This window comes from Pleurodeles waltl, chromosome 12 (assembly GCF_031143425.1).
Source record: "Pleurodeles waltl isolate 20211129_DDA chromosome 12, aPleWal1.hap1.20221129, whole genome shotgun sequence".
In the NCBI taxonomy this organism is placed as follows: Eukaryota; Metazoa; Chordata; class Amphibia; order Caudata; family Salamandridae; genus Pleurodeles; species Pleurodeles waltl.
Window position 1 is genome coordinate 425,623,757 of NC_090451.1, and position 288,358 is coordinate 425,912,114.

Sequence of the window (288,358 nt, forward strand, 5' to 3'; positions counted from 1 at the left end):
AAATATGTGAACACATGCAGCTTGGTCTGCTGGTCCTCCACTGCCACACAAGAAACATAGGTCATATATATGACTCAAACTGTGGAGTGACATTACATTTTTGGATTCTTTTTGCGACTCTGTGTCACATACACTGTACCTACATAGCATTTTCAAATGACTGACTCATGGGTAGTATACAAACAAGTGACCAGGATGTGGTATCCAACATTCCTGTACATGTCAAGGCTTACTCATTGCCATTATCAACCATCCTCTATCTATCCTGTGCAAAGTTTGTCATGGGAGATGTATTGTCCCAAAAGTACGTTCAGTTTATGCAGCATTAGATGTTGCATGTATGAAAAACACAAATCCTGACTCATTTCTACACTGAATAGCATCTGATGGTTATCCACATTTACAACACATGCATGCAAGCACATGAATGAAAGCACATCTTGTGGCGTTCACACAGAGGCCCAACAACAATTGAAATAGCCAATTCACAGACAATAACACACAGGCAATGACTCAATGTATTAAGCTGCATAGCCTTGCTATCCTCTTTTGATGCACAACCTGCTCAAACTGGGTAATACAAATTTTTATTCAAAACGTTTGGGTATGTATTGCGTCAGTGAAGAGTGCTCATCCAGTACAACAACATGAGTATTATGGTCCACAGTACAGTGGTCTGTCTCATGTGCCCAAACACTGGAACACACAATGCAGGTGCAAACAGCCTATCCCTGTACAGTTACAGCTTTCATGTACATTAAAAATGAGAGAAATGACACAAACACAGTGAAAGACATAGAATTTGACGCAAACGCATCAAAAAAGACACATATGCGTCAAAATTTGCAGCATATGCTTTGAAAAATGACGCTCACAGCCATTATACATCCATTGGCCCGAGCGGTAATTCCTACACTGTATCCTATGAAATTGGTTACCAATGAAAATTATTTGGAACTATGAATTGCAGGGCAGTTTTTAAGCGTTTGCATCAAAACAATTTGACGCGTAGACCGTAAGCGTCATAACATTTTGACACATCATAATAAAAACACACCGCATTTGAGGCAGGAAGTGATGTAATAGGATTTCCTGTTTACAGAAATGGTACACTGGGTGTACTTTCACTTTGCAGTCTGTGATTTTTCTAGACTGTGTGGCTGTGCTGAGAGTTTTGTCTGCCCAAATTGTGCTTTTGTCTCCTGTGTGCCATCCTATTATCATCTGTTTTATTTGTAATTTCCTGAGTTGTTCATTGTAAGTGTGTTTTGGTCATATTTGGTGTCTAATTTTGTCTTTGTAGTGTTGGGAGTGTGTAGTGGGTATTGTTAGTTTGGGGATAGTTGGGCTGTTTGTGGTTTACTTAGCTTTAATTTTCCTCCCTCCTTTCCCTGTATTTTCCTCTGTACCCTTTCTTATTACTATTATTTTGGTCATGTTGGGTAGGCCACGTCTGGGGAGAATGGGTGAGGAGTAGTCGGGGGGGGGCATTCATTTGGCTGGTGTGCCACTTCTACTCCCTGGTAATTGAGGCAGGTAGCAGGGTAATACAGGGGTATCAGACAGAGACGAAGAGGCTCAGGTGGTCCAAGGTGCTGTATTATCTGCGGAGAATTTTCAACACACCGCACAACGACCACCATCTAAAGCATCGCTGGGCTGACCTTGTTGCCAGAGGGCAAGACCTGCTGGACCACCAGGGTGTTGTGATTGGTGGCCCTGTTTGTGAGTACAATTCAGAGTAATGTGCACATTTAAATGCTCTATAGTGACAGTAGCAGATTTGTTGATATGCTGCAGGCAATGTTTTGGACATGTGGAAAGCAAGTTAAACATACAGTGGCCGTGAGTTATTCAATACTTGCTACACATTACTGTCATTTGTTGATGCAACAGCTACACAAACTTACAAAACACAACTTGCTCTTGTAAATGAGTGCTGCTTTCACATCAATAGATGATTGAAATGCGGCTCAAACATATGTTTTATCCATGGTCTGTGAGTGTACCAGGAAAGAGATGTATTTCACAAGCTAAAGCAAGGAATTAATGTGGTCCCCAATTATTTGGCATACATGTCTGAACTGTATTCCGGGCCATGCATACAAAGTTCTTCCTAACCCCAGGTAATATATTAGGCTGATAGTTTGACTTGGTTTGTGCCGCAATTAACTTAGAAATGGATGCCAAAGTAATGCACACGGGTTCATATCTAAATGTATGGTGCTACTTTCCTTAGCTGTAGCGTAAAACATGAAGCAAATGCTACAAATTGAGGAATAAAAAATATCTCTGGCCCTCTGTTCATTGTTCCTGTGTGTTTTAAATTGCCTTGGGCACAATAGCTGGAACAGAGCTGATGCATTTGCCAACTGTGTTACTTTATAGGCATGCACTTCTCATAAGTTATTGGGTCGTCATGGGGTACCTGAAGTTGGTGAATGCATGGTCACAATGTATTACTTGCATTATGCTGTGCAAGGGACCCCTGACTAATTCCATCATATATATAAAGTCCCCAAATACTTTGCTACTTTACGGTTGGTACACCCCTGCTGATCTAGTGCAGCATATGTACAATAGCTAACTTCCCAGTATGAAGGCTACCACAGACATGGGTGTATGCTAAGATCAGAAGACCAGCATTCCTGTGACTGCTGCCATTCCCAAGGTGCATACAAATTGAAACCTACATCATCATGATTGCCAGAGTAGGACATTTGCTAAACCATGTTTCAATAATGGGACTGAGTCAGTTTTCTGTATACCCGCTGATCTCCCAACTTGGGTAATGTAAGATGATGAACGTGTCTGCTGTGAATTCCAATACCCGATATGGGTGCACAGGGCAATGAATGACACATTTCAGGTGCAATGACTACACCTGTGCCCGTGCATTCAGTCATGGATGACCAAAATATACACTGTCAGCATATATTTCTTTGTTGTATTAATTAGATAAATGGCCAATCCATGTTTAGCGTCAGATTGTCATCAAGTAACACACAGGATCCCTGCCAATATGGTGTCATAGGGGGCATATGTGGCTCAGGGTACCCTGTAAATGTAGCATATGTAACCTACACACAACACAGGCCCACATGTAAGGGACCATAGAAAGCATAAAAAGTAATGAGCTAAACTCAACCCACATGAGCATCACACAGTAACGGATTGCCCCTTGATGCACAAGCCACAATACCTGAGTGACTGGTATTGCAGTGCACCAGGAATGTGGCTATGCATGTCTCTCATAACAACAAATGAAGAAATGGAGTACACCCTATAAATGAATTTGCAACCAATTGATGAATCATGTTTGTCACCACATGACAGTAAGGGCCACTGCATGTGTGCATGTGTGCATATGTGCGTGTATCACTCTCTGGAGTGACAGGGTCTATACATGTTTGCAGTGGTATGTATGTTGGAGTGTCATCATGCCTGAGGGGCTGGACTTTCAGATATAATGTCACACACAGTAATTCTTTCTTCAAAATTTTGTACAGTGCACAGACACTGAATACATTTCACCCTTCTATGCTTTACAAGTGTACCTGCTCCCTACACAATCGGAGAAGTGGCTTGATTTGCGGACCCAGACATACCCAGTAAGTGTTGAAATTTCAGTTCTGTTTTGTGTTTGCAGCTGTTGTGTGATTGACTCTTTGTGTGTTGGACACATAGCAAGGTATGATGTGCTGGCAAATGATCTGATATGTGACTTGACTGTAGTTTGGCTTGTTTTTCCATATTTGAGTTGGACAATCAGTGGTGTAGAGTCATATTTTGGGATTGTAGTGCAGCCCTGTAGGCTTGGCCCTGTGAACAGGGTGACATGTGTTGTTACGTTTCTTGTAATTAAATATTTCGAGAGAGCCATTTTCATGAATTAGTCAGCAAGTCATACCCGTATTCACACAGAGTAGGGATGCCAAAGTATTACCCACAGACTTTAGCCTCCCTGTTCGCTAATGAACATGTTAGACTGTATGTTTGAATTCCTAGCAGCATCTAGCTCCACATGTTGTGCTACTTTTATGTGGCACCTGAGTACAATGTCTGAGGTGTGCATGGCATGTAGCTCATGCCCAGATGGGTGCTTGCATCTATGTGCTTGTTGTAGGACAGGTATTGGTGGTATCAAATGATGTTGACAATTGTCCGCAGTTAGGAACATAAATGTGGATGGGATTGTGTTTGTGTCTATCCTAGTTGGACACCCTCCTTACCTGTGGTGGACTGACTAAACCTATGGACAGCTGTCCAAAGCTTCCTGGCTGTCCCTGATGTTTGAAAGTATGTGTTGCTTGTCCATCCCCCCTGAAGCACAGGCTTAGGTTTATGAAAAATGTGTATCTAGGTGTGAGGATCCAGGTGTAGTACATTGACATGTAAATCTGAAATTAATTTGTTCCAACCTAGGATATCCACTCATGATTAGCAACTTCATAGCATCCTGGCAATGCCATTTACAATTGACAGATCTTGTGGCCCTTGATTGTCATCTAGAAGATAGTCATTAGTTGGCCTGTCACATGTGGAGGACTTGCAGCATTTGTTGTGTCACTAATGGAAGAGCAATGATGCTTAGATCATTTAAGAAGGTAACAACTTTTTGAGCCTTGCTGTGCTGTTAGATAGGACATGTGTAGGCCACGTTGGCATGTACTTCCTCAGGGAGAACCTATGATCTGTACTGTGATTTGGCCTGTTTAAGATAATATTGATGGATTTTTTTAATATCATCAGTAGCTGTATCTCACAATGATGTAACTAATGGTTGGCTTTCTCTTTTTTAACAGAAGCAAATATTGATGCCAATCAGATCCGCGAGTCCCAGAGGAGGGTGATGCATTACCGCCACATTCTGGATGTTGAGTCTGGGTTCCGCCACATGGCACAGCGTTATCGCTATGAGAGAGCCACAGGGGTCTGGAGGGCATTTTCCCAAGGGGGCCCATCCCTGTCCACAACAGCCGCCACCACCAGCACCCCCACTCTGACCCAGGTGGCACCAAGGATGATAGCCACCACTGTAGGTCCGTCAACATCCTCCGCTACTGGACCACTAAGAGCAGCCCCTGCACCGCCCCCTCCAAGCATGGCACCAGCAACTGCACAACCCTCCACAACTGGCACACAGACCACCCCTGCTGTAGTCATTGACAATGTAGAATTTCATAACATGCAACGTGACATGCAACGGATGTTGCGCAGTCTGGACAGGCTGCAGCAGGAGGTGTCACAGATCAACAGGAGAGTGCGTGAGATAAAGAAGATCCTACGGAGGGCAAACCTGTGACATTGTGACCTTCAGCCGTGATTCCCTCCCCACCCTCCTCTTTCATGTATTCTTATATTTAGTGGGTTTAGGGGGCTTTGTGATAGGTTAGAATAGGCTGTTAGTTTAGTTAGTATAAGTGGGTTGGGGTGGAGGGTATGGTATTTTTACAAGTGTATTTTTTGTGGGTGGGTGGGTGGACGATGATGTTGGGTTTTTGTGTATTAAAAAAAAAAATATATATATATATAAAAAACAAACACAAATATATATATATGATTGTTTAGGATAAGATAGTATGTGTTTAGGTTAGTATATGTTGTCCTCCATGTGTCCCGTCATCTAAAGGGAGTGGGGGGTTGATGTTTAGAGTGTTTAGTTAAATGTGATAAGTAAGTTTAGCTTAGGGTAGTTAGGGCCAGTTGTGGGTAATGTGTCTCCCTCATGGTTGATGTGTCACATTACACACAGATAAAGTGGTTGTGTAAATCCTATTTATTTTAAAGTGCTGTAGTGCAATATTTACATAGTCCATGATTGTGAATCCATTTGTGTGATGCCTTCTATTTTGATACTACACAAGTGCAAAAAGACATGTTATTGGACATGCTGGGGTGAAGTGTCATACAGTGCAGAGGAACATGGATTGCCAATGAGGGAGTGAGAGACAATCACAGAGCATAGTGTCAAGGCAAACAGTGGGCTGGAGAACAGTGCTTGTGAGCAGCTGTTGCAAGACTGGCATGTTACAAAGCACAGGACCTCGGTTATAAGTGCCCATTTGGCATGGACTAGTGCAACCGGGTACTCTTACAGGTGAAGGTGATCTGTTCCACGTCTTCATCTTCTGATGTGTGTGTCGTCTTCTCTGCCCTTAGTGGTGGTGGGTTTGAGGGGGCAACACACACTTCAGTGTTTGAAGACGTGGAGTCAGAAATCCTGGTAGCTGCCACCTGTGGGGCTATTAGGGGCAGGACTGCAGCAATGATGAGCTGCTGGTTCTTAAGGATATCAGCTACATCACTGTGGTAAGCAGCCAGGTCGGGCATGAGGGGGTCAAGATTGCATCTGTGCACGCGTTGAAAGGTTTTGGATGCCAGGGGTTGTGTCAACTCCCTTACTGCTGTGCTGATTTCCTTCACACTTTATTAGAGTTCTTGCAAGATAGATGTGCGTCCTTGTATGGCTTCTGCCTGTTTAGCAGATGACATCATACAAGAACGCACCCCCTCTAGGCTGGCTGCCATATTTTGCATCCCCACCCACACCTCATTGGCCAGCTTCAGCTGTACTCCAACTACAGTCCTCTCAAAGCTGGTGCCAGTGTTGTCAGAGTCCTCAGCTGGGTTGGAGCTGGCAGGTCGTACAATTGGGGTGGTGGGTGGGTCCTCTGTGATGGCTGCTACTTCTGTGCTCCTCCTTGTGACTGAAGATGGGGTCTGGAGGGTTACAAGGACATCTTGAAGGGTCTGCTGGCTGATGTTTGTCAGCTCGTCATCCATGTCAACAGGGAAGTCCAGGACAGGCATATCCCCAGGAGAGCCATCATCCTCTGCAATGAGATATTGTACAATTAGTGTGTCTGTGTTGTGACATTTGTAATGTGACATGCCTGGCTTCCTATTAGTTGCACATTGTGATCTTGGTTCCTGTTCATTGTCCATGTCATTAATATTAGCATTCTCCCAGGCCTATGCCCCACCTGCATGTCACATGTAGTGTGGACGGTTTGGGGAACTGTCAACGTCATGTTGCTGAGACCTAGTCTATACTAAGTGTAGCATTGGCATGGCACAATACAGGTGTAGGTATTGGTAGTGCGTAATGTTTATGTTGGGGAATGTGTGCTACATTGGATTGCACCGATGGTCCTAGCAGTGTTCCATTTCCTCTTCTGACTGTGCGTGTGTGTTTCACTAGCCGGAAACATATGTCCTTCCCCTCAATGCTGTTGTCTTAGCACTGTGACAGTTGGGATGTTGCATGGTGGCATTGCAGCTATTGTGACTCAGGCAGAGGGATAGACCCTGACATGTGCAGCATGTGTATCACATTACTGCTGTGTACCTCATAATGTTTATGACAATGACTGATGTTTGTAGCGACTATGGGCATGAGCATTTGACAGGATTTGCAAATTTTTTTTGATTACAGGGGATTTATAACGTTGTCATCCTGAACCCTCTAATTTGGGTGTGTTTGATCCATGCGCACGTAACTGCCATTAGCTAGTTGTCCTGCACACACAGCAGAAGTGGTAGTGGCAACTGTTGTCAATGTTAAATTCCACTTGCCGATATGGCCTGAGACTGTTCATTGCGCCCTACTGCATGTAGCGAGAATACCAGCTCTTGTGTGACAGACTGCCAGTTTTACGTTGTACCCTAGCCTCCTGGACTGGCTTTGCTTTTCCAGCATCCTTGCACGGCAGCATACCCCCATGCAAAGTTGTTGGTGTAGTGTTGTGCTGTGCCCCAGGTTTGCCCAGCACAGCCTATGCCCCCGTGCCATGCTTCTTTGACCTTTCCACTACCTGATTATCATGGCTGACATGCATTGTGTAGTGGGTATGTCACCCCCGCTTACAGTTAACAATTAGGCATTTTTGTCCCCCATGCGACTTACCCTGCATCTGTGTTGTTTCCTGGAAGCCTGCGCTGTCCTTTTCCTTGAATCCCTGTGACGATCTCCTCAGGGATGATGGCTGCCACCATCTCCTCCATCTGGTCCAGGGCCTCCTGCGGTGCTGGACTCCCACCTCCAGTCTGCAGTGCTTCCTTCCTGTTCCTTGCCATCTTTTCCTTGGTCCTGCGCTTGCGGTCATGCCAGCGTTTCTTGCACTCGATGGCTGTTCCCCGTACTTCTGCCACACTGTTGATCTTATCGACAATTTGTTGCCAAATTGCCTCTCTCCTACCAATTGGCAATTTAAAGATGACAAAACTTTGGTGCTGGTGTTCCGTCACCTCTTTCACCAGTATTTCATGCTCCTCTGCACTGAACTGACACTTCCTTTTCTTCTTTTCCCTCTCCTGGGTCTTGTGTGGGTCCTCCTTGCTGGTTCCTGGTCAGTTGTCATCTTCCTGGGGTCTATCATAGCTTCTGGAATCCATTTTGGGGCTCCTTTGCACATTTCGGAGTGTTTGCGCCGCTTTTTGATGCAATTGCGGCAAAAAATTGTGCGAATCCGGTTTGAGATGTCGTTAACCGGATCAAAGTCATTTTTGCCTCTTTAACGTTGTTTTTCTTTATGACGTGGTGCATTGGTTTGAGTAAAAAAAAAAATACTCTCACCAGTGGTTGTGCCCTGCCATGTGTCAAAATAAAAATTTGATGCCCGGGTGGTGCAATGAAATGGCATTAGCTGGCGTTAAAATTTTTGGCGCAAACCAGCACCGGCGCTGGTTTGCATCAATAAGTATAAATATGGGCCATAATTTTGAAGTATTTGAAGTACTTCTTAAAATGCATTCATTTACATTAGCAATGGTGGTATACACCTGGTCAATGTGCATTGTATAATTGGTATTTAACAAAGTCACAAATGGTTGTTATGTGGAAGAGGCATTTTCCACCGTCTATCTTGAGGTGCACTTTGAACTGGGTGCGGTTTGAGAAATATCAGTGCACATTCGCTAAGAAATGTGCTGCCACTTAGCACATTTACTTTATGTGCTGCACTGAAGTATAAAAGGACACTGTTTCATATTAAATCTGAATATGTTTCTGTGCACAGAATTACATAAACTTGAGTCAACTCAGGGAATAAAATAGCAAAATAAGAATGTTATCCGAAATTTGAAGAAACTCAGTTTATACCAGTCAATTGTATGCAAAAGGCAAAGCATATGTACAAAACATCAAAGTATCTAGAGGGAGAAATATAAAGTCAATCAGAGTAATGACTGCAGTCTTTGAAGTGTTATACTAAAGGGTGCTGATATTTAAAGTCAAAGGACTGCAGCACATACATTTACGACTTAAAAACAGTAAAACTGCCAGTTGTGATATGAAGTTTGATATACCAGCATACGAATCACAAATAGCATCATGTGGGTAAGAAGTGTTCATGTTTTAATCTCTTCCAGCGGGGTCTTCCTCAGGACAGAGTGTTCAATGCGGCCACAGTGGCTGGTGGATACACTGAGAGAGTATGTTGAGGAAGAAAACTATTTTCAAACGTGCAGCCACCAGCAATCAGACATATTTGGAAGGTACAAGAAGAAGGGTCAGAAGAAGGGTCAGACGAACCGTGATGAAAGATCAGCGAAGAACGTTTCTGTACACTAACATTTACAGAACAGTAAATCATCCTAAGAAAATACAAGAGCATGTGAGACTTCGGCTTAAAAATGTATATGAAGGAGTGACATTTATACTTTGCACATCAGTGATCAAATTATACAGTTGCGATCCTTATCAAGATTTTTTTGTATTTTTGCTAGTGTAATTATGCGTCATCGTCTGCAGCAATGAACAGATTGAAAATGTTCATTTGCACTTTCTCGTCATGCAGGTTTTTTGCATCAGTTGGATGCTGGAAAATTGCACCAGCAATACCACACGTTGTCTGACTTCAATAGACACTAAGCAAATGAGCCCTGCATCCCCTCAAAATATTCAAACATCTTGTCTGAGTTGGCATCTATGTTGCCACTAGCTATCTTTATTGATGAGAAAGTCAGCAAAGGCACACATTATCAGCAACCAAATTCACTTAAGTATTTTTAAAAAGTGGTAGGACAGTAGGCATGCCTGACCAGTCCTCCCAAATGCAGCATGATAAATTAAGCTCAAAGCAGACTGTTTCATCGCAATCCTTTCAGTCTTTGCTGGCAAATTCAAGCATAAACAGCGCTGGACTTCTCCCTTTTGAAATGCATGTTTCATTTTTTAGGACTTGTGCAAGGATGCAAACTCTTTGCACAAACTCACCTCAGTATTCAGGGACTTCAGAGATACACACCCAACAATGCATTGCTATTCTAAAGGCAGACTTTAGATACATGCACCAATCTTCTGCAGCCAAACTATTTCCAATGGTGGGACTCCATTGCGATCTATGCACTGTTAGGCAACTTTCCTCAATAGTTATATAAATAAACAATCTGCATTCTTAGAAGCTGTTTTGCCCAGAGCCTACACAGACCAATATATACAAAATTGTCAATACAGTCAATTGGTTTCACTCACAAACACTGGGAACTGACTTTCTCCTGACTTCTATGAGATTCCACAAATACAATATACATTAACAAAATGTGTAAAAGTTAGACATTCACCATATATGTAATAATGACATCTGCTTCAATTCCACTATGAACCTATGCTTACTCTACAAGTCAACACAGCATTCAAGGTATCCTATCTACAGCTCTCCTTAAGTGACCATAATATCCATTGGCCTCCCACAAAAATAAGGGCCAGATTTCAGAAAAGTGTCGCTGTACCCACTGGGTGCAGCAACACTTTTCATATGCCACTCAGTGCCCCCCTAACACCACCATATGTGCGCAGTATCTAAGATACATGATACAATGCATCATGGAGGTAGTTAGGGAACTAGCGTCAAAAGTTTTGACGCTAGTTCGGAGCTTTGCAGGAGTAGCGTAAAAAATGTTGACGCTAAGGGGCATATTTATACTCTGTTTGCGCCGAATGTGCATCAAGAATTTTGACGCACAATCGGCGCAAACCCTGCCCCATATTTATACATTGACGTCCGACCCCGCGGGCATCAAAATTCCACCATGTGCGTCATTTTTTGGAAGGGGGAACCAGCCTTGCGATAATTATATGCAAGGTAGGCGTTCCCTTCCAAAAAATGACTTTAAAGCCTGTGCCCCATATTTATACTCTTACGTCATTTTGACGCACAGGAGGGGGTGGGCCTTAAAAAACGACGCACAGCCTGATGGGCGCCGTTTTTTAACGCCTGGGTCAGGGCAGGCGTTAAGGGACCTGTGGGCTCGGAAGGAGCCCAGAGGTGCCCTCCCCTGCCTCCAGGGACACCCCCTGCCACCCTTGCCCACCCCAGGAGGACACCCAAGGATGGAGGGACCCATCCCAGGGTAGTAAAGGTAAGTTTGGGTAAGTATTTTTTTCAGATTTTTTTTGCGGCATAGGGGGGCCTGATTTGGGCCCCCCTACATGCCACTATGCCCAATGACCATGCCCAGGGGACATAAGTCCCCTGGGCATGGCCATTGGGCAAGGGGGCATGACTCCTGTCTTTGCTAAGACAGGAGTCATGTCAATGGAGGTTGGGCGTAAAAAAAAATGGCGCAAATCCGGTTTGAGGCCTGAATTTTGCCTCAGACCAGACTTGCCCCATTTTTTGACGCACAACCCCCATTTTCCCATACGCCGGCGCTGCCTGGTGTGAGTAATTTTTTTTGACGCACACCAGTCCGCAGCGCTGGCTAACGTCAATCCATAAATAAGGCGCCCGCGTGGCGCGTTGGAATGGCATTAGCCGGCGGTAAAACTTTTGACGCACAACTGCGTTGGCGCAGTTGTGCGTCAAAAAGTATAAATATAGGCCTAAACCTGCAAAGCTCATTGAGGCCCACTGTAAACAATGGTGTGCCTCCTTTTAACACCTGCTCTGAGCAGGTATTAAAAGTGCCGAAAAAAAACCGGAAAGAAATCTCTTAGATTTCTTTGCACTTTTTTTTTAACCCCCCCCCCGACAGGGAACACCCCCTTTGAACACATTAGGTCTGGCGCAGGCATAATTTAGTGCAAAGGGTTACAAAGTGGTGCTATGCATGCACTGCGCCACTTTGTAAATTTGACATGGCGGTTTTGGCCTCGTTGGACTCCATTACCGTAAAAAAATTACTATAATGTGGGGCATGGAGGCGCTAGTGCTTTTTAAATCTGCCCCTAAATTGCCAGGCTACAAAGATTTCAAACTCCAGGCAGCCAAAATTTGCTAAAAGCCCTGTATGTAAAACCACATAAAGACTGAACAGAACGTGCTCTATTGGCATTTTTGTTCCAGCAAGAGTTAAATTCAACTTTAGCTCCACCATCCACAGAGTGGCCCAGGCGAACATTATTAGCAGAAACTGGCATCTAAGAAGGCACCACCCCCTCATCCAACACATCGACCTGCTACCATTCTGGCCTATGTGCTGAAATACCTCATCAAAGCACACACTCACAAAACTACCAAATCTATCAGCACCAAACTGCACAGATGCCACCTGTCCCCAACATATATGCAGTGTTTACGGAACAAACACTGACAAAGTAAATAGGTCTCACCTGTTGTTTTTTCACAGATGGGCATCGTGCACACTTGGAAACACAGTGGCAGTGAAATCTTAAAATGGTTCTGTTTTTATTTCACAAAAATGATTAAAAGATGGCTTCTGGGTATGTGTGCACATGCAGAGTGGTTACCTAGAATTGTTTTTTCTTCTGATCTTAAACAAATTATTAAAAGATAACTGCCACTTATGTGTGCGGCCACTTATGTGTGAGCATGCGCAGCTACCATGTTGTGATTTATTTTGTTTTGGTGTAGAAAAAGTCATTCAAAGATAGCCTCCCTGTATGCTTGTGTAATGAACGATAATCATATTTGAAAAAAAAAACTTTAAACTAAATGAAAGTCATTCCAAGATCGCTGTCAATTATGGGTGTGCTTAGAAGGCAGCTATCCTGGAGTGATTTTACTTCTTTTTTAAGAAAAATCTTTCAAAGATGCCTATACCTGCAGTGGCCATCTTTCAATGATTCTTCTAAAAAAAATCAAGATGACCTCCACACATTCACATGTAAAGGCAGCCATCTTGAAAGGGTTCAAATGTAAAAACAGTGAAGCATACAAAAACAAATCCGGTGCTACCAACCTCTTTTCAATGCAAAGACACCTGTTAGTCACACAGATTTTACAAGAGCATACTGTACTCCACTCACTTTTTTTGCCCTCTCGTTTTCACACACTCTCTCTGTGCTTCTCACTCTCCCTTTAGTTCACTCATATTCTCTATCTCTCTCTCTCCATTTCCATGTGATTGACGCTCTTTGTATCTTTCTTGTTCTCTTAAAGGGCTTGTTCTCTCCTCCTTACTTACAATAAAATTAAAGCTGTTCAGTTTACTTTTCAAGTTTCAAAAGTAATCATTCCTAATTGGAGGTAATATCTACAGTTCTCTTTTGCAGAATTTTAGGAACCCCACACTGGCGAACACATTCCTGGAATGACATTTTGACAATTGAGCTTACCTACAAAGATCAAAGGATCAAAGTAATTAACTGAAACACTAAAATGTAGCTAGTTCATTACTCCATACCTTTATAGACTACAACTGATAGCATAGGAATTCAGATGAAGAAATCTAATTGATTTAAGAGAAGTGTCCTACAGTCTTAATTAGTGATACTTCAGCAAAAGATGCCCTTTAACAAGACTGAGCGTGGCTACCACAGGACCCTTAGTAAAAAAGAACAAAGGGCTTTAAGTAGTAAAAATAAATTCTGTAAAAGTGGCTTGCGTTTTTTTGCATTGATTTTTACCTAAATGCTTTTGAATTTTGTGCACCGCTCTATGTACTAATAGGTCAGTTCGCAAAATACCAAATCATAACGGGTAGCAATATGATTTACCTCATAAATATTAGTGTGGTACGTCAAATATTGTGACACACTACTCTTGGCTACAGTCACTGTCATGGTGGCCTGCTGGTGTCAGCAGACCAATATGTCTGTGATTGCTTGTCATTAACCAGCCTTTTGCAGCCATTTTTCTGATAGGAAAACAGGATGGATGTATTTATATAAGAAAATAAAAAAAATTACAAACATTTATAGAAGCAGGCAGTGTTTCAATGGACCACTGTCTGTTCCTAAAACATGTTTTTGTCTGCAATCATAATGTGAAAGGAGTCTCATGGGGACTGCTTCCCATTTGTGAATAGGCTACCACCTCTTTTGAGGTGCTGTTAAAATAGTATTGTTTTGCGACTAGATTTTGGTTGCAAAACATTAATTCATACCATAAGTAATAGTCATTTGGATGGGAAGCCCTAAACACGCACCCTACAAATACTGCTTCCATACGGTTTCCTAAATCGAAACCAGGAAAAGGGTGATTTGGGAGAACAGGCACTCACTTATCACGTATAGAATACATACTTATTATCAACTTCCACTCACAAGTTATGGTGCTATAAAGGAGGACACCCATCTTACATCCTCAACAAATCAGAAGGTTAAATAAACAATCAAAGCCCTAAGCACACACCAGTAATACGCCAATACATAAGATATCTGAAAGGAGCATCAAAAGTCCATTATAGTCTGAAGTTCAAAATGTATGTTATTCCTTTGCCCTCTGCCAAAGTGTGCTTTGTCAATTGGGCATCTTGCCTTTGACTTCATCAGGGCTAAGAAAACAGAATGGACATTCATTTAATACATCAAATACATATTTCCCATAGCTCTACATCTCAAGTCATTATGTGAATTATATCATGCCAAAGAAAATCCACAAGTGGAAAGCCACAAGCAATGTTAAATTCACTGTGCCTGATTTCATCAACATGCATCTGCTGATTCTTGTGTCACATGCCAATTTCCCCTCCACCTCATTTCAAAGTTTCAATGCAAATTAGGAAACAACCAAAGGGAATATAAAATATTGTAGACCTATGGTGATCAGGAGTGGTAAGTCACCAAACTTCAATCTCTAAACACAGACCACATCTAATATGAATCACCAAACCCAGACACCAAAAAGTATTATGAATCTCACATCCAGCATGATACTCACAAATATAAGTGCTTTGGAATCCAAAATCCAGCACAAATTTCACAATAAGCTCAAATAAAAAAAACATGCCTTCCCTCTATTAGTTATAAAGATCAAGATGGCTATTAACCTCTTGTCTGCCAAGCCTTTCCATTTCCTGTGCCAAGTTATTTTTTGGCTATATGGTATAGTTCCCACTTAGGCACCTGTTAGACTTTTCATCCTTGGTGTGGTCTCCCTTAAATTTTTGCCTCTGTTTCCCAGATTGTTGATGTGTGCTGGACTCTGTTTTTGCTGTTTTTGTTACTCTGGGCACTTTACCACTGCTAACCAGTGTTAAAGTGCAAGTGCTCCTTTACAAAATGTGTATGTGTTATAAATGGGGTCTCTAGTTGGCAGTCAGTTTGTACCCTGTCCAAGTAGGGACCCTCACTCTAGTCAGGATAAGGGAGATACCCGCTCAGATAACTCCTGCTCACCCCCTTGGTAGCTTGGCACAAGCAGTCAGGCTTATCTCAGAAGCAATGTGTAAAGAATTTGCACATAATGCACCGTAATAAGTGAAAACACTACAAACGGACACCACACTATATAAAACAAGACCGAATATGATAAAAATCCAACATACAGTAATAAAAATATGAATACTGCAAGATTTACTCAAAAATACAGTTCCTTGAGGTGGATAGCTCCACCTGGGGCTATCACGACATTGTGATCAACAAAACCAACAGTTCAGGCCGGCCGCAGCGTTGCAGGCAAGCTACGGTGTCCGGGAGACCCGCAAACAGTACCTTGGATTTGCAGGGCGCCGTGATCCTCGTGGTGAGCTCCAGAGAGTGGCATCACTGACGTTGCAGTGTCGGTTCTGGAGACGGTGCAGGAGTCATTGGACCCTTGAGGTCACATGCGTTGCAGATCGAACTCCAGTCTGATGAAGTCAGGTGCGCCAGCGTGGATGGTGTCGGGGCTGCGGTGCGAAGTGGGAAGATGCGACGTGCGGTGCCCACAGGTCACTGTGCAGGCAGCGGATCGGTGGCGGCATCCAGCGGCGTCGGTGAGACCAGGGCTGTGGTGTGAAGTGGGACGGTGTGAAGTGTGGTGTCCACAGGTCATGGTGCAGGCAGTGGCGTCGTCGTTGCTGAAGCGCTATCGTCGGTAGGCCCAAGCCAGCGGTGCAGGACGGGATGGTGCTTTGCGGCCTCACGAGCGGTGTCCACATGCCACGGTGCAGACAGGATGCCTGGTGACGACACACGAGTTGATGGTGCTGGCGTCGGTGAACCGGGGCTGCGGTGCGGGATGGGACAGGTGCTTCGTGTACCTCACGAGCGGTGTCCACAGGGCACGGTGCAGGCAGCAGTGCCGGTGTCAGCAAGAGCAGTGGCGTCGGGGATGCCCAGGCTGCGGTGTGAGCAGGTGATGCCGGAGTGCGCGGCCCACCGGTCGCGGTGCAAGCAGCGGCTCGGTGAACTCGTCAGATGACGGCATCGGTGAGACCAGGTTCTCTGTGCGAAGTGGGGCTATGTGAGTCCATGTGGCGTCGGCAGGTCACGGTGCAGGCCAGCAGCATCGTTGGCGGCATCGCAGTGGTTTCTCCTCTTGAACAGCACAAAACACACAGTTCCCAGTGCTGCAGGTCTAGGAAACTTATGTCTTTGGTGTTGGTGTTGGTACTCCAAGCCCTTGGAGAATTTTCTCAAGCAGGACACACAGCAAAGTTCCCCCTTTTGCATTCTTTTCAGGCAGAAGCAGCAACTGCAGGCCAGTCCAGCAAATCCTCTATGCAGGCGTCGCTGTGGGGGTGCAGGTGGGTCGACTCAGGGTACTCACATCATCGTAGTCATCTGGGAGTCCTCTCTGCAGTGTTAGTTCTCCTGAACTCAAGCCGGGGGCGTCGGGTGCCGAGTGAGAATTCTCACGCTTCTGGCGGGAAGAGAAAGTTCTTTGAAAGTTGTTTTAAAGTTGCAAAGTTGTTGCAGTTTTTGAACAGTGCCACTGTTCTCTGGAGTTTCTTGGTCCTTCGTGTTCAGGGCAGTCCTCTGAGTCTTCAGAGGGCACTGGTCCCTGTTGGATGCGTCGCTGTGCAGGTTCTTTGAGTCTGGAGACAGGCCGGTAGGGCTGGGGCCAAGTCAGTTGTCGTCTCCGTTGTCTCTACGGGGCTTTCAGGTCAGCAGTCCTTCTTCTTGTTGTAGGTTGCAGGAATCTGATTTCCTGGGTTCAGGGTCGCCCCTAAATACTGAATTTAGGGGTGTGTTTAGGTCTGGGGGGGCAGTAGCAAATGGCTAGTATCTTTGAGGGTGGCTACACCCTCCTTGTGCCTCCTCCCAGAGGGGAGGGGAGCACATCCCAATTCCTATTGGGGGAATCCTCCAAAACCAAGATGGAGAATGTTTAAAGGCAGGGGTCACCTCTCACCTCCGCTCAGGGCACCTTAGGGGCTTTCTTGACTGGTAGGTGACTCCTCCTTGTTTTTCTCATTATCTCCTCTGGACATGCCGCTAAAAGTAGGGGCTGTGTCCAGGGAGCGGGCATCTCCACTAGCTGGAGTGCCCCGAGGCATTGTAACACGAAGCCTGAGCCTTTGAGGCTCACTGCTAGGAGTTACAGTTCCTGCAAGGGGGAGTTGTTAAGTACCTCCATCCAGTGCAGACTTTGTTTCTGGCCTCAGAGAGCACAAATGCTCTCACCCCAGGGGGTCAGAAACTCGTCTCAGTGGCAGGCTGGCACGGACCAGTCAGTCCTGCACTGAAGGATTGAGTAAAATACAGGGGGTATCTTCTAAGACGTCCTCTGTGTGCATTTTTTAATAAATCCAGCACTGGCATCAGTGTGGGTTTATTATTCTGAGAAGTTTTCTACCAAACTTCCCAGTGTTCAATGTAGCCATTATGGAACTGTGGAGTTAGTTTTTGACAAACTCCCAGACCATATACTTAATATGGCCACACTGTACTTACAATGTCTAAGAACAGACTTAGACACTGTAGGGGCATAATGCTCCTGCAGCTATGACCTCACCTGTGGTATAGTGTACCCTTCCTTAGGGTTTTAAGGCCTGCTAGAGGGGTGACTCACCTATGCCACAGGCAGTATTTTGTGTGCATGGAATACGGAGGGGGATGCCATGTAGACTTTGCCCTTTTCTCCCCACCAACACACACAACCTGCAATGGCAGTGTGCATGTGTTAGGTGAGGGGTCCCTTATGGTGGCATAATACATTCATGCTGCCCTTAGGGACCTTCCATGGTCACAGGGCCCTAGGTACCACTGGTACCTTTTACAAGGGACTTATCTGTGTACCATGGGTGTGGTAATTTTGGAAACATGGTACATTTTTAAGTGAATGAACACTGGTGCTGGGGCCTGGTTAGCAGGGTACCAGCACACTTCTCAGTCAAGTCAGCATCAATATCAGGCAAAAAGTGAGGGGTAACTGCAACAGGGAGCCAATTTCCTACACTACTAATGGGCCTGCAGCACTGGTTTTGCCACCAACATGAGTAGCCCTGTAATCATGTCTCAGATCTGTCACTGCAGTGTCTGTGTGTGCAGTTTTAAGTTCGACATAGCAAGTTTTACCCACTTGCCTGGCCTAAACCTTCCCGTTTCTTACATGTAAGGCACCCCTAAGGTCGGCCCTAGGTAGCCCCAATGGCAGGGTGCAGTGTATGGTTAAGGTAGGACAGATAATAATGTGTTTTATATGTCCTGACAGTGAAATATTGCCAAATTCGTTTTTCACTGTTGCAAGGCCTGTCCCTCTCATAGGTTAACATGGGTCCTACCTTTAAATCTGATTAAAGTGTAGATTCCCTTTGGGAGCGGATGGACATGTGGAGTTTGGGGTCTCTGAGCTCACAATTTAAAAATACATCTTTTAGTAAAGTTGATTTTAAGATTGTGTGTTTGAAAATGCCACTTTTAGAAAGTGAGCATTTTCTTGCTTAAACCATTTCTGTGACTCTGCCTGTTTGTGGATTCCCTGTCTGGGTCAGTTTGACAGTTGGGCTGGTTGCACCTCTCACTAGACCGTGACACAAAGGGAGCTGGGGTGTAGTCTGCATTTACTGATAAGGCATCTGTGCTAGGAGGGAGGGGAGGAGTGGTCACTTACACCTGAAAGGACTGTGCTTGCCCTCACACAATGCAGTCCCCAATCCCCTGGTGTGTGTCTGGGGCCTGGCCTGGGCAAGGCAGGATTTCACAATCAAGAGAGACTTTGCTTTGAAGTAGGCCTACTTCAAAGGAGAAAATGGGTATAAGAAGGGCACCCAAAACCACAGACTTTAGAACACTTCTGGAAACCAAGCGGAACGTCTGCCTGGAGAAGAGCTGAAGAGCTGAGGAAGAAGAGTTGCCCTGCCTGTGACTGTTCTTTGTGGAGCTATCCTGCAGTTGCTGTTTCTGCCAGAGTATGAGGGCAAAGACTGGGCTTTGTGTGCCTTCCATCTTCTGAAGATCTCCAAGGGCTTGATTTAGAGCTTGCCTCATGTTGTTTGAAGTCTCAGGGACAGCAAAGACTTATTTCTGCCAGCACCTCGAGTCTCTGGAGAGACTCCTACTCTGCCAAGTGGTGCCAATCCAGTTCCTGGGACCCTGAAAGGAGAAGTTTTCAGCCTACGAGGAAGATATCCATGCACTGACCGCCGTACGGGGAAAAGATCGAGGCGACTCCGATCTGCACCTGAAAAATCGATGCGCCATCAACCTTGCAGCTGAAAATCGATGCTCGCCTGCTACGCGACCGGAAGATCGATGCCCCGGAGCTGGGCAAACGACGCGCAGCATCGCTGAAGGAGGCTGGTGAGGTCGCAACCCGCGCTGCATGGTTTTCAGATCATCGTGCAGCTGGATTTCTGACGCAAACACGGATGGGCATGTAAAAACGACACAGCCTGCCCGGACCCGAGAGTGCTGACCGGATCGACGCATCGCTCTCCTGCGGAGAGAAGAAATGATGTACGCCGACCCAACGAAAGGAGAAACACGCAAGGTCTCACTCGTGAGTGAAATCGACGCATCGCAAGCCCTTTTTGACACACACTCGCCTGTGTGGGGTTATTTTTATCACGCCCAAGGCACATTTTCACACTAACAGTGTTAGTGTGTGTTTAAAATTACATGAAGACTCTTTGTGAATTTCTAGTGATAACTTGACTTGTGTATTGTGGATTTTTGTCGTTTTGGTGTTGTTTTGTTTAGATAAATATTTCCTATTTTTCTAAACCTGTGTTGTGTCATTTTGTAGTGTTTTCATTGAGTTACTATGTGTGTTGGTACAAATACTTTTCTCCTAGCACTCTGAAGTTAAGCCTGCTGCTCGTGCCAAGCTACCAAGGAGGTGAATAGGGGTTAGCTGAGGGTGATCCTCTTTTACCCTGACTAGAGTGAGGGTCCTTGCTTGGACAGGGGGTAACCTGACTGCCAACCAAAGACCTAATTTTTAACAGCCCCCATACCTTTTGGTCCACATAAGCTATACACACCAACTTTTTTTTTTTTCCAACATCCTGGGGATTCTAAAAGTATCCAGGGTTTCTACCAAGATGACAGGCAAATCAGACGCCAGGATCGCAGACACATGACCATACAGAACACAAATTCTGATACAATATGGTACATATTTTGTTACAGATATAGACATACTCATCTCAACTAACAGACACATGCCAAATGTGTCCCTAGGTTGGGGTCGATTGTGATACTTGGTAAGATGGCAAGGTGCACCCCAGTTAATAGAGATGATTAATTACAGTTTTCAATGCAGGTTTATATTGATTTTGGATGTTTACTCCTTTTTCTTACAGAAGAACTGATCATATGCTTATTAAGGGGCCATCTTGACACTTATAACCAATGAGAGGAAAACACTTTTTTTTAATTGGAGCTTATTGTGAAATTTGTGCTGGATTTTGGATTCCAAAGCGTTTATATAGTGAATATCATGGTTGATTTGAGCTGCATGCCACGTTTTGATGTGTGGGTTTGATGATTCATATTAGATGTGTTCTGTGTTTGTCGATTGAAGTTTGGTGACTCACCACTCCTTATCACTGTAGGTGCACAATATTTCTAATCACTGTGGGCGTTACTAAAGTGCATTGAGACTTTGGATTGAGGTGGAGTGGCAATTGGCATGTGAAGCAAGAATCAACAGATGCATGTTGATGAAATCATGCAGATTGAATATAACCTTACTTGCCGGTTTCCACTTGTGGATGTTCTCTGGTATGATGTAATTCACATAATGATACGAGACGTAGTGTTTCTGGGGAATATATATTATATGTATTAGATTGATGTTCTTTCTGTTTTCCTAGCCCTGATGAAGTTGAAGGGCGAGACGCACAATCAACAAAACACGTGCTGACAGAGGGCTAAGGAATCAAATGAATAATGGACTTCAGGCTATAATGGAATGCTGACACTCCTTTGAGATATTTTATGTATTGGCGAATTACAGTGTGTTCTGAAGGCTTTGGTTTCCTAAATCCGTTTAAGGATGGAGAAAAGATTTTCAGAATCATTAATTGGCTTTCATACATTTAAAAATATCTTTTAGCAGTCAAAAGCTGTCCGATTTACCAATCAGCTGGGATGCAAAGCTACAAATCAATAAGCCTCAATCTGAGTGGCAGGTTGGGGACCTGGTAACCCCGGCTTCCTCACATCCCGGAGATACTAATAGCAGTGATACCCATAATTCACGTTGTATAGAGTTACAAGAGATTGTAAACATCACCTGGAGGTTCCACTCTGAAATGGGGAATTACTGATAATAGAATGGTCTACTCGCAATTCCTCCTTCCCTCAGTTACATTTCAGCTGGTTTCAGCAGCCTGGTAAAACTTGACAAGTTGGAATTTCTTTGGGTCAATAATTTCCACTACTAGCCCCTTGGAAACCTTGTAAGGGCAGTCACACTATAAATAGTTCGAGAACATCAAGAAACCTTAGCCCTTTTAAATGACGGTATTTAACACTTGACACTAAAGCATGTGGTTAACCAGAAATGGATAATCACAAACACAGCTAATATTACTCGTAAAGGTTTAAGGCCACCGTAATAAAAAAATAGTACTAAGATTAGTTAAATCACCGAGGTTTGGAAAATAGACCACCAGGGGTAGTGCTATTTATTTATTTTTAACTGGGAGAAACAATCGTTTGCCACCTCCCTTTCCTGGCACTCAGACATTTTCGATGCTTCTGGGGGCATTTTGCCAACCAGTAGCTTGTGGTTCTAGAGGTGGTTGTCTCCCCAGCCTGGCGTGAAGGGAATCAAAACAGCAATAGTATTAAAGTATTTACAACCTTTATACAAATGACATAACTATTTCTACCGATGCAGAGCCCACCCTTCTTTCAGAACGTTGAAACAGTCTTTCTGACTTGCTTATTTGCTGTCCGAAACAATCCAAGAAAAGGATTTCAGAATTTGTGCTGAGCTGACGTACTTTATGAAGGTAGGATGCCTACTTCCCTTTAAATACATCTTAAGTTAGGAGAATAGCTTCTTTTCTCAAAAATAATTTTTTCAACAATGACCAACCTTTAGGAAAAAAACAAACTGTTCTCTATGCCGCGTATATTCTCATTTACTTGAACAGTCCAGAAAAAAATACAATATACACAAATTAGAATGAATTCAACTGCAGTTTCCATATGCAAGCAAATGCCCCATGCCTGCACCTTCTTGCTTATGTACGTAGCCCCCACCCACGATGCCCATAACATCTAATCAATACCGCGCTTTTTGATTGGGCTCCTGGGAGGCGAGACCTGCAGAGATCAGAGAAACATGGAAAACAGAGAAATCTTCCCCTCGCTCAGAATGAAATATCCCTGTCTTTTGAGTCTTTCACTCCAGAGACGAGCATTCAGGTTAATCATGTTCATTACCATCTTTATGACTTTTATGCGTCTCATTTTATCCTAGTATTAAAGTTCAGGTATCATATGTAGACATAATGCTGATCTTCTGGGAAAGCTCGGAAATCATAGCAGCGCAGGACAACTTTTTCAAAGACAGCCCAGGCCAAATTAAAAGATAGAACGTACATCATAATATGCAACATTAAAAATGTGATGACAAACTACAAGATGACATAGGCATGCTACACCAAAAGGGCCACGTGCCTTAATTCATTATAATCTGGGATACTGACTTTATGAAAAGTGATAGCTGTATATATATATTTATTCGGTTAAATAAGGCATAGACTACCTGGTAACCTAACATTGCAGCTAGAGATAGTACATATTTTTCACATTGAAACAGCAATAAAGTGAAAACACAACACAGGCATAATACTAAACCAATTCAGAAAAATAGAGTACAACTTAATAAATGATTTAATGACAAATAAGGCAAAAATCCAAACAGTAGAAACAGAGTTATGAATTTTTATTAAAATTTTTTGTGAGAACTAACTCTTAAAAGGTCAACTGCAGACATCTGGTTGTGTGAGACCGACTCAAAGTCTAAAACTATGGTGAACCTGGATGGAGCGCAATTTGGATATAAGAAGGGCATAGGTTTTGGTCAGCGCTTACTGTCAGATTTAGGAAAAATATTGAGAAAACTGCTCTGAGAAGGTAAAGTTCAGTGGTGCAAGGCTGCAGGATGTGTCTGAGGAAGGAGGGTCATTGCCCAATGGGCTTGGGTTGAAGCTGTGGTAAAGATTCCTGTATTGGGACTTAGTCACTGAAATAGAAGTAAAAAATCTCCAGCTGGACAAGGCAGAGATTGTAGCTGAAGACAGCTCCACGAGATCTCATACCACGTTGGTGAATGACTACTGAAAAGGATTTGGTGCTGTGGAAAAGAACATAGCTGGAGAAGCTGCAAAGTCAATCTGACTGGCCATGCACCTCGGACAGATAGGCAAGCAGGTTGATCCAGTCTTACCTGGTTCTCAGAGCAGTTTTTATTGAAAAATGTGTTGTCCCCACTTTTGGATTTTGGCTATCTGGGCACCTGTATCACCACTTCCAAGGGCCCAGAAGTAGAGGGACACCACTTGTAGGGTCTGGACTCACTCAGAATGGGTCCAGGTATGGGTTCAAGATGGAGGAGGCCTTGTGCGTCCCTGTGGCTCAGAGGTCAAGGCCAACCAACTAGCCCTTGTGAGTCACTCTGGAGATCATGGGAGAGCTGAAGATCCAGTCCTTGTCCCCAGGTAAAAGGTTGTAGCACAGCAGGATAAGAAAGGCAGCAATCCAGCATGGCAGCAGTCTCTCAGAGCAGCTGTCCAGCAGAGCGGCAGTCCTTCTAGCAGCACAGCAGTCCTTCTTCCCAGCAAAGTCTCCACAGGTGCAGAAGAGTTGGTGTCTGAGATCCTACTTTTATACCCTGGCTCCCTAGTTCCAGAAGATGTGAGAAGCTTCTAGACGGTGGCTGTTAGACCTGACAGCCTTAGGGTGGTCACCCCTAAATTTCTGCCTGCCTCCCTCCACTTTTTGGATACTGTTTTTGCTGGTTTTTAGACTCTGTACACTTTTCCACTGTTAACCAGTGCTAAAGTGCATATGCTCTCTCCCTTTAAACATGATGACATTGAATCATACCCAATTGGATTATTTAATTTACTTACAAGTCCCTAGTAAAGTGCACTATATGTTCCCAGGGCCTGTAGATTAAATGCTACTAGTGGGCCTGCAGCACTGATTGTGCCACCCACTTAAGTAGCCCCTTATACATGTCTCTGGCCTGCCATTGCAAGGCCTGCGTGTGCAGTTTCACTGCCAATTCGACTTGACATGTAAAAGTACTTGCCAAGCCCAAAACTCCCCTTTTTCTACCTATAAGCCACCCCTAAGGTAGTCCTTAGGTAACCCATAGGGCAGGGTGCTGTGTAAGCAAAAGGCAGGACATGTACCTGTGTAGTTTACATGTCCTGGTAGTGTAAAACTCATGAATTCGTTTTTACACTGCTGTGAGGCCTCCTCCTTTCATAGGCTAACATTGGGGCTACCCTCATATACTGTTTGAGTGGTAGCTGCTGATCTGAAAGGAGTAGGAAGGCCATATTTAGTATGGCCAGAATGGTAATACAAAATCCTGCTGACTGGGGAAGCTGGATGTAATATTACTATTTTAGAAATGCCACTTTTAGAAAGTGAGCATTTCTCTGCACTTAAATCCTTCTGTGCCTTACTATCCACGTCTGGATGGGTTCAGTTGACAGCTCCCTTGTGCATTCACTCAGACACACCCCAAAGACAGGATGCTCAGCCTCACTTGCATATATCTGCATTTTGAATGGGTCTTCCTGGGCTGGGAGGGTGGAGAGCTTGACACTTACATGTCAAAGGACAGTAGCCTGCCCTCACACAAAGGACTGCCACACCCCCTGCTGGGACCCTGGCAGGCAGGATTGAACTGAAAGGGGACCTGTGCACTTCGATGCAACTCTTTAAAGTCTCCCCCACTTCAAAGGCACATTTGGGTATTTAAACAGGGCTGCTGTTCCTACCAACTCACTGACTTCCTGGAGAAGAGAACCTGAACCAGACCCTGCAACCTGCCAAGAACTGCCTGGCTGCCCAAAGTACACATCTGACTGCTTTCTGTGAAGGACTGCTTATTTGCTGTTGCCCTGCTGCCTTGCTGCTTTCTGGGAGAAACAACGCACAGCCTGCCAGAAACGATGCACAGCCTGCAACGCAGTGCAAAATTCACCGCACGCTGAGCCGAAATGAAGCAGCCCGACTTCGCAACAAGAAGATCGACACACAGCGCCAGCGGAGCGACCGGAAATTCAATGCATGACCCACTGGATCGATGCACAGCCGAGCCGGAACGACGCAGCCCAACTTCCAGAGAGGAATCGACACAGCAACTGCTGTGCGGTAGAAATTTCCATGCAACGCCCACCGGATCGACGCAGACCCTGTATCTTCGTCCTGTCAGCGCCGGATTTCAACGCATGATCCCGGGGCATCCAAAAACCCTGCAATCCGAAGAGGATCCAAGACCGAGTGCCGGAAATTTACGCAAAGCCTTCCCTGCGTGAAAAATAAACAACGCATCGCCGTGTGCGGCCCAAGAAAACGATGCACACCTTCCTGTTTTCCATGCATCTCCTCCTCTGTGGTACCTTGTGGAGATTTTGCATGCAAACCAGGTACCTTGTGCTTGTAAGAGACATTTGTTGCTTTTAAGAGACTAAAAACACTTTATATAATTTTTACAGTGATATCTCAACATGTGCTTATTGCATCCTAATCGTTTTGACCTACATTTATCCAGATAAATATTATATATTTTTCTAAACACTGTTTGGTGTATTTTTGTGGTGATCTACTATGTTACTGCATGATTTATTGCACAAATACTTTACACATTGCCTTCTAAGTTAAGCCTGACCGCTCAGTGCCAAACTACCAGAGGGTGGGCACAGGATAATTTGGATTGTGTGTGACTTACCTTAACTATAGTGAGGGTCCTTGTTTGGACAGGGGGTAACCTCACTGCCAACCAAAGACCCCATTTCTAATAGTGGCTCTGATGTGTATGGACTTTCCTGACTTCCCTGACTCAAACCTGGCTACAGCAATAATGTAAAGTTGTTAAGGCCTTTGCTTGAAGGCAGAGCATAGGCTATTCAGGCGCAAGTCAAACTGTGCTCTGCTCCGTACCCACGTCCTGCCAGCAGCTGGCTCATTAAGGCACACCTAGTCCCTCTATTGTGTGACTGTCTGGGAGGGATTCACAAAGTCTAACTGTTATTTCAAGTCATGTGATCCAGGTCAGGCTACAGGCACAAAAGGGCTTTGCGAAGAAAAATGCAAACTTTCTAAAAGTGGCATTTTTAAAATTGGAATTAAAAACCTAACTTTGCCATTAAATAAGGCTTTTCACCACAAATCCAAAGACACCAAAGATGGCATAGCTCTCAATTGGAAAGCTTATTAAACGTAATAAAAAATCCCTAAGGTTTTCCCATAGGGGTATAGACCTCATATTAGTGAAAAACCAATTTGGGAGTTTTCACTACCAGGACATGTAAGACTTAAAAGTACATGTTCAACCATTTCATTACATAGCACCCTGCTCTGTGGACTACCTAGGGTCTGCCTTAAGGCTGGCATATGTAAGAAAAGGGGCTATTAAGGCTTGGCAAGGGGGGGTTTCCATGCCAAGTCAACATGGTAGTTTGAAATTGAATTCAGGTTGCTATGGAAGACATGTGACATGTTTTAAGCTGCTACTTAAGTGGGTGGCATAATAAGTGCTGCAGGCCCACTAGTCGCATTTTATTTACAGTCCCTGGATATCTGGAATCCCACTCTACAAGGGCCGCATAAGTAAATCAAATATATAAATTGGACATAAGCCAATTGAACTATGTTTTAGAAGTGGAAGCACTTTAGCACTAGTTAGCAGCGGTAAAATGCACAGGCCTAAGGCCAATAAAAATAGGTGAAACAAAAATGGAGGGGGTGAGGTAAAAGGTTTGGGGGAAGACCACTCTAAAGTTGGCAGGTCTAACAGAGTCATTCTTATTGAAACTATAACCTTCCTGTACCTCAGTGAACATCAAGATAAGAAATTTGAAAATGGAACTAGTCACTCTATTTGAACCCCTTCCTAAATGATAGTTGCAATCGCTTTAATCCCTATTAGTATGACAGACAAAATGCCTGCTCTCATTCAGTCCATGATCTCAGATCACTATTTCTCCATGATCCGAACTGAAAAGATTTTTTTAAACGTGTGCAAGGTGATAGAGGTCAGTGCTTAATTTAAGCCAGCGGTTTCCGGTGCTCGGCACCCAAACTTAATTATCAGCATTGGCACTTTTGACAGCTGGCAGAAGGAGGTGCTTCTTTTGTTATTTAGAGAACAGCAGAACAATAGTTATTTATTAATTCAATTTACATTTAAAGAAAACACTAACACATGCTGTCTACGCAATTCTTATAATTTTGGGGCCTCAAAAAGTTGAATTGTCACCCTTACACACAGGCACCGTCATTGGCAGCACTGGCATGGGTGGTTGATGGTGAAAGCTGCAGTAGCCTCCTGATGAGGGCCCTGTCATGTACTTTTTTTAAAACAAATTAAGCACTGATAGAGGTATATTTACTTTCAAATTGGCCCAAAACCTTGGTACAGTTGATTAGCACTCCTTATCATGGTACGTCGCATGAACAAGTACATGTGAGTCATCTTCAGGCCCTTCCTTCAAGGTGTGTATTTTTTTCTAAATCCAGCATGAAAGATGAAGATTTGCCAGCTCCCCAACCATGAAGTGCATTGTTGTACCTGCACTCACTTACTGTTATGGTGCGAAAGAGTGAGGATCCCACCTAGATGTCACATGCACTGTCATCTCTAAGCAAGATGAAGCGGAGGTTGAATGGACACATGTCTGTTTGTGTTTGTTTGAGATTGTGAGTATGTGTGTGTGCATGCTTGCACTGCTGTGGTGCATCATAGGGTGACACCTAATCACTCACCTAGAACCCCTTCTTACCACCTTCCTATCAGAGAAACAGGCATGAACACTCATATGCATAAACATGGAGGAATTTGGGTCTTATCTGGGTGCCAGGTGATGATAACTGTGGAGAGTTGATTCACATTGCTAACAACATGCACAGTTATGTAGTCTATGCCACCCATTATATTTTGGAAAATGGCTAGGGCATGAAAACGTTCCTCAATATTATCCACTTAAAACTGCATGTATGGGCAGCACACATTTTTTCTCACAGACATTATCATGAAGTTAAGGAATTGGTTAAATGAGCATGGAGAGTCAATTTGTGATACACAGTTTATCATTCCAGTGAGGTGTCCTGATGCCAAGTAGTATAGCAATATGATTTGCAATGGGTCTCACTCTAGCAGAAGAACTTGTTGTTATACTAGGTCATATGAGCTCCGAATGTTCAAGAGGTAGCAACCTTACTACTGCTCCTCACAGGGCTCAGTCACTGAAGTTATTTCCATGGAAACATTCCTGCTCTTTCTTTAATTTCCTCGTCTGATGTCATTCTTTCACTCCAGTAATTGTAACTGTCAGAACATATCACACAAGGCTAAGGCCAATATATTTCAATATTTAATTTGGAAAAATTGGTTGCAAATCGTGCAGGGACTTTTTGCAAATGAAACCAGATTTTGCACACTGACCTATGTACCAATATGTGAGTAGGGAAAATTGCCATTCAGAGTGAGCTGAAATCTGACCTATCCTATGAATATTAATGAAGCAGGTTGCAAATTGCGATGTACTCTGATTAGAATCCATTACAGGAATGGTGGCCTGCTGAGGTTAGAAGTCCACTATGTCAGTGATTGCATGTAAATAAATACTTATTTAACACAGCATCTTGTCCTAAATGGAAATATGGCTGCATTTAAGGAAAATATTAATATTTTAATAAATATGTTTAAGAGGAGGCAGTATTCCTCTGTATCGCTGCCATTCCTATGCAATCTTTTTGTATTCATTTCAAAAGGAAATTGGCCCCACGGGTACCTCTTCCCCTTTGCCAATGGGTTACCAGTTCCTTTCAGGATTCAGTAACCTGTCAATGGTTTTCAACCAAAAGTGCAGTTGTGTTGTGAATTGGAATTTGGAAGAGATGCCCTAAACAGGCCCCTTCCAAAATGTGATTCCCAATCTATTTCTAAGCCCACTTTGCAAATCTCTACCAGCCACCTATTTCTAAAATGAGTTTAGTACATTTGTAAAGGCCATTTGGCAGATGGCAACTATATGATTTAGTGAATTGCAGCTTTGCAACTGCTATATGCCTTTGTACATCGGCCCAGATTGTTTTATGTACTATGTTAGGCTTTATACACTGTACAGCTTATAAGCTCCAGCTCCCAAAGACAAATTCTGTTACTTATGAGCTGCTTTAAATGGCTGAGAGCAAACTGAACCTGTTTTGAGCTATACAAACATTGAAATGTGAAATACAATGCCCACACCAAGTTATTGGATCGGGAATGTCCTTTGCATGATTCAAAGTCATGCCCCTCACTCTGACTGTGTGTATCTAGAATCCTGGTTTTGATTTTGGCTCTAGCCTCACACAAGACTAGAGCAATCGCAGATGTCTGCACCTATCCCTTAATGGTTAAAATTCTGTGCATGGCAGTGACCTGGTAGGGCGCACTAAGTGGGCTGCTATTGTACAGCAGTCGACTACTGTCTCCATCATGGTTTAAGTACATAGAGTGATGGTGACAGTGTACTATCTTTTGTAAATACATAGTTGTCACCAGAACGTTTTATCTGGGTTACTGGACTGTAGGCCTAGAGGCCCACTCATGTAAACTTCCAATTCTGTGAGATTCAATCAATCAATCAATCAATCATATGATTTATAAAGCACACTAGTACCCGTGAGGGTTTCAAGGCGCTGGGGGTGGGGGGAGCTGTTGTTACTGGTCAAAGAGCCAGGTCTTGAGGAGTCTTCTGAAGGTGAGTAGGTCTTGAGTCTGTCGCAGGGTGATGGGGAGGGTGTTCCAGGTTTTGGCAGCGAGGTATGAGAAGGATCTGCCGCCGGAGGTCTTTCTTCGGATGCGGGGGATGACGGCGAGGGCGAGGTTAGTGGAGCGGAGCTGACGGGTGGGGTGTAGAAGCTGAGTCTGTTGTTTAGGTAGGCTGGTCCTTTGTCGTGGAGCGCTTTGTGAGCGTAGGTAAGAAGCTTGAAAGTGATCCTTTTGTCCACGGGGAGCCAGTGAAGGTTTCTCAGGTGGTGGGAGATGTGGCTGTGGTGGGGTACGTTGAGGATCAGCCGGGCGGAGGCATTTTGGATGCGTTGGAGGCGTAGTAGGTCTTTTGCTGGGATGCCTGTGTAGAGTGTGTTGCCGTAGTCCAGCCTGCTGCTGACGAGGGCCTGTGTCACTGTTCTTCTTGTTTCTGTCGGGATCCACTTGTAGATTCTCCGGAGCATGCGGAGTGTGTTGTAGCAGGAGGAGGAGACTGCGTTGACCTGTTTAGACAAGGTGATGGAGGAGTCGAGGATGAAGCCCAGATTGCGAGCGTGGTCGGACAGTGTCGGTGGGGTTCCTATTGCGGTGGGCCACCAGGAGTCGTCCCAGGCAGAGGGGGTGGGTCCGAGGATGAGGACCACCGTCTTGTCCGAGTTCAGTTTCAGACGGCTGTTTCTCATCCATTCGGCGATGGATTTCAATCCCTTGTGGAGGTTGGTTTTGGTGGTGCGCAGGTCTTTGGTGAGTGAGAGGATGAGCTGGGTGTCGTCGGCGTAGGTGAGAATGTTGAGGTTGTGTTGTCGGGCCACTTGTGCGAGGGGGGCCATGTAGATTTTGAACAGCATCGGGCGGAGCCTTGGGGGACGCCGCAGATGATGTCAGCGGCTTTGGAGCGGAAGGGGGGGAGGTGGACTCTCTGGTTTCTGCCGGAGAGGAATGAGACGATCCAGTCGAGGGCTTTTCCTTGAATTCCGGTTTCGTGGAGGCGTGATTTCAGGGTGCGGTGGCAGACTGTGTCGAAGGCGGCAGATAGGTCCAGGAGGATGAGGGCTGATGTTTCGTTGATGTCCATTTGGCGTCTGATGTCGTCTGTGGCGGCGAGAAGGGTGGTTTCGGTGCTGTGATTTCGTCTGAAGCCGGACTGGGAGGGGTCTAGGATGCCGTTGTCTTCGAAGTGGCTGGTTAGTTGTGTGTTGACGATTTTTTCAATCACCTTTGCTGGGAAAGGGAGCAGGGAGATGGGTCGGAAGTTCTTGAGGTCGTAGGGGTCTGCTTTGGGCTTCTTGAGGAGGGCGCGGATTTCAGCGTGTTTCCATTTTTCAGGGAATGTCGCTGTTTTGAAGGAGATGTTGATGACCTTCCGTAGTTGGGGGGCGATGGTGGAGTCGGCTTTGTTGTATACGTGGTGGGGGCAGGGGTCTGACGGAGAACCTGAGTGGATGGAGTTCATGATCTTGCATGTCTCTGTGTCGTTCACGTTGGTCCAGGAGGTCAGGTGGATTGCACATGTGGAGTGTTCAGGGGTGGGGTCTGGCGTGGGAGTGGCATCAAAGTTGTCGTGGATATCAGTGATCTTCCGGTGGAAGAAGGTGGATAGTGCGTTGCAGAGTTCTTGGGATGGAGGGATGTCGTTGACGTTGACGCTGGGGTTGGAGAGTTCTTTCACAATGCTGAAGAGCTCTTTGCTGTCGTGTGCGTTGTTGTCCAGGCGGTCTTTGAAGTGGGATCGATTGGCTTGTCTGATGAGTTGGTGGTGCTTGTGGGTGGCGTCCTTGTGGGCTGTGAGGCTGTCAGGTGTGTGTTTGAGGAGCCATTCCTTTTTTAGCTTCCTTTTTTAGCTTCCGGCAATCGTGCTTGGAGTTTAGGAGCTCGTCGGTGAACCAGCTGGCTTTTCTTCTGGCTTGGTTGTCGGTGGGTTTTTTGAGTGGCGCGAGGGTGTTGGCGCATTCGTTGATCCACAGGCTGAGGTTGTGGGCGGCGGTGTCTGGGTCGGAGGAGTCGGGGGTGGGTTCTGGGCGAGGGCGTTGGTAAGCTGGTCTTCCATAACTTTGCTCCAGCATTGGCGGGGTGGTTGTTGGGTGCGATGGTGCTCGGTATGTTTCTTGTAGGTGAAGTGGATGCAGTGGTGGTCGGTCCAGTGGAGTACGGTGGTATGGTTGAAGGTGACGTGGGCACTTGAGGAGACGATGGGATCAAGCGTGTGGCTGGCGATGTGGGTTGGTGTGTTGACGAGTTGTCTGAGGCCGTGGTTGGTGAGGTTGTCGATCAGAGTAGTGGAGCTGGTGTTGTTGTTGTTCTCCAAGTGGAAATTTAGGTCCCCGAGGAGGATGTAATCCGTTGAGGTGAGTGCGTGGGTGCTGGTGAGGTCGGCGAGGGATTCCCTGAATGGTGCTCGTGGTCCGGGGGGTTTGTAGATGAGCGTTCCTCTGAGAGTGGTGTTGGGGTCAGTGTGGATGCAGAAGTGTAGGTGTTCGGCGGTCTTGAGGGAGTCGTCAGTCTGGGTGTCGATCTTGAGGGAGGATTTGTGGGCGATGGCTATGCCTCCTCCAATTCCGTTGTTGCGCTCCCTACGGATGATCTTGTAGCCGTCCGGGATGGCTATTGCGATGTCGGGCGCCGAGGAGTCTTTCCACCAGGTTTCGGTCAGGAAGGCTACGTCTGGGGCGGTGGAGTCGAGCAGGTCCCAGAGCTCGATGGCGTGCTTGCGTGCGGAGTGCGGAGCGGGTGTTGAGGAGTATGTAGTGGAGGTGGTTAGTTTCGGTCTTTGTTGGTTTCGTTGTTCTGTCGCAGGTGAATCTGCAGGTGCGGCATGCGAAGGGTCCGTGGGTGTTCCTTGGTGAGGGCTGGGAGCATGCTGTGATGCGGCCGGGATTGAGGGCGTTGAGTTGGTCGGCCATGTAGCGGCATCTGGTGGTGCAGGGGTTTCGCGGACCAGGGGGGGTGGCGCTGGGCGCAATCAGGTGCGAACGGGCGCAGACAGGCTTGCCTTTGCCGCGCAAGCGGCGCGCCATCGCCGCAGCTGCGCCGCAGCTGCGCCGCGGCTGCCATAAGAGGAGGGGAGGGTGGGAGTGGCAGCTGGGAGGCGGGAGGGCTTGTCCTATGGGAGGGCTGGGGGGTGGGGCCGCAAGGTACGCAGCGGCGGGAAAGGGAACGAGAAAACGGTGAGAGAAGGAGGGGGAGGCGGGAGGCGCCGCAAGGGACGCAGCGGCGGGAAAGGGAACAAGAAAATGGTGAGAGAAGGAGGTGGGAGGGGCCGCAAGGGACGCAGCGGCGGGAAAGGGAACGAGGAACCGGTGAGAGGAGGAGGGGTAGGCGGGAGGGGCCGCAAGGGACGCAGCGGCGGGAAAGGGAACGAGGAAACGATGAGAGAAGGAGGGGGGAGGCGGGAGGGGCCGCAAGGGACGCAGCGGCAGGGAAAAAGCTAAGGGGGGACGGGCAAGGAGGTGATGCGGAAGGCGGAGCGGGGAGCGACCTACCTGCAAGCAGGGTCAAACGTTGCTCCCAGCTAGCACGCCGTGGCTGCCATAAGAGGAGGGGAGGGTAGGAATGGCAGCTGGGAGGCGGGAGGACTTATCCTATGGGAGGGCTGGGGGGAGGGGCCGCAAGGGACACAGCGGCGGGAAAGGAAACGAGAAAACGGTGAGAGAAGGAGGGGGCAGGCGGGAGGGGCCGCAAGGGATGCAGCGGCGGGAAAGGGAACGAGGAAACGGTGAGAGAAGGAGGGGGAAGGCGGGAGGGGCCGCAAGGGACGCAGCGGCGGGAAAGGGAATGAGGAAACGGTGAGAGAAGGAGGGGGGAGGCGGGAGGGGCCGCAAGGGACGCAGCGGCGGGGAAAAAGCTAAGGGGGGACGGGCAAGGAGGTAGCGCAGAAGGCAGAGCGGGGAGCGACCTACCTGCAATTGTAGTGCAAGCATCCCAAGTGTATGCTGTGGGTTTCTTGTGTGTAGCCTGCTTGGTACATGCATAGTACGTGAGTGAATCAAAGCCATGGATGCCGTGGGGTTCATTTTGGATGACCCTGGCATAGGTGTTTGCAGAAAATGAAGGTGAGCTTGTTTTCAAAGACAGTGGAAGACTATCACTGACATTCCTGAAGCAGGAGAGAGAGGACCTAGAGACTGAAGTGAAAGGAGAGGAGTCAATGTTTCTTTACAAAGCTGATTATCCTTTTCCTGAGCAAGGGGCTGCTGATTCATATTCCTGAAACTCTTCTATTTGGTAGAAGGCCATAGGGAACCATGCTCTGTTGTGACAACCTTTTGTCTTTTGGTGAACACTCCTTCAGTTTGGCTTGAGAGACAGGTGCAGAGAGCTCACACCTCATTGTGCCTCTCTTGTGGGAGCTCCAGGCTGGAAACCCCCTGGTGTTAGAGAATTAATTTTACACAAATGATGTGTCTGTAGAGCAGACTGAAGAGGACACTTGAGAGGAGAACTACCTCAAACCAATTCAGAAAATGCAGACAGCTGACACACTTCTGGCTACAACTATTGTCTGTTTGTCAGGATCGCTCTGAATCAAGAACACTGTCAAGGACAACAGTCACCAGAGTTAAGCTCCACAAAGACAAGCTAAGACTTAAGACCAATAAAGCGGTCCACAGAAGGCTGCACTGCTGCGACCACACCCAGTGGCATAGTGCCTTAAAGCACAGGCTGTTGCACAATAGCAGGATTAAGGTGTGCACTGGAATCTTTCTAGAGAGGCTTGCTAGAAGTTTCAAGTCTTGGTCAAAATATCATAGCAGTTTGAAATCCTGTGAGATTTGGCAGACTTCTTGGGCACAGTCAGGCTTTAAAAGGCTGTTCCACCCTCTACCAAGCACCATTTAAAGTTGCTGCGGGAGGTGGTGATGGTGCACTTTAAGACACTCTTGTGATAAATGCAAGAATACTGGGGGAAAAAGTCAAGAGTGGAATCCAGAAAAGAAGATTTTGGATTTCTAAACTCAAGTAAGGCCTTGCTTCTTGAGTCTATGAGTTTAAGAGATTAAGAGACCTATTATAGTTTTAAAAGGAGACTTACAAGCATATCACTGCTCTGCTCACTGGTTGTGTGAGTCTCTTTGTAGGAAGTTGGCTCTGTATGTACTATTTCAAAGTAAGAAATAGCATGCACAGAGTCCAAGGGTTCCCCTTAGAGGTAAGATAGTGGTAAAAAGAGATAATTCTAATGCTCTATTTTGTGGTAGTGTGGTCGAGCAGTAGGCTTATCAGAGGGTAGTGTTAAGCATTTGTTGTACCCACACAGGCAAAAAATGAGGAACACACACTCAAAGACAATTCCAGGCCAATAGGTTTTTATAAAGAAACATATCTTTTCTTAGTTTATTTTAAGAACCACAGGTTCAAGATTTACAAACAATACTTTAAATGAAAGGTATTTCACTCAGGTATCTTAGGAACTTTGAATAATCACAATAGCATGTACAGTTGTGGCAAAAATGGCAATAAGCTATTTTAAAAGTGGACACTGTGCAAAAATCAACAGTTCCTGGGGGAGGTAAGTAAATGTTAAGTTCACAGGTAAGTAAAACACTTACAGGGTTCAAAGTTGGGTCCAAGGTAGCGCACCGTTGGGGGTTCAAGGCAACTCCAAATTTACCACACCAGCAGCTCAGGGCCGGTCAGGTGCAGAGGTCAAAGTGGTGCCCAAAACACATAGGCTTCAATGGAAATAGGGGTGCCCCGGTTCCAGTCTGCCAGCAGGTAAGTACCCGCGACTTTGGAGGGCAGACCAGGGGGTGTTTGTAGGACACCGGGGGTGACACAAGCAGGCACAGAAAGTACACCCTCAGCGGCACAGGGGCGGCTGGGTGCAGAGTGCAAACAGGTGTTGGGTTTTCAATAGGATTCAATGGAGAGACCCAGGGGTCTCTTCAACGATGCAGGCAGGCAAAGGGGGGGCTCCTCGGGGTAGCCAACACCTGGGCTTGGAAGAGGGCCGCCTGGGGGTCGCTCCTGCACTGGAGTTCGATTCCTTCAGGTCCTGGGGGCTGTGGGTGCAGTGTGTTTTCCAGGCATCGGGTTCCTTGAAGCAGGCAGTCGCGGTCAGTGGGAGCCTCTGGATTCCCGCTGCAGGCAACGCTGTGGAGGCTCTGGGGGGTCAACTCTTGCTACTCACAGGCTCGCAGTCGCCAGGGAGTCCTCCCTGTAGAGTTAGTTTTCTGCAGGTCGAGCCGGGGGCGTCGGGTGCAGAGTGGAAAGTCTCACGCTTCCGGCGGGAAATGTGTGGTTTTTAAAAGTTGCTTCTTTGTTGCAAAGTTGCAGGTTGGTTGAACAGGGCCGCTGTCCTCAGGAGTTTCTTGGTCCTTTTAGATGCAGGGTAGTCCTCTGATGCTTCAGAGGTCGCTGGACCCTGGGGGACACATCACTGTTGCAGTTTTTCTTGAAGTGGGGAGACAGGCCGGTAGGGCTGGGGTCAAAGCAGTTGGTGTCTCTGTCTTCTCTGCAGGGCTTCAGGTCAGTAGTCCTTCTTCATCTTCAGGTTGCAGGAATCTGTCTTCCTTGGTTCTGGGAACCCCTAAATACCCAATTTAGGGGTGTGTTTAGGTCTGGGAGGATAGTAGCCAATGGCTACTAGCCATGAGGGTGGCTATACCCTCTTTGTGCCTCCTCCCTGTGAGGAGGGGGGCACATCCCTAATCCTGTTGGGGGAATCCTCCATCTGCAAGATGGAGGATTTCTAAAAGTCAGCGTCACCTCAGCTCAGGACACCTTAGGGGTTGTCCTGACTGGCCAGTGACTCCTCCTTGTTTTTCTCATTATCTCCTCCAGCCTTGCCGCCAAAAGTGGGGGCAGTGGCCGGAGGGGCGGGCATCTCCACTAGCTGGGATGCCCTGTGGCGCTGTAACAAAGGGGTGGAGCCTTTGAGGCTCACCACCAGGTGTTACAGTTCCTGCAGGGGGAGGTGTGAAGCACCTCCACCCAGTACAGGCTTTGTTACTGGCCACAGAGTGACAAAGGCACTCTCCCCATGTGGTCAGCAACATGTCTGGTGTGTGGCAGGCTGGCAAAACTAGTCAGCCCACACTGGAAGTCGGGTATGTTTTCAGGGGGCATCTCTAAGATGCCCTCTGGGTGTATTTTTACAATAATATGTACACTGGCCAGTTTTCAGTGTAGCCGTTATGGTGCTGTGGAGTTCGTGTATGACAGAGTCCCAGACCATATACTCTTATGGCTACCCTGCACTTACAATATCTAAGGTTTTGCTTAGACACTGTAGGGGCATAGTGCTCATGCACCTATGCCCTCACCTGTGGTATAGTGCACCCTGCCTTAGGGCTGTAAGACCTGCTAGAGGGGTGACTTATCTATGCCATAGGCAGTGTGAGGTTGGCTTGGCACTCTGAGGGGAGTGCCATGTCGACTTAGTCATTTTCTCCTCACCGGCACACACAAGCTGGTAAGCAGTGTGTATGTGCTGAGTGAGGGGTCCCCAGGGTGGCATAAGACATGCTGCAGCCCTTAGAGACCTTCCCTGGCATCATGGCCCTTGGTACCAGAGGTACCAGTTACAAGGGACTTACCTGGTAGCTAGGGTTGTGCCAATTGAGGAGACAAAGGTACAGTTTAGGGAAAGAACACTGGTGCTGGGGCCTGGTTAGCAGGCCTCAGCACACTTTCAAATCATAACTTGGCATCAACAAAGGTAAAAAGTCAGGGGGTAACCATGCCAAGGAGGCATTTCCTTACACTCTTGTAATGACCCGAGCATTTAATCATTGAAGAAAGACACTAAGAGGATTGAGGTTCTAGGTGAGACTTCGATGAAGAAAGAACATTTTTTAAATAAAGAGTATACACATCTCCAAAGAATAGGAGAGTAAAAGAGAAGATTGAAATATTCAGGTCATGGGGGCTTGTATATTGTCATCTTTTGGGTACTGATTTAATGTTTGGTGAATGGACTAGAGTTCATCAAGGTAGCAGAGAACATTTCCTTCACCACCCTAATGGGCTACTGTCTGCCAAATTTAAAATAAGTGGCAGCTCAGCAGCCATACTTCAACATTGAAAGGATCTACCATCACAGAATGGCCATTCACCACACCCTTTCAATTTTTTGGATTCTCAGACGCAAACTCCCAAACTAGAAGTTTTTTTTTTAAAACAAAAACTAATGACCCTCATGGAAAGGAACATTTCTCCCAGGGTGTGGGGCACATTATTTTTTCCTGTCCCCCGGGCAGTAAAAGACAGGAAAAGTAAGGAGCAGCATGACCCTAGTACAATGGGTCTGGAGAAGAGGAAGACTGAGGAAAATAATTTGCATGCCCTGTAGTTGGTGGACTCCAGATTTTCTACTGTAACTGATGGCAGAAATAGTGAAACGGAGGAGGACCTGAGCCACTTGACCTGGATCTTGAAGTTGCATCATGACCTGTACTGCTGTGCCGGAATTGTGAATCTGTGACGTGACATGGTGAGCAAAAAAATAATGGATTTAACCCAGATCTGTAACTGGGGTGAATGTTTGACAATGTTCAGCATTCCATCCATGATCTTGTTTGTTGCTAAAATTGCTCTAAGTGGGTTGGGTATGCCCAGAAGTGGGTCCCGTGCTCACTGTGCCACTGGATTTAAGCTAGCCTGGCTGATCAGGGGTGATACTTTGACACCTGTTCCAGGATGTGTGTTTGTTGTCCAGAACAGAGATGAACTGGCAGTTTGGGCTGGATTACTCCCATGGGGAGCAGGGTTAAGGCTAATTTGCATATGGATGGGCCCGAACTAGGGTGGCAGGGTAAGCAAAAACATTGATTCAATACAGATCTGTGACTGGGGGGTGAATGTTTGACAATGTTCAACATACTGTTCATCATCTTTTACCATTGCTTTTGAAGAAATTCAACAACACCCTTAAAGGCATGATAATGGCCCTACCTGAGCCCATGAGGTTTAAGAGAGATGTTGTCCTGTCATACCTACTATTTGCCTACAGGGACGTGCCACAGAAGGGGGTTAGGTTTAGCCCATTTGAGCTCCTCTATGGATAGCCTGTTCGTAGACCTCTTTGCTTTTTAAGTGAGGGGTTGGAACAAGCTCCCAGGAAACCCTTTCAGGATGCAAGTGGTGCCCTTCAGGTCCTGGACCCTTGGTGTGGCCTCAGAGAGGCTGAATCAATATTTTTTGGCTTTTTGTATCCACAAACATACCTACTGGTGCCTAAAGCTTGTGACTCACACAGCCTACTAACACAAATTTCAGTCAGCCCTATCCTTTGCACTACAGCATAGATAATTCACAGGAGTGCCACATCGAAGCACCGGCCTGACCATTTGAGACAACAGGATCTTGACCATACGGCGACACCCGTCCATTATGCCATGTCTGTCCTTCACACATCATTGAGAAACTTCCACAATGCTTTCCTGATCCTCACGTCCCCCTCCACCACAAATGGGACTCTCTGCACTGGACTCAGAAGGTAATTTCACAGAGGAACTGACCTGGTCCCTTTATTCGACCCATGCTCCATCGAGTTGGCCTGAGCTTCTGACATTCACCCAATCTCACATGACCAAGTAATCACAAGAGGCTTTTTGGGCTTATTGGCACTATTTTCACTTAAATCTTAAAAACCTCATATCCCTGGTTAAAGCTCAGAGTGGGTGGCCAGACCACCATCAAATACACCCTCTCCTATAGACCTCCAGGACCCCGCCCCAGCTTCTGCGACACCATCTGTGAAATCTTTGCTGCCCAAGCCATCAACATTAAACACTACATCTTCTTCGGAGACATCAAGTTCCACCTCGATGACCCCAACAACGCCAACACTGCCAACATTCTGGATAGCATGAACAACCTTAGCCTCACTCAGATAGTCACTGACCCCACACACATTGTACACGCTAAATTGTATCTTCAATGCCAGCAAAAGAGTCATCTACACCACTAAGCTCACCAGGGCAGACCACGCTGACATCACCCCCTCCCAGGACCTCTGCAACTCCCTTGCTGACTACTGACACTGCAAGATATCCACCATCTACTGAAACCTCACACCCCAACTCATCACTACTGACACCCTCAGCCTCCTAGACCCCACAGATGCCCCCCGACAGCAAGATCTTCATCAGGAGCCAGCTCACCACACAGAACACAGCTGACATCATGCACTCCATCCACTTGGGATCGCTCATGGACCCATGTCCACACCACATGTTCAACCTCGGAAATAGCACCATCAGGAGCAAGATCACAAACATCCTCACCACATCCATCACTTCAGCCACCTACCTGGATGACTGGAAACCCCTCCTAAAGAAATTCTCCACCAACCCCAATGAGCTCAAAAACTACAAACTGATATCCCTACTCCACCCTTTCCTGCTAAATTCCTCCAAAAAGCCATCAACCAATAACTCAAGGAATACCTGGAGAACAACAATCTCCTGGATGCAACCCAATCCAGATTTCACTCCAACCACAGCACCAAAACCATCCTGATCGCTCCACGGATGACATCAGAACCATCCTGAACCAAGGAGACTCTGCCACCCTGATTCTCCTCGACCTCTTGGCAGCCTTTGAATCTGTCTCCCGCCACACCATGATCAAGAGACTTCACCTGATCTGCATCCGGGACAATGCCCTCAAATGGATTGCATCCTTCCTCTCTGGCACAACCCGGAGAGGAGTCCTCCCCCCTTTCACCTTGGAGCCGAAGAACATAATTTGCAGTGTCCCCCAAAACTCATCTTTCAGCCCCACACTTTTCAGTACCTACATGGCCCCATGGCCAACATCCTCAGAAAATATGGAATGAACATCATCTCTATGGAGACAACACGTAGCTCAGCCTCTCGCTATTAAAGACCACTTCACTGCGAAGGCCGTCTTCCACCTCTTCATGACCAGGGTTGCCAACTGGATGCAAGACAACTGCCTCCAAATCACCACAGACAAAACAGAAATCCTGATCTTCAGGAGCACCACATCACGGTGGAACAACTCCTGGTGGCCTGCCAACCTAGGAACTCTACAGCCAAGGACCAAGCACCTAACCTCGGCATCATCCTGGACAAAAAATGCACCATGGAAAGCCAGATTAATGAAGTCTCCTCTGCCTGCTTCCTCACCCTCCACCTGCTTTTGTAAGATGTTCAGATGGCTCCCCATCTCCACCAGATAAACTGTCACACAAACCCTCGTCCTCAGCTGCCTGGACTACAGCAACACCCTATATGCCAGAATCTCATCACAACTCACAAAGAGACTTCAACTCATTCAGAACTCAGTGGCCAGACTCATCCTGGACCTCCCTAGATGGACCCACATCACCTCCCACCTGAGGGAACCTCACTGGCTCCCTGTACACAAAAGATGCCAATTCAAGATTCTGACATACACGTACAAAGCCCTTCACAATCAAGGACCAGCATCCCTTAACCACAACCTGAGCTTCCACCTTCCCTTCAGACCCCTGCCCTCTTCCTCTCTCTCTCTATTGCCCATATATCCCGCATCAGTTGCAGCAACAGTGGAGGTAGTTCCTTCTCCTACCTCTCTGAAAATTTGTAGACCAACCTCACCATCCACCTCAGGACATTGTCCTCCCTCCAGGAATTCAAGGGACTCAAGACCAGGCTCTTCGACTGAGCACCACAGCAGCCTGGACCTAGAGCCTGGATAATCTCATGGGTGATTAATTTGCTCTATAAATCCTGATTGATTGATTGGATTTTTTTTGTTTTGGTCTTATTTCATTTATTAACATCTGCTCTCTATTTCTAAGCCTGGTGTGGGATACTTTTTGTGTTGTCTTCTCAATGTATTACTATTTGAAGTGCTGCATAAAGACTTTACACATTGCCTCTAAGTTCAGCCTGACTCCTCCGTGCCAACAAACCAGAGGGTTGAGCAGAGGTTAATTTGGGGCTTTCTTGTGCCTCACCCTGACAAGGATTGTGCTTGCTGATTGAGAAGGGTTTCACCCTCTCAAACAGTAACATAATTTCTTACTTTGGCCTTTTAACCTCTCTCAAGTGATCATGTGATAAAAAGTCTGATAGTAGTACACTCTGGCTCTCCTCTGGACCCTTGTGCTCAAAGCCATGTGAAAATGGCTGCTGATATTAGGGTGGCCCAATGACCTTACTTGAGTATGCTGACGTCACTGATGAACTTTAAAAAGCTACTGCGATCCCTCCTATCAATAAGATAACAGATTATCCCAAAGAGCTAATGAGTGTTAGTCAATATTGCAGCGCCTTCCAGGGAAAACATTAAAGAATCAGCATCTGGCCATGTTCATTTAGGATTTCAAAATTCTGGAGCTATACAGTCTCATTTTTGTCTTGTTCTTGGTAAGCAATTGGTTCTATTGTAATAGATGAGCAAAGTATGTATTATTTTCATTGTGAATGGGCAAGCCTTGATGCTACAATTAGATGTTTAGATACTTTTGGTGTGATGCACAATATCTTCCTGACCACTAGATTACAAGTGAGTATGACTGAATACTGACAGGAAGATTCTCAAACATTTTTCACTGGGTTAGCATCACAACAGTAATTCACTTCCAAGTGCAAAACTTGTTTTGTGCTGGAAAGTACCCACGAGTAACACAAAGCAGCGCAAATGCTGCTCTGCATTACTTGCACCAATAGGGCACTACATGGGGGGTACATGGCCTTTCCTGTGCTACCAACAATGCTTTTTGATGCTAAATCTTATTTATTAACATTAGTAGACAAAGTTGAGCTGCTAACATTAACGCCTTTTGAAAGCAGGCATTAAACGGAAACATGTTTTCATTTCTCTAGGCTTTTCAGACTTTGCATGTGTGCTGCACTGTACAGTGCACATACAAAGTAGGAAAATGTTTTTCACTTGTCTAGCCTGTACAAAATATATGGTAGACTCATGCACACACACTTGTACTATGGCTCAAAGGTGAATGTGTGTCGCACAGCAGCTGAAATCAGCACCGGCGTTACAGAGGGAAGAGGACAGAGCCATATCTCTGTGAATATGACGCTCTCCTGCTCTTCTCCTGTCATGCAACGCAGCACTGCATTTTTTGGCTACTGCACTGTGTTCCATGATACCTTTGATGATCTGGGCCTGAGTGTCTCATTTAGAGTTTGGAGGGAGCTGAAAACTCTACTTTATTGAAGAAACTCTAAGCATGAAATAGAACCCACCAGCTGTGTCTTTGCTGCAATAATATTCTTTTAGTGGAGTAAATTAATATAATTCTTATCGTCCCTTTGGAGCATGGTGGTGCACACTATTATATCTCTCAGACTATATTACAGTAACTCATTTTATGTAGGGTTGCCCAGATATCTGATGCACAGACTCCACTGTATCTAGTCTATACCACTGATTTTGATATCGTCCTAAGATTTGCTCAGTTTCAGAACTTCTTGTGAGCTGGCATTGGCCATGTAGAGTTGGTTTATATTTAAATCCCTTAGATTGCACTATTATGTCTTGAATAATCAAGGTCTCTTCTCCATGCACCACGTATTCTCATGCTGTATTGCCCAAGGGTTTTAAAATCTGACGCCAAAACTCAACTGAATATTCTGGCTTTGAAGTGAACCCAAATGGGAAACGGATTTTCTTACTGACCCGGAAATCTTTCAAGTACTTTAGTGATTGACAGCGGACTGTTTTACTCTTAGAAAGAACTTCAAAACCTGGCTTTTGTTAGATACTTTGTCGCCTCTTGTCAGTACAAGGACACCAGGTGCTATTATTGAGCCTAATAAATGAAAAAGACACAAAATCAAGTCAGGCTGCCAGATGTGGCCTCAGTTATGTTTGAAGAGGACATGAATCCCCTTTCAATCGATGGCTCCCTCTTTCCTCCCAGGAAGTTTAAGAGGGGAAAGCAAATGGGGCAGTCAACTTTTGAAATAATTATTTGTCTAAAAAGCATTCTTTCTCAGGTGAGACTTTGGCAAATATCCCCCACATTTCAATTCGGACTTGGGCATTCTAAACAGTAATGGCTGTAAGGGAGTCCAATGGTTACAACATGTTAAATTCTCTCTGAAGACTATAGGCTGTGCAGGATGTTGGACGAACCCCTTTCCAATAATCAAATAAAGCATTAAGCTATTAAGCAAAATTATTGGAAAAATTAACTCAATTAAAATCTTAGCTAGGGAAGGGTGTTTGATGTCTAACTACCTGGATTTAAACGTTCTTAAGATGACAATTTCCCACCTAGACATAATACATCTAGAAGCCAAGAAAAGACTCTGGGACATATTTATACTCTGTTTGCACCGAATTAGCGGCATTTTTTGTAACTCTAATTCGGTGCAAAACTAACTCCATATTTATACTTTGGTGCTAGACCCGTCTAGCTCCAAATTTATGGAGTTAAAGTCATTTTTTGGAAGTGGAGACCTACCTTGCCTTAATGAGATTCAAGGTAGGCGTTCCCGTGCAAAAAATGACTCCATGGTCTTAACGCCATATTTAGGGGCATATTTATACTCTGCGGCATTTTTATACTCTGTTTGCACTGAATTGGCATAATTTTTTCACTCTAATTCGGTGCAAAACTAACTCCATATTTATACTTTGGTGCTAGACCCGTCTAGCGCCAAATTTATGGAGTTAAAGTCATAAATATGCTGCCCAGCTGGTGCTAAAAAATGGTGCAATTGTATTTTGTATGTTTGCGCCGCTTTTGCGTTAAAAAATGGCGCACATGCAGTGCTAAAAAAGTATAAATATGTGCCTGAGTATGTGACACACCCACAGCGAGAATCATGGGTCAACTGGGAAATGGTAAATTTGAAACGGTAAAAGTGAATCACTATCCTGGAATCCTTCCTTTGCTAGAAGTTGATACCAGCCTGGCTTGCTTGCACTTTAGGTTGCACATAATAACCAACTAAAAGACAAAACTATATTATTAGCAACTGGCTAGGCAGATCTATGTATCAGATCTTGGCTTACTAACCTTTTTAAAGAGGGTTGCTATCATGAGTACCAGGATGACCAAGAACTCAAAAGCCCAGGATGCCCAGAAAAGTCGGAGCAGAAGCTGCAGATGAGGTAAACAGACCTCCATGGAGAGAGCAAGGAATGATAAATGAACAAAACATAATCACACTGCATAGAGTGATTTGAAAGCAAACTGCAGGGTCAACAGGGAATATAAAACAAAAGTGAGAGAGTGCCAATGCCAGGTGGGAAATATATCATGGTGGCAAACCTCATCAATTCTCATCATGTTGCAATGTGTCTGATACATACTGTGCTGCTTCTGAAATACCTTTCTGCAAAGCTTACCACTGACGTGCCCAACTCCTCCCCCCCCAGTCTGGAAGCGTTAATACAAATCTGTTATGTGATCTAGTCTTTCGTGGATCAAGAGTCCCCACTGTCGGGTCTTCCACTGCCTTCATTCTCCTTCCCCTTGCTAGGGACGTTATAATAGCTTTGTGATGCTTTGCAAGGATTGTTCCTGGGTATGTTCTCAGAATGGTACGTGAATCACAACACGAGGCATCTAGAGAACTCGAGACAGCCTTCAGTGGCATCCTGTTCGAGTGTGAACTTGAACAAAATGCCTTATGCCTCAGTGTTTCATGCTTGCATAGGAAGGTCCATGATATCAGCAGTGCAAGTAGCAAGTATAGAGCTATGCATTGTTTATGCTTATTGTTTGTGTAGCTAAGGTCTCTGAAGCTTTGGTAGTAGGGACCAATGCGAGGACAATGTTCTACAGAGGCCATCTTTAAATCCTAGTAGCTGGCAAGTAAAGATGTCAACCGGCTTAATGCTCATGCCAGGTGCTGACAAAGAACAGAAATTTCCATACCTCTTGGAAAAGAAAAGTCAGAATTCTATGGAGGACACAAAAGATCTGTGGGATTGTAAATGACATCCATAGTCTAAAGTAATATTCGAAGTTGAGGAAGGTTTTCCGATGTGCTATTCGGATTAACTCATTCACTATCCTTCAGTCTGTTTGGTGACAGGCGAGGAAACTAGACGGGCTTAAGCTGAAGAGGGCCTTACAAGGCAAATACAGTTATTGTGTTACCAAACAAGTTGAAGGTTTTGTTCTGCTACACCTACAAAGAACGAGGTAATATCAGTCAGGGAAAATACGCTCCGGGTTTTGCACTGTCATGGGAATTGTTTTTTGACTACTTTATGCCTGAATTTCTGAGTCACTATTTCTTGTTAGCTTGATTTTTGTTGGTGCCGGTTTGTAGTAAAGAGTCAATCATAACGCCCCTCTCCGCCTCATTAACAGAATGCAGGCTTTTTCATTATGATATCGAGAAAAATCGAAATGTTATTCTTTCGAAGGAATTCTCAAGTAAAACTATGAAGGGAATGTATGTGCTGAATACTGGAATGAATAGTGTTGCGCTGTTAACTGAAGTGTACAAGATGCCTTAAAATGAACCAAAAAGGTGAACTCGACTGAATTACCTTCCACTTCTACAACAATCTATTTTGAAGTTACAAGTTACTCAATTAATTCATGTTAGATATGTCAGCAGTGCATTTCTCTCTAACAATGATTCATGCCATATTGCTAAATATTATATAGTGTTTTTCTATTAGTTAATTGGAACAGATGGATTTCCTAGTTCTAGTATTTTCATTTCTTATGACGGATTTGTATTTTATGAAAATACACAGATTGCTTTGCGACACGTTTCATTAAAAAGACACGTCAAAGTGATATTTGGAGTATTGTAATGGTTGTGAAATGCAAAACAGGAATGAGCGAAACTTTTCAGAACTAATCAATTTTAGTAAGCGTCGAAGTAACTGAGCCCAAACCCTATTTCAAGCTTTATCCTGTGCCACAAACTGTACTTCTTTTTACCATAGCAGTCTATTATTTAAATTGATGAACTCTTTTCTTCAGGTTTTCAAACACAATTTAACTTTCAATAGCTTAGAGAGGTACTAGGCCTTCACCCTCACCTAAGGGATGCATTCCCAGATTCTCCACAAAGCACAATGCCCCTCATTAAGAAAAGAGCAGAAATGGGACATCCATCATAAATAAAACAATGCCACATTTCTATCCACCTTGTAGGATGCCCGCCTCATTTACTCTAGGTAAATTACCGGGCTTCCGACAGTGAAGCCTCACCTGGTTTACCACGAGAAACCTTTAGCTAGCATCCATTTGCCACATGTCTTTCAAAGTCTGAGAAACAGAGGGTTCTACACATTACATGGAGCCTTACAATGCTGTTTTTTCTTGTTCATAACCAGCCTATAATGCATGATAGTTGCAAACAGGAAGAAATGCCCTGAATAAGCAAAAAAACGGAATTTATGAATTTGTTTCTAAGAAACAAATAAATGCTGAGTTGTCTTCCATGACATGGAAGCCCTGCATGGACTATATAAACAAACTATTATGTTGTTCAGCAGGGCACTTTCACTGAAAAGTCCCCGCCAGGGTGAACTTTAAATCTAGTGGGCCAGCTGCCTCTGGTCGCATGTGGCTGTCCATGTTGGTTCTAAAAAATCCTATTCCCTCTTTCAGCAACAATCTTCTATTTTGCAGTTCAAGTTCATATTGACTAGGCCCAGGTGAAATTTCTGTTACTCCTGAATAATCTTGCATAATTTCAGCAATTTTGTGACATGCTTGTTACAGGAAATTCCCAATAATATGTTGTTATCCCACAGTGTATACCGCTAGCGCGCCTGGTCCTTAGTAAGTGAACTTACAAGGGGACGCGTATAGGCCGATGAACATTTTGAATCGCATGGAGTATCCTAGTCATGCAGTGATCATTGGACCAATAATCAACATCAATAATCAAGAAACATCATATACGGAAACAGCTTAAACTATCTACTTAAGGATAACCACAACTCGGAAAGGAGTTCATAATTTTTATTTCCCTATTATTTACATCTCTAAAGCATCGTTAATTTCTTCTTTATTTAAAACCACTTCTTTATTAATTCATTAATAGAAACATCATGACTTGAAGGAAACATATGCAAAAATGCAATTCCATAAGCTAAGAATACCAGCATTAATAGCAAAGTTCAGCAATTAAGTTTGTCAGTGTCACCCTTAACAGCCTGCCTAACCAAGATTAGTATCAGCATGTGGGTCTTCATGCGAAAAACAATTTGGAGAAAACATTAATTGGAAACATCTATCTAAGTGAGAATTTTAAAATCAGCGCAGTTGGTACCTAGAAGAAAAGGCATAAAAATGTGTCAGTCGCATTTTCATAGCTACCTATCCAGGATGGATCAGCAACAAGTCAGTCTTCGTCTTCAGGTCATCAATTAGTCAGCTACGGATCAGGCTCACAGAGTATGAGCCCAATATCAGCACCTCAGACAGCCTCTCCTGACATCATCAATTCTCCACTCACATCTCTGATTTTAGTACCTTGTCACAACATTTTATTATGGTCACCCAGTCCATCCCCCTAATTGCTAATTTGTCAGTCATTCAGCAGATACGGCTTTAACCTACAGTTTTTGTTTACTGAATCTACTAATTTTCATATGAGTTCGTTCACAAGATGTGGATTGGTTCACTTTACGATGTTGTCATCATCTGGCTATTCAGGTATTGAAATTGTTGCATGTTCCTCTTCAGTCAATGGTTCCATTGTTCAAGTCCTGGGAAAGTACATTTAGCCTGCTCTACACATAATTGTATCAAATTGTCTTCTTCATCTCCTGTCCGCTGGTTCATTGCAGAAAATTCTAGCTAAGTAACTTTAACATTGAGCGGGTCATGGTCAGTGCATATCTCCAGTTCTTTGCAAAGCGCTCAGTGATTTCAGCTCTTCAAGTGTGCGAGGCCCAAGGAAACTAGGCCTTTAGTTCAGCTAACTTAGCACTACAAATTAATAAAAAACATAGGTTATACATCTCATTATGACATATTGTTACATTTTTCTCGTATATTTTCATTATTGCATGCAGTTCGTCATATTAGTATACATGATGATCACACCCCGAGGGCACATTTTCAAACATGCACATTATTTTCTCTGTGATTTATTTCTCTGCGCATTTTCACATTAGTAAACACATATATATCATTAATAATTTTCTTAATTAGCATATCTGTTTCAACAGTCCCTCTTCTGATGACTAAATATGTCATCACACCTTTCTTTTCCATCATTTTTTACAATTCAGATTCTGATTTACTCTGTCTTCTTCTTATATTATCACTATATATTCTTCCCCCGGGTTTTTCTTCTCTCCTTTGATTATTTTTAGACCTCCTTAATTTTATCTTTTGCCATAATTTACATGTACCCCATGGGCAATAAACTGGGAACAGTGCATATTTAGGAATCGGAAAAGCAACTGAAAGCATTATGTGGGTTTGGGGTGCCTGTCTTTTGGTCAGCGGCCTCACCCCTAGGCTGCCTGGAAACATACCATAACAATATATTTTCTGCTTCTACACTTTCAAGGTTTCTATCACTGAGTGACAGGTTGCCTTTTTTGATTGGCCTGCTGGAACAACATGTTGAACACGATTTTTGTAAAAAAAATTATCAGTGCTTCTCCTTAACCATAGTGATTTCATTCAGCCTTCCTCATTTGGAAATATATTGCTTGGCATAAAACTGTGTTCCCCTGGGTGACCTGAGTGTGGGGGTAGTAGCAAAGTGTGAGTTCTGAATTGGTTTTGGCAAGGATCCACAAAGTAGATAACAGAAAATATTTTTGATAGGGCTGAGTGCTACTAATTGAGACTATCATTGACATGTTCCCTCATTGCAAAGGCCACATAAACACTCAACACAAAAGGAGGTGGAAACCACTGGCAAGAAAAATCTGCTTTGGTAGTGCAGAAAACACTGGTGGGGCCATGCTTTCTTTCACACATATCCAGTCAGCACACCTGAGGCTATTTATCAATCAGGAAAGCCCTTAAGAAAGCACAGCCACAAAGAGCAATGTCTCAGCAACGTCTTTAATACAGGTGATGCCCAGCTAAGATTGCTCCAGTTTACCAGGCCTTCTCCCACTTTTCTGTCTTGAATGTTTATGTATTTAGCCTTTGCACTGACTTCACATTAAGAACAATTCCCTTGACTTTCTTTCACTCTCTACATTGAGGCCCTCAGCTTCTAGCCATTATTTTTAGTGCATTTTTATTTTTGATAGGGTGATGCTGTCCTTGAGGTTCCTCATCACTGATTACTCTGATTTGCACTCATGCTAGTTTACAACCATTCTTCAGAGATATTTATCACCATTTCTCTAAATTTGTTGCTAGAGATATAGATGATCATCAGCAGTGCATTCTGAATCAAGCGGTTCACTTCAGAAGACTAGCAGAGTGGAAGAGAGTAAATTACCAAAATCATGCTTTCACATCACACTATAAGGATATATTACACAATTTTACACTGATTTCGCTTCAGCTCCTCTGCTGTCACTGCTATCTGTTTCCCTGTCCTTAATGGGGAATCCTTGCTGTCCAGTTTAATATACCAGTGAGCAGTGGTCCCTCAAAGGGGAAGTTCCAAACTGACATTGTAATGACATCACACAATCAGAGTTTTGGCATGTTCTTGTCCATTATGATAGGCACATCCACTCATGGGGGGTATATGAAACAAAAAACAGGTGGTGGCTCAAGCAAGGAAGTGGACTTTCTTCAAAAAGAAAATCCAAACATCCGACATTTTTACCTTCTCTCTAAGAGTCAAAAAGGAACAATAGCACCACTTGAAAGGCCAAGTATGTTTCTCATCAATTTTAGAACCATTTTCAGCTTCTCTATTTCGGTCGTATGGCTAATTGTAGAGGAAATGCTTTAATTCCACATAGACACCAAAAACATTCTGAAACGTTTGAGTGGCTTAAGAGTTGAAAAAAATAAACAATCTTAATATCACTCAATGGAGAAGCCTTATGCACAACCATTCCACAGAATGCAACACTCAGTGTCATTAAAGAACTACTAAGGGTCAGAATGTGGACTTTGGTTACAACAATCAACATCATCATGGAGTGTGCAACAATGGCTTGAAAAGAGAACTTTTTTTCAATTTTAAAACAACCTATACTTACAACATCAAGGCACTTCAAAGGGAATTCTATTTGCCCCAAGCCTTGCATGCCTGTACATGCATTACTTTGAAGAAGCAACATCTACAATGACAACAGCCCGTTTAAACTGGAGACAGCACTGTGACGCAGGTATATTGATGACATCCTCAGATGGAAAGCCAAAACATTAAAGGTGGAGGAACTTTTCAAATGAATGAATAACCTAGATCCTTATCTCAAATATATCCATATAACGTCAAAAAACAAGAATTTCCTTTTGGACCGTACCATTAAAATTGAAGGCGGTAGCTTTATAACCAACACATTCCACAAAAGAAACAGATCAAAACAGTTTTCTGGATTTTGACAGTTACCATCCATGATTGTTATGCCTAAACCTACCATGTGACCAATTTCTCAGACTCCTTGAAAGATGGCACTATCAATATAATATGACCTCCACCTTTTTGAACCCAATCAAAAATGGTGCCTGCAGAAATGGACTTTCCACATACTAGTGTCTGACTTCACTTCAGTGATAACACGCCACTATGGTCTGTTCAAGTGGAGCCCCACGGCAACAGTCCTTTCGTTCACAGGAATCCCAGAAACAGGATAGCAGTCTCTCCACACTTATTCTTGACAGAAGTAAGCAGGTGGAGCGCTTTATGTTGGATACTTAGTCCATTTCACTCTCTTCGCAAACCTAACATTTTTAACTTCTCACATTCGCTGTCTATTTACTGACAAAAGGGAAGTGGCTCAGAGATACTCTAAAGGGCCCAAGATTAGGAAACAATAGGTACGTGCATGCCGAATGAGCATGTTTCTATTATTTCACCAATGTGTGCTGTGATCATGAATGTTGTACATAGTTGCATCAGTTTTCCCCACTTTGTACATTTGACATTTTATATGTTGCTTTTTCTATTTTTAATTCACAGGTCACAGGGGCACTGTTAGAAATTGGGTTTCTGGTTGGCAGAGGTATGCACCCTGTCCAAGCAGAAACCACAGTCCTAGTCAGGGTAAGTCAGTTACATGCCATAAATTAACCTGTGCGCACCCTTTAGTAGCCTAACACAGAGCAGTGAGGCTTAACATTAAAAGCAATGTGTAAAGTGTAAAGTATTTGTGCAACAATTAAAACAGTAACACAGTGAAAACACAAAATGAAAATAATCCACACTAGTTTAGAGAAATAGTGCTTAATGTAATGAACAAAACAAGATGAAAAATGACAAAAATCCAATAAGTAGATCTCCAGATATTATTTTTTACGGAGTATCTGCAAATGCAGTGCTTAGGAACTTAGGGGTATATTTATACTCTGTTTGCGCCGAATGTGCGTCAAACATTTTGACGCACATTCGGTGCAAACTGTGCACCATATTTAAACTTTGACGCCGAGCCCGCGGATGTCAAAATTCCTCCCTGTGCGTCATTTTTTGGATGCAGGAAACTGCCTTGCTTTAATGACATGCAAGGTAGGTGTTCCCACCCAAAAAATTACTTTAAGGCCTGTGTGCCTTATTTATACTCCAGGGTCATTTTGACACACAGGAGGGGGCTGGCCTTAAAAAATGGTGCACAGCCTGATGTGTGCTGTTTTTTAACGCCTGGGTCAGGGCAGGCGTTAAGGGCCCTGTGGGCTCACTTCATGGTCTCTGACCATGGAAGGAGTCCAGAGGTGCCCTTCCCTGCCCCCAGGGACACCCCCTGCCACCCTCGCCCATCCCTGGAGGACACCCATAGATGGGGGGATCCATCCCAGGTAAGTACAGGTAAGTTGAGGTAAGTATTTTTTTTTTTAATGGCATAAGGGGGCCTAATTTGGGCCCCCCTACATGCGACTGTGCCCAATGACCATGGCCGGCGGACAGAAGTCCCCTGGGCATGCCCACTGGGCAAGGGGGCATGACTCCTGTCTTTGCTAAGACAGGAGTTATTTCAATGGGGGTTGTGCATCAAAAAATGGTGCTAGTCCGGTTTGAGGCATGACTTTTGCCTCAAACCTGACTTGCACCATTTTTTGAGGCACAACCCCCATTTTCCTCTACGCCAGCGCTGCCTGGTTTGAGTCATTTTTTGTTACTCAGACCAGTCTGCAGCGCCAGCTAACGTAATTCCTTAAATAAGGCACCCGCATGGCACGTAGGAATGATGTTAGCCGGCGGTAAAATGTTTGACGCAAACCAGCACCGGCGCTGGTTTGCGTCAAAAAGTATAAATATGGGCCTTAAAGTGCCAATGGTGTAAATTCAAAGATTCAGGCCTATCATGATCGAGTGCTGGCCAGCTACATTGTTCAACCTTGTGCTGCTGAAAAAGCACCCAATGTTCAAACTTGTGCTGCTGAAAAAGCACCTTGTGTGAATGGTTGTATCAATGTCGAAGGTCCAATGCGGGGACCAGAGTGGGCAATGCAAAGGCAATTCATTAGTTCTGACCTACGCAGTTAGGGCTGCATCGTCATCAAGCTGTGCAGTCCTCAATGTGATGTGATCAACCAGCGGTGTGGTATCAAACTCTTTGCAATGAAGGCTATGCATCATTGTTGAGCCAAGCAGCGGGTGATGCGAAGGCGATGTGTCAGGAATGAGAGTGATGCGCTGGTTCTGAGACACACAGTTGGTGCTGTGACGTCTTTGTGCTCAGTGGAAATGCGTTGGTGTCGAGAATAGTTGCAGTGGTTCTGATCAGTGCAGTGATGACGATGCACAGATTTTTGTAGAAAACAGCTGCAGAACCCACTTCCAAGGGCCCAGGACTGGATTGTCACCACTTGGCAGGGTAGGACTCACAGCTGGAAGGGTCTAGAAGCTGTTCCATAGTGGAGTGAACACTTTGATGGCCCTAAGACTTCAAAACGGCAAACAAGACAAAAAGCCTTTGGAGTCAATTTGGTTCTGGGGATGTGGAGATGCAGGTCTAGTTCTTCTCACTTTCAGGCAAGGACGGCAGCAGGACAGGCACAGCAAACCAGGAGTCCAGCAAAGTCCAGCAGTGTTCCAGCAGGGTGACAGTACAACAGTCTTTCTTCCTGGCAGAATGTCCTCAGGTTCTGAACTATACTTACTTGGTAGGGTCAGAAGTTCTCATACCCAGTGTTGCCTTTGAAGTGGAGGAGCTTCAAAGTGAGGCCATTCCTGCCCTGGCTCCAGACACACTACAGAGAGTTATGCAGCCCTTTGTGAGGGCTCAGGACCCATCCTATTTAGGTGTAGGAGTCAGCTCTTCCCTCCCATCGTGCCTAGGATGGTCCATCAACATGCAGATGGCCTTTCAGCCACACCGAAGCTCCTAGATGGTAATCTGGAATAATTTTAAATTGTGATTCCAGAGACACCAAAGTTAGGAGGGTTCTATCTCTTCCCTATTGGGAACTACACTTTTAAAGTGCAATAGGACAATCCCATTCTTCACCAAAGGGAGAGATAGGCCTTACAGTAATGAAAAACTAATTTAGAGTTTTTCACTACCTGGACATGTGAACCTTAACAGTACATGCCCAACTTTTTAAGTGCACTGCACGCTGCCCTTGGTGCTGTCCAGGAACAACGGTTTGAGTGACTTATATGTATTAAAAAGGTAGGATTGGACCTAACAAAAGGGTAAACTTGTCAGGTCGAATTGATAGTTCAACACTGCATACATAGGTTCTGCAAAGACAGGCCTTAGTCATGTTTAAAGGGCTATATAAATGAGTGGCACAATCAGTGCTGCAGGCCCACTAGTAGCATTAAATGCACAGGCTGTGGGAACATATAGCAGACTTTACTATGGACTTATAACTAAATTAAATATGCTGGTCACAGATAAGCCAATTGTAACATATTTAGTGAAAGAGCACATACACTTTAGCACTGACCAGCAGTGCCTAGTGTCGAAAAGCCAGGAAAAATAAAGTAGGCAAACAGGAGTTCAGAAGCCAAAAAGTTTAGGGGAAACCACACCAAGGCTGCCAGTCCAACAGGTGTCCATCCAAGTTGAAAGAAGGGAGAGCTACCCAACAGCTTACAAGTCCTCTACTCTAAGGCAGAAGAACCTGATGAGACCATCAGCATTGGTTTGGTCTGTTCTAGGCTGGTGTTCCACCATAAAGTCCATTCCCTGTAGGAGGATGGACCACCTCAACAATTTGGGATTCTAATCTCTCATCTGCATTAACCATCTGAGGGGCCTGTGGTCTGTTTAAACCCAGAAGTGACTGCCAAACAGGTATGGCCCTAGCTTCTTCGGCACCCAGGCACAGCAAAGGCTTACATATCTATTTTGCTTGATTCTGTGGCCGGGAAAGTAGTCTTCTACTGATGAAGGCTACAGGTTGATCCAAGCCCTCTTTATTTAGCTGTGAGAGCATGGCCTCTACAAGATGCTCTGAGGTGACTTTTTGGACAACAAATTCTTGGGAGAAGTCAGGGGGCTTGAGAATGGGTATTGTGCACCTGGCCTCCTTTAGGTTGTCAAAAGGTTTCTGGTGTGCCTCTATCCAGTCACCTGATGTGGCTGCTTCCTAGAAGTAAGCTCTGTCAAGGAGGCAACAATGGTGCCATACCCTTTGACAAATCTCCTGTAATAACCAGGGAGGACTGACAAAGTTCTCACTTCTGTCTCGGTCTTGGGGGGTTGCCAAGCCAGAATGGTCTCAATTCTGGCCCCAATGGGCTGCATTTTGCCACTTCCCAATAGGTGAGCCATGTAGACCACTGAACCCTGCCCTAACTGGCACTTACTGGCCTTGATAGCCAGGCATGTACGCTGCAGAGCCTGAAACACCTTTAGGTAGCACAGGTGGTCCTCCCAGCTAGAACTGACGATGGTAATGTCATCTAGGTAGGCAGCATTGAAGCTCTCCAGTTCAGCTACGACCTGGTTGACCAACATCTGGAAGGCTGAAGTTGATGTTCTTTAATCCAAAGGGCATGACCCAAAAGTGGATGTGCTCTGCTGGTGTAGAGAACACAGATCCGTCATTTGCTGCCTTGGCCAAGTCAATCTGCCAGTACCCACGTGTTACGTTAACTTGGTAGCTCCAAGCCAATCTATGAGCGCTTCAGTTTTGGTAATGGAGTGTGCATCAGTCTTGGTCACTGCACTGAGCCCACAGTAGTCCAAGCAGAACCTAAATTCAAGTGTGACACCTTGACAGGCAGCCTTTGAGACCAACACCACTGAGCAGGACCAAGGTCTGTTAGAGGACCCAAGCTGTCTCTCACCTCATCTGACTACCTGTAAACTTTGTTCTTTACTGGTGTGCTGTCCCCAGTGTCAATATCGTGGATACGTCATGTAATGAGACCTGGGGTAAGGGAGAAAAAAAGGCAAACTGCTACAGCAATTGGCAGCAGTCTCTCTGTTGGTCTAGGGTTAGTGTAGGGGAGAGGCTTAAACCTTCCAATGACCCATCCTGCTCTTTGGAAGACAGGAGGCCAGGAGAGGTTCACTCTCCTCCTTCACCCCATCATTTGTGACCAAGAGCATGGTAATCTTAGACCTCTGAAAGTGGGAGTTGAGGAGATTAACAAGCAGGACTCTTAAAGAGTTTCTAGGAATCTTGAGGTCCACCAGTTAGGTGATATCACTCTTGTGCTACTTTACCACATAGGGCCCAGACCAGCAGTCTTGCAGATCTCAGGGCTCCACAGGCTCCATCACCCACACTTTTTGGCTAAGCTGAAACTCAACCAGAATGGATTTCTGGTCATACCAGTTCTTCATGTCCTCCTGGCTAGCTTCTAGATTGTCCTGGGTACGTTTCCAGCCTGTTTGGTTGGAAAATGCCAGCATGTAACCGAACACACCCTGGGGGCGCTCTCCATGGAACTTGCTGCCAATCCTCCTTTACCAAACTAAGAGGCCCTCTCATAGGGTGTTCATAAGAATTTCAAATGGGTCAAAGACAACCCCTTCTGCTGGGCCTCCCTGTTTGCAATCAATAAGCATGGCAGGAGGATTTCCCACTTACATCACGTGGGTTTGGGTAGATCCATAAGCATGCCTTTGAGAGTTTGAATGAGCTTTCAACCAACCCATTGGTTTGGGGGTGGTAAAGTATGGAGAACTTGTAGGTTACCGCACATTCCTTTCACATGGCCTTCACATAAATGGACATAAAGTTGGTAGCCTGGTCGGATACCATCTCCTTGGGGAACCACACTTGAGTAAAGATCCCCATCAGTTCCCTGCAACCGCGGATGCCTTAACAGTCCTTAGGGGGATAGCTTCTGGGGACAGGAAGGCATCGTTCACCAAGACCAGAACAAATCTGTTGCCCATGGCTGTCTTGGGGACCTGAGGTCCAATTATGTTGATGCCCACCCTTTCAAAGGGGGTGACAACCTGTTACTTCCTTCATGTGCCAGTAGATTGGCCCTCCCCTTACTAGGGATATGCCTGCACAGACTTGCTCCCCAGTCCTCCTCAGGGACCTTGTGCATCTGTAAAGCAATTTCATATGCTTCAAACCATCTGTCTATTTCATCTCCCACCACAAAGTCAGACACCAGACCCTTTGGTATGTGGACCCTCCTATCAGAGGCACATAAGAACTGCTGCCACCACTGGACGCTACTTGCGTAGCCTTTATTTCCAGTTGCTTCAGGCCCTTCTCATGAGCCAATGCACTAGAGCAAGCCTCTCTTTAATTGTCACTCTTTTGTTCCTCTCTTGCTTCTCTATGGCCAGCCTTTTCTCCTCCAAGGCTCCCTCCTTCTCCAATCTAAGCATAGCTAGCACTAATGTTAATTTCCTCCCTCCCTCCTGCCCTCCAGCTCCTCTTGGGACAGGCCTCTAGATGAAACACTGCTTCCTCCCTTGAAGGGAACCTCCACTCCATTAGCCGTTTGCCCACAGGCAGTTTCAGGGATCCTGATCCAGCTCCACATCATCTTTCATTATGTCATCCTCCTCATCTTGTGTCATGTGTGCATCCTGGGCTGCTAACCAGTCCCTCAGCAAATTTTCAGCCTTTTGTAGACAGCCCAAACGCTTTGCCGAAGTCCTTGAGCTAGGCCATAACGTGACTCTCCCGCTTTGCCAGCTAACAGTCCATTTTGGCAGATGCACATGTAGGTCATCCAGTTAGAAACATTAATTTAGAGAAAAGCAAAAATGCATATCAGGGAGAATAGAAACACTAAAAATGCATTCCCTCAATCCAGACATACATAAAGGGAGCTTAGGTGTGACTTAGTATGTATTTGCATGTTGATTGGTCATCCTGTGCAGGATGGGAAGTATGTCTGAAGCTAGGGCAGGAAGGTGACCTCAAAGGCCTCTCTTTGAAGTCCCCCCCACTTCAAATGCTCCACTGGGTATAAGAACTGGGCTTCTGACCCTACCAAATCAGTACAGTTCAGGACCTGAGGACATTCTGCTAGGAAAAAGGACTGCTGTGCTATCACTTTGCTAGAACCCTGCTGGACTTTGCGGGACTTCTGCTTTGCAGTGCCTGCCCGGATGCCAGCTGCTCTTCTTACCTGGAAGTGAGAAGGACTGGGCCCGCATCTCTACATTCCCTCTGTGCCAGTCATCCCTGAGACTTAATACAGCAACTAGCCACATCATAAAAATCTTCCTAATCCCAAGCTTCTTTTTTGAGTTTTCAATGATTGCATTCTTAGGTATTTTTTGCCCTGGACTTTGGGCCCTCTCACAGCTGTCGGATACCATTTTAATTGTGAGAAGTGTAAAAAGGCAGGATAGGAGGACATATATGTCTGTTCCCCAAGGTTCCAAACTCCATTAGTTTTTTTTTCTTGAGTAAGAAAAAAATCCAAGCAGTGTATGTTTTCTTACTGAGGGATAGATGTGTGCCACATGGACGGGCCAGATGCTGTTTGAATTTTTTTCTTGGGTTGAAAAAATACCTTTCATCTCATTGCTTTGGCACAGATGTGTTTTGTTTATGCCAAGGCAAAAAGTCAGGGACTGTTTGAGTTTTTTCTAAGAATAGAAAAATTCAAAACATTCACTGCCCCCTTTATAGCACACACACACAGGTCCTCCCTCACACAATACCTCTCATAGTGAAAGAAGCAATGTGATAGCAAATACTTTTGTCTGTGCCTAAATAAGGATTGGAGATGATGTTCAATTTTATGCAAAGTAAAAATCCAAGAAGCTCCTGATTCCTTGCTAGGACACAGAAATTAGGGGGTCAATATGAACACGGCGGAAACAACATGTAGCCGCTGTCAATGCCTCTGTGCGGCAGGTGCAGTTGCACCCGTTGCGCAGATGACTGCCCGAAAATCGGGCAGTGACCTGCACGATGGGGCTCTGTACCGGGGCCCCTGCACTGCCCATGCAAAGTGCATGGGCAGTGCAGGGGCCTCCAGGAGTGCCCCGTGGCACCCTCTCCGCCAGCCTTTTCCTGGCGGGATATCCCGCCAGGAAAAGGCTGGCAGGAAATGAAACATTATCCACAGGGTGGCGCCGCTACCCTGGCGGATGGTGTTTTATCTCACCGCCAGGCTGCCTGGCGGCCGGAGCCTGACGGTGGGCGTCACCATGTTCATTATATGGTGGTTCGGCCCGCCATGTTCAAAATGAGGGCCTTTGTGTCTGTACCTCGGTAAAGATTCAGTCCCTTTCTGTTTTTTTATCAAGTTAAGAAACAAATCCAAGCCGTGTCTGGCTCTTTCCTGGGGCACAGACACACAGCTCTTTACTTTTAGAATGCTTCTTTGTCAAGCAGAAGCATTCTGATACAAAGGATCTGTGTGAAATGAACCAGGAGGGGGAGCTTGGATAGGTAGGGACTATGAAAAGCCTGTGTTCCTCCTCTCTAATTTCCACCTCTGGGGGCATTGCTTCTGGGGGCATTGGAGGGTGATGAGAAGAGGATTTGGTGTTAAGACCTTGGCAGCTCCTCCCATCATATCTCCTGCCTCCCTCCCTCCCCAACAAAAGGAAAAAGAGGATCAAGCTAGTGGGCATTGTGAAGGAGGGGATGGGGCAGTAGTGGTGTCCCTCAGTGCCTTCTGAATCCCTTCCCCCACTTCAGTCATTGGATGGACCTTGGATGGCTAGGGAATCCCTCCCAAGTCCATTCGATGATGTGTCTCTGGCAACACTAGTGATGTCACACATACAATATTGAGGCCGCCTGGAGGTTAACACTGGGCTACCTCATTGAGGAGTTTGTCGATGCTGGATTGGGATCTGGCACAGATCTGCTCCATACAAGCAACAACAGCAGTAGTGTGTTCCCCACTGGGGACAAAAAAAAATGAAAACATGGGAAAAAGGAGCAACAGGGAACACGGGGAACCACCTTTTGTAACTGATAGATAGTCATAAGGGTGATTTGTGACTGCATTTTAGAATAGGAGAATATGCACATTAATAGGGTGGAGAAGTAGTTAAAATTAAGCACCAGCTTTATAATTCCTTATGCCGTTGCTTGAAAAAGGTATCTTGTGCTCACACATAATACCTAGTGAGAATAAAAGACAAAACAGCAGATAGTATGATTATGCATGAAAATGGACTCAGAAAAGGAGATATGTTTATTCAACTTTCACAGTAATGAAGAAAGTGGCAATATAAACTTTCGCTGCATTAGGCAAGGTGATGTTTTCAATGACAGGCACAACAATTTTGCTATGGCAGTCTAAAACTTTTATTAGCTACAACCAGAGGCATTATGCAGGTGCTGAGATAAAATAAGCAACCTGTTTATTGACATTATTGCATTTCACTTTAATGTGGTGCCAGCTTGAAATCTCAAAGAGCATGTCAGTATGTTTGCCAGTTTTAAGATGATGTTGCCTTCCCTACATAAAGCCTCAGAAAGCTTGCCTCATTAACTGCATAGTAATATCTCACCAGGCAAATACCATTAATTATTTACCAGCTGAGGTATTACAATATCATTCAGAGTTCCCCAACTCTGACTAGAGGATAGCGTGGCACTATTTTGAAATATTTTGAGTTTTACTACCCTTGCCAGATGCATAATTCAAATTAGCACCTTGCATCACATGTTGGGAGCTGGCCCTCCAGTCAGAATTTTCCCTCTGTGGGCTATGTGTAATGCTACAGGACCACAAAGAGAACACAACCAGTATGCCTCTGGTGGGATTTGACATTCTTCTTCCCCTAACCTGTCTTAAATTTAGGATGCTGTGTGAACAATGGTAAATGGGTCCTTTAGTCCATTGACAATGCAATTCCAGGTCTCTTGTCAGAATATACCCTCTCCCAGCGGCGACTCCTCCGCTATGGCGGAGGAGCTTTGCCCCGCTGCCAACAGCAGCCGCTGCAAACCTTTAACAATGAAACAATAATAAACTATTTTTATTATTGTTTCATTGTTAAAGGGGCAGGGCCATGGGGTATAAAGGACGAGGGGAGTGTGCACAGCACTCCCCCTCAGTGCGCATGTATGTTTGGCCGGCCATCTCGGGCAGGCCAATCACACATGCTCACTGTGCACTCTCCAGCCAAACACTGTGTTGCCAGGCTGGAGAGAGCAGGCTTCCAGTTTGCCTATGAGCTCCCAGCCAGGGCACTCCAGCCAATCCTAATGCTGAGTTCATGCAATGTTCGGATTGGCCGCAGGGCAGGCTGGGAGCCTCCTGTGACCAGGAAGAAGGAGCAGCGGCATGGCAGCAGCGAGGCAGGTACGTTTTTATTATTGTTTTTTTTATTTAATGTTTATTTTGTTTCCCCCCCCATTTGCCGCCACACCCCTTCATCGTGCAGCGAGCCGCTACTGCTCTTTCCACCACACTATACTGGCCCAGGCCTTTCCCTCACTTAGGGTGAACATAAGCACTTTCAACCAATGAAATGTAGAATAACCAAACAGACATTTTAGTTTTTCTTTTGTTTGACATTATGCTTACATTCCCCCTAAAAGAAGAAAAGGGAGGGGGCATTGGAGCGTGACAGAAAGAAAAGCATTAGAGGCGATGGCAATAATACTTAAATATTGATGGTCTTTCCTGCTAAAATTCCACCAGGATTGTATGAAAAGTGGGTCGGGGACACCCCCCCAACCTCTCCCCTCCACCCCAGTGCAGTTCTTCCTGTATATTTGAATTCTAAAACCAGTGCCTACTCTGGTTTGCGCCGGAATCGGGATTCATGTGGGACATGGAATGAGGCTCGAAGGGCAGCAACGAGAGACCAAGGATGTTGACATAAAGCTGTTGACAAGATTGCAATTTTTTTCTCTATATCTTGCCAACAAATCCTTGTAGAGGTGGGGAGTACCAAATGTATCTGTAGTCGCGCCAACTTTTCATGCTGGACTTCTAAACATTTTTTTCTTTTTGCCATATTATGTTCTAAAGGAAGGGGATGGTTAAACGCCATACTAAACAAGTATGAATTGGCTTTTTAACACATGAACATTGCATAAAGCACAATCAAACATTCTAAGTTGTGCCTCTAAAATGACAGAGGCATTTGTAGTTATTAACTCGTATATGTTGTATTCAGGCATATATCTGTAATAACTTTGACATTCCGTCTAATTTTCATTGTTACAATGCCAGCAAAAGGGAATTAAACCAAGTATTTTATATTCTACTTGAAATCCAACTCTGCTATCCCTGCTTATGATTAATAACACACTTCCATGGGAGTGCATTTTTATATGATCCAGTTGGAGCCTAATTCGACAATGTAAAATCTTTAGTGTGACTGGGCCATCTTTAAATATGTTACATATTGTATAAATGTTTACAATTTTGCCTCAATGAATTTCTCTGATTCTGTGGACACATTATTCAAAATAAAACATTACCAAGATGCAAAGAATGTGAAGCTTGCATTTTGTGAAAAGAGACAGGGGAGAAGTGGTCTAGGAGCACAGTGGGCAGCCCCATGAAATGCTGTGGCTTTAAGGACAGCCCACCGAGGAATAGCAATGGCAATGGTAAAACCTGCCAATAGCCATTGTCTGACGAAGGCTGACCAAAGGTCCAGTCTTCTGTACTGTATGTATGAGTGTTTATATGTGTATGTGTATTGGTAAAATGAAGTCGCAGACAATACCTACAGCCATCTATAGACTAGACCTAAAAATCACATTTGCTCAAAATGACCAGAGGATCGTGCCATTTTTGCGGTGAACTGTTCTGTGTAAATATTGCATATCCACTGGTCGACCAGTACAAAGAATCCTAAGATTGCCTTGCACTGGTGGAATCTACACTCTCCTCAAAAGGTTGTTCTAAAAAATGTTTAAAATAACATTAGTCGTTGTGTGAAAGAACTGCCTTCCTTCCAAAGCATATGTTTTATGGGCTGTTATTAATACATGCAGCTCAGATCGCGCTTTTCAGGGAAATAATTCAAAATACTATCACAGCATCAGTCAGGGGCTTGGAAAAGGGCATTAAGTTTAATGTCTTTCAGAGGAGCCCGCTTAATTAAAAAGAGGCCTTCATTAAGTGAGATTGTATGATAAAAAACCTTCCCTAGGTAACCCTGATATGAGAAGATTCCCGGCTATGACAGTTCTGACAAAATCTAATTAGAGATTCATCTGGCATATATATCAATATTACAGCGTGTCAGGCAGCTACGATGTATCAGCTCTAAGTGGAATTCTAACTGTTTAAATCCGTCTGTCTAAACAATGTGATATGAGACACAAATCAAAAGGCCAGTTACATTCTTAAAGTTGACATATTTGTATTGTGAAATACTCTTCCGTACATTAATGTGTACAACGTTAGGAAAATACTACTGGGCCTGTCAGATTTGAGGCGCATTCTCTACAAAATAACTACACCAAAAAATATGAGACTTTATACAGGCGAGAATTATTTTCCCAGCACTACATTGACTTCATGCTTCTAAATCTTACCACATTTATGATGAAATTCAAATACAAAATCATTGTGAGAATACATTTATGAAACTGTGGCATCAAAACAGGGTGTCAATAAAGCTCCTTTAGAGGGTGGTGAATAGTGCCCACCGTATTGAACCAAAAAACCTCATACTACTTTCAGGCACACAAAGACCCAGGCTCTGCAACTTCACAAAGTGAAACAAAGTTGTGGATAGGTGTTTACTTCCTAATGCAAAGGCATTTTTTCACTACTTTGTATCACTTAGCATCAAAGTGGGTTACTGGGATGTTATTTGTAAGGATCAGTGCAAACACCTACAGGTTTTAGTGCAAAGCTCGATCTACTGAGATAGCCAGAATAGACATCCCATCAAAAATCACCACCTCCTGAGACACGCACTAACAGAGAGAACATTTTCAATTATCACAAAAAAACACACATTGCATGTGTGCACTTGGAATAACTCTTTCTTAATGAGACAAAAAAGGAATACAAAGTAAAATGTGGAAATATATATTTCAACTGGACTTACCTCAGGACGCACATTACAGAGAGGTGTGTATAATGGATGAGGAGTGTTCACTGAACTCTTTCAATTGTGGCGATTTCAAACAGTTTCACAGCACACATCTAGTGCGTGGGATAATTCTATATTTGTATGGACACTGGAATTTGTACTGAAAGTGTGTGCTTCCAATACAAATCATCTGCTAGACAGCACACACTCACACATGCACACTATCCAGAAAAGTGTGTGTAATGGAGGAGAAGTACTGATTGAAATCTATCAATTGTGGCAATTTCAAACAATATTCATGTACATTTTTGTGAAATGCCAGAAATTCAGAAACCTTCTGTTGGTAGGGGTTAAACTATCTTGAACAAGGCTTGGGGAATCAATGGCATAATTCCTTGGACCGCAAACCCATCTTTGCACTATTCACTATTTAATCACACAATTCAGTGTCCACATATTATTTGTATTGCCATTGCTAGGGTGTGCTTGTAGTCCCTGTTGGAAATGGCCCTTTCTGTAGGTTTATCCCCAAACCTTTTGCTTTTATCCTCCTAATTTTCCGACCCTCTTTTTGTTGGCTTTAAGACTCTTGGCACTTTACCACTGCTAATCTGTGTTAAAGTGCATGCACCCTCACCTCTAAAACTTGATACAATTGGCTTAAACCTGTTTGGCATATTTAATTTACCTGTAAGTCACGTATAAAGTTGTATACCATATATATATACCAGGGGCCAGTAAATTAAATGGTACTAGTGGGCATGGAGCACTGATTGCGCCGCCCACAGAAGTAGTCTTTCAAACCTGTCTCAGACCTACCACTGCAGTGCTTACGTGTGCAGTTTACTGCCAAATTGACTTGCCATTTTAAGCTACTTGCTAATGCCTAAACTTCCTTTTTAGAACACCTACGGCACCCCTAACATAGGTCCTAGGTAGCCCTATGGGCAAGGTGCTGTGTATGTAAAAGGTAGGAAAGTACTTCTATGTTTTACATGTCCTCGTAGTGACATCCTATTTTGTTTTTTACTACTATAATTGCTGCTCCTGTCAAAGATTAGCATTGGGAATTCCCTTATATATTTTTTAAGTAGTAATTTCTGATCTGAAAGGAGTAGTGTGAACATGTTTGGTATGTTTGGAACAGTAGTAAGATATTCTGCTTACTGGTGTAGTTCAAATTTATTACTATTTTAGAAATGCTACTTTTAGAAAGTGGGCGGTGTAAGGAAATGCCTCCTTGGCATGGCTGCCCCCTGACTTTTTGCCTTTGCTGATGCTAAGTTATGATTTGAAAGTGTACTGGGACCCTGCTAACCAGGCCCCAGCACCAGTGTTCTTTCTCTAAACTGTACCTTTGTCTCCACAATTGGCACAACCCTGGCACTCAGGTAAGTCCCTTGTAACTGGTACCTCTGGTACCAAGGGCCCTGATGCCAGGGAAGGTCTCTAAGGGCTGCAGCATGTTTTATGCCACCCTGGGGGCCCTCACTCTGCACATGCACACTGCCTCACAGCTTGTGTGTGCTGGTGGGGAGAAAATGACTAAGTCGACATGGCACTCCTCTCAGAGTGCCATGCCAACCTCACACTGCCTGTGGCATGGGTAAGTCACCCCTCTAGCAGGCCTTACAGCCCTAAGGCAGGGTGCACTATACCACAGGTGAGGGCATATGTGCATGAGCACTATGCCCCTACAGTGTCTAAGCAAAACCAACCTTAGACATTGTAAGTGCAGGGAAGCCATAAGAGTATATGGTCTGGGAACTCCACATTTCCATAATGGCTATACTGAAAACTGGGAAGTTTGGTATCAAACTTCTCAGCACAATAAATGCACACTGATGCCAGTGTGCAATTTATTGTAACCTACACCCAGAGGGCACCTTAGTGGTGCCCCCTGAATACCAACCTGACTTCCAGTGTAGGCTGACTAGTTTCTGCCAGCCTGCCACACACCAGACATGTTGCTGGCCACATGGGGAGAGTGCCTTTGTCACTCTGTGGCCAGGAACAAAGCCTGTACTGGGTGGAGGTGCTTCTCACCTCCCTCTGTAGGAACTGTAACACCTGGCAGTGAGCCTCAAAGGCTCAGCCCTTTTGTTACAGTACCACAGGGCATCCCAGCTAGTGGAGATGCCCACCCCTCCGGCCACTTCCCCCACTTTTGGCGGCAAGGATGGAGGAGATAATTAGAAAAACAAGGAGGAGCCACCCACCAGTCAGGACAGCCCCTAAGGTGTCTTGAGCTAAGGTGACTCCTGCTTTAAGAAATCCTCCATCTTGAGAGTGGAGGATTCCCCCAATAGGATTAGGGATGTGCCCCCTCCCTACAGGGAGGAGGCACGAAGAGGGTCAAGCCACCCTCAAGGACAGTAGCCATTGGCTACTGCCCTCCCAGGCCTAAACACACCCCTAAATTCAGTATTTAGGGGCTCCCCAGAACCTAAGAAACTAGATTCCTGCAGCCTTAACAAGAAGAAGGACTGCTGACCTGAAGCTCTGCAGAGAAGATGGAGACGACAACTACCTTGGCCCCAGCCCTACCGGCCTGTCTCCCAACTTCGAAGAAAACTGCAACAGCGACACATCCAACAGGGACCAGCGACCTCTGAAGCCTCAGAGGACTACCCTGCACCCAAGGCCCAAGAAACTCCCGTAAGCAACGGCCCTGTTCAAAAACCTTTGCAACAAAAAAGCAACATTAAAGACTTCATGTTTCCCGCCGGAAGCGTAAGACTTCCCACTCTGCACCTGATGCCCCCGGCTTGACCTGCAGAAAACCAACACCTCAGGGAGGACTCCCCGGTGACTGCGAGCCCATGAGTAAGCAGAGACGACCCCACTGAGCCCCCACAGCGACGCCTGCAGAGAGAATCCAGAGGCTCCCCCTGACCACGACTGCCTGTAACAAGAGATCCAACGCCTGGAACCAACACTGCACCCGCAGCCCCCAGGACCTGAAGGAACCGAACTCCTGTGCAGGAGCGACCCCCAGGCAACCCTCTGCCTAGCTCAGGTGGTGGCTACCCCGAGGATCCCCCGTGCCTGCCTGCATCATTGAAGTGACCCCCGGGTCTCTCCATTGTTTTCAATCTAAAACCTGACACCTGTTTGCACACTACATCCGGCCGCCCCTGTGCCACAGAGTGTGTACTTTCTGTGCCTTCTTGTGTCCCCCCGGTGCCCTACAAAACCCCCCTGGTCTGCCCCCGAGGACGCGGGTACTTACCTGCTGGCAGACTGGAACCGGGGCACCCCTGTTCTCCATAGAAGCCTATGTATTTTGGGCACCTCCTTGACCTCTGCACCTGACCGGCCCTGAGCTGCTGGTGTGGTAACTTTGGGATTGCCTTGAACCCCCAACGGTGGGCTACCTATGCCCCAACTTTGAGACTTATAAGTGTTTTACTTAACTTCAAAACTAACCTTTACTTACCTCCCCCAGGAACTGTTGATTTTTACAAAGACTGCACATGATATTGTGTTAATTCAAAGTTCCTAAAGTATCTAAGTGAAGTACCATACATTTAAAGTGTTTGATGTAAATCTTGAACCTGTGGTTCTTAAAATAAACTAAGAAAATATATTTTTCAATATAAAAACCTATTGGCCTGGAGTAAGTCTTTGAGTGTGTGTTCCTCATTTATTGCCTGTGTGTGTACAAAAAATGCTTAACACTACCCTCTGATAAGCCCACTGCTCGACCACACTACCACAAAATAGAGCATTAGAAGTATCTGCTTTTGCCACTATCTTAACGCTAAGGGGAACCCTTGGACTCTGTGGACACTATTTCTTACTTTGAAATAGTATATACAGCGCCAACTTCCTAGTCTGACTCCAATCCACATCTAGGGCAGAGTGACAGCTACACTTTGTGCATACTTTCCAGACAGCCACAACACAGGGAGAGCCGGGTGCATCTGCATACTGATAGTCCTTCTGGGCTGGGAAAGAGGGAGACAGGCTCACTTACATGGCAATAGGTGTGTCCCTTCCTAACACAATTGGCTGATTTACCACGTACTGATGTCTGGATCCAGGGATGGGTTGAAAAGGATCTCTTTGAAGGTACCCATTGAATGAAGACATTTTGGAGTACAAGTACATATGCTCTAACCCCATGTTTTTAGGGCACGTGTGGGACTGGTTCTGATCCTCTGTTGGAAGAACTGCTGTGCTGCAAAATGACTTATCTGGACTGCCCTTCTACTGTTACCCTGCTTCCTGCTACTGGTGGGGTGGCATAAGAAACTCACAATATTGCATTTCTACTTGTTACCCTGCTGCCAGCTGCTCCCTGACTCTGTTCTTCAAGGACACTGTGGTGCTGGCTGGAGAGATCGCCAACAGGACTGCTGTACTGGTTGTGCTGGTCTCCCTGCCTACTTCTGCATGTCTTGTGCCTCCCCAGTGTTCTCCCAGAAAGCCCAGTGCCTGGTGGGTGCTGGCTGTGCTCCTGGTCTCTACTAGTATAGAGCCCGGAGAATGTTTCAATTTCCACTATTTGACCCCCTTGCAGGAAGAGCACCCCACTTTACCTTTCTGACCCATAGTGCATGGAGAGCGCTTTTTCTGTTTACTTTCTTGATTGTGCCCTGCTTATGTTGAGCGCTTCCCTTTTCATCAACTGCATGCGGAGAGCACTTCAGTGTTTCACTCTCTATTGGTCAGATTTAGAGCATGGTGTGCCTGAGGGGAATGTTTGCTTTGATGTCAATCCCAGTGCAAGTGCTTATTCTCACACCACCGTCCTGAGGGAACCCCCAGTGCGAGGCCCTCTCCGCAAGGAAACGTGACCACCAGCACTGAGGTCTTCCCCACTGAAGGAGAATGTGGGCAGGTCAGCCTCCCCCTTTAGACACACCGCAAGAATTCCCTTCAGAGTGGCCCCCCTCCTCTGGGAGTGATGTGGCTGCTGAGATGACATGGGCAGAGCCAGCGCTGAGCCATCATCGCTGGCCCAAGGAGTTGGAGCCTGATGCGGTGCCAGATGCCAGTGCCTTTGCCCCTCTGGGATTCTTGAGCATGGTGACAGGGACCATGCAGTTGCACCTGGAGCCTGCCATCGCAACCCTGAGTCCAGAACTGAAGCTGGCACCTGACTTCTCAGGTTATGTTTGCCAACATGGGCAGGCCTTGTCCCTTCCTGTGGCTGGGACCACAATGCATTGGGGTTTTTACTGGCCCTGAAAGCCCCCAAGTTGATATTCCACCATGGACTGAAGGAGCTTGTTTATTTTATTATGGTGCAATGGTAGAGCTCGTACTCAGCTGCCATTGTGATCAGGGGAGCTGGTGCATGCATGGTACCATGATCGTATCTGCAGGGCTCTTCTGTAGATCCCCTTGGTTGTAGCCTGAGAAGCAAGCCCTCTCCAATTACCAGTGGCTTGTGGGCTACCAAATCCTACTTCATCTGGATAACTAGTAATGCCTCGGGGCTTGCATAATGTGCACAGTTACCATGCTTTACATGTGATGGTGACACTGAGTAATATATGTCTTTCTCGTAACATTTCTGGACATGGTAGTACATTGTATACCATTTGTTTGTGCTTCTTGCATAGTTAGGATAACAAGTACTATTTCAGCAATTGCATCTTAGGTACCCTACTTCTAAACTGATCCATTTCCTGACATAAGTATCTTCTGATCTAGTGATACCTATCCCTATTGATTCTTTCATAATCAGAATCCCGACTATTGTGTTTTTTGGGTATAATATGCACAGTATTTATGACTGATGTTATTGCTGGTCTAGTGATATATATAATATAGAAACATATTTTATATCATTCTGTCTGGAGTGTCTCTCGTGGTGTATTTATTGTGTCACTGGTGTGGGTGTGTTAAACAAACGCTTAACACATGACTCCTGGGGATAAGCCTGACTGCCCTGTGCAAAGCTACCAGAGGGTGAGCACAGGTTATTTTTGGAGTGTAACTTACTTGCCCTTACTAGAGTGGTGGGTTCTGCTTGGCTTAAGTGCATACCCTAGCCAACCAGAAATCCCATTTCTAACAGTCCCAACAAAACATTGACCGTGTTATATGACCCGCAGCTTCACTCATTGTTTCTTACATATTGTTTTTACATTTTTTCATTTTTGAAACTTCAATACTTTTTACGTACATTACAAAAAAATCTATATATAAAAAAGGATGATTTATAGATCCTGCCTATAATTCTCAACACCAGGATAATATAATAGACCTCAGAAGTAGAATCACTGTTCAGTCACCTACGTTGTCACAAAGGTGCAGTTTGAACACTTTATAGTGAAAAAGCACTCATTGAGCAGTTCTAATTATGAGATCTAGGGACATATGTACGAACACTTTTTCCCATAGACACAGAATGGGTATAAACCTTTGCTACATCTGGCCCTTAGAGCTAAATTAGCGAAACCTGTGAAGGAAAAAAGTGATGGAAAAACAATTCTTATATTACGATGAGAGGTAAAAACCACTCACGGTGGCCTGTTCAATGAGTTTCACATTGTTCTGGGAGGTGCAGTGAAGGAATAGAACACATCCTGCATGTTTTTAAGTCTTTCCAGGGTGTATCGATTTTGTCAAGAAATAGATCAAATGCATTGTTTACTTTTGAGTATGTTGGATTTCAATTAATAGCCAGGCTTGGCAATAAGTAGTAAGTTACAAGCCAGTCTATCAATAGGTCCACCTGAAGGGCGACAAGACAGGTGCATAAACATGATAAATCTCTTTAAAATTCTAAAGCACCTCCATATTTTTTATATCTTTGAACATATTACTTTAATCGTTTAGTTCACACTACTCCATGTAAATGTATTACCAATAATATAGGATGAATCTCAAAAACCTTTATAAGTATTGGAAGTAGTTCTACATGAGTACTCTTGTACATACTCTTGCATGTCTTTGTGAAGCGGTCCCAAAACATCCAACTCTGTGTTAGAAAAAGTCCAACAAGCACCCAATCCTTTCTATTTGTACTAACTATATATGAATACTCCCTGAATATTCCAATGTTATTCCTCTTTTGAAGTTTTGTGATCCCTTCACTAAGGCATGTAAGTGTATGCTATAGGAGCTCTAGTTTACATACTTCAAAATGCCTTTGTGAATAGGCTCTTTATCATCTACACAGTAATGTAGAAAGTTTTAAGGAAGACTTCTTTGGTGTTGTTGCCTTTAAACTGCTAAGAATCATTTATAAGAGCGCACAGTAAAACTTTATTGACTTGATTTATTTTAAGCTGCAGCCTCAGTGGAATGGGACAAACACATATGGCCATTATTTGTGAAAAAGTGGTGCTTCAGAGCTCATGGGCCACTTTTTCTGCACCCACCCCACCGGCACCTAACAACACCATGGCTGCGCCATATTAATAATATGACGCACTATGGTGGTCGTTAGCAGAATAGCATAAAAAGATTTCACTCTATTGTTTCACTTCGCTACACTAGAGTAAAAAAATCTGAGGCTAGTGTAGCAAAGTGCAAGGTGCCTATGGGTGCATAATTTTACCGCCTGCACTGAGCAGGCGTTAAAAATGACACAGTGAAATCTGTTACATTTCTTTGTGCCATTTTTGCGGGCTTTCTAGCACTGAAAATGTTCTTCTTGCATACACTATGCCTGTCACAGGCACAATGTGGCGCAAGGGGTCACAAAATGGCGCAATGAATGGATTGTGCCAATTTGTAAATATGGCATGCGGGGAAAGGGACACCTTAGCACTGCTTTATAGGGTGGCCACCCATCCGTAAATTTCACGGACTGTCCGTAATTTCGCCCTGCTGTCCGTTGTCCGTGATGAAAGCTTTAAGGGACTGCATTTGTCCGTAATTTTAGCCTTTCACCTAAAGGGCAACGGAGGCAGGGCGAAATTACGGGCAGAGGAGTTTCCCCAGCTGGGCTGGAAGGCTGGGGGTCTCCTGTGCTCTGAGGGAGGGGCAGACAGATAAGAATCAGACCTTCTTGCCAGGGGGTCTCCTTCCCTAAAGACATGCAAATGTGCACAGCTGGTAAATCTGTAAATACAAAGGGGCTTCAAAACCTGCAATGACTTTACTAAAAGGAGTCGCTTGAAGTTTTCTGGTGGCAAAGTTATTTCTTTTAGAGCGGTATTGTAATGGTGTTCCAAGGTGAGCTGTAGAGTGTATGGTTATAATGGAGTGTTATACATTTTTTTAGTACTAAGTATAAACTTTATATTATTCAAATCTGTATTTAAGAAGCACTTTTTTTCTTATCTAACCGAAATGTATTTGCGCATTTTGTAGCAGCCTTTATTATGATGTAATTCTATTTTTCACAGTTCTTTCAGGTACCTCAGTACCTCATAGCACTAACAAACATTGGCAAAGCCAATAGGTCTCATCTACGAAAGTTATTGGCTTTGTTAATGTGTTTTAGCCATTAGCCATGTTATACACCAGAGTACCTGCTGTTCAGCATGGCTTAAAGTTAGTGGCATAATTGTGTGGAGTGGAGTAGAGTGGCATAGGAGCAGTGGCTTAGAGCCCAGTGGTACAAAGTACAGTGCAGTGGGGTACAGTGCAGTTGTTTAGAGTGAGTTAGCGTAGAGTGTAGTCGTTTGGAGTGCAGTGGCATAGAGCGGCGTGGGACAGAGTAGAGTGGCATAGAGTGCAGTGGAGTAGAGTGGCATACAATGGAGTAGCAGAGAGAGCAGTAGTGTAGAGTGGTGCAGTGGCATAGATTGCAGAGTACACTCATGTTGCAGGGAGTGTAGTGGCATAATGTAGAGTGGTGCAGAGTAGAGCAAAGTGCTGTGGAGTGATGCAGAGTAGAGTGGCATAGAGTGCAGTGGCATAGAATGCAGTAGTACATAGTACATTGGTGTATAGTACAGTGGTGGAGAGTGCAATGCTGCAGAGTAGAGTGTCAGTGCAGTGATGGGGAGTAGAGTGGCACAGAGAGCAGTGGCGTAGAGTACAGTGGTACAGAGTAGAGGGCAGTGGCGTACAGTGCAGTTGTTTAGAGTGCATTGGTGCAGAGTGCAGTGGCATAGAGTGGCACAGGGTAGAGTTACATAGAGTGCAGTGGAGTAGTGTGGCATGCAATAGAGTGACAGAGAGTGCAGTAATGCAGAGTAGTGCAGTGTCGTAGAGTGCAGAGTAGACTCATGTGGCATAGAGTGCAGTGGTGTAGAGTGGTGTATTGTAGAGTGGTGTAGAGTAGATTATAGTGCCTAGAGTGCAGTGGCATAGACTAGAGTGGTGTAGAGTTGCAGAGTTGCAGAGTAGAGTGTCAGTGCAGTGGTGTAGAGTGGTACAGAGAACAGTGGCATAGAGTACAGAGGTGCAGAGTAAAGGGCAGTGGCATACAGTGCAGCTGTTTAGAGTGCACTGGTGTAGAGTGCAGTTGCATAGAGTGGCATTGGGCAGAGTAGAGTGGCATAGAATGCAGTGGAATAGAGTATATTGGTGCAGAGTGCAGTAGTACAGAGCAGAGTGGTGTAGAGCATAGTGGGGACCAGTGCAGTGTTGCAGAGTGTCAGCTTGCAGTGGTGTAGAGTGCATTGAACTAGAATGCAGTGGTCAGAGTGGTATAGAGTACAGTGGCGTAGAATAGATTGTTTCAGAGTAGAGTGCAGTTGCATAGAGTGGAGAGGTGCAGGGTAGAGTGCAGTGGCATAGAATGCAGTGGCATAAAGTAGATTATTTCACAGTCGAGTGAGGTGGCCTAGAGTGGAGAGGTACAGGGTAGAGTGGAGTTGCATAAACTGGCATAGAGTGTAATGGCATAGAGTAAAGTAGTGTAGAGTGCCGTGGCATAGAGTGCAGAGGTGCAGAGTAGATTAGAGTTATGTACAGTGTATTGATGTAGAGTGCAGGGGCATAGAGTTGAGTGTTACAGAGTAAAGTGCATCAGCATAGAGTGTATTAGCTTAGAGTGCAGTGGCGTACAGTGCAGTGTTGCAGAGTGGCATAGAGTGGAGTTGTGCAGCTGAATAATAGCATTCTAAGTCCAGAAGACCTAATCCACCCGCAGTCACAGTTAGCTTTAGAGTGGAGAGAGCTCCCGATGGCGCCGCAATGACCAAATCAGATGTGTGGCCTGTCTGAAGAAGGATGACCAGGGGAAGGTTTGCAAAATAATACTATCATTGGGGTAGCACACCATCTTCGCTAGTGCCACATGGCCTCTACAGAAAGCAGAAGAGAAGACCAAAAAGCAAACTGGGCTTGGAGGGACCGTTCGCTCTGCTGAGATTTTCATCCTGGAAATCAGTGTAAGAATGGTAGATATTAATCATTAGGTATCAAAGGGTAACTGGTTCCCAGTTCAATCTGAGATCCAATTGTATATAAAGGCAAAAACAGTGCCATATGTTAAAGAAACACTAATAACATTTTAAAATTTGTAAATTTTGTTTGTGCAACTTACATGCCAAATATTTTGAAAATACTATGTGTACCTGACACTTAGGGATAACCCAGATCTCTAGTTTGGCTTTTGCTCAATTTCAAAACCATATAAAGCCATGGACAAAGCGGGCAATTGCCTTGCACAACCTTGCAAGGGGTCTGTCCCCTGCTCACCCTTCAAAAGCACTAACAGCGGACCTTTGCACCAGAAGAGTTTGCTAAGGTAGATGGGTATTGCTTGTTCAACCACTTGACAGTGCCCCTTCTGTTTCGCTCCTGTGTGCAGAGACAACTCCCCAGGTACCCAATACCTTCCAATAGTCTTGGTGGACCCATCTTGTCTGATTTTAGGAATTGTCCCACCTTGTTCTTCTCTTCTTTATTTATCCAGTTTTTAGCAACAACCCTTTGAATTACTTGCTGTGGATCTCCAATTTGCTCTCAATTTCATCCTCCTCTTTTATTATTTTTGATTGGTAGTCCGGGCTCCCATTTCTGAGATAAATATAGAGTCCCAGGCATACACTCTAGTGCAGTGAGACTACAGACAAGTTATGGGTACATCACATCCTGGCATTAGGTGTGAGACTGTCGCCCACTCCATCTGCCCTGCCTCTTTTAAAAAAAATAAGGTTGAAAGTCCATGGGCGGTTGGGGTAAGCCAGATGTTTTTGTTCAATTTGTTTAAACTAGCATAAGGTTAATTACCTTAATGTTTCCCAAACTGTTTGCCAGGGGTTTTAAACTGTTCAGAAACATATTCAAAATGTTGCTGTTACTTTCTCTTCAGGAAAGATCGGGTAGATTTGGGTAGGGGTGATGGCCTTGTCGCAGTACTGAAGGGCATTAATTTACTACTGAACAAGGACGTAATGTGACACCTGAATGTAGCATACCAGGAGGCAATCACAAAAGGTCCACAGTAAATAAATAAGGCTATGTTAAAAAAGAGTGAATAAATACACTGACAACATAGTGAGGCATGGCCTCTCTTAGGTGTGTCTGTAAAACTGGCGATTGTTCTGGAATTTTTGTCCTGAATTTTGACCCTTTGTCCTGAATTTTTGTCCTGAATTTTGACCCTTTGTCCTGAATTTTTTACAGTCCTGTCCAGAATTTGCCTCAATGCCAGGTGGTCACCCTACTGCCTTAGTGTCAAAATAATTATACTAAGGCATTGCTAAGGTAGCACAAGGGGCTCTTAAATATGCCCCATATTTTGCATATGATATACGGCTGTACTGCTGTCCTTCCTTTTGTAAGATAATGCTTATTGCTTTTACTTCACAAAACTGGGCTTGAACGGCGGTGCAGTGGCTCGGGAATGCCCTTAGAGCGAAGCCCAGAACTTTAACTCTGGCCACGCTTGGGTCTATGCTGGCTTCACACATACACCAAGAGACTTGCATCTCGCCTCAGCAGCCAAAGTAAATGCCTTGCTGCTGAGTGGGGTATTGTAGCCAATGAATAGTCAGTGCCCCAGTGCACAAGTCAGCCATTGTCCATTTAGCTTGTTAACAAACATCAGACTCAGTTTTATTATCTTATCAGACTGTTTTGGCGATAATAGAAGGCTGCTTTGCACAACATAAAATTAAAGAAAATAGGTAGCAACAATATATGTCTTTTTTACCTCAAACTTCTACGATGTATTAGACAACTCGAGCTCTTATTTTCTTTGTCAGTGAACGCTCCCTGATGAAACCCACCCTAATAAACTAAAAGAGAAAAATAAGTCAGACGAATAATTTTTTACAAGAAGGACCTTAAGCAGGTCGCTTTTGCTTTTATGACCAGCCGTTCTTGAAGAATAAAATTGTCAAAAAGGATAGGGCGAAAATAATTTGTCACGGTGGTCAAGTTTGGTTTTCGTAGAAAGCAAAAGTAACCCTATATGACATGAACAAATTGAATACGTGCTGGAAAAGAAGATGGAAGCACAGGAGTATTCATAGAGGGAAGGAAATTGAGTATCAGTAGGGGAGACATGTCAGTCTAGGTACTGTTTTTGGGGAAGAATAATGCACATTTCACAGAAAAAAGAAATTGGAATTCAAGGAGGGATGATGATATTTCGCCTGAAAAAACATAATCGAAGCACATTCATAAACGTGAAAACTGTGACACACACACACACGCCCCCCCAACACACACACACGGATAACCCATAAATATAACATTGTAAGTTCGAAAGAAGGTTGCAGGGCCAAAGCCTCCCTTCTCTTGTGATCTCCCAATCATAACACATGTTCAGAAAACTCACACGGCCAACGCCTGGACAGAGCTTCCTATTCTCAATCTCTTTAAACCTCACTTCACGTAGCAACATGCTGCCTGCCTGCCAGCCAATCCTTTGACCTTTAGTGAGTTACAACTCTGACTCTAAGCTGAGGTCACCGACTGTAAATAGCAACAGATGCCGCAAATAGTGACAATAAAACAAGTCTTTGGCGATTGCTGCACTGCTCAAAAGACTACCACCCCCCGCCTCCCACTTACCAGCATAACACTGTTGTAATAAAGGTAAGGATGCACCATGTTCCTCCTTTTTAAAGTAACTAACTGGTAATGGCGTTCTCCAAAACCACAAGCTCAATAAGGCACATACTAAAAAACAATACACATAAATATTGCATTCTCACTGAGGGCCTGTGCAGAGAATCGTTTTAAAAATGTCACCTAAAATTAAGTCATGTTTTGCTCATTGTATATTTAAAAGCGACCCTTTTCAACTGCGAAATGTAAAAACCTCATATTTTGCAGTGTGACCCTACCAAGTTGATCTGCAAAATGTAATATTTTTAATAAAAATATTTCCTAGATTTTCTTTTGTTGTTAAAGACAGACTGTTGTTTCACCTCGTTATTTATGTGTTGTTCATTGAAACTGATCTATTATTTGGCATGGACTAACTCGAACTAATATTGAGCGTCTTACCTTAAAAAGCGGGAAGCATTTGTGAAAGCAAAAATATTTTAAAAGACTACATTTTTTACGTAATGATATGTATGAATTTTAGATGATACGCAGCACAGTGTGGGATATAATTTCAGCTGCAGCTAGAGGGATAATAATACATATGTTAGTATATAAAACATAACATGTTTTATTTAACGCATGGCAAAAACATTTTTGCCCTGAAGGTGGGTTTTAAGTAGACTGCACAAAGATATCACAGTTTAGTTTAATAGGTCCTGCAAGGCAGTCCAATCTCAGCAATATGAAAATAAGGTGAAAACAATCAGTCACCAATTAAATGTTAAACCTGATATTCTTAGCTGTATAACTGGGTTATTTCGATTTGTGTCGGAGCAGCAGTTGGTCGAGAAAAAGGCATTCTCAATGAAAACTAAATTTCTACATATATATATATATATATATATATATATATATATATATATATAGCAGTTGGTACAGTAGCTGTATCAACTGCCATACTGAGACACCTCGTCATCATTGCGTGAAGCAACACGGCTACACTAAGAAACCTCCCCAAAAAGGAATGAGCTAGGCATAGGGGCAATGCGCTGGGAATAAAGCAGATGTGAAGGACCTCAGTAAGAAAAGATGTAGGTAATTAAAGCAAAGCACGGCTCCTCATTTAAAGCTCTGTGATGAACTGGGACGCTAAAACGACCTGATGATTATAACATTTCTGCTGGGTGACGGTGAGAAACCTTTCTAATGGGGGACACCGTAGAATGTTCCAGGACTTGATGCAGGAGGATAAGGAACCTACAGGGCAATTCTTGCCCTTGGGAGACCGGTCAACACCGTGCAGTTGGGGGTGAATCCTCTCAGAGCAACACATAAACAGTGTACTGCACTTATTCCTCACTATTTAATGTAGAACAATGACAGTGATTCTGCAAACACAGACCTCTGCAACCGAAGAGCCTGTCCTAGCCTGTAATCAGTGATGTCATCTATGATGTCATTTAACATGTCATCAGTGATGTCATAATCCATGTCATTGACCATGTCATGAGTGACGTAACGTGAGGTCATAAGCTGTGAATGACTGGGTGCATGTTATAGCTAGCTCCGTAAATTATAACTGGCGAATTTCAGTGTGTTTTTTTACATAAAATGTTATTTTTAACTGACATTTTTATCTAACTAAAACCTCACATTTGTTTTTCAGTGAATTTATGAGTTCTTTTTAACATAAGTTAATATCTTATTATGCTACCTAACTATAACATAATTTTGACTTTTCGCTTCAGTGAATTTTTATGATCTTACTACAATACCTAACTAAGTATAACATCAGAGCACTGGTATGGACAGGTCCTGTACCCAGTGTAACAAGGGACAGCACATCCCTAGTGCATGCCCAGGTAATGAGTGTGCTCATGTCAATATATAGGTTACAAGGGGTACCAATTTAAATAAGGCAGGTCTGCTGGCTTTATCAAGGGGCCATCAATATATAAATGTCCGACCTATTAGCTTTGTCAAAAGGCGACCACATCATTATACAAGGCAGGTCTATTGGCTTTTTGAAGGGGTTACCATATCATTATAAAAAAGAAAGCCGATTGGCTTTGTCAAGGAGTCACCACATCAATATTTGACTGGACGCCTATTGGCCAAACACCATCAGAGTCTTCCTTTTGCACTTTCCAGGTTGCAAAATGCAGCAATAAGACTAACTGTAAGGGATCCCTTCAATTCTTAGTTGAAAGGCAAAAGCTCCAGATGTAGGAATGCCAAGAAACATCTTAAATATTTCCTGCGGTGGTGTTATATACACTAGAAGAAAGACAGTTACCTTTAATAAATGATACCTGAGGAGCTGTTGCACTCGCTGCAGCCCACACAACACTTCTCTGGCATATTGGTGGTGCCCCTGTCCAAATTAGAGCACCACAAAGCCAGAACAATGAGTAAATCATCCCACAAAGAGCATAAATGGAGCAGTAAATAATAAATGAGTTGCCCTGGCTGCTCAATTAGTATAACATTTAACAGGCTTGTGTTGCATTATTATTTTTTCTTCTTGGGTGCCCCAGTCCCACAGGGACACCACAGCTTTATCTTTGATTGGGGGCCTGCAGGGGGAGCCACAAGGCTCCCATGTCTCCCTTCACACAGCCCCTATCATGTGTCTTCACATGGAAGCTGGCAACTATTTCAGTTGTGCTCCCTTCCTCGCCTCTCCCCTGTAGAGGAGGAAACAGTTTCATTTGCTCTGACCTAGGGAGATGGTGTCTGTTGGACTTTTGCTTATGCAGGGTCATCCCCAGACTTTTTTGCCTCCTGCCTCCTATTTTTTTCTGACATGTTGCTGTTGGCTTTTCAACTCTGAGCACTTTACCACTGCTAACCAGTGCTAAAGTGCATATGCTCTCCTGTTTAAATTGTATGTAAGTGGTTTATCCATGATTGGCATAGTTGATTTACTAGTAAGTCCCTAGTAAGGTGCACTAGAGGTGCCAGGGCCTGTAAATGAAATGCTACTAGTGGGCCTGCAGCACTGGTTGTGCCACCCACATAAGTAGCTCTGTAATCATGTCTCAGACCTACCACTGCAGTGTCTGTATGTGTATTTTTACACTGTAAATTCGACTTGGCAAGTGTACCCACTTGCCAGGTCTAAACCTTCCCTTTCCTTACATGTAAGGCACCCCTAAGGTAGGCCCTAGGTAGCCCCAAGGGCAGGGTGCAGTGTATGGATGAGGTAGGACATATAGTAATGTGGTTTATATGTCCTGACAGTGAAAATACTGCCAATTTCGTTTTCACTGTTGCAAGGTCTGTCTCTCTCATAGGATAATATGGGGGCTACCTTTAAATATGATTAAAGTGTAGATTCCCCTAGAGAGTAGATGGACATGTGGAGTTTGGGATCCCTGAACTCACAATTTAAAAATACATCTTTTAGTAAGGTTGATTTTAAGATTGTGAGTTTGGAAATGCCACTTTTAGAAAGTGAGCATTTTCTTGCTTAAACCATTCTGTGACTCTGCCTTGTTTGTGGATTCCCTGTCTGGGTCAGTTTGACAGTTGGGTTGTTTTTCACCTCACACCAGACAGTGACACCAAGGGAGCTGGGGTGTAATCTGCATTTCCTGATTAGCCATCTCTGCTAGGAGGGAGGGGTGGAGTGGTCACTCTCATCTGAAAGGACTGTGCCTGCCTCTGACAATGCTGTCTCCAACCCCCTGGTGTGTGTCTGAGGCCTTGCCTGGGCAAGGCAGGATTTCACAAGAAGGTGTGAGTCCCCTTTGAAGGAAGGTGACTTCAAAGACTAAAATGGGTATAAGAAGGGCACCCAAACTTACAAACTTTAGAAACACTTCTGGAACCAAGAGGAACCTCTGCCTGGAGAAGAGCTGATAACTGAGGAACAAGTGCTGCCCTGCCTGTGACTGTGCTTTGTGGAGCTTTCCTGCAGTGCTGCTTCTGCCAGAGTAAGAGGGCAAAGACTGGACTTTGTGTGCCTTCCATCTTGAAGAAGAAATCTCCAAGGGCTTGATGTAGAGCTTGCCTCCTGTTGTTGAAGTCTCAGGGATAGCAAAGACTTCTTCCTGCCAGCACCTGGAGTCTCTGGAGAGACCCCTACTCTGCTCTGGGGTGCCCTTCCAGTTCCTGGGACCCTGAAAGGAGAGGCTGGCAGCCTAAGGACAAAAATACACGCACCGAGCGCCGTGCGGAGAAAAGATCGACGCGAATCCGATCGCGGCTGAGAAAACGACGCGACGCCGGTTCCGCAGCTGAGGAACGACGCCGCAGGAAACGCGACCGAAAAACCGACGCCCGGAGCAGGAGAAACGACGCGCAGCATCGCTGACGGAGGCTGAGAGATCGCACCCTGCGCCGCGGGACTTTCGGATCGTCGTGTGGCTGGCTTTTTCAACGCGCACCGCCGTGCCGAGTTGTTTTCGACGCACACAGCCGTGCAGGGTTACTTTCGACGCACACCGCCCGTGCGGGGTTATTTTTGACGCAAACCAGGTACATTTTCACGCTAGCAGCGCTAGTGTGGTGTTACAACTACCTAAAGATTCTTTTTATTTTAAACCTTTAAAAAATCATAACTTGACTTGTGTATGTTGGATTTTTGTCGTTTTGGTCTTGTTTTGTCTAGATAAATATTTCCTATTTTTCTAAACTGGTGTTGTGTCATTTTGTAGTGTTTTCATTAAGTTACTGTGTGTGTTGGTACAAATACTTTACACCTAGCACTCCGGGTTAAGCCTGACTGCTCGTGCCAAGCTACCAAGGGGGTGAGCAGGGGTTATCTTGGACGTGTAACTCCCTTGCCCTGACTAGAGTGGGTAAGTTCTGCCTGGCTGAGGTGCATACCCTAGCCAACCAGAAACCCCATTTCTAACATTGGTGACCAGCGGTCGGGATTGGACTTGTGTTTGTACTTGACATACAGTAATTAAGTGTACACTACTGTTTTGATCTCAGACCACTACGTGACCACATACTACTTGTTTGGTGATCTTTTGATTTTTCTCTTAAGGACTCTTTTTATTCTACTTCCATGATTTTGCTGATCCCTTGACTGATTCTTTTTACTTCATTGGGAAATTATTTTTTTCTGCCTTTTGGAACTGTGCACTTGTGACCATCATGTCTCAATCTGGAGATGCAACAGCTGGAGCTGTGTTTGAAATGGAGAAACTGAAGGAGTACTCAGTTGCTCAATTGAAACAGTTCCTTAAAGATCTTGACTGTCCCACTGAGAGCTCCACCAGGGAGGGGGAGCTGCAACAGGCACAGAGGGCTTGGGTGACAATCAAGAAGGCTGGAGGGCACACAGAGGAGGAGAATATGGGTGGGGAAGTGCAGAGGATACACAGTGGTGTAGTGGAGGAACCTGTTACGCCTGGGGGGAGGGTCCCCAGGAGGGGTGGCAGGGTGTCACCCAAGGGTCTGACTCCTGAAGAGTTACAGGACAGACAGGCAGAGAGGGAGTACCAATGGGAGCTGAAAAAGCTCGATTGGGAGTTGGAAGAAAGGAGGAGGAACTTAGAGATTAAAAAAATGATTTATGCTTACGAGCTTAAATTGAAAGAGCTGGAAGTCATGAGGGCTAAGTCCAGCTGGAATGGTGGCAGCAACAATTGTATATCCAGTGATGCTGCAGAAGTGCACATGCCCAGAGAGGTGGTGCCCTACTTGAAGGAGGGAGTTAACACACGCCAGGAGGTTCAGGGGTATGAGGTAGCTCCAGTGATGCACAGGGTCCCTGAGGTGGATTGGGGAACTGGCATGGGGAGTCATATTCCTACTGGTGGGAGGGACACTCTACTGACTCTAGGTGAGAGTGACAGGGAGAGGGGTTCCCCCCAGGTAGAAGTCCTGGTTATGGAGTGTGAAAACATCTCAGAAGAGTGTGGGTTGAGTGTCAGGGACAGTCAGGTACTGTCTCACCAGTCTCAGGAGGGTGATGTGGGGTGCTTTTTCAAAGCAGAGTCACTGGATGGTTGGGTGAAGGGTACTTTGGTTAATTCATGCGAGGGGCTGAGTGATGTAATTGCTGGAGAGCATCTGTCTAGTCCTTATTTTCCAGAGCTATGCCAACACCAGGTGGAGTGTGAGTTCTCTGACCCCAGGGAGCTTACAATGGAGGCAGACTTCTGGGTGAGTACCAGAGAGTCTGAAGAGGCATTTGGGGGTGCTCCTGAGAGGAGTGGTCTAGGTAGTTCCCAACCAGGTGAGGTAGGGAAGGATTGTAGTGTCCCAGGTAGGTCCCAGTGTAGTGGGATGGGTGAGGGACCCCATGTCCATTCTCAGAGGAGGGGGAATGGGGATGGGTTGAGGCCCAAGGTGCCCGAGATCCGGTCCCAGGTCCTGGAGGGTTCCCTGCGGGAACACCAGGAGGGGAGCCTAGCCTGTACCCTAGGGCCATCTGTTGAGGGAGACCCCACAGTGTCAGGAGAACTTGGGGGGGCGGCTGTAGCCAGCGTCCCACCAGTTCTGGTGTCCGGCAGTACCACTCCTAGTGAGGGGGTGCAGAAGTCCAGACAGAGGGTTGAGAGGGGGTTGCGGACCCCAGTGGAGAACCTGGAGGGTCAGGGGTCAGCTCTGAGAGCAGAGCCCCCCATGAATGACCTTGGTGAGACCATTTCTGGGTTGGGGGGAATCCAGACTCTGTCAGATGGGCAGAGGTCAGGGGACCTGCGCCAGCCAGACTCTTGTGTGGCCCTTCGGGACAGTGTGTCCCTTGAGGGGGGTAAGTGTGCCCCCCTGGAAGTCCTGGTGTGCCAGGCAGTGGTTCAACCGCAGGGTGGTGACCCTAGGTTGGATGACCAGGTTCAGAGGGTAAACTCTGACCTGGTAGGGGGTAGGTATGCCCCCCAGGAAGTCCTGGTTTGCCAGGCAGTGATCCAGTCTGTGGGTACAGACCCTGGATTGGGAGGCCAGGTTAAGGGTGTCCCCCCTGACCTGGAGGAAGGGGCTACTGCTAACAGTGCCCCTACCATGTTGTCTTCTGGGGGGGCCACTCCTAGTTGGGTGGTTCAGGACCCCAGAAGAGAGGGCAGGGGGAGGGAAGCCTCACCCCTGGCCCTGGTCCAACCTGAAGGTACAGACCCCAGGTTGGAGGATCAGTTGCAGGTTAACATCCCTGCACTGGTGGAAGAATTGTGCAGGACTGCTTCTACAAGCACCCTGACAGTTTTTGACTCTGGGGGTGCCGCTTCTGCAGGGAGGTTACAGAGCCCCAGAGGGGAGGACCAGGGTCAGGTTGTCATCCCTGACCTGGTGGAAGAGAGAGTGGTCAAAGGGTGCCAGGCACCTGGGGCTACCACCCCCCACTCTCCACAGTCACAGTGGTTAGAGAGGCCTGAGGTCGGGCTCTCATCCCTGACAGTTGTCTGGGGCCACTGTGGCTTGCTGTCCTGGTGGACAGAGTTGCCCCTGGGGGGGGGGAGGACGAGAGTCACACCCCGGGGGTGGAGTGGGCAACACCACTGTGTTGGCCCTGGTGGTACTATCTGCCCATTGCAATACATCTGTGAGCAAAGTAAAGTTAGGTGTTGCACAGATGGTGTCTGTAGATGTGGAGAAGGGTTCCCCATGGGTTAGCTTAGTGGGCCCTGAGAGTATGGACAGAGGGATCCAACTGGAGTCAGGAAGGCGTAGAACTGGAACATGCCCCTGCTGTTGTGGGCCTGGGTCCCTGTTCTATCGCCCCAATCAGGGAAGTACATCAAGGTATTGATTGTTCTCCCCTGGCTTTAGGCTGGTAGGGGGTCGTGTTGGACTTTTGCTTATGCAGGGTCATCCCCAGACTTTTTTGCCTCCTGCCTCCTATTTTTTTCTGACATGTTGCTGTTGGCTTTTCAACTCTGAGCACTTTACCACTGCTAACCAGTGCTAAAGTGCATATGCTCTCCTGTTTAAATTGTATGTAAGTGGTTTATCCATGATTGGCATAGTTGATTTACTAGTAAGTCCCTAGTAAGGTGCACTAGAGGTGCCAGGGCCTGTAAATCAAATGCTACTAGTGGGCCTGCAGCACTGGTTGTGCCACCCACATAAGTAGCTCTGTAATCATGTCTCAGACCTACCACTGCAGTGTCTGTATGTGTATTTTTACACTGTAAATTCGACTTGGCAAGTGTACCCACTTGCCAGGTCTAAACCTTCCCTTTCCTTACATGTAAGGCACCCCTAAGGTAGGCCCTAGGTAGCCCCAAGGGCAGGGTGCAGTGTATGGATGAGGTAGGACATATAGTAATGTGGTTTATATGTCCTGACAGTGAAAATACTGCCAATTTCGTTTTCACTGTTGCAAGGTCTGTCTCTCTCATAGGATAATATGGGGGCTACCTTTAAATATGATTAAAGTGTAGATTCCCCTAGAGAGTAGATGGACATGTGGAGTTTGGGATCCCTGAACTCACAATTTAAAAATACATCTTTTAGTAAGGTTGATTTTAAGATTGTGAGTTTGGAAATGCCACTTTTAGAAAGTGAGCATTTTCTTGCTTAAACCATTCTGTGACTCTGCCTTGTTTGTGGATTCCCTGTCTGGGTCAGTTTGACAGTTGGGTTGTTTTTCACCTCACACCAGACAGTGACACCAAGGGAGCTGGGGTGTAATCTGCATTTCCTGATTAGCCATCTCTGCTAGGAGGGAGGGGTGGAGTGGTCACTCTCATCTGAAAGGACTGTGCCTGCCTCTGACAATGCTGTCTCCAACCCCCTGGTGTGTGTCTGAGGCCTTGCCTGGGCAAGGCAGGATTTCACAAGAAGGTGTGAGTCCCCTTTGAAGGAAGGTGACTTCAAAGACTAAAATGGGTATAAGAAGGGCACCCAAACTTACAAACTTTAGAAACACTTCTGGAACCAAGAGGAACCTCTGCCTGGAGAAGAGCTGATAACTGAGGAACAAGTGCTGCCCTGCCTGTGACTGTGCTTTGTGGAGCTTTCCTGCAGTGCTGCTTCTGCCAGAGTAAGAGGGCAAAGACTGGACTTTGTGTGCCTTCCATCTTGAAGAAGAAATCTCCAAGGGCTTGATGTAGAGCTTGCCTCCTGTTGTTGAAGTCTCAGGGATAGCAAAGACTTCTTCCTGCCAGCACCTGGAGTCTCTGGAGAGACCCCTACTCTGCTCTGGGGTGCCCTTCCAGTTCCTGGGACCCTGAAAGGAGAGGCTGGCAGCCTAAGGACAAAAATACACGCACCGAGCGCCGTGCGGAGAAAAGATCGACGCGAATCCGATCGCGGCTGAGAAAACGACGCGACGCCGGTTCCGCAGCTGAGGAACGACGCCGCAGGAAACGCGACCGAAAAACCGACGCCCGGAGCAGGAGAAACGACGCGCAGCATCGCTGACGGAGGCTGAGAGATCGCACCCTGCGCCGCGGGACTTTCGGATCGTCGTGTGGCTGGCTTTTTCAACGCGCACCGCCGTGCCGAGTTGTTTTCGACGCACACAGCCGTGCAGGGTTACTTTCGACGCACACCGCCCGTGCGGGGTTATTTTTGACGCAAACCAGGTACATTTTCACGCTAGCAGCGCTAGTGTGGTGTTACAACTACCTAAAGATTCTTTTTATTTTAAACCTTTAAAAAATCATAACTTGACTTGTGTATGTTGGATTTTTGTCGTTTTGGTCTTGTTTTGTCTAGATAAATATTTCCTATTTTTCTAAACTGGTGTTGTGTCATTTTGTAGTGTTTTCATTAAGTTACTGTGTGTGTTGGTACAAATACTTTACACCTAGCACTCCGGGTTAAGCCTGACTGCTCGTGCCAAGCTACCAAGGGGGTGAGCAGGGGTTATCTTGGACGTGTAACTCCCTTGCCCTGACTAGAGTGGGTAAGTTCTGCCTGGCTGAGGTGCATACCCTAGCCAACCAGAAACCCCATTTCTAACAGTGTCCCTACCATAACTCTATATTGAGCCCCAGAGGATAGGGTCCCTGAGGGACCCTAATTTGGCCAGGAGAGAGGTGACTAATGTCCCTCTCCACAAAATAAATAAAAATATTTGCCGACTGTGCTGCCCCCAGGACCCTAGCCAACCCCAGATGAAATTCAGACAAATACTTGTCTGCCCTCTTTTAGCCTGTCCTGCGAAACCTCAGCAAGAATGCTAATCAAAAACATTTCTTAATTTTATCTTTGGGGATCCCTCGCAAGGACGAGGGGTTTCAGGATTTCCCTACTCTGACCCCTTAGTGTTAGGCCCTCTTTGTAAAACATTTTCAGGGCAGGGGGCCAAGTCTTCGAGGCCTGCAATGCTGTTCACAACAAAAAGCTTCCTCAAGAAATCAAACTGCTTGTATTTTTTCATTTCAGACCATCTGTAAACAAATCTATAAATTCTGGACCTCGGACTACACAAAAAGCACACTTTCTGGGTAAAGATATAGATTTCTGGCACATTTGCTGTAACTCCATTGCTTTAGCTGTAGCGCTGTCGAAAGTTCCCTATGGAAATTGTGTGGTGAAAAAGCTTTTTGGGACCCCTCTTCTGTTTCTACCCCCCACAAGGCAGATCACACTGAAACTCTCAAGAAAGGAGCTGAGGTGGATGATAGTTTTTTAAAAAAAAATTTAAGTTTAGTAAAGATTAGTCAAACGGTGACTTGGTTATTTGCAAAACAAAAAAACACTCATGACTTTAAATCTAGTGGTTAGCATATACCGTGAAGATATTTAAAAAAAGTAACTTTTGCAGTTAGATTTTTTTCCTCAACATAAGGCAAGTTGAATAAAAGGATCTACAAGATTCAACACTATGAACATATTGTGCACTATTGCATGTTTTCTATATTACATTATAGTTGCATTAATTTTGAAATCACCCATACACTCATAATTCTGCTCTTGGTAATATCCAGTCACACTCTCCCCCAAGGATTGGGTCCTATTTCAGAACTTGTAAAGATTAGTTTTCAAAAGAGGTTCTTCATTTTACACAGTCATTCTCTACATTAATATAGTTCTACAAATGGCCACATGGATTCGGCCATCTTGAAATACTCCCAGAGATGTGTTTTGTGCCACTGCAAGAAAAGGCTGGGGGGATTATTCGAATGGTATTGGAATTAGGTTAGGAATTACTACTAATGACGTTCTAGTGGTCACTATAAGAAAACATGCCCATGTCTATCACCTCAAGAGAAATAAATTGAATAGTTGAAGATGAGAATATAAGATTCCTGTTGTCTGTCCACCTAAAAGGAGGACTGAAGGTAATACTGCTGCCTACTTGTAGCTACATCAAATATGTGATTCTCAAGGGTCATTAGTGTCAGTCAAGGGTCTCTAGTGTCAGGGATATAAAGGAATAAGAATAGCTTATAATTGCAAAAATGAGCTAACCATGTCAATGTGTACAGGAGTTTAATTTACTAGAGTGAGGGGTTGAACTTGCCTTCCCCTTCTGTCATCTTTCACTTGGCCTCCTTGGAGAGGTTGATGTGTCCAGAAGAGAGAAATCTAGCATTTGCAAAATGTTGGGCACTCTGTCGGGCTGGAACAAGATGCAGAGGCTTCCTGAGAAAGATGCAACCTCAGCAGGAAAAAAACTGGGTCCATCCCACTTGAAGATTTTGCCACAAAACAAGTTTCAGTTGAACCTGATATAGAAAGAATCCAGCATAATAAAACCTCCCAAGGTACAGTATTCAGTCTCACTCCACTATAGAATACTGAGATTCAAAAAAGTGACTATGTTTGAGGGAAAACCCATGAGCAGGAAAGATGATAAAGTAAACTCTGGCGAAGAAAGGACTTTAGTGGCTCCATAATTGTAGCTTGTTTCACTCTGATCTTTAAGTGTTAAAACTCAGGGCCTCTGCAGAATCCCAAAAGGTGACTATTTCAGTTTAGGAAGACCTCATCAGTCACAACAACATGCCTAACCCCAATGGAAGATGTGTCAATGTCATATACAGCTTTGAGTTGTATGTTTGATAAGGTTAACAGGTATTACAGGCCTTAATACTATATTACTTTGGTCTGTTTTGTGCCTTAAATTGTTTTGATTATGTGGTTCACTTAGCATAAGTGTGCTAGACCTATAAATAGGCCTCTGAGTTAATATGAGTTTTTCATGCTTCACTTTTTGTGCATGCTAACAGAGTTTCAATCTATGCTAAGCAGGCGCATGTGTTTTTTATTACATTGATCTATAAGGGGAATTTTCAATTTTCTTGCTAAGTATGAGACATAGCTATCACGGAAGGACTTCTATAAGCTGTCATTGTATCGCGGTGTCCTGAAGAAGTTCAAAACTAACAAAAGGCTAATACTTCCTACTTGCTACTGCTCCCATTTAGGGCACAGTTTTCACAGTGATACAAACATGGGATTATGAGTAAGTTGCTGGACTTTGGTGGGGACTCAAAGTCCCCGATTGCACAGGTCTAATTGGAGAGGCTGAAATTCGCTATCCCCTATGAGTTGCGCTATAAAGCGCTTGAAGTTATGCCACTGTGCAAGATTAACCAAAGCAAAAGGCAGGCCAGTCTGTAGGCATCAGAGCCCAGAAAAGGTTGGGCCACAGTATTTTTGTCTACTGCATAACAGCACAATTGGTAAGTGCAAATCCCTCTGCCAACAGTGCGTTCATGGTGCTAATGGCCCCCGTAATTGTCAGGCAATAGTATCCTTTCTTACTTCCACTGTTGGGGGCTATTAGTGAGGAGATTCCTTGTGTGGAGGAAGAACTGGAACACGGGGGAAATTATCATTCCACTTCTGCTGTCCTATGCACCCAGAGAATGTAAGGATATTGTGGGCGCAGTTCACTTCTGTGACTTTGAGGACTCCCCTTTTGGGTCAGCCAGTGCTGAAAGCTCTATTGTGGCAGAGATACACAGTGAGCAAGGCACCCCCCTCCCATATCTGATTCAACTCAGTGCCCTAGAAAGAGAAAAAAGAGGGATCCTGGGATCCGCAAGCAGACAGCTCCTGAAAAGTATAAATTTAGTGGGGTTATCACCACCCATTCGGTGGCAAAAGAACTATCCCTTCGTGTTCATGATTTTGTGCTGCCAAGTGCTGTAAACCTGCTAAAAGCTCATGTTAACTCTATGACAAACAATCTTTATGAAACACTTGCTTTGTTGATCAGTAATTTGTTTGCTGACCTATCCAATAATTTATCCTCCTTACATATACAATCACAAAGGGAGGGCATGGTGGCTCCTGACCAGTCTATCATGGGGGCAGAGATTCGCAGCTCCCTCAAGACTCACACTGTGAAAGGTCCTGAGGTCTCCCTTATTAACGTGACCCAGTGCCAACAGCCAACAGGCTTCAGGCCCCACCAACAGATGAATAGGGTAGCCTCCTCCCAGAACTTCCAGAATTCTCAACTTGTTGCTGGCACAAGTGGAAGTATAACTCCTGAGGGGTTTGGGTCGCATTCTGAATGGTTTTTTCTCTACTGCCATGAGTAATCCTGCCCCTACCTACTTGCCAACCGCCCAGCAAAGTCAATTTTCATGGAAAACTGCTATCCCCACACCCCTAGACATATTTTACACCTTTCTCCAGCATGTTCCCCCTTGGCAGTGGTCCTTTCTAGAGTACCATCATTATACCCAGGCACAAAGGAAACTACTTCACAACTTAGAAATAAAGTTGTGGTAGATAGGGGCTGTTTGGCTGTGCACATCATTATGGCTAGAAGAATAGAATGGGTGGGCAACAGGGAAAAGCCCTGGAGAGGGGACTGTATTTTTATCAACTTTCATCAACCAGACATAGCAGTCCATAAATTTAGGCAAGCATAGTTGGGTATTTCTCCTAGATCTACAATTAAAGGTCTGTTGTTAGGTGTTATTTTTACCCACCCTTCTGGTGCCCAATTGCTACCCAAGAGCCCCATAAAAGCAGATAGGCAGGCAGACAGCTTCACAGGAGGTACCCCCAATGATTAGGCTATTTAATAGATATGAGCGTCTTAGCACAATTGATTTTAACGATCGACCAGGCGTTGTGGAGGCCAACCCTAATATTCTTCTGGGGAAGCTGGGTAGCAGTAATTCACCAGTTATTACATCAATCATGTCAGCCACTCTTATTCAATGCTTAAGGTGGAACATTGCGGGGCTAAACAATAAGAAAGTTTATGACACATGGTGTAATTTTGTCAATGGTTATCACATTGCCGGTTTTCAAGAAACTTGGGATAATGCTAATTTATTTTATATAGATAAGTTTTTATAATTCTTTTCTCCAGCACTTCCCTCTCCTACTGGAAGGACAAAAGGGGGTATACTTACATTGATATCATTAAACCTTCCGTGTAACTCAACCCAGGTGGATAGGGGTTCCCATATTTGCTTGGTGTCAGGCTCTCTTTTAAAAAAATTGCCACACATTTTAGTTCTCAACTTTTACCACTATATTTTGGCCGATAATAGATTTATGCACTTGATGGCCCTAAAAGAGATTTTGGAGGGGTTTGCTGAGACACAACAGCTATTTTCATCATCATCATTTAACTTTATTTCGGTAAGTAAAAACATACCATAAAAGTACAATACAAGCATCATAAATTGTTAATTTTTTGAAATTGGTAGAACACTGAAAAATATGAACACAGAAAAATATAAAAGAGATAATAGAGAGTTAAAAATCGAACAAAATGACCACAATATATGTCTCCTAAATTTAGAGTGTACCACACAACAAGGACCCTATTCCCTATGCCCGTAGGTGTTCAATAATGAAATAAAATGGTGTCTTAATATTAAACGTTAAATACTAAAATCAGACATCAAAAAGTCAATTAAAGTGCATACATAAATCTAAAAATTAACTACCCAGTCTTATTCTTTAAAATTGCTAGTCTGAGGCGCCAGATTGATTCGAGGAATTTTGCCACTGGTAAAACTACCTCGGCAGCTAGATCAGATTTAAAAATTCTCTCAGCATACAAATGAGACCTGGCGCCTATAGATTTGCAGAGCGGGATAATCCAACAAGCTCTTTGTTTGTGATATGCATGACAATAAAAGAGAACATGTGAGAGAGACTCTTCACGTTGGCAGCCCATCGGGCAGAGCTTGGAACTATTAGTGGAACAATGCCAATTGTACATTAGAGAACACAGAGGGAGGGACCCTATTCTGAATCTAACAAAAAGAGCTCGCGCAAATGGAGGTAATGCTATATCCATATAAGGCTCAAATTCATAGTGGCATTTGAGTAATAAATAATTATCAGACATTGACGGCGGAACAATTTTAGTAAATTGCACAATCTGAGCGTTGTGCCAAAAAGCATCCTTCAGGAGCTGCACAGCATTTTTAGGAATGGAAGGAGGGTCCAACCAATAGGACCCAAAACCTAGATGGAATAAGGATTCTTTGACATAGGTACACCATTTCGTTTTACTAATAGTGTTGCTGCCCACCAATTTGAGAAGCCCACAACGAAACGGAGAAAGGGCATCTGTTATCCAGAGCCGGATCCAATATAGCAGGGGCCTTAAAGCAGCAATCTGCGAAATAGAAAAAAGATTTAAATCCATACGGATGGGCAGAGATGGAGTGCTAGAAGGAACTTTTAACAATGATTTCAAAAATTGATTTTCCGCCCTTTCCAAATCCACCAGGTTACAATGGCCTCAAAGTTCAGCACCATATAAGGCCCCCCCGGGCTTGGAATTTATATATTTCAAGGGCGGGAGACATTGCAAACTTGGGAGATCTAGAAGCAAATCTTACAATGCCACCCGCCAAACAGCTATTTTACATGAGTCTCTTTGGTGACTTTAATATTCACCCTTTAATTTTTCTCTGCCATTCCCTGGAGGAGGACATTATAATGGATGTTGGACACTTCAAACACACTAAACAGGGTAAATTGCTCAGCTCCATCTTAATATTCTTGTTTCCATAATGCAAATTATCCCTGATTTTGTAGATTTAATACCAACATTTAGTGGTCGAGGCATCAACTCCACTATTAATTACATCTTTGTCTCTGCTTACCAGGTTTCTTTTCTAAGGCAATCAGGGGTTATTTGGAACCACCTTAGTGATCATAACCATTTAACCACTAGCCTTGGCTGGGGAATGGAGGAGGATACTTCTATTAGTCTAGGGCTCAACCTAGAAAGTATCTCAGCAATAGATCAATTCCCTAGGATGAAACCGTCCACGTCAGTCCCAGAATCTTTTCGAGAGAATCTTGTTACAATATGTGGGCAAGATATTTCAATCTGTCTGTAACTGAACACCCAACCAGAGCTCATCATAGCCATTTATGACAATATCTGGACTCACTTTATTAAGAGTCTAACCTTAGAGGGAAAGAAATCCAATGATCCATTTATGAGATGGTTTGATCATACATGTACTGTTGCACATTGAAAACTACTGATAGTTTTAAAGAAATCCCCAGAGAGATTGCCCATTTTCAGAGGAAGTATAAAGTAGCACTGGAAAGATGGAAAAATGAAATGAGATGAGAAGTGAAGCCTGGAATCTTCTCCTCCAAACAGATTCTCTAAATGACAGCTCTTGATTCTGGGAAATAGTTAACTGCCCCTATTTTAAGGGAGAGGGAAGGGGTCAAATTGAATGTCATAGTGTTCCTGATAAGTGGGTCCTGCATTTTCAAAGTATTTACAGTAATAATAAGGCTGATGATATAGTCTTGGTTGGGGGTGTGCATGTAGTAATTTCAAGTTGGGCTTCCTTGAGGAGGAAACTCTCAAGGCCATTACACACAAGCCAAAAAATAAGGCTCCAGGTCCAGACGGCGTTCCTGCCAGTTTGTTGAAATCAGATCCAGCCTGGGCTGAAATACTAACTGGGTTAAATGCTATTTTATGGTCAAGATCAATTATCATACCAAAATTCAAAAAAGGACAAGGGATGCACGCTATAACAGACCATCTCCCTCATAGACTAAGGGCCTCATTACAAGGCTGGGGGTCTTCAGACCGTCAGCCTCGCAGTGGCAGTCAGGACCGCCACTGCTGTGGCAGTCCAACTGCCACATAAAGACCCTGGCCGTCAGATCACCAGGGCTCTGCCAGCACTGCCAGGATCCATGATCGCGACGGTGTGGAGGTGGCGGAGATGGTAATCCATCAGGGCAGTTCTGCATGCAGCACTGCCCTGAGGATTACCACCTTGTTCTCAGCTAGCCTTTCCATGTAGTTTTATTGCAATGAAAGGGTGACGGAGAACAGGTGCAGGGGGCTACAGGGGGGCCCCTGCACTGCCCATGCACTTAACATGGGCAGTGCAGGGGTCCCCCTGGCCAGCACCATCACAATGTTACGTGTCTGCCTTGCAGACAGTGACCATTGCGAGGGTGCTGGTGCACCCTTCAGCATCAGCAGTGCCCCTGGCTCAATTATGAGTCGAAGACAATGCTGTAGCCTGTTTCCTGCTAGGCTGGCAGGTGGAAATGAGGTTTCTGCATGCTGACCTAGGGGTAAACTCCTAATATGTCCGGCGGGGTGGTTGCCACAAGTGTTGTGGCCACCTGTCAAGAGTTTGGCAGATGGACTTTCCCATCCATCCAACTCATAATAAGGCCCCAAGTGGTAAAAGTCATGGTGAGGGTTTTAGTCAGTGGGTTAACTACATGGATAAAGCAGAATGGGATTCTGTATGGGTATAGGACAGGAATGGACACCCTAGATGAAAGTTTGACCCTGGAACTCATAATTGGGAAATATCTGACTGGTAAGGGGGGATCACTACACCTTTCCGTTTATGGAGCTTTCATCCACATTTGATAGAGTCAGCAGGAGCAAATTGTGGCAGGTCCTTATTAGCATGGGCATAAGTAGGGAAATAGTTAGCTTCCTATATGAGATACATTGAGACCTGATGGCCTCTGTTAGATATGACAGAAGGGGCAAGTTATCTCATTAATGCAGTGTTCAAAAGGGGTTAGACAAGGTTGTATTCTAGCCCTCTCGTTGTTACAATATATAATATCAACTTCTTCCAATTCTTTGTGATGGCTCTAAAGAAATCCCACGTGATGGCCAGCACCACCATTCCAGCTCTTCTATACGCTGACAAAGCAATACTCATTGCAAGAACTGTGGTGGACTTAAACCATCTTTTAAAAGCATTCATTAGCGACATGAGGGACTTAGGATTAAGACTAACCACAATAAATTGCAGATGATGGTTGTGGGTCCTAGGGGAAGGGACCCCAGGAAATGCTCCATAGAAGGCAATGTTATCACTAGAGTCAAGGCGTTTTTATACTTGGGTGTATCATTTGATGAAAAGGGGTCCTGGGCCCCACTGGTTAGAGTGAAAAGTAATTTCTGTGGCCAGAGTGGCTGCCTCAGTATTTGATTTTGCTGCATGGCTGGGTGCTAAGCCTATTTTGTCTATGTTAAAGATATACCAATCCAAGTGCATTCCTATGGAAGTGAAGTACAGGGATACAGAAGGGCTACTGAGCTACAGATCATTGAAAACAAATTTATGAGGCACCTACTTCCCCTCCCACAATCCACATCTTTGTATGTTATACATGAAGAAGTTGGGGCAGTGTATATCTATGATCTTGTAGCCCTTACACCCCTCCTTGGAAGGGCATATATCTGTATCAATAATGAGTAGACCCTGAATCAAGTGGTCCTGTGGGATTGCATGAACCTCAACAAACCAAAAAAGATTGCTTGGCTCAGGTACATTAAATCAACATGGGAAAACTGGGCTGATTGCAGAAGCCCCCTAACTTTTTGATCCTGTTTTTTTACTCATACTAGTGTTTTTCTAACTCTGATGGTGTCCTGGGCTTTGCTAAACAGTCTAAGGGTTTGTGTTCTAATGAAAATGGCTTATGCAAATTAGGCTAATTATAATTGGCTGTACCAGCCTGCCTATAAGACCCTAGTATATGGTAGGGCATGTAGGTTTAGGAACCCCAGCATAAGTAGTGCACTCATGGGTGCACAGCTGTGTTGCCAGGGTCATTCTAAAGGCAGGCCTGCCTTGCTGGCTCCTTTTAAGTTAAAGTTAGACTTTAATGAGTACTTCCAAAGTCCTAAGCTACCATATTTGTACATATAAGTCACCCCTATGGTATGCCCTAAGTGTCCCCAGAGTTGGGTGGAGTGTAGCTGTAAGGAGGGACTTTATAAAATATGTTTTATAGGTCCTGGTGAGGGAAAAATAGCTAAACTCATTGTCCCCCATTGTAGTGAATGGGCTCCATAGGCTAACCTGTGGAAAATGTATTTTAAAATAATAAAGTCTTATTTTCCATAGGAAGGAGCGCAATATGGCATGTCTAGTATCAAATTAAAAGTTATAATAAATCCAACAACTTGCCACTGTTAAATTTAATCTAACTTGCACCTAGAAAGAGTTGTAGAACTCTTTTTAAAAGTTACAATTTTCAACACTGTAGTGCACTTCTCTGATTGGCCAGCCTCTGGCAGCTTGGCCAGTCTGCCTTGATGAGGTGTGAATTGACCTGGGATGAACACAAAGGAAGAGCCTGTGGGAGGAGAACTGCCTCAGCAGATGGTGAAACAGGATGGGGGGAAAGCAGCCAAACTGTACTTCAAAGGAGGAAAGGACAATTTGGGCCAACAAGTGGACCTCCTCCATTTCCCTCAAAACTAGACAGCCAGGTACCCCCTGCTTAGATTAGGAGAGATCTGGAAAACACAGTGTTAAGAGAAAGTTACCCATACCAGTCGGTGGACTCAGCCAGACCTAATCTCTGAGATTGAATTTTTGCTGTCTTGGATTTTTTAGAGAAGGTTGCTCCCTGGGATTGATTTTTGCCCCACTTTCCATGAAGTGGTCACTCAAGAGGCTGGTGGCCTGCACATGATTGGACAGAGCCCCCCCTGCTTTTCACCCCCAGAAGCAAGGATAAACATGGCAGAGCTTTACCCCACCATGCTGGAGCCCTGACCTTCACCTGGACACTACACGCTGAAGGACTGCACCAGCTGCACACTTGGGCTCCACCACTAAAAGGACTTTGCCTGTTGTCTACTGCTTCAAGAATGGACACCCTACTTGCTACAGGTGAAAAATAGCTAACCAGAGCCCCCTGCATCAAAACCTGAAGGAACTGACAAGCTGACCAGTGGTCAGTTTTGGATTTGAGCCAGATGCATTCTGGGAGTTGGAGTCCTAACTCTCAAGGAGAAACTCAGAGATTCTGGAACCTTGGGGTGAGCTGTAGACTTCTTAATGACCTTCAAAGATGAAAAACAAAAATGGGATTAGGTGGCCAGAAGCAGATGTTTCCCAAGAAGCAACATGTGGTACCTTTCCCTCACAGTATAATACCAGTACGTAACGCAGGCCCAACAGAAAGGAGATATGTCTCAATCAGTGAGCAATAATGGATTTACTAAATTAACACTCTGTTTTTAACTTTTTTGGTGTTAAAGTATAAGAGGTCTCCTACATAGGTTTAAAGACATCATGAGCTCAATAATACAAGATCCATTTGGATTATAGGCAGGTTGTAGAATCCTGTTGCTAGACAGTTGTTTCACAACGTCAGTAGAATTATCTATTAAGCGAGCGAGTTGTTTTACAAAAGTGTGATAATGGGTATACACAAAATAGGGGAATGTATATTTAAACTTTTTATTAATTATATTGTCAGGTGGAAGAGTGAGAATGGAACACCAGAGTGAGAATGGTACAGTGAGAGGCAATAGCAGGCGAAAGTATGATGGAGGCTTGTGGACAAGGATCATTGGGTAGAGACATCCATTCTGTCATTAGGGGCAATAACAGATGTTCTAGAAAACTCTACGATTGAGCTAAAAAAGACCATTGATGCTCATTTCCAATGGTGTGCATTGCCTCTATTAATGTTGAAGACAACATAGAAAAGACTGGACTTTGTTGCTCTCAGATCTCAGAGCAGTGTGAAATAACTAGCTTAACTGAAAGTGGCTTTTGACAACAAAGTCTTGTTGTTTGGCTAGATAGACACAGCTTCTGCCTACCTGTCTTTTCTTCCAATGAGAAGCACAGCCACAGTTTGATTATTAACTAGTGGATTTTTCTTTTATCCTCTCATGTCCAAGTGTGTTTATTGTCACTTCAATCAGTTTATATGGTGCATTTTTCTGTCATTTGGTATTGTGCCCTAACGTTTGCTCTCCCGTTTGGGGACTAATCAACATCCAAATGTTTTCTTCCCCTTGAAAATCTCTTCAAATACTGTATGTTTCATGTTCATATGGTAACTATAGGCACATAATGGATCACAAGATGTTTACTGAGAAAGTTGAATAGCTTCAGCATATTAAGTTACTAGAACCCTGTGACACACTTTAATTTCCAAGTATGGTGCAATTTTCTCTTTCACCAAGAAAATAAAAAACATATTAAAATAAATAAATAAAGGTTTGTAATGCTGGCCAGGGAATAGTCATTCCCAGCTGCCAGTAGGCCAGTGACAAATGCTGATACATACAGTGCTGTCATTACCAGAATGTGGATATCTAAGTCAACCAACACTTTCATGATGTTGATATTTCCCTAAGTAAACCTGTATCTGATTATTCACTGCTATGAATAAATGATGGAGGCAAATGACAGTGAATCATACAACACTTTTGGATAAGTGACTTTAAGCAAACATCGGTGACAAAATTAAATATTGCATCCTCAAGATGAAAATGATAGGTGTGATACAGGCTACATGGGCACCATTTTAGGTGTGCTGACTCCCCCAGGGTTAAATATTTTCAAGTTATTTTCTTTTTTGATAATTTGTTTTCCGTGATTGGCGCATTTGATTTACTTGTAAGTCCCTAGTATAATGCACCATGTGTGCCTTGGGTCCGCAAATCAAATGCTACTAGTGGGCCTGCAGCACTGATTGTGCCACCTCTTGAGTAGCCCTGTAAACATGCCTCATGCCTGCCACTGCAGTGTCTGTGTATGCAGTTTTGGACTGCCAATTTGACCTGGAAAGTGTACCAACTTGTCAGACCCAAACCTTCTATTTTACTACCTGTAAGTCACCGCTAAGGTGGGCATGTTGCAGTGTACTTAAAAGGTCGGACATGTACTTTTATTTTTACATGTCCTGATAATAAAATACAGCCAAATTTGTTTTTCACTATTGCAAGGCCAATTTCTTCCATATGTTAACATGGGGATTGCCTTTAAATATATTGTGTGTGTAATTTCTCACTAGGGCAGATAGAGATGTGGAGTTTGGTGTCTCTGAACAACATAATTTTTTAAAAACACAGCTTTTAAAAAGTTGGATTTTAGATTGTAAGTTTGAAAATACCACTTTTAGAAAGTGGGCATTTTCTTGCTTAACCATCTGTGCCTCTGCTGAAACACATCTGGGTCAGACTGACAGTTGGGCTGTTTGTGAATTCACTCTAGACAGTGACACAAATGGAGGGCTGAGGTATGCCCTGTATATCCTGATGAGTCTTCCTGGGCTAGAATGAGAGGGAGGAGCTGACACCTGCACTTGAAAGGGGTGTGCCTTCCCTCGCACAATACAGTCTCCAACCCCCTAGAGTATGTCTAGGGCAAGGACGATACAAGGTAGTGTGCACTACAAAGACTTCCCTTTGATGTTTGCCTACTTTAATGGCAGAAATTAGTATAAGTATTGGACTGCTGACCCCACAACTTTAGATTACTTCATGATCAAGAGGAACCTCTGCCTACGAGAAGAGATTGATGCTTGAGGAGGACCTGCCACCTGACTCAATCACAATGGCTGTAGCCCCATGGTGTGTTCGTGAGCCCGGGAGGTCGCCCCGCCGCATCTTGACCAGCCAGATTAATCGACTCTGCCGGATCATAAGTCCCGAAGCCACATCACGTCCCCTGTTGTGCAGTAAGGACCTAGAGACGCCTCACCTCCCAGACTCCGTGCACCGGCTTGTTTTCCTTGTTACCAAAGGTTCTGTACCTGTGGTGTCCGTGCGACTCCATGACCATCACAACCGTCCCTGCGAATGTCATCAGACTATAGAGAACAACTCTGTCAATGGTGCAGTGAGAGCCCCAGTTGAAACTATTGTGTTTCTAAGTGTTTTTATTTCGATTTTTATTTTTTTAACTCATATCTCTGCTTGTGTATGTTGGATTCTTTTGGTCTTGTTTGAGTTAGATAAATATTGGCTATTTTTCTAAACTGGTGTGGTGTGCTTTTGCAGTGTTTTCACTGCATTACTGTGTGTGTTTGTACAAATACTTTACACATTTCCTCAAAGATAAGCCTAACTGCTTGTGCCAAGCTACCAAGGGGTGAGCAGGGGTTATCAGAGCTGTGTATCTTCCTTGCCCTGGCTAGAGTGAAGGTGACAGCATTTGTTTATGTAGACAGACTCACACTGAGGCATAAGTTATGTCACCTAAACATACCAGAACCCCTTCTTAAAATAATAATTACGTTTTACTCCTTCCCTTGGTGTCATGTTCTACTAGGAGGTGACTGGCAGGCACACCCTGAAAATCATTACAGAGAATCATTTAAAACAAGTTTGTTTGCTTGCCCCTCTATTATTTTCTCTGTGCTTTTACAATCTTCTTAATGCAATGAATGAATTGGGAGTGAGTGCATCAAAATTATGCTATTAAAATATTTCATTACTACTTTGTGCTAGTGATATGGTGCTTTCGGACCTTACTTCCTACCGGTTTACGAAAAGATTAGATTTCTTGCAAAAATATGCCTCCATTCGTCACCTTCAATTAATATTTATAAAAGTAAAGTTTTATTATTTTGAGCAAGAACAAAAAAAGATTAGGAGATACAAATGGGTTGTGGGAATGAGGAGCTGGAAATGGTTGAAACATGCCTTATCTAGGAAAAATCTTTTTTAGCCCATATCTTGGATAAATAGCATATCTCACATTTCTCAAGCAAAGCATTGCACCATGCAAATAGACTCATATCCTTATATAGGGCTTCAAGTCAAAGGCATTTAAAATATTTATTGTGTGTATACTGTGCTAAAGTACGACTACTCTCTAATATGCAACACATGACATCCACACAAACATTGCCATTTTATGCACTAAATGGAGGGTACAATTTTTGGAAGAATTTACACTTTAAATTTGCGAGCTCCGATTGATGCTTTTCATCTTGAGATGTATATTCTAACTCTGATTGCATTCCTCCATTGGCAACACTGGCTTCTACATAGCTGGAAAATACTCTAGGTGGTGTTGTACGTACACAACGTTTGGGGATAATACAAAGGTTTTTACTCTCAAACAATTTTAACCAGGCATTTTAAAATCTGTAAGCTGGATATAGAGGAATTGGCTGAAATTCAACTGAAATCTTTTTTTAAACATATTAGCAGGAATAGTTCGATAGTTAATGACTTGGCATTGTGTTTAGGGAAAAATAAGTTGGATTTTGTTGTATCTTCTCAACCTGAAAATTGGAACTTGGAGTTCCCTGCGTTTTACTATTGTTGCGGGTGAACGTTTTGCCATTAAATATGTTATTTGGTACCTGGAAAGGAATAAAATGAAAGGACAGATCATGCAATCTTCGTATGCCCCCTCCCCTCCAAGATCTCAGTCATGTCCTATTTTCCTGCCCTTTGCCGCCCTTTAATCACTGTCACCTATTGAAACCAATGTTTCTGAGATATGGGGTTCACTTAGTGAATGATGTACTGCACTTTATCACTAACCCTTTGAATGAAGTGGTTTGTTTTTAATTTTTCTAAAGTTGTATTGATCATGTGTTTTTGTGTTATTAATAATGCAGAGCTCATTGTAGATTCAAATCTTAAAATAAAAAATACATTGAAATTACAAAAAAATCCTGTTTTTTTGCTTGAGAACTATAAATCAACGTAGTGAAGTGATACAAAATTAGGTCAGTAATAATAGTCGGGCATCACTTTGTGATGTGATCTGTAGCTAACGTGTATCTCCTAACTTTTACGACTACTTAACGTCTGAGAATAAAGCTCATTAAGTTGTATCACTGTCGGATGAGTGCTAATATGCGCTCTAAGGCCTACAACCCCTCTGTATGCATTTCGTCACTATGGCCCTCATTACGACCCTGGCGGTTTGTAACCGCCAGGGCCGCGGGACGCGGTGGCACCGCTGACAGGCCGGCGGTGCCCCGCGGGGCATTCTGACCGCGGCGGCTTAGCCGCGGTCAGAGAAGGGAAACCGGCGGTCTCCCGCCGGTTTCCCGCTGCCCCAAGGAATCCTCCAATCCGGCGCAGCTTGCTGCGCCGGCTTGGGGATTCCGACTCCCCCTCCCGCCATCCAGTTCCTGGCGGTTCTCCCGCCGGGAACCGGATGGCGGGAGGGGGAGTCGCGGGGCCCCTGGGGGCCCCTGCAGTGCCCATGCCAATGGCATGGGCACTGCAGTGGCCCCCGTAAGAGGGCCCCGCTTGTATTTCACTGTCTGCATAGCAGACAGTGAAATACGCGACGGGTGCAGTAGCACCCGTCGCACCTTCCCACTCCGCCGGCTCGATTACGAGCCGGCTTCATGGTGGGAAGGTCGTTTTCCCCTGGGCTGGCGGGCGGCCTTTCGGCGGCCGCCCGCCAGCCCAGGGGAAAACTTGGAATGCCGGCCGCGGTCTTCAGACTGCGGTGCGGTATTCCTGCGGCGCAACTTTGGCGGGCGGCCTCCGCCGCCCGTCAAAGTTGTAATGAGGGCCTATATCTCTGAGGAAGAGCATAGATGCATAGCGGAAGCATGTCCTTTCATTTTCTTTTTTCAGCTCTGAACTGCACAAATACTTCTTCTTTATCCTTTTCCTGATCTGAAGCGTGCATTCAATTGCTCATTTTCTTCCTTTATCAAGACACATTTTTATCTTTGAATCATTTAGCAGATTGGCCACTCACAGGACTCGCGTACTGAAAGCTGATAGCGAAATTAAGAAAGCAACTTTTAATATAGGTATAGAATCTTTCATTGACGTATTTAAATTGCATGTCGATTTCTACCCGCCTTCCCAGAGATAGCACATGCATAAGGCAACGACAGCATACGTATGCTTGTCTACACTGGTATGGCACCTACACACTCTGGAAAAGAGTTGAGGTCAATCTCTTATTTTCATAAGGAGGTAGTATTATTTAGAGGAATTCGAATTAACATAGAGTGGACCATTCCATTTTTTCTCTTTTGATATCCTATTGTTGGAGATCTTTCTGGAAGAATGTACGACTTTATTAACTGTATTTATAAAAATATAGTGGCTTACAACTAAAATATTTAAATTTAAAACAAATCTAACCGGACATCGATTGTTAAATGGATGCATTAGTTTTGCTTTGTCACTCATGGATATGTATACAGATAGGGGGTTATTCCAACTTTGGAGGAGGTGGTAATCCGTCCCAAATGTGACGGATTTACCACCAGCCGTATTACGAGTTCCATAGGATATAATGGACTTGTAATACGGCTGGTGGTATATCCGTCACTTTACCGTCACTTTTGGGACGGATTACCACTTCCTCCAAAGTTGGAATAACACCCATAGTGTGTTAGCAGTAGTAGTGTAACTCCTCATTTCGCAACAGACAAAATGTGACTTGCACACAGTCGTTCAGATCCTGTATGGGGGGGGCGGTGTAAAAATGGATCAGTGAAATGGAAAACCGCCAGGCAGAGCGGGAGATTGTAAACAATATGATTAACAGCCTGAACAATAGCATTTAAACTCCCAGTGAGAGCAATAAGTATTGCCTACATCTGAATCACAGACGACTGTCGAAAGAACTGCCAATAACACAGAAAAGAAAGAGAAACGAGAAGAAACCATATCGTTATCTCTTGAAACAAGTCTTTCTTCTACCTTCAAATATCGGATCGTCAAACTTTGAAAATTATTTCTCTAATTCTGAAATTGGTTTCTATATTTGATAAATGCCTAGGAAAACTGAAACACCTTAGCCATTACTCTTTTAGTTTAAAAGTAAGACTTTGTGCATGTCTAATTGCGATCCATATACAATTCAATGAAGTGGGCAATAAATGTCACAGTTCCTCATAACTGTGCCTAGTAAAATGGGTCTCTAGTTTGGACTGAGCTTGTTTATCTGACCCGCAAGGAAGGTAGTTATAATCGATGACACAATTAACCAAGAATGGTTTGTCTTCATTTTACAGGCAACTATGGTAAGCTTCCTAACTAATTGTATGTCTCCAAATAACAGGCTACGGGGTAGAATGTGGAGTTTGGTGAATGCAGGACATTCATCAAAATAGTGGCGTTCCTTTCCACCTTTTTTGCAGTATAGTGATGTCTATCCACTCTACTTAGGGTGGACAGGACATTTGCAGATTAACCACACCAGCCAAGCTCTAAATCTGGCCCTTCCCTAATCAGAAAGGGATGAAAGAATTAAAATGCTGATCAAATCATGTCTAAGAAACTGTTTAGTAGTAGTACTAGCATTATTTGACAGTGACCGGAGACACTGGCCTTCATTCCCTGTACTTTATAGTAGAAATAGTTGTATAAATGTATCATTTTCACAAGCTTAGCACTTTTTCATCCCAGTTTATGCTTAGCCTGGAGTTTGCATCATTTTGTGCAAATACTGTTAACAATATAAAGCTGCAACTTGTTTTGCATTTTTTAAAAGTTTAAACTGATTTTTAACTCTGTATCTCTTTATTAACATTTTTCAGTCTTACATCAGCTGTGTATGAGAAAAAAAGGCGAAGATCTGTGTACTTGCGACAAAAACAACAATACAATCGATGATACATTGTTACAGAATAACACTTCGAAAAGGTAATACTGTTTCCAGTATAATAGAAGGTGAGAAAAAGAAGAAGTTGTCTGTAGCAGGTCTATATGCTGTTAATGTGGTTATAGTGAAATGCAACGTAGTAGACTTTATAGTATGCCTGAGCATCTTTGCACAAGCAGGTGGGGGAAGGATACATTAAACGGGGATAAAGATAATGGGGGGAGAGAACTAGGGGGGGGAGGATCCGTCGGCATATGCTCTAGCATGAGGCTTGGGGTATGGCCAGGGTTCAGGGCATTGGACCGATCAGGCACAGCGGTGGCCCATTGGAAAAGAAAGGGAGCATGAGTTCCTAATCCAGTGAGTCGAATAGGTGTTGTGCACGGAGCCTAGTGGGTTGGAAGTATAGGTATTCTAGATGGGACATAGAGTTAATGAGAGGAGTCCACAGGCACAGGAACTTCATTTCAGTTAAGGGTAGTTTGTGTGTCATTTGTTCCATAGCTTTGGTGTGTCACAGCTCTGTGAACCAGGATGCTACCGGTGGAGCGGTAGAGGATTTCCAAGCTCGGGCTGTGATTTCTTTGGCCACTCCAGTGATGTGGGTTACAAGGTACCAGTCTGCATGTGTCATGCCTGCTAATGAGTTTCAGTGGATTCCCAGTATAATTATGTGGTAGTCTGCCGTTATTGGATAGAAGAGTGTGCCCCTGATGTGACTGAAGATCTCCTTCCAAAAAATGGTGAGAAAGTGGCAGGTCCACCAGATGTGCAGGAAGTCACCCACTTGTGTGCCACAGCACCAGCACAGTGAGGAGACTGTGGGATAGATGGTGTGTAGGTGGGCAGGGGTGTAGTGCCACTGCAGGATAATCTTATATGGTGTGTCACATTGAAAACAGCTTCTATGGATGCGGGGGATGTCTCATCATACTTGGATCCATTGTGGTTGGGTGATATCTGGGTAGGGGTGTAGTGCCACTGCTGGATAATCTTATATGCTGTGTCTTGTTGAGGACAGTTTCTATGGATGCGGGGGATGTCTCCCCATAGTTGGTCCCATTGTGGTTAGGTGATACCTGGCAGGGTATCTTGGGCTCATTTCCACTGGTATGTGTGAAAAGGTAGGAGGCGTGATGGCTTGAGCACTCCATATGTTTTAGATATTAAGCCCTGGGTACCTTCAAAGTTTCTGACAAGTGTCTCAAAGGGAGTGAATGGGCTGATGACAGCCGTCGCTTTAAAAGGTTGTAGAGCCAAGTGCTGCAGTGGGTTTTGGTGTCGGGCAGTGGAAGGGGGGTTAAATTAGGCCTTATACTGGTTAAACAATTTGATAGTCTCACCTTGGAATAGGTCTTGAAGGACCCTACATTTACCTTGTACCCAATCCAGGAAAGAGTCCCGGGGGAGGGCTTGTGTAAAGTCAGGTTTATGGGCAATAGGGGTGGTTGGTGATGTAAATGTGGACATTCTCTGTGTCGTGGCTAGCCTGTCCCATATCTCCAGTACTGTGTGTGTGGGAATGGCTACATAGGCGCTATAAGGACAAAGTTGTTTAAGAGACACGCAAGGTCCCATAATGGGTGGCAGGCAACAGCTCTGTCTATGTGAAGCCAATGTTTCTCACCTTCATGCACCACCCACTCAGAGATGTAGCGTAGGTGGGCTGCCCAGTAGTACTCTTGTAAGTTATGGCAGGCAAGGCCTCCCCAATTTTCGGGGAGCATAAGGAGTGGAGTGGATATCTAAGGGTTTTTGCACATCCAGATGAAAGAGTGTAAGTCACCCTGCCTCCTTTAGATGTCATCAGAGGAGATAGGGGTGGGCAAAGATTGGAAGAGGTACAGTAATCGGGGGAGGATATTCATTTTGATAACACTGATGCATCCCAGCCATGAGATCTGGAGAGGCTGCCAGCGTGGATATCTCCCAGTATTGTCTTACAGTAGTGTGACCAATTGACTTTAGTCCATGTGGTTGAGGAGTGCGTGATAGTAAGGCCCACATATTGTATGGAGTGCGAGGACCACTGGAAGTGGGCAAGTGCCTGCAAGTGTGAAAGGTGTGGTGAAGTCAAGGTGAGATTGAGTGAGTGGGATTTGGCCAGGTTGATTCTGTAGCCAGAGACCTGCTCGTAGAGGTGAAGAGCGTGGAGCAGCAGTGAGAGGGGTGTCTGGGCCCATTAGAGTGAGGAGGAGGTAATCGGCATAGAGGAGAACTTTATGTTCCTGTTTGCCAAATAGAATGCCCTTGATATTGGGGATAGTCTAAGGCAGATGGCCATGGGTTCAACTGCAAGGGCAAATAGTAGGGGGGATAAGGAGCACCCCTCCCGAGTGCCTCTGAAGAGTGGGAAAGATCGAGTAGTCTGTCCATTAACTCAGATAGAGGTGGTGGGTGTTGCATAAGAGGCCTTGATCCTATTGATTTTAACGGGCCCCAGTCCTACTATTGACAAGACAGGTCTTAGGAACTCACCCTGTTGAACGCCTCCAGGTAGAGGAGGAGGGCAGGGATGGTATGCCTATGTGCCTGCTCAATCAGGTGGGCTAGTCGCCAGACATTGTCTGACCCCTGCCTGTGGGATATGAAGCCCACATGGTCAGGGACAATTAGGCCAGGCAAAAGGGGCACAAGGCACTTAGCTAGCATTTTGGTGTAGAGCTTGGCGTCCGTGTTCAATAGGGCTATCGGGCTGTAGTAGGAGCAAAGTGTGGGATTCTTGCTGAGCTTGGGGATAAGAGCAATCTAGGCATTGGATGTAGTTAGAGTGAGGCCCATTGAATGTGTAAAGGAATTATAGAGCTTAAGCAGCTGGTCTTGGAGCTGTGGGAGGGATATTGTGTAAAAGGAGGGTATGAGGCGATTGGTGCCAGGTGATTTGCCTTTATGAAGGCCTTTCAGGGCGTTGTGAAGTTCTGCTGTGGTAAAGGGCTCCCCCAAGTCATCAACCTGGTTGGAGGGCAGTGCCTGCCAATGGAAGGTTTGAAGATTGGATTCTATTGCGGCTTGATCTTCCCCTCCAGAAGTGTAGGGATGCTGGTACAAGGCCAGGAAGGCATCTTGTTTCTCTGGTTCTCAAATAGCCACACAAAGTTTTCGGCCTGCAGTTTGGGGATGTGCGCCCCTGCTTGTTTTTGGTGGAGCCTTCACACCATGACGGGTGGCCACTTTGTCCCCCCTCATAGTATCTCTATTTTAACATTAGAAAGGAGCACTCTGCTTTATTGACTCTATGAGCTCGAGGTTACCCCCACAGAATAGTGAGTTGGTGCTTCATGCTTCTCGTGGGATGGGTTTATCAGGAGCATTTTAGGGTGAGGATTTCTTCTGTAAGCTTTGCCTCAAATAGGTAACATTCTTGAGCTCTAGATATGGCAATAGAGGCAATAACACCTTGTTAGTGGATTTGAATCCATCACATATAGTGTGAGGGGGTATCTCAGGAGGAGTGTTAAGTCTGAAGTATTCATTGATAGCATTAGGTATTGCCTGCCTACTTACTGGATCACACAAAAGCTGGGGGGACGTCACCAGCATTGGGGGGTGTTATCATGTCTGTGCAATGAGTCCAGGAGATTTCTACATGTGCATGGTTCAATATAGAAATATCAGAGATTCAGGCAATTGTTAAAGCAAGTAAGAGGGATGAGGTACCAAATAGATAGTCAATGTGAGAGTATGAGAGGTGGACATGGGAATAGAAGTAGTCTTGTGTTGGGATGTAAATAGTTCCAGGCGTACCCTAGTCCAGCACTTTAGACATGGCTCCTGTGCCCTAACTTGTGCAGCGTTCCTATCTAGCTCTGAGTCCCAGACCACATTCAGGTCACCGCCTATGATAATGTCACCTGCTATCAAGCGCACTTGTTCCCTGAGAGTCTGTCACAGAAATATGTCATGCACTTGGTTAGGGATATAAAGATTAAGAAGTGATAGTGTATCTCTGCTTCTTTGTATTGTTAAGATGTGAAAGAACCCACCAGGGTCTCTGGTGGTGTGAAAGACCTTTGTGTAAAACCATTTTTTTCAGAGAATAGGGACTCCCAGCGCTTTGGAGTCTGCATAGGCCCAATGTTGATGTGGGTATTTGGAATGGGCCATGCAATGAGTTTTCACTTTGAGCAGATGTGTTTCAGGGACAGTAACTTCAGATCATGTGTGTTGATACAGCAGTGGGTATAGGGTATTAGCCATGTGCGGGAAAGGTTTTGGAATTGCCAGCGGGGGATGCGCGAGGAAGGCCCAAGCATGTCCCCATGGTTACCCAAGAGAGTTGGAAAAGATGGTTGAAGACCCAGTAGGGGAAGATTAAGTGAGGAGTAAGTGGAGGGAAAGTACAAGGGGCCAACATGACCTATCCAAATAGACCGATCCAAGGAGGTTTGGGGAAACATTCCGACCCATTGAGGGGTGGGTTTCCCTCAATTGAAATGCAGCTCAATAGTGATGAGCAAGGGGAGGAGGCCTAGAATAATGTTAGCTTGCTCAGCATGGAGAATGCAGTTCTCCGTGAATGAGGCAGTACAGTTATAGATAACATTGTGTGGGTTATAAGGGTCCAAGACCCAGGCCGAAGACCATTTAAAGGACATGGGTGATGTGTAGGTCAGCAGGAGCCAGGCCCAGTGTCCGGAAGGGAATGAAGTGTAAGTCCCAGTAGTTCGATCTCTACTGCCGAGGAGTTTGGAGGGTCCGTCTTCAGCTTCTGGAGGTGTGGAATGATGTCAGCTTTTGCCTTATGGGAGGATTGGGCAGCTGTGCATTTGTGATAGCGGTTACACCTCTGGAGTCGCTATTGGGTTTGCCAGGCATGTGAGCGTGTGGAAGGAGCTATTTCTGCTGTGAGGCTCCTCTGCGAATCACAGGATTGTCTGAGCTTCCATTAGGGAGTGAGCTATGCATTGTTTTCCGTTCCATTGAACAGGAGGCCAAAGGGATGAAGCCATTGGTATTTAGTATTGTGGGTGCACAAGAACTCGGTCACAGGTTTGAAGTCTCCTTTTCAAAAGGGTCAATAGGGACATATCTTGGTATACCTGAACGGTGAGGCCTTGGAATGTTAAATCAGTTTTCCCCCTTACATCTCTGAGAATTGCATCCTTATCCTGGAAGTAGTGGACCCTGATTATGATATCAGGGGATACATTAGGTCTGCTGGGCACTGATGCTACTCTATGTGCCCAATCTCGGACCAAGGGTGGTCCGTCTGCTGTGCCCCCAATGGACCCTAAAAGATCTCTGGTGAAAGACATGAAATTTTCTCCTTCCACCCCCCATGCGATGCCACTGATGTGTAAGTTGTTACAACTGCCCCTGTTTTCTAGATCTTTGTGTCTAGTCTGGAGCTCAATATGTTGGTCTTCCAATGTAGTAGGCCGGTGCAAAAACTCTTCTTGGTCCTATGCTCAGGAGTCCACGAAGCGTTCTAAAGCTTCAACTCTCTCCCCCATTGTCGTCACATCCTTGCGCAGATCATTTAGGCAGCTTTTGAAGTCTTTTTTTAGGGAGCCTGACGGACGTTTGCCAATAATTTTTCCATTTAGTCCTGCGTCATGAAGACGGAAGGAGGAGTTGGTGCTGGGCTGGCCAGCGTGGTCTCCCTTTCAGCTCATGTCGGCTGATGAGGTTTTGGCCCAGAAAAAGGTTATTGAACTTTCCCAAACTAGTGGGGTGGATTGGCAGGCTTATCTTGTGAAGTTTGAGTCCAGTTCCCACCACAAAGTCCAGCTTCTCCCCAGCATGTCACAGGTATCAGAGCTGTTTTCTGGCCATTTGTCAAGACCTGAAAAGGTGTGCCAGGTTTACCTTTGTAATGCATCTCTCACACAAATGGAGGGTTTAGTCATAAAGGACGTCACGTGGCACTGGCAGAGTCCAATCCAGGAGAGAAGAATGTGTCCCTCACATGTTACATCGCAGAGGCGGATGCCTCAGGAGTCACCTTCTCATTGGTTGCTCATTGGTGGGCTCAGTGGTGGTTTCAAAAGTCTCTATCTGTAGGAAGATGAGTCTTGGGTTGTGGTGGGGGAGGGCTAAGTGGTTTGGTCTCTAGGTGCTGTGCTCACATCCTTCCCAGAGTCTGTTCAAGTAGTGGGGAGTCAAAAGTAGGCCGCAAAGGTTGTGGCTAGGATTGCAGGGTCCCCAGTTCCCGGTTGAGTGGCAATTCCTATATGGGCCCCAGGCACCAGTCGCTGCTGTGGTACACTGTTACCAAAGAGGGGCAGCTTCAGACAGCCCAGCGCAGCTCCAAACTCAATGTCTCCGGAAGAGGGGAGGGTGTTCTCACCCCCACGTCTCGCCTGCACTAGCAAAAGGGTACCTGTCTCTGCTTGTGCCGAGGACCTTCTAGATGGCAGGTACATACAGTGACATTAATAAGCCCTCCAGACCCAGGGGCCACAGCCACAGGCATTAATCACCAACCTCTTGGTTCCTCGGTAAGCCACATAGGCCCTCATTCCAACCCTGGCGGTCTCTGACCGCCAGGGCGGAGGGCAGCAGAAGCACCGCCAACAGGCTGGCGGTGCTTCCAGGGCTATTCTGACCGCGGCGGTAAAGCCGCGGTCAGAAAAGGGGAACCAGCGGTTTCCCGCCGGTTTTCCCCTGGCCCAGGGAATCCTCCATGGGGGCCCTGCTTGCAGCGCCGCCATGGGGATTCCGACCCTCTTCCCGCCAGCCTGTTTCTGGCGGTTTTCACCGCCAGAACCAGGATGGCGGGAACGGGTGTCGTGGGGCCCCTGGGGGCCCCTGCACTGCCCATGCCACTGGCATGGGCAGTGCAGGGCCCCCTAACAGGGCCCCATGAAGATTTTCACTGTCTGCTTTGCAGACAGTGAAAATCGCGACGGGTGCCACTGCACCCGTCGCACCTCGGCAACTCTGCCGGCTCCATTCGGAGCCGGCTTCCTTGTTGCAGGGTCTTTCCTGCTGGGCCGGCGGGTGGCCTTTTGGCGGTCGCCCGCCGGCCCAGCGGGAAAGCCAGAATGGCATCCGCGGTCTCCTGACCGCGGAGCGGCCATTTGGCGGCGACCACCGCCCGCCGCGGTCAGAATGACCGCCATAGTGTGTGCCATCCCAGGGCACAATCCTGACCTTTTGGATCCTCAGTACTGACAACAGTGGAGGTGATTGCTAGTGTCGGTGCAGAGAGCTTTCAGTCTTTAGTGCAAATAATGGCAGATGATTGTTCTTCACTAGAAATAGTACTAATGAATATTATAACAGTGACTGTGCATGACTGAGTCATTTCCCAACAATGGAGGACAGAATCTCCTAAGTACTCTGTTTATCAAGTTGAAAAATTAACTTAGAATCATCATGGAGCACTTGGTTTACGAATGTGTGTTGAAAACAATTCCTTTTTGGCCATCCATCAAAATTGTTGCATCGCAATAGCTGTTACCGATAACATTTGGGATTCTAATGAAAACTCAAAATTTTGACAGAGTGTCTTTGATTTCTGAATAATTAGGTAATCTGACAAAGACTTAGGAAAGTGAATGCCATGATATCACAGATAGCTCCTGAAACAGGCACCACAAAACAGAGAGGTATCCATAAACAGGAAAGTGAAAGATTTTCTATGTGCTAACTCATAATAATACCTGTAAAAGAATGTGCAATCGGAAAACATACCATGTACCAACTTCCTTCATCACCTAGGGTGGTGGTGATATATGTTTCAACGTGGACAGGTGTAATCTCAGAAACTACACAGGTGTCTTTAATAGCCCAGTGAAGGGTTTAGGTATGCTTGTATAGACATTGACACCGCCTCCAATGATCCACTCTCAGCTTTTGCACTTGGAGCCCTTAGGTTCTCCTTGAAAGAGAACCAATGGCTTGCCTCACAGGGAAAAGCATAGAGTGGCCTGTTGTAACAGTGCCTTGTGGCAATCCCCTTTATAACCCGTGATGGGGACAATAGACCTCCCAATGATGAATTGTGTAATCCAAGATTGAACCCATCCCATTTATTATCTTCACTACCCCAGTCAAGGGCTAGAATGTACGGTGGCAATGCACAGATTGTGATACCACTGCCCATGATGCATTGCCATTTTCTGCACACAGCACATTTGGGTTCTTTTTGGAAGGGGACCAATAAGTCACACCCCACATTGATTTGTTATCTCAACTTCACCTTCCTCATGGTATGGTCTGCAGATGGTCTTTTTTCTCTGTGCCCTCTCCCAAAGAGTGCCCATGTGGGGGTCATTCTAAATGGGTGGTGTGAGAAATGAGGTTGTTTGTTGACTGGGGTGTAAGTCCTGGTTAAGCGACAGCCAAAATCCCTGGAAGGGTGAACCACAAAAAGTCACCAAATTAATCTGTGGTTAAGCCTAGGTAGCTTGGCACCACAAAGCAGTCAGGCTTGATTTAGATACAATGTGTAAAGCATCTATGCAGCACCCAAACAGTAATAAAGTGAAAAAACCCACAAGAAAAATCTCACACTAACTTAGAAAAATAGAATCAATTTTAACAAATTGTTTGGCACCAAAACAACAAAAATCCAATCAGTAGAACTGGAGTTATGGATTTTAATTTGTTTTAATAAAAACTAGCACCTAAAAGATCAAAGTGCCAACCGCAGACATCTTGTCGTGGAAGACTGGGTCAAAGTCAAGAAATATTGCTGACCGTGATGGAGCCTGGGCTGGACACAAGAAGTGGATTGGGCTTGGTCAACATGTACCTTCAGACTTGGAAAAAAATCTATAGAAAAAGTTCTGAGAAAGTAATTGTTCAGCAAGGCTGCAGGTGAAGTCCAAGGAAGAAGTATTGTTGTCAGGCTGGGTGAAGTTCCTGTGAAGATTTCTACATTTGGACTTAGTGACTTTTTTGAAGTCAAAAATCTCCAGTGGGATGAAGCAGGAGGTTGCAGATGAAAACGGTTCCAGGAGGATGGATACCCCTTAGGCGAAAGACTGCTCAACAGGATTTGCAGCTGTGAAGAAGAACATAGTGGGAACAACTGTGAAGTCAGGCTAGTTGGTGATGCAATTTGAGAAGATAGATCAGCAGGTTAGTCTGGGTCTTCACCTCAGTTTTCAGAGCAGTATTTTGCCAAAAAATGTAAAAGTCCTAGCTTTTGGATTTTGGCTATCTGGATACTTTCAGCACCACAACAAAGGCTCCAGGGCTGGTGGTACAACACTTCGAGGAAACAGGAATCATATTAAGGTTGGGTGCATGTGTGGTTTCAAGATGATGGAAGCCTGTTGTGTCCCAGTGACTCTGAACAGAAGGCCAGCAAACTAGCCCTTTGAGTCCCTCTGGTAGTCCTGGGTTCAGATAAAGAAACTGGCTCAAATAGCAGGGCTGGCCTCTGAGTGTTCAAGGAATGCTCCAGGGAGCAAAGCAATCCTTTCATGTACATCAAAGCAGTCTTGTGGAGTATTCAGCAGGATATTTCAGCAGGCAGTCCTCTGAGAGTCCTTCTGCAGATCCGGAAAGAGCACTGAAGTGTGTTTCCTAAGGCCCTATTGTTATACTTAGTGCCTCATTTGAAGTTGGAAGACATTTATAGATATTTCTCTTTGGAGCTCTTTGAACTTCCTGACTCCACTGTCCTAGCTTCAAGTTGGCTACAGAGACAATATGGAGATGATTCTTTTGAAATCTGGGATGTGCCCAGCTCAGCCCCCCTCATCCTGCTAACAGATGGCCCATTCAGACACATCTAACCATTCTATTGTGTGACTGTCTGGTAGGAATTCACAAAGTCTGTCTGTTACACTCAGGCATGTGACCCAGGGGAGGCTGCAGGCACCAAACGGCTGCTGACAGGAAAATGCAAACATTCTAAAAGTGGCATTTTCAAAATTGCAATTTAAAACCTGGCTTCACCAATAAAGAGGAACTTTAATTTAAATTTCATTAGTACCAATCATGAAGTGCTTATTTGTTACTCAACCCAATGTTACAGTATGGCCTCACGGTAGTGAAAAACAAGTTTAGGAGTTTTTCAAAACCAAGGAATGTACAAGCTAAAAGCACATGTCCGACTTTTTCATTACAATGCACCCTGCTCTATGGACTGCTTAGGCCCTACCTTAGTGGTGCCCTATGTACAATAAAAGGGATATTTAATGCTTGGCAAGTGGGTTATATTGCCAAGTCAAACTGGCAGTTTAAAACTACATTCAGGCTGCAATGCAGACCTGGGACATGGTTAAAGGGGCTACTTGAGTGGGTGGCATAATATCTGATGCAGGCCTACTAGTATAATTTCATTTACAGGCCCTGGGTATACAGTATACCACTCTACAAGGGGCTTTTAAGTAAATTGAATATGCCTATCGGGGTAAACCAATTTAACCATGTTTAGTGAAGTGAACACAAGCACTTTAGCACTGGTTAGCAGTGGGTGGTAAAGTGCACAGAGTTCTAAGGCCAACAAAAACGAATTTCAACAGGAGTGAAGGGAAACAGACAAGTCTGAGGGAAGATCATCCTATGGATGGCAGGTCTAATAGGTGGTTCTTCTCACATTCAGTGTGCCTATTGTGGGTCTCTTTGACTGTGTACATACATCACTTAGATGGAGTATGCATATTACTTAAAACGAATTCCTTTTTGTTGCAAGGACCAACTTTTGGATGTCCCCTTTCTGCAGCAGAGAGCTTTCAATCCATATTAGAGTAGCCTTGTTCCACCACTATAATACCAGTTGCACACCCATTATGTTAAACAACCTAGGAGACTATTGGCACAGGGGGTGCTGTTCACTAGTCGTTTTGCCATTCTGGCATTTTGGTAGTGGTTTGAATTAAGGGGGGGCTGCTTTCAGATCTGTTTGGGCTGCCATAACCCCACCATGGCCCCATCTTCCCATCACCCTATCTCTCCATTCTAGTCTCAGCCTCCTGCAATGTGGTGCCACTGAATACAGCATGTCTCAAAATCATCTGAGCAGCACACCCAAACAATACAACTCAAAAGCACAATCCTGGCCAATCTGATTCACCTATTCCTAGTGGTTTCTATGAAAACATTACATACCAGCAATTAATGTAAAAGTTGCCCTGAAATAAAGTTGTTAGAAGTAATTTAATCAAACAATATGAAGCAGATGCCACATATACTGATTTGTTAAAGCCTTTACTCAAATTTGTGATGTGCAGTTTAATTAAATTATAGCATATTTAATTAAATGGGTCTGCCCCAATGGAAAGCAGAGTTCAACCGTAATAAGGTTAATCGTGCATTTTGTTTTTTCATACTGTAGACTTACTTTATTAAAGGCTTCATCTTTGCTAAGGCAGCCTGCGACATATGGACAGCGTTGCTGCTACGGCTCCTTCATTTGGGACGCCAGAGTTAATAAACACAATAAAATGCATGCCAACGTTCATTATTTTTGTTCAAGAAATAAGCCTAGGAACGTAGGCTAAAACAAAAAAAATCAGATGCCAGATCTCACGAACAACATGACTCCGCCAAGGGATCGTGGAAACTCTGCAAAAGCTCAGAATAGGATGAGAAGTAGAGTAAGTTTACCAAACATTTTCAGTTGTTTGAAATCAGTATATGTAAGGCTTATCTTCCAGAATAAACAGCAAATTTGATTTTGCAATTAAATGGATGTTTAGACCCAACGTTCTGTTCTTGCAGCAGAATGTTTACTAATGCAGTGAAATATCAGCAAATAATGATGATAATGAAATTAGAGAATTTGTTTATTTTGCTCGGTGTTGCACGAAAGACTGGCAAAGATCCCTTTAGGATATGTACTCTAAACAACTGTGCCTTTATTAAATTGTTTCATTTTCTTCTACTAACCATATTTAAACTTTATTGGACTGTGAAACAATTCCATGTTTATAAGGTCCGGCTTTCCATAAATGAAAATGGCATTTTTGATGTATACTATTAACAATCTGACTGTCATTACAAATAAAGTATTCATTTTGTAGCGAAATGGATAATTTGGCTTTTGCTCAGATATGGAACTGACATGACCTAACATATTGTGCTGAGCGTGAGTTGAATAACCCTCCTATTGCAAATGAACACATTGACTAATAAAATCTATGTGTATTATCTCTAACTTTCATGCTCAACGTTTTTTCATTGTAATAAGACATGTAAGCACAAGCTAGATCCTATACTGGTCTTGTAGAAGTAGGTATGAAAAATACACAGGTAAAAATCTGAAAAAAATGAAAAATATTTTTGTAAAAAAAAGAAAGGACGTATAAGAGCTACAGTATAATTATGAAATGTCGATCACAATGGCGGTTCCTAATGTTCAATGTGGTAAATGGTGACTGGTGTTGTACTTGAAATATTTGCATTTAATCATTTTTAATTTTTTGTAGGAAAACGAAAAGAGAGCTAAAGGTATTAATCATAACACAGAAGTAGATACCCCTTTTACAAATTAGTTGTAAAGTATTAACGTTGTCTATATGTAAGCTATAAGAGGAAAATGTTGCCTACCAGTTAATTCCTCATCAGATTCAATAATTATTACATTCAGGGCTAACCTTACACTTTCTTTCATCCAGGTCTTTTGTAAAATATGGTTCTTTGGTTAAAAAAAAAAAAAGTTCCCCAGGTACGGGAAGAGAGGATGTCACAGAGGCAGTCGGCAACGGGAGCATTGGACTTTTTTTATAATTTTTAACCCACCCACCGAAAGTGCAATTGCAAAACTTTACATGTTATAAAATCATGTACATATTCCAGTTCAACATCCTTTCCCCATGTACCCCCACAAAGTATGTGATTGATCCATTTATCTTGTAGATCTGAAATTAGCTTACACCAGTCCTTTGCTAAAGTTAAACACCGACGGTTCCAGGGTGGTGGTGGGGGGAAGGGGCGTCACAAACACACATTTGCAGGCATTTACAAACTTACAAGGCAGATAACGCTTTTTTCCTCCCATACTCCATCCCTGCTGGGGTCCAGTAATACCTAATTCTACGCACGTGTGACCTAGAATTATACACTGGTAAACAATTTACATCAGGTATTGGTATCCCTTGTTGATAGGTGCCAGGCATAATTAAAGCCATTTAGGATCCTTAACATAGATTTAGGGCAGTAAATGACTTTGGAAATCAGGCCTTTGTACCACACTTTTACTTCAGGTATTAGCATGGTAATCCAACATTATCAATTAATGGACTGCAAATAACACAAGCAGTGACATTAATGTTACATGTAATCACTGATTTGTTACAATGTATAACAGCAGATTAGTGTTTGCAGATGTCATCACCTTGAATAGACACATCTCTATTTTCTCAAATATATTTGTCCAGTGTCGGGTTATAGCTGGCAAAGACACAAACAAATGCTTAAAACAGACTACTGTTATATTACCTGAGAGGCATCCATAATGTGTCCTGATTTCTAAGAAAAGAAGCATTGTCAAAGTTGATAGGTCTGGAGTGTTTTTGTTCTTTCTTGTGACTGTGAGTTGATGCACAAATACTGTAGGGCATGCTGACATAAGTTGATAGTATGACTGAGATAAATCACTTCGGACACCCAGAGACCTTAGACAGAGTCTGTCTTCAAGAGACAGACCTGTAGGCATTGACACTAGACACGAGAAATACCCCTCATCTTGATTAATGCATCAGTCCTCATACAGCAAATACATCTTCTGGTTATGGAGATCTTGCAGGTGACAAGACCCCAAAACCAGAACTATCTTCTAGGTCCCTGATGACTACCAGGTCAAGGTGACACACAGCAAGGTCTACAAGGAAGAAGCACAGGAGGGGGCACAGGCCTGACTCACAGTGTGTGGTCATGTGAACATGTTGGTTACTGAGTCAGGAAGCAAAGGAGTGCACAATGTTGCACTTTGCAGACACTAAACTATTGTGTGGCAAGTGGCTGAGTTATAATGTGAGGCATGACTTAAGTAAGGTTTTTTTAAAAAACTTAGGCCCAGATTTATGAAAGGTTTGCACCACCTTTGTGTATTTTGACGCTAGACCCGTCTAGGGCCCAAATAACTGAGTTAACGTCATTTTTTGGGCGTGCCAATCCACCTTGCGTCGTCTCGTGACAATGATATGCAAGGTAGGCGTTCCCTTCCAAAAAATTACGCTAGCCCTCCAGCGCATTATTTAACTCCTGATGAAAAAACAACAAAGGAAGCAGACCCAAAAAATTATGCAAAGGCCGATTTGCATCAAAGTTTAACGCCTGGTCCGACCAGGTGTTAAAAACAGGCACACGCATCACTACTTAAGGAAAACACAGAAGGCGCATTGGCAACCTCCAGTCCAACATGGAAGTGTTATTGCTCCAGCTTGGCACATGCCGCTGACATCAGTGACGGCAACAGGTCCCTCCACCACCACCTCAACAACCTCAAGCAACACCAGAGCAGCAACAAAGGCAGCACAGAATGCGGGCGAGGATCTTTTGACAGCATACAACCATCCTTCTGCTCGGGGAACAGAATGACATCAGGAATTACCGTCTGAACCGGGAGTCACTTGTACCCCTGCTGCACCACATTGCGCCAGACATCACTGCCAGGGTGGCAACTCCAACAAACATACCACCCATGACCAAACTCCTCACTGTCCTCCACATTCTGGTGTCAGGATCTTTTCAGACAACGGGCATACAAGTGGCTGGCATCTCCCAGCCTTCCTTCTCAATCTTCATTCCAAAGGTTCTGGATGCAGTCATACTGCTCATATGTTACTGAAATAACACTACAAATATCTTTACATACACATGGCACATAGCAACCTTCATTGACACATGTGTACACCATCTCCTGCAAGTAAGATGCACAGGGAATTATATGTCACATGTGTAGCAGAGCATCATGAAGGCTAAACCAACAACACAGCACAGACTGGACACACATGCACACACATTGCCAGGTGTAACATGATTTCAACCCAACTGTAGTCCACTGCATCCTCTGAGTACAATTTGTCATTGCTGTTGCATGCTTTACCATGTATTGGACAAAGCCCATCATATCTATTGGGTTGTTGGTATGAGTACATTTGTATATCAGACATTACAATGTGGTACACCCACAAATGTGCGTTAGAACACATATGTAAACTCATCGAACACATATGCTCACATGTATGTGGACACAGCCTAGCTACCCATGCACATATGCACACAGTGTCAGTCATCACATGCATCACACACATAAACAAACATATAGGTAAAACATACCAATGTCACTGTCAAGGTATAAATGGGCATGCACACATATGTAGCCATACCATACTGGCAACATCATTGCATGGCCCCTGTGATATGGTATGTGACTCTGGGTGCACTGTAACCCTTTCTAAATAATTTCCATGCATTACCATCATGCTTCAAATTTTTTGACACAAACGGCTGAATTCCATACTTCGCAAGTCCAGAAAAATTACACCTGGTCCTTGCGTATCAATCGCATGGCCACAGGCCTTGTCAGCCTATATGGGAAGGAATATCACGCATGACCATCATGCGTCAAAAAATGTAGATGCGAATGCCTAAATTTCATACTTTCCTATGCAGAAAAAGTACGCCTGGCCCCTGCGCCAATGGCAAGTCCACAGCCCTTGTCAGGCACAATGGGAAAAAAACGGATGCATGACTGGCATGTGTAAAAAAAATGACTCATATCTGAAAACATGATGCACAGGCCAAGGAAGTGATGGAACAGGACATCCTGCCTGCATACATGGTACAGTGAGTTCACTTTCACTTCACAGTCTATTGTCTGTGTCTGTGAGGGTGTGTGGAGCTGGTGTTGTTGGTGGATTGATGTTTTTGGAGTGTTTTTGTGCTGTGCCCTGTTGCTGTTGTGTCATATTTGTTTTTTAATCAGTCTTTTGCAGTGTATTCGCACTGTATCTGTTACTGTATTTTGGGATGTTTGTCTTGGGGTAGGGAAGTTTGTTGGGTATTTGGGGTTGTTTTATCTTTAATTATTTTGGTGCTATTACATTTGCAGTATATAAACACTGATTTATGTCTGGGAAAAGGAGGCTGTCGAATATGACGGTTGATGAACTGGGGGGCTCATATGGCTTTTGCAGCATTACCTGCCCATGATGCTGGTTTTGGGTGGCCGCGTTATCCAGGAAGCTGCAGTGGGCCAAGGTGCCCCCCACCTAAGAAGACTTTTCAGAGCCGGATGCAATGACCACCAGCTTAAACACTGTTGGGCTGACCTGATCTTCAGGGAGCAAGACCTACTGGATCACATGGGGATTCAGGTTGGTGGAGTAGTTGGTAAGTATCCTTTTTCCATAGTAACACCATTATTTTCATGTGCATGGCAGGTGGAGACAAGGTTGACTGCAGCATGCTTTGTCAAAAGATCTGTACATGTTGTGTTGTGCCTGTATTGAGAGCCACAGCACCACCTTAGGGCTGCCATTGTGATTTACATTAATAAAGCAGAGCCAGGGCAGAAGTGCCATCTTCCCTGCACAATAATAACAAAGTTGTGTGATGCATGCATAGCACCACTCAGTTTAGACCAGCACAACATGAGGCATGACCCAGGCATCATGTATTGCAGGGAAGCCCTACACCTGTATGAGGGGCTGAAGTACATTGCTCTGGGAAATATGATACATTTATGATTGCGATATTTCCTGCACTTTGAGTGGCTGCTCAGAGCCTGAGTTATAAGGGGGCACATCATTGCATATGAGGGGCCCCTATATGCAAGATTAGCAGAAGTTGCGCTAATCTTTTTGTTGCTACTCCTGCTGAGTACATAATTTGTGTCCATATAAATTGACGCAGTTGCCACCTTCCTGCACCATACTGCGCGGCATGTTTCATAAGGAACACACATGGCGGGGAAAGGGGTGCACTAAGGACCACAAGGACTGTAGTGATGCACTCGGTGCAGCACCATTGTCCTTAAATCTGCTCCTTTGAGTCATTGGCTAATGCCATTTAAGGTCATTTGACTATGCACTGGGTCGAGACTACTAGCACTTTCCTCTTCCTGTACATTGTGTATCACATACACCCCAAAATGTGTCTATTACCCCACACACATGTGCTGAATTTGTACCACAGGCCTGCCGCGTCTTACAGACAGTATGGGGAAGGTCTGCATCTGCACTAGCACATTACTCAGAAACCTGCACCAGCACAGGCATCCTTGGACCACAGAGCAAGTGTGTCTGTGTGGCTGCAAATGTCTATGTGCAGGTTGCTATCCTCTCCTGGAGAATTAATGGCATACCATGGTAATGATGGCTGGCCACACAGTATTGGAAAGACATTTGTAATTTCATTCAGTTAATGGCCGGTAGGAACAACTAAATAAACATAAGTAAACTGCCATGGCTTAATAGCTCAATTGTGTGTGCCTTGTAATGGCACACATGTATTAAAAACAAGAAACAAGGATGTATAAAAGCATTCCGCAACACTTTGCAATACTCACACAACCCCTGGGCAGTTGTCCGTCTTTTTGCGGTGACAATGAGTTAGACGTCTTCAACATCTGGGGTAAGGTCAAAAGCTATGGGTGTCATGGTGGGATGACCACTGCAACATCCATGGAAGGCCCCTCAGATGCAGAATACTGTGTCATGCAGCCCCATATGGTCATGGAGTTGTAAAGCAACAAAACACCTGCATGACAATTCCATGTGCATATGGTGCAGTTAAATGCACCACAGGATTGTCAGGGACAGTGATGCTTTGTATGTGCCAGGGTGCCCATTTCTGACCTTATGTCTAACTGACAGATTATAGATGTTTGACAGTTGGTCTGATCTACCACTAGGTTGACCTGCTCACTCAGCTTAACAAGTTAATTTAAAAACTGTTGTCCATGCACAGAAATGTCCAAATATCACAAAGCTATGTTTTCCTTTCATGTATTGCAGGTGGACCTTAACCCTACACCAGTGGAGAGGTGTCCAGATTTGAAGACCCCAATGCTGCCAGTAAGTGTCTCCTTGTGCATCATGGGTTGCAAACCAGGGTTTTGTGTGAGAAAGTCTGATGTGTGTCATGCAATGATTAAACATTTTGCATGGCCAATGCTTTGCTATCATTAGAGTTAGGATGGTGTCATCATGTCTGATGCAACATTGAGCATTGAGAATGGCTTGATTGTTGCACAAGTGTCAACATGTGCTGCTGTGGAATTGTGGGTGTTAGGAAATGGAAAGCATAGCCACATACACATTGATGTCAATCATGATAGGTGTCAGAGCTGCTGTTTATATGATTAGCATGCCTGTTGCTAACAACTTTGTCACAGCACATTTGACAGCACTGTGTGCCACACGTACTCACAAAATGGTACAGATGAAAGAAATATATAGAGGTCTCTAGGGGGCTTATGTAGGAGACACTTGCACCACTGGTGCCTCAGTACCCTTCAGATATAAATTGAGGTCGCAGTTGTGCAAAGAGACGAATTGTGGTGGACAACAGTCAGTAGAGTACACAATTAGTATGCAACTCAGCTCCAGATGGTTGTGGGAAATGTCATTGGATTGTCGCAAGCTAGATCTCAGCAGATTTACCAACATGGTCGAGCCATCTTGAAATTTGTGAGTGATCTTGGTTACATCACATGTGCATATAATGTGAATGCTGAGTGTGTACCTGGTAATTAGGTGATGTCTGACATGCATGTACCCATGTTGTTCAATAGATAGGGATACTGTAGTAGCAACCAGTGCAGTGCCAATCTCACTGTGGCCCTAAAGGCACTGATACAGACACCATGCGGGTGCCACATTACACATTTTGCACAACATAGCACAGGATAAGGGGCCATAGTTGCAAAATCTGTAGAAAATGTTGATGTGCTTCCAGGTTTTGGGCAGTTTGCATTATTTGAACATGTGGGCACATCATGAGCATTTATGTGCCCCCTTGTAATGTATGGTCAAACCAGGTCGTAAACCTGGACACAAGAATGAAGCTTTGCCAAACCTTAGAATATCCGGTAGGATGTTTCCAGCCACCCTATCCGATGGCTCTCACCCTGCATCCATGGTACCTGGGCAAGGCTTAATAAACCACCAGGGGTGTGAAAGTGGCGGATTGCATACAAAGCGCTGTATGTTGACAATGGCAAAAGGAATCTAGACTTTATGAGCCATCTGATCCTCACTAGTTTGTTAACACAAATGTTGAGCAAGGATGCAGTAGTCCACTCACCTCTGCGCCCTGATGGTCAACAATGGATAGCTGTTATCGCAGTGATATTTAAATGATACAGTAGATGGCTGGTAGGAAATATTCATAGATTTGGAGCCAATCATTCTTGTGGAATGTGTGGTGGACAGCGATTGTCATCTGTGGATGCTGTGTACATTGCATGTCTGTTCTACCTCCACCCAATGCTATATTTAATGCTTTATTCACCTCATTTTTCAGCTACCTATAGGACACTAGCAGAACAACGTACATTCCACAGACAGGTACAGGTGCATATTGGAGGTGAATGCCGGGTACTAAAGGATGGTGAGGAGGTTCCAGAAGGAAAAGGCCACAGGGGCATGGCGTGCTTTTCCACATGGGAGACCTCTGCAGCAGCCACAAACAAAGCTGGCCACATTGGGGAAGAATCAGAGGTCCAGGAGCATCTGCGGGTCTGACCCCTACCACAACAGCTGCACCTGTTTCAAGCCAGGCACCAGTTTAGCCACCTGCTGCGGCCATGATATCAAACTTTGACTCTGACATGAGACAGGACATGGCCGCCATGAAGGACAGATTGGAACATTTGGAGAAGAGTGCAAAAATCCTAAGTAGTTAAAGTACTGTAAGAGAAAATTGAAAAAATGTGAATTGGAAGTGCCACAACCTCCCAGTTCCTTCCCTCTCCCTTTTGCAGTTATTAGATATTTATATTGAGTTTTAGATGGGTAGTGTTAGGTAGGCATATTATAGAGTAAGTATAGTTGGGGTTGGTGGATTTTAGTACTTTTTTTTATTTGGGGGGTTGGGTGGGGGATTTTGTTGGGGTATATATGTATTATAAATAAAGATGTATATACAATTTTAAAAACCCTTAACAAATATATATATTTGTTTAGGACATAGGTTAAGTAAGTACATGTGTAGCCTTAGTTTATGATGTCCTACTTGTATCTTGTTCTCTTAGCGGGTGTGCGGACAATATTTAGTGTGGTGTTACATGTGTAAGATTAGTTTAGAATAGGTTAGATAGGTATAGATGTAAGTTAAGTTAAGTTAGTTTAAATTAGTTTAATGTAGGCTAGTTTTTAGGATAGGTTTAGGTATGAAGTTTTAAATAATTTTAAATAAATCCTGTTTGTATTAGACAATTTTTTCTCCATGTTGATTAAGTGTCTGAGTGTTCTCATATGTGCACTGGCCAAGTAGGAGGAATGGCTTATGGTATGCTTCCTGTCTTCATTTCCATGGATTACCATGTGCACCCCCTATGACCAAAGAGCTGTTAGATTGGCTGCTAAATAATATCAACTAGTCCATACATTTGTCATCTACAGTTTTAGCCATTTACATTGTGTATATATGTGTTATCTTGTAAAGGTAAGTATGGAACTTCAACTGTCATTGGTGGGGTCTTGCGGTATCATTGTTGGCAAGGGTGGCACATATGACAATAGCCAAATTTGGGACTGTATCATCCAACACAGACAGGTTCCCGTCACTGATTAGATTAGTCTCTTCTGTACCACACATATTAGTTGTACTGGCACTCCCATCTGGGTAAATTACCATTGACCTGGTTCTGATCCATACATGCTTTATGTCAACTTCCAAGGATTTCTGTTCAATACATATATCAAATACTCTGTAAGTTGGTTGTAACCCACAACACCATCATTCACCTTTTTCATGTTATGATCCTAGAGTGTGGCTTGGTGTCTGACAGTAATGCACTCATGTAATTATGTTCTGTACTCTTTCACATGGATTCACACAATGCAATCATTTTGCTGAGTTGATGGATCACAGTAAATGTTGAAATACTACCTGTGAACAAGGTTCTTTATTTACAGGTGCAAGTGTATTTTCAAATGATATACAATGTCCAATTCACAGACTCCATGAAAGAAACTTGCCATTTGTTGTACGGTCAGAGTCTAGGGGTGAGGGGCATGTAATAAGACATGGTTAGGAGAAGTGTGATTTAGTGAGGAGGTGTCAAAACTGCAAATAGGTAAGATTTGAGACAATGTCAGTACATATCAGACAAGTTAACAGTGGTTGAGTGAAGAGGGAACATTTCCTGCTGTTACAACACTGGTATGATCTTAAGCACAGAACTAAGGAGATACTGCCCATGTGGCACAGACAGGTGCTACCGGGTGGTTTTCCTTGTGCATCTTGTTCCTTCCACATCTTTATCCTTTGATGTGTGTGGTGCCTCCTGTGCCATAGGTGGTGCTGTTGTTGAGGTTGAGGTGGCCACATAAAAATCAGGGTATAGAGATGTGGAGTCAAAGGTCCCGGCAGCTGCCATTTGTGGGACCACATAAGACATCACTGCAGCAAGGAGGAACTGCTGATTTATCAATACCGCAGCAACATTACGGTGGTAGACAGACATGTTTTCCCTGAGGGAGGCCACTTTCCACTGTATGGACTCCAGGGTATTCTGTATAGCCCGCAGCCTTTTGTCTATCATGCAGCTGCCACTTTGGGAAGGCAATTGTGAAGCCTCTGCCTCATGATAGCAGCTATGTCGGCCAGGGACTGCTGGAGTCCATGTAGTGGGGAGTGGGTGCCTCTGATGGCAGCTGAGTTGGCCTTAATTGGACTGAAGCACCTCTACACTCCCTCTAGGATGCCTGCTGTGGTCTCCATACCCACCTGCACCTCCTTAGCCAGCTTCTGCTGGATTCTATCACTGTCTTCTAGAAGGTGATGTCTGGGTCCTCGGAGTCCAGGGCTGTGTCATGACTCGGTGCTGTGTGTTGGTAGCTGGGTTGTTCATCTAGAGACCCTGCAACACTGTGTGTCCTCCCTGCGACTGGAGGTGGTGTCCGGAGGAAACCTAGGACATCCAGGAGAGTTTCTTCATTGATGGTCGGCAGCTGGTCATCCATGTCATCTGTAAAATCCAGGACAGGCAGGTCAGCAGGAGGTGAGGCATCATCCTCTGTAATATAGTAAAATGTCAATCTTGGATTGTGGTGGCTGTTGACACAGAACATAATTTACTTGCTACTGGAGGCTCAGTGACATGTTACAGACCCAAGGTTGTAGTTGTATATTATGTGTAGCATTGTGTATCACATATGGGGCAAGCTCACAAGGTATGTTAGGGCATATTTAGGTGGCCCTAGAGCCACCTGAGCGTCACATTTTGTGACGCCACGGTGGCACAATGTCCTGTGATGGATTTACAAGGTGGTGCTAAGCCACTTATTGTTGGTTAACAACATCCTTTAAAAGGGGTCCTTTCAGCACATTGCTTGCTAGGAGCGTGCAATGGGTGTTGCTGTGGGTGTGCCACCGCAACACCCATTCCATTTTTACAGTGCCTCAGACTTATGAGCTTTCCTAAACCTGAGTCATTGCCAAAATATAACGCCATCCCAGGGGTGGCATTGGCATGGCGCAATTAAGTTATATGGCATCTTTTCTCCTCATTTTCTACTTTTTCAATGTGTGCTGTGTTTTGCAACACACATAAACAGAGCTAATGGCCTTTTAAGAATGTTTTTGTGCAGAAAGGTGTTCCTTCCTCCACAAAAACAATCTCCACCTCAACGCAGCCATCCTTGCACTATGGTGCAAGGGTTGCTGTGTTGGTCAACGTCAGTTAATTTAGCGCTGGCGCTGGGAGTCACACAGGAGTGCCCCATATTCTAGTAAATACTGGGCATGGGTGAGTTTTGAAAATGATGGTGTGAAATGCTGCCAAGTGTGGGGAAGCGAGGCACACCATCATTTCCTATTAAATCTGGCCCTTTGTGCTTTGATCCCACACCACCGAATTACTTGCAGGCTCCTTGTCCCTACCACTGACACCATGGTGGCATGTAATTACCCTTCCTACTCACCATGGTAGACATTGCCACAGTAGTGTAATGTGTGCTGTCACTCTTTTGGTGCTATGATGCATCGGCACCTTGAGAGATGGGACTAATGCAGCATAGCACAGGTAGGTCCATTGCATACAATGCTTTTGTTACATTCTCATCTGCCTGTAACATGCCCCACACATGTGCTGAATGGAAGGTACAGAGCAACCTTTATGGATGGTCTGCCCCATTAGATTGTCCCCCCGTAAATTTGGAACATTCCCTTGCACACAACATATTGGAAACAGGCATGTGTTGGTTTAAGGATGCTGAATGTGGATCAATGTATACATTTTGTAACTTTGTAGATGTGGCACAAGGGGAATGTGCAGCTTGGTTCCACATGGGTTATTATTTGAATGTTGATACAGTTGCATTACGGGCTAGTGACATTTGTGCCAGTAGTGCATCATTGATGCCACTTGTGCCAGTTCTCACCCATGTTGATTGTCCCATTAAGCAGTAGTCCAACCATTCACACAACACACTCTATCTTGTCAGATGGTGAAATTGCAGCTACTTGTACAGCTGCACACATGATGTTCACAGACGTGCTCCATGTGTTGTATGTGTTTAATTTTGTGCCATTCCCAAATGGTGCTTTTAAGTTGTGTGAGAGTTGCTTTAGGCTCACCCTGTGTGGTTTGTGTTCCACAGGTTGCACATTTTAGGCCTGATTTTTGCTCATGTAGCACAGCTCAGTGAAGCAGCAATATGTGTTGCATGATGCTGCACCAGTTTAACAACGCAGGGATGTGCCATTTTACTAGAATATGGTACACCCCTGAAATTCCCCCTGTGCAGATCTGTTCTTCCTGATGAGAGGATGCCTGCGTTGAGGGGATACATTGTTTATGTGCAGGTAGGTGTCCCTTCCTGCACATGTACAAACTATTTTTTGCAAAGGTGGCATTTCAATATGTGCTGCAAGATGCAGCACACATGAGAAGGGCAATGACACAAGGAGAAAGAGAAGCATTTTGCCTTGGTATGCCATCCTGTCACCACTCCCTATTGACTTCAGTCCTAGTCTCTGATGTACAAGTTGTGTTGCATCAGGGGCTATGACAATATGCAATGGGTGTTGTCAAGGCACAGCCACACTAATTGCACATAATTTCCAGGTAATGTGCTGTATATTTACATGGTGGATTATAGCCATAGTGAGTGGCTTATTTCCACATTGTGCATATGTCGGAGTGCACTGTGCAACCAAAGCGTCAGTACAAGTATGCCTTGGGTGGCAATGGGGCATTTTGATTCATGGCCTATATGTCCTGATGCAACTCTTTAGCATGCTTTGAGGGTGCCCTATGTACCTCCCCTTCTGCAACTTGTGAGATTCCAGATATTCCCCCCTTGCAACGTACCCTGCATTTGTGTTTGTTCTTGGTAGTCTGCGCTGTCCTTTTCCAGTGAAAAGCTACTCCGAGATGACCACTGAATCCATCTCCTCCAGCTCATCCAGGTTCTCCTGTCTTGCAAGACTTCTACCTCCAGTCTGCAGTGCTGCCTTTCTGTTCCTGGCCAGTTTTTCCTTAGTCCTGTGCTTGCAATCGTGCCAGCACTTCTTGCAATAGATGACAGTCCTCCTCACCTCTTCCACGACTTTGTCTACTATTGCCTGCCATATGGCGTCTCTCCTATCAACTGGCAATTTGGAGGTGCAAAGAGCTGGTGTTGGTACTCCGTCACTTCTCTGACCAGGATGTCACGCTCCTCCTCACTAAAGCAACATTTCTGCTTCCTCTTTACCTTCTCATGGGACTTTCTTGGACCCGCATGGCTAGTACTTGGGTGATTGGGGTGTCTCTTGGCTTGCAATCTCCATATTTTCTATCGAGCTGTTTTTCCTTGCTTGTACATTATTTTTTCCGCTAATGTGGTTAAAAACATTTTTTAGGCTAACCATTCCTTAGCGCCATTGTGCGTCATTTTTTAAATATGGCACAGGGATAGTGCTAGGGAATAATGGTAATTCATATTAAAAATGTTGATGCACAACTGTGCTAGAGCAGTTGTGCATCATTTTTTTATGTAGATGGGCCTTGTAGTGAGTGAATGGTGTTAGACATTTGTTTTGTTATGAGGGTGTGCCTCTGGGAGGTTTTAGGTTAGGTAGATGAACAGACCTCTAGTTTAAGTGTTTGAAATGCATAATTCTAATAAGAAACATGAAGAATAAGTGGTCAGTAAAGGAATGAAATGCAACTAACAACAACTTCTTGCATATTGTATTAAGGTGTATTGGAAATAATCCTTTTCTGCAAGGTCCATCCAGATTTTTCACCCTCTTTTGGACCCTATTTTTGCTGGTCTTTTGACTCTGTACAGATACCTCTTCCAAACAGGAGTAGTGTGCCTGTGCTCCTCCTTTAGCTATGTTTAAATTGACTTATTCCTAATTGACACCTTCATCTTGTCTATAGGTTCATAGTATATCCATAGTATATGGTGTATAAAAAACCATCAAGGCCTGGAAATGTAATGCCACGTTTGGACTGCAGCACCTATTGTGCCATCCACAGAATGGGTCTACACAACTTGGCTTTATACCTACTATTGTGACATGACTGTTGCAGTGTAAAATATGCTATGTGACCTGTCAAAATAAGCCTTTTTGACAAACAATGATCTCCCTTTTAAACATGAATGTTATCCCTATTGAAGTGTTACAGTCCACAAGGTAGGGTGCATGGCTTTTAAAAGGGGGACATGTAGCATATTAATGTCACCACGTCCCTACAGTGAGAAGACCCCAAAAGCTATTTCACCATGGCAGGCCTGGCTGTCCTACATACATGAAACAGAGTGTAGATTAAGTTAATATTCCTATCATGGGTTTATGCCAGCTTGAAAATTAGTTACATTACTATTTGTAATAGTTTATAAAAAATTCAACTCATTGGGGAAGTCAGATATTTACTGTATTAAAGAAAATTAACTTTTAGAAAGTTACCTACACTCTGCCAAAAGATTCTGAAGGCTAATTTGCATTATCTCTCCAGAAGCTGCCCAGCCTGTACTTAGCCTTTAATGAGAACAAGATGTCAAATTCTTTTCACGAGCCACATAATTTACCACTTTGGTTGACAGTTCAACCTGAATGGGCAGGGTTGATTTCCCTATCCTCCCCTGGACAATCAGGTTTGGGGGGTGCTGCCTCTCCTGTTAGCACAACAGTGTTAATTCCTCATGGAAATAAGTGTTTGAGGCACATGTAAAACTTATCCATCCTTGAAAGTGATCAACCAATACCAGATCATAACGCTTGTGTATCCCCTGACCGGTTGCAGAAGGTTCCAATGTTGTCATCAGATTTCTGTATCATTTTTGTTGTGGGTCTAGGGCCTGCTTCAAACTGGATTTTAGTGTTAGATATTGGAAGGCACTAGTCATTTACACATAACTCTCCCCTACACACTGGCAGTGTTCAGAGCGCAAGATTAGTTTGGCTGAAGACTTTTGCCATCTTCAAATTGTCTAGACACATTACAGTTTGGAAACATCAAAAAAGTAAGCAGGCAATGGCTTGGGAACGTATACCTCCTTGGTTAGCAAGTTCCCTATCCACCAGCTAGTGCCATCCATAAATGCTGCAGCCAAGGCTTCCTCCTCAGAAAACTTTCCGGGCCTGCAGAAGATCATAGGAGTTCGCGACCTGCTGCTTGTGACCTGAGAGGTGCTTGAAGGACTGGCCCTGCTCCCACTTTTACCCATTACAAAGAAATTGACTCCGAGGATCAGAAGGATGACCACCTGTGTGGCTGTGCCAGGAAAAAAAATGTGAAAAAAAACTTTTCTCTGAAGTGCACAGCTGAGCAGTTGCAACTTAACCTGGACCGGACTATGCTGTTGGCCTCTGCCTGACATCCTTTGAGTCTCTAAGTGCCTTCCCCTGAGGTCCTTGGGGAGTTTGAAGACTTTTAAAAATGTTTGCCCTAGAACTTCAATGGGACCAGACTGGATAAATATCCAACCATTAGTTCCACCACTTTGGATTGTATTTCAGCTTTGCCCCTCGCAGAGCTCTTTGCGCCTCCCATAAAATGGCAAAGTCCCATTCTGATTTGTGACTTAGACAATTTTGAGCATGAAATCTCAAAATCTCTATAGCATCAGCAAGGCAAATCTGCTTTAGACATCCGACCTTCATTTTCATGGCAGAAGCCACAGTTTCAGCATACACCCATGCGGAGAGGAGCTTTCTTCCAAGGCAGGAAAAAGCTCCCTTTCTGAAATGGGACTTACATACTTTTACAAAGTTTTCAAATTCCATACTTTCACTAATACCAATTTGCTTGGTGTATCCAACCGCCGTCCATTGTGGTTAACCTCAAATCAGGCCTAGGCCCCAGTCTACTGTGACTACTGACTACCACTGGCCCATTGCACTTTATGGTGCTATTTTCAGTTTTAAAAACTGACATACCTGGATCCCCTTATTGGACTTTCATCATTTTTGTGTGATTTTGTTTAGTACATTTTGGATATTTTATTTCTTGAAGTTTGAATGTTATTACTAATTTGGTATTGCATAAATATTTTACACATTTCTTTAAGCTAAGTCTGTCTGCTCTGTGCTGGAGCTGCTAGGCGGCTGAATTCCGGTTAATTTGGCTTGAGGGTTTGCCCTGAAAAGAAGTGTTATTATTCATTGAGGTGGTTAGTCACCCACCCCAAATAGTAATCCACTTTCTTACAAGCTGGCTGGCTTGCAGGAAGTTAAAACCTTGGAACTCTTCAAACTGGTGAATATGACAAGGGTTGGCAGTGAAGAAAAAGGTTTGGCTGAGCACATAACATGCTTGATGATCCCATTAAACTTCAGAACACAATAACTATGGATGACATAATATGTTGGACAGTCAGGGTCATACTGAGAGAAAATATAGACCCAGGCACCAAAACAAAGTGGCCCCATTAGTGAATTAGTTTGTCAAAAAAGTGACACAAGTTTGCAAATTTGAATAGTTTTGAACTTGTAAAGACACAATGAATAAGCAGTTTGCAAGGTATGGAAGACAGCATATAGTTCAGCTTGCTGCAGGTAATGATTGTTTTAATATCAGGGAAATCAACTGTACAAGTCACTCAAGCAGATCTTAAACCAGGCCTACAAATAACCAAAACCTGATCTACACTGACTTGTCAGACCAGACTATCAGGCACTACCTGTTTACCCTATAATTCAGTCCTACCCTTTCTGGCAGTGAACGTTGAAGGCAAAAGAAATGGCAACCATACAAAATAAAAAAACAAAAATGAACCACACTTACCATTCCAAAAGGCTTTAAGGTGTACATAATTATTTGTATAAATATACAATCCCTTGCAATTAACTAAAAGCAAAAAATGTTAGACAGGTCCACACATGACATGAAAAGACCTGTTAGCTAGTATGTCGTAAAACTTTTATATGTCCACTAGTAACACCTTACTGTCCATATCTGCCAAGCCCTGGCTCTTAGGCCTAAATAACTGTGCATGTTGAGATTTAGGGGCTTATTTATTTCTTGCGCCCTTCAGCGCTCCCATACTGCCATTGTGTGTGTGCCACATTTAAAATACAAAAACAACAGATGATGGACAGAATGCAGAGCAAATCAAACATTCACCTCCAGTCACAGAAGGGGTGATACACTGAAACCGGTCCTAGGATGCTTGTTTCTGGTCCAGGGAGGACCTGGCCTAGTAGTTTGGGCTGGACTGTTCCCAGGAGGGGCAGGGTCAAGACTGAGTGGTATATGGCTGGTCCAAACTGGGGTGGCATGGTGAGCAAAAGAGTGATGGATTAAATACAGATCTGTGACTGGGTCATGAGTGTTTGCATTGCTCAAACACTCGGTCTATCATTCTTTTGTGTTACTAAATTTGCCCTAAGTGGGAAGGGTATTCCCAGACATGGGTCCCGTGCTCACTGTGCCACCCACTGGATTCAAATTAGTCTGGCTGAAGAAGGGTGATACCCTGAAACGAGTCCTGGGATGCTTGTTTCTGGTCCAGGAAAGACCTGGCCTGGCAGTTTGGGCTGAACTCTTCCCATGGGGAACAGGGTCAAGACTGATTTGCTTATGGCTAGGTCCAAAGTGGGGTGCCATGGTGAGCAAATGAACGATGGATTACACCCAGATCTGTGATTGGGGTGGGTGTTTGCATTGTTCAAACACTCCATCCATCATCCTTTTGTATTTAAGATAGAGCAGACCATGGCGCAGGGGAGGGGGCAATACCGTCATTTTTAATTTAAGCTATTGATGTACTCTGCAGAAGTAGCAGCAAACTTTTGGCACTACTCCTGCAGAGTACATAGGGCCCATTGTATTCATGGCATGCCCCCTTTTGACACCTGCTCTGGGCAGGTGTTGAAAGTGCTGAAAACAATGACCTAACAGATTTCCATATGCCATTTTTTTGGCCCACCTAAGGGGGGAACGTGCCCTTTGCATACATTATGCCTGGCTCAAGCATAATGTAGGGTTACAAAGTGAAGCAATGCATGCATTGCACCACTATGCAAATAAGGCGTGGTGTTTTTGGCCTTCTAACACCACATTAGTGTAAAACAATGATGCTAATGTTGTGTTAGAATGGCGCTAGGGGCTCCTAAATATGCCCTTTAATTTATACTTTCAATTCTCAAGATATGGGTTCAAAAAGCTAAGGGGCATATTTATACTTTTTGGTGCAAAACTGCACTAACACAGTTTTGCATCAAAAAGTTTTGCGCCAGCTTGCACCATTCCTCGGGGCCAGCTGGGCTCTATATTTATGGAATAGTGCAAACCGGCACAAAGGGTGGGCTAGCATCAAGAAAAACATGATGTTAGCCGGGAAGGGGGTTTTGCACCGAAAAATGACATTAGGCAGGTCAAAGTAAAATAAATGACTCCAACCAGCCTAGCGTCATTTTCTGATGCAAAACCATCCATACCACATGACGTCTGTCTTAGAAAAGACAGGAATCATGCCCACCACCCCAATGGCCAGCACTGGGGACCAGTGTACCCAGTGCCCTGTAGAGGGGGCCCATCTCAGGGCCCCCAATGGCACTTTAAAAAATAAAATAAAATACTTACCTGTACTTACCTAAACTTACCTGGGATGGGGTCCCCCATCCTCCGCTGTCCTTCTGGTGTGAGTGGGGGTGTCCCTGGAGAACACCATAGAATAAGCCCACAGGTCCCCTAACGCCTGCCCTGACCCAGGTGTTAAACAGTGGAGCAAAGCAAGCTTTGCACCATTATTTGACTCCTCCTCCCCCGTGCATGATTTTAGCATGTGGGCATAAATACGGCACTAAGGCCATAGAGTTATTTTTTGCACGGGAACGCCTACCTTGCACCTCATTGACGCAAGGTAAGTTTCCACGTCAAAAAATGACTTTAACTGCATAACTTTGTCGCTAGACGGGTCTAGCACCAAAGTATAAATACGGAGTTAGTTTTGCACCGAAATTGCATCAAAAGAATGATGCAAATTCGGTGCAAAACACGTTTAAGTATGCCCCCAAGTATTCAAGTTTCTTTGGATAAAAATCAGGGCGAGCTAGAGATGAAGACGGGCCTCGAGACAGCTATGCAACATTCACGGTTCATTAAAACGACAGATCTTCATCACGTCCACCTAAAAAAAGGATTTGACAAGTAGAAATATTTTGTCTGTTAAACTCAGCATTTTATTTTTAGTTTATAAAATAAATGTATCAAGAGGTTGGATAGTCTTGGATAGCTAGTTCTATTTTAACATGCGTTTTGGGTCTCTATTATGTTTTTTCTTTACAGTAATCTTTGTCAGCCAAAAGTCGACCGTTTGAGGCACATTCAAAATACTTCAAAGATAATTATATTTTGATAGTTATTCATGATCCAATTATGTTATTTTGGAGCGATTGTGTCCAAAATAAATTGTCACATGCCGTGTCGTGTTTTGGAAAAAATAATTAGGTTTATATCTTCATCAAGGCAATGTTTCAATATTTTATAATGTAACACCTGGAAATTGTTACAATGTACGTACCATAAGCATTCAACAAAATAGAAGAAGCCCTCTTTATAAGTTTCCACCAACCATAGGGAATGTTTCAGTGACATGAAAATTTCCAATTGGTGCATCTGATGCATACATGAATAAAGTCAAGTTACAAGATCAAAAGATAATATTTAATAGCATGCATTTAAAGTGTTTAAACCTTTTTCTGTTTTATCACTACGTCAACGTTTATCGGTCCATAGGGTTAGAAAGCAATAGAACGCTTGTTTCTGATATTAATTTGCAAAGAGCAACAGCATACTTTATATAATTTATACTATATGTTACAAACAAACCTCCAAATGGTACCTCAATAGAAGCACAGATCATAAATCAGACATGCAGCATAAATGCGGGACCTCTCCTCACTTCAGTTAGAGGTATCGTTTCATATGGATCAAAAACATGTATTGCATGAGCATTGTTGTAGGGTGCCCTTTGAATATGAACAAACTCATTAGACAAATCGATTTACTTAGGTTGAGCGTTATCATTCTTTACCAACAAACAGGCCTGATAGGCCAGCAGTTCCTGACTCATTGCGTTTTAACCGTTATTGGAAAATGGCTGCCATTTATATAGTAGCAGCCTTTACCAAGCTGCCAACCACATGGAAATGTCCATCTTGGGTGGGTATGGCTGGTGGGGGTAAAAATGTAGCCAGTGTAAACATTATGGGATTTTTACATGCTGCCATAAAACAGAAAAAGGAATTCAGCCCATCATATATAATACTAAAGGAAAACTACGTAGAGAAAATTTGATTCGAGGGTAAAGTAGAAAAAGACAATATTTTACATTCAGCCTCTTAGAAAAATCACATTGACATCATTAAAAACATGATCTTTGGCCTAAATTACCTTGCAAAGTAAGACTGTGCTATAGTTCATTAGTTTACACAAAATATTGTCAGATGGTTAGATCGCATAACATAGTAAATGCTGCAAATTATAATCTTGCAGATTTTCTTTCAAAATTCAAAATAATAATGGATTTAAACTGTATATGATTGCACAAACAGTGCTATTCACATAAAATAGAGAACACAGGCGCATATTTATACTCTGCGCTGAATTAGCGTAATTTTTTTTACGCTAATTCGGCGCAAACAACTCTATATTTATATTTTGGCGCTAGACATGTCAAGCACCAAAATATTAGGGTTAAAGTAATTTTGTGCCTGCGGAAAACTATCTCAATGAGATGCAAGGTAGGCGTTCCCGGGCAAAAAATTACTCAAAGGCCCTAGCGCATTATTTATCCTCCCATGCAAAAATGGTGCACAGGAGGGAGGCAGGCCTAAATAATGGCGCTAAGCTTGCTTAGGGCTATTATTTAACGCCTTGGTCAGGGCAGGCGTTAGGGGACCTGTGGGCCCATTTCCCTAGTGGAACACCGTGGAATAAGGCCAAAGGTGCCCTCTCCAGGCCCCAGGGACACCCCCACCCACACCAAAGAGACAGCAGAGGATGGAGGACCCCATCCCAGGTAGGTACAGGTAAGTAGAGGTAAGTATTTACCTTTTTTATAAAGTGCCATGGGGGGCCTATCTTAGGCCCCCCCCTACATGGCATTGTGCCCAATGGCCATGCCCACTTAAGTCCCCTGGGCATGGCCATTGGGCTGGGTGGCATGACTCCTGTCTTTACTTAGACAGGAGTCTTGTCCATGGAGGTTATGCGTCTAACAATGGCGCTAGTCAGGTTAGAGCCATTATTTTGATTCTAACCTGACTAGCTCCATTCTTTCACACACAACCTCCAGTTTATCCTACACCTCCCCCACCTGGTTAGCGTCATGTATATTGACACTAACCTGGCCTTGGTGCCCGCTTGCGCCATTCCTTAAATATGGCGCCCAGCTGGCGCTCTGGAATGGCACTAGCCGGCGATATACTTTTTGACACAAACCTGCGCTAAAGCACGTTTGCATCAAAAAGTATAAATCAGGGCCATAGCTTGTTACATAGTACTATAAAAGTTGTTTTTCTTTTTTTTTTTTTTCGGGGAAAATAATTACTTTGAGATTAATCTTGTAATAATTAATTTCAAGTCTCACTTGATTCTATTAGTTACATAAATTAAATAGGATGGCATATCTCATCTTTATCGATGCTAAATTCATTTCATCTGTGATTGGCAGTGATTTACTATCAACAACTATTAATATTTCACTTCATTTATTTTTAAATGCTGTACCTTTTTAGGTGTTGCCTTTGAGACAGCTTTAACTGTCATACCAGACTTCTGTTTTCAAATAAAATCATACCTAAAATGCATACATATAAGGGCTTTTGGTCAACATGCCTCATCCATTGATCTGATGAATTGTCATTCAAATTTTGACCCCGCCCATTACACTATACACCATGGGGCAGTGGGTCAGCCCACTTTACCTACTGCCCCCTTCACTTTACTCAACTGTATTATGCTTTTACACATTGCACACGTCCACTTAAAAATAGCTTAATGTTCCATTTTCTTTTGTGCCTAAAATCCTGCTAAATTGTGCTTTCTAATTTTTTAATATGATTTTACAAATGGCTATTTAGTTTTCTTGCACTTCAGGCGCCCAGTTAGATGGTACTTTTTGAAATGCTATCTTAAAGTAATTATAGTATTTACACATAGTAAATATAAAATGCAAGCAAAAGGTTTTTTGTTAGTTTTTTAGTTTGCTAGTAAAACAACGTCATTCAATATTTTTTTTAATCAGTATTTTTAATGCAATCACATAGTAGCCTAATTTAGGTGAGGATCTGTTTTCTTTTTCTTTTTGTGGCATGATCTTGCAATAAAAATACAAAATACAAAATAAAAAACGTCACCATAGCACTAGCATTCCAAGACCAGGCCTATTAGCTTTTACCAATGCCTGTTTAATTATTTTACAGGGGAGACGCACATTTTTTTGATTTATTTTACGTGGATCCCTATAAACATCTGTTTGTATATTTCTTACACTATGCCTCAAATTTCCTTTGATTTTCCCTCAATTACTTTGCCTCTTCCCATTGTGTTTTTCTGCCAAAAGTTTGATATTTTGATTTAATTTCACCAAACCTTTTGTATCACAAGGCAAGTAAACCTCAAATAACACATCACCTATAAAAAGCTATTCAATTGAGTTTTTCACAATTATGGTAATAAAAGATAAGTGCAGCGAAAAGGACTCGATATGTTGTGAGAAAACTGAGGACCTCCTAATTTTCTTTGGGCCCAAATCTACAGATCTGGGATGGTAGATCGAGAATGTGCCTATTTCACGCAGTGTACACTAATACAATTGCACATGTGGATTTAAGTGAATTTTTCAGGAGTTATTAATACACCAATATCCATGACCCAATTTGATTGTATCATCAATGTCACCTCTTGTTCTGCTTAAAGAAAGACACAGGTTAGAAACCCTTGATTGCTGTTGAAATAATCAACAGCAATATGTGTGGTATACCAACCAAGGGATCGATATTTCCTCGTTCATTTTTATTGTAAGCACTTATGTCAAAAATATACTGGGTAACCCATATGCTGTTGGAAAACGCACAATCTGCCTACTGACCTGCAAAATCTCTGGAGGTCTCCAATCATATTTCTGCTACATAAACATTTGTAGATTCATTACACTGTGGGTAAATAGAGGTGAGTCCATAAAGGGCTATGCCCTGAAATAAACGAATATTTTTTAATCCATCCAACTAGTAATCAGCATCTTGCTAAGAATGTTTCTATACTTTCCTTTATTACCACGATTTTAATTCCATGATTCGCTGCAACAGTCATTGCAGAGTAGGAATACTTTTTAAAATTCTTATTTGTGCACCGTTATGTTTGAGCTGCATTCCTCCAAAACATAATCAGCTTAACCTCAACAACAACTTTTTGCATGCTTCTAAGCTTTAAATCATGACCTATTAGTTTATTGAGACCTCTTCAGAAAGTTGCAGTGGCCAAGCACTTACAGTCAAAGAGTCTGGGATGCTGCTAAGAAATCCAAAGTAAACAGATACTCTTTTGCATACGACGCCTGAGTATGATTTTTATTACATTGTAACCTTCCATTACATTTTTATTACGGTGTAATCTTGCCTGACATTTCGATTTACACAATATGCTTGTGACGCAAAATAACTGTTATTAAACCAAGTCATTTAACCAAGAGTTAGTTCCTAGAAAAACATTCCACAGGAAGAGCGCTACAGAAGAACTTTGAAGCACCAGCATTGGATGCATGCGCTGCTGTTTGTGTCGTTAGGTATCAATGATTGAGCCAAATTCATTTCAAGTGGATTATTCGGCCAACTTTTTTAGTGTGAAATCCTTTTATGTTTTTTACACAGGGTGTGCCATAGAGAGTAAGGCTTCGGTACCTGCAGTCTCAACTTCGTCTGCCTTTTTGAAAAAAACACTTCTCTCAGTTTTTTGTTGAGAGCTTGCCATTTTGGCTTTGGCTACTGGAAGGAACGCTGTAGATTTTTAGCAGTAGTAGTAAGGAGGGATGCAAAAGCTGACAGTTGTCCTGTCCCTGGAAGTGACGTCACTTCTGTTACAGGAACTTCTGGGCCCCTGGGGGCCCTCCCATACCAGTGACATCACCTCCTGGAGGTCACATGACCATGTTGAGTCACATGTGTTATGATAGCATCCTAACCACGTTTTAGGACCATGAGTACGTGACTACGGTTATGCAGCAGCTCTCGATGAGCCAGAGCCCTGGAGATCAAGTGATCACGAATTGTTGTAGACGAGTATACCCCAATTCTTTTTTTATGCCTAGAGTAAATAAACAAAGCTCCTAAGTGGTCTATTCCAAACCCAGGAGCCGCCCTCCAGAAAGAGATTGCTTGGTCATCATGAAGAGAAACAGCTATCTCATCAAAAAGATGCCCCCGATGGTGGTTTGAACACTATCAGTAGATATTATTGTAGCCGGACACCAGCGACAATGGAGAATAGCGTGCAGCCAAGTGACCTTATAAGGGGTGGTCACCGGTTTTGATGAGGAACTCTGATGGAGGATGGAAACACTCAAGAATTTGCTACAATTGATACCCCTTTTAAGGGCTCCAGCAGCGGAGCCTCCAGAAATAAAGCAAATTCTGGAAACAATTTAATCAACATGGAAGTTGGTGAAGAATCTATAAGAGCAACTAACTCACCGGTCTATGAAGATATGGGGTTTCAGGAGGAATCAGCTCTGGAGGCTAACGCTGTGCAACAGACGCACACAAACTCCAACACAGGTTATGCCTCGAGGGACCTTAGTGACTCAAGATTTCAAATCTGCGACCAAGTCCTACAAAAATGACGAGGTTAGTAAAAATCATTATAGACATTTACTTATACCATATATATGGCTATATTTTATTCTTAACTAATAGTCTGTCTTTCTTTCTTTTCTGAATCTATGAAAGCATCAGCAAAGAGAGCTGTGGTAGAGGGGAATGTCAACATAGATTCACACCATAAAGTTTCACTGCTTATGCAGTTCAAAACAGACTGAAAGTTCCATAATCCAAAAGAAAGAGCCAGGTAAAAAATGTGTTTGTACCCATAATATCGCAGATTTTTAAAAGTAAGCTCCAGGTGTACCCTACAACACCATAATATCTGTTAAATGTTTTTCTGCAATTGTTATGAGCACATCGGTCAAACTTCACTATTATAACCTCTGGTATGGCCATAAAATTAATGATCCGCAGCAGGTGGCTCACAAGTGTTTTTATGACTTATACACTTCAAGAACAATCCATGATATATGTAGCTTGCTAGTCCCAAACAAAGTATATAACTGTTATGGTTGGTGTATGGTTTGTCCAAGGAAAAGAAAATTGTCCACCCTGATATGATTAAGGTCTTGTCAACCACACTCAAAGAGATCGGATGTTTGAGTGAGCCACGCTCAAAACTCTGTCATATGCACGGCTGGTTAAACATGTTTTGTTAGAAGGATGGCAGAAAGGACTATAGAACAACTATGTGTTATATTTATCTTAAAAATAGATGAGTCAGCTCTTTGGTCCCATGATAACTGTTTAAAAAAATAATGAGTCTCCGGTATTGTTTCATTATTGTATTATTTAATGTTACAAACTCGCTTTTGGGCCAAGCATCAGAATGTCGGTGCGCAGGATGCTTCTAAGTTACGTTTAAGATACATATGTATTGCCAGATTGGTATATGTGTTGCTTAAAAAAAGAATAGCTGAACTACAACCTTTAACTCTGTGCTATCTGAAGCTTGATGAGCTGCCCACGGCGATGCTGTGTGACAGTCCTACGTGCATAGCCAACTGGTGTATCAATGCGTGGCTACCTACAACAAACAAATACTGCTACACATACAAAAGCCAAATGAGGAAGTTAATACTATCACCGATGACCAGATTACATATTGCCTTGGAGCTTCTGACTGAAGATGATTTCAGAAATAGAGGTTTTGTATTGTACGACATAGAATTTATGATCTTTTGAATGCTGTCAGTATCCTGAGTATACAAAGTTTTGAAAGGGTTGAATGGGAAGTCCTGTCTAGAGCTGTTGAGCTTTGAGCTGCAAAGATATCAAAAGTTGTGACATTGAGGCAATCTGCCAGACCCGTAGCAATATATGTGGCATGTGTCATATTATGTATACATAGTGAAAAGTATGCAAATTGTCCAACAACAACAACAAGATGTGTACCATGAAACTGTAAAGTATACCCTGTTTATGAGTTGCTAACATTCCTTAATTTTAATAAAATGCCCTCACACAAAACCATAGTCTTTCATTTAATTGAATGCAGGGGCTGATAATGTGTTAGAGGATTGGGTTAAGGAAGGTTTATTATGATATAAGTGGGGTTGGAAGCTTTGGAAGTGCCTGAGCTCTGTGTAGTAGGGCTCTACTTGAAAATGAGCCGATAACCAGAGCACAAGTGAAACCCTGATTCATCTGGGGAGGAGGTTTATTCATTCCACAAGCCAGCCAGGAGGCATTTTAAGAGGAGACCGACCATCATTAATGCTCAGCTAGATTACCAATGGCAGGTGAACATAATCAGTCTTCAAGATATAGTTTATCATAATAATGGAACTCAATATATATTAACGGTAATAGATGTGTTGTCCATGTACACCTTTGCAGGAGCGCTAAGCAATAAAACTGGTAACAGTGTCACAACGGCCTATAAAGCCATTTTCAGTAAAGGTCAAACCCCTCAAAAACTGCAAACAGATGACAGAAAATAATTTTTAAATAAGTTGTTTCAGAAGTTATTAAAGCAGCTTTCTGTTCATCATTTTGTAAAGCAGACAGAGGTAAAAGCTGCAGTCATAAAGCATTTTATTGGAACTTTAAAATCTAGGATGTGGAGATATTTCATGGCCTACAACACCTTCCAATATGAGGATGTGTTACAGGTGTTTATAGATGCTTATAACATCAGTTATAACAGAACTATCAAAACATCTCTCATATTAGTAATGACCAACAATTCCTTATTAGTGTGGAGAACAGTGTACTGGAGATGCTTCCCTGCCAAGGTATTGAAGCCTCTTTTAAAAGAAGGTGATATTGTTAGAGTTTCAAAGTTGAAAGGTGTTTTTATGAAGGGCTACCAGCAGACTTTTAGCAATGAAACATTTATAGTGGAGAGTGTGGAGCTTAAAGAATGTATACATATATATTTACAGGTTAAAGGACGAAATAGTGTTGGGTGCCTTTTACGATGAAGAATTAGAAAAGGTGCCAGATGATCCACACAGGGTGTCCAAGGTTGAAACGATTCTGAAACGGAAAGGTAGCAAGGCTAACAGAGAAGCCTTTGTCAAATGAAGGGGGTGGCCTGAGAAATTTAACAGTTGGGTCCTGGGCAGCTCACTGAAGGGTGTGTGAGTACGGTGGGGGGTTCTCTGAGGGCTGCAATATGGAGACAAAATAATTTTATATTACTTTGCCATCCAACACCTCAAAGAAAATGTTCCCTGACAATCAAATTTCTAATTATACCATGAAACTGTCTAAACCTGTGGACCTAAATGGGGACTGGGAGGTAGTCATAGCCAAAATCCAATAACCAAGAACATGGAATACATTTACAATGTCCAACGCCAAATTTATTAAAAAGCGTGATCGGGACACTTGATCATCCACACTGACTTTCTTCACAGCTATTACCCCAGAGTTGCTGCAGTGATTGAAGCCATCAAAAAATCCATAGCCAGTATCGAACTCATTTGAATATTCAGCTTGTATTAGATAACGTTAGAAGGAAGGTGTTTCTTAATGTTCCTAATTGCGATACAGATTTCAGTTGATTAATATTCAATATATCAAACCCAACTACATAGCAATTTCTAAAAGCCATTTTGACACTATGGGGGTTATTACAACATTGGCGGTAAAAGCCGCTTACCGCCGTGCAGAAGACCGCCAATACACCGCCGCGGAATTCCGCCACACCTATTATGACCCACATCTCGGAATCCGCCGAAATTCAGACACCCACACAAGTCTGCCACACCAAAGGTCAGTGATAAACTGGCGATAACAAATCCTCCACCGTCATGCCAACAGAAACACGTCCATGCTATTACGACACACGAATCCATGCAGCGGTCTTTCAACCGAGGTATTCCATTAGCGGTACACACCGCCGCGCTCAAAATACACACACATCTCCAAAACACCGCCACATTGAACAATTCAAAATACACACACACCTGATACACATACAAACACCACTCCCACACACCCAACACAATATAAAACACACACCCACAACACCCACAAACCCCTACAACCAAAAATTCGAGACGAAGGCGACAGACAGAGAGCATAGCAATAGACAACCCCACCACACAGAGGCACACAACACCATCACCCACACAACATCCACGCACAAAACACCACACACTACTACACATCACCAAACTCATCACCACATACACCACCCCACACATCACCTACACCACCCCATGGCACGCCAAAGACACCCCAGGTTTTCAGAGGAGGAGCTCAGGGTTATGGTGGAGGAAATCATACGGGCAGAGCCACAGCTATTTGGATCACAGGTGCAGCACACCTCCATTGCTAGGAAGATGGAGCTATGGAGTAGAATAGTCGACAGGGTCAACGCAGTGGGACAGCACCCAAGAAATCGGGAGGACATCAGGAAGAGGTGGAACGACCTACGGGGGAAGGTGCGTTCTGTGGTCTCCAGGCACAACATCGCGATTCAGCAGGCTGGCGGCGGACCCCCACCCCCTCCCCCACAACTAACAACATGGGAGGAGCAGGTCTTGACCATCATGCATCCAGAGGGCCTCGGATGAGTTGGTGGAGGAATGGACACTGGTAAGTCAAATCTTAAGTATCATATCCCTCACCCTACCTGCATGCTATCACACACCCCCACCCTCACCCCCTCCCCTATCACTCCAACTCCTCACTAATGTAATAATAACACAAACCACCCATCCCAACACCAAGCCTTGCATGACACAACAAAGCATGGACACCCCTCACTAAAGCATGCCCACAGCACATACCCATAACAACCCCTAACCATCATCACACAAGCCCCCACACAGGAAAGCTAGCACTGGGGTACACGCTCACCCACCCATTGCACACCATGACACACACACATGCAATAATCATGCTTTTATACCCCTGCAGGACCACTACGTAATGACACCACACAGGAGGGTCCAGACATCTCTACCCCACCCACAGAAGAGGCCCACAGTGATGACAGCAGCTCTGGCCAACTGGATCAAGATAACCAGCCCGGACCATCGTGGGCCTCAGGACAGTCAGTTCCCCTCGCACAGGCACAGTCCAACACTGACCTTCCACCCTCTGGTAACACCAGCACAGCACCCACCCAGCGGGCCCATACCTCCGTCCCTAGGACACGTCAATCAGCTGTGTGTCCACCACTACAGGGAACCCAGGATAACCCACCACCCCAACAACAACAGGGACCTGGGGGCAGTGGTAGTGGGCATACGGTCCAGGGGACGGAGGCACAGGAACACAGGGGAACTGGGAGGGCTGCTGTGCGACAGGGGGCGGACAGGCCAAGGGAACCCACTCTCCACGAGGCCCTCTCCTCCATCCTGGGAGCATACCACCACTCCCAGGAGACGATGGCGACGGTCCTGGCAAAGGTTCAGGAGACCCAGCGCATGCAGGACAAACTGTATTTGGGGTTCAGGGAGGAGCTCAGAACCATCAGCTCCGCCCTGGGCACCATAGTAGGGGTGCTGAAGGATATACAGAAGACCATGAGGGATACCGTGGCACTGAAAGGAGCCCCTGACACTAGCCTAGACGATGAACTGCCCACCACCTCCGCCTGCGCTAGTGGACAGGACGCCCCGCCACAGGACCACCACCCCACCCCCTGCAGACGGACAACCACCCCGCAAGCGGTCCCTGAGATCCAGGAACAGGATAGAGCAAGATGGCAAGACCCCCGCCAGGAAATGAGACCACCCTGATTGTCATCCCACTGTCCCACTTTGTCACCCTGTCCAGATTGTAACTGTTCCAGCTCCACTTCCTATGCCCACATGGGCAGTGCACCTGTGAGACTGATAGACTGGACTCTGCCATGGACATCACCATTTTGCCACCCCCTCCAATAATTGGCACTTCAATAAACACCCTTGAACCACAAAACAATCTGGAGTCAGTCTGTGATTTAGAAAATGTGTATTAGCTATGACAATGACAAAATCCGTTCGAAAATGTAATGTCAGCATACCTATGTCACACATCACTACCCCATGCAGGATGCAAGCAGATGACACACGTTGGTAACCACACCTGTGAAACCGTAATGGAAATGTACCACTGAGTTAGCATATACTCCTTCAAACTGACAGACAGGATAGAGGTAGAAGTGTGAAAGTAAATGTAATAGTAAAAATGTTTTCTCACCTGTGTGTCACTGGAGATATTGCTGTATGACAGAGTCCCTATTATTAATGTCTTCTTCCTCTGCTTCCTCCTCATCACTGTCCACAGGCTCCACAGCTGCCACAACACCGTCATCTGGACCATCCTCCTGCAGAAAAGGCACCTGGCGTCGCAAAGCAAGATTGTGAAGCATCGAGCAGGCGATGATGATCTGGCACACCTTCCTTGGTGAGTAGAATAGGGATCCACCTGTCATATGGAGGCACCTGAACCTGGCCGTAAGGAGGCCGAAGGTGCGGTCGATCACCCTCCTAGTCCGCCCATGGGCCTCATTATAGCGTTCCTCTGCCCTGGTCCTGGGATTCCTCACTGGGGTCAATAGCCATGACAGGTTAGGGTAACCAGAGTCCCCTAATAGCCACACACGGTGCCTCTGGAGTTGACCCATCACATACGGGATGCTGCTATTCCACAGGATGTAGGCGTCATGCACTGAGCCAGGGAACATAGCATTTACCTGCGAGATGTATTGGTCTGCCAAACATACCATCTGTACATTCATGGAATGATAACTCTTCCGGTTCCTGTACACCTGTTCACTCCTGTGGGGGGGGACCAAAGCCACATGGGTCCCATCAATGGCACCAATGATGTTGGGGATATGTCCCAGGGCATAGAGGTCACATTTAACTGTAGCCAAATCCTCCCCCTGAGGGAAAACGATGTAGCTTCTCACGTGTTTCAGCAGGGCAGACAACACTCTGGACAACACGTTGGAAAACATAGGCTGGGACATCCCTGATGCCATGGCCACTGTTGTTTGAAATGACCCACTTGCAAGGAAATGGAGTACTGACAGCACCTGCACTTCAGGGGGGATTCCTGTGGGATGGCGGATTGGTGATATCAGATCTGGCTCCAACTGGGTAAACAGTTCCTGGATTGTGGCACGGTCAAACCTATAGGTGATGATTAAATGTCGCTCCTCCATTGTTAACAGGTCCACCAGCGGTCGGTACACCGGAGGATTCCGCCATCTCCTCACATGTCCCAGCGGACGGTGCCTAGGAAGGACAACAGCGACCACAGAGTCAAGCAACTCAGAGGTATCTACCCACAGCTACACAGTACACGAAACATAATCCAAAAAGTTGTCTGTAAGTGTCTTGAGTCCAGGCCTAGGTATGTGTGACGCAGTTGTAAATGAAGCCATGTGGGCCCCTGAAATGGCGGCTTCCTGACCTCTAAACTGGGACAATTGGATTTGAGGTAACTGCGCTGGCGTTGTACACCGTCGCGGTAGGCGGTCGAAGACCGCGGCGCAATGCTGCATTGGTTAACATTGGACCCTATGGGTCCCAGGAGCCAATGACGAAGTGCGCCGGCGGTGATGATACGCACTGCCGCGGACGTCACCGCCGCGGACGTCACCGCCATTTTCTATCTGTTAAATCACTCGATACCTGATCTTCGACAGGAGAGGACCTACACTGCAAGTGCTGCTGTGACCTCGGTCTGGAAGAGACAATGGCTCGTGCGTCTGGGGAAAGGGCCCCTGCCTTCACTGCACAGGAGTTGGAGAAGCTTGTGGACGGGGTCCTCCCCCAGTACACGCTACACTACGGTCCTCCAGACCAACAGGTGAGTACATAGGGTGCATGTTGTATGGGCGATGCCTGGATGGAGAGGCCTGGATGTAAGCAGGAAGGGGGCAGAGTTATGCGAGCATGAAGGAGTGTGAATGCATGCGCCACATGGCAAGGGCAGGGATGTGGGCCACTCACTTCGACGGTGCTGTTGCTAATGACTTCTCTTCTTCCCCTGTACATGTCATGTAGGTCAGCGCCCACCAGAAGAAGGAGATTTGGTGTGCCATCGCCAAGGAAGTCCGGACCCTGGGGGTCCACCAGAGATGGAGCACCCACAGCCATAAAAGATGGGAGGACATTCGCCGCTGGAGCAAGAAGACGGCGGAGGCTCAGGTGGGGAGGGCCTCCCAACATGGGAGGGGTGCCCGACGCACCATGACCCCCCTGATGTTCCGGATCCTGGCGGTGGCCTACCCTGAGTTGGATGGGCGCTTGAGGGCATCACAGCAGACACAAGGGGGTGAGTACACTCACATTCTGATGACTTTGCGCGCAGTGGAGGGGTCTGGGTGGGGGAGGAGGGCTGTGGGTTTCCCTAGGCCAGGGCGAGTTCCGTAGGCTAGGTCCCTCCGGAATGCAGGCCATGTGCCACTCCACCCCAACTCTGTAGAGTGTCAAGTACAGGTATACATGCCCCTGTGTCATCTTGGTGGACAGATGACACTCATAGCCATGTAGGCCATGTCCCAGAAACTGCATCTGGAGAGGCCAAGAGCACGGTGTAGTGCAGGGGGCTGCTGTGTCTGTATTGTCCGCCAACGGTAGCGGTAAGCCATGCACTCAACCTGTCTTTCTTCTGTTTCCCCCCCCTTTTTGTGCTCCCCCTTTTCTTTTGTGCATCAGCATCACCAGGCAGAGGTACAGTGGCACCGGAGCACGAGGGAGCTGCATCCCACATGGCCATGGAGGGCCACACCACAGACTCCGAAAACACCAGTGGGACGGAGGGCGAGGGGAGCTTCACGTCGGTCACCGGATCAGCAGACAGCGACACGGACTCGTCCTCCGATGGGAGCTCCCTCGTGGAGGCGGCACCATCTGTGCCCCCCACTTCTACAGGTACAGCCGCCACCCCCCTACCAGCACCGCACTCCCAGCAGCCCCTCAGCCTTCGCTCCGTGCCCGCTCACCCAGGAGGGTGGGCATCACCTTTGCCCCAGGCAACTCAGGTCCTGCCCTGCCCCAGTCACCCCTGCTGCCCTCAGTGAGGAGGCCATTGACCTCTTCAGGTCACTCACTGTTGGGCAGTCTACCATTGTGAATGCCATGCAGGGTGTAGAAAGGGAGTTGCGACACGGTAATGCATTCCTGGAGGGCATTCTTTCTGGTCAGGCTGCCCTTCATCGAACCCTGCAATCTCTGGCCTCAGCACTGATGGCAGCCATTGTCCCTGTGTCTAGCCTCCCCCCTCCAACTTCCTCCACCCTGACCCAGACCCAGTCCCCTGTACCCCAGCCTATCCCAAGCATACCATCAGACCAGCCTGCACACACGTCAACACACAAGGGCAGCTCAGGCAAACATAGGCACCACACATCTCACAGGCACTCACACAAGCATCACCCACATACAGACACTGCAACATCCACTGCCTCCACTGTGTCCCCCTCCTCGTCGTCTCCCTCATCCCTCCCAGTCTCGTCTACACTCTCACCTGCATGCACTACATCTACAGCCACTAGGACTCGCACCAGAACATCCAGCACCACACCCCGCACACCTGCACTCACCACCCCCACTACCATTTACACGTCCCCTGTGTCCTCTCCCAGTGTGTCTGTGACGCCCCCTCCCAAAGTACTCAAACGCGGGCACCCACACACCCAACATCCATCCACCACACGACAGCCTCCAGAACATGCACCTGCACCCAAATCATCTAAAGTTACACCTCCTACAACCACCTCCTCTTCCTTCACTCCCAGACCCCCTCCAGCTACCCATCCCAGTGTTCGTCAGAAACTTTTCCTGAGCAACGTTGACCTCTTTCCCACCACCCCCACCCCTCCAATTCATAGGTCCCGTACTAGCACCTCAGCCAAAAAAAGTCAGGTTCCAGTGGTGCGTGTTAAAGGTATATGGAGTGCACAGGGCACCAGGGCAGCCAGTGACACGGAGCCAAAGCACTGCCAGTCCACCCCCTGTAAAGCACCAGAAGTTGGACAGTGCCCGAGGGTAGAGGGTGAAGACTCCTGCCGGCAGAGCCGCTCACAAGGGTCCCGGGGGGAGTGCCGAGTCAGCTGTGACTCCTCACAAGGTGGGGAAGGGGCAGAAGAAGTCTCCAAAGTCTGGGAAGAGCAGCACGGCGGAGAAGGCCGCCATCCTCCCCGCTGGCCAGGACGCCACCGCCAGCCACATCGTCACTGGTCAGGAGACCACCGCCAGAGTCAGTGCCCAGGAGGGCAGCACTATCGTCACTGGTCAGGAGACCACCGCCAGAGTCAGTGCCCAGGAGGGCAGCACTATTGTCACTGGTCAGGAGGCCACTGCCAGAGTCAGTGCCCAGGAGGGCAGCCCCATCGTCACAGGTCAGGAGACCCCGCCAGAGTCAGTGCCCAGGAGGGCAGCACTATCGTCACTGGTCAGGAGACCACCGCCAGAGTCAGTGCCCAGGAGGGCACTGGCAGCCACAGCCCCGCTGGGCACTGAGTGACCGTCATGCCACTCACCGCTGAACAGGTCAGAGACAGCAAAGTCAAGCACTGCTGAACAGGGCACAGACCGCCATGGCTAAACACCGCTGAACAGGTCAGAGACAGCAAAGTCAAGCACCGCTGAACAGGGCAAAGACCGCCATGGCAAGCACCTCTGAACAGGGCACAGACCACCATGGCAAAACACCGCTGAACAGGTCAGAGACAGCAAAGTCAAGCACCGCTGAACAGGGCAAAGACCGCCATGGCAAAACACAGCTGAACAGGTCAGAGACAGCAAAGTCAAGCACCGCTGAACAGGGCAAAGACCGCCATGGCAAGCACCGCTGAACAGGGCACAGACCGCAATGGCAAAACACCGCTGAACAGGTCAGAGACAGCAAAGTCAAGCACCGCTGAACAGGGCAAAGACCGCCATGGCAAGCACCGCTGAACAGGGCAAAGACCGCCATACAAGCATCGTTAGCCCATGTGCAGCTGGGACAGTGACGGAACTGGGACCGTCACGGGGAGCGTGATGCACTCTGGGCACCAGTCCCCCTCCAGAACCAGTGGAGAACTTCATCCACCACCTGAATCCTTCACAGGATGAAGGACTCTGGGCACCAGTCCCCCTCCAAAACCTGTGGAGACATGCATCGACTTGAGAGACAGTGGCTTTGCACTCCCCAGGATTGAACAGTGGGCAAACCACCCACTGTAGAGACTTGAGAGACTGTGGCTTTGCACTCCCCAGGATGGTACAGTGGGCAAACCAACCACTGTTGAGACTTGAGAGACTGTGGCTTTGCACTCCCCAGGATGGTACAGTGGGCAAACCAACCACTGTTGAGGCTTGAGAGACTGTGGCTTTGCACTCCCCAGGATGGTACAGTGGGCAACCCACCCACTGTAGAGACTTGAGAGACTGTGGCTTTGCACTCCCCAGGATGCAGCAGTGGGCAAACCACCCACTGTAGAGACTTGAGAGACTGTGGCTTTGCACTCCCCAGGATGGTACAGTGGGCATGGAGCCCCGTCATGGATCTGGCGTGGTGCAGTCATCCGGCTGAGGTGCCCCTCCTTCCCTTCCCCCTGAGGTGCCTGTTGTATTTCTATCTGATGCCCCTGCAGTGTTCTCTCCGTTTGTGGACAGGTATCTAGTGTGGGCCTCACCCATGCATTGTGGGCCCAGTGGTCCACGGACATTGAAATGTGCATACCTGCACTACTAATCGTGATGTATATATTTTTGATGTGTATATATTTCTGTATATATGAGCTTACTGTATTTTGCTATATTACAATGGTTGCACTCATTTCCTTTTGTCTTTGCATTCTTCCGGGGGGGGGGTTGTGGGTTGTTACTGTGATGTTTGGATATGCATTGGTGTGTGTGTTGTAGTGGGTGAGGTTCGGTGTGGGGGTGGGGGTGTTGCGTGTGTATCCCCCTGACTTTTGCCTCCCCCCTCCCCTATGTCATAGGTGCAGTACTCACCGTTGTCTTCGGCGCCGCCGTTGCTGGTGTTCATAGAGGAGCAGGAACACAAGCGCAGGGAGTATTTGGAGTTCAGGCTCCATGGTGGCCTCCTTCCTCTTGGAGTGTGTTCAGGTGAGCGTTTTCCCATTGCAAAAGCTGTTTCCGCCATGTTTTTATCCACGGTGAATCCGCCCCGGAAAAGGTGGCGGATTGGTGTGTTGTAATATTGTGGGTGGTACATTGTCTTCTGCCAGTCTGTTGGCGGTGACCGCCGCGCTGCTTTTCTGTACCGCTGTGGTGGTCGGAGTGTTAAAGTGGCTGTCTATGTTGGCGGTTTCCGCCATGGTCATAATTCCCTTTTTTTTCCGCCGGCCTGTTTGCGGTATTACCGCAGCTTTAACACCGTCCGCCAGGGTTGTAATGATCCCCTATGTCAGCCATCATCTTCGACGATGAACCTGAGCCAGTGTCCTTTAAATATGGGAAAGTTATTGTTAAGCTTCGTTTAAGACCATGCTGTGAAAACTAACATTAAGAAGTCATCATGGTGATCATTAAAACAGTGACACCACTATGTACAAGGCCTATTAGAGACACCAGGCCGGATATAAAGGACCATCATTCTTTCAAAGGGTCCCTCTTTTGTATGAGGTAGGACTTGGAGTTTTTTTCTGTAGTTTGTTTGGAGGAGCTATGTCTTTCTTGAGTAGATGTTATGAAATTGCAAAACCCCACGTTACAGCGGCAACCGCAAACATATCCCAGGATGTGGTGGGATCTGTGACTTCTGCTGTCGCCTAAACGAATGAACAACCAACTCCAAGAAGGAGCAGGGCTAGTGTACAGCCCAAACACAAGTATTAAAAGAAAATAAAAGTCTTTGAGGCGTTGGGGTCCACCTGCTCCCTACAAAAAGTACCTCACAAAAGAAGATCCGTAAGACGGAAGAGAGCCTCAAAGAACAAGAGAACGCCCAATAACATAAATATGTTTTTAAATGCAACAACCTGAAACACGGCCTTCATACAATGCACCTTGGGAGAATGTGTCAAATAAGAGTTAGACTTATTTTCTCTAAAGCCCACTTAAACCAGTATCAAAAACAGTTTTTTAATGGAAGTATTGCCACTAGCTGCTTTGATGCAGTTGGCGCAGATATGTACCTGGATCTCAACTGCATCTTGATTGTCAAATCATAGATGCGGATGGTGCCAACATACTGGCAGCAGCTAAAGTGGCAATGATTGTTTACCCCATTGCGACTGTGTTTAATCAGTTGGACATTACCCTAAGTGATTGACGCATCATGCAAAGTGATATTATGTATGCTTACAGAGCCTGCATTGAGAGTATTCTAAATTACAGCTGTGACACCCTGGACATGCAGCTTTCAGCAGGGCTCTTCGACCAGGATATATATGCACATTCTGAAGACAAGGAGCTGGATGGTCACAATCAAGGTTTTGTAAAAAGCGCAAGCCTTGCAGCCAGCAGTAGACAGTTTGACCTCCTTAGGCATATCCATTCAGACGTTTTCTTCCAAGACAAACTTCTCATCAGTTGTATCGATCTTAAGATCAAACTTAACCACAACAAGAAATCACTCTGTCTCATCAGCAGGGATGCGGAACAATATAAACTGGTCATCCTGCCAGCTAGTTTCTTTGTAAAGGGAGTGAAAAAAGTGTCCCCAAGCATCACACTGGCTCACAACGAAACCTTACAGCTATCGAATGCAAGGTACGCCATTGAAAGAGTAGCTCTGAAGTTATTCAGCATCCCAGCTGGTACCAGATTAACACTGAAGCAAAATGTATTTTTGGGGCAACTACCAAAACGTATTAACATAGGTTTTGTCGACAACACATCTTTGAGTGACCTCTATACCTCAAAACCTTTCAATTTCAAACACTACAAAATCAACTATGCAGTGCTGTTCCACGAGGGGGCTATGATTCCTGTAAAACCGTACACACCCATCTCTGGAGATGCTAATTTCATCAGGGAATATCTGGGCTTGGTTTCGACAACTGGGAAGCACCTGTGTGTCTTGGGAGTCATCGTTTCAAGAGAAGGATATAGGAAGGCTACACGCTGATCTCTGACATGGAAGACAGCGACCACTACAGCTAGATCAAAATGGAAATCTAAAAGTAGAAATACATTTTAGTCAGCCCTTGGCTACGAATGTGAACATGGTTGTATTCTCTGTATTCAACAACATAATTCAGATCAACCATGCCCATCAGATTTTGTTTGACTATCTTTAAAATATTGTGAAATGGGTACTGTTTAGATTCAGGATTTCTTAAGCCATCATAAATACAATAAGAAATACTTTTTAGGTGTTTTTCCAAGCTACACAATCCCTGGTGAAATAAGCTCCGAAAGACCCAGCAAGCTCATTATTAGAACAGATTCGAACTACATGGAAGGAGCTCACTGGGCAACCATGTTTTCGGATATAAAGAAGGTTACAGTGTTGGACAGCATGGCAGTGTTCCCTGAGCATAGCATCTATACAAAACCTATATTCAAGTATTTAAAAAAAGCTACTGCGAGGTTGGAGTATAACAAAATATATGTACGAGATTCTTTCACTATCACATGTTTGAAAGCTGAATTAAGTACTAATGATTTTGTTTATTAATGGTTAAGAATTTGCATGGAATTAGGCGACTATAGAGAATAATGTGCGGTTTTGAAAATGTGCCCACTTGAGTGGCTGCCATTTTTACATAAATGTTTTAGTGAGTGCATTTTATTATTAGTTATTGTGCACATGAAAAGAAAAATTTATTAGTTTGTCACATTAACTATTTCATGTACTGTATTTGATTTACTAATGTTAGGCCATAAGTTGGCGAGGTTTGGACCTAGTTTGCAAACCTCATGTCAAGCTGCAATGTTAAATAAATGGTGGAAAATGTGTTGTAAGACTAGAAAATTAATGCTTCATTGTTCACGCTGTGCTGAACACACAATTTGCAGATGTCTTTAACTTTTTGATGAGAACTGCTTGCAGAACCATGTTGTACTAGAAGAGATACAAATGATAACTTGATGCGTGAGACAATGATGTTCCCAGAAATTAACAATGGATGCACTGACTAGAGTATGGATTGCAACAAAGGAGATACCTGATGATGGGAACAGGAGAAGAGGAGCCAATGATCGATGTGTAAAAGGCAGTTTAGTTATATCTCAGATATGAGTTTCAGTTTCCATTGGTTCAACTGTAAATGTACGAGTTTCTGACCAATGATGATGTGGAAAGATGTTTTAGGAAATTCTAACTTAGCCTTACTGCAGAGAGAGTTTGGTGCCATTTTTCGCCATTCTTCTTTTGTGTACTGTCTTATTCTGTTTGGGAAGCTGAACAGCTCCTGATGGTCCGTCCTTTACAACAATCCTCATGAGTAAATTGATTTCCTTAGCTTGCTAAATTTAAATGGTTCCAAAGCTGAAAGCCCACCGTGTCTAAACCATTTTCCTTTCACTTCTTATAACTGAAGCTGACCAGACAGATGTGTGACTGACGAAGAGAATCGCAGCTTGCTGATCCCATTGAGGTGAGGTACAACAAACGCTATTGTTTGTTATAGATTTGTTTTTCAAGATTTCTAGGTACCAACCACTTTTTTGATAGATACATAGCTAGATGTTTTTGTAAATTAACTTTTGAACTAAATGGTTTTTCATGAAGTCCAAACATGCTATTTTAATCAGAAGGTTAGTGAGAAATCCTACTGCTGATGAAGGTTATTAACTAAGAATTGATCTTGTTCACCTGCTTAAATCAGGTGTATGTCATTTCTAATGCGCAGTTATTGTTATTATTGATTTGTACTGTAACTCTTGAATGCTTAATAGTGAATGCTTTAGTTAAAGTGGGATTCTTTTAAAGCTTTTGTCAGCCAGTGTTATTCATTTATGTTTATCATTTTGTATTGAGATTAATATACATGATGTTAGCATTGTTAAATTAGGGAAATAAACTTTCTAACTTTACTAAAAGTTGTGGTTACTCATAGCCACATAGGTCATAATGCATGAAGTTTACTGACTCAAGGTTTTGATAATAGATTGTTGTGGATGTTGTTATCATTAGATTTGGTTGTGAGGAGGGATCAGAATAAGGGTAGTGAGATTCCTCTAAGCGCAGTCAAAAGGTCGATCAAACCTCTAACGCATCCCCTTATAAATAAACTATAAGAGACCAATTAAGGTCAGACGCGCTTACACCTGCGGGGAGCATTGCATATATTTTATTAATTAAATGTCTGAGGGTATGATGTTTAGAATTTTAAAAAAATCTATGTTAGAATGACCTAGCTAACAATGACAGTATTGTTATGAACTATGTGAAAGAAAACTCTAGGTCTACATCAAACACTGTTAAAACAGAATATGCAGTTTGTCAAAAGTGCAGGGTCATGTAACACCTCTTATGTGTAATGGTGCCTGTCCAAAATAAAATAATAAAATCTGAATGCACACTCAGTGCCAGATAACAAGGCTGCCGGTATAAAGACTGCCAGCCTTGCAATGGCTGTTGGACCACCGTGGCTCTGGTGGCCCAACCGCCTCATTACGAGGTTGGCAGTCAGACCCGGCAGCCTCCCGCCGTCGAACCAGGATCTCAGATCCCGACGGGCTGGCGGCTGTGCAGGTTGCAATTAGCCGGGGCAGCAATGAAGTCAGCACCACTCTTCTGATTACAACCTTGTTCTCCATCAGCCGTTTTACGGCAGTTCAAATGCCATAAAAAGACTGCTAGAGAACAAGTGCAGGGGGAGTACAGTGTTCACCCTGTGCCTCACCCTTGAAATGCACATTGTCTGCTGTGCAGACAGTGCACATTTCAAACGTGCCGGTGCTCCCTACATGTCAAGTGGGAAAGCTGTAAAGGGGCCGGTGGGGAGGTTGACCAGATGACGACGATTACCCCATCAAGAGTTTGGCAGACGGATGTTTCCATCTGCCAAACTCTTAAAACTGTTTTTTTGTAGTACAAACATCACACTGATAAACTTACTAAAGAAATAAAAGAAAAACAATGTCAAAATGTCAACTATGGCAAAACTATACACACAAACATAGGCACACATATACTGAGGTTCAAGAGTCAGAAGAAACATCAGACATTTAATTACGTGTTAATTTGGGAAAATGTCTTTTTTTTTTAGGTTCCAGAAAGAGACCTGTGGTGCTCCAAGAAGGAGATAGCCGGGGAAAGAAAGGGGGTGCAGGCATCTTAGGGAGGGGTTAAAACCAACAGGTTTTGGAGTACTCGGGTCTGTAAATCAGATCTTTAAAACGTTCAAGCAGTCGTCTATGTTCAACATTACCGATGATCATAGAAGGAATGTTGAGTTCTGTAGAGGCTCGCAGAAACTGTTCCCAACTTCTAGGTGATTTCTGGTGTGATAGTGTTTTGCCTAAGACCTTTGACTTGGTCGTGCATGTGGGATCTGACAACTGGTTGACCTTAGTAGAAGAATTTGCCTCCATGAGGACAGGAGTACAAGTCTTTAAGGGCCAGATGTAGCAAAGGATTTTTCCCATTTTGTGTCTGTGGGAAAATATGTTCGTAGATATGGCCCTAAAAGCTGACATTTAACTTAGCAACATTTGCGGGGCCCCTCTTTACCCTTGACTTATATTTTTTTAACGTTCTTCAACAACGATGTCTGAGGATGTTGATGGTGGTTCTTGAGGCATTGAAGGGGGGTTTGGAGACTGTTTAGAGTCAGGGGCATATACAGTCAACATGTTGTTTCCAGCATTCAACTGTCTGTAATACTTTTAAAAAAATTGAAGAGTGCAGGAGTAAAAGCCTGCTTTGTCGTAAGGTTTTAAATCAGTACGGTTCAAAATGGCTCTGCATCCAGGCGTTGTGTCTCATTTTTATGGATATCCCATACGTCACCCATACACATCCACAACTATTCCAGCTGCTGGTATGCGACCACGTACATCTTTTAGGCATGATCTATTAGTTCCCTGTTAGGAGGTTGGTAATGAGAAGAATAGAAGTGCCCAACAAAGAATCTATAAAACCTCCTGACTGCTTTACTAATTTCTTCTTAGAAATGAGAGAAGCCCTTTAATTACTGAGTTTCTTGATAAGGTGCTACTTCTTCAAAACACGGAACTGGCACTCTGATATAGGGACATTACCTTTCAGGGTCTTTAGGGCGATTTCTGGAATGGCGGCCACTAAATTGTCCAAAGTTTCACACAAGATGGCCTTTCTTTGCCTAGGATTAGCTGTGACTAGCATGTTTAGGAGGGCTAGATTATGGCGTAGACATGCCAACATGGTCTACAGTGTAACTGTTATGGGAGTCTCTTTAACAATTCTTTTTATAGGCTTTGGACTTGATTTTAAGTATGTAAGTGATGGGGAGACTGGGTGGGAAAATGCCAGCATGTGGTCTGTAGTCTTCTAAAGTCTTGGATTTTAAGTCTACTTCTATGTAACCAATGAGGTTTCTCTGTAGCGTTGTTAAAGGCTTCCATGAAAAACTGGGTGTATCCGGGTACACCTGTTTAGCTAGAATGGATAGCTGTTGTTTTTTTCATTTTTTTTTTAATGAAACCAAGTCTGAGGCGTTGAGCACTATACCATGATTGCTCTTACCTTTGTAAAACACATTCTGCATGATGTAACATATGCTTACATTGCAATGGTGTGAATATTGAGTAAAAAGCTTTGTCTGTCTCAGGGTGATCCCCACCTTCGCTCATAAGGTTGTCTACAATCACCATGCTTACAAGACCTGTAGGTAACAATGCATTATCATTGAGATTATTCGATAAGCCTTCTATAAATTAGATGTGTGGGAACCTTACGGATAGTTGCGTATAAAGATCTTGCCAACATGAATAAAGCCAAACAATGATGGTAGAGGGTTAGGAAAAAAACTGGGAGCATTTTCAAAAGATTTCTTTATTAAATATATTTACCGCAATTTGAGGGGCCTGCTCAAATGCAGGAGAATAGATGCTGCAACCAGGTGTCCATAGTCACGGTTGTGAGACTCTAATGCACCTTCAATAAATGTACAGTAGGGTTTTGTAGTCTTCAGTCCGGACCCATTTATAAAACACTATGCACAAGGTTTTATGCAATGGCCGGGTTGTTATTTTCCACTATTTCTTTTTTACCAGTCTATGCTAGGTTGTTTTACAATGACTGTTTTATCATTTTCATGGTCACTCGAGGTAGAGTATTCATTCACCAGACCAGATCCTTTAGACTAACAAAATTGATTTTGACATTGTTGTTTACATTTAAGTTGATGCATTTGACTTACATACTGCATCAATAGAAGTTCTGCAAGTATAGGTCTTGGGCCCGGATGACGTGAACCACACTATGTACTCATCCTTTTCTAGCTCACTGGTCAAATCGCCTAGATAATCCCCAAGTTGGGGACTTCCACCCCCTAAGTTGCTCACAGTAATAACAGTCAATATTGTGATACAGGCACCATTCCTGAAGTTTGTCCATCACATTATAAAGCTCTAAACGTGCATGAGTGGTTGGGAAACAGGCTATGGATATGTTTATATTGTTACAACTTGTGGGGTACTCTTATGTATATTTTTCAGACAGTGCAGCAGTTTCGTCATTGATAAACTTGCAGCTGGACACCTTGTAACATGGCGCAAAAAGATATGTAAACAGTTAATCGGGATCTGTGATAATGGTTGTGTTTGAAAAGTCTGTAGGCTGGGCAAATTTTCCCCATAAAGAATTGCAGCACAGCTTGGTTAACTTCCATCTGGCGAGGTTGACTTCAATGAACTCTGGTCTTAAGCATATACCCTCATGAGCATAGTAATCATCAATATATTTTTGCCTTGAGGGCTCGCTAATGCACCATTCTCGAAACCCAATGCCTCCTGCTTGTCTCAGAGGAATAAGGTAATTTACTCAGTAAAAAGTTGGGTTGTAGTATTCTCAATGTGCCAAATTTTGTGTATTTTTCCAAGTTAGTCTCCTTTCTCTAGGTCCACCTGTACCTCAATGCTATGCCAGGTCCCAGTGAGCACCCTTTGCTCCTCAGTGTATCTGCATGCACTAGTCTCTTTACTTTCAGCGCATGTTCGACACAGGGGGATCATTAACTTAACATCAACTATGTACGGTAGTATGGGGAAGTAAAGCCTTTGGGGTGGGCAGACTTAATATTTAACTAATCCAAAGTATTGGTCTATGGCTTTAAAGTACCTATATTTGATGCTGGGGTGACCTTTGGGGTATAACTTCATCTTGTTTACAAATGGATATAGACTTGTGAAATTGTAGTAATGTATTTTCTCACCCTCTCCCATGGCCCTGTACAATTGTATAGCATTTGTGCGACCCCCAAATAAGGCGTCACAGGGCTCAAAAGGTTCAGGTAACTCATTGCTCTTAATGAAGGAGCTGATGGTAACATATCTAGCCACTCATGCTCCCAGAGGAATCTAAGAACAAAACTACAGTTTTCAACATATTTCACCTTTATCAGAGTACATTTGTGCAAATGTTCAAATTTGGTACCCAACAGCTTATTAAACTTGTAGGGTTTTAAGCAATGGGCACAACCGTGGTTTAAGCGTACCCTTATAGGAACTAAGGACCCACATGGTATTCACCACCCTGTAAGGCATGTTGGATGAAGACGTTTTCCTTGTCAGAAACATACAGGAGCCATTGAATAGCGGGAGTAGAATAACGCTTCGGTTTACCGTTATAGAGGTCAGGCGACACTGGAGCTATGCTTTTAGGTTCTAAAAACATGTGCTTGTAGATATACACAAGGAAGCCAGCGTGACATGTTGAAAAGTGTTGATCTGTCATCTTGGCGGTATTGGGTTTCAGAACCTTTTTTTGTTTTGTCATCTCTACAACAAAATCTCAGAAGAGATTCCAAGCTTTTCTCAAGATCATTACATCTGCCTGTTAGTAAGCTTTCAACTTGGTTTGAAAATTAAACTTCTTTTCGTGGTTTTCACCATAACACTGTAGAAAACTTGCTTTCTCCTCCGGCATCCCTAGCTGCAGGGAGGAGGTATGGGACCCTCATACTTCTGATTCACCCGGGTGTTAAAAAATTGGGAGAAATAACCTTTACAACCTGGAAAACCAAAAGCTTTTGGCAACTTGCTCAATTTCATGGGCAGAAAATTCAAAGTATCTGTGAACCTTATAGGTAACCTTATAGGTAAAGGTACAGCCATTATCAGCATCAACTAGGAGCCCTGGGTAATGAGTTCTGCAGGCATCTTTTCATGAATCATCAGTAGTGCTGTCATCCATTAGTAACCCAGTGATGCTAGCCACCAGACACGTGTTGGTCGCACATGTGTTAAATTTGAGCACCAAACTCTGTTTTTTCTCAATGACTCTACTGTAGAAGGCACTCCTTAAAGTCTGGAAACGCCCCTCTCATGACCCTGAACAACAATGGCAACTATCTTAAAGGTCAAAAATGATGTTATTCCTGCTTTACTCTGTAAACGTTTAGAGAAGTTTTCTAAAAACCAGGGGCTATCAAAAGCCTGCCCATGGAAATGGAGCTAAATGTAATCAATTGGCCTCATGTCCTGTAACAACCGCTCCATGATCATTTGTACATCCTGGTGAGTATCTAAAAACCAATGATCAGATGAGTTTATGTGTTCTAAGTTAACAAACCAGAACTCTTCAAAATACATTGAAAGCATTGACACACTCTAAAAACAGATTGGGGGTTTGTTTTGGATGTTGAGCTCTCCAGCGATTCATTTTGTGGGGCTGACTGTGATTCTGAGGCAGTGTATTTTTAAACCTCCTCATATTACAAATTTTGGCTTTCTTTAATTTACTGATTAGAAGCCTACATTGCCTAGTACAATTAGCCCACTTTTGTTTCTTACCAGCTCACCCATTTTTAGGCAGCCCCCTGGAGCCAGTTTGAATGGACTCAGGAGTATTTGTTGAAGATGCCCTCCGTGATTCCCTGGCTCCACCCTTTACCTCAAGACTGTGTTTGTGTTTCGTGCATATGGGTCTCTTAGCTTTGGCCCATGAACGCTTGAAAAGCCTGGAGCACCTTTGACCCTCTTCTAAATTTGTGTTTGAGGGTCCAATTCATGCCATTTTAGGATGCGCTGTCATCGTATTTGGAACTTTTAGGCCCTGTCTGCAGGGTTACAACTTCTTTTTGGCTGTGCAGACTTGCAAGAACCATTGCTCTTTAGTAAGGATGTCTTGTACCTTCTTTTAATATTTGGAACTTTTTACTGAGTTATTAATAAAGCTGGATCCCCCACTCCTTAGGAAGCACTGCAGACCTTGTCAAGATAAAATACCCTTTACGTCTACAACGGCTGATTCGCAAGATTGTAGCACCTCTCTACTATACCTTCTTACCATTTGGACTATCTCCCTCTGTAAATCACTCAAGGGTCAGTTCTCACTTTTTTTCTTCCACAGTTTTATGGCCTTAGAGTTCAGATTGGATTTTAGTTTTCAAATAACTTGGTGCACGTCTTTTACATATGACCCTGGTACAGATATTTGGGCTATAAACCCATATTCCAGGGCATTATCTGTGACAGTATGGGTGGGGCGTATATATCACCCTGACTCTCCCTGCGCACCTTTCTCTGGCTACCACCACTAACACCATTCTGAAGGTCTGTAATTGGGGTGACCGAAAAAAAAGCGGTTTCCAATCCAAACACACAGCTGAGTGTTCGACAGCTGCTCGTGAAGATGTCTCACTGCTATACTCTGTTTCAAAGCAGTGATTGTGACATCCACTTCATCCTGTACTACTGGTGGGGTATGTTGAAGAGGGTGATGGAGGTTATACACTTGACGCGGGGCTGGTGGGATTGTAGGCACCTATAGGGGTAAGGGTGATAGGATGTAGGGAATTTAAATGTTGGTCATAATAGCTCTGCGTGGTAGAGAAGTAGGAAACATTGGGGTAAGGCACGGGCTACCCTTGCCTCTTGTGGTCTACATTAGCATGAACTTCGTGAATGGCTCTGGCTGGTGTTTCCGAACTTGTTGGCTACCCTGTCAAAACCTTCAGAAACCCTGTACCTATATAATGTGTGTCCATTTGGGAATGATTGTTTTCAAGCCATTCATCAACTAGGGTTCATCAGGCTTTTCTATGAGCTTGTGGCTCACCGGTTAGCCCCCTGAGAAGCCCTATACATGCAGAAAACTGGTCAGGGATGGGATGATTGTTTTCAAGCCCTTATTCCCAAAAGTTATGTGAGATATTTATAATCAGTTTTGGAGCTCTACTTGGGAGCACATCGACATTCGCCCTCACAGCTATTGAACATATACCTGCATGAAGATTATGGGGAGCTGGCTGCGCTGTAACTGAGTTTTTTAAGTATAGATCTGAAGGGACTGTTTGTAGGTCTGGGACAGTGGGTTTCTTCTTCTTTAGGGAAAGATGATTTGATTTTGGTTTGTTTAGCCTGAGATCTACCTCCTGGTTTTAAAATGACCCTCTCTGGTGTATGTCTGTGGCTGGAAGTGTGCACCCTTTGGGATCTACACCCCGAGCCAAAACTGGCCATCCTGTATGCGTTTTCACCTAACTGGTTGTTGGTTTTACTGGTAAAGCAGTGAATGGGTTAGAGTAACAAGTGTCTGTAAGGCCTGCGATGGCAGACTCTGCACACAGTTTGTTATGAGGCACTGGGCGTCTCTCACTGGTTGCTGGCGGTGGGTCGTTTTGACAGATCTTTGGGATGTCCTTTAGTAGCATCGATGTACCCTTAACCTTTCGTGGTATTGCAACACTGGCCTTTTGTATTGGCTCTACAATGGAAACAAAAATACTCATTAGGGAAAAAAAGCCTAAACCACTCTTTATAACCATATGATTGTAACTGCCTGTCTAACTATTGCTTTCCATTATTTATAGTCCTTACTAGATGCTAGAGGAACACCAAGCTTGAGAAAAAAATTAGTTAGGTTCTTTTGGTGCTACATTTTGTAAATCACATCTGCTTTGCCCCTTTGTTGAACCCCTTTTTTGGGGTTGAGCCTGCGAGTGCAATGTGCTTGTGCATGCGTCTTGTCATCAGTAAAGGGATTACAGCCCACCTGTCCTCACCATTTGTTGGTTTGCATGGCACTCTTATTACAGCCTTGCAATTTGTCAAGGAATGTCTGGCATCATTTCCTTTCCTCTGTGTGGAGCAGGGATCAAGTACTAATTGATTGCAACTTAATTTGTGCCCGTCCACTGCTCCCAACATGATCGAGGTACTACGATGTTCTAACTTCCAGTGTCACGCATACAGAAGGCTTGTGACTTGCAAAAATGTGCCCAGCAGGACAAACAACATTGCAAAGTTTTATTTTTTTAAGTTAACTTTATTTTATTTTATTAAGTCATCTTTTCTCAGCTTCTACTTGTTTGTTTTTCAAAAGATGACAATTACCTTGTTTTTTTAATTTTTTGCAGTTCCGCAATGTGGATAACCAAACGATGGCATCTTAAACGGGCAGTGTTTCCCATGTCATCATAGGCCTATGAGTTTTGGGTAAATCTGAGGGTCTTCAGTCATAAGTTCAAAGTCTGGCAGCACTGAGGTAGCCTTTCATCCCTTTGAAGCTGTGACGATCTGTACTCCTGCAAACAGGGTACTGTATAATCAAGCAGATGGGAAATTTGATGGCTTCAGACACAAGACACTCAGAAAGTAGACGATTGGGAAAGTGGATGGAGTTGGCCTTTGGATTGATTTTAGTGACAGCACTGTCCTCGTGACAGGGTTGCGTGAGTAAAATCACCTTACAAAAGTCCATCATTTCATAGGGATTTATCATCATGACAGCTAACTTTACAATCATTGTTGCTTCATTGCTTTGTACTTCAAACTTCTGTTACTGCTCCCTTAATGTAAAACATAATTTAAAAGCGACCATGAGCCACGGAAATTATTGGTAATGTTCAGACGTGCAAACAGGACTAAAAAAACATTGGCAAAAACAATAGGTCTGACCTTGGTAAACTTGTGCAATGGTGATGTTTTTGTTCATGGAAAGCATATGCAATAAAAATAATAAGAACAGAAAAAAAGTTGGCTAAATGTGTAGGTTATAGGATTTCAATAAAAAATAAATGAAAAAATTGAGTGACCTTCTCACTTATTTTTTATTGATCTATGTGGGTGCTTCTAGCAAAAAGGTGTACTTAGAACAGTTGTAGAAGCTCATTTTAGTTTTAATATGCTTCACATGAAAAGACGATTGTTATTGGTGCACACAAAATGTACTCCTGGCTTTCAATTACTTTTACCTGAACATAGTTTAAACCCACAAGTGTGACTAAAAAATTACCCAAGGATAAAGAATTGAACGAAAAAGCTTCAGCAAAGTAAATAATTGGCCCATCATCCCTGACCCTGAAGTGCGATTTTTTTCAGAAGAATGTGCACTTATGGTCAGGTAAAATGATGGCACTCACAGGGCAAGTGAACCAATGGTTGAAGTGGGCTAACCAGTTTACCCAAGGCCCCACATTTATACTTTTTGAAGCAAACCAGCGCCGGCGCTGGTTTGCGTAAAAAAATTACCGCTGGCTAATGCCATTCCTATGCGCCAGGCGGGTGCCTTATTTAAGGATTGATGATAGCTGGCGCTGCGGGCTGGTCAGAGTAAAAAAAAAAAATGACTCAAACCAGGCAGCACCGGGGTAGAGAAAAATGAGGGTTGTGTGTCAAAAATCATGGCTCTAACCGGACTTGCGCCATTTTTTGACACACAACCCCATTGAAATTACTCCTGTCTTAAGAAAGACAGGAGTCGTGCCCCCTTACCCGATGGCCATGCCCAGGGGACTTCTGTCCCCTGAGCATGGCCATTGGGCACAGTGGCATGTAGGGGGGCCCAAGTAAGCCCTCCCATGCCACTTTAAAAAAATAAAAAATATATACTTACCTCTACTTACCTGTACTTACCTGGGATGGGTCCCCCGATCAATGGTTGTCCTCCAGGGGTGGACGAGGCTGGCAGGGATGTCCCTGGGGGCAGGGAAGGGCACCTCTGGACTGCTTCCATGGTCAGAGACCATGGGAGTGAGCCCACAGGCCACTTAATGCCTGACCTCACCCAGGCGTTTAAAAACGGCGCACATCAGGCTGTGCGCCATTTTTTAAGGCCCGCCCCCTCATGTGCGCCAAAATGACGTGGGAGTATAAATAAGGCGCACAGGCCTTAAAGTCATTTTTTTGGACGGGAACGCCTACCTTGCATGTCATTAACACAAAGCGGTTTCCAGCATCCAGAAAATGACGCACACAGAGGAATTTAGATGTTCACGGGGTCAGGCATCATAGTATAAATATGGTGTAAGGTTTGCGCCAAATGTGCGTCAAAATGTTTGATGCACTTTCGGCGCAAACAGAGTATGAATATGTCCCAAGGTCTTTTAAGGTTTTAAGTGTGCTGTTGTGGGTCAAAACAAAATGTCAAAGACACTTGAAAAGATCAACAAATAAAAAAAGTTTTACATAGAATTATTTTTGTATGTATATTTGTATGTATTTTAGAAAGCTAAATGTATATCTAGGCCAGACACGAAAACAAAAGCACATACAAACCTGATACATATTAATATGAACTTTCTGTAAAAAAGATACCCAAGTACTGAATCGTATCAAATAGTCTTGCTTGTGACTCACAATCTGCAAATAAATATACATGATTGAATTGGTCTCAACTATTAACAATTATGCATTGATACAACTCTACTTTTCTAGGAAATTTTTGTAAAGTTGAATAGTTTATAGAGCACTGTTTTATTTACTCTAATACATCAGTGCATCTTTGTTAATTAAAGAGCTTAATGAAAAACATGGACAGCATTTGCTATGTTTTTGTTACACCATATGAAGTTTTTTTATGGTTATGTTACATTATCATAAATGTAATAGTCCATGGCCACAGCTTCAATGCAACACACTGCTTGTTGGAAATTGCCATTTCTGTTGAGTTGCCCCCAAATGTTTTGCCCTTTTTCAGGTCAAGCGTGCAAGCACTCTGACCTGTTTTTATCTATCTGTGGGCTTTTAATCACGCTCACCGCATGCCCATCACTTTCACTTGTTCGTGGGCTTGCCTTTCAAAAATCCTTTGTCATCATTGGTAAATGCTTTACGTTTGTCCATCCTTGGGGCGGTTTGGTTACCACCTTGGAACATCGCCCCTGTTACATGGACAATTGCATGTTTGCAGATACATTTGAATGCAAGCAAACTTCTTTTTCTTTTTGTGTCTCTCCTGCATGCTCATGGGGGCTGTGATGCTTTGAATCGACTCATTAATGTCAACTGTTTTACTTTTCATTTTCAATTTGAGTGGCAAGAAAAGTCCAGTTAGGAATGTACAACATTAACAGCTCTAACTTGAGCTCCAACACGGGCAAGACCGGCTGCATGCAAATTCTTGTTTTATAGCCTGTCTGTCTATAGGCCCTGATGAATTCCGTTTTTAAAAATGATTTTTCAACCTTTCTGGATCTTGTTGAGGCTCCAGACAACACTTTTGCTTGAGGTTCTACCTTTTGCTGTGGTTTGGCATATTTGTGAGCTTCCAGGGGAACTGTGAAGAAAATGAATCACAGTCACATTTTCAATATAATACACCACTTTAGCACACTTTCTGAGGGCACAATAGAATCGTGGGGGGAGGGTTGGAATGTACAAAACTGTCCCCACTCCTAGGCCTTGTGATGTAATCTTCACACATCATTTATACAAGCCCACCCCATCTTCACCTGTAATAGAAGGGTTATGCTGTAAAATGTCTGATACGTCTTTAGACTCTAGGATTTGTTTTAGCATTTCAATAACTGTCTGCACTTCCGTCTCATAACCTGTTAAAACACACAAATAAGTATAGATTTTTTTTTAATGTATGATGTTGAGACAATATAGCTAGCAAAAGTCTCAGAACTATTGCACTCTAAATATCTGTACCTTGGTGAAATTCAACTGTTTCCTCATGACTACATTTTAATTCTCTGTGATCCTGTGTGCATGGAAGACAGATTTGCTTTAAAATCAACCCTAACAAACAATACGTCAGAGTTGATTGAATCATTTAAAAATATATTCTAGACATGTGTTGTTTCACAAAGTAATAAATCTTGCCTAGTTTGCCTCTTACTATTGTGGATCAAGATTTGGTTAACATCAGAGTTAGCATTTATGAGATTGATTACAGCAGACTGTAGAGCTTTGGGGAGGGCAGAAAGGATTCCCTGGCTGTCATATATAAAACACTCTTAGGATAAATTAGGATTGGGTCATTTGTTTATAAAGTCTACAATAGTCACTCTCCACACTAAAGAAAGGGTAAAAATACTTTTTTAGAGCATGCCCAAATTTTGAGGCTGTCAAAATTAGGGAATATGCACACAGTAAGGGCTTATATGGAGCCTAGCCCGTTCAATGATGTGGACCCATATCTTGTGCTTTTTAGAAATACTCAGCATAAGCTTTACCTAACTAGGTTTAGATTGAGCACTGTTCATTGTTTATGTGTCTTTCCTTCTCAGAGATCATGGTTTAAAATGCTGCCAATTTGCCCTTGTGATAATTGCACTCCACAAATCACTTTACACTTTACCCTTTTTTGTCCGTGGTATGCAAGCCCATGAAAGAGGATTTTATTACCAGTCCTCAAAGTGGCAAATTTTAGACAACATAAAGGAGCTTTTATTTTCTTACAACAAATAGAGTCCCTAGAGCTTGGAATTGTGAATTTTATAAGAAGTGTCCTATCCATTAGATGAAGATATGCACAATAACCATAGAATTTTAAGATTGTTTTATGTGAGGAAATATGAAATATTACAAGCATCTGAATGTATTGTTTTTTAATATTTGTACGGAGTTATTTTAATGATTTTGTTTTAAAGCATGTGTTTTGAATTGTTTATTTTTGTGACTTTTAATGGACAATTTTTGATGGAAATAAAGTTTTATAATGATGAAAAAAATACATTTTGTAAAGTTCCTGGAACCACACTCTTATTGAACTTTAAAGCACAATGGAAGGGACTTAAAAATGGCTCTAAACACTTCTGGTGTCTAAGCACAGGGGGTGTCCTAGATCCTTACCTCCAATATTACAGAACTGCTCAAAGCCTATTTTAAATGTTGCTGACCTTTAACCACTTTAACCCCTGGCAACCCATGGTTTAAACAATGGATTGTATTTGTACATTTTTGTAAAACACAGATTTTCATGTAAGCAATACAACACAATGAAACACATGTCACGGTTCAGCTATCGACCCCTCAACCACAACATAAGTCCTTGTGCACTCCAGGGCTGCCTTGTCAAGATTTTACATCTTTACATAAGCCTGTTACAGAATTGCTCAAAGAATACTAGAAAATAAACACACATTTTACATGAGAGCAATTTGTGCTATTAAACAGAACATTAAACATTTACAACACAGCCCTTTCATTTTTGAAATCCTTACATTTCCATCTGTTTGGGGATGGTACATAGAAGCTGCTGTTCTCAACCACATTGGCTCCAACCCTAGGATCTAGCTCAAATCTGACTGCAGAATCAGATCGCCCTCAACCCCCACTCTTCAGCTCCCCCTTCCTATCCTGCTTGTCACGGCGAAGAGGCCTTTGTCACAACCAACGCCTCAGGAAGTGGCCTGTTGCAGGATGCATTGCAGTCCAGTTCAAAGCCTGCTGCTGACCTTTAACCCCTGGAAAACTGTGGTTTAAACAACAGATTTTATTTCCACACGGCCTGCGGCCTCTTAAGTAGCACAGCACAATGGAACAAATGACATGCTTCAGTGACCATTCCCTACACCGTAGCAGAGATCCTTCTGTCCTTGCCATTAAAAGGAATAGCTGTTCCTCTGACATCCCTATATTACATTTGTGTTATCTCAATTGCAGGCTATTACTGAGAGCTGACTAGTCAAAATGTACACTTTTACATAAGCCTATGATGGAAATGCTCAAAGCATATTAGAAATAACTGCTAATCAATGCTTTCACTAAAGACATACAGTTTTCTTTTTCTACTGCTGCCCCTTCTGCAATGGTGCTGTTGCTCGAGGCTTTCAATACATTCACAGCATGCCACTGACCTTTAACCCCATGGAAACCCTTGGTTTAAACAACAGATTTTATTTGTACATTTTTTGTAAATGTTGATTTCCACGTGACCTGCAGCAGGCTAAGCTAAGCCACTATGAGGTTAAGCTAACACACTGTTTTTTCAAACCATAAAAGAAGCAGACATTTTTTAGACCAGAAAAAAAGAGGAACTGGGCATTCCAATGGGACACATTGAATGGAGAAAAATAATTTCAAGAATATATGCTGTCATTCTTTATACCTGCAGCAGAAGCTATCCTGTATTACCCGGCTGTTCCCCACAATTCATCTCAAAGCTTTGCTCCATTTTGCTTGGGGCCTTTTAGCCAACAGACTAAAACTCAAGCCCACATTTATACATTTTTAGCTCTGCATTTGTGCCGCTTTTTGATGCAAAAGCGGCGCAAACTTACAAAATACAATTGTATTTTGTAAGTTTGCGCCCCTTTTTGCATAAAAAATGACACCAATGCGGTGCTAAAAAAGTATGACTTTGGGCCTCAGTTTTTTCTTGCTGCTTCTGACTCTGTGTGCAGCCTTGGGATGGCAGTTTATACTTAGTAGAGTTTGCTAATTATTCAAGGGTTCACTTTGGGGAGTTGAGGAGTAACAGCCATCTGTGTATGGGTTCCATTCCATAGCAGTTGGATGCTTCTGAGTGTTCTTGGGTGTGGCTTTGGAATGACATTTCATACTTGGTAGAGCTTGCTAATTATGAGATGGGAGCACTTTGGGGAGTTAAAAGACCTTTTTTAAAGTTAATTATGTACTGTCCAAGACAAGGCAAATTGGCTTAGGGAGACAGTGGGGACCTGCCTGTGTATTTTCCAGACCTTCTCTTTGGGGGAGGCCTCCAGGTTTCTCATCAAGATTTCACGACTGCAGCTGTCTAAACATGCCCTGGCTTGCCTTTTTTGAGACTCACATATTGTGCGCCCCAGAGGTTGTTCCAATTTTGTCTGTGAAAAAGCCCTAGACACAGGGAAATGGGACCTGGACCTGTTATGACAGCATCCTAACCACGTTTTAGGACCATGAACATGTGACTAGCACGTGACCAGGGTGATGTCACAACACACATGATCTGACGCGGTCACGTGATGCCCAGGAAGTGACGTCACTGCCAGGGGAGGTCCCCCAGAGACCCAGAAGTCCAGGTAATGGAAGTGACGTCAAGTGACGTCACTTCCGGCGATGGGACAGCGGTCACTTTCTGCATTATGGCAGAAGGTATCTCTCCTTACTACTAGCAATTTTGGGGAAAATCAGGAAAGTTATGTTTAATTGTTTGCAAAATATCTATTTTTATATTGATGGTAAGGCGGCCAACACCGGTAGGGGTGGCTAATTAATAATGCAATGTAGCACAGCAACCAAAGTTGTTGCATTGTGCTAGGAGGCAAGAGTACAGCAGTGTCAAAAATCATGGGTGGTAGCATGAGAATGCCCAGATTCTACTCATGGGCTACCTTCTTGACTCATAATCATGACCTTACCGCTAGATGGAAGCAAACTATTAGTTTGTCAAACTCTTGCCCGATGGGATGTAATACCATGTAAACTATTAGTCATCTTTTATTCCACTGTCCAACATTTAATAAGCAAAGGGCTCATTGGATAAGACCCCTTTGCAAGATTATTGGTATCAGAGACCGTCACTCGGCCCTTAGGATCTGTAGTACAAATACCCATGGGCTGGTGGTGTGTGCTGTGGCAAAGTATTTAGCAGCTATTTGATGGTATAGAGCAGGTTTTATAAATTGATACAATATGTACCTAACGGTGGCAAAATGTGTTCTCGATCGCCACACTATTCTAATTTTAGATGTTGAATGGTGGCAAATCTGTTCTCAATTGCCCACTATTTTAAAGTTTAGATTCTGAATATATGTTTATATTTTATTAAATCCTTCTAACTTTGGGAGGAAACTCATAGGTTTTGAGAATTTTAGATGTATTCGCTCTAGTCTGATTTTGTGTTGTCTGTCTGAGAATCTAATTCTGGACAATTATTTGGTATAGCTCACCAAAATTATAAGGGTAACGGTAGAGGCTTTTGGTGTGTGGTCCGCACACATTGGATCCTGATATTGTGAAATAGTCTTAGTTTGAAGATCCCACCATTTTTATACTGATTATTTATTATCTTAATTTTATATGTGCTGTGAATTTGTTTTTTATGTGGTATTTGTATTGCTTTTATGGTACTTGTTGCCGAAATAAAGTCTATGTGATGATGATGATGACTCAAAATCATAAAAAGTAGAGCAAAACAATATTTGCAGTACATTAGATACTACTTTTCTTCCCCAAAACGTTTTATGTTGAAAAGGTAAATATTCTATCAACTTCTTGTGATGGTTTGCATCCCTTTTTGTGACTTTATCACAAAATATTTGGCCAAGCTTTTATCTCTTTTTTGGAATTGTTTGTTGTTGTTGTTTGCTCTTTCAATGAGGGCCTGGAGTCTGAAATAGGTGATGCAGGGCAGGCCCATGTTGGGAGCAAGAGGCATTAGTGTAAAGGCAATGGGAATTTTGGAATGGTGGATGCATGTGGATACATTTCTTCTTTTTCTTTTTGTATGACAAATTTGCTATTGGGGTATAATGTTATACTGTTTGTATCTAATCTGTTTAAGGGCATATGCTTTTTTTCTCACATATTTAAATGGATTTTAACTGCTTTTTCACATTCTCGCTGCAACTGTGCTTGAGATGTCTTAGGGGCCTGTGGATGGCCTTGACTTCATGTCAAATATGGGGTATTATTTATTTGTTTATGGTTGCTGGTGGTTGAAAGGCTGTGATGCCTAGGGAGGCAGCTAATCATCTTTGTTTTCAGCTTTGCTATCCTTTGTCATGCTCCCTGCCACCATTTTGTCAAGTGTGTGTGTGTTGAGTTGCGTCTGTGGGGGTGTGCGAATGTGTATGTGTGTGTTTTGGTTAATTCATCTGTATTTTCTTCAACTTTTGAATCTTTATCTCAGCTTATCGTCTAATGCTGCTTAAGTGCAGCCATTTATAATTTGCAAGTTTCCAAGTTTCTATGCTGCTGTAATGAATTCATGGGACCTTTATAGGGCACTTAGCTTATTATAATGTTTGACTTTATTTTTTTATTTTTTTATGCAGAAAAGAAAGACAATTCATTACAAACAATGGGGAGAAGAGAGATCAAGAATCAATAATACAATACATTTCGATTAAAGTGCTTTGTGCCTTGTTTTCCTTTCCCTTAACCACTACCTAGACCTGGCCCACTCTCCAAAAAGCCCCCATATTATCTGGCCCTTACGTCTAGCCTTCCTTCCCTCGCGTTGATACAGTACAATCTCCAAATGATAAATGGTTAAAATTCATCCCAGCCACTGCTAACATGAGGGGGGCTGTGTGTCTAACCATACAGATAAAACACATAGTCTATACACAGCTATTGATATAAAAATAAAAGCTTTTTGTGGCTTTCCCCCTCTCTCTGATAACCTTAAAACCATAATATCCGATGTAAGCACCACATCATATCCTACCACCCCCTTTAACACCTGTTTAATCTCCCCTTTCAGTGGCTTTAAATTGACAAAGGTAGCAAACATATGTATAGTATTTGCCCCAAATACCTGCCATCTCGGGCATAATGTTTGACTTTAATTAATTTTTCTCATGCTTACTGCTGCTTTGCTGATGGTGTATGGATCTGTGTATTGGAGTAGGAACAGCTTAGGTATATATTTGTGCAATGTATGTATTGAAATACTACAAGTGTTTGTTGCTAGGAGAGAGAGGGATGGGCTCAAAAGTAGGCAGCCGTTCTTTTTTGTCCTCCTTACCTCCTCCTTTCATGCTAGGTGCTTTTCTGCTATTTTGTGAAATATGGGTGTGCAGAGGTTAGACAGTCACTTTCTCTTTATTCTTTGTGCCTCCTCCCGGCTTGATAAGCTACGTGTGCATCTACTAATTTATTAAACCATTTTCTGCCACTTTTAAAAGCCTTTTTCTGTTTTCTTTATTTGTCTGCATCTCATGATTTTGCACTTGTGTACTGGTGGTCACATTTAATAATTTTAAAAGGAACTGATTTCTGCCTGACACCCCTTGCTCTTATATGGATCCCATGGACCCTGCACAAGATATCATTATAGCTTCCTCTTTAATGTAGGGTTTTATTGCTGTTCAGGGGGGTATGTAATCAGACTAATTCAACTACCAGTTTCAAGGCAGTGTTAAAAAATAATAATTCTGCAACAGAAATCAAAGATTAAGATTGTCAAACTTTGATCCCAGCCGGGAATTTTATATATTATGGTTTTTGTATTGCATTACTAGGGTGGCCCACAACTGACAGTTTTCCTTCCTGTTTTGTAGTGCTTGCAGGTGGACAAGAATGAGACAGAGACAAGCCTGTAAACTAGCTAACTGTATAGCTCAGAAAGCTATCTGTTATGCACTAGTCAATGGGAAATCAAGAAATTGGCACCAAAGAAAATAGCCCATGTAATAACACCAGCCAGTGAGAATACCACTGCAAAGTGCACTGGCATCAGACTCTCCTCCTTTTTCTTCCAAGGTGCATAAGGTAGTGTACCTACAGACATTTTCCAAGCAGACAGAACAGGAACAAGAGTCTGCTACACATGTGAGGTAGGAGCGGAGCAGGAGTTTGGGCTTGCAGTACCAGAGGATGGTGTGCCTGCTACACAGCAGAATTTTTTTGCCACCTTTTCTATCATACACAGTCTTCACTTACCATCTTCTCTGCCTAGAAAAAGAAAGTAAATCCCTCATTGTCTCCAAGCCCCCCCTTTGCAATGGACCCCTGAGCTAGTATGGATCCTCAAAATGTGAAGAGATTTACAATGATTAAAATGAAAGTGCATTTCTTCCCTATAGACACAACAGTTAACGTAGGTGATGATTTCTCTTGCATCATAAGTGTGATGCTTATCCTTTGGAGAAAGCCTCTAAATATGAATATAAACTATGCATAGTGGATCAGAAAGTAACACCACAATCTTACTGTAAAAAGACTACTTAATCTGAACAGAGCTCTTATGTAATGTGATCTGTTTGCCAAGGGTTGTAAAAATATAGAAGTGTGCTGAAGCCTCATGACAGGTTTTGTGATACTACATTGTGTGGGCCCCCTGCAGTGCCCATGCAGGGGCCCCCATGGACAGCCCAGATGCGATCGACGTGTGCAGTTGCACTCGACGCACCGCAACTTTGCCGCTGATTCTATTATGAGCCGGCGTCAATGTTGTGTCATGAGATTTAGCAGGAACAATAAGGTCAGATTTTCTCATATATAGTAAATCCAGATGCAGAAAAAATGACCGCTAGCAATCAGGTAAAGCAAGATTAACACTTGCAATCATACGTTAATTTAATTCTATCTGACTTGTGATCAGGCAGTATGCAGTTATCTGGTGGCAGAGCAGCAGCAGAGAGGACTTTATAAATTTGGAGAGTGCACTTCTAAATCCTACTTTTTCACCCAAACATTTGATTTCACAAGTGTTAAAAATGTGGATAGTGTGCACACTGGTGTGATATTATTTCTTGTTTTTGTAAATTGTGTTTCTTTACAACTCTCCTTCCGTGCAGAACAGCATGTTAAACTGCACATTGCCTGTCTTATCAAAACATGAATACATGTATAGTTCTGATTAAAGCAAATGATTAAGAATAGAATTGTTCTATCTTTTGTATTTGTAATCAACTGTTGATCTCAGTGAGTGGAGCTTAATAATCCTTAATATTCCACTCCATTTAAAGCTACCTAAACTTCAATGTCCCTGATTCTTCTTTTGCTTTACATACAATGTTCAACTCAAAGTTACAAAAGCTGAGCCAGAAGGAAACAATTGGAAACAAGTCTACACTCCTAAAGGCTCTGTTCCTCTCATGCATTACCTTTGCATGCTCCCTTTAAGGATCTGTACTATGCGTTCATGAAAAAATCAAATGTAACAACTTTTGGAGTTTGGGTGACCAGTGATTAGTCCATAATGAGGGGTGTTTTTCAGGTGTTGGCATTGGAATCAATATTTTTAAAGGTTAATTTTCTATATTTTAACTATATGTTATCTTTGAATTTAAGGACTGGGTGATTTAAATTGTGACAAATTAAAAAGTTAGAGAATGAGGATAGGTGTTCCCTCTAGCACCATGCTGGCAGAACACAAAGGCTCTGCTGCATTCTCCTAGGGGAAGAAAGCAGCACAGATGCATTTCTACTAAAACTTGCAAGCTACTGAACTTTTTCCCTGCGCGAGGGCACAAACAGGCTACCTAGTACCATACAAAACTTTCGCATTATGGTGCAAAGGTCTATGTGTGATGTCTAGCATAGGGTTTATACTAGACGCATAACTATCAGCATAAAATCCTATGGTTTTGAACAGAAAGCATAACCTTCCAATACAAAATCCTATTCCTAGACAATTTCGATAGTATTCCACATACTTAGTAGTTGTGCAGTGCAGCATAAATGCAATGTGTAGAATGTTTGGTAAAATTAAAACATTTCTGCTGCTTTGCAACTTCTTCAAGAAGACCTTTTCTTTTTACACTAAGCCCCGTCTAAATATCATAGTAGATCTGGCTTTGCATCAAGAACTATGGGTGCATGCATTGTAAATCCTAAGTACAACCCCTGTAACACCTCATTGATGCAAAGTTGTATGAAACGATGCATGGGAAAAGATGGCAGTGTAACTTTTGGAGTCGTGTAATTGATTTCTATTGGATGGTAACCCCATCAGCGTAATGTGGAGAGACCACTTTGACAAATCAGATTAATGTGGCCCTTTTGATATACTGATTAACATTTGGATTTGAGTCAGTTCCCGTGAGACTCCCTACAGATTCTGATGCTGATGCTTCACATATGCTTAGCCCCTTGGAAAGGTATATTCCTCTCTGACTTTACACCTGGAGATGTCCCGCTAGAATTTAGATATTTACCCTTGTGTCCTATCAGAAGGCTTTTGACCAAGCTTCTGAAATGCTGATGCTCTCACTTTTTAACTATCTTTTGCCAACCTTAGTTAGTTATTTGATGATCAAACTTACCTTTTTACAAATTGTTTGTGTCCTTTTTGTTTGTACTTTTTATCTTGTGCTGGCATGTGTTCATCCCCACCCATGTATTTCCCTAATTTGGTTAGCAGTAGGGCTTATCCTCTATGGCTCAGCTCTATGACCTTGTAACTTGAAATTGACCTAATGGTATTTAGAAATGAGCAATGTTCACTTTCTAATTGACAGATTCTGTTACTTTCATTTTGATTACATTACTTGAGAGCATTGTAATCCTGATGTTATTTTGCCACCTTGGTGATTTTTTATGTCTGTAGCCTTGTCCTTAGAATTGTTTACATGACTTTGAACTTGAGTGTGTCATAATCCCCTGAACTCGATTCCTGACTGTGGTTTTCCTTGTATGACCAATTGGCTATTTTGTGAAATGTATTTGGCTTGTATTTTAAATTCTGCAATGGTTCTACCACACCATTTACTGAATCCAAAGGTCCATGAACCTCTGTGAGCATTTGATTCCTGTGAAGGTTGAAAAATGCTCCAACAAAAGCAATTAAGATAAATAAAATATGAGATACACCCAGAAAATGTGTTGACCCAATCAATTGGTGTGACCAAAGAGAGATTTAGTATCGGAAACATTTATTTGGGTTAATGAAACAAGAGATGGAGTAAGATCAAGGAAGGAAAAAAGGAGAGTGAAGCATGCAAGGGTAGTTTCTCTCACTATAGCCATATTCCTAGCCTCTACCTTCCCCTAACAGGCCGAAACAGGGAACACATCTTTAATCAATTACATTTCAGCTTGATGACTGGGCTGAACCTCTTAAGTGAAGGTGTAAGAGAACTGTGTTGGGGGAGTGGCACTCTTAAGGTGGCGCCCAACATGTAAAGCGATCCCATGGTTAGTACAAGAGGCTAACAGGTAGGAGGCCTGGGCCAGGTCTTGTTATGTATGGTAGCCGTTGTTATCCCTATTTCAATGGAGGGTGGGCATGTGTAGGGGATTATTTGATGTCCTCTTTCACCTCAGGCTCCAGATCGTTTCTGAGCCAACTCAGTTTGCACCCTCTCACTTTCAGAGTCAGACTATGACCAGGGAGGCCACACCTCTCTCACTATACCCCAATAGTGGAGCTGCTTTACCAATGCAACTACGAGAGCGAGGATAGAGTGTTATCATTGGACAAGACACTGTCCTCCTAACTTCATTCCCTTTGGGCATATATACTACACTTTCCTTTCCACTCCATCATAGGAAGACCATGTTTTTTGCTTTAGACACCCACACGTGTTGGGAAAAATTGAAAGTAGGGCAGGTACAAACAAATCCTTAATCAGAGTAATATTATGAGACATAAATCCCAAAATCATTTTTAAGTAATCTTCCCTCTATCTAGTGTATTTTCAGACAACCATCCCTGCTGACATTACAATCAATGTGCTTTGGGTCCAATAAATACTTCAAAAAGTTGTTAGGCTTCAGCAGACCCAGGTGGGGGTTGGCCCTTGTGCACAGTTACTGGTCACATCACTCATTAGCATCTCACCTACTTCAGTCACCCTCCTAAGATGACATAAGGAAGAGCAATCTCGAGGAGCAGTGAAAAGGGTGCAGTAGGGAGAGATGTTAGGCGAGGTGCTGCTCCCTAATATAGCCCTGGATTAAATTGTCATACATTGTCCTAAAATCATTTTGAACAATTTAGTCTCAATCAACTCAACTGCCTCAATAACACTGTCAGCTCTCTTACACCAATACACATTAAGGCAGCACTCTCAATATACACTAGGCACAATGCGGGCAGAATGGCAACCAATGCACTGCAGGCTACCATGACAGTGGTCACTATCGGAGAGAAATGGGGTGGGAAAAGAGACTGATACCAAATATTATTTTCTGGCTGGGCATGAATCTGGCCAGGTTAGTACACTACCGATGTTCAGGAAATAGGATATGATTGGTTTCTCTACCCCACAAGATGTATGGGATGCAAACAGCATTGTGTACTGAGGAGGGTATATGACAGGTCACACAAACAGCAGTTCAAGTACCTGCAGCTACAACACAAACTGCAGGGCCAGATTCCCCTGGGGTGGAAACTATGGAAGAATACTCCCTGGAAAAACGATTGTTGGACAGACAAATGATCACTAAGGCTATCTTCATAAGATACGGCACACCTATGATCAACACCCAGGGAGACTTGAATAACCTAAGGGCACAATGGCAGATAGATGTAGGAGATATAGACAACCATGACTGGAGAGACACCTTACAGTTCCCCTATAAAGTAGCCATACAGACGTGTTTCTGCCTAATCCAAATCAAAATATTACACAGGATATACAATGGTAGGACACTACTAAACAAAATAGGAACAGCAGAAGATGACAGGTGCTTAGGAGCCCGTGACCAACAGGGGATGGTCTTCCACACGATATTGGACTGCCCAATACTAGATCCATTCTGGGTAGGGGTGTGGACTAGGCATGAAAGCATAGCAGGGTGGGTACACCGATAGAGGGATAGGTGACACTGGTCCTGCTGGGTGTGTGGAAGGATTTGGATGTGCATTATAGCAGAAGATCCTGGTCACACTGGCTAAAAGAGAAATCATGAGGAAATGGGGAGTGAAGACTGGCCAAGCGTGCAGAGGTGCAAAAGCAATACAAAAAAGTTTGTGTACAAAGGCATGTTATGCCCCCAGAAATTTGGGGAAATATGGGACAGCTGGGACACAGGAGTGCTATTCAAGGCTAACAGGTGAGTGTATAATAGACCACGGGGATAATGATATATCATGCTAAGGACCAAAAAGAACTGATGCATGCTGCAGATTGGCATTAAGGGAGTGCCACAGCCCAGAAACTCACATGAAAGGATTGCAGGGAGATTACTACTTGGCCCCAGGTTGGGAAAGAAGCATAGGGAGAGGGAGACTGTACATCTTTTCATTAGGTTCATAGCTAATTTGTTGGGGAAGCAACGTCTAGCTTTAATCAATGTTTCTGAGGTACTAACACTGTTGCACCTGTAAATGCAAAACATCTGATACAAATATACACTTAGCACAGCCTGAATAAGCTGTTATGTCACTCAATAGAAATTGCCACCATTATTTACCTACCACACACATTTTTGCTTGACAATTAGCACAGATATCAAACACCAAACTAGTCAAACAATTTAGTTTAGCATAGCCTTTACACTCTCCAAAAGTGGAAACACTCAAGCTATTGACCACAGAGTGCCAGAAAACCATTTCAGATTCTGGATGTTGATTGAATCTTTTGGAAAGTAATATCATAGTCTGAGATTGTGTGATGCTTCTTTAATTGAATGCATTGTGCATTCCAAGTAGTAATCAACAACAAAATCAATTGAACGACTACTGTCAGGAAATGGAGTGGGGTTAGAAGCAGTGCAACTTTAACACTTTAGAACAGTAGTTCTTAACATTTTGATGTCTGTGGGCCCCCACTTAATCATTACTGGACCCAGGGGACCCCCTCTGTTTTATTACTGGAAGCCTGGGCCCTGACCTAAGCAATTCCAATGAATTGAACTGCAAAACAATACACAAAAATGCAGAAACAAGCCTTCATCACACAAATACAATATTATTTATACATATTATTTAACTCACGACTATAAAAATCTCAAAATTTTAAATCAAATGGGAAGGTTGGTGCTTTTTTTTAAATTAATTGAGGTGAATCGTAGTCTATGCTACATTCGGTTTCATGTACTTGCACTGCTCCCACATATTAATCTGAGATACTGACTTAATTTTTAGACTCCAGTTTCAAATTCCTTCACATTTACAGATTGTTTTATTCAATTTACATTTGCTTCTTCATTGCTATGCCCCTTATTAATGTGTTAATAGGATTTATTTTTCTAAGCCCCTAAGTAGATGTTGTGGACCTTTAGGGGTCCCCAGATCTCCGGTTAAGAACTGCTGGATTAAACAACAGTCAACAAGCAGAATGTCCAATCTGTACTGAAATTCACCAAAGAAAAGTCAGAGAAAATATTTTACACACAAAATACACCTATAAAGAAAACCAGACTTGCCTTGCAAATACCTGACCAGAGCTATAGCCCTAAAAGCATCTAATGGGCTTCAGTAAAAATCAAACCCCATGACAAGTGCCATTCCAGAGGGTAACCTGGGAAAATTGCTGACATGGTCAGAAGCGGGAAATGCCCGGAACAACGACTCTAGAACAACAACTATGTTGTCAACACGAGCATAACCACGCTTGTGTGAACAACCACTACCTTTTTCTCTGCCTTAACCACACATAGGCTGAACAACGGGTATGCATGGTTAAGGCAGAGAAAAAGAGAGTGCATCGGGAGAGGACGCAGTCAGGTAAGTGGGGCTGGGGCATAGTTGTGGGTAGTTTTTAGGGGTGGGGAGGTTGGGTTATTTTTCTTTTTAGGGGCAGGGTGGGGGTAATTTTGTTTTTAAGGTGGGGAGGAGGGGCAGGGTAGTTTGGTTTTTAGTGGTCGGGGTAATTTAGTTTTTTGGGTGGGGAGGAGGGGCAGGGTAGTTTGGTTTTTAGGGTTGGGGGTCTGGGTAATTTTGTTTTTAGGGGTGGGGTGGGGAAGTTTTATTTTTTGGGGTGGGGGTCAGTTGTTTTAGGGCAGTTGGGGGGTCGGGGATGGTTTTAGGGCTCAGGGAGAGTGGATGTATCGGGGTAGTTGTTTTTAGTGGTGGTATGGGGGAGTTGGGGTAGATTTGTTTTCAGGGGTGGGGGGTCAGGTACTTTGATTTTTAGGGTGGGGTGGGAGGCGGGGTAGTTTTGTTTTTAGGGTAGAGGTAGAGGGGTGGAGTGTTTTTTTTTTAGGGGCAGGGGTGGGGGTCAGGGTAATTTTGTTTTTAGGGCTGGGGTCCAGGGCGGGGTAGTTTTATATTTAGGGCATGCCGGTCAGTTGTTTTTAAGCAGGAGGGAGTCAGGGAAGGCTTTAGGGCTCAGGAAGGGTGGGAGTATTGGGTAGTTGTATTTAGGGGTGGGGGATCGGGGTAGTTTTGCTTTTAGGGGTGGGGGTCTGGAGAGTTTAGTTTTTTGGGTGGAGTGGGGGTCAGGGTAGTTTGGTTTTTAGGGTGGGGTGGGGTAGTTTGGGTTTTAGGGTGGGGTGGGAGGTTCAGGGAAGTTTTGATTTTAGGGGCAGGGGTGGGGGTTCAGGGTAGTTTTGTTTTTAGGGGTGGGGTTGTGGTCATTTTGTTTTTCGGGTGGGATGGGGTTTCGGGGTAGTTTGGTTTTTAGGGTTGGAGGTCGGGATAATTTTGTTTTTAGGGGCAGGGTGGGGGGCATGGTAGTTTTATTTCTGGGGTTGGGGGTCGAAGAAGGTTTTAGGGCTCAGGGTGGGTGGGGGTATCAGGGTAGTTGTTTTTAGGGATAGAGGTAGGGGGGTCAGGGTAATTTTGTTTTTAGGGCGGGGTCAGGTAGTTTGGCTTTTAGGGCAGGTGGGGGGATGGGGTAGTTTTGTATTTAGGGGTAGGGGTGGTGGGGCTGTGGTAGTTTTGTTTTTAGGGGTGGTGGGGGGGTCGGTAGTTTTTGTATTTAGGGGCGGAGTGGGGGATCAGAGTAGTTTTGATTTTAGGGGTGGGGGTTGGGGTAATTTTGTTTGTAGGGGTGGGGTAGTTTTGTTTTTAGGGGAGGGTGTGGGAGTCACACTAGGTTTTAGGGCTCAGGATGGGGGTTTTTGGGGTAGTTTTCGTTTTAGGGGTGGGTGTGGGGGTGTCAGGGTAGTTTTGTTTTTAGGAGTGGGGGTTCAGGGTAGGTTTTTTTTAGGGGCGGGGTGAGGGTTGTGGTGGTTTTGATTTTTAGGGCTTGTGGGGGTGGTTGTTTTTAGGGCGGGTGAGGGTCTGGGAAGGTTCTAGGACTCAGGATGGATGGGGGTTTTGGGGTACTTTTGTTTTTAGAGATGGGGTTAGGGGGTCAGGGTAGTTATGTTTTTAGGGAGGGGGCGGTGACATGCCATTCCCACACATGCCTTTACTAGGCATACTTTTACAATGAATAATAATTGTAAAGGTATGCGTGGTAAGGCATTTGTGGTAATGATGCAGCTGTTGTTCCGACTGCATTGTTCAGGCATGCATGGTTCACGCATTAGTTGTTCCATCATACAATCGTCAGAAGCATTCGGATTCTGTAGCTTAATCAATGCTTAGAGAAGCCAGAAAGAGAGAGAGAAAACTTTAGATGTGAAAGTCTATTTACACCATGCACACTCCCGCCACCCAGCATTGGCATCAGCATCAAAAACGTCATTCTGATTACAAACAAATTACTCTCACTCCTAATGAGGGCTAAGGCACTATGGCTCTCATTACAACTTTGGCGGGCGGCGGAGGCCGCCCGCCAAAGTTGCGCGTCGTGAATACCGCACCGCGGTCGGAAGACCGCGGCGGGTATTCAGAGTTTTCCCCTGGGCTGGCGGGCGGCCGCCGAAAGGCCGCCCGTCAGCCCAGGGGAAAACGACCTTCCCACCATGAAGCCGGCTCGTAATCGAGCCGGCGGAGTGGGAAGGTGCGACGGGTGCTACTGCACCCGTCGCGTATTTCACTGTCTGCTATGCAGACAGTGAAATACATTTTGGGGCCCTCTTACGGGGGCCCCTGCAGTGCCCATGCCGTTGGCATGGGCACTGCAGGGGCCCCCAGGGGCCCCGCGACTCCCCCTCCCGCCATCCGGTTCCCGGCGGGAGAACCGCCAGGAACTGGATGGCGGGAGGGGGAGTCGGAATCCCCAATTTCCCTTCTCTCACCGCGGCTAAGCCGCCGCGGTCAGAATGCCCCGCGGGGCACCGCCGGCCTGTCGGCGGTGCTCCCGCGTGCCGCGGCCCTGGCGGTTCTATACCGCCAGGGTCGTAATGAGGGCCTATATCTGGAATTTGGTTTGAGAAAGGGTTTATCAAAAGATCTGCATTTCGTTTGGGGAGCCATTTATTATCTAACAGTTACTATGCCATCTTCTATTCTGTCGGTGGGAATCATTGATAAGGGAACAGTAGCAGATATCAGCCAGGCTGATCTGCTTGCATTAACTTGATTTTCTTTCTATCCTACAAGTGATATTGCTTTAATAAGTCATTTGTTTCAGCTCAAAATATACAATAATCCATTTCTCTTTACTAGAAAAGTAAACAGATAGTTAAAATCTGACAAGAGTTTTGGGCTTTGCATGCCATTTTTTGAATAAGCTGCAAATTGTGTTTTAATCGCTGGCATAAAACTGTAGAGGCAAATCGTGCGTTTTGTATAATGCATGATTCTACAGAAATATGGTTTCCTGAAAGTGCAGCATTCTGAGCTTCAAGGAATTTGTTTTTGTTGATTAAATCATCCTGTTACGCCATTCTATAAGTAGCTTTGATGCAAAAGTTAGCAGGAAATGCTATTGTTGCCTTAAATTACACAGCTCTGGGTGTATGCCAGGATCAGTTTTGATATTAGGTTAAAGCCAGGTCTACAGTGACAGGGCTGATTTGGACTTAACAGTCACAATGTTTTAGCTGAACAATACCAACTGAGGTATAATACGTTTTCAGCCCAAAAAAAAAACAGACCACCAAAATAAACAGAAAACAGGGAGATAAACTAAGCATAAGTTTTAGACTTGGCCCTTTTTACAGGGTCATCCCCAAACTTTTTGCCTCCTTCCTCCTATTTCTCCTGACCTGTTTTTGTTGGCTTTTGAACTCTGAGCACTTTACCACTGCTAACCAGTGCTAAAGTGCGTATGCTCTCTGTCTCAATTGTACTGTTGGTTGGTTTATTCATGATTGGCTTATTTGATTTACTAGTGAGTCCCTAGCAAAGTGCACTAGAGGTGCCCAGGGCCTGTAAATCAAATGCTACTAGTGGGCCTGCAGCACTGATTGTGCCACCCACGTAAGTAGCACTGTCATCATGTCTCAGACCAGCCACTGCAGTGTCTGTGTGTGCAGTTTTAAACTGTAAATTCGACTTGGCAAGTGTCCCCACTTGCCAGGCCTAACCCTTCCCTTTTCCTACATGTAAGCCACTCCTAAGGTAGGCCCTAAGTAGCCCCATGGGCAGGGTGCAGTGTATGGTTAGGGTAAGACATATAGGGGGTCATTCTGACCCTGGCGGTAAAATCCGCCAGGGCCAACGACCGCGGGAGCACCGCCAACAGGCTGGCGGTGCTCCCTTGGGCATTCTGACCGCGGCGGTACAGCCGCGGTCAGAAACGGAAAACCGGCAGTGTACCGCCGGTTTTCGGCTGCCCTGGGCCGCCAGGAAGAGAATGGCGGTATGGGGTGTCGTGGGGCCCCTGGGGGCCCCTGCAGTGCCCATGCCAATGGCATGGGCACTGCAGGGGCCCCCGTAACAGGGCCCCACAAAGATTTTCAGTGTCTGCCATGCAGACACTGAAAATCACGACGGGTGCAGCTGCACCCGTCGCACCCCTTCCACTCCGCCGGCTCCATTCGGAGCCGGCATCCTCATGGAAGGGTGTTTCCCGCTGGGCTGGCGGGCGGCCTTCTGGCGGTCGCCCGCCAGCCCAGCGGGAAACCCAGAATACCCGCGGCGGTCTTTTGGTCGGAATGAGGCCCATAATAATGTGTTTTATATGTCCTGACTGTGAAATTCTGCCGAATTCGGTTTTCACTGTTGCAAGGCCTATCTCTCTCACAAGTTAACCTGGGGGCTGCCTTTAAACATGATTAAAGCGTAGTTCCCTTTGAGAGTAGATAGACATGTGGAGTTTGGGACCTCTGAACTCACAATTTAAAAATACATCTTTTAGTAAAGTTGGTTTTAAGATTGTGTGTTTGAAAATGCCACTTTTAGAATGCGGGCATTTTCTTGCTTGAACCATTTTTGTGACTCTGCCTGTTTGTGGATTCCCTGTCTGGATTAGTTTGACAGATGGGCTGTTTGCATCTCTTTCCAGACAGTTACACAAAGGGGCTGGGGTGTAGCCTCCATATTCCAATGAGCCATCTGTGCTAGGAGGGAGGTGAGGAGTGGTCACTCGCACATGAAAGGGCTGTGCCTGCCCTCACACAATGCAGACTCCAACCCCCTGGTGTGTGTCTGGGGCCTTGCCTGGGCAAGGCAGGATTTCACAATTAAGGGAGACTTTCCTTTGAAGTAAGCCTACTACAAAGGCCAAAATGGGTATAAGAAGAGGACTCAAAACCACAGACTTTAGACACTTCTTGGGGTAGACACTCTACCTAACAGACACTTCCTGGAGAAGAAATTTGTAACCAGAACTTGCATCCTGCCCAAGAAGAACTGCCTGGCTGCCCAAAGGACTCACCTGACTGCTTTCTGTGAAGGACTGCTGCCTTGCACTTGCCCTGCTGCCTTGCTGCTCTTTGACTGTGGTGAAGAAGTGCTCTCCAAGGGCTTGGATAGAGCTTGCCTCCTGTTCCCTAAAGTCTCAGGACCAAAAAGACTTATTTCTTGCAACTGGACTCCTTGCTAAAACCGACGCACAACCGGTGAGAAATTCACTTGATGCCGAACCCGAATGACGCAGCACGACTTCACAAGGAGAAGATCGACGCAGCGCCTGTGTTGCGACCAGAACTTCAATGCACGGCCCACCGGATCGACGCACAGCCGACCTGAGACAACGCAGCCCGACTTCCAGAGGGGGAAATCGACGCAGCGCCTGCCGTGTGGAAGAAACTTCCATGCAACGCCCATCGGAATGACTCAGTGCTTGTGACTTCGCTCCACAAGCCCAGAATTGCACGCACAGACCCCGGGGCGTCTGAAAACCCCGCAACCTGAAGAGGATCCACGACTGAGCACTGGAAATTGATGCACAGCCATCTATGCGTGGAAACTAAACAATGCATCGCCGTGTGCGGCCAAAGAAATTGACGCACACCCCCTTTTGTTTCCACGCTTCTCCTCCTCTGCGGCCCATTGTGGAGATTTTTCACGCGAACCAGGTACTTTGTGCTTAAAATAGACTTTGTTTGCTTTAAAAAGACTTAAGACACTTTGGGGGTCATTCTGACCCCGGCGGGCGGCAGTTGCCTGGCGGGAACCGCCATTTGGCCGCACCGCGGTCAAAAGACCGCTGGTGCCATTACAACCTTCCCGCTGGGCCGGCGGGCGCTAACATTGTTAGCGCCCGTCGGCCCAGAGGGAAGGGGGCCTGCAACACTGAAGCCGGCTCCGAATGGAGCCGGCGGTGTTGCAGGTGTGCGACGGGTGCAGTTGCACCCGTCGCGCTTTTCACTGTCTGCTAGGCAGACAGTGAAATGCAGGCTGGGGCCCTGTTAGGGGGCCCCTGCACTGCCCATGCCAGTGGCATGGGCAGTGCAGGGGCCCCCAGGGGCCCCAGGACACCCGTTCCGGCCAGCCTCTTCCTGTCGGTGAAAACCGCCAGAAACAGGCTGGCGGGAAGGGGGTCAGAATCCCCAAGACAGCGCTGCTTGCAGCGCTGCCCTGGAGGATTCTCCCAGCTGGGCGACCGCGACTGTAACGCCGCAGTCGAAATGACGAATGAAGCACCGCCAGCCTGTTGGCGGTGCTTCCGTCATTCGCGACCATGGCGGTCTAAGACCGCCAGGGTCGGAATGAGGGCCTTTATGTCACTTTTCAGTGATATCTCTACATTTACTTATTTCATCTTTGATCATTTTGATCTGTAAATATCCAGATAAATATTATATATTTTTCCAAACACTGTGTGGTGTAATTTTGTGGTGCTACATTGTGTCATTGTATGATTTATTGTACAAATACTTTACACATTGCCTTCTAAGTTAAGCCTGACTGCTCAGTGCCAAGCTACCAGAGTGTGGGCACAGGATAATTTGGATTGTGTGTGACTTACCCTGACTGGAGTGAGGGTCCTTGCTTGGACAGGGGGCAACCTTACTGCCAACCAAAGACCCTATTTCTAACATTGGTGATCAGCGGTGAGGATAGGACTTGTATTTGTGCAGTGACATACAGTAGCTAAGTATTTCACTACCTACCCACAGTTGAAGGTCAACTTGATTTTTCATCTTTTTGCTTTTGGTTCTCTGATATCCTCCTGGATATATTGCTGAAATTTTTGGGACTTTGGTTTTGGGTTTTGCCTGTGATAGCTTACCAGATTGGGAATGGATCCCAGCTTCACAGAAGACTATGATGTGTCAAACATTGTCCCTGTAGAATCCGTCACCAAGGCAGAGCTGAGGGTGCTCTGCATAGAAAGGGAACTGGCTATGTCAAGGAGATCCACTAAGATGGAACTGCTGGATATCTCTGTAGCCTGGGGGAAGCTAATGGGCATAAGAACAGGGAACAAAGAACCAAAGGAATAATAGCCCTGAGAAGGGTTATGAGGAGGAGGACTACTCGGATGAGGAAAGAGAACCAGTGAGAGATGAATGGCTCCAAGCTCAAGAGTGGTGGATAGAAGAGCTAGATGATGAGATTGAGAGGGCTGAGGCAGAGAGAGCCTTAGCCCAGGAAAAAGAAAGGATTGCAGCTCAGGAGCTGAGCTGTGAAGAGCTGAAACTGGAAGCCATAAGGGCTGAGTCCAGTTCAGATGGTGGCAGCAAAAATATTGTATCCAGTGCTGCTGAAGAAGTACACATGCCCAGAGATGTGGTGCCCTACTTGAAGAAGAGAGTTGACACACACTAGGAGGTTCAGGAGTATGAGGTAGTTCCCGTTATGCACAGGGTCCCTGAGGAGGATTGGGGAACTGGCACAGGGAGTCATATTCCTGCTTCAGGGAGGGACACTTTACTGGCTCTAGAGGAGAGTGACAGGGAGAAGGGTTCCCCCCGGTGGACGTCCTGGGTATGGAGTGTGGAGACATCCCAGAAGAGTGTGGGTTGAGTGTCAGGGACAGTCAGATATTGTCTCACTGTCTCAGGAGGGTGATGTGGAGTGCTTTTTCAAGGCTGAGTCACTGGATGGTTGGGTGAAGGGTACTTTGGTTAATACATGTGAGGGGCTGAGTGACGTAATTGCTGGAGAGCCTATGTCTAGTCCTTATTTTCCAGAGCTACGCCAACACCAGGTGGAGTGTGAGTTCTCTGACCCCAGGGAGCTTACAAGGGAGGCAGACTTCTGGGTGAGTACCAGAGAGTCTGAAGAGGCATTTGGGGGTCCTCCTGAAGTGAGTTGTCTAGGTGTTTCCCAACCAGGTCAGGTGGGAAAGGATTGAAGTGTCCCAGGTTAGACCCAGTGTAGTGGGATGGATGAGGGACCCCATGTCCAGTCTCAGAGGAGAGGGAATGGGGATGGTCTGAAGCCCATGGTGCCTGAGATTCGGTCCCAGGTCTTGGAGGGTTCCATGAGAGAACACCAGAAGGGGAGCCTAGCCTGTACCGTAGGGCCACCTGTTGAAGGAGACCCCGCAGTTTCAGAAGAACTTGGGGGGATGACTGTAGTCAGGATCCCACCAGTTCTGGTGTCTGGCAGTACCACTCCTAGTGAGGGGGTGCAGAAGTCCAGACAGAGGGTTGAGAGGGGGCTGCGGAGCCCAGTGGAGGACCTGGAGGGTCAGGGGACAGCTCTGAGAGCAGAGCCCCCCAGGAATGGCCTAGGTGAGACCATTTCTGGTTTGGGGGAGATCCAGACTCTGCCATATGGGCAGAGGTCAGGAGACCTGCGCCAGCCAGCCTCTTGTGTGGTCCTTGGGGACAGTGTGTCCCTTGTGGGAGGAAGTCATGGCATGCCAGGCAATAGTTTAACCTCAGGGTGGTGACTCTGGGTTGGATGACCAGGTTCAGGGGTAAACTCTGGCCTGGTGGGGGGGTCAGTGTGCCCCCCAAGAAGTCCTGGTGTGCCAGGCAATGGTTCAACCTCAGGGTGATAACTCTGGGTTGATGGACCAGGTTCAGAGGGTAAACTCTGACCTGGTGGGGGGTAGGTGTGCCCCCCAGAAAGTCCTGGTTTGCAGGCAGGGGTCCAGTCTGAGGGTACAGACCCTGGACTGGAAGGCCAAGTTCAGGGTGTCCCCCTGACCTGGAGAATGGGGCTATGGCTAACAGTGCCCCTACCCTGTTGTCTTCTGGGGGGGCACTCCTAGTTATGGGCTGCCGGACTACAGAAGGGAGGGCAGGGGGAGGGAAGCCTCACCCCTGGGCCTAGTCCAACCTGGAGGTACAGACCCCATTTTGGAAGGCCAGTTGCAGGTTAGCACCCCTGCACTGGTGGAAGAATTGGGCAGGACTGCTTCTATAGGCACCCTGAAAATTTTGGGCTCTGGGGGTGCTGCTTCACAACGGAGGGTAACCACCCCAGAGTGGAAGACCAGTTGCAGGTTAACACCCCTGCACTGGTGGAAGAAGTGTGCAGGGCTGCTTCTAGAAGCACCCTGACAATGTTGGACTCTGGGGTGCCGCACCAGGAGGGAGGGTACAGAGCCCCAGAGGGGAGGACCAAGGTCAGGCTGTCATCCCTGACCTGGTGGAACGGAGAGTGGTCAAAGGGTGCCCAGCACCTGGGGCTACCGCCCCCCCCTCTCTCCACAGTCACAGTGGTTGGAGAGATTTGAGAGGTTTGGGGCATGGCTCTCATCCCTGACAGCTGTCAGTGGCCACTGTGGCTTGCTATTCTGTGGACAGAGTTACCCCTGGGGGGGGAGAAGAGTCACACCCCGGAGGTGGAGTAGGCAACACCAGTGCGTTGGCCCTAGTGCTGCTATCCAGCCCCTGGGATACATCTGTGAGCAAGGATGTATTCCAAATTTTCATGTCCTATTAATCACATGCTGTAAGCTGTTGAGCAGCTTTGGGATCCAGAACTGTAATAGTGCTATCCACATGATTGTGTTGTATGTATGTTTTATGATCTGTTCATAATTCACAATAGTCTGTGTTTTTTTCATTTTCTTTTTTTTTTTGCTTGAATGAAGGAGTCGCCTTCATTGATGGGCATTCACATGCTTTTTAGAGTGCGTGATTATTGTGTAATTTCTGTTGGCAAAATGTCATGAGAGCTGTGCAAAATTACGTGAAACTACGTCAATTCAATGAAATGTGATATGTGCCTTTCTCGTCTGAAAAATTCCCACAAACTATGGCCCATATTTATCTTTTTTAGCACTGCATTTGCGTCATTTGTTTACGCAAAAGCGGCACAAACTTACAAAATACAATTGTATTTTGTAAGTTTGGGCTGCTTCTGTGTCAAAAAAACAACGCAAATGCGGCACTGAAAAATTATGAATATGGGCCTATACCTTGCCTGAAAACAAGTGAGGTACCTGAAGGAGATTGACTCAAGCCGCAGCTGTCTCTTGGCTACACATTTTTTGCTCCAACTAGTCTCCCAAGAGCAAAAAGGGACACACATTTGTGTAGTGCAAAATTCCCAATTTTCGAGAGTTTAAAATTTCAACCACACCTTGGGCCATATGTACAAACACTTTTTCCCATAGACACAGAATGGGTAAAAACCTTTGCTACATCTGGCCCCTTATGCAGTACCAACTGCTTGGTTCACATCCTCTGATTCTGTTTTGATATAATGATTTATGTGCTATCTCTTTTCCATTGCCACTTTGCCTAATCTGAAAAGTAATTCCAGAAATATTGCCATGGCGTACAATTTAGAGCACACATTTTATTGACTTTAGAATGAATCCAGTTCTCAAAAAAGAATATAATTGACGATGTAATATTTTTTTTAAACGTAAAATCATTTAAGAAGCTGTAAACTGTCGTAAAAACAATCAATACTAAACACAACCTGTCATCCTGCCATCCGATTCGGAGCATAAGAGACAGAACCCACAGTTTATGGTGACAGTAAACAGGGTTGAACTTGCAACAGGGGACTGGAAGAACAAATCTACTAGACTCGAGGGCAACAGGATTCTTTCTAGATTATTAGGCAGAAGCCTCATCAGCCCTTTGTGCACTGAAAGTGTCTCAAGACCGTGGCTGCAATTTTTTGATAGTCAAATGCACGATTTGGTACTGTAGTGAAGTAGAATGTTTCTCTTAAGAACAGTCTATAAAATCATGTGGCATCTTTAGAGGAAGCCTGATGAGGATTATGCCCAAGCTCTATTTGTCCTGCCAACCCCCTTGTGCTCTGCCACCAGAGCCACACAGAAAAAACATAAACCTTATCTTGCCATATACATTAGTGCATTTAACTACCTTTCTTGGTAAAGCAGTGTTGTTTGATTAACACTGTTTATATCTATATCTGTGTGTGTATATATATAGCTAATATACAAAGTCAGATTTAAAAAAATGATATACATATATATATATTTTAAAAAACTCTTTTGATTTGGCCACATTATGTACTCCCTTTAAAATGCAATACTAAAGACGTCACTGCTAAACCCATTGGATTTCACCAAAGTATTCGGAAGATTGTGCTGTAAAAAACATCATTTTCCTTAATTAAAAAAGAAAAAAAAACTTGAGGCAATCTTCCTGCAGCGGGGTTTTGCGGGCTTGATGCGCTTGCGGGGTGCCATAGGTTGGTAAGAACACCTTTCCCAAGGCTGCTTCACTCTTCTTGTCTAACCCTGCTAACAAAAGCGACATTTAGAAGATATAAGTTCAGGATGTGGCAGGGAAGTGACAATGACCAGGTGATTACTTCCACTCACCTGCTTTATGTGTTTTTCATTTGAAAATGTGTATTGAGGTTAAAGTCTCTTTTAACCATAGATAATACAGTCTAAAGTGATTTTAAATGTGGATTCATGCGAAAACTTATTGAAAATAACCAAATTGTTGTTTTGACCTTTTTTTCGGGCACAAAACGTGGATGTCTGTTTATATCGCTTGTGCAGTAAGAAATATCATGATTTTACAGTTTAATGATTTAACTCTACAAATGGACATACAAAAACTGTCATATCAAAATTGCATTGCCAGACAGCAGTTAATTAAGGATAATTATCTTCGCATGTCACGCTGAGCACTCCTAATTGTATGATGCTTAAACTAATTGCTAACTGAAAACGAAAATCCTGGAGAGATGTTGTGACATATTTTATTAAACTTGGAAAAATATGTAAGCACAAGCCAAAATAGTGTTTTCTGTTTGCAAATTTTTAATAGCTATTTGCTTTCTTGAGAGATGCATGGTGTTTTTAAACTAGTGAGTTTTCAATAACCTGTAAATACCAACAGCGCTCACTGCTCAAATGTAATTGATATATAGGCTTGTTAATTGTGTATTTGACAATATTTAAGCAGATTCGGAGTGGTAGGAAATACGATCTTGTTTTGCTTGAATTGTATATTAAATGGATATCCTATTGCACCTTGCGTTATTCCTTAACAATAAATTAATTTATTTGCAAGTTGGCTGGGGAGGAGGGGACACTGTCGATGGGCCTGCCACATACATTGCAGTGTCTAAGAGGTTGCACTCCCTCTCCTCCCCCCCTGCCAAAGATCCATACCCTCTAAAACCCACTCCATGTATCAGTGGCTTTGTCTGATAAAACTAGGGGTGTCTGTTGGTGCAGAAGCTAAAGGCAAAACGTTGGATTAAAAAAGAAACACCAAAGAAAAGACAGGTAGGTACTCAATTACTCCTCAGGTGGAGCACAGCATGGGGTGACCTTCTTCCTAACAATCCTTTTATTCTGCCATGTGAAGCACTACCATCTTCAGGTCCTGGTAGCGTCACTCATCATCCATTGGACTAACTGAAAACATGATTACGTTATTAAATGATGCCTGGATATCTGATAAATGCAATCCACACTCCCTTTCATTTTAATTTTAGCATTTTGTCACTCCTTAAATAATGCTTTCACAAGTGACTGTCAATCAGAGGTTATGCAGTATTTGTTGTCATGCCACACTGTTTTTTTGTATATTATGAGGATAGTAGGCAGTAGTTTCGCCACCATTGTAGTATTTAAGTAATTCCCCAATGCTAAGGCACTTCACCCCTCACAAAGACGGTGGAAAAACACAAAAACTCTTGCTGTACACTAAGGGGAGTGGGCCCCTGAGGGGGGGGCAAGAGTTGCCCATGTAGACAGAGATGCACATATTCTCTACAATAGCAAAAAAACACAGTAGGCTTTCATTGCGGTGCCTACAATGAAAAGTAAAAAAAATAAGGGCACACGTGCACAATATATACCTAGTGGCAAACTATAAATCAACAAAAGCTTGGCTTTTGGGTTATAAAATAGAGCTTTGAAAGGTGTGCATTCCATTTGAAGCTCACCATAGGTGGACTCTCTCACCTAATACACACGCAATACAGGCTGGTAAAATCTTTATAGAGGCTGTTGCAAAACGTGAATGTCTCTTTTTTCATTCAAGGATAGTGGTACGTATTGAAACACAGTCTTAGAAATGTTCTCAGCCGCGCATTCATCAACGTCCCAGTGAACGGCCTTAACTTTAAACACGCTTTACCTTTTTAAACATGAATGATTAAATATGCCACAATATCTCGTACGGTTGTGTATTCATAATTATGCTGGTTAGCTGCTCGGACCTGTGAGCACAACATCAAAGTCACGTTTTAATTGTTAACTGGGTTTATGTACTGATTCACTAATTCATTATCCAATGTTCAAAAATAAATATAAACAGGTAGACTTACTACTGCGCCCGCTGTAAAGTACCCACGGACAACTTTGTGTTGTGCAATATATAATTGTTGATTGCTGTCACTAGAGGAGTGGTCGAATATTTTGTCACGAAATTATGGCATCAACAGCAAAAGGTTAGTGTGAATCAAAAGTGATGCAAATCGGAGTCTTTCAACTTCCTTAAGCTGGATACTTGTCTCTTCTAAGATACACTGTGAGCCTCAGTGGAGGAATACACACTTAAATCAAGCGTTGTTGTATGAAAGGGTATTACACATCCCTCTACAAATCTTATTTTTCCATCAATATGCCAAAGTATCAACTACACAAAATAGAATATAACTTTAACAAAAACGTGCAGATGTACTTATCGAAAAATTGAATTTAAAATATTCAATAACAGAAAGCGTTCGTGAATTAGTCATGTAAGACAGCTGTTGTACACAAACTAAAACAAAAAACAGACAATGCCTTTTACGTTTTAGGTCTTGCCTTATTTTATTCCCTCAAATACATCTCAATTTGAAGGGGAAAGTAATCGATATCAGATGTGACAATGGTATGCTTTTTCAGCTATCTGACTGTTCATTTCGGCTTGGAAGGGCTAGAGCACCTTTCACAACTTTGAGCTCTTTCGTTCTGCGGGAGTTATCCTTGTGGCATGTCTGTCAGTATTCACAGCGCTCAAGCAGGCCTTTGCGAGCTCTACATAATGGCAGCCGTTGACAGGTTGTTAGGGGCTGACAGTGAATATGTTTGAAAAACTGTCAAGCTGGTGAAATAAAAAGTTCAAGCGAGAGGGGCCGCCTTCCGTTTGTAACAGCCGCGTGTAGAACTGTAAATGCACTCAGTGAAAGAGTAGAGCCACTGCTTGTCAGAATGTGATTCTTTAAATGACAGAAAGTGTGAACACACGGTATGTAAAAAAAAAACTAAACACCAGGTAAATACAACAAGAACCCAGGCTCGATACTACTATGCGTGTGCGGACTTAGTTTTAATATATGACTCTCTCGTCATAAAAAAATTATAACTAGGTTACTAACAATATGGCTTTTTGACCCGCTGTGCCTGTAATTACCTTTGCATTTTAGTCAGAGATATTCTTGGCCGCTAAGGCCCCAAGGCAATGACTACATTCTGGCTTCTAGCCCAAAATGCCGTATAATGGAGGGAAGTGAGAGGGTATAAAATGTTTGAAGGGAAAAAAAAATCTTAAAGTGACTGTGCTGTAATACACGACACTCTGCATCCATTGTCAACCAAGTTTCATTTGCTCACTATTGCCACTTAGAAGGTTCTCACAGTCAGGGCTGAGCTAGGTATGAAAAGGAGGCCTGGACATTTTCCTGCCAAATACTGAACCGTGTGAGCGTGCGAAGGAGGGTGCGTTACTTCTCTCAAGATGCAAGAGTAGGGGTGTGATTTGTCCTTTTTATGTTTAAAGATGACGAACAATTCATTTCAGAGGATAATTTTCCAAATACATTGCCAGTAGAGCAACAGGCCCAAATTTTCAAAGATTTTGCGTCAGGTTTGTGTAAGAATTTTGACACAGGCCGATGCAAAATCCTTTGTGGTATTTACAAAACATCACAGATGGTTATTTGCATTGTTTTGAAAACCAATTAATGGAGCTTATTGTGCTGCCTTGAGTTACTTTGTGTCAGGTAGGTGTTCCATGAGTGGTGCACGGGCATTCTTGTGCATCCAGCCATGGACTTTGAAGCACACCCATCTCTACAAAGATTTGTAAACAAGGGTATGCTCCAAAATAGTTCACCTGAATGAGGTTGGCTCTAACAAGGAGAAATATTTTATTTCTCTCGATTATTTCCTCTTTGTATGTGTGCTGCATTCTGTAGCACATACAAACTGGAATGAACCTCAAAGGATAGGTTTTGTGCAGAAAGAAACCTCTTCCTGCACAAAAACGAACTTGATCTTAATGCAGACACCCTTGCACTGTGGTGTAAGGGTGCATGCATAGGTACTAGGCAGCTGCAAGAACACCAGCATGTGGAGAGAGCAGAACCTTGGCCTTCCTTTGAGGATATGATACAGTTCTGCACTCTCACATTCACAGAATTCACCACCGCAATTTCACTTGCTGCACAACATTATATGAACTCTTTAAAAAATGCCCATAGATTTTAGGGTGCTCAAAAAAGAAACTCATGAAATATTCTTCCTGTTCAGGAAGAGTTCACATTAGCATTGTTTCTCTGCAGCATTAAATCACATGTGTACATACAAAGCAATGGGTGCCATTCCCTCAGGATTCCTTTCTTGGCTGCAATGGCTGAAGATCACTCTGTCCATCCACCCATAAAGGCAGCCCCTAGTCCTAATCCCTGAATGAGATTTTCTGTGTTTTGCAAGGCCAGTACAGTTCTGCATTACACTATGTACTTAGTGTTTCTTTACACACAATGGCCCTCATTTTGACTTTACCGGTCAATTTTCCTGACTGCCAAAGCCAAACCCAGACCAGACTGCCAGTCCTGGCAGTCTGCAGACGAGTGCTGGCAGCCATCCACCACATTTGTGGTGGAAAGTAAACAGCACTCGTGCTGGAGGTGGGTGCATCGCCAGCACCGCCATGGCAGCAGGACTCTGCCCACCATATTAAAAGCCGTAATATGGCTTTTTAGAGTCCTGCTGGTGTGGTGGTGCTGGCGATGCAAAATCACCAGGGCTCATCCCCTCCCGGATGTCCTCCTCAATGGAGAAGGTAATTGGGTGTCTGAAAGGTGGAGGGGAGGGTGCCTGTGTGTGTGGGTGCATGTGGGCGTGTCTGCGGAGGGGAGTGGTGAACGCATGTGTGTATGCGAGTGAATGTGAGTGTGTGTATGTGTGCATGTATGGGGTACAGTCTGTGTTGAATGCGAGTGGGAGGCGGTGTCTGTGTTGATGAATGCGAGTGAGTGGGGGTGTCTGAGTGCATGTATGTGTATGCTGAATTGGTGTGTATGTGAATGCATGCATGCACAAATGGGTGTTTGTGATTGTGTGGATGGGTGGAGGGATGTGTGCATGTGTGGGGACATGTGTGCATGTGTGTGCCGGCAACAGGAATTAAGATTCCTGTTGTTGGGTGCGTGACCACCAGGGTTTTTGTGGTGGGGAGACTGCCACAGAAAGCCTGGCAGTTTGCAGCTTTGAAATCCATCCGGGTTTGAGGTGCAAACCGCCGGCCGTGGCGGTGTGACTGCATCGGCATGCCAATCGAGGTTGTGGAGGCTTAGCGTCTGCCAAGCCCAACAACTCTTAAGTTGACTGTCCTTACCACCGGCTTTGCAGCGGTAGGACCGCCACGGCGAGGCTGGCAGTCTCATGACCCCAAGCCTCGTAATGAGGGCCTATGTTAAAATTTGTATATTGCTTGGACCAACCTCCTAGGAGAAGCAGAAGCATTTACAAAGAATACCTTTGCTCTAAACTGACCATTTAGAACAGAGTAGAACAGTATGGCTTTTGAAGGTCGGTTGAGATCTGACTATAGAAAGCACCATGTAATGTGGAGGACACACTACCTAACAGGATGTGATGCTTATTTTGCTGATTTCTACATCACATGCATGTACAATAGACTATCACATAAACAGGAAAAAAATTGCTCTTAATAAAAATTGTATACCTGTTTGCAAATTGCTCCCTAAAAAAACAATATTTTTCAATTTTATAAATTAGTAACAATCTGCAAAACAACATATCAGCTTTGAACTTTAGCTAATAATTTAACAACTTGTCATGAACGCTTCACAGGATTTTAGTTTGTATACCCAGCCTGTGTAATTTTAATCCTTGGTACCTGAGGCACTCAGAGGCAATCACAAAACATTTTTCTGTCTCCTGTCTGTCTTACATCACCTCACCTCGTGTACCTCACCCTCTCACTTTGTCTCTAATCTTCTCTTCCTATTACTATATCGTTGTTTATCCACTTCCTCTCTCTCCAGTTCAACTCTCTATTTCATCTCTCTCTCAATACTTAGACCTCTAAAGTAGCATGCACACATGTGAAGTGTGACATGTTTCACCTTATAAATAGGTAAAGGAACACCGATCTATGAAAAAAGGGAAAATTGTGAGCTTTCAGTACTATTGCACTATCTCCACTGTGTATTCAATTCTGTCTGATCAGACCGCAGTCACACACTATATGTTACAATCAACGTCTGTCCTGTCTAGTTTCATTTTAACCACAGATAATGGAGGGAAATGATCAGATTTTCATTCACTGCTGGCATTGAATTATTTCATTTTATAGCCATAGAATCTACAAGGTAGATAAAACTGGGGCACCAAGATCCTGTAGTCTTGCCTCTGTGTGCTTCTCTTTGCTGGAATACTGTCTAGAATGGAAAGGTTGCAGGAGGCACTTGTCGTGGATGAAGTTAAGAATACTTTGGCGATGGTTATTTACCTTTGCTTACTAACGCAGAAGTCTTATTTCAGGAATCAAGGCCACTCTGTTCGAGCTTGAATCTTATCTTCGTTCTTTTATTGAAACTGAGTATTTAATAGAGGTTGGGAAGGGTTGTTTGAATGGTCTCTTTTCTTCAGATTTGGAAGACTGATTTCATTGATTTCTTTCTTTTGGGAAGCCTCACACCTTTCATGTTTGTCACACGGGGGAATATGTTAGGACATGTGGACATTAGGAGAATTCCTTCCATTTTCAAAATTTGAGGACTCATCCTCCGTGTTGTCCCCTGCTGCTGGGTGCCCAGTTTTAAAAGACATCCACTGTGACCAGCTCAGTATGACAATACTGTTTTCCATTTAGGAAAATATATTTAAAGACTTTAATGCTGTTGCCTATCTTCTTGAGAAGCGTCATTCATTTATCTGTTTTCCCAGTCTGTCAAGAAAGGATTTCATTTTTTTTTTAAACAGAAGCAAATTTGTGTGTAGTCCCTGTTGTTCTCTTCTCTTGGGATCGGTTCAAGGTTTCAGGCTGCTAGTGTTCTCGTCGGTGAGTCCTTGCATATTATGAGTGTGCTCTGTAGTAGGTGGTTAGGTGGTTTGCTTCTGAGAGCTTGGTCATCTTCCAAGTGGAATATTCTGGGCAAAAGAAGCGCTTGAACTTTTTCTAAATGATCAGGTGGTTTTAAAACATTTGCTGAAAAGGCAACAGAGTGCTATTTCTGCCATTTAGCGTTTCTGAGAGTTTATGCCGACACCTTCATTGTGAGCCAGTGTAGGTTTCTGTGGATGTCAGGTGTTGGAATACATGGCTGGAGTATTGAGTAAATCTCTGGCGCAAAAGATCCCATTCTTGGGTGAACATTGCTCATTATGTCCACCTATCTCTTCTTAAAATGTAGGGAAATGCTAAAGGATGGACTCCTCTTTGATAATATGAAGCAGAGTGTCATAGGATTGGTCATATTTCTCCAGTGTTGCAATTAAGGTGAGTGTATGTGAGCTTGCATTAGTATAAGGATGTGAAGTGAGTGACACACCGAGATGGGCCTAGAACCAGAGAGACGCAGATCCCCATGGTCAGAGATGCAAACTGTCTGCTGCATCACCATAGCATTAAAAGAGAGACTGTAGGTAACTGTCATGTGGAGCTCCATGACTGAGTCTGTGTCTGGGTCAGTGGCAAGATGGTCGGCCAGTGAGCTTCAGCAGATCCAGGCTCTTACGGTGCTTGTATGCCACAGGCATCGCTTGATGGAGGAGGCGATTGACTAACTCAGGGGAGCGTCAGAGCAGGACATTAAAGCAGGATGATGTGATGGTGGAGACGGGCCCAGCTTCTTTTTTGTCTCCACACCGCTACGGTAGCACTGCATCAAGCTGGTTTGAACGGACAGGGCACGGGATGGAAGGGCGTGCCACGAATTTGGCGAGTGAGGAGGAGGCTATCAACTTAGGTCATATGAGGGGGGAGGAAGGAGAATCTTCAGAGAGGTGCACTTAATTCTGAGTCCCCCCTCCAGTAGTGTATTGCAAGTATATGACTTTGGCATATTGGCACTAAACTCTGAAAAGGATTGGATCTTTCAAGGCATTGAAGAGCGGCAGGGGAGTCACAGTGTTTTAAGGCACTGCTGTATCTTCAGTAAATCGACGAGAAAACAATGTGCAACAGGGAGTGATGTTAAAAAAACCTTGAAACTTTGAATAATTTATACCTATAATCTCAAGTTACGAGCAAAAGACTCTGATGGGACTGTTTTGTTTGCGAACTATCGCCACATGCTGGCATATGCTAATTATTATTTTACAGGATATCAGAATTTTGTGAACTTTTTAACTAATTGCATCACTGCCCGCCTCAAAGGGCTAAGGATCAAGGGCTATAAAGGGGTGTAGCAGCCTCCGTCTATTCTGTAGGCAGTTCCTGAGGTGGAGTAAGAACGTAGGGCGGTAGCGGAAACGCTCTGTGTAGCACAGATGCGGCCTGTTGAACCCTAATTTCCCTCTGGCTCCCCCTTAAAAAAAAATCCTGTGGTTCTAAAAATTCTGGACCCATGTAATTTACTTTGCCACAGCAGTACGATTTTAGTATCAAAAGATCGATAATGACTAGTACACTAAGCATGAGCATTTTCGCTCAATTCCAGCAGCGTTTTCACCTCGAAATCGCCATTTTCGTCCTGCACTCGTGGCTCCCATTTTATACACGGCAGCCATTTTTAAAAGTTGCCCTCACATAGGCTTATAATACAGTCAGATTTGATTCCAAGGACACGTACACCTTGATTGACTTTTCTCTGAGCTGGGCAAGCTGGAACCATTGCCTCAGGCCAAACCTGTTTGGTCAGTCCCTCTCCCAGCGGCCGAATCAGATAGCATCAAGGCACACCATGCCATAAAACCCTTATTATCGCTCACACACCCTGCCTAATCTTGCTCGCACCTGCACCTGCTCTTTTCTTCTTCTTACTTTACGAGGGGGACGTACCTGTTTTTATTGGGGGTCCACACTTATCTGATGTAAAATACTAGGCCTTGCCGGGTAATTTATTATGGGTTGGATGACATGAAATATGAGGTTTCATCATGACACTGTTTTTTCCTTTGTAGTGAAAACATGTGAATGACCAACCAAAATGTCAAGAATGTTTGCCTGAAGCTTAAAAAACTGTATATAAGGAAACCTGACTTTGCATTGAAACACAGTCTCCTGAGAACATACAAACCGTGCTGTTGTACTTCTAGGACGCTTGTTACTTGGTTGCAGCCAATAAATTCGATCTTTGACTTCACCTAGAAGACTCTGAGTTTCTGTGGTCTGAATCAGGAAAGTACCCGAGGTCTTTGGGTGTACCCTGGCACCGCTGGGTTACAGGATCAGTACCGGTTCTGAAAAACCCAGTACCTCAGTTGGCGCCCAACGTGGGGCGATACCAGCGGTACCGGTCCAAGCCTGAGGTCCGTGAGGAGCTTCGTGTGAAAATTCTGGAGGAAGGCCACCACTTCATCGACCCCTGCATGTCGACGTGGTCCGAAAGTCTTTGCTGCGAGGTTCCCCGCTTCCCGACGGCTATGAAGGACTGCTGCCCTGGCTATCGCCCTGATTTGGACCCTTGATGTTTGGTAGAGCGAAACGATAAGACGAGTCTTCTGGTGACGTCATCGATATTTTCAGTTAAGTATAAGTGGAGCGTCTCCCAGTCCTTAGTTGGACACTTGGGGCCTGATTCTAACTTTGGAGGACGGTGTTAAACCGTCCCAAAAGTGGCGGATATACCACCTACCGTATTACGAGTTCCATAGGATATAATGGACTCGTAATACGGTAGGTGGTATATCCGCCACTTTTGGGACGGTTTAACACCGTCCTCCAAAGTTAGAATCAGGCCCTTGGTTTGGTCCTTAGTTGGACATTTGGTTTGGTATCCCTTCGGGATCACTTTGATTTGGAACTTGCAAGTACCAAAGCCGAAGGACTCGTGTATTCACGAGACTATCGTAAACGATAATCCTTTGAAGTTTGAAGCTAGACTAGTGAGCGAAGATGCCTGGTCTTAGCAGACTTGGAAATTTGTTTTGTCTTGGTTGTAAAAGAGACTCCCGGTTGGAGGACTCATGTCCGGTTCCTCCGATTGGAACTCCAACCTATAAACTATATGTGAAGCACGGAGTAGGCCCCATCACATATAATGAAGTATGGATCCGTTACACCAGAAAAGATGGTGTTTTAAAATGGCCCCAAAATGGTAGCTTTGACACAGAAATCTTAGATAACCTCGAAGTTAGACTTTTTAAGAAGAAAGCCCGGCCGGCAATGTTTGATTCCTTCCGCTTATGGCGTAAGGAAGCCAAGCAAAAGGAAATTAAATTAGCTAAGAAAAATAAGAGAGAAAAAGGTATTTCGATTATGCAAGCTGCTATACAGTTTAAAGATAACGAAGTAGAACAGTTGAATGAGCAGTTGCATAGGCAACATAAAATGACAGTAGATAAATGCTATCCAGTTTTGCCTCCTCTTCAGCAAGATGCAGCAAAAGACTCTGAAAAAGATCCCCTAATGTCGCATTTGCTAAGTTCGCCACCACCCTATGCGCAGAATGCCACGGCACCTCCGCAACCTCTAATTGCACAACCAGTGGTTGCATTGCCTCCTGCTCCTCCACAGCACCCACCAGCTATTCTTCAGTTGGTTCCTATTCCTCCGGTGCAGCCTCCTCAAGGGCCACCGGCTTTGACATCTGCTCTGCCTTTACTTCCTACAACTTTGACTACTATAGCAACTACCACTCCTGGTATTGTTTCTGACACTGCTTCTGTCTCTGCCTTGTCTCATTCTGTTTTTCCTCCTGTTCATTTGTCAACCTCTCCTTCTGTCCTTCAGAGAATGACAAACACTGTGACTAGTCTTTTATCCCCTCTCTTTGGGTCATTAGCTACGACCCCAGTTTCAGAGCGTAAACAATTGTGTAGCCAATTGCCTGATGGTAGGGAGAAAGAGACACTGAATTATTTGGCGCATAAATGGGTTACTGAACCAGCGAGATATGAACTAGAGTCTGTTATGGATGTCTTCCATCAGTGGGAAGAACCGAAACAGAGATACGTTTTTGAGAAAATGTGTACTTTTCTTTCTGAGGATTTAGAGGAAAATGGTTTGGAGCCCAATCCGCCTAAGTTGTGTCGTGTACGGTTCGATTTTGCGACAGGTTTGATTGTGGGTTCAGATGTCGAGAAAGCAGTTGCGATGTTAATGTCGTTTAGGACTGAAGGTGTTTCCAGGTTATTGTTTAAATATGATTCTTCTGCTAAAAAGAAAGGGAAACAGTACCCCATGAGAGAAGTTCCCCCACAATGGAGGGAAGGGGACCCAAATGCTAATCCACCTGTCCTGCCTCATTTCCAGCGTGTATGGGTACACGTTCCATGGAAGCGAGCTGAAGTTTTAGCCCTTAAGCAGACATTGCCTGATCCCCGTAAGAATCCTACAGGGTATTACAAGGAATTGTCACAGACTGCGGGGTCTTGCATTATGAATTTAGCTGACATAGACATGTTGTTTGGGAATGTTGTTCCACAGCCTTTATGGGGAAAGATTCGCCATACAGACCATGCTCAAGAGTTAGGTGACACATGGGCTAATATTGCTGCTGCAGATGCCCGACAAATTGGTGGTGCTAAACCTGAGCCTTTAGTGACAGAGCTTCCTGGTAGGATTATTGATTACATGAAAACTATAATGCCTGCGATGCGTGTAAACTGGGATAAATTGTCTGCATGTAAGCAAAAGAAAGAAGAAACGGTATCAGATTTCTTCACCAGGTTTGAAGAAACGTTTGTGGACCACAGTGGTCAAGATATGAGCACGGAAGGTGGTCAACGTTTGTTCGTCGATAAATTTGTGCATAATCTGCTTCCTGAGTTGTGTAAAAAGTTAAAAGATTCAGAAAGTTCTTGGGCAGTTTCCTCTTCAGCGCAGATTTTGGCTACTGCACAGTACTACGAAAATAGAGATAAAGATGAGAGAGATAGAGTAGAGAAGAAAACTAAAGAATTGAAAACGAAGGTTCTGTTACAACAAGCGTACCCGCCACGTGGTGGTCAAAATAGTGGTGCACAGAACAACTATCAGAATAACTATCAGCCCCAACGGTTTCAGAGAAACTTGCAAAGAGCCGAGTATGCTCAACCACGTATCCCAGTAGGTCCCAATCAGTGTTCATATTGCAAGGAGGAGGGTCATTTCAAGTATAGTTGCCCTGCTTTGCTACAGCGCGCAAATGGTACTTCTGGTTTAAGAGGTCGAGGTGTTCTACAAGCACCTAGAGGAAGAGGACGTGGATATGTTCCCCAGAGCGCGCGCCCATTCCCCCCTCAAACCTCAATGAACAGATTTGATCAACAGGTTAATGCATCTGGTAGGACGGCTCAGTACTATACTGATGATTACTATACAGAGGATGAGCATTTGGACAGTAATGATTGCTAGGACAGCCATAGACAAAGAGAGGGAGTTGTTTCAGTACCAGTAGATCAGAGTGGGCCTTATGTCAAGGTGATTGCATCAGGTGTGTCAGACCTTTTCTGTTGGATACTGGTGCTACCAAGAGTTCTATTATGCACTCAAAACTCCCTGGCGCACCTTTGTCTGGCGAAACAAATGTATCAGTAGGGTTTTCCGGCGCCCCAGTTAGAAATCCGATTTCTAACCCTATATCTCTTTCTGTTGGACCTTGTAAATTTGAAACACCCCTTATTTTAACGACAGGTTGTGGCGAGAACTTGTTAGGATTAGATCTGTTAAAGAGATTGTATGTGACATTGTATTGCTCTCCTTCTGGAGTGCAACTCACATTGGGTAAGAAAGTGGTTTCACCAATGTATTTGTCAAAGGACAGATTTCCACCAGAATTTTCGTCTCTTCCTAATACTCTTTGGGCTACTGGACCTAATGATGTAGGTCTTTTGGAAATTCAGCCATATGTGATAACATTAAAAGCCAATGTTAAAATGCCACGTATTCCCCAATACAAGATCTCTAGTGAAGGGGAAAAAGCGTTGTTAGCAATTATTTGTGATCTGATTGAGAAGGATGTAATTGAAGAGACAAGAGGCAACGTTTGCAATAGTCCTGTTTTGCCTGTCTTGAAGCATACTGACCCTACTCAGCCACCTGTTTATAGGTTTGTAATTGATCTTAGAGAGGTGAACAAAATAGTTGTGCCACAGTTTCCAGTCGTCCCCGATATCACTGCATTGTTGACAATGATTCCAGCTTCAGCCGCTTGGTTTTCAGTGATAGACCTGAAAAATGCTTTCTTCAGCATCCCTATTGCAGAAGAGAGCAGGGACATTTTTGGCTTCAATTTGGGAGGACGAAGTTTCAGATTTAAGAGAGCTCCTCAAGGCTATTGTGAAAGTCCATCTATCTATAGTCAGGCTTTGAAAGCACAGCTTGACACTCTTATGTTACCTGATGGCGCCACTCTCATTCAATATGTCGATGATTTGCTAGTTGCTGCAGATACTAAGGAGATCTGCAAAGAAGCAACATTGTCATTATTGCGTCATTTGTCTGATTTACACCACAAAGTGTCCCTTTCAAAGTTACAGTATTGTCAAAAAGAAGTGACCTATTTAGGTCATCTCTTTTCGAAGGAGGGAAGGCAACTGACCCCAGAGAGAATCAGGGCTGTTGCAGCAATGAGTGTGCCAAGAACACAGAGAGAAGTGCGTGCTTTCTTGGGTATCACATCATATTGCAGACAATGGATACCTAATTTTTCGTTAATAGCCAAACCCTTGGTGGCATTAACTTGTAAAGATACACCAAATCCCGTCCCATGGTCTGAAGATTGTCAGAAAAGTTTTGTCGAATTACGTGATGCATTATGTTCAGCTCCTGTGTTGGGTACCCCCAACTACAGCAAGCCTTTTACATTGTATGTCCATGAGAAAGAAGGTTGTGCGTTAGCAGTTTTGACACAACAGTTTGGAGACAGGGAGCGTCCATGCGCCTATTTCTCTTCAACCTTAGACCCAGTAGCTAAGGCACTACCGAGCTGCTTAAGAGCGGCAGCGGCAGCTGCTGTTTCTATCCGACAGTCTGCTGGTTTAGTGATGAACAACACATTAATCGTAATGGTTCCACATGCAGTGGACACGTTGTTAAACAGAACCAAGACACAGCATTTAACTAGTGCTCGATTGTCAGGTTACGAGTTGACATTGTTAGCAAGCCATGTACATATAAAAAGATGCACTACACTTAACCCAGCTACGTTATTGCCAATTGTGACGGAGTTAGATACTTCTGAACAACATGATTGTCTCCATAGAACAGAAGAAGAAATGAAAGGGAGAATAGACCTTCTGGACACTCCCCTTGCAAAGAGTGATGGTACTTTGTGGGTGGATGGTTCATGCTTTAAGCTCCCGAAAGGTGACACGACTGCGGCGTATGCTGTGACAACTTTGTGTACGATTGTTGAAACTGCACGTATCCCACACAATTCAGCCCAAGCAGCAGAGTTACTAGCCCTAACAAGAGCATGTACAGTATCAAAAGGAATGAAAGTGACTATCTATACCGATAGCCAAAATGCGTTTGGTGTGGCCCATAGTTTTGGGCGTTTGTGGAAGGAACGTGGGTTCCTGACCTCGCATGGAACTAAAATACAGCATGGTCAGTTGGTAAATGAGCTCCTTGATTCACTTACTTTACCGTTGCAAGTTGCGATTGTGAAGTGTAGCGTACATAAAAAGGTGAATGATGATGTTGGTCGTGGGAATGCATTTGCTGACGAGGTCGCAAAAGAGACGGCAAGGAATGTGATGAGCCGAATGTATGTTGTGGACCCTGCAAGATGGATTGATGATGTTGGAATGTGTGAAGACACGATAGAAAGCGTGAAATTGATTCAAGCTGAAGCCACAGAGAGAGAATTGAGTGTGTGGAGAGAAAGTACGGGTAAATTGGATGCGAATGGTTGTTGGGTCGAGTTGTCAGAACATCAGAGATGGTTGCTACCCGATGCGTATGTGCTTGCAGTGGTTACAATGGCTCATGGAATGGCTCACATCAGTGTGAAAGGGATTTGTAAGTTGTTGGCCCCAGTATGGCAAAATGCAGGAATTCCCAAGTGCGCAGAAAATGTGGTTAAAAATTGCATGGTATGCCTGAAACACAACCCTGGTAGAGGAACCCCAACTCCAGCTGGTCATTTTGCACCTCCTACGTATCCGTTTGAGGTTTTGCAGCTAGACTTCATCCACATGGAGAGGTGCAACAACTTAAAATAGGTACTCGTTGTTGTTTGTGCCTTTTCAAGATGGGTGGAAGCCTATCCCCTAAAAGACAATACTGCGCTATCCACAGCCAAAGCCCTTGTGAAAGAGTTCTTCCCTAGATTCGGAATGCCGAGAATGATCTGGAGTGACAATGGAAGTGAATTTGTGGGTCAAGTGATGAAGAAAGTATGCGAAGGGCTAGGCATAAACCAAAAGTTTCACGCTGCAAATCACCCCCAATCAGCTGGATTAGTGGAGTGCTATAATGGCACTCTAAAGCTAAAATTGGCCAAGATACAAGCAAGCTCTGGTCTTAAATGGCCTGACGCTCTACCCTTAGCATTCCTATCAACCAGAATGACTGTGCATTCACGAGTGAAACTTAGTCCTTATGAAATAGTCTTTGGCCGCCCGGCCAATATATGGGGAGTGCCCAGGCCCAAGAAGTTTAGCGAGATAGAGCATCCTGTTTTGCTTGACTATCTGTATGAATTGACGGCTAAATTGCGTGTTTTACATCAACAGGTCCACGACACCCTGCCTCCGGTCTCTGAATCTCCAGGTCATCCCATTGAGCCTGGATCCTGGGTTTTAATAAAGAACTTTCAGCGAACCAAAAACGAGCAGCCCAGGTGGACCGGACCGCACCTCGTTCTTCTCTCCACAAGATCAGCTGTTCGAGTAGAAGGGAAGAAACACTGGATCCATGGGACCCATTGCAAAAGGGTACCCCTACCTCTGCCATATGACCGGTGGGTCCAGGAAGGTGTCGCCGACTCAGAGACTTAAACCGTGCCACGTTTTCTGCCTTTCAGCGATGCACGAATAAAAGGAACACTCACTGAGAAAGAAAGTGATGACATTTTACAATCAGCAGTATCACCGTCAGTTTGATTGGACACTACAGAACCTGAACTCCTTTTTCAGGACCACACGATACCTGGGACTAACCGTTATAATCTACGACCAAGAATAAAGGACAAATAAAACAGTTTACTTTTCTTCCCTTTAGCAAAGTTCTCCAATATGGAAAATTATTTTTGAATGACTTTTTGTTTTTGTGTTTTTCGAACCTCCATCCGGGTTCAGCTGTAGGATCGTGGCTGAAAAGACTTAGGGGGTAGCCTGTGGACACAAGGTCTACAGGTCTGGTTTGTTCTAGGGCGGCCTGGAACATTCAGAACACTCCTAAGTGAAGTAAACCAACCGCCACGAACGGCAACGGTTAGAGGATGGAATCTTTCCAAAATGGAGAACATGTTGAAAGACTGAGTTTCAAGAAGAGAATATGTGAAACGATAACCAAGAAACGGTTTTTGCTGCTGTGCATTTTTATGTTATTTAGTATACTTATGTTTTTTATAGGATATGTTTTATTCTGTTTTAACATGATATTGGCACCCACTACCTCGTCTACACCTCCTCCTTCCACTGTTTCCCCACATTCTTTTCAACTCCTCCCTAAACATGAATCTGCTAGGAGACTAGAGTTCATTAATAACTCCTTCATCCAGCTTTTGCACCAACACCAACTAGTGATAAATACAACTAACTGTTGGTGTGTGGCCTTATGCCTCACACAGCAGATAAAGGTATCCCTTATCTGATCCTGCCTTTCAGCCACAATGGTTCCGTGTGGGCATTCAGAACGATATTCATCTATGCACACTACCCCCTACGTTTTGCGGAAGACAACCCTAAGAAAAATGCTTTCGTTAAAGGTATCATAGACATGATGAAGGACAATATCTTCTACGAGACTATCCCCAGAGATGAGACAATAGCATATATAGGATGGAACATGACCGGATATGAAGCCACAATGAGTGAGAAACAACAAGCTAAGATATCTTCCCTGATTTGGGTTGTACCCCATCAGGGTCACCTGTGTCTGCAAGGTACTGGCAAGAATCCCAGAGCTCAGCTAGGGGAAAGCGTCTGCACTGAGACATATGTCTTCGCATCTCAGACCTCCCCTCCGCTCTTGGCAGCTAAGGGTACCTATTTCATCTGCCATGATAGAGCCTTTACATGGTTGCCCCCTGACTTTTCGGGCACATGTTTCGTTCCTGTTGCCCCCTATCTACACAGCAGCTGCAGATTACCACAAGACAAGGATAGTTAGAGGCGTCTTCAGTGAAGAAGACACTGCAGGACAAGAATTTGGGGACTTCGTAAAGGGTTTTCTGCCGTTCTGGGGACAAATAGGTAACAGCAGGAGCATAAGGCAATTGATAAGAGTGGTTGAATCCACTGTGGCTGAAACCGCTGGTGCCCTTGGTAACATGACTGCTGAGCTCCAGTCGGATCGTCTTATGACCCTTCAGAACAGGGTCACATTAGATGTCATACTTGCAGACCGGGGTGGAGTATGTACATTGATCCAATCGAGTTGCTGTGTTTTTGTCCCAGATAACGCTCCAACAGTATACCAGGCCATCTCCAAACTGCATAGAATTTCCGAATCTATTCATTTAGATAGAGGAGATTGGTCATTAATGGGATGGTTCTGGGAACTGATATCAGCATGGGGATGGAAGATTCTGATGGTCATTGGGATGATTTTGGCCATTCTTTTCCTGTTCTGTCTATGCGTGCAGTGTGCTCCTGCGATATGTGGCCTCTGTGTTACATCATGCATAAGGAAACCTGCACCAAGAGATGAGCTAAATACTAGGATGATGTTACAGCAACATCTCAACGACTTTAGAAACATAGACCTGGACTCAGATTAGCATGAGAATAGGTTTATTGCCTATGTAAGGGCAAAAGGAGGGTTTGTGGTTCTAAAAATTCTGGACCCATGTAATTTACTTTGCCACAGCAGTACGATTTTAGTATCAAAAGACCGATAATGACTAGTACACTAAGCATGAGCATTTTCGCTCAATTCCAGCAGCGTTTTCACCTCGAAATCGCCTTTTTCGTCCTGCACTCGTGGCTCCCATTTTAGACACGGCAGCCATTTTTAAAAGTTGCCCTCACATAGGCTTATAATACAGTCAGATTTGATTCCAAGGACACGTACACCTTGATTGACTTTTCTCTGAGCTGGGCAAGCTGGAACCATTGCCTCAGGCCAAACCTGTTTGGTCAGTCCCTCTCCCAGTGGCCGAATCAGATAGCATCAAGGCACACCGTGCCATAAAACCCTTATTATCGCTCACACACCCTGCCTAATCTTGATCGCACCTGCACCTGCTCTTTTCTTCTTCTTTCTTTACGAGGGGGAGGTGCCCGTTTTTATTGGGGGTCCACACTTATCTGATGTAAAATACTAGGCCTTGCCGGGTAATTTATTATGGGTTGGATGACATGAAATATGAGGTTTCATCATGACACTGTTTTTTCCTTTGTAGTGAAAACATGTGAATGACCAACCAAAATGTCAAGAATGTTTGCCTGAAGCTTAAAAAACTGTATATAAGGAAACCTGACTTTGCATTGAAACACAGTCTCCTGAGAACATACAAACCGTGCTGTTGTACTTCTAGGACGCTTGTTACTTGGTTGCAGCCAATAAATTCGATCTTTGACTTCACCTAGAAGACTCTGAGTTTCTGTGGTCTGAATCAGGAAAGTACCCGAGGTCTTTGGGTGTACCCTGGCACCGCTGGGTTACAGGATCAGTACCGGTTCTGAAAAACCCAGTACCTCAATCCTGGCAAGTATGAAATGCATTACTCGCTATGCTTCATCTACAACATGTGCAGCTGGCAAATCCCTAAAAAAAAGCAGAGTGAATAGTTTGATTCCCCTATTATTAGGAAAGCAAAAGCCGAGCCCTTCACAGGACCACATAGACCACATGGAAAAGCCCAAGGACTAAACAACTGCTTCTATGACATTTATGTCATCATCTCTAGCAAACTCCTGCATTATGCAACAACAATAGTGAGGGGCAACCCGGATACCACTGAGCCCAGGACTATCATCACCCTCCCTAACTCAAATGGGGGGGCCTCCTTCTTCGGATAACTTGATGAGACTTTCTGCTACAAATATGGAGTGCAAGAAAGAGAAGAGTACCTCTGTGGCTGAGGAAGCATTGAATAATCAAAACACTGACAACACAGCAGTTTCAACTGTTCCAACGTCCTACGATCCTTCCCCCTTGGCATCAGACCTATTGTCTGACAAGGATGATAGGGATGACAACCCTATTCTGATCTCACTCATTATCTTATCTAGCTTGAATTCTCTACATCTAGCTGTACCGACTAGCCCAACGGTCTAGAACCATGTTGAATCAGATCCTAAGGGAGCTACGTGACTTGAAAGTATTTCACAAAGAGGCACACAAGAAGACCAACTATCACTTAGCCTAGCTCAGTTCCAACATATCGCACTTAACATCATGGATCTCCCAAGAGGAACACAGGGTCTCTGACCTTGAGGATGCTCACAGCAGGCATGAAACAGCAGCAAGCCAGACTCAGACAGAGCTTGAGGAACTCCAATTCATACTGATGACATCGACAATTCATCTAGATGTTCTAATTTGAGATTCTTTGTAATCCCAGAAGAGCTAGAAGCTATATACTCAGTCTCAAAAGTAATAACAGATTTAATCCATAAGTATATTCTTCCTGACAAGATCGTAGCATATCCAGACCTTGCCATCATGAGGGCTCATAGAGTTCCTTCAGCACGGTCCCAGAATTCTAAATATCAAGGCACTATCTTGGTCAATTTTGGCGATTGCAGGACAAAGGAACAGATTTTGGGGGTGATTCTAACCCTGGCGGTCGGTGATAAAGCGGCGGCCAAACCAGCAACAGGCCGGCGGTCCAAAAAATGGAATTCTGACCCTGGCGGGAACCGCCAACACAGCCCGCCACAATAACACTCCGACCGCCACGGCGGGACCGACAAACAGCGCGGCGGTCACCGCCAACAGCCAGGCGGCAGACAATGTACCACCCACACTATCATGACCCACCAATCCGCCACCTTTTCCGGTGCGGGAGCCCCGCCGATAAAAACACGGCGGAAACAGACTACGAATGTGAAAACGCTCACCTCTACGCACTCCACGAGTACGGAGGACAGCATGGAACCCGAATTGAACATCATACCTGCTCTCGTCTACCTGCTCATCTACCACGAGTACGAACTCCGGCGCAGACGTCAACGGTGAGTACAGCACCTACGACACACGGGAGGGGGGAGGACGAAAGGTTACGGGCACACACATATGCAACCCCCCCCCCCAATATGTACACACCAATGCAGAGCAACAAGTCACAGTGACACCAACCAAACCCCGTAAAAAATGCAATGACATTTCAAAATTGTCAATAAATATTTATGTCCAAAATAGCCTCCGATAAGTATTGGTCAACTAGCCAGAATATTTACATTCAAAAAGTCTATATACACAGCAGTGGACAACTGCAGAAATCAGTCCTGCACATTTTACGTAGTAACGATTTGTCCGTGGGCCAAAGTGTAGCAACACAAGGGCAAAGCCCACACACGAGACCTGAGTCTTTTGGAGAGAACACTGCAGGGGCATCCGATGACAAAACTACAGGCACCTCAGGGGGAAGGAATGGGGGGCACCTCAGCCACATGAGTCCACGACGCCAGACCCACGAAGGGGCCACCATGCCCACTGCCATATCCTGGGGAGTGCTAAGCCACAGTCTCTCAATGTCTCTACAGAGGTAGGATTGCCCACTGCCATATCCTGGGGAGTGCTTGACAGGAAGGGCCCAGCGGAGCGGTGCTTGAGACGGCGGGGCCCAGCTTAGCGGTGCTTGAGACGGCGGGGCCCAGCGGAGCGGTGCTTGACAGGAAGGGCCCAGCGGAGCGGTGCTTGAGACGGCGGGGCCCAGCGGAGCGGTGCTTGAGACGGCGGGGCCCAGCGGAGCGGTGCTTGACAGGAAGGGCCCAGCGGAGCGGTGCTTGAGACGGCGGGGCCCTGTTCAGCGGTGCTCTTCTGCACGGCGGGGCCCTGTTCAGCGGTGCCTGTCTTCACGGCGGGGCCCTGCTCAGCGGTGCTCTTCTGCACGGCGGGGCCCTGTTCAGTGGTGCTCTTCTGCACGGCGGGGCCCTGTTCAGCGGTGCTCTTCTGCACGGCGGGGCCCTGTTCAGCGGTGCTCTTCTGCACAGCGGGGCCCCCTTCAGCGGTGCCTGTCTTCACGGCGGGGCCCTGTTCAGCGGTGTCTGTCTTCACGGCGGGGCCCTGTTCAGCGGTGCTCTTCTGCACGGCGGGGCCCTGTTCAGCGGTGCCTGTCTTCACGGCGGGGCCCTGTTCAGCGGTGCTCTTCTGCACGGCGGGGCCCTGTTCAGCGGTGCTCTTCTGCACGGCGGGGCCCTGTTCAGCGGTGCTCTTCTGCATGGCGGGGCCCTGTTTAGCGGTGCTCTTCTGCACGGCGGGGCCCTGTTCAGTGGTGCTCTTCTGCATGGCGGGGCCCTGTTTAGCGGTGCTCTTCTGCACGGCGGGGCCCTCTTCAGCGGTGCCTGTCTTCACGGCGGGCCCTGTTCAGCGGTGCCTGTCTTCACAGCGGGGCCCTGTTCAGCGGTGCTCTTCTGCATGGCGGGGCCCTGTTCAGCGGTGCCTGTCTTCACGGCGGGGCCCTGTTCAGTGGTGCTCTTCTGCACAGCGGGGCCCTGTTCAGCGGTGCTCTTCTGCACGGCGGGGCCCTGTTCAGCGGTGCTCTTCTGCACGGCGGGGCCCTGTTCAGCGGTGCTCTTCTGCATGGCGGGGCCCTGTTCAGCAGTGCTCTTCTGCACGGCGGGGCCCTCTTCAGCGGTGCCTGTCTTCACGGCGGGGCCCTGTTCAGCGGTACCTGTCTTCACGGCGGGGCCCTGTTCAGCGGTGCTCTTCTGCACGGCGGGGCCCTCTTCAGCGGTTCTCTTCCAGGAAGTCTAGGGAGCCAGACCTGGGCTGGACACCCTGATCACTCGCCCTCCGACTGTGCAGTGGCAGGCCCCTTCGGGGACGGAGTCCTGGGCCCTTTGCTGTCGTCACTTGCAGGCGGGATGGGGCTTGCGGGGCCCTCCAGCTCCACGCTCCTGATGGATGACCTCTCCGCCCTGCTGCCCTTTCGCTCCTTAGATGGGGCTCTCAGGCCCTTGCCTCCCCTGGCTGTTGTGGCAGGTGAAGTGGCCGTTGTTGGCTCCTTGGGGGCAGCCGTCTCAGTCCTCTCACGGCGGCCCTTCAGTTTACGTGTCCTCTTGCCTGGGGGTGGGCTGGATGTCCCCTTGCTGCTCAGTGAAGTGTCACTGCCGCCAAAGGGTGGACTCCAGAAGCCATGCACCACTTGGTAGTGACTGTTGGAATGTCTGCATCTGGGTGTTGCTGGGGCGAATGCTTGTGTGTTCTGTGGTGCTTGTGTCTGGATGATCTGGCCTTGGGTGTTGAGGTGTGTGCAGGCTGGTCTGATGGTGTGGATGGGATAGGCTGAGGGACAGGAGACAGAGAACGGGTGGGGGCAGTTAGAAGAGGGAGGCTGGAGACAGGGACAATGGCTGCCGTCAGTGCTGAGGCCAGAGCAGTGAACGATCGTTGATGGGCAGCCTGACCCGAATGAATGCCCTCCAGGTAGGCATTGCTCCGATGCACCTCCCTTTCCACCCCCTGGATGGCATTCAAAAGGGTAGTCTGCCCAACAATGAGCGTCCTCACGAGGTCAATGAGCTCCGCACTGAGGGCAGCAGGGGTAACTGGGGCAGGGGCTGAGGTGCCTGGGGCGAAAGAGACGCCCGCCTTCCTGGGCGAGCGGGCACGGAGCGAAGGCTGAGGGGCTGCTGGGAGGGCGGAGCTGAAACACTGGGTGGCGGCTGTACCTGTGGAGGCGGGGGGCCCGGATGTTGCCGCCACCGCTACGGAGCTCCCAAACGAGGACGTGTCCGTGTCGCTGGTGTCTTCACCGGTCCCCGCTGTGGTGCTCCCCTCGCCCTCCGGATCACTGGTGCCCTCGGTGTCTGTTCCAGTGCCCACCGGGGCATTGTGACTTGCAGCTCCCTCGTGCTCCGACGCCAATTCTCCTCCGCCTGATGATGCTGATGCACAAGAAGACAAAGAATAAGGGTGGGGGGAGAAATAATACAAAGTTGAGTGTATGCCTTGTCAATACCGTTGGCAGAGAGGACAGACACAGGTGCCTCATGCACTAAGCCGCGAAATTGGGGTACACTACTCAGTACTTCTGACTAGGCCAACAGGTCTGGGGACAACAGACGCGCACATGGGTGATGCAGGACCATGGATAGCTGTACTTGGCACCCTACAGAGGTGGGGGGCGGGGGCACAGGGCCATGTCTAAGGGAGGGGACTACACTACAGAAAGCGCCCTGGCCTAGTGTCACCCACGGCCCTCCTCCCCCACCCAGACGCCTCAACTGCGCTTAAGGATAGCAGAATGTGCAGGTACTCACCCCCTTGTGTCTGCTGTGATGTCCTCAAGCGCCCATCCAAATCAGGGTAGGCCACCGCCAGGATCCGGGACATCAGGGGGGTCAGGGTACGACTGGCACCCCTCCTAGGTCGGGAGGCCATCCCCAGCAGTGACTCGGCGGTCTTTCGGGTTCCGCGGCGGATGTCCTCCCACCTCTTGCGGCAGTGGGTGCCCCGTCTGGTGTAGACCCCCAGGGCCCGGACTTCCTTGGCGATGGCACGCCAAATGTCGATTTTCTGATGGGCGCTCACCTGTTAGACATGTACAGGGTGGGAAAGAGAATACGTGAAATTTCGGCATGTTTGGAGTACATGCCCCCCCCTCCCCAACCTTGCCATGTGGCCCATTCTCTCATCTGTCGTGCGTTGCAGTCCTCATTTTCTCCCCACCCCAACAACTTACATCCACCCCACTCCACACAGGCAAAACCCATTCAATGTGCACTCAGTGTACTCACCTGTTGGTCTGGAGGACCGTAGAGTAGCGCATACTGGGGGAGGACCCCATCCACTAGTTTCTCCAACTCTTCAGACGTGAAGGCAGGGGCCCTTTCCCCAGTCGCAGCAGCCATTGTCACTTCCAGACCGAGGTCACAGCAGCACTTGCAGTATAGGTCCTCTCCTGTGGATGATCAGGTATCGAGTGATTAGGCAGATAGAAAATGGCGGTCACGCCCGCGGCGGTGCATACCGCGGCGGTGCGTACCGCGACCGCCGGCGCACATCGTCATTGGCTCCTGAATCCCATAGGGTTCAATGTTAACCAATGCGGGTTCGTATAGCGGTCTTCGACAGCCTACCGCCACGGTGTGCCACGCCAGCGCATTGACCTTACATCCCATTGTCCCACTTCACCGGTCAGGCAGCCGCCATTTCAAGGGCCCACATGGCTTAATTTCAACTGCGTCACACAGGCCTAGGCCTTGCATTGCCACACATCCAAACATAGCCATCCATACCTTTTCGTGTACTGTGCATGCAGTGGTGAACGTACCTGTGACTTGCTTGACTCTGTGCTCCATGTTGTCCTTCCTAGGCACCGTCCACTGGGACTTGCGAGGAGAAGGATGAATCCTCGCGTGTACCGCCCGCTGGTGGACCTGTCGACAATGGAAGAACGCCACATCATACTATGATACCGACTTGACCGAGCCACTATACATGAACTGTGTGCCCAGCTGGAGCCAGACCTGATGTCCCCCATCCGCCAACCCACAGGAATTCCCCCTCTAGTGCAGGTTCTGTCAGTCCTCCATTTTTTGGCAAGTGGCTCATTCCAGACAACAGTGGCCATGTAATCTGGAATGTCTCAGCCTATGTTTTCAAAAATCTTGTCTAGAGTGTTGTCTGACCTGACGAAACACATGCGGCGCTACATTGTATTCCCTGAGGAGGTTGATTTGGCCACTGTGAAGGGTGATTTTTATGCCCTTGGACATATCCCCAACATAATTGGTGCCATTGATGGGACCCATGTGGCTTTAGTACCCCCACAAGACGATGAGCAGGTGTACAGAAACAGGAAAAGTTACCATTCGATGAACGTTCAGGTGGTCTGTTTGGCTGACCAGTACATCTCCCATGTGAATGCCATGTTCCCTGGGTCAGTGCATGACACGTATGTGATGCGAAATAGCAGCATCCCTTATGTGATGGAACAGCTACAGAGACAACGTGTGTGGCTAATTGGTGACTCTGGTTACCCCAACCTGCCTTGGCTATTGACCCCAATGAGGAATCCCCGGACCAGGGCAGAGGAACGGTACAATGAGGCCCATGGGCGAACTAGGAGGATCATAGAAAGAACCTTTGGCCTCCTGAAGGCCAGGTTTAGGTGCCTACATATGACAGGGGGATCCCTGATGTACTCACCAAAGAAGGTGTGCCAGATCATCGTGGCCTGCTGCATGCTTCACAATCTGGCATTGCGACGTCAGGTTCCCTTCCTGCAGGAGGATGGTCCAGATGGTGGTGTTGAAGCAGCTGTGGAGCCTGCGGAGAGTGAAGAGGAGGAAGACGAAGAGGACGACCCAGACAACAGGGACAGAGTTATCCTACAGTATTTTCAGTAGCACACAGGTAGGAATCACCCACGCCATTTACCATTTAGTGAATGCCCCCTGCATCTTTACTTTGTGTATTTCCCCCCATTTCTTTTAACCTGAAGTTTACTTTTCCCTTCCCTTTTCAGTGCTGTATGACCCACTGCGTGACTTCTGCCTGGTTAGCCCATGGACTAATGCTTATTGACATCGGTATGTTGTCCACACATATATAACAGAACATTATTGATAAGTAATGTGTTATACATTTGTAAATAATACAGGCTGACTCCAGAATGATTTATGTGCAATGAGTGATGTATTTGTAGTGCTATATTTTGGTACATGATATTAAAACGGTGAAGGGTGAGGGTGGAGTTATGTCCATGGCAGAGTCCAGTTCTCGGTCGCACAAGTGCATTGTTCATATGGCAGTGGAAGGATGGAGCAGGGGCAGTTCAAGGTTGGACAGGGTGACACTGTGGGACAGTGGAATGACATCCGGGGGGATATTAGACTGGCGGGGGTCTTGGCATCCTACTCTGTCTTCCTTTGAGATCTCAGGTTCCTCTTGCGGGGTGGTTGTTCTTCAGCAGGACGTGGGGTTCTGGTGGCCCGTCGTTCTGTGGGGGCCTCCTGACCACTAGCGCCGGCGGAGGTGGTAGGCTGTTCCTGGCTAGTGACAGGGGCCCTTTGCGGTGCCACATGGTCCCGCAAAGTGGTTTCAATGCGGTTGAGGGCCTGGACTATGGTCCCCATTGCGGTAGCGATGGCCCGGAGTTCATTGCTGAACCCCATGTTCCGTTCCTCCTGCTGTGCCTGGATCTCGGTGAACCTGGCCAGTACCGTCGCCATCGTCTCCTGAGAGTGATGATACGCTCCCATGATGGTGGTGAGGGCCTCTTGGAGAGTCGGTTCCCTGGGCCTGTCCTCCCCCCCCTGTCGCACAGCAGCCCTCCCAGTTGCCCTGTTTCCCCGGGCCTCTGTCCCCTGGACGGTGTGCCCACTACCACTGCCCCCAGGTCCCTGTTGTTGTTGGGGTGTTGGGTCAGCCTGGGTGCCCTGTAGTGGCGGACACACCGCTGATTGACGTGTCCGCGGGACAGAGGCATGGGCCCGCTGGGTGGGAGCTGTGCTGGTGTTCCCTGAGGGGTTTGGGTCTGCTGTGGCCTGTGTCTGTGTGTGGGGAACCGACTGTCCAGAGGTCCCCGATGGTCCGGGCTGGTCGTCAGGTTCTAGGTCGACAGAGCTGCTGTCCTCGCTGGGGGCCTGTTCTGGGGGTGGGATGGACATCTCTGGACCCTCCATGGCGGTGTGTTGGCGTTCGGGCCCTGCAGGGGTAAAGGAGTATGGTTATTGTTTCTGTGTGTGCCATGGCGTGCATTTTGGGTGCCCTTGTCCCCCACGGCTGGGATTCCCTTGTGGGAGGTGTTGTGAGGGTTTGGGGGGGGGTGTATGGGTATGTGCAATGGTCATGCTTTGGTGGTGGCTGTCTATGGTTTGTGTTGGCATTCAGGGGTTGGTGTTGTTTAGGGTGGGTTGTGCTGGTGAGACATTGGCAGGGAGGTTATGTGCTGGGGGGTGAGATTGGGGGTGAGGGGGGGGGTTGGCATGCTGGTGTTTGGGGGGGGGTGAAGTAGTTGAGATTCTACTTACCAGAGTCCATTCCTCCTTGTACTCCAGCGAGGCCATCAGGATGCAGGATGTTTACCACCTCTTGCTCTCATGCTGTGAATTGGGGTGGGGTGGGTGGGGGTCTGCCGCCAGTCTTCTGCACAGCGATGTTGTGCCTGGAGATCATCGAGCGCACCTTCCCCCGTAGGTCGTTCCATCGCTTTCTGATATCTTCCCGATTTCTGGGATGGTGTCCCACAGCGTTGACCCTGTCTACGATCCTTTGCCATAGTTCAGCCTTCCTTGCTATGGTGGTGTGCTGCACCTGTGTGCCGAAGAGCTGGGGCTCAACCCTCATGATTTCCTCCACCATGACCCGGAGTTCTTGGTCCGAAAACCTTGGGTGTCTTTGGGGTGCCATGGGGTGGTGTGGATGAGGTGTGGGGTGGTGTTTGTGGTGATGTGCGTGGTGATATGTGGTGATGTGTGCGTAGATGTGGTGTGGGTGATGAAGTTGTGTTCCTGTGTGTGTTGGGGTTTTCTAATGCTGTGCTCGCTATCGCTATCTCTCGCTCTCACCTTCACTCCGATTTCCAACTAATGGGGGTTTGTGGGTGATGTGGGTGTGTGTTTTATAGTTGATTGGATGTGTGGGAGCGTTGTTTGTATGTGTGTCAGGTGTGCGTATTTCAAATTGTCCAATGTGGCAGTGTTTTGGAGCTGGGTGTGTATTTTGAGCGCGGCGGTGTGTACCGCCAATGGAATACCGCGGTTGAAAGACCGCCGTGTGGATTCGTGGGTCAGAATGGCATGGGCGTGTTTGTGTTGGCGTGACGGTGGAGGTTTGGTCATCTCCAGTTTTCCGCGGCCCGCTGATGTGGCGGCCTTCCTTGGATGTCGGATTTTTGGCGGTTTCACAGTTGGTGGTCAGAATGCCCGTGGTGGTCTACCGCGGCCGCGGCGGTAGTATGGCGGACTTCTGACCGGCGGTAAGGGCCTTTTACCGCCGAGGTCAGAATGATCCCCTTTATCTTAAGCTATAAAGATGAGAACGTTCAAAGTAGAAAGCGACTTCTCCTTGCAGGTCTTCTCTGACATGTCCATAGCAACAGCGCGTTGACACCGTGAACTCGCCAGCCTTGTTAATGACTTTAAAAGACTGGGGCGGCCTGCTGGCATAGTGCAACTTCCAAAATTTAAGGATTTTCATAAGGGCCAGGTTCATATCTTTCAAAGCGCTTAACAGGCAAGAGATTTTAACTGGCCTCCCTCAACATAGGTGCTAGGAAAATATTAAGAGCTAATCAAGATTTCACCTAGGTCGCTAGGCAAGAGAAGACTAGTGATATAGCCTTAATAATTCAATTATAAAATCTTTTTTTTCTGATGTCTCCACTGCTGTATCTATTCAATGTGCATTCTCACCGGCCTACACTTGCTGTTTTCTCCAGACATAGGTTCAATGGGTACCATGTGAGTGCACTCCTATTGGGGGTTGGTCACTGGGGAGTTCTGGGGACATCGGGAGGGCGAGCCCATGACGGGTAGGGCCCCTTTTCGTGGGTGGGGTCACTTGGTAGGTGGATCATTGCACTTGGGTGGGTGAAAAGAGTTTAAGACTATTGTGCTAAGGAAAGTTGGTATGTTGAAGACTAAGGTCATTAAGGGCACGCTTTGCATAGCCATCAATAGGTTGCCAGGTCAGGATAGGGGCTACCAGGCCTTCCAAGACTCCTATCTTCTTATAGCCCTCCAGCTTCTTCAAAATTGTTTTATGCAATGCGAATGGGCTGAACAATTCCCATAAATTTAAAGCTATACTCCATTGGTTAAGATCCTTGGAGGCCCCCAGGTGATTTGATCACAGGAAACTCATTTTAAATAACAGGCTGATTGTCTTAGCATTCCTGACTTTATTTCCCACTCCTTTTTCACCACTGCTAGCGCAGCGGTCCATGGGGTTGCAGTTCTTTTTACCCAGGACTTCCAATGAGAAGCTGTTAAGATTTACCACGATCCCCAAGCTAGATGGGCAGTAGTTAGCGTTAAGGTAGGAAGGCAGCTAATACATGCTACAAGCTTTTGTGGTCCCACATAAGACAAATTTGTCTCTCTGCAAAGCCTTTATGAGCTTTTGAGCAGGCTTTCTGGTCTCTTGATAATTGGAGGTGACTTCAACATAATTCAAGACATGAATCTCGATGCCTTCCATAAAAATCGCTCACAAAATAAGCCACAAGCCTTCCGATTTTTTGACAAAATTTATTTGCAATCTGGCATTGCGAGATCTTTGGTGGCTGGACCATCCAGAAGATGAATGTTATACCTGTTTTTCAAAAAGGTTTAAGTCGGCTTCAAGGATTTACTTTTTTTAATCTCTCATTCTCAGGAAGGAGCTGTTTCAGACATAGGGGGTCATTACGACCTCGGCGATCTTTTAACAAGACCGCTGAGGGACCGCCGTGCGGAAGACCGCCTGTGCAGGCGTCTTGCCACTCGGCGTATTATGACCGTTGGCTGCTCTCCGTCGTTATTCCGACGAAGAGCCGCCAACAGCCATATTTGCGGGCGGCGGGGAAGTGGAGGTTGCTCCACCTCCACCGCCACGCCAACAGAACACCGCCCAGCCAATCACATCCTGTGATTCGCAGTGGCGGTGTTCTGTTGGCGTGGAGGTGTCGGCGGAGCTGCCACCATGGCTCCGTCCCCTCCCGGAGGATCGACGGACAAGGTAAGTCGATCGTCCGTTAGGGGAGGGGGGTGGGGGGTTTTGTGTGTTGTGTGGGTTCATGGGGGTGTGCGTGTGTGTATGTAGAGGGGGCGTGTGAGTGCGTGTATGCTTGCGGGAGTGTTGTGTGTATGGGAATGAGTGCGTGTATGTCTGTGGGTATGTCTGTATGGATGTGTGCGTGTATGTTTGAATGTGGGTGTGCGTGCCTGACTGTTTGTGTGGATGTAGGCATGTATGTCGTGGTGTGTGTGTGTGTTGGTGGTGCCTGCATGTGTGTCGGGTGTGTGTGAGTAATGTTATGTTGGGGGTCGGGGTGGGGAGGGGGGCCCTGCCACCTTTGGGGGGTCGCAGGGGTGGTGGGGGGTGTAGGGGAGGGAGTCGGGGTGGGGGTGGGCGGTGGGGGAGACCCCTATCTGTGCCAGGGAAGGAATTCCCTGGCACTGATAGTACTTACCGCCATGGATTTCATGGTGGTTGAAACCGCTGGAAATCCACAGCGGTAAGCCGGGTCTGAATACTTCCGGCGGTATACTGACAGCCGCGGGGCTGGAGATCCAGGTCTCCAGCCCGACGGTCGTTCCCGCCCTGGCGGGCGGGACGGAGAACCGGCGGATGACCATGGCGGTAACCGCCATGGTCATAAATCACCGAGGTAAGACCGCCAGCCTGTTGGCGGTCTTACCGCCGGTTCTCCGCCATCCGCCAGGGTTGTAATGACCCCCATAATATCCAACCCTTTTCAACTATTTTATTCTGGTTGACATCTAAAAAGACCCAGGTGTTTTTTTTTTACAAATCTTTATTAACGAATGAAGGTTGGATTTCTGCTCTGAGAGTATCAGTTGCCAAGTTTCCAACCAGAAATGAAGCAACTGCTTCTATCTTTGCTTTTTTCTTATCACAAGAGATAGTCAATCACAATAAATGTTTTCAGCAGTATTACGAAGAGAGAGATCATGTAGGGAAATTTCTGGCACACTTTGTCAAAAAAGGTCAGAACGCCTCGTTAATCAAATCCATTTTTGATGAGTTCCAGGGCGTATTGTGGATCAGGCCAAGGAGAAAGGAAAGTTATTTGTAGCACACTATACAAATCTTTATACTCCTAAGACAGCTGTACACGACGGTCTTATTAATAAGTATCTTGAGTCAGTTCTCAATTAAGAGCTCCAGACTGCACTATTGCAGCCAATCACTAAATTAGAAGTAGCCAAAGCCATTAGGAGCTCTCCAAATGGCAAAGCTTCCGGCGAAGATGATCTTCCTGCAGAATTGTACAATGCGTTGTCTGAGCTGATCACAGCAATCAGAGATGCACTATTCAATGCAGTACTCAATTGACAAGAAGTAGCCAGCTCGTTTACCCGGGCGGTCATAGTCACCTTCCTCAAGAAAGATAAGCCTGGAGAAAAACCAGACTCTTATCGTCCTATTAGCCTTCTTAATTATGACTATAAGATCGTTATGAAAATTTGGGCAGCCCGCATTACACCCTTATCCCAGAGACTTATCCATCATGATCAGTGTGGGTTTCCCCCAGAAAGATTTATCTCTACTAACACAAATTTCTTGCTCCAGGCAATTGACTATTATTCTAAGAATAAAATCAAGACAGTTGTAATAATGCTTGATGCAGAAAAAACTTTTGACCTAGTGCAATGGTACCTCCTTTTTGCAATCCTCAGAAGATTAAAATTTCCCAATAAAATAGTCGAACTTCTCTCAAACCATTATCAAGAGGCGGAGTCCAACATCCTAGCTAACTCACGAGTAGTTAGCAAAGTTTCATACGGCATGGGACTTGACAGGGATGCTCTTTGTTACCGGTCCTCTTTGCTCTCTTTATCAAACCATGGGCTTTGGCTTTGAGGCAAGATCATTCTATGAAACTCCAGATACTAGGCACATCCAAATTAAAACTTTTTGCAGATGATGCAATCTTGTATCTTGCAGCCGAATCTTAGAATATTGAGAATGCCTTCAGTAAAATCCAAACGTTCTCTACTTTGGGAGGCTATCGGATTAATAAATCGAAATCTGAGGCACTGCTCTTTAACACTCAAAATACAATATTGCCAGTTGAGATGCAAATTAATTATCAGGCTCCCAGCCTATCAGATATCTTGGTATTTATGTTTCCCTAAATAAGTCTGATCTCTATTCACTAAACTATCTCTCCACTCTCAAGAAGTCACAGGCTCTTATGCGCAAATGGCAGAATTCACCATTAACAATACTTGGTCGCATCACCCTGATCAAGATGATGATACTACTCTTATTGTTATTCATATTTTCAAATGTTATGATCAAAGGCTCCCCAAACTTTTTTCAAGGATCTTAATACAATGTTATGCAAATTCATTTAGGCAAATAAAAAACCTTGTGTTCAACTGGAGACGATCCAGCTGATTATAGAGAATGGAGGCCTAGCTTTACCCCATTAAAAAAAATATTTTGAGGCAACCTATGGAGACCGGTTTGTAAATGCTGCTACTTCACACCATGTGGACTCTAACTTTAGTTTGAAAAAGATGCTTCTTGAAAATAACATCCATCTATCTCATTTTCTTAAAATGCCATGGCTCCTAAAATGTACCAAATATAAGATCCCCAACCTTCTTTGGTCTAGAGGTGCAGAGCTTCAACAAAGTTATCACTTTACTCATTTCCATCCAACTATTTTCTAAGAGAAGCTGTAGCATTTGGGCTCCCCCTCACCAGCAAAGTTTTAAACGATTGGGACAATTTGGGGTTAATAAAGCTCTAGGATTTCCTAGTAGGAGATAATGTTAAAACATGGGCACAACTCAAAGTCAATAATCCAGCTATTCCAGCATGCTTAAGCTTTTCTTAGTTTCAGATATTTTACTTTATTTAGTCAATAGGTTCTGTAGCCCACTTTTCTTCTGATTCACAATCTTTTAAAACTACACAAGCAATGTGGGTTCAGAAACAAGGGTCAGCAACTGGTATTGTATTCTTCAAGAAGAGCTGCCAGCCAAAGTTCTTCCTCCTGCTCTTAGCAGGATAGCAGCTGCTACATCTTTTGTGATTGATCCCCAGTCATGGAAATATTATAATATCTATTTGTTAGACTTTTCATCCTTGGCGTGGTTTCCCTTAACATTTTGCCTTTGTTTCCCAGGTTGTTGATGTGTGCTGGACTCTGATTTTGCTGTTTCTGTTACTCTGGGCACTTTACCACTGCTAACCAGTGCTAAAGTGCAAGTGTTCCTTTAAAAAATGTGTATGTAATTGGCTTATCCATGATTGTCATATTTGATTTATTAGTAAGTCCCTAGTACAGTGCACAAGAGGTGCCCAGGGCCTGTAAATCAAATGCTACTAGTGAGCCTGAAGCACTGGTTGTGCCACCCACATAAGTAGCTCTGTAATCATGTCTCAGACCTGCCACTGCAGTGACTGTGTGTGCAGTTTTTAACTGTAAATTCGACTTGGCAAGTGTATCCACTTGCCAGGCCTAAACCTTCCCTTTTCGTACATGTAAGACACCCCTAAGGTAGGCCCTACATAGCCCCAAGGGCAGGGTGCAGTGTATGGTTAAGGTAGGACATATAGCAATGTGTTGTATATGTCCTGACAGTGAAATATTGCTAAATTCGTTTTTTAACTGTTGCAAGGCCTGTTTCTTTTATAGGTTAACATGGGGGCTACCTTTAAATCTGATTAACGTGTAGATTCCCTTTGGGTGCGGATGGACATGTGGAGTTTGGGGTCACTGAGCTCACAATTTAAAAATACATCTTTTAGTAAAGTTGATTTTAAGATTATGTGTTTGAAAATGCCACTTTTAGAAAGTGAGCATTTTCTTGCTTATACCATTTCTGTGACTCTGCCTGTTTGTGGATTCCCTGTCTGGGTCAGTTTGACAGTTGGGCTGGTTGCACCTCACACTAGACAGTGACACAAAGGGAGCTGGGGTGTAGTCTGCATTTCCTGATGAGCCATCTATGCTAGGAGGGAGGGGAGGAGTGGTCACTAACACCTGAAAGGGCTGTGCCTGCCCTTACACACGCAGTCTCCAACCCCCCTGGTGAGTGTCTGTGGCCTGGCCTGGGCAAGGCAGGATTTCACACTCAAGAGAGACTATGCTTTGAAGTAGGCCTACTTCAAAGGAGGAAATGGGTATAAGAAGGGCACCCAAAACCACAGACTTTAGAACACTTCTGAAAACCAAGAAGAACCTCTGCCTGGAGAAGAGCTGAAGAGCTGAGGAAGAAGAGCTGCCCTGCATGTGACTGTGCTTTGTGGATCTATACTGCAGTTGCTGCTTCTGCCTGTGTTAGAGGACAAAGACTGGAGTTTGTGTGCCTTCCATCTTTTGAAGATGTCCAAGGGCTTGATTTAGAGCTTGCCTCCTGTTGTTTGAAGTCTCAGGGACAGCAAAGACTTCTCTCTGCCAGCACCTGGAGTCTCTGGAGAGACTCCTACTCTGCCAAGTGGTGCCCATCCAGTTCCTGAAAGGAGAAGCTGGCAGCCTAAGAGGAAGAAATCCACCCACAGAACGCCGTGTGGGGAAAAGATCAACGTGACTCCGATCTGCGGCTGAAAAATCAACGCGCCGCTGGCTTCAAGGCTGAAAATCTCCGCTCGCATGCAATGCGACCGAAGAGCTGGAGAAACGATGCACAGCGTGGTTTTCGGATCATCGTGCGGCTGGATTTCTGACGCAAGTACTGCTACACGTGTAAAAACAATGCAAGGCCTGCCTGGACCCAAGAGTGCTCACCGGATCGACGCATCGCTCTCCTGCAGGGAGAAGAACTGACGTGCCCCGACCCAACGAAAGGACAAACGATGCAAGGTCTCACTCGTGAGTGAAATTGACGCATCGCAAGCCCTTTTTGATGCACACTCGCCCGTGAGGGATTATTTTCGACGCACCCAAGGTACATTTTCACGCTAACAGTGTTAGTGTGTGTTTAAAATTACAGGAAGACTCTTTTTGCATTTTTAGTGATAACTTGACTTGTGTATTGTGGATTTGTGTTGTTTTGGACTTGTTTTGTTTAGATAAATATTTTCTATTTTTCTAAACCTGTGTTGTGTCATTTTGTAGTGTTTTCATTAAGTTACTGTGTGTGTTGGTACAAATACTTTACACCTAGCACTCTGAAGTTAAGCCTACTGCTTGTGCCAAGCTACCAGGTGGGTAAGTAGGGGTTAGGGTTTAGCTGAGGGTGATTCTCTTTTACCCTGACTAGAGTGAGGGTCCTTGCTTGGACAGGGGGTAACCTGACTGCCACCCAAATACCCCATTTCTAACACTATTCTTTTAAAGCTTTAAGAGGTGCTAATTTTAAGGGAATGTCATTTTTCACAAAGTGGTTGCTCTACAATACACCTGTGCAACTTAACAAGATGGTTCCATCAATTTCGAGCAACTATTTCTGATGCCATTGCAAGGTTGAGGATTGGTTTCATGGTGTTGTTTTCACCAGAACCAATGGCATACCAAACTGTCCTGGTTTTTCAAAACATTCAAAGCAATAATTCTTCATTGCAACACTGATCGTGAAATCTTTGATACTACAACAATGGAAAACTCCCCAGCCTCCATCACATGATCTCTGGGAAAAGAAAATGAGGACAGTCCAGTCTTTATGCTCAAAGAATCAGGACCACTCGGAAGTATAATTTAGATACCTTAATGTATTTACCTGCTCATATATGCTCAATAAATATAATTTAAAAAAATAGCCTTAACAACAAAATGCAGGGAACCTCCTGGACTTTGTAGCTTTTCCTTGTCACAGTCCTTACTCTGTGTGGAGATCCCAGCTTTCCTAGATAAGCAACCCTGTAGGAGGAGGAAAGGAATTGACAATCCTGGGAATATTGGAAAAGCCTTTGCTCTGTTTCCATAGTCCATTTGTTCTTTCTATCACAGACCCCCTTTGCCTCTACCTGCTTCTATCATGTAACAGACAGAACACATTGTTGCAAACTGGGATTCTAAAGAGGATGTCCTGAAGTGCCACTGTCACAGCTTTCCAGGAGGACTTCTGGAAAGCTTTGTGAATATCTGAAAGTTGTATTTCAGCACCCGAGCCGGGCACTGATCTCAATAATTCTACTGCATATTTGTTAGTGTGCTTGTTAAGTAGGAGCCTGTGTAATGGAGAGCTGCATGGGGTGGAGGAAATAGCTGCCACCGTCGAAAGGTAGAACGTTGGATAAATTATGACTGTAGGTGAACAATATTGGAAATCATAATATTTTAATTTCTTGTCTTATATATTTCAACTTAACATAGGAACAAATGTATAAAAAAGGAAGCGGAACCTTACGAGAGTCAGGTGGTCGGTTTCTAACAATAACTACAGAGCACCTACCTGCTATGATGTAAGCCCCTAAGACGTCAGTGGATTTGTGTGTATGATCCTTACACAATATACTGTAAAAGGCCAAAATATGACTTATGTGTACTTGCGCGATTAAACGATTTACAAGATTCACTCCCGTTTTCTACAGACGTTCTTTATCATTTTAAAACGAAAGCACAACTTTGAGTCATACGAGTCACACTGGAAATATTAACTATTAATTATTAGCAAACACTGCCAGAATTACGCAGGGTAAATAACTCATTTTTTATTCCACTTGTTGCCATTAACAAGTACACTTGTGATCTGAAATGTATTTAATTAAAATAATACATATTATCCCGCAACGTTAACTGACATTTATGTGTTCATTTACGTACAACGGGATTTACGGCTAGTGCTCCACTTGATACAGGCTACAAATAATGACCATGAAACTGCCACAAGATGGACACAAGATCGCATTAATGAAATTAGACCAAGCAGGACACTGATATATGAAGGCTTCTTCCAGCACCAGGAAAGCGCACCGTGAGTCTGACCCAGAAGGTAATGCTTTTGTTGGCTATCGGCAACTTCTTTAATCTACTTTAGAGGGATTTTCAAAGACTGTATTCGTTTAAAAATTCAAATCTCCAACTCATTGCAATTAATTGCAACACCATTCTATAAATTAATAAAACGAGAGAAAAAATATTTTTCAGAAATTGAAACACATTTCTAAGAACAATATTAGTGATATATTCGAATAGAATCTGTAGTCCATAAACACAGTGTAGAGAAAAATACTTCATGCTTACTTGTATACATTAAATTATACAATAAGTTCTAAAGGAAGCACCACTACTGAAAAAAGAACAAATATCCCATTTAAAGAGAAGATGCAGCAGAAATGTCCCCAATTGAAAACCGTCACTCATTAGATGATATGGGAACACTGGCTTTAGTAGCAACAAGGCTTGTGCGTAATATGCATACATGACAGTTCACTTCCTAGGACATGTCCCCTGCGCATTAAAGTGCTTTGTTCCCAATGGCACAGTTAATTAACTCTAATATTTGATTGCCGAACATCCTGTCCTTTACTAAGCAACAATCTGGTCAAACGATTCAATTTCTGTGGTACAATGTCAGATGGAGGGCCTTAGGGGAATCCGAAGAGATGTATTAGAAACATTAAGAAAAAAAAAAAATCACACTAAAGTGGCTTCCACTTCTGGTTATTACACAAACTCTTCGTGTTAGGCATCAGTTACTGGCAGATTATGCTGTCTGTTACTTATCCTTTCCAATACAGAACATATACGTAGATAGGGCTTCAGGTCACCGTTTCTTATGAATGGATGGCTTTGTTGTCTGTCTCAGTATTCTGTTTTTTATTTGATGGCTTTCTTCACTGTTCTTGTGTTTTTTCCACTCCGAACCATTTTGCTCTCACAAGATTCTATTTGGATGAGTTGTATCCTCCCCCTGCTTAACTGATGGGGTGTTTTTAGTTTGCATTTTGCTCTCCATGAGAGAGCATGTGTTTCCTTGCTCTCTTCCTCTCGTGTTTCTGTCACCCACATGTTCTATTTTGTTTATACCAATACCAATTTACATTTATTTCTTTATTTTTTTATGAGGGCCAAACAGTTGCAAAGTGCTGCAAGGCTGCATACTTCCTTTATTTATGCCTGTGCACAATCTCATTTACTTTTTTTGTGTGTCCCCTAGTCACCCCACTCCCATCTCCCTAGTACTTTCTGTTCTGGCTCCTGTCACCACTTTCAAATTTTTAATTAGTTCTGGCCAAGTTAGCCAAGACCATTTGATTTTAATAATTTTACAAGTATTCTTTACCTAAAGAGCCTTGCAGCCAATTCTTCTCGTCCACTGAGGACTCAACAGCTCCCTCAGCAATAAGGTTGTTCAAACACCATGACAAAACATAACCATTGCAAGACCAAAAGGCTGGCAACTGGCAACTGATGCCAGACCTACAGGCTTTGTCAATGCTTGTTAAACCTTATTTTTTACTCCAGGGCAAGAAGAAGTAAAGTGCTTCTGGGTCGCTTGCTTCATTTATTTGCACTCATGTGCTCTCTACTTATTATTATTTTAGCTTTTAATTAGTAGTTCTAACATAGTTACCCGCCATGTTGGATCTCTAAACAAAATATGACCTACAGTGATGCATGCTTCATGCATTGGCGGCCATCATTGAATGGGTTTTCTGTAATTAAAAAAATTGCAACATTTCGGTCAGGCAAGTGCATGCACAATTTGGCATGCTTTCACACATGGTCAATGAAAAAATCAGAAAAGCCAATAGCTCAGCTTTTTGGGTCAAGACCTACTGACTTTGTATTTGCTTGTTTATGATTAGACAGTGCCAACATAATGCATATGTATTATACAGAATGTTGTTGTTACTAAATAACCAAGAGTTTTATAATACAACAGTCTAAATCTAACAATTTAGATCTTGCCTACTGTCAGAAACCTTTTCAGAGGGCCACAGGGCAAGACAGGGTTACTGGGATCTCTAGTGGTGATGCAAGACTTTTACTCAAGATGTTCCCGGGCCAAACCTACTATGGATTCTGAGCAGCTGGGCGAAGTACCCCTTCAGCACTTGACTAAGTGATAGCGTACACCTCCAGGATCAAACCAACTGGAGTCTCTGAACTTCTTCCCTCTGCGGACACTAAAGCTGCAGTGGCTGTCTCCAGTGAGCTTTCTGCACGCGTCCCAGGTGGGCTGTGCTCTTGGGTCCTCCAGTTCCTCACAGAAGGTTGTGAGGCTTCATTGTGGCCCCTCCCAACTGAGTAGATGTCTTAGTCCTTTGCATGGCCAGTGGGGAGAGGAAGTAGTACAAAGATACTGAAAAAGTCATCAGTCATGGTGTAGGTCTGTATTGGTCCCGGTGGCTGCTTTTCTCCTCTGGTGATGATCCCAATTGGGTCACACTTCTTGCTTGGCCCCAGGGGGCCCTCTAGCATACAGGGCCTCCACCTCTCCACTGCACATGCACTCCAACCTGATCGGCACAGCAGATTTTCTCAAGGGGGCCACTTCTGGCATACGGGGTCACCGACCCACCATTTCACAAGGGCAGTGGCCCTCTTAGCATGACAGTCTCTTCATGGCATCCTCTCTTGGCATACAGTATCACTGGCTCTCCACAGCACACATGTGACAGCCCACTGCATATGGCAATCTTTTCTCCATGGCCCCTCCTTACATGCAGGGTTCCTCACTGCACATGCGCAATGATCATGGCTCACTTCACAGCATGAATCATCTGCAGACAAGGGTCGTCGGCTTTCCCAACACATGGGCAATGACCCAATCAGTGCAGCAGCCATCTCCTCACACCTCTCTAAGGGAATCCACTCAACAGGATTCCCCACTCTACCTTGCTCCTTCCTACACTCTCCTAGTCCTCACAGGGCATATTGGTATTGACAAGCAGACAGGCACTTGTGCTCCAAGCACCAGCGGCAGGTGGTCTTGGATTCCTTGGGTAATGTCCCCTCACCCACCTGGGAGACTATCAGGCCTTGGCTCCCTCATCCTGATCACAGGCAGAAGTCTTGCAGAACTTCTCCTCCTTTCACAGATCCACTGACTGCTTGACAGTTGACAGTTTTGGGGATTTCAAGCTCCCCATCTTATAGTCCATTTCCAGACACCAAATGTGATATAGAGTCTGAGACTTTAATTTTTATGTTGGGGGTCTCCTTTCCTTTGAAGTGCCCACTACTCTGCCCTCTCTTCATTCAGAAAGCAATCTGTCACAGTAGGAGTATCTCCCATGGCCTGTTTTGTGTGATAACTACACAACACAGGCCATGGGAGTGACTAGGTGTTCAGACCTGTATGTCAGCAACCAGTGATGTGTGTTTCAGAAGGTTTGCCCAGGGCCTCAGCCCTACTCTTTAGGATTCTCTTATCAGCCCCTTCTTCTTCCTGCCATGTGCAGAGGCCCCTTCCTTGTGATCTTTTTCTGTTTCAAAAAGCAACCTTTGCAGTGTACTGAGGGAATCAGCTCGCCCTCTCTCCAGCGTGTGCCACCTAGCTTACAGTAGTGCAGCAATACACAAGGCTGTCTGGCTACCTCCTCAATGTTTCACCATGCATCCCTGAGCATCCCAATATGGAATTCAGAGTCAGACATTTATTGTACCATTCACAGGCACACATACCCCCAGCACATGTACACAGCATACACTCACCTCACTACATCCTTTCTGTATTGTGCCATTCACAGGCACACATACACCCAGCACATCCATATTACATACACACACTGACAAGTACTGCATAGCCCCATATTATACCATTCACAGGCCCACATACATACAGCGCACATTCTGTGGAGCGCTGCGCAAGAACCCGATATAGACCAATGGTGTGTTTAGCACACAGAAGCGAATCATTTAATGATTGGACCCCTAGCTCTCACTCCAGTGACACAGGTAACTAGGACCAGTTCACTCCTACTGATCACTACATGGTATGCTGCCACTATCACTTTCGTGTGGCTAAACTCCTGGTCAAGGCAGCAGCCTTTCACCACCACAAGGGTAGAGCTTTGGGCATGCTGTCTGGTCCCAAAAAGACAGCACTTCGTCAGACAGGGCTATGTCATGGCACACACACACAAGATCTATGTTTACCTATGACATCAAAAATCAGTATTAGAAATCCAGGGTAGAGATGGGGCACATAGGACAGGTAAGCACATCCATTACTATGCATAGGATGTTTCCATCCCTACACCTACATGCAGCTTTAACTCTTTAGAGACCTCTTATTACTAATAATTTAAAATGAGTGCATACAGGAAGTATTGCAGACATTGGCTTTTTTTCCCTTATTCATGCCAAGAGTATCTTGGTTGACTTGTCAGTCATTTTGAGGATGGCAACCTTATTGCACTGACTTAACATTAAAGCAGTTCCCTTGATTTAACATTATGTGGATGGAACGAAAGTAATTCCTTACTATGACTATAGCTAATCCCGCACTTTGGCACCCACAGGGCTAATTTCTCCTCTGTTTGGCTGTTCCTACAGCCTAAAATAGTTACGGTAACATGCTGGAGCTCAATGCCACTCAAGCCTGAAAGCATTACTGCCCCCTCAGCTTCTTGCAGTTTGTGAAGCTTCTAAGTGCTGTTGAAGAATGTACAAACTGTTCCATAAGCCACAGCTTTTATTACTATTGCAGGTCCACACCTTTCAGGACCAGAAGCAGAGTGCCTTGCAGTGACCAACTGTAAGTCTCTGGCGCCACCCCTAAAGTTGCATTTGGGCCACTCTTTTAAGTTGAAGATGGCTGGGAAGTGACCAATTCTAAGACCTCGTTGCCCCCCCTAATGTCGTCTCAGGCCCCTCCCTCACTTGGATGGGTCAAGTTCCTGTTATAGGAACAAGCCTATATAGGGCAAACATGCTGATAGATCCGCTTCAGATTCAGAAACTCAAAATGAGGTTTAATGGCAAAAATTGCTTTATTTTAGGTGACTCCATCCAAAAATGTTCCTTGCTTTAATATAGGCCAATGGAGAAAATACCTTCACTCATTTGTTTGCAAAATCTCTAACTTGAAAATGTTGGCAGATAAGATAGTGTACCTACAATGATGTATATCATGAGAGTATTGAGTGCCACATAAAGCAGCATCCTAAGATTGTTCTTTCTAAGTTTCTCTCTCAGCAATCGCAGAAAACAACACTAGGGAAATATTGCTCCTCTAAATCACCAAAAACCTGGGGCTCATGACAGAGAAACAAAATATGTAAGAATCTGGCAGCACACAACGAATCTGCTTCCCTTTTTAAATTTTTATAAGGTTACGTGGACCGGGACATAGGCATAGAGAAAGGGTGTGCTGTTTTTGCTTACTTATGATAGAGACTGGGGCCAGTTCAGTAATTCTGGGGCTCTGGTAAATCTTTTGCTTCTCAGTCTAGAGGGGTGAAGAGTAACAGTTATCAAATTCATTAAACAATTTCTGTACGACCCAAATGTCCCTTAATAACATTCAGAGTCAATTCATAAGGTTAAAAGAGATGTATTACTATCTCAGAGTCAATGTAACATGAATGAGTCTCAAAACCATAGTGCAAATATATAAAATCACCAAAGGAGAATGTACAATGTTAAACTTAGTTAGCATATACAAGACTAAAACTTTGATTGCCACAATGCAATAGATCAGAAAAAGCATGTGATTCTTGGTCACTAGAGCCAATTTCTCCTGCATAACCATTTAAACTAAAACCTAACTATTCTAATGTTAAAGGAGTATTTGAGAAAGGTCTGCAAACAGAAATTCAGTAGAATATGCTGTCAAGAGAGGTGTGATGGCATGAAGCCACGTAGAAATTTTGAGGTCTGTACCTCAGAAGGGTCCATTCAGCTTTAAGAATAGAAAAGGGTCTGAATCTCTCACTAACTAAACCTTCCTTAAATCACACTTTCCAAAGACTATAACATCACAGTCGAAGCTTCTTGATTGAAACCCTAATTAAAATTAATTGGAAGGTACATTTCCAAACCTTTGATACATCTGATCTTGATACTCTTCGGTCTCAGCAAAGTCAAAAGAGTTATGACTGCCAAGCTTCCAGAACACTGCTCTCTTCGCCCTTGCATAGTTCGTCCCAGGTTTTCTTATCTCTCATGCACATTAAGCTTCTTGTTGACTCCGTCTCCTCTGCTAACACGTGCATCTCGAAAGAAACATTCAATAAAAACAACTCCACATTGAAAGTTAACTGTAAAAAGAAAATTATATGTATAAGCCTTCACTCCAGCCAAGTTATTAAAACACAAATACATTTCCAAATTACAATTTTGTGTTTGAAAGTTGCACCCTGGCTTTCAAATATTTGGTGTTGCATTTGGGATGGTTTTCTAGAATTGTTAGCTTTGGGGCCTCCAGATATGTGGGAATGACCAAATCCACCCAAAAATAGATTATTCTTGCTGCATATTAGCTTCACATTGTCATTAAAAAGCGATTCAAAGTTTGGAAGGCAGATGATGCGAAATGACCCACACGTTCAATTGACAACAGCATCTCCTTGAAAACTCCAAGATGTTTTAATGCCAGATGTCAGTTGATTTGGTGTGGCTTAGCATGATGGAAAAATAGGTCTGTAAGGTAGCAGGCAGCCCCTACACAGCCTTGGCATGGACATGATTACCCATAGAAGAGGTATCTTAGGACACTGAAGCACAAAAAGTCTATTCCAAAAGCCTGACAAACCCTTCTGCTTATGTCAGATTTCAAAACCGTAAACATCCCAATGGAATTTGAACTAATTTTAATGTTTGGTCAACAGTTCTGGCTCTCCTCAGGCAAAGCCTTTTATGTGAGAATAAAAACGGACATGGAAATAAAAATATAAAGGAATTCATCACAGTGACATTAAACCATTGGCGAATACATGCTTTCCTCATTGAGTCAGTGCATCTCTGTAAATTAAAAGATTCTGTGGAGCTTTCATGCAAATGTGCAGTGTCCCACTTCCCTCTACACTCTACTCCAGTATGGTAAACAATGCGCATTGTCCCAGCTCGCTCACTGCTCCATACCACTAAGAAAGTGGGCACATCTCTTCCTGTTAACTATGCATTGTACTTAAGTAGGCGCATCACCTTTTACCTCATAGTGCCCTGCTTAATCAGGTCCATCTCACTCCCCCTGTTACTGAGCTTCCTTACTGAAGTGGTCTCTACTATTTGTATGTTTTGCTATAGACCATATGCCAAAATGGTGCTATTGGGATAGAATTACATTGCTTTCATTCAATTTTTGGTGATTGTGAAGTGGCTGTTGAGTGCATCGGTGCTGGCCGAGGTTGTTTTATCTGGTCGGTCAGACTTTTCTCAGTTGTTGATTAGGATGCAGACCTCCACATTCCTCTTTTTTCAGACAGTCTGTTTCTACAATGATGCATACAAAATACTAAATACCACTCTTTAAGGCACTCATCTGCATTCCTATCTCAACATTGTCAAATCCCTCCATCTAGTTAGACAGTTTGCAGTACACACAGAATGCTGGAGTTTAGTTGGTGACAACTTCAAATGAGAGATCATGCATCCCAGAGCTCAACTAATCCACGTGAGTATATCTTCCACATGTTTCAATCATTTACATCAAGTTTAACCCTAGTACACAAATTGACTATGTTAGAAACTTGATTATTAGGTAAGGGGGAGCAGTTATAATACCTAATTAAAATGACACTAAACATGACATAATTGACAAAGATAATAGGGAATTATGATTATTAAACAAAATGGAAAAGTGTCTATACAAACAATGGAAACCACCAAAGTCAATATTAATCTATTGGTGCAGATGACTGGGCCAACGGCACACTTTTGACTTATACAGACCTAGCACAGGTCAGGCAAAGTTTATCAGTTCACTCTGATCAACAGTTTTACTTTTAGATGTAGTACCAGATTTAAAGTTTTAAAGTTTGGCGACAGGTTACTCTGTCACAAGCGTGACGGCTATCCTCTCCGCCATCTTACGATTTCCATACAATATAACTGGATTTGGAATACGGTGGACGGGATATCTGTCACTTTTGTGACGGAGTAACCCCCTCTGCCAAACTCTAAATCCGGCTCCTAATAATGTTTCTGGAAGCCAAAATCCATTAAAAGGCCAAAGTAAGATGTTGTGCCCTACCGAAGCCTTATTGATGTCAGATAAGTAAGGTTTTTGGTCTCTTTTAGGCCTAGTGTTTTGGCAGATAGAGGTCATGGGATAAACTAGAAAATGTAGCTGCTGTAGTCCTCTTGCAACTGGGGTCACTTTCCAACCATTTCCTTCTCTCTCATTCATGCTTAATTTCTTGCTTGGAGCTTGAAATCCTGCAGCATGGCTGCATCTGGCAAAAACTCAGTGGAGTCAGATACCAAGTTTCTATGGTACTGCAGGAGAATAAAGGTCTACTATATATCTAGGTAGAGAGGGAACTCTAGGCCACCAGATTTAAATGCAGATATGTCCCTTGAAGGTGGAAGATGTTTATCCTACCCCAGCTGTGGTGATATCTAGATCCTTGGTAACGATATTTGGTCATGTGTGACCACAGATCATGCATTTGTAATATGATCTAAGCCTGTCTCCTGGATTGCATTCTGGTTACACCAGGAAGGGCACGCAAAAACGCCATCCTCATAGTGTGAAGTGCTGCTGATCTTCCCAAAGGTTAAGTAGCTTGAGCACAGTGGTGGCAGCATATTGATTACTAAAGAGTAATCAGTGGGATGAACAGGCAGGTTCCCCTGCTTCATTGGAGTGGGCCCTACTGTTTCACTCCCTTAACATTCCATTGCTATGAGCTTAACTCACCCTCAGCCTCCATCAGGATCAGTAGAGCGCCAGGAAGTGTGTGTGTTTCCACACAAGGATGTTATGTGTGTGTGCTCGTGGTAGCAGTATATGGAGGCCTATCATGTGTTTCTACACAATGCCATTATGTGCATGTGCGAGTGGTATCACTACATGGAGGTCTATGTATGTGTTTCTGCACAATGCCATTATGCGCATGTTGCCATGGTAGCAGTAAACGGAGGTCTTTGTGTGTGTTTCTACACAACGCTGTTATGTGCATGTGGCCATGGTAGCAGTACATGGAGGCCTGCATGCACGTCTGCCCATGGCATGCTGCTGATTTGTCTGAGTGGTCATAGGTGCAACTACATGCATGTTTGTATGTAGCACCAGAGATGCATGACTGCCCGGGAGAATACAGTGCGTCAGGGTCTGAGGGTCTCATATTGAGAACCACAGGGCCTGCTGGATGACCATGTGGAGGTAAAGGATCCCCCAGACACATTTGTGGATTGCTACATTTCTGAGAGCTGGGTGTGACACTCTAAAGGAAAGAAGAGCCAGACTCTTCAGCACTTCAAAGAGGACTCTTTTGATTCCAGCAAAGGTCACTGGTCACAGGAACCTGGGCACAAGAAAAGGAGGAAGGAGACGGGCTGATAAGGAAATCATGAAGAGTAGTGCTAACGCCCTTTCACAGCCTTTTGATGCACAAATCACTGAGGCAGATATCCACGTTTGAATTTCCAGTCACTCCAATGGTCTGCGTTTGGGGCTATCAAGATTGGAGACTATCCTGCTGTGATAGACTGCTCTCTGAAAGAAGAGCACGAGAAAGGAGTGGGCACTTTAAAGTAAAGAAACCGCTGAACAGTAATGTCATAGACAGAGACACTAATCACAAGTGTGTCTGGAAATGGATTATAAAAAAGAAAGTCTCAGACTCCCAAATTGTTAAATGGAGTCTGTACATCACATGTAGAAGCTCAGAATGAGTTCTTCATGTTGTTTCTAGGACTGGGGATTAAGGGCCTCATTATGAACATGGCGGGAATCCCCGCCATGTTCATGTTGGCGGTCTGAACACAGACCACCAGACCATTGATGACCCCGCCAGCCGTATTACCAACATTCCGCTGGGCCTGGACATTGTCGATGGCCCATAAATTGGGCAGTGACCTGCGCGATGGGGCTGTCCCAGGGGGCCCCTGGAGCACCCCTTCTGCCAGCCTTTACCTGGTGGGGGAAACCACCAGGAAAAGGCTGGAGGAACACGGGTTCTTTATTGGAGGGCAGCGCTGCTTGCAGTGCTGCCGTCGGAAAGAGCACACCACCATCCTCAGGCTGCCTGGTGACAGTAGCCTGGCAGTGGCGGAGGGCCACCTGTGGCAGTCCCCCTGTGTCCGGAATATGGCAGTCCAGACCGCCATGCCAGTGGTGGTAATTTCCACCACAGCCAGCATGGCAGTCTGGACCGCCATGTTCATAATGAGGGCCTAAGTGTCTGCCAGCCTCCCATGCAGGGTAATGGAACATTACCCAGAAGAATCAAGAACACTTTCTGCCTGATGCAAGACCAGGGGGCCCTGTGAGGAGAAGGAGATTACCAAGAGGCAGTGTGGTCCAGTATAGGGCCTACCTGGAGGATCCAGGGAGTTAAGTATTTCAATAGGATCCAGTGAGGACACTGTGAGTGTCTGCCCATGTGTATTGTGGGACCCCCTGATGCCAGGAGAGGGTCGCTGCTGAGAGAAACGGTTGCTGCTCTGATGCCCCCCAGGGAAGTTCATAGCCCTTGGTAGTGCAGAGAACCAAAGTGGGCCATTGCATTATTGATGCTCCTAAGTAAGTGATCTCCCTGTGCTAGGAGGGGATAGCGGAAAAGACAGAGGGCCATTGCCCTGTGTGTGCTGTGGACATCTCCTGCATGTCAGAAAGGGGCCATAGTCCAGGAAGAGGGCCTTTATCATTGGACAGCATGCATTCATAATCACCTAGTGCAGTGTGACCTACGGATCTGGAATCAAGTTTCACCTGCCTGAGTCTAGAAGCACCCAAGACCTACCCCTGGATGAAGAAGAAGACTTACAACCAGGCTGGAGGAGTGCCATGGATATCTGCAGCTGCAGATTCTAGAGTTCTGCTCACCACTGGGCCAGGAACAGACATCCAGAGACTCCAGACCAACATCCCAGCGAGTCCAGGTAAGACTGACTACCAGGCCAATGGGCTTATGTGCTCAGGCATAGGAGCATGAGGACTGTGAGTTCCTGCAGCCCAATTTATAGTTACCTTAGAGCAGAAGTTATATCTACTAGAGATTAATCTAACTGCTGGATTTCAATGGTTTTTGAGTGTATAATGTTAGTTTTCATTGACATTTTCACCTAACTCTAATGTCACTTTAACATTTGGATTTTTCAGTGAATTTCTATTTTTTTATATATATTTTTATATATATTTTTATATACATAAATATTACATAGTGGTGGTCGCCACTAGGTAGTTTTAGTTAGGACTTAGGAGCATATTTATACTTTTTGACACAAACCTGCATTAACGTAGGTTTGTGTCAAAAAGTATAGCTCTGGCTACAGCCATTCCATGACACCGGCCGGGCACCATATTTATGGAATGGCGCTAGCTGGCGCTAAGGCCCAGGTAGCAAACGGCGTAGGGGGAACTGGGGCCTGTGCGCCAAATTATGAGGCTACACTGTTTAGAGGCAAACAAATTGCCTGTAAGCGGTGTAGCACCATTTTCTAACACACAATCCCCATGGACATGGCTCCTGTCTTACTAAACACAAGAGCCATGCCCACCACCCAATGGCCATGCCCAGGGGACAGATGCCGTGCAGGGGGCCCCAAGTCAGAGGCCTGAGTGGTGTTAGGAAGAACAAAATATATATACTCACCCAAACTTACCTGGGATGGATCCCCCATCCTTAGGTGAACTCCTGGAGTGGCTGGGGGTGGGTGATGGTGCCATGGGGCCAGGGAAGGGCTCCTGTGGGCAATTTCTATGGTCTCTGACCATGGAAATCTGTCTACAGGTCCCTTTACATCTGCCCAGACCCAGGCGTTAAATAATGGTGCTAAGCAAGGTTAGCACCATTATTTAAGGCCCCGATTCCCCCATGTTGGATTTTAATAGGAGGGATAAATATGGTGCAAAGGACATATCGTCCTTTTCTGGACGGGAATGCCTACCTTGCATTTCATTGATGCAAGGTAGGTTTTCCCCTCCAGAAAACAACGTAAACTCCAAAGTATAAATATGGAGTTAGGTTTTTGCTGAATTAGCATAAAAAAATTATTCTAATTCAGCACAAACCAAGCATAAATATGACGTTTAGTTTCGATAGAAAAAGTAGTTTTTTGCTTGCCTATATATGGGGCACAACTATCTATATATACATATATATATATATATACATATATATATATATATATATATATATATATATATATATATATAAATGGAGGTGATAGTGGCTCACATTTTAAATGTACAAAACCAAAGAAATTCACCAGTTAGAGTTATCTCAAGTAGTATAACTTGTGCCCTAAGGTAACTATAACTCACGCCCCTGCCATGCACAGTTTTCTTGTCAAACATTTTACTGCAAATATTACAGTGATATCAATGATGTTACCAAAGATGTCATCATTGCAGTAATTTGTGGGGTAATTAGCAGTGCATGGTGAGGGTGCAGTTATAGTTACCTTAGGGAACCTTTGTTTTTTAAGTCAATTTCTCTGTTTTTTAAAATTGTATTTCTTAACTAAAACTTGCCTGTAACCTTTAGTTTTTTCAGTGAATTTCTATGGTTTTTTATTAAGTATAGTAATTTTCATTACTACACATTAATCGAACCACCGCCGCACATAGCCTTTGGCCATGCGCTGTGGGGGTTGGCCATGCAGCCAACCACCTATAAGCACCCAACCTGGCATGGAATATGCCCGTACACAGCATGGGTTGCCCACAAGGGTTGTCCTGCAGCCAGTCCCTGTGGCCAACCCCCTAACCACTGAACTTTACTCTGCACTCGGCCCTTTTGCCTTGTGCAGTGGGACTTGACTGCAGCCTGTCTCTCTTGGTGTGAGAATAGGTGTAAGAGGATGTATCTGGGGGTGAGAGTGGCTGTGAGAGTGTCTGTCTGGGTGTGAGAGTACATGCATCAGTGTTTTAGTGGGTGCGTCTGTGTGTGCATGGGTCTGTGAGTGGGTGCATGAGGGTGTCAGTGGGTCTGTGAGTGGGTGTGTGAGTCTGAGTGGGACTGTGAGTGGGTGCATAACTGTCTGAGTGGCTCTGTGAGTGGGTATGTTAGGGTCTGACTGGGGCTGTGACTCGGTACATGAGGGCCTCAGTGCATCTGTGAGAGGGTGCGTGATTGTCTGAGTAGGTCTGCGAGTGGGTGCGTAAGAGTCTGAGTGTGTCTGTGAGTGAAAGAAAGAGATTGAAAGTAAGAGAGAGAGAGAGTGAGACAATGAGGTTTTAAGGCTTCGATGTATGATACACTTAAAATGAGATATTTATGCACAATTTTAAAAGGAAAATGTATTTGTCATTTAAATTTAAACGAGCAAGATCAACTTTTATATGACTCTTAAACGTTTCTACTAAAAAAAAAAAAAAAGTAAGGAAAACGAGTACAGCTGTACTTGAACCCTCAATGTGAAGTTCTGTGATCTTCACACTTAGATATTCATGTTTTTTTACAGCTTTTTTTTAGCCCTCTATGGGCTATCTGGGACCACAAGGAAGCCCTCAAGGGCTCCCCCATGGTCCCTACATGTTTTTGTTTTTTTTTAAATACCAACTTTAACAGCAGCTCCCTGCTCGCTGAGGAAACCTTTCATCTCTGTTCTCTGCACATATACCTGCGTGCAGGTTACAGAGATGAAAGCTCTACTGGTTGTCGGCAGCACCTGCTTGACAGGTCCTGCAGTCAAACAGCGGAGTGTTTGCTGTGGCTTGGCTGCAGCTTTAAAGCTGCAGCCAAGCCACAGCAAACAGCTATGTCCCAGAGGTGGTCACCCCGGGACATAGCATGAGCCGGCCCTAGGGGCTGGCGGTCCTCAGGGTCATCAGTGGCTCTACAAGGGGGGCTGCGTGACCCCCGCAGTGTGAAGGATGTCCCAGGGAGGTGGTGGTCCCCAGGGCTAATGGGGGTACGAAACAGACCCCATTTGTATAGTTACCTTTTTGCCCCAGGGAGGTGGTGATCCCCAGGACAGCAAGGGGGGCTGCGTGGCTCCACTGAACACAAAATAAATATAGCCCCAGGCAGGTGATGGTCCCCAGGGCAGTGAGGGAGGTCGGGTGCCCCCTGTATTATGAGTGTGAAGCCCCAGAGAGGTGGTGATCCCCAGGGCTGCCGGGGGGGGCTGCGAGGCCTCCACACAATACATTTTAATTGGCCTTCCCCACTCCATTAATTATTTTTGTCCCAAGTAGGTGGTGGACCCTGGGGTGTGAGAGGTCAGGTGCCCCCTGCACTTCATTTTTATAATGCCCCCGGGACTTGGCCCACTTGGAGGCTGAAAAAAAACAAAGCTTTGTTTTGAAAAACATTTTTGTCGGATTCACAGATCCCCCATGAATCTCGGGGATGTAAAAAAAGAAACATTTTTTAGCCCTGGGTGGTCCTTCTGGCACCCCACCACCAGAGCTAAGGTTTCAAGGTGTCTGTACCCTGGCCTCTTTTCTTTATTTTGAACTTTTTCTGTGGGACTTGGCTGAAGCCGAATCCGAAAGGGGCTGACAACACTTCCTTATTGAAGGGTTGTCAGCCAATCAGAACTCAGCACAAGAACGGGAGTGGTTACGAATCCTTTGCATCCCTGGATATACAAATTTAGATTTTCCCTAATTTCTCTAAAACTATTGAACAGATTTACACCAAATAACAAAAAGGGTTCTTTCTGGGCCAAGAGCTACCTTTCTGCCAAACTTTGTGTAATTCCGTCCAGTGGTTTTGGCACTAATGCTGTTTGATTTTTCCTGTGGGAATAATCATTAGAAACTCTATAAATTCCACCCTCTTTTTCTCGGCCCCCCCTGGAGTGATCACCCTGAAATTGTCCGGACAGCAGCACACATGACTGTCAATTTTTTGGGGGAAAGTTTTGTAAAGATTCATGAAGCTGCACAAAAGATCTAGGCAAGCAAGAAACTAGAACCAAGCGCGATCCAGCAGAGTACCGGCAGCTCTAACGAGTCGGAGGACACACTGCCACCAGAAAAAGATTGGTTAAGTCTCCATGTGATGTGCAGTGTGCAATATGTGTTTTGTGCCCTAAAAGTTTTATTGAGATTTCAGGGGCTGACCCAAGAAGCATATGAGCACTGACAACTATTAATAAAAAGCACTTCGACATCGATCTGTGCACATGCTGGATGCAGGGATTACCTAGTGCCTTATATTTTACTAATGTATACCAGTAAGGATCTTTACAGTACAATACATAATTATTATTTATATGAGATGGCTGACCAGCCCTGGGGGATGGCAGCAGAAAGAGTAGCACAAAGAACCTTATCTGCAAAGGCACTGTTCTCGGCAGCCAGTATATCCAATACCTCTAGCAACAAAGATAAGGGGAACAGCATGTTGCCTGGGCAACTGGGCAGATATGAACGTTGTCAAGATTTGAATTAAGCAAATGGTGGAAAGCAACATCATTACAAAATTAGTTGGACTCCAATATGGTCCCCAGAGGACACGGGATCTTCATAGTACCTACTTATGACGATCCAGATATATTCATGTTTGATGAATCGGTGGACAAGCTGACAAATTGTTCTAAGACAATGTTGGCTTTCCTATTTAAATATGCCATGTCAGATCGTGAGAAGGCTTGAAGGAAATAGCAGGAATTTAGCAATGGCTAGGAAGTCAACAAGAACAGGAACAAATCAAGAAATTCATGACAGAAATGGCACAATGATTGGACAAGCTTGAAAGTAATATTAAACTTTCGCAAACAAAGTAAATTCACCAGAGACACAGCAGACTATCAATGAGGATGGATCCTAACCTTCAATAAGAAATGTGATCATATTTACAACATGAATAAAGGACCAATGTCTGAGAACACAGTCATCTAGAGAGTAATTGCAGACAAACAACCAAACACAGCTAATGACACTGACACTTCGGTAACACCAACACTTCGGAAGTGCAAAGCAGGACTTTTTTTTACAACAACTTTGCCTTTTCAACAAAGGTGGAAGGAAAATCATTCACCAAAAAGAGGATCAAGAGAAATATTTTAGACTCAATGCAGGCAAAGCTCACCAGAGAAAAACTCCTTCAACTATTACAAATGATAACTTAACCATTGGTGACATTGACTGTGCTAACGCGTCCCTTTATGACTATTTGTTACACATTGGGACTCGTTTTAGGCCAATGAATCTTTTGACCCTGTTGAAAGACACCTTAGGATGAGATAGCTCATCAACATGTCAATCAATGCGTCAATAATGTCATCAATATTTATCACAACAATGCATTTCACCTCACTCAAAGACATTAATCAAACTCAAGACACCACCATGACCTTGCAGTCATGAATAACCATATCAGTTTAGTATGAATTTAGTGATATTTTATTCCCTATTAGTTACAATACTACTAGCAAGTTTATTAATCTCAAAACCAGAAAACACATTAGCATAGTCACAATATGGCAAGTCTGATAAGATTTCATCAAAGCAAGAATCACAAACATTAAAATATAGCACGGCGTGAACATTAGCTATCCTTAGCAGAGTATTATTAGTACATTATTCAACAAAGCATTGATTCAGTCATTTGTCTATTTGCGTCAGTTTAGTGAACCCCTCTCAACTAAGCTCGAATTAGCATTGGCATGTTGGGCTTCATGCAAAACAATTTAGTAACACCAATTTGGAAAACATCTAAGTATGGTCTCTGTCAAAAGAAAAGCAGTTGGCACCTAGAAAGGAAACACAAACAGACAATCACAATTTCCTTGTCATATAGTTACCCTCCAAGTTTGGGTCAGCACTCAGGTTCGGTCTTCAGGACATCAGTTGGTTCGCCATCAGTCAGGAACTCGGCTCAGGTAAAAGGGGCACTTCCCTCATAAGGAGGTAAAGTGTAAATGGGCAATCTAAGGCTAAGGATGGTTCTAAATAAAATTATCAAGTCACTAGTCAAAGTGACAAAGTGTCTGGATCATAGCAATTCACATCAGCATCTCCCCTAATCTCTCTCCTATCCCTTCTGTTCTGATTTACTTCCTGGTGTCAAGGGTTTTTATCCCCTTTTCGTGGTACATTTCCCTAAAATCTATTTGGACAAGGGGTTGCACCCCACTATCTTTAACCAATTAAAGTCAAATTAGCTCATCAAATTTGTTACCCCATAACAGTTCTCACGTATTTTATTGGTTCTTATGATTGACGTCTTTAGCGGTTGGAATGTGTATGATTTCATCGTCTTGCGGTCCTTTGCACATCTCTGGTCAGTGGCTCCATTGTCCGTACCGGTTTAGGCGACCTTGTACATGACGTTAATCTACACTGTTGCATTCAGCTAAAAGTTTTACTACAGGCAGGATGAATTTCATGAGAACGGATCTACTACAGTTACATTCAGCTTTCATGTCCTTTAGCAAGTCAGCACACTGCACGTTAGAAAAATACATTTAATATGAGAGTCACGCAGCTAGGCCTCGACTCATGCTAACTAAAGGCCTAGTAATTTATTAGCAAAATCTTAACATATACTTATTATTATTAGTGTAAAATCATATAATTACATGTCTTTTCAACATTATTAGTCAGTTTTATTAGTCCCCGTATATGTTGTGGGCCACTCCCCGTGGGCACATTTCAAGTGCACGTTTTAGCAAAACATGTTAATACAGTTTCTATGCAGCATTATTGTACATTAGTTCATAAACATTTCATGTTAATATGAATTATATAAACTATGCTCTCTCAGTCCCTCCTCTGATGACCTTTGTCATCACAAACCTTTCCCTTTCAACCTTTCACCTTGCAGATAATGCACATTTTGACATCTTGGGCCTCATTACAACATTGGCCGTGCGGCCACCAATGCGTCCGCACTCCGCGGTGCCCATTTGGACATCCACCCTGGGGCGGCGGGCGGAAACTTGGGCCGCAACATGGGAGCCGGCTCCAAATGGAGCTGGCGGTGTTGCGGCCGTGCGACGGGTGCAGTTGCACCTGTCACGCTTTTCACTGTCTGCTGAAAAGCCGGCATGGGGCCCTGTCAGGGGGCCCCTGCACTGCCGGTCGGGGACTCGTAATCAGCGCTGCCCTCGCGGATTACAACCGCCGGGGTCATTGTGACGGAAAACCGCCGGCGCTACCGCCGCTGTCAACATACACCGGGAGGCACCGCCAGCCTGTTGGCGGTGCTCCCGTCGTTTTGGCCCTGCCGTTGTAATACCGCCAGGGTCATAATGACCACCCTTGTCCTCTATGTGAACTTTCCCAAATTTCATTAAACATTTTCTCCCTTTCATTTTCTTCATTTCTTTTACTACATTTTGTCAAATTTCTTTTAATTCTTTCATTAATTTTGCATGCTCCCCATAAACCCAATAAACAAATCAGCACAATTAATAGACCCCCTAATATTTTTGCAAGTACCCCATTCCAAATATTACTAAACTAACTCCCTACGCTAGTAATTCCTTTCCCAACTTTCTCCCAAACTCCAAGTTCCTTCAGCTCCTTCAAATCTGCACTATCTCTTGTTAGGTTAGTAAGCATACTTCTAATCTTCTTGCTATTGTCAGGTATGAACGTACAGCAATGACGCTCGTTAAGCATCTTACAGACTCCGCCGCTCTTCGCTAAAAGAATGTCTAAAGCAAGCTGGTTTTGAAGAGACATAGCTCTTTCCGCAGCAAGTTCAGTATCCATCAGAAGTATAGCCCCTGTGAAATTTGTCAGCATGTTATCCACAATAGTAGACAACTTTCGAATCTTTATGGAGTTTAAGATAACCCCTACTGAAGGAATTATGGCTCCAAATATGTCACCAACGACAGCAGCCGCTGTCTCTCTCTTTTGTCTAGCATGTTGTAATTCAGACATTTTAGGAATTTGCTTTAAGTCATCCATCTGGTAAATCTTTGGGAAAAATATTCCCAAATAACATGTCCCATACCATCCCTTAGGGAGACGGTAATAAGCATTTAGTCCACATATGTAATAGATTCCAGGGAACTACTGTCTGAACAACTACTGTGTCTGAATAACAATTGCCTGAACAACTAATATATAAATATATTCTAAACAATTAATAAACCATAAAAACCAAAAGGAAAACCTTACCTTAAAATTAGTTGTTCAGGCAATTGTTATTCAGGCACTATTGTTGTTTAGACAGTAGTTGTTCAGTACTTAGTTGTAGAGACTTTTTAGTTGTTTAGCAGTAGTGGTTCAGGCAAGTAGTGGTTTAGACCTAGTTGTTCAGGATGTTTCCCGTCCCGAAGGTTAGTGTCGGCTCAAAGAAACCCCTAAATAATTTATGCTATGCTCTTTAGCTAACTTGTTCAGAAACTCAATCACAGGAACAAAAGAAAACATACATCTAAATTAGAATAAAAATATTGCACATGTTCCTGGTCATAGAATCTTGTTAGCAGCAGACTACAGCTTATCCCATACGTTAGAGGCAAACTATGATAGGTGACCCTTTCTTGTACTGATGAAGGAATCTTTGTGCACACATAGCAATTTCTCGCATCCATAGTATCAACATACTTATTCAGCAAGCGATAGAAGACATTAGTAGAAAGTTCCCCTTTTGAATTAGTTCCCTCATGCAAGTATTTTGTATCCTGCTCAAACCTTTCGCACAGTGTTAGTGTAGCAGTCTCAGGATTTGAAGCATTGCTAGTCACCTTTTTATCCAACCATGGCATTCCCACAATCACACCTATAATTATTATTGCACACACAATACCTAAGATAGTACTTAACCAACCACACACCCTACCCTGTTTGCTACTACCTCAAGTGTAAGCCATGATCTGTAAATAATCAGATAGCAGAAGATGCAAAACAAACAATCAACTTGAGGATGATTCAAAAGCTTTTTTTTTCAAAGTCTCTCTTTCTTGCTGCGAGTATGTACAGTGTTTCAATCACCCCAGTACCCTTTTGTCAAATCAGGTTAACAGCTTGTCATAATCGGTTTTTCAAAGTCAATTCAGGTTATCAGTGTCAAATCCGGTAACTTTTTTCAGTCTCTTTTCTCAGCTTTTAGCTTTCAATTTCAATTTCACTATTTAACACAGTCTCTTTTTCTTGTTTGAATTCAGGTGCCGTAGCATTGGCCTGGTACCTCTTGATCAAAACAGAATGCTAAGAATTCTTGTTGCCATTCAGCTGATGTTGCGTCCTTCTGCGTCCTTCTGCTCCTCCCCCTCGTCTACAAGGTCTGTAACGGGCTCAAGTTCAAACCTGTATCCGTCTACTTCTGGGAGAACCTCTCCTTGTCTTGGTTCTCCTGCTGCCTCCGCTGAGATAGGCGCACTGTCACCTCTCTCAAACTTGTTTACTGTTTGAGGGACTAAGCTGTCCTAAGTGGGCTCTCCTTCAGTCTCAGTTCCCCTTTGAATACTCTCCGGCCCTGAGACTTCCTTCTCTGCAGTTGTTGTTTTGGAAACTTCAAGTTCCTCATCAGTCGGACACGTCACCTTCTTTGTGTGACTGGCATGTATCCAGTTTGGAACACCTGCGCATTTCACAGCAGTGATGTTGTCAGTGTTACTTGATATGGCCCCTTCCAATGCGGCTCCAAACACGACTTCCTCATGTGTTTCTTGACAACCACCCAGTCACCGGCTTTCAGGGTGTGGCCTGGATCACTGATCGGTGGCAATGTGTTAACCTCCACCTGGTGAGAAAAAGAGCGGACCACATCAGCCAGACCCTTGCAGTAGTCCAACACCATATCATCCGTGATATTCACAAGAGCATTTGCAGGTACTGCGGGCAACCTCATAGCTCTGCCCATAAGAAGTTCTTGGGGGGATAGTCCTGTCTTCTTATCAGGTTTGTTTCTCATTGACATCAGCAATAAGGGCAATGCGTCTGGCCATTTCATATTGGTAGCTGCGCACATTATTACCATTGTCGACTTCAAGGTACCATTCATCTGTTCCACTAATACTGATGCTTCAGGGCGGTAGCTACAATGCAGCTTCTGTTCAATGTCTAATGCAGCACACAAGAGCTTTATCACCTCATTGTCAAAGGGTCTGCCCCTATCTGATTCTAAAGAGACCGGAAATCCGAACCGTGGTATTAACTCTCTGAGCAACAGCTTTGCTACTGTGAGACTGACATTCCTACGTGTACTGTATGCTTCAATCGAATGAATGAAAACACGCACAATCACCAACACATACCTTAAGCCTCCACACACAGGCATCTCAATGAAATCCATTTGCATCTTGCTAAACAGACCTCCAGCTCTCCCTATGTGGCTCAAAGTCACCACAGTCCCTTTTCCTGAATTCATGTGTTGACAAATGATGCATCTGTGACAGGTAACCTTTGCAGCTTGTCTGAATTTCGGATTGAACCAATCAATTTTGAATAATCTGATCATTGTGTCTCTCCCAAGATGTGCTTGACCATGGTAAAGCCTTGCAAACTGTGACAAAAGACTGTTTGGCAAAACCAATCTCCCCTCCTCTGAGACCCACAAGTCGTCAGACCTTTGTACACATTGCATTCTCTGCCAGAGCGTTATTCCTCTCTACTGGCACGGCCCTGCAGTGATTTGAACTCATCTGATGTATTAACCACTCTTAATGCAAAGTTCAAGCATGTTTCATTTTCAGTTTCAGGTAATAGTTCCCACTGATCCTTGAACGATATACAGTTCAATGTGCAAAACCTTGCGACTTGATCTGCATAGCCATTTCCCATTGACACAAAGTCTTGTGATTTAACATGAGCATTGCATTTCACCACGGCAATTTCAAGAGGTAACTGAATCGCATGCAGCAAATCCTTAATCTTTTCGCCATTTTTCACTGGTGAGCCAGAAGAGGACACGAAACCCCTCTGTGACCACAATTGGCCGAAATCATGCACAATTCCAAATCCGTATCTGCTGTCAGTATAGATAGTGACTTTCAGGTTTTCAGCTGCGTGGCATGCCTTAGTAAGGGCAATTAATTCAGCCACTTGTGCTGAGTACACTCTTTCGAGCTAGGAAGCTTCTAAGATACCGGTGATTGTGCACACGGCATGACCAGCTTTCAGTATTCCGACTGAGTCTCTCAAGCACGAACCATCAACAAACATAATGTAATAATTTTCTTCTAACTGTGTATCCTTAATGTCAGGTCTGGGGTTGGTGCATAGTTCGGATACCTCAAGACAATCATGTTCTACTTCCTCAGTATTATTAATCTCAGCATTTTCAACAGGAAGTAAAGTTGCCGGGTTCAATACAGTACACCTCTTGAGAGAAACATTCGGAGACCCCAAGTATATTGATCTCAAATCTCGTCAGCCTAGTATTTGTCATGTGCTGAGTCTTAGTTCGGGTTAACAGAATTTCAACTGAATGTGGAACCATTGCTATTAAGGGATGTCTCATCACTATGTCTTCACACTGTGTGAGGCTCTGACCAACTGCTGCAACTGCATGCAAACAACCCGGTAAGGCTGCTGCCACTGGGTCCAGAGTAGCTGAAAAATATGCTACTGGGCGGAGTGCACCTCCATAGACCTGTGTTAAGACAGACAAAGAACAAGCATCACGTTCATGACAAAACAGTAGAATAGGCTTAGTGTAGTCAGGCATACCTAAAGCTGGCGCCCTGCACATACACTCTCTCAATTCCATGAATGCCTCAATCTCTTCTTCTGACATGATTATGATACCCCGATGATCCTTAACTTCTTTACCTGTCAATTTCACCAACGGTTTGGAGATAATTGAGAAGTTGGGAATCCACTGACGACAGTAGCCCACCATTCCCAAAAACATCTTGACATCTCTTTTTGTTGTCGGGGGATTAATCTGCAGTATGGCTGTCACCCTTTCTTTTGATATTCTCATGGAGCCCTTTTCAATTAAGTGACCTAAATACTTCACCTCTTTCTGACGGTATTGCAGCTTCTTTGGGGACACTGTTCTTTCCTAAGTGGTACAGTAAGGCAATTGTGTCATACCTGAAGTTGTCTTTTGTTCTGGATGCGATCAACAAATCATCAATGTACTGTACTAGAGTTGAACTGAAAGGCAGTTCTAAAGACTCCAAGTCCTTCTTCAATATCTGATTGAAGACGGACGGTGACTCAGAAAACCTTTGAGGAATTCAGCACCAACTGTACACCTTATCCAGGAATTTGAAACTTAAGAGAAATTGGCTATCCTCATGAAGAGGCACCGAAAAGAATGCTTGAGACAGGTCCACAACTTTGAACCACTCTGCATCACACGGAACCTGAAACATGATCACTGCTGGGTTGGCACTATAAGGCAGCACTTTACCACAATCTTGTTTATTTTCCTCCGGTCTTGAACAATTCGAACCTTCCCACAAGGCTTTTTCAGACCCATTGTTGGTGAATTACACAGGCTGCTCATCACTTCTTTCAGAACTCCTTGCTTTACAAAGTCTGCAATTATCTGATACCTGGATGAGGACATCTTGTGCCATGTGGTACTGCGGGACCTGAGGAAACACTGAGTTCAGCTTAACCTATACCATAACCGGTTCTACTCCCTTTATCAGTCCTACTTCTTTTCCTGTCAGGTCCCACACCCTCTCTGTCACTGTTCCCTGCAACTCAGGTGGTAAGTCAGTCACTGTAGGCATTGGGAATAAGGTTATCAAAGGGTATTCCTCATTTGTACTTTCCGTCTCTCGATCTGTAAATTGTCCATCATCCCCTTCATCATCACTGTTTGTTTGCACTTCAATCCCTTCTTTAGAACAGGTAATCAAACATTTTGTTTTGCACAGTAAGGTGGTCATTACAACATTGGCGGTAAAAGCCGCTTACCGCCGTGCAGAAGACCGCAAATACACCGCCACGGCCGCGGAATTCCGCCACAGCTATTATGACCCACATCTCAGAATCCGCCGAAATTCAGACACCCACATAAGTCCGCCACACCAAAGGTCAGTGATAAACTGGCGAAAACAAAACCTCCACCGTCACGCCAACAGAAACACGCCCATGCTATTACGACCCACGAATCCACGCAGCGGTCTTTCAACATCGGTATTCCATTGGCGGTACACACCGCTGTGCTCAAAATACACACACATCTCCAAAACACCACCACATTGGACAATTCCAAATACACACACCTGATACACATACAAACACCACTCCCACACACCCATGACAATATAAAACACATACCCACATCAACCACAAACACCTATGACCAAAAATTATAGACGAAGGTGAGAGAGAGAGCACTGCATAGACAACCCCACCACACAGAGGCACACAACACCATCACCCACACAACATCCATGCACAAAACACCCCACACCACTACACATCACCACACTCATCACCACATACACCACCCCACACATCACCTACACCACCCCATGGCACGGCGAAGACACCACAGGTTTTTGGAGGAGGAGCTCAGGGTCATGGTGGAGGAAATCGTACGGGTAGAGCCACAGCTATTTGGATCCCAGGTGCAGCACACCTCCATTGCAATGAAGATGGAGATATGGCGAAGAATAGTCGACAGGGTCAACGCAGTGGGACAGCACCCAAGAAATCGGGAGGACATCAGGAAGAGGTGGAATGACCTACAGGGGAAGGTGCGTTCCGTGGTCTCCAGGCACAACATCGCGGTTCAGCGGACTGGCGGCGGACCCCCACCTCCTCCCCCACAACTATGGGAGGAGCAGGTCTTGTCCATTATGCATCCAGAGGACCTCGGAGGAGTCGGTGGAGGAATGGACACTGATAAGTCAAATCTTAACTATCATATTCCCCACCCTACCTGCATGCTATCAAACACCCCCACCCTCACACCCTCCCCTATCACTCCAACTCCTCACTAAAGTACTAATAACACAAACCACCCATCCCAACAGCAAGCCCTGCATGACACAACAAAGCATGGTCACCCCTCATTAAAAGCATGCACACTGCACATACCCATAACACCCCCCCACCATCATCACACAAGCCCCCAAACAGGAATGGTAGCACTGGGGTACACGCTCACCCACCCATTGCACAACATGACACACACAGATGCAATAATCATGCTTTTACACCCCTGCAGGACCACTACCTAATGTCACCAGACAGGAGGGTCCAGACATCTCTACCCCACCCACAGAAGAGGCCCACAGTGATTACAGCAGCTCTGGCCAACTGGATCCAGACGACCAGCCCGGACCATCCTGGGCCTCGGGACAATCGGTTCCCCTCGCACAGGCACAGCCCAACACTAACCTTCCACCATCTGGAAACACCAGTACAGCACCCACCCAGCGGGCCCATACCTCCGTCCCCAGGACATGTCAATCAGCTGTGTGTCCACCACTACAGGGAACCCAGGATAACCCACCACCCCAACAACAACAGGGACCTGGGGGCAGTGGTAGTGGGCACACGGTCCAGGGGACGGAGGCACAGGAACACAGGGGAACTGGGAGGGCTGCTGTGCGACAGGGGGCGGACAGGCCCAGGGAACCCACTCTCCACGAGGCCCTCTCCTCCATCATGGGAGCATACCACCACTCCCAGGAGACGATGGTTACGGTCCTGGCAAAGTTTCAGGAGACCCAGCGCCTGCAGGAGGAACAGTAGCTGGGGTTCAGGGAGTAACTCAGAACCATAAGCTCCGCCCTGGGCACCATCGTAGGGGTGCTGAAGGACATACAGATCACCATGAGGGACACCGTGGCACTCCAAGGGGCCCCTGACACTAGCCTGGATGATGAACTGCCCACCACCTCCACCGGCGCTAGTGGACAGGACGCCCCACCACAGGACCACCACACCGGCACCCCACCCCCTGCAGACGGAGAACCACCCCACAAGCGGTCCCTGAGATCCAGGAACAGGACAGAGCACGATGGCAAGACCCCCGCCAAGAAATGAGACCACCCTGATTGTCATCCCAATGTCCCACTTTGTAACCCTCCTTCCTATGCCCATATGGGCAATGCACCTGTGAGACTAATAGACTGGAATCTGCCATGGACATTCCTCCACCATCACCCCTGACCATTTTACCACCCCCTCCAATAATTAGCACCTCAATCAACACCCTTGAAGCACAAAAATATCGGGAGTCAGTCTGTGATTTTGAAAATGTGTATTAGCTATGACAATGACAAAATCCGTTCGAAAATGTAATGTCAACATACCTATGTCACACATCACAAGTCCATGAAGGATGCAAGCAGATGACACACGTTGGTAACCACACCTGTGAAACCGTAATGGAAATGTACAACTCAGTTACCAAATACTGTTTGAAATTGACAGACAGGATAAAGGTAGAAGTGTGAAAGTAAATGTAGTAGTCAAGAAAGTGTTCTCACCAGTGTGTCACTGGAAATATTGTTGTATGACTGAGTCCCTGTTGTCAATGTCTTCTTCCTCTGCTTCCTCCTCATCACTGTCCACAGGCTCCACAGCTGCCACAACACCGTCATCTGGACCATCCTCCTGCAGAAAAGGCACCTGGCGTCGCAAAGCAAGATTGTGAAGCATAGAGCAGGCGATGATGATCTGGCACACCTTCCTTGATGAGTAGAATAGGGAACCACCTGTCATATGGAGGCACCTGAACCTGGCCTTCAGGAGGCCGAAGGTGCGATCGATCACCCTCCTAGTCCGCCCATGGGCCTCATTGGAGCGTTCCTCTGCCCTGGTCCTGGGATTCCTCACTGGGGTCAGTAGCCATGACAGGTTGGGGTAACCAGAGTCCCCTAATAGCCACACCCGGTGCCTCTGGAGTTGACCCATCACATAAGGGATGCTGCTATTCCGCAGGATGTAGGCGTCATGCACTGAGCCAGGGAACATAGCATTTACCTGTGAGATGTACTGGTCTGCCAAACATACCATCTGTACATTCATGGAATGATATCTCTTCCTGTTCCTGTGAACCTGTCCACTCCTGTGGGGGGGAACCAGAGCTACATGGGTCCCATCAATGGCACCTATGATGTTAGGGATATGACCAAGGGCATAGAAGTCACGTTTAACAGTAGCCAAATCCTCCACCTGAGGGAAAACGATGTAGCTCCTCATGTGTTTCAGCAGGGCAGACAACACTCTGGACAACACATTGGAAAACATAGGCTGGGACATCCCTGATGCCATGGCCACTGATGTTTGAAATGACCCACTTGCTAGGAAATGGAGCACTGATAGCACCTGCACTTGAGGGGGGTTTCCTGTGGGATGGCGGATTGGTGGCATAAGGTCTGGCTCCAACTGGGTACACAGTTCCTGGATTGTGGCACGGTCAAACCTGTAGGTGATGATTAAATATCGCTCCTCCATTGTCAACAGGTCCACCAGCGGTCTGTACACCGGAGCATTCCGCCATCTCCTCACATGTCCCAGCTGACAGTGCCTAGGAAGGACAACAGCGACCACAGAGTCAAGCAACTCAGAGGTATGTACCCACAGCTACACAGAACACGAAACAAAATCCAAAAAGTTGTCTGTACGTGTGTTGAGTCCAGGCCTAGGTATGTGTGATGCAGTTGAAAATGAAGCCATGTGGGCCCCTGAAATGGCGGCTGCCTGACCTCTAAACTGGGACAATGGGATGTGAGGTAACTGCGCTGGCGTTGTACACCGTCGCGGTAGGCGGTCGAAGACCGCTGCGCAATGCTGCATTGGTTAACATTGGACCCTATGGGTCCCAGGAGCCAATAACGAAGTGCGCCGGTGGTGATGATACGCACCGCCGCGGATGTCACCGCCGTGGACGTGACCGTCATTTTCTATCTGTTGAATCACTCGATACCTGATCTTCGACAGGAGAGGACCTATACTGCAAGTGCTGCTGTGACCTCGGTCTGGAAGAGACAATGACACGTGCGTCTGGGGAAAGGGCCCCTGCCTTCACTGCACAGGAGTTGGAGAAGGTCGTGGACGGGGTCCTCCCCCAGTACACGCTACTCTATGGTCCTCCAGACCAACAGGTGAGTACATAGGGTGCAAGTTGTATGGGCTATGCCTGGGTGGAGAGGACTGGATGTAAGAAGGAAGGGGGCAGAGTTCTGCGAGCATGAAGGACTGTGAATGCATGTGCCACATGGCAAGGGTAGGAATGTGGGCCACTCACTTCGACGGTGCAATTGGTAATGACTTCTCTTCTTCCCCTGTACATGCCATGTAGGTCAGCGCCCACCAGAAGAAGGATATTTGGCGTGCCATCGCCAAGGACGTCCGGTCCCTAGGGGTCCACCAGAGAGGGAGCACCCACTGCCGTAAAAGATGGGAGGACATTCGCCGCTGGAGCAAGAAGACGACGGAGGCTCAGCTGGGGATGGCCTCCCAACGTGGGAGGGGTGCCCGTCGCACCATGACCCCCCCTGATGTTCAGGATCCTGGCGGTGGCCTAGCCTGAGTTGGATGGTCGCTTGAGGGCATCACAGAAGACACAAGGGGGTGAGTACACTATCATTCAGCTGACTTTGCGCGCAGTGAAGGTGTTTGGGTGGGGGAGGAGGGCTTTGGGTTTCCCTAGGCCAGGGCGAGTTCCGTAGGCTAAGCCCCTCCGTAATGCAGGCCATGTGGCACTCAACCCCACCCCTGTAGAGTGCCAAGTACAGGTATACATGCCCCTGTGTCATCTATGTGTGCAGATGTCCACCATAGCCATGTAGGCCATGTCCCAGGAACTGCATCTGTAGAGCCCAACAGCGCGGCGTAGTGCAGGGGGCTGCTGTGTCTGTATTGTCCGCCAACGGTAGCGGTAAGCCATGCACTCAACCTGTCTTTCTTCTGTCGTCCCCCCCCCCTTTTCGTGCTCGCCCTGTTCTTTTGTGCATCTGCATCATCAGGCAGAGGTACAGTGGCACCGGAGCACGAGGGGGCTGCATCCCACATGGCCATGGAGGGCCACACCACGGACTCAGAATACACCAGTGGGACGGAGGGCGAGGGGAGCTTCACGGCGGTCACCGGATCAGCAACCAGCGTCACAGACTTGTCCTCTGATGGGAGCTCCCTTGTGGTGGCGGCAACATCTGTGCCCCCCACTTCTATAGGTACAGCCGCCACCCCCCCACCAGCACCGCCCTCCCAGCAGCCCCTCAGCCTTCGCCCCGTGCCCACTAACCCAGGAGGGTGGGCATCACCTTCGCCCCAGGCACCTCAGCCCCTGCCCCTGTCACCTCTGCTGCCCTCAGTGAGGAGGCCATTGACCTCCTGAGGTCACTCACTGTTGGGCAGTCTACCATTGTGAATGCCATCCAGGGTGTAGAAAGGGAGTTGCAACACACTAATGCATTCTTGGAGGGCATTCATTCTGGTCAGGCTGCCCATCATCGAACCCTGCAATCTCTGGCCTCAGCACTGATGGCAGCCATTGTCCCTGTGTCTAGCCTCCCCCCTCCAACTTCCTCCACCCAGACCCAATCCCCTGTACCTCTGCCTATCCCAAGAACACCATCAGACCAGCCTGCACACAACTCAACACACAAGGGCAGCTCAGGCAAACATAGGCACCACACATCCCACAGGCACTCACACAAGCATCCCCCACATACAGACACAGCAACATCCACTGCCTCCACTGTGTTCCCCTCCTCGTCGTCTCCCTCCTCCCTCCCAGTCTTGTCTACACTCTCACCTGCATGCACTACCACTACAGCCACTAGGACTCGCACCAGCACACCCACCACCACACTCCGCTCACCTGCACTCACCACCCCCACTACCATTTACACGTCCCCAGTGTCCTCTCCCAGCGTGTCCGTGACGCCCCCTCCCAAAGTTCACAAACGCGGGCACACACACACCCAACATCCATCCACCTCACGACAGCCTCCAGAACACACACCTGCACCCAATTCATCAAAAGTTACACCTCCTACAACCACCTCCTCTTCCTCCACTCCCAGACCCCCTCCAGCTACCCGTCCCAGTGTTCGTCAGAAACGTTTCCTGAGCAACGTTGACCTCTTTCCCACCACCCCCCCTCCAATTCATAGGTCCCGTACTAGCACCTCAGCCAAAAAATCTCCGGTACCAGTGGTGCCTGTTAGAGGTATGTGGAGTGCACCGGGCACCAGGGCAGCCAGTGTGACACAGAGCCAAAGCACAGCCAGTCCCCCCCCTGTGAAGCACCAGAAGTTGGACAGTGCCCGACGGGAGAGGGGAAGACTCCTGCCGGCAAAGCCGCTCACAAGGGTCCCGGGGGGAGTGTCGAGTCAGCTGTGACTCCTCCCAAGGTGGGGAAGGGGCAGAAGAAAGCACCAAAGTCTGGGAAGAGCAGCATGGCGGAGAAGGCCGCCATCATCCCCGCTGCCCAGGACGCCACCGCCAGCCCGATCGAGACTGGTCAGGAGACCACCGCCAGAGTCAGTGCCCAGGAGGGCAGTCCAATCGTCACTGGTCAGGAGACCACCGCCAGAGTCAGTGCCCAGGAGGGCAGTCCAATCGTCACTGGTCAGGAGACCACCACCAGAGTCAGTGCCCAGGAGGGCCCCGGCATCCACAGCCCCGCTGGGCAATGAGGGACTGCCATGGCAAACACCGCTGCACAGGTCAGAGACAGCAAAGTCAAGGTCAGAAACTGCAAAGTCAAGCACCGCTGAACAGGGCAAAGACTGCTGAACAGGGCAAAGACCGCCATGGCAAGCACTGCTGAACAGGTCAGTAACTGCAAAGTCAAGCACTGCTGAACAGGGCAAAGACCGCCATGGCAAGCACCGCTGAACAGGTCAGAAACTGCAAAGTCAAGCACCGCTGAACAGGGCAAAGACCGCTGAACAGGGCAAAGACTGCCATGGCAAGCACCGCTGAACAGGTCAGAAACTGCAAAGTCAAGCACCGCTGAACAGGGCAAAGACCGCCATGGCAAGCACTGCTGAACAGGGCAAGCACCGCAAAATCAAGCCCCAGTAGCCTATGTGCAGCAGGGGCAGTGACGGAACTGGGACCATCACGGGGAGAGTGATGCACTCTGGGCACCAGTCCCCCTCCAGAACCAGTGGAGAACAGCATCCACTACCTCAGTCCTTAACAGGATGAAGCACTCTGGGCACCAGTCCCCCTCCAGAACCAGTGGAGAACAGCATCCACTACCTCAGTCCATAACAGGATGAAGCACTCTGAGCACCAGTCCCCCTCCAGAACCAGTGGAGAACAGCATCCACTACCTCAGTCCTTAACAGGATGAAGCACTCTGGGCACCAGTCCCCCTCCAGAACCAGTGGAGACTGTTATCCACTTGTGAGACTGTGGCTTTGCACTCCCCAGGATGGTACAGTGGGCAAACCACCCACAGAAAAGACTTGTGAGACTGTGGCTTTGCACTCCCTGGGATGGTACTGTGGGAAAACCACCCACTGAAAAGACTTGTGAGACTGTGGCTTTGCACTCCCCAGGATAAAGCAGTGGGCAAACCACCCACTGAAAAGACTTGTGAGACTGTGGCTTTGCACTCCCCAGGATGGTACAGTGGGCAAACCACCCACTGAAAAGAATTGTGAGACTGTGGTTTTGCACTCCCCAGGATAAAGCAGTGGGCAAACCACCCACTGAAAAGACTTGTGAGACTGTGGCTTTGCACTCCCCAGGATGGTACAGTGGGCAAACCACCCACTGAAAAGACTTGTGAGACTGTGGCTTTGCACTCCCCAGGATAAAGCAGTGGGCAAACCACCCACTGAAAAGACTTGTGAGACTGTGGCTTTGCTCTCCCCAGGATACATCAATGGGCATGGAGCCCCGTCGTGGATCTGGCGTGGTGCTGTCATCCGGCTGCGGTGCCCCCCTTCCCTTCCCCCTGAGGTGCCTGTTGTATTTCGATCTGATGCCCCAGCAGTGTTCTCTCCGTTTCTGGTCAGGTATCTGATGTGGGCCTCGCCCATGCATTTAGGGCCCAGTGGTCCACAGACATTGAATGGTGGATACCTGCACTACTAATCGTGATGTATAATTTTTGGAATGTGTGTATATATCTGTATATATTAGCTTACTGTATTTTAAATGGTTGAACTAATTTCCTTTTGTCTTTGCATTCTTCCGGGGGGGGGGTTGGGAGTTGTTACTGTGATGTTTGGAAATGCATTGGTGTGAGTGTTGTAGTGTGCGAGGGTCGGGGTGGGGGTGGGGGTGTTGCGTGTGTGTGTCCCTGACTTTTGCCTCCCCCCCTATGTCGTAGGTGCAGTACTCACTGTTGTCTTCGGCGCCGGCGTTGCTGATGACCGTAGAGGAGCAGGAAGACTATCGCAGGGAGTATTTGGAGTTCCGGCTCCATGGTGCCCTCCTTCCTTGTGGAGTGTGTTAAGGTGAGCGTTTTCCCATTGAAATGGCTGTTTCCGCCGTGTTTTTATCCACGGTGAATCCGCCCCGAAAAAGGTGGCGGATTGGCCTGTTGTAATACTGGGGACGGTACTTTGACTCCCGCCTGTCTGTTGGCGGTGACCGCCTCACTGCTTGTCTGTACCGCTGTGGCAGTCAGAGTGTTAAAGTGACTGTCTTTGTTGGCGGTTTCCGCCACAGTCATAATTCCCCTTTTTATTCAGCCGGCCTGTTTGCGGTCTTACCGCCGCTTTAACACCATCCGCCAGGGTTGTAATGACCCCCTAAGTCTCTTCCTAGTAGGGACACAGGACTAGAATCACAAACTACAAACTTGTGTAACCCCTGGAAGTTTCCAATCTCAATTTGAACTCCGTCTGTAATTGGGTTTGTCAAATACTGATTTGCCACTCCTACCACCCTTATGGTATGCCCTGAAAGTGGCAATTTCTGGACGTCTGCACTTCTGACTGTAGAGCGTGTAGCTCCTGTATCAACCAGAAATGAAACCTTGAGACCCATCACCTTTCCCTCTACATAGGGTCACCTCTGATCTACTTCTAGGGACGCTACAAGCCTGCACTCCTCACTGTCTGAACTATCATCCGACCATTCATCATTTATTCCGTCCTCACCACGCAATGGGAATTGCTGTACTGTATTATTTTGACTCATTGTTTGGCCTGTGACCTGCTGAGGAAGCATTACCTGTTGCTGTCCCATCGGAGCTAATGGTAATTGCATTTCCTTTCTAGGTACCATAGGAACCTGCTGTTGTACCTGCTGCATTTGTGCTGGTTGGACACGCGGCATTTGTATTTGCTGCATGGGCTGTAACCCCTGCATCTGAACCATGTTATTCTGGAAATTCTGATTTTGTCCTCTCATTTTTGGACCCCTCATATTTTGAAATGTACCAACATCATTGCTTTGTTGAACAACACCATCCTGCACCACCATTGGGCATTCCCACTTCCAATGCCCCACGCCCCCACACGCGTGACATTATGACATCTTTTTCATTCCCTGCACATCATTTTGAACCACAACAGTATTCAGGTCAGGACCACGGTTCACAAAGCCTCGACCTCGACCTCTAGGTTGTGCCTGAAACATGACATTTCCCTGCAGTTGCTGCTGTATGACCTGTTGCACTCCATTTCCCTGCATCCCTGCTTGCGCTGCCTTAATCTGCATCTCCATCACTCTCTCCTTCAACTTCCTCTCCTTCAACTCAGTCTCATCTCTACAGTATTTTGCATACTGCAACACCTCATCATTCGGCTTTGCCTGCCAACAGATCAAATGATTCTTAATCATCTGGCTAATCTCTGGTCTCAGCCCTTCATCAAACCTGAACACAAGATGATTCATGTCTTTCGGCTCAATAGTCTCAGTGCCACTGTAATGCTTGAACGCTTTCAACAATCTCTCATAATAAGCAGGAATCGACTCTTTAGCTTCCTGTGAGGTTCGATCGATTTTCTGTCAATCAGTCACTTTCGGCCTCACTTTCTGCTTCAAAAACTCAATCACTTTATGATAGTACTTCATTACTTCCTTAGATGGTGCTCCAGTCACCTTATCCCTTGCCGGCTCCTGTGTAGGCCAGTCCACCCCCCTCTTGCACTCGAGCCATAAAGCAGGTGGAATTATAAACTCAAACAGGGTATTCAAGTCCTCCCAGAGACATTTCGCAAGTTTCACAAACCTATCTGTCTGCTGATACCACTCTATCGGCTTCTCCCTCAACCTGGGATAATCATTTGTGAATGACAGAATGTCTCCCCTGGACCATGGTACATGGACTACAACCCCTCCAGCTGTTTCTCTCATTGGCAACATCTTTACTCTCCCCGTGTCCGGTGCGGCTTTAGCCTGCTTTGGTTCCGGATCATCGCCTTTCTCTTTGTCTCTTTTCTTTGCCCATCTGCCTTCCCATTTCTCTAAAGCTCCCCAGATTTGCACACTTTGCAGCATCTCTTTAGGATGTGCTTTCATTCTGGTAGATCTCATGTGTCAAATCTTTAGAATCAAAGTCTAATCTGTAACTTATTTTCAAATGTTTAGTATTCCCAATGTCTATGTTGTACTTGTCTGCCAGGTTTGCCAACCTCTGATGCACCTTGCCCACTTCTTTAGTGATCTTGGGGCACAGATACCTCAGTTCTGTTTCTGTGTATGACTCTAATCTGTTTACTCCCATTGTCCCTTCCACTAGTTCCGCAGATTCTACACCCTTGCAACGTAATGTTCCCAGAATGCATCAGTGGTGACTGTGATGTATTTGTACTCATTGTTTGTGGGGCTAGCACACTTAACCCTGCTTGTCTCATTGCCTCCAAAGAGCCCCAATCGGACCGGTCTAACAAGGACTGGAGTCCTTCTGCTAATTGTTCTCTTGATGTTATTGGCTGGGGAGTTCCTGTGAACCCTCCTCTTACTACCTCCAGGGTTCTCACCCCCTGATCACATACATCAGGCTTACCCTGCGCATACAATGATACTGGAGGACCAACAGTAATTAGTAATGATATGGCAGCTGGTGTCTGACCAGGTCCCAAACTCCGTGGAGCAGTAACTCACAAAGCTTGACTCACTGTAGCTGGTGCAGGTACTAACGGAGGCCCTGCCGCTGGATTATAACCTGGAATCAGCTGTTGCTGCAGCTGGGGTAGCAACTGCGGAGTTGGCTCAATCTGCACTAGCTTTGATCTCGTGTATATCGGATCAGGCGGCACCATCAGACTCGTATTTGTCTCTAGTACTGGGACATCTGGATAAATCCTCTGTATCTGTGGCGGAGGTTGCAACTTTATCTGCGCGTCTGGTGCAGTGGGTACACTGACACCATTCTGTATCAAAACCGTATCACTTGTCTGCATTGTATTTGCACCTTCCTTACTCTGTGTCAGATTCCCAGGACCCGCACTAGTGCTTGAAGCAGTGTCATTTATAGCATATGGTGGTGGGCGATCATGTAACAACTGATTAAGAAACTCTTCATCGTCTGAGTCATCTTTGTCTACCCAAGACCTCTGAGTCTCCTTAGACTTATTAGAGCCCTTGTCTGCCTTACAGGTGGCTTTCTTTCCCTGTGTCTCATCTTCTTTGTAATTGCCGGAAACAATTTAAGCCCGTCAACTATTCCCCTTCTCCACATTTTGCTCTCATTGTCCCATCTAGCCTCGGCTAAAGTCTTTTCTGCCCTTTTTATTCTCCTTTCAAGTCTTGGCTGTCTTTGTCGTATGGCCATTAAATCCCAGACTGCTAACGCCTCATACTGAGCTGGTCTCGGAGGCAGCTTTTGTACACTTAACATCCACCTCAATCTCTTTAAAATTCTTATATTGAACGTTCCATGTTCCGGAAACGCCAAACATCCCTCCTTCTCTGTTAATTTGCGCCACTGCTTCATCCACAGGCAAGGCGCAACTCCCTTTTCCTCCATTACTATATAAGCTGGAGTACCCTCAGGCTGTGTAGGCTCTCCCTCACTCGCCATAATGTATGCATCTCCTTTCAGAGCGCTCTTTAAAGCCTTGAAAAAATTCATTTTTACGTCCTTTATTTTTGTTTTGAATCTGATCAAGAAGTGACTTTAATTCCCAGGACACTCTTCACCCACCTTTCTCAACCTATTGCCTCTCACGGACAGCTGCCAATCCGTGCGCGACCCCTCTCGGCAACTGACCTATCCCAGCGCGGCACCACTGACGTCACACTCACACACACTGCAGCTGACAAAGTCTTGCGGCTTGTCCTCCTTACACTGAATTAACACCAAACTAATGCAATATGTTGGGAGCACCTTTAACAACAAAACCCACATTTTCCGGTTTAATACAGGAAGGGTACACATTTGTTTCAGAACTTTACAGAGATTTCACCTTAAGCTTTGGCTGCTACTCTCTCCTTCTCAGCTCCCGCACCTGCAAGCAGAATTCGACCCGCAAAGCCTACTCTCGACTTGTCAATGGTTTGTTCTAGTGCACTTTTAGAACTTGCCAAATCTCCATCGAAGGTTTCACTCATACATTTTGACTCAAACTCGACTTGTCCACCACGCCCGATTGACCTATTGAACCACACAAATTACAACATAAACCCAAGTGTCTCCTACACTTGTCAATATACCAAGGAGTCTTAGACCACGACGGGTCCGTACATCACCAACCAACCACGTGGATAATTTTTTAGCACAAAGTGCCACACTCATATGAAGTACGCTGACTTCCCTACTTTCATACTGTGGAGTACTCCCACTCCTCCTAAAACAACATTACCTGACCTATACCCACAAACTTTACAAATCGCCTGCAGTATGCATAAGCTGAGCCAGCGCAAATTCCACACCACATATGCTAAAATGCTGAGAACATTCCCAACTCACTTAGGCAGGCTCTGAGATCCCGGGAAAGTCATGGGGAATTTAGAAACACATCAACCTCCAATTTGCATTATCTCAAAAAACAAATCCAAACAATAAATCTCTGTCCTAGGGCCCCAAAGGGCCTAAACTGTCGCTCTGCTACCAGAACTGCTAACGCATCCCTTTATGACTATTTGTTACACATTGGGGCTCGTTTTAGGCCAATTAATCTTTTGACCCTGTTGAAAGACACCTTAGGACGAGATAGCTAATCAACATGTCAATCAATGTGTCAATAATGTCATCAATATTTATCACAACAATGCATTTCACCTTAGTCAAAGACATTAATCAAACTAAAGACACCACCATGACCTTGCAGTCATGAATAACCACACCAGTTTAGTATGAATTTAGTGATATTTTATTCCCTATTAGTTACAATACTACTAGCAAGTTTATTAATCTCAAAACCAGAAAACACATTAGCATAGTCACAATATGGCAACTCTGATAAGATTTCATCAAAGCAAGAATCACAAACATTAAAATATAGCATGGCATGAACATAAGCTATCCTTAGCAGCTTATTATTAGTACATTATTTAACAAAGCATTGATTCAGTCATTTGTCTATTTGCGTCAGTTTAGAGAACCCCTCTCAACTAACCTCGAATTAGCATTGTCATGTTGGGCTTCATGCAGAACAATTTAGTAACACCAATTTGGAAAACATCTAAGTATGGTCTCTGTCAAAAGAAAAGCAGTTGGTACCTAGAAAGGAAAAGCAAACAGACAATCACAATTTCCTTGTCATATAGTTACCCTCCAAGTTTGGGTCAGCACTCAGGTTCGGTCTTCATCTTCAGGACATCAGTTGGTTCGCCATCAGTCAGGAACTCGGCTCAGGTAACAGGGACACTTCCCTCATAAGGAGGAAAAGTGTAAATGGACAATCTAAGGACAAGGATGGTTCTAAATAAAATGATCAAGTCACTAGTCAAAGTTACAAAGTGTCTGGATCATAGCAATTCGCATCGGCATCTCCCCTAATCTCTCTCCTATCCCTCCTGTTCTGATTTACTTCCTGGTGTCAAGGGTTTTTATCCCCTTTTCGTAGCACATTCCCCTAAAATCTAATTGGACAAGGGGTTGCACCCCACTATCCTTAACCAATTAAAGTCAAATTAGCTCATCATATTTGTTACCCCATAACAGTTCTCACATATTTTATTGGTGCTTATGATTGACGTCTTTAGAGGGTGGAATGTCCGGTATGATTTCATCGTCTTGTGGTCGTTTGCACATCTTTGGTCAGTGGCTCCATTGTCCATACCGGTTTAGGCGACCTTGTACATGACGTTAATCTACACTGTTGCATTCAGCTAAAAATGTTACTACAGGCAGGATGAATTTCATGAGAACGGATCTACTACAGTTACATTCCGCTTCTAGCTTTTGGAAAAAAACAAGAGTTCATGTCCTTTAGCAAGTCAGCACACTGCACGTTAGAAAAATACATTTAATATGAGAGGCAGCTAGGCCTCGACTCATGCTAACTAAAGGCCTAGTAATTTATTAGCAAAATCTTAACATATATTTATTATTATTAGTGTAAAATTATATAATTACATGCCATTTCAACATTATTAGTCAGTTTTATTAGTCCCCGTATATGTTGACGGCCACTCCCCGTGGGCACATTTCAAGTGAACGTTTTAGCGAAACATGTTAATACAGTTTTTATGCAGCATTATTGTACATTAGTTCATAAACATTGCATGTTAATATGAATTATATAAGCTACGCTCTCTCAACTGTTTGACAGCATTGGTTGAATTTCAGGACGAGGGGGAGGATGTTGTGTTAAATGTGGAAGCCAGGGAAGGTATAACATATGATTCCAATATTCCCACAGACTTTAAACCCCACTCTAAATTGACTCCAATGAGGCATAGAGGGGGGTCATCAGAGAATATTGGGATAAATTGAACAGCTGGAAAGATAGAGGCTTGATTGAGGTAGAACAATACCAATATCTGAAACATTTCTGCCCCAGAATACCTGTATTATACCTGCTACCCAAAACTCACAAATCCACCTCTAACCCACCCGGAAGACCAACTGTCTCCTCCATTGGCAGTTGTATTGGAGAACACTTCTAAATATATAGATCATTTCTTGATACAGTTTGTTAACTCTCTTCCATCACATATATAAGATAGTAGGGATTTTCAAAGAATAATAGATGGAAACCTGATTATCTGTTGATGACTTTAGATGTTCAATGACTCTATACGAGTATCAGACACAGGGATGGAACAAAGTCTGTGAACATTTTTGAGGGCTAGGCCTATGAGCTTCTTTTCACACACTCACATGCTTCTTGAAATGTTAACATTTTGCTTGACTAATAACATCTTTCTCTTCCAGGGTACACTTTACAAGCAGATACAGGGGATAGCGATGGGAACCTGCTTTGCTCCCAGCTATGCAAACCATCTCCTGTGCTGGTGGGAGGAGCACTTGTCCACTGCATCCAGTTCGACCAAGGACATGGAACATGTTGTCCTATGGCTATGCTTTATAGATGACTTGTTTCTGATTTGGCTGGGGGATGAGGCAATTCGTTTATTGAAAAATAACAATGATCTGAATCTACAATTCACAATCAATGTGCATAGAGAATACATAGTAGTCCTGAATGTGTTATATTTGAGCAAGAGAAGGTCACCATGCTGAATTGTTTTCCCCAATGAGGTGATCATCAATGGGTACTTGATAAGGCGATTCAGAAAATAAACTCACACACCTGCAACGAAATTCTTTTCAATTGCAAAGAACAGCTTAACAAGCAAGCTAGAAACGAGGAAAGTGGTGTCAGATTGATTACAATTTAAAATGCCAAGACCAGGGTGCATAAGTGTGATCCAGTGATTGGGGACATTGTGGGCAGTAGGCCCAAAATTAAGTATTGCAAGGCAAAATCTCTTAGGGATCTTCTTGTTAAAAACAACATTAGGTGTCAGGACATGAACACTTTAGACACATCCATGCTGGGTTTTTTACGTTAGTAGCAAATGTAAAACATGTACACATTCATCCAACACTAAGGAGATCAAGAAGACAATGAGAGCCATCAGTAAGTTCATCACTTACAGATACAGCTTTTTTGGTCTATATTCTAGAATGCCAATGTAGCTTGTGGTACGTAGGCTGTACTATATACCTTGTAGGAAAAATAATTCTGGAACATGCGAGAGCCATCAGTAATGAGGATGATCAGTATCCAGTTGCTCGGAATTTTAGAACACATCATTTTAGTGACAGGAATCTTATGAGATACATTGGTATTGACCATGTGGAGGTGGATCCCAGAGTTTGGGACAGGATTTTAGCACTGAGAAAATTGGAATTAAGACTCATTATATCACTTAACACTAAAGTACCAGGAGGTCTGAACTCAGATGAGGAGTTACATATACATTTGTATTAAAGTGTATGCAATTGTAGTAGTTAAAGTTTATGTAGGACTAGATGATCTTTCTGTAGAAGTGTGAAGCTGTTTTTTATCTTCTGTTTCATTTCAGGGAGGAGAGGAAGGGACTCTAACTTATACTGTTGGGTATGAGAGGAGGCCCCGGCTGGAGCACTCTACCCTTTTATTCTGGCACTCACAGAAGGGACTTGGGTGATATTCATCCTTTATTACCTTTTTTCTTGTAGGAATTGGTGCCTACTGCTACGTTGTTTGCATAGTGATATTCTTAGCCCATCTGGGGTTTATTCTTGTTGCCATGTTGTTTGCACATTGACAATTTTGGCCCATTTGGGCTTTATTTTTACTGTTCTTAGGTGATATATGCTTATATAAACCTCATGTAATATTGGAACAGGCTGGCCCACTAGGGACTCAATTGCATTGCTATGTTGTTTATACATTGATATTCTTGCCCCACTTGGGCTTCATTCATGCTCTTTTATGAGGCATATATTAACAGAGCAACAATATGAATTATCTGAATAGGATCCACTTGGGTGTCATAGTGTATATAGAATCAATATTACTATGATGTTTGTGTAAAAAAGTTCAATAAAATTCAATATGACTATGATGTTTCTTTACAGCATTTTGTAGTGGGGTTGCCAGTGTATACTTGACAATATAAATATGATGTTTACTAGTTACTAGCTCATTACACGGGTGATATAGATTCCAAGAACAGCAGTCACTTTCATAACGGAGTATATTCATATTGGGTAGTGTTATTTATATTTAGTAATGCTGTAAGATACACATAATAAGCCTCGTGAATACATTGTTTTATTTTTTGTTCATTTCTAATTAGAACAATATAATGATTGGAGTTTTGCTAGTTCAATTAGAAACATAATGTAACCAATTCTGTCAGAATTGAATTTAACAGTTATCCCAGTATGTTTTACAGAGCATACAAGAAACTACAGATCATTTGTACATTATTTTTATTGTTTGTGTACTGGTCTAATATGGCCACTATGTTTACTTTGCATATAATACACTACAAGTCCCTCTAATATTTTGTTTGGATGTGAGGGTTCATGAGATATATATTGGTGTTTACAGCGGTTCTGCCAATGCGTGAATAAGGCTTAGTGGTGAAACACTCCTGGTATTTAATAAGTCATGTTTGAAAGAAAACAGTTTTCTCCTGATTTTCCAGTGGAGTTTATGGAATGTGCTCAAGAAGCTAAAACAAGAGAATATTTCCTGTAAACGCACACCACCTTTCTCAGCCATATGTAAATGAAGTCTGACATTCTCAGTAAAACATGAACTTCCAATAGGAGCAGTCTGTCAGTTGATTCCCTTGTGTTCTACTGCAGCCTCCCAGGGTGCTCTAAAGAACAACTAGAGCACTAACGGTCGTACGTATGACAAAATTGTGACACACTTGAAGACGTCTTGATTGAAACAAACTGGTAAAACCTAAAACCTAACATTTAGAAAGGAACTCAATGAGGTGGTTCATTTTGTCAAAGAAATTGTGGATAGTGCGTTAGAAAACAAATTTGGACACATTTTAAGAGAGTTCTCAAACATCTTCCTCTTCCATTTCATCAAAATATTCCGACATGCAGACTGAAACATGCACTTTCAACACCAGCAGCAGAATGCCAGTTAACTCCCTGGTGATGCACAGCTTTACTATCATGTTCTAATGAGCAAATAGAGTGTTATCCTTCTGAGTTTATGCCAAAAGTGTGACACATCTGAACACCATCTTGATGGGCTCAAAGTCAAAAACTGAAAGCATTTTCTACTAAGGATACTACTGTAAATGAGGAGACTAGGGAGTGTATATGTACTAAAGCATTTTTCCATATTCACAGAATGGGTAAACTCATTTGGTACATCTGGCCCTAAATGTAGCACGAATATCACCCAAATGTAGCCCCATTATAGCCCAATAACAAAAATGTGCAAAACACTTAGGCCCATAATTATACTTTTTTACCACTGCATTTGCGCCGCTTCTTGACGCAAAAGCGACGCAAACTTACAAAATACAATTGTATTTTGTAAGTTTGCACCGCTTTTGCGTCAAAAAATGACACAAAGGGGGTGCTAAAAAAATATAAATATGGGCCTTATGGTCTCATTTACAAAACAGTCGCAAAACGCAGGGCTGCAGCAAATTTTCCAGTGCTGACCTGTGCCATTTCAGAAAAGCAGGGGTGCACCATATTTACTACAATACAGCGTACTCCTGTATTTTCCCTAGCGCTGGCGCTAACATTAGCTGTCTAGTGAGAGTGCAGGCACCTTTGCACTATAGGACAAGGATGCCTGTGTTGCAGGGAAATATTGTTTATGTGCAGGAAGGTGTCCCTTCCTGCACATAAACAATCAATAATGGTGATTTGCTAGTTCTTTGTGTGTTCCATTCTGGAGCACACATAGAAGTAACAAATGTTCATTATTTTTGTTATAATAAAGGGACACATTCCTGCACATAAACAATAAATTATGGTGATTTGCTCGCTGCATGTGTGCTGCAGGATGCAGCACACATAGAAAAAGAAAAAAAACAAGAAGAAATTAAAGTATTTCTCCTTGTTGTGCCACTCTAATTCCACTCCTAGGGTGGTATTAGCCATAGGCACTGCCTCAGGTTTACAATTTCTCGCAAATCTGGAGCAGAGTCAAAATGCAAGGAGAGTTGTGGTGGAACATCCTCGGCAACACCCATTGCATGCCACTTTCACTCAAAGTGGTGCACATAAAGGGGCCATATTTACAACCCAGCGTTAAGCCACAAAATGTGGCTTAATGATGCTTTGTATATATGAAGAAGGAAATCGAGCCACCTGTAAATGTGATATTCTGGTGGTGAAATGCTCTTGTAAATGAGTCCCTTCATTTCTTTGTTTTTTTGCAGTTTCATATAGAGCAGAATAGCCCTGAAGGTACTGGAGTGCTTTCCTTGAGCATCAGTTACATCACACAAGGACACATTAATTTTGATTTTAGGCATGGGGAGATTGAGTGATCTGTCCAGAATCACAGGATGTCGAGATGTGCTGAAACTCAAACCTGGTTCCCCAGTTGCAAAGTCTGCAGCTCTGACCGAAATGCCACACACTCTCCCCTAAGAGAAACATATCTTCAAGTGATCAACTAAATGAAAAACATAAAGATAGCAAATAATTTTAAAGTGTTTTGTCTCTTTTTGGGGACTCAGACAATATGTCCTCATTTTAGTTTTTTAGAGCACTAACCATACTTTCTATGGAAATAAGAGCCTTTCATTTTTATAATTTCTAAAGGATATGCTTTAGGTATTACAGTTTTTATTACATCAAGATGGCGTCAGTCATGCCACACTAAATTAAATATATAATGTTAACAATCTAATTGTTCATTAGAATACAGCATAGACTTGGATAATTGAGGGCAGGCAGGAGGGTACAGAGGCAACAAGTTGACCATTATGGACAGGCAGGAGGGGCAGTGGTACCACAACGGACCGTGGAGGGCAGGGTAAAGGGGGGCAGGGGCAACAAAACAACCATGCAGGAAATGCAAGAGAGGCTGTGGCAATGTAACAACCCATTGAGGGAGAAAAAAGAGGCAATGACAGTACAACTATACATACCAACAGATCCGATTCAGACAGGAGACTCCAAATGTTTTTAAGCCAAAAAGGGCTTTAGTTTTTCTGCCTCCTGTCTAAAATTTCTTTCTTTTCAATGTAGTCAAAGGGGAAAAATCAATTCCCCAGGATTCCTTTTGTAAATCTCCCTCTTTCCAGGGTCAAAATGTTGGCAAATGTCGTACATTGGGTGAAGAACGGCAGGAGGAAGGGGGTAGGGTCATGAACTTCGATAACAGAGGGCAGGAGAGAGATGGGCAGGGGCACCAAACTGACCTTACAGGGCAGGTATCAGGGGTTGCAGCAGCACAACACACCACACAGGGCACAAGCGGGACAGCGGTGCAGCACAACATAACATGGGAAGCAATAGATAGGGGACTGGAATATGAACATGGACATCAGAGAGCAGAGGGGAAAGAGGCAAGGGCAGCAAGCTGACCATACCAGACAGACAGGAGTGGCACTTGAAGCATAGTGGAGTGGGCAGGGGCACAACAACAGACCAGACAAAGCAGGAGGGAGGGGATAGGGGCCTGCACATGGAAAACAGAGGACAGGAGGCAAGGGGGCAAGGAGGCAAGGGTGCCGGGTCACCAAGCTGCCATGGAGGGCAGGCGGGATGGGTACTGGAAGCACAACACACCTTGGAAGCCAACAGTGAGAATGTAATGGCAAATACGCAGGCAATGGTAGGAAGGTGGGATGGGATCAGGGGCATTCAGCTGACCACACAAGGCAGGTGGGAGGACCTGTGGCAGCATAGAAGACCATGCATGGTAAGCAGGAGGGGTAGTGGAAGCACAGAGGCCTTGGTGGACAAAAAGGAGTGGGCAGGGACATGCACAAAGGACAATTGAGGCCACAAGGGAGGGGTAGGGCTTGAAACAGGCAAGAGAGGGCAGGGGAAGGGGCTTCACAACAGACCACGCAGGGCAGGCAGAAGGAGCAGTTGCAGCACAACAGAGCCTGGAGGGCAGAACAGAGTGGCAGCAAAATGGACCATCAAAGAAGGGAGGGAGGGGCTAGGGGCATGGAACTCGGTCAGGCAGGGTAGAGGTGGCAGGGACAGCGTGCGGCCATCTAACCATGCTAGGCAGGTGCCGGGGCAGTAGTAGGTCAAAAGAACACTCAGCGTAGATAGAAAGAGCAGTGGAAGGTCTAAGGAATTTGGTAGGCAAAAAGGAGAGAGCAGGGGCATGCACACAGACATAGAAGGGCAAGGGAAGGAGGGTAGGGACAGCAAGCTAAACACAGATGCTAAGCAGGAGGGCAATGATGATGCATAGAGTTGGGCAATGAAATGCAGGAGGAGTGGGCAGGGGCATCAATCTAAATGGAGGCCAGTAGCAGCACATTGGACCAGGCAGTGCAGGAGGGAGAGGCCTGGTGCATGGACTCAGACAACAGGTGGTAGCAAGGAGATAGATGGGGCAGCAAGCTAACTGTTCAGGGCAGGCAGAATAGCAGTGGCAGGACAAGAACCACACAGGGCTGTAATGACAGAACAGGGGCATGAACTTGGTCAATGATTGGAAAGGAGGAGCGGGGGCACGAGCAGGAGCAGGAAGATTGGGTGGGGGCACCACAATGCCAGGCCAGGCCCTGCGTCCAACACCCACCCATGCCTTGTAATGGACATCTTACTTAAGTTACTTAACGTTAAACAAACCTAGAAAGTCACTGAATAAAACAAAGGTTACAGGAAAGTTATAGTTAAGAAATAGAATTAAAAAAACGTAGAATTCACTAAAAAACAAAGGTTATAGGGACAATATAGAGACATTCAGATTTTAAACGACCAAGGCCATAGAAATTCAGCTGTTATGGTTAGAATTATTTCAAATTACTATACACTGTGCCCTAAGGAAACTATAACTCGCGCCTTCACCATGCACTAAGTGCCCCAGATATTACCTCACTCATCACTTCTTCTATGACATCATTGAGACTATCACTGTAACATTTGCAGTAAAATGATTGATGTGAAAACTGTGGGGACACGTGTTGTAGTTACCTTAGGGCAGGCATTATAGTTCCTTGAAATAACTATGACAGCTCAATTTCAATGGTGTGTTTGTGTAAAATCTGAACCTAGCAATAATCCCTGTAACCTTTGGTTTTTTAGTGTGTACACTGTAGGAAAGTACCATCTTGCCTGGCATGTTACCCCCATATTTCACTGTTTATATGTTGTTTTAGTGTATGTGTCACCGGGACCCTGCCAGCCAGGGCCACAGTGCTCATAAGTGTGCCCTGTATGTGTTCCCTGTGTGATGACTAACTGTCTCACTGAGGTTCTGCTAACCAGAACCTCAGTGGTTATGCTCTCTCTGCTTCCTAAATTGTCACTAACAGGCTAGTGACCAATTTCACCAATTAACATTGGCATACTGGAACACCCTTATAATTCCCTAGTATATGGTACTGAGGTACCCAGGATATTGGGGTTCCAGGAGATCCCTATGGGCTGCAGCATTTCTTTTGCCACCAATAGGAAGCTCTGACAATTTTTACACAAGCCTGCCACTGCAGCCTGAGTGAAATAATGTACACGTTATTTCACAGCCATTTAGCACTGCACTTAAGTAACTTATAAGTCACCTGTATGCCTAACCTTCACCTGGTGAAGGTTGGGTGCTAAGTTACATAGTGTGTGGGCACCCTGGCACTAGCCAAGGTGCCCACACATCGTTCAGGGCAAATTCCCCAGACTTTGTGAGTGCGGGGACACCATTTCACGTGTGCACTATACATAGGGCACTACCTATGTATAGCGTCAAAATGGTAACTCCAAACATGGCCATGTAATATGTCTAAGATCATGGAATTGTCACCCCAATGCCATTCTGGCATTGGGGAGACAATTCCATGATCCCCCGAGTCTCTAGCACAGACCCGGGTACTGCCAAACTACCTTTTCCGGGGTTTCACTGCAGCTGCTGCCAACCCCTCAGACAGGTTTCTGCCCTCCTCTGGTCCAGCCAGGCCTGGCCCAGGAAGGCAGAACAAAGGACTTCCTCAGAGAGAGGGTGTTACACCCTCTCCCTTTGGAAAAAGGTGTCAGGGCTGGGGAGGAGTAGCCTCCCCCAGCCTCTGGAAATGCTTTGATGGGCACAGATGGTGCCCATCTCTGCATAAGCCAGTTTACACCGGTTCAGGGATCCCCCAGCCCTGCTCTGGTGCGAACCTGGACAAAGGAAAGGAGAGTGACCACTCCCCTGACCTGCACCTCCCAGGGGAGGTGCCCAGAGCTCCTCCAGTGTGCTCCAGACCTCTGCCATCTTGGAAACAGAGGTGTTGCTGGCACACTGGACTGCTCTGAGTGGCCAGTGCCAGCAGGTGACGTCAGAGACTCTTTCTGATAGGCTCTTACCTGTGTTGCTAGCCTATCCTCCTTCCTAGGTAGCCAAACCTCCTTTTCTGGCTATTTAGGGTCTCTGCTTTGGGGAATTCTTTAGATACCGAATGCAAGAGCTCACCAGAGTTCCTCTACATCTCTCTCTTCACCTTCTGCCAAAGGATCGATCGCTGACTGCTCAGGACGCCTGCAAAACCGCAACAAAGTAGCAAAGACGACTACTGCAACCTTGTATCACTTATCCTGCCGCCTTCTCGACTGTTTCCTGGTGGTGCATGCTCTGGGGGTAGCCTGCCTCCTTCTTGCACCAGGAGCTCTGAAGAAATCTCCTGTGGGTTGACGGAATCTCCCCCCTGCAACCGCAGGCAACAAAAGACTGCATCACTGGTCCTATGGGTCCCCTCTCAGCATGACGAGCGTGGTCCCTGGAACTCAGCAACTCTGTCCACGTGACTCCCACAGTCCAGTGACTCTTCAGTCCAAGTTTGGTGGACGTAAGTCCTTGCCTCCCCATGCTAGACTGCATTGCTGGGTACCGCATGATTTGCAGCTGCTCCGGCTCCTGTGCACTCTTCCAGGATTTCCTTTGTGCACAGCCAAGCCTGGGTCCCCGACACACTAACCTGCAGTGCACAACCTTCTGAGTTGTCCTCTGGCATCGTGGGACTCCCTTTTGTGACTTCGCATGGACTCCGGTTCACTCCTCTTCTAAGTGCCTGTTCTGGTACTTCTGAGGGTGCTGCCTGCTTCTGTGAGGGCTCCCTGACTTGCTGGGCACCCCCTCTGTCTCCTCATTCAAATGGCGACATCCTGATCCCTCCTGGGCCACAGCAGCATCCAAAAACTCTAACCGTGACCCTTGCAGCTAGCAAGGTTTGTTTGTGATCTTTCTGCATGGGAACACCTGTGCAAGCTTCTTCACGACGTGGGACATCCATCCTCCAAAGGGGAAGTTTCTAGCCCTCTTCTCTCTTGCAGAATCCACAGCTTCTACCATCCAGTGGCAGCTTCTTTGCACCCTCAGCTGGCATTTCCTGGGCATCTGCCCACTCTCGACATTGTCGCGACTCTTGGACTTGGTCACCTTCTTTCACAGGTACTCAGGTCCGGAAATCCACTTTGGTTGCATTGCTGGTGTTGGCCTTCCTTGCAGAATTCCCCTATCACAACTTCTGTGCTCGCTGGGAAATATAGGTGCACTTTCCACCTACTTTTCAGGGTCTTGGGGTGGGCTATTTTTCTAACTCTCACTGTTTTCTTACAGTCCCAGCGACCCTCTACAAGCTCACATAGGTTTGGGGTCCATTTGTGGTTCGCATTCCACTTTTGGAGTATATGGTTTGTGTTGCCCCTATACCTATGTGCTCCTATTGCAATCTACTGTAACTTTACATTGCTTGCATTACTTCCTTTTGCTGTTACTGCATATTTTTGGTATTGTGTACATATATCTTGTGTATATATCTTATCCTCATACTGAGGGTACTCACTGAGATACTTTTGGCATATTGTCATAAAAATAAAGTACCTTTATTTTTAGTATATCTGTGTATTGTGTTTTCTTATGATATTGTGCATATGACACCAGTGGTATAGTAGGAGCTTTGCATGTCTCCTAGATCAGCCTAAGCTGCTCTGCTATAGCTACCTTCTATCAGCCTAAGCTGCTAGAAACACCTCTTCTACACTAATAAGGGATAACTGGACCTGGTACAGAGTGTAAGTACCCCTTGGTACCCACTACAAGCCAGGCCAGCCTCCTACATACACAATGATGGCACGCGTGCTATGATCAAATATCAGTATACAGTGCTGGTTCTTAGTACTTAGACTTCTGAGCCCTCTCCGTTCCTGTCTCTGCTCCATTTTCCCAGCACCCGCTCAGACGTGCGTCTGTCTGAATACAAACAGTGAATATGGATGTTCCTGTTACGTATAGTTTCTATTAAAGCAAGCAGGAGTACAATATTTATCATGAATAAATAAATAATTAAGAGTTATAATGGTCCAATATCTTTTGTGATCCAGTGACTGTACGCTCAAAGTAAAGATTCTGTTTATCTCGAAATTGAAACAGCTTACTTCTTCTCACTTAACTCAGCTAGAATATTCATGTACAACAACAGAACAACATTGTTTACATCAATCTGTGAACATACTTTTTGCTGATCTGGTTCTGTCACGCAGAGAATAAGCATTCCCAAACTGCGTAATGTATTAAAGAACACACACAAGCTTCCCTTGAGGGGAAAAGATTTAGCTGGTTGATCTGCTAAAATTTCACAAAAACACTCATAAATTGTAAAAACGCCTCGTGCCAATGACTTTTATGTTTATTTATCTAATTACACCTTTGTGACTTCATCTAATAATTTACTTATAAGGTCCCTCATTTCTGGAATAAGAGGCATGAAATGTTCACCTTTGAAATCATAAACAGCATGATGGAGTTTTTATTACTCCACCATGTTTTGTTTCAGACAGGGTCTACACACATCTGAATGTCATTGGATTTCTCAATATTTTCCTAAGAAATATATGTTGCGCCCCTTGGTGCTTACAAACTTTGGGAGTAGAAAAGTTTCTGTTTTTGCATAACATATTCAGGGGGAATATATATGGGTTAGCTTGATAACAAGTACGAGCAAGTCACACTGATCTTTTTTGGGGATTTTTCTAACAAATGTTGTTTTTATTTTTCTTAGTTCACCCTGCTTTTTTATACTGAGAAGCAATAGTAGCACGTAGCACCAACTAACTACCTTCTTCTGGACTGATAACCTCTACAACAGTGAGTCCCAACTTTTTGATTTCTGTGGGCCCCCGCTTTAACATTCATGGAACCCAGGGACCCCCACTGAAGAATCATTACTGGAAGCTGGGGACCTAATTTGTCAATATTTGTTAATATTTTTGAATTTTCTAGACTCTCGCGGACCCCCTGAGAAGGCTTCACGGACCCCCAGGGGTCCCCGGACCACAGTTTGGGAACCACTGCTCTACAAAATTACCACACAATAACCGGATTGAATTACATAGACGATGACAGAATAATTTACCTGTAGAAGGGCCTTTAACTGATATAGTCTACTATTAACCATTAAGAAATACCAGACCCTCACTTCAGTCTACAAATGAACACATTTTTAAAGACCTAGGGCCATATTTATACTTTTTGACGCACAACTGCGCCAACGCAGTTGTGCGTCAAAAATGTTAACGCCATTCCAAAGCGCCATGTGGGTCGCTTTATTTATGGAATTACGTTAGCCGGCGCAGCTGACTGGTGAGCGTCAAAAAAATTACCCACACCAGGCAGCGCCGGCGTAGGGGAAAATTGAGCTTGGGCGTAAAAAAATGGGGCAAGTCAGGTCTGAGGCAAAATATCCAATTTTTTTTTTTACTCCCAACCCCCATTGAAATGACTCCTGTCTTGGCACAGGCAGGAGTCATGCCCCCTTGCCCAATGGCCATGCCCAGGGGACTTATGTCCCCTGGGCATGGTCATTGGGCATAGTGGCATGTAGGGGGGCACAAATCAGGCCCCCCTATGCCACAAAAAAAAAACGACGCAATTCCGGCGCAAACAGAGTATAAATATGCCCCCTAATATTTTCGGTCAGTCGTGCAATCTTTTAGAATATATCCAACTAAATTTGAAAAAAATACCCTCATAGAACTTCATAAAATATCATTGACTCCATTCAAAGTAGTGCTGAAAACCGCAGAAATTCATGAAAAAGGGCACAGGGCCAGATATACTAATATTGGTAATAGCGATTTCCAAATTGTAATTTTCTCAAAATCTCAGTAAGGAAATCGCTATTCTTAATTGAGGAAACTTTCATTTTTAAATTAATGATTCCTAGTGGGTTGCAAATCGACCTACTTCATGAATATTAATAAGTAATCAATTAGGAATGACAGCGATCATAGTGTTGGTGGCCTGCTGATGTCAGCAGACAACCAAGCCTATGATTGCTTTTAAATAAAAATATATTTGTTTTACACAACTTGTTTTCCTTAAAAAAGAATAGGTTGTATTAAACAAAGTAACCGTTTAACTTCCATTTTTTAACCCCTTCGCTGCCAGGCCTTTCCCCCCTCAGGTTCCAGGCCTTTTTTAGGCTATATGGGGCAGTTTGCACTTAGACCCTCATAACTTTTTGTCCACATAGGCTACCCATGCCAAATTTGCGTCTTTTTTTTCCAACATCCTAGGGATTCTAGAGGTAGCCAGAGTTTGTTGGTTCCCCTGGAGGAGACCATGAAATTAGCCAAAATACAGCCAACAATTCGATTTTTGAAAAAAATGGGAAAAAATGGGAAAAAGGCTTGTGTTTTTTTTCTTCTGAAAATAGGATCAACAAAGGGCTTGCGGTGCTAAAATCAACATTGTCCATACTTTTAGGAACAGGCAGATTTCAATCAGAAAACCACATTTTTCAACACAATTTTGGCATTTTACTGAAACAAACCCCATTTTTACTATTTTTTGTGCTTTTAGCCTCCTTCCAGTTAGTGACAGAAATGGGTGTGAAATTAATGTTGGATCCCGGAAAGCTAAACATTTCTGAAAAGTAGACAAAATTCTGAATTCACCAAGGGGTCATTTCCCTACAGAAAATAACAGCTAAAATAAAAAACTATTGAAATTGAGGTGAAAAAACCAGCCATTTCTCTCCACGTTTTAAAGCAATATACTGTTACGTCTGTGGGACTCTTCAGGTTGAGGGGATATATAGGGCGTGTGGGTTCATCAAGAACTCTAGGTACCCAGTGCCAATAAATGAGCTGCACCTTGCAATGAGTTTTCATTTTATACCGAGTATACAGCAATTCATTTGCTTAAATATAAAGAGTGAAAAATAGGTATCAAGGAAACCTTTGTATTTCCAAAATGGGCACAAGATAGGGTGTTGAAAAGCAGTGGTTATTTGCACATCTCTGATTTCCGGGGTCCCCATACTAGCATGAGAATTACAGTGTTTCCAAAATAAACTTCTTTTTTACACACTGTTTTACATTTGGAAGGCAACAATGTAGAGAAAGAAAAGGAGCAATAACACTTGTTCTTCTATTCTATGTTCCCCAGGTCTCCCGATAAAAATGGTACCTCACTTGCATGGGTAGGCCTAATGCCTGCAACAGGAAACGCAGCATGGACACATCACATTTTTACATTGAAATCTGACCTGTTTTTTGCCTAGCTGTGGATTTTGGCCTCTAGCTCAGCCAGCACCTAGGGAAACCTACCAAACATGTGCATTTTTGAAAACTAGACACCTAGGGGAATCCAATATGGGGTGACATGTGGGACTCTCACCAGGTGCTGTTACCCAGAATCCTTTGCAAGCCTCGGAATTTGGCTAAATAAACACTTTTTTCTCACATTGTGGTGACAGAAAGTTCTGGAAGCTCAGAGGAGCCACAAATGCCCTTCCACTCAGCGTTCCCCCAAGTCTCCTGATAAAAATGGTACCTCACTTGTATGGGTAGGCATAGTGCCCCCAGCAGGAAATGCCCCAAAACACAACGTGGACACATCATATTTTCTCAAAGAAAACATAGCTGTTTTTTACAAAGTGTCTAGCTGTGGATTTTGGCCTGTAGCTCAGCCGGCACCTAGGGAAACCTACCAAACCTGTGCATTTTTTAAAACTAGACACCTAGGGGAATCTAGGATGGGGTGACTTGTGGAGCTCTCACCAGGTTCTGTTACCAAGAGTCCTTTGCAAACCTCAACATTTGGCAAAAAAACACTTTTTCCTCACATTTTGGTGATAGAAAGTTCTGGATTCTGAGAGGAGCCACAAATGTTTTTCCACTAGCATTTCACCAAGTCTCCCAATAAAATTGTACCTCACTTGTGTGGGTAGGCCTAGTGCCCACAAAAGGAAATGCCCCAAAACACTATGTGGACACATCAAAATTATCAGATACAAAACTACCTGTTTTTGCGGGGGCACCTGCGTTTTTGGTCCTGGGCTCAGCAGCTATATAGGGAAACCTACCAAAGTCAAACATTTCTGAAAACTAGACACCTGAGGGTGTCCAGGGAGGTGTGACCTGTGTGGATCCCCCAGTGTTTTCTTACCCAGAATCCTAAGCAAACCTCAAATTTAGCTAAAACATGACGTTTTTCACCCATTTCTTTGTGGGATCACCGCAACGGGACACATTTCCTACCACCCATCATTCCCCTCAGTCTCCCAGTAAAAATGATACCTCACTTGTGTAGGTGGGCAAAGTGCCTGAGACATGAAAGAGACAAAAACATGTCAAAATTGAGGGGGATCCAAAACAGGTCCGAAAGGGCAGTTTGAAAAAAAACATTTTCAGGCTGACAAGTGGGGCAGAAATTTTATCAGCATAGATGAGACAATGCTGGTTGGTAGGAATTTTGTGGATTCCTGCAGATTCCGGAGGGTTCCATCACAAAAACTGTGGGAAAAATGTGTGATTTCCAGCAAGATTGGAGGTTTGCAGGGCATTGTGGGTAATAAAATGGTGTGGGGTGCAAATGAAGCACACCAGCCTGGACTCACCCAGGTGTTTAGTTTTCAGATGGGTCCAGGTGTTGTGGATTTTTTTACATGGCAGCGTCCCAAAGTCCAAAAAGTGCAGCCCTCACCATTCCAAGTGGGATGGTTTCGAGAGTTAGACAAGCTCTCATGGCCCAAATGTAGAACCAAAACACAAAATAATCAAATGTCCTCTTGCTTGCCATGGGATGAGATGTTTTAGTGTGTGAAAGACAGTTACCCCTTCAGTTGGGGTGGGGGCATAACCATGCCCATACTGGTTGGTAGCCACCACCCCACTATTTTTTTTATTCCCTTGCATCTCCCCCTAGGGAGTGAACCAGGGGTAATTGTCCCATCTGTCCAATGGTGGGCAGAACAACTTTGGTCCCATTTATTTGGTCATACCCCACCCTCTTTTTTTGAAAAAATATCTTCTCTGGTGGGATTTCTGCCCCCCCACCCTTTGGGGGAAGATTGGCCTTCCAAAAATAGGTTGATCTGTCATGTGCCCCCATGGGGAGTGACCCTTGCCCAAGGGGCTGGCCCCCAAACAAAACACACACACATACCAATCCCTGGTGCCTAAGTGGTTTCTGTCCCCCCGTGGGCAGATTGGCCTATTAGAAATAGGCTTATCTGCCCCCAAAGGGGGCAGAAATGGCGTAAAACATTTTACCTAAGGGGTCGCTCCCCTTGTGTGAAATTGCAGCAAAAAATTAAATCCCTGGTGTCTAGTGGTGTCTGCCCCACTTGGGGGCAGATTGGAATAAGAAAAATAGGCCGATCTGCCCCCAAGGAGCACAGAAATGTCCTAAAATAAAATTGCCCCCAGGGGAGCTACCCTTGCCTAAGGGATCGCTCCCCATCTGTAAAACAATTTTTTTTTAAATCCCTGGTGCCTAGAGGTTTTTATCCCCCTGGGGGTAGATCGGCCAAATTAAAATAGGCAGAAATGGCCTAAAATACAGTCACCCCCCCGGGGAATGGCCCTTGCCTAACGGGTCACTCCCCTTGTGTGAAACTGACCTTAAAAAAACTACCTGGCGTCTAGTGGTGATTGGCCTAATAAAAATAGGCCGATCTGCCCCCAAGGGAGCAGAACTCGCCTAAATATATTTTGCCTCCAAGGGGAGCGACCCTTGCCGAAGGGGTCACTCCCACCTCTAAAAAAAAAAAAAGAGAAATGGCCTAAAAAGAAATTGCCCAGAGGGGAGCGACCCTTACCTACGGGATCGCTCCCCTTGTGTGAAATTGCAGCAAAAAAATAAATCCCTGGTATCTAGTGGTTTCTCCCCACTTGGGGGCAGATTGGAATAAGAAAAATAAGCCGATCTGCCCCCAAGGAGTACAGAAATGTCCTAAAATAAAATTGCCCCCAGGAGAGCTACCCTTGCCTAAGGGGTCACTCCCCATCTGTAAAACATTTTTTTTTAAATCCCTGGTGCCTAGAGGTTTCTGTGCCCCTGGGGGCAGATCGGCCTAATAACAATAGGCCGAAATTGCCCCTAGGGGGGCAGAAAAGGCCTTGAAAATGATTTCCTCCCTGGAGAGTGACCCCTGCCCAAGGGGTCGCTCCCCTTATTCCAATTTCCATTTAAAAAATAATCCCTGGTGTCTAGTGGGCATTTCAGCAGAAGCATAGGCAGAAATGGCCTAAAATACAGTCCCCCCCCCCCCCGGGGAATGGCCCTTGCCAAAGGGATGGCTCCCCTTGTGTGAAACTGACCTTAAAAAAACTACCTGGCGTCTAGTGGTGATTGGCCTAATAAAAATAGGCCGATCTGCCCCAAGGGAGCAGAACTGGCCTAAATATATTTTGCCTCCCAGGGGAGCAACCCTTGCCGAAGGGGTCACTCCCCACCTCTAAAAAAAATAAATATATATATATATAAGATTCCTAAACTCTAGAGTTTTCTGCCCCCCAGGACAGATCGGCCTAATAACAATAGGCCGAAATTGCCCCCAGGGGGGCAGAAAAGGCCTCGAAAATGATTTCCTCCCTGGGGAGCGAACCCTGCCCAAGGGGTCGCTCCCCTTATTCCAATTTCCATTTAAAAAATAATCCCTGGTGTCTAGTGGGCATTTCAGCAGCCGGATCACTTCACAATCCGGGTGCTGAAATGCTCAGTCAGACATCAAAGGGAAGGAAATTCCTTTCCTTCCCTTTAATGCCTCTCAGGCCCCCATCACATGATCAGAAGAGAAATGCTTTTGCATTTCTCTACCCAATCTGTGCTGGAAGCTGAGCTTCCAGTGTGGTGGGGGCGGCCTCTGATGAGGTCAGCGTGCAATCGTGCGCTGATGTCATCAGATGTCACAGGGGGTAGGGGGGGTCGGGGGTGGAAGGGAAAGTGATTCCCCTTCCAGCCCTGCCATCAGGGGTGGAGGCGCAGCCCTCTGCGGGAGCGCTAGCGCTTTCCCTGAACGTCAGTACAAGGACGTAATGATTACGTCCATGGCGCCTCAGCGCCGTGCCACCGGACATAACCATTATGTACTTGGCCCCAAGGGGTTATGAGTAGGCAGTGGTCTGTCGGACTACTGGCTACTCCTAAAATATATTTTTTTCTAACATACTCAGAGGGGAAGGTGTCCCATTGGGACGTCTTCCAGTCTGCGAATGGCTTACCACCTTCTTTGAGGAGGTGGTAAAGTATTACTGTTTTTTGACTGGAATTTGGTTGCAAAACATTACTATGGACTACAAGAAATTGCTTTTTGGAAGGGCCACCCTTAACATGGCCTTTCCAAATAGCAATTCATTATAATTTCCTAAGCCCATTTGGCGATTTGGTAATGTTTTCCTGAAGTGGTAAATGAGTTAACTACATTAATAGCCTGATTATGAGTTTGGTGGTCCGTGCACCACCATGGTGGCAGTAGTGGTCCGACCACCATCATCTTGGTGGTTGAACCATCATATTACAAGCCATGCAGCCTATGGAGCAAAGACCTTTGCGGTCCCACCAGCACCACAAGGCAGGACAAACAGGCCGGCGGAGCCTCTGTTTCCGCCAGACACATTATGAGGTTGCACACCTCCATTGTGACTGTGGCAGTACAATCACAACATCTCAGTAGGCAGAAACGGAGAGTACAAATGGAGAAACTCACCTGCAGGCAGAGTTACACATCTGCTGTCACCATTGAGCCCATCACACACATGCTGCTGCTCATCAAAGGTGCACAGAATACACACCGCCATGGATGAAACCATCCATAAGAACGCACACCTACCTGTGTCAATAACCTTAACAACAGATCCTCACGCCGTCATCCACATTTTATGGGGCTCACGGTATGGGCATCAAGTGCTCTTGTATTGTGTACACAATCTGAGTCATTCACACAGAAGGACACATTCACATCCATTAATTGCCACCTTTGGGCAGGTCACTCACACTGCATGGCAAAACTACACAAAAACACACGTCTGCACATCTTAGGCACAGAGACAGTGAAGTGTCCACAACATTGTGTCACACAACATCAACAACACAGCAACATCACATCTACCAATACAACTGACACATTCACATTGCACGCATGCCATGGACTGTCATCAGATTCAAAACACATAAGTATGGATGTGTCCTGGAATACAAGCACCACTCCCATAAAAAATCTCTGGTATGGACCCACACATCACCCACATTGCAACACAATGGAAGGTAAATGGGATGCACAATAGTCACAGAGACAAATATCCAAAGCTCACTATGAAAACATTACCTGCACAATAAGGATGGTGGCATCAGGAGCACTCAGGGAATGATGCTGCATTGAGACACATCACATTTTGCACACGCCCCTAAAACAACCTTTGTACACAAACTTGCAATACATGT